Raw genomic sequence first — 288,358 nt, 5'->3', positions numbered from 1 at the left:
GTTCTGTTTGTGCAGGCTTATATTTATTTTGACTTTCTGTTTCAGATTTTGTTTATCAATAGTTACAACTTTAGAGAATGGTAGAGATAATTTTTTGGCTTTTCAGTTTCCAATTCTGTAACTTTTTAATGCTGTGGCTGTGTTCATCTAAGCACTACTGAATGGTATGACTCTGAAATATTAAGCCAATTCCAATTTGCTCCCTAAGCCTAGTTATTTCCCCCACTATTACGGTTGAAAACAGTTCCTTAGAGTTTTCACCAGAAGTGGTCTGGCTATTCTTGGTTAGATTGGCCCTTCACAGTCGAGCCAGTTTTTTGGCGATTGTCTTAGAAGGGCCTTGTTCAATTTACCAGGCAGAAAATATTGCAAGTTATTGGGGATTTCTGAAATGTCACAGGGATGATGAACATCTTGTCTTCTGAGTTCTGCATATCAAAATTGGCTCTAAAATGTGAAGCACTACTCAGGTGTGTGGTGTTGCCTTTCCCTAATAGATTATTTAAAGTTTTTATCAGTCATGACAGATTTAGAGGGTGAGGTTATCTTGTAAATCTTTAGTACAGATTGAGGCAATAAATTAAAACATCACAGTGAGCAGCTTCCATACTGGCTTAAACAAATAATTAAATGTTATAAGCAGAATGAACAATTCCACAGGTCAACATGAAGGATACAGAAAAACCAATACATTAAATTCTAAACTTTACTTTTTTTTTTTTTTTAAAGAAATCAGGTTTTCTACTAAAGTGGTTTTTATATATTTGAAGCTCTGAGGAGCAAAATAAATTGATTTATAATCATTCTTTTTCAGGTGAATGATAAGGAATAAATGAAAAATATTAGATGTTGATATATACTGAGGAGGAAAAGAACTATAATCAGTTAGTATTTATTGAATGCTAATGAATGCTCAGCACAGTAACTTGATAGGGCATTAGTCATTTATCATCATATTTCAAAAGCTTGTAGACTGGAGGGAAAATTTGTAGGTTAGAGGAAAAACTGCCTAATCCTCAAAGTTTCCATACAAGAACTAGTCACAGCTGAACTATTCCTATATAAAGCTATAATAAAATTTTGTTTTTTACTTTAGTGTTTTCGTGATGGAGAACATGCCATTAAAATGTATTTGATCTTTATGAAGACACTATCACTACTACCACAGGATAATCTATTAATACTAGTGATTGTAAGGTTAATGAGATTGTAGGATTTATCTAGTTCTTGTGTAAAAATAGTCCAGTGACATTGGCTATGCATACTCTTCTTGATTTTTATTGTAGATTTGTTAGCATGTAAACAAATATTTTCCTTGAATAAATAAGACTATGTTCTTCATCCCTATAAGAACAAGTCAGACAGAGTGAATTCTCACATGGCTAATTTAAAGGCTTTCCATTAAACTCAGCACCATGAATAGGATGGTAGTGCTAACCAGCAGGACAGTTACTTCCATGGATGATGGCATAAAGAGATATTCATGGTTTCAGAAGAAATCACCTCTAGTTCATAAGTCAGGGAACATATTATGATATATAGGACGTGGGGGAGAAAGTAAACCAAGAGATTTATTAAAGCATTAATTTCCAGAGGTAAATTGATTTTGCATATATATTGAGTTTTTCATGCTTTTCATATATATGATAGTCTAGTAGAATATTCTCTATGGTATTTTCACATGACATATTTAGAAAATATTTTTGTGGGGAAAAACGTTTATATTTGAGTAAAGATCTGTTTTACTAACAATTTGCAGTGAGTTTATGTTATGCAATTAGCTTTGTTGCTAGGCAGCCCCAGTAGCAGTTTTGTTTGTTTGTTTGTTTGCGGTACGTGGGCCTCTCACTGTTGTGGCCTCTCCCATTGTGGAGCACAGGCTCTAGACGCGCAGGCCCAGCGGCCATGGCTCACGGGCCCAGCTGCTCCGCGGCATGTGGGATCTTCCCAGACCAGGGCACGAACCGGCGTCCCCTGCATTGGCAGGCGGACTCTCAACCACTGCGCCACCAGGGAAGCCCCCAATAGCAGTTTTGATGTGTAATTTGCTTGAAACTATTAAAAGGGCTTTGCTGAAGTGTATTTTTTTAAAAAATTAACTCATTCATTTATTTTTGGCTGCGTTGGGACTTTGTTGCTGCATGCGGGCTTTCTTTAGTTGCCTCGAGTGGAGGCTACTCATAGATGCGGTGCGCGGGCTTCTCATTGCAGTGGCTTCTCTTGTTGCGGAGCACGGGCTCTAGGTGTGTGGGCTTCAGTAGTTGTGGCATGTGGGCTCAGTAGCTGTGGCGCGCAGGCTCTGTAGTTGTGGTGCATGGGCTTAGTTGCTCCGTGGCATGTGGGATCTTCTGGGACCAGGGCTCAAACCAGTGTCCCCTGCATTGGCAGGTGGATTCTTAACCACTGCGCCACCAGGAAAGCCCTTTGCTGAAGTTTTGAAACCAACTGAATTAGCCACAGAGAGCGTTAGGTGTTGCTATTTTAATGAACTGAAGCTTTGTGTTTGGGATTAAGTTTAGTGAAACCAAAATAATTTGGCACTTTGGGAAAGGAAATCTGTTGAACAAAGTTGAGAGGAATTTAGCATTCACTCTATCTCTTGGGGCTTCCTAATCTTCACCCATTAGTGCATACCCCATATCTTAATTCGGAAACATTTTTTTTTAAAGTGCATGCTGTACAACTTCTGTTTGGAAGGGCTTCTCTGTTTAAATCTGCTCTGTCTTTGCTTTCTTCACCCCATACAGTGAAGTAATGGACACTATGAAGAGGCAAGTCAGAGAATCTCAGTTTTTCCTCCAACATAGCTTCCCTGTTCCCTTTTTGGTGCTGGGAGGGCCACCTTGTACAAGTTTTTCACCTCTTTGACCAAGCCTTTGATCTGATGCTTGATATAGACTTTTAAAATTCTGACTTTGCTAGGAAGTTATCTTGGTCTACAAGTTGCTGTTTTGAGGACTATGACCTACGACTATGACCTACCTACCTCACCCTTGGGCTCACCTCCCAGAATCCTGGCCCAGGTATGATGGCCAGGCTTTGTATATTCCAGCAGTAAAATTAGAGAGCTTCTCTTTGCCTTATTCTAGAATGGGATTTCCAGATAACCCTTGATCTTGGGTGATTTATAAAATCCCTGCTAGTACAAATTCTAATCTGAGTGGTACTTGGAAGACTGCTCTGTAAATCAAAAGATTCCTTTTCCTCCATTAGTTTCTTCTTGAGTTTATTTATTAATTTTTTTTCTTAGCAGCAGTTGCATGAATTACAGACTACCTGCTTGCTGATGATCTGGGATGTTGCTGCTTCAAGGTTGAAATCTTACCACATGCAATGGTTATACCCAGTTGAGGTGTTTGAATATATGCCTAGTTAAGGATGTGAACATATTAAATTATTTCTTTAAAAGTTGCTTTATCATAGTCCTGAGTTTTCTTGTAAAAGGGAAAAACAGGGCTTCCCTGGTGGCACAGTGGTTGAGAGTCCGCCTGCCAATGCAGGGGACACAGGTTCGTGCCCTGGTCCGGGAAGATCCCACATGCCGCGGAGCGGCTAGGCCTGTGAGCCATGGCCGCTGACCCTGCGCGTCTGGAGCCTGTGCTCTGCAGCGGGAGAGCCCACAACAGTGAGAGGCCTGCGTATCGCAAAAAAAAAAAAAAAAAAAAGGGAAAAACAGAAAGCAAAAATATGGCCCAGGCCATTAAAAAAATATAGCTCGAGTCATTTTCCCATGATTACCATAATTTCTGATGGTAATAGTTTTATATAGACTTATCATTTTGTTTTTGTGAATTTGTGTTTTTGTGAAACACAAATTCATTGTGTTTTTGTGAAAAACTGAATTTTATATCACAGATGTTTTGATTTAAAACTGTAGTCTACTAAATAATTTGTTTCTGAATACATGTGGCTTAGACCAGTGTTTCACCTGGATGGAGTTGATGAATGCCCAAGTATTTTGATTTGAACAAATCAGGGCAGGGCATTCAGATTTGGAGATAAAACTCATGTAATGCTTGATACTCTAGTGATTCATAATAGTGAGTTAAGGCTTTTATTTCTAAGAGTGCCCTGTTAGTGTAAAATTTTCCAGTATGATCATGTCTTAGACTACAAGCCATTAGCATATCAGTTAAAATTCACTTACCAGGTTGTTTTCCAAGATAAGAGTTGTCTGAGATGGAATAGTACATACAACTGGAAAGTTTTGAAAAGAGCACAAATGAACTTATTTACAAGATAGAAACAGATTTAGAGAATGACCTATGGTTAGCAGGGGGGGAAGGGTCGTGGGAAGGGATAATTTGGGAGTTTGGGATTGACATGTACACACTGCTATATTTAAAATAGATAACCAACAAGGACCTACTGTAAAAAAACAAAAAACAGAAGAAACATAAGGGAAAAGGTTGACCAGTAGCCTCACATTTTGTACTTATCTTTACCCTCTTTTTTCTTTTTATGTACTGAAAAAAGATCTTTTATTCATATTTGGTTTGTCCAATAACATCCTTTCTTCTTCTGTAAAAGATTGAAAATCCTTTAATGCCAACAGTCAAAAATGGACATGACTCATGGTTTTGGTTTCATGCAGACAGATTTTGAGCTTTCCAATGTGGACAAGTTTCGACTTTGTTTTTAGCAATTAGCATTGTGTTATAATTTTTTATTTAGTTATCTGTCTCCCTATTATACTGTGAGCTCCCATGAGCCCCTGGTTGGTAGGAAACCTATCACATCTAGCATAGCACTTAGTCCATAGTATTGATAGATGTTTAGCATATGTTTGTTCAAATGAATTTATTTAAATGCCATGCAATATTCAGTCAAAATAATTACACTATTGAGTTTATTTTCCATTGAAAATGTCCTCAGTGGCAAACAAATACACTGGCCTCTAAAATATTCTTGTCGAAATTATCTGCCCACAGTGAGTCAGCATCATCTTTAAGTTGGTGGCTTAGCTGTTCTTCAAGAAAACAGCTTTATGGTATCATATAAATACAGGCAGAACTTGATTGTCTAGCCTTTCAAAATGTGATAGATTGCCTCTTTCCTTAAGAGGTAAATAAATCATTATAATCTCATAAATCTTAGTAATCAGTTTTCTTCCTAAAGAATTTTCATGAATAGCTCACAGGGGGTCCATTAAACAAGGATGGTAGAAGAGAAGTAGGTAAAAAAAAGAAAGGGAAAGCTAAAGTGAAAAATGAGAAGGGTGTGGGGAAGCCATTGTGTGTGTCCACCTGACATGGATGTAACATGACTTCTGTGCTATCTTTGTCATGTGGCATTTGAAACTAGGCTCCCAGAAAGAAGGACCTTAAGTGGTGAGTGTTAAGTAGAATGCTTGTTACCAGGAAGGGGTGCTGTCTGGCTCTCTCCATTTCAGGGCTCTGGCTGGGTCACTTTGGGGAGTTTCCATCTTCATCCCTGGGAGGAGCAACTTCGGGAAAATTGGGACCTAAAATCTACCTGATGGATGAATCACCCAAGCCCCAAAACATGTTTTCTATGTTAACACTTGCCTTTGGTGTCATGAGGACTTGGGTATGGAAATGTATTGCCGTGTGGTACCATGCAATTTGTGTGGAAAGAAAGTTTTTTGGGCTTTATTTTTGTTCTGTTTTGGTGTCCTTTTGTATCTGTGTGCTGGCTGCTGCAGGACTTATTCCTCAGAAGTGAGGAAGAATGGAAGATATCAATACAAAGTACATTTTCTCTAATGATATTCCTCATTCTTTTTTCCCCTTTGATGTAGCACCCAAGTCCATTCAACACCAAGGGTGTTTGAATTTTTCTTTTAAAGGAACACTTAGGTGTTTTTGGTGGTCACTGGCTTATTTATAACAATAGCAGAATCTAACTAAAGACAGCATTTTCAGTTGAGTACGGGAGGTTTTTGTTATATGCTAAAGTGTCATGCTTTTGTCATTCAGTAATATTCATTAAACAGAAGCTAATTTTAAGAGCTTATTATGTGCCAAATCCAGTGCTAAGCATTGGAGATTGAGATGCTGGCAGGAAAGACTGTATTTCTGGAATCCTGGAACTTCAAGTCCTATGGAAAATCGCAAACAAGTATTAGGCAGTTTTAACAATTTAGTCTGTTTTGTTTAATGCTCTACCTCCATACTTTCAGTACTGACTGATGTATAATTGGTGCTCAGGAGATATTTATTGAATGAAGGGTATCTGTGAGGTAAATGTTATGATGGGGAAGGGAAGTGTGCCATGGGGTCAGAGAAGTCTCTCCCAACCCCAGCTTTATTGAGGTATAACTGACAAATACAATGTAATATATTTAAAGTATACATTGTGATGGTTATATATATATATATATATATATATATGGTGACATGATTCCCACAATCAAGTTAACACATCTGTCACCTCGAATAGTTACCTTTGTTTTTGGTGAGAACCTTAAATATCTACTTTCTCAGCAAATTTCAAGTAAAAAATACAGTGTCATTAACTAGAATAACCATGTTGTACATTAGAGCCTCAGAACTTATGCATCTTATAACTTAAAGCTTGTGCCCTTTGACTAACATCTCCCCATTTCCCCCACCCCCAAACCCCTGGCAATCATCATTCTACTCTCTGTTTCTATCCGTTTGAATATATATATATATACTTTTTTTTTTTCAGATGTAGGTATAAGTATCCATATGGTATTTATCTTTCTCTGTTTGGCTTATTTCAATTAGCATAATGCCCTCAAGGTTCATCCATGTTGTCACAAATGGCAAGATTTCCTTCTTTTTTAAGGGTGAATAATATTTCATTGAATATATTTATACCACATTTTCTTTATCCATTCATCCATTGATAGACACTTGGTTGTTCCACATCTTGGCTATTTTAAATAACGCTGCAATGAACATGGAAGTACATATATCTCTTTGAGATATTGATTTCATTTCCTTTGGATATATACCCAGAAGTGTGTTGCTGGATCATATAACAGTTATTTTATAATTTTTTTAGGAAACTTTTATACTGTTTTTCATACTAGCTGTACCAATTTACATTCCCACCAACAGTGCACAAGTCTTCCCTTTTCTCTCCATCCTCACCAACATCTCTTATCTTTTGTCTTTTTGATGATACCCATCCTACCAGGTTTCAGGTAGTATCTCATTGTGGTTTTGCTTTGCATTTTGTTGAAGATTGGTGATGTTGAGCATCTTTTCAGATACCTCTTGACCATTTGTATATCTCATTTGGAAAAATGTCTATTCAGGTCCTTTTCCCATTTTTTAAGTTGGGTTTTTATTTTTTGCTGTTGAGTTGTTAGAGTTCCTTATACATTTTGGATATTAACCCCTTGTCAGATATATGATTTACAAATATTTTCTCCCATTCCGTAGGTAGCATTTTTATTTTAATTGTTTCCTTTGCTATGCAGAAGCCTTTTAGTTTGATGTGTCCCATTTGTTGAATTTTGCTTTTTTTACCTTTGCTTTAGTGTCAAATCCAAAAAATCAATGTTGAGATCAATGTCAAGGAGCTTATTCCCTCTGTTTTCTCTCAAGAGTTTTACAGTTTCAGATTTTATATTTAAGTATTTAACACATTCTGAGTTATTTTTGTGTATTGTGTAAATTGAGTCCAATTTTATTCTTTTACATGTAGATACCCAGTTTTACTAGCACCGTTTTTTGATGAGACTGTTCTGTTCTCATTGTGCATTCTTGCTGCTTTGTCAAAAATTAGTTGACCATAATGCATGGGTTTATTTCTGGACTCTTTATTCTGTTCCATTGGTCTGTATTTCTGTTTTATACCAACACCATTCTGTTTCAATTACTATAGCTTGTAATATATTTTAAAATCAAGGAGTATGATTCCTTTAGCTTTCAGTGTTTCACTGTTGAGTGTGACATTAGCTGTGGGCTTGTCATATATGGCCTTTATTATATTGAGGTATGGTCCCTCTATACCCAGTCTCTTGAGAGTTTTTATCATGGAAGAGTTTTGCCGAGCTTTTTCTACATCTATTGAGATGGTCATATAATTTTTATCCTGTTTTGTTAATGTGGTATATCACATTAATTGATTTGTGGATGTTGAACCATCCTTGCATCCCTGGAATAAATCTCGCATAATCATGGTACAGTCCTCTTAATGCTTTCTTGAACTCAGTTTGCTGATATTTTATTGAGAATTTTGCATCTAGGTTCATCTGTGATATTGGCCTGCAATTTTTTTTCTTTTAGTGTCCTTGTCTGGCTTTGGTATCTGAGTATGGCTGGCTTCATAAAGTGAGTTGGGAAGTATTCCCTCCTTTTTTTTTTTTTTTTTTTAGAGTGTGAGAAGGATTGGTATTAGTTCTTCTTTAAATGTTTGGTAGAATTCACTAGTGAAGCCAGCTGGTACTGGACTTTATTTTTTGGAAGGTTTTTGATTAGTGATTCAATCTTCTTACTAGTAATTAGTCTGTTCAGATTTTCTGTTGCTTCATGATTCAGTCTTGGTAGGTTGTCAGTTTCTAGGAATTTATCCTGAGCTTCCTTAAAAGAACTATTTTGAATTCTTTGTCAAGCAAATTGCAGATCTTCATTTCTTTGGGGTTGCTTATTAGAAAATTATTATGCTCTTTTGGTGGTGTCATGGTTCCTTGACTTTTCATGCTTCTTGGGGCCTTGTGTTGCTATTTTTGCATTTGTAAAAGCAGTCACTTCTTCCAGTCTTTACTGACTGGCTTTGGAAGAGAAATACCTTCCAATAGCCCTGTTAGGATTTCTGAGGCTTTATCAGACTTTTTCAGTAAGATACTTGCTCCATATTTCTTCCTTCTTGAAGGGGAATTCTTAAAATTGTGTGCCTTCTCTTGATCCTGCAAATCCAGGCTGGGTGCTGTAAAGTTTCTCTTTCTCTCTAGGGTAGTGCTGAATGCTTAAGTTTGTGTGTTTTCTACCAGTAGGGCAGAGTTGGGCCAACTTTCTGCATGTGCTCACTAGCTGTCTGCAAAGGTTCTCTCTTCCCACCTTTGCCCTCAGAAACATTCACTGGAGTCAACCATGGGGTGTGGTGTGTATGTGGGTGTGGTTCTAAGAGTGTTGGGGGTGCCCAGAAGCCTGTTGGAGGGATCCCCAGGTGAGATGTCCCCAGTTGCTCATAGGCGAGCTTCCTGATGGAGTCCGTGAAGCAGTTAGTAGGATCTTTGTCCCTTTGATAAATTCCATTCCAAGCCTTGGCTGCTCCTCTCACAGGGGCTCATTGGCCCCACCCCCCATTCCAGTCATGCAGTTTACAACTCAGTGTTCTGGATTGGGCCATAAAGAAATGAGCCTCTTCGGCAGCCTCCTGCACAGCTGAGGAAGCCTGGCACTCATATACTCTCAATTTCCCCTATGGAAGAGAATCCTGGGGCAGAGAAGCTCTTCCTTGTCACTGAAGTTCTGCCACCTTGGGGCACCTTTTCATAAATAAAGTGAAACTGTTCCTCTTACCCTCTTCAGTGTGTCCAATATTGGAATTTTTTTTTTTCCTCCAATGATGTGCTGGAACTTTTCCACTGGACTTCCACAAAGGCACTCTTGTCTGTTGACGACTGTCAAGTCTGGTGTTCTTTGGGTGGATAGAGAGTGGAGTACTCCTATACTGCCACTTTGATGATGCGACTCTGGGAAAGGATTTCCTTAATGATGCGACACTGGGAAAGGATTTCCTTAATGTGATTTTAAATACTATGTGGGAGCAGTGTCAGATAGTAGTTGAGAGAAGGGCATCTGGAATAAGTTTGCCTGAATTTTCTCCCTAACTTCCCTTCTTTTTAGATGGGAGACCTTATCTAAACCTACTGGGGCTTTGTTTCTGTTAAGTGGAGATGATAATAATACTTACACCAACGTTTTGTTGAGAACATTAAATAAGCAAAGCACTTAGAACAATACCTGTTACACAGGAAATACTCAATAAATGTTGGCTAATAGGTTTACATGACAGATGACTAAAAGCTTAGGGACAAATCAAATATATCTAACCTGCAAATCCAATTTCGTTCCTGTTTTTACTCCTTATTTATATATATTTTATTCAGGTTCTCAGCTCCTTAAATGAGAACCATAGGTCCAGATATCCTTATCAATAGCCTCACTTCAGTTCAGGTCAGTTTTTTTCCATCAAACTAGTTACTGGAAACTCTTTTGGTTTCCAGAACATTTTGGAATTTGGAATTGCAGATAAGGACTAGAGGCATGTACAGTATTTTGTATTTTCCATGGTTTTGCTGTTATCCTGTGCGTATTCAAGCACAAGAGCCTTATATGTATAGATCATAAGTACAGTCTCTGTTCTTTTTGTATAACCCAAGGATTATATCGTGGTTATGACAGAGATACTTGGTGCTTAGTGAACATCCATGCGCTTCCCTGAATTTTTCATCCTCCTTCACATGTAGTTTGGGGCAATGGACTGTGAGCAGAAATGATAGACATCACTTCCTGGCCAAGGCAGTCAAGAAATGTGTGCCTCCTCCATCTTCCTCTTTCCTGGATCCCTGAATGGAGAGCTTAGCAAATCCACATAGGAATTCCTGAACATGAGAAATATTCATGTTGTCACTAAGGTTTTGAGATTGTGTGTTATAGCAGTTGGTATCAGTTACTCAGAATTACAAAAACACAGGTGCACTGAGAATGTGCTCAGGTAAGACCATATAGTGATGCTTCTAATGTTGATGGAGAGAAAAAAGTGAAAATGTAACTCGTAATCATAGTAAAAGATAGGGCTGCACATGGTCTCATCTCTGCGTAGAACGGCATGTAAAATATAGTCTAACAGCCAAAATAATTTTAAAAGGAGGTTTTATACGTTACTTGAATGTCTTAAAGAACATTGAAGGAATTCAGGTTATCTCTTCAAACAGGTCTGAAAAGCTTCTTTCCTCTCTGCTTAAATTCTTATGTATTTCACAGCTGTGGACCGTGAGGTGCCATCCACTGTAAAGATCACACCTCTCTGCTTTTCCATCTGATGTCTAAGACAGGAACAGTATCAGACTGGTCAATTTGCCAATTGTAACTCATCAGATATTCACTTAGACATTTACTATCCTCGCTGTCTTTCATATTCATCTAGAAACCCCATTGTTCTTATTTATGTCACTGTATACACGCACATACACCCATACCCACACAGACATACATGAATTAATTAATGATCTTGGTGTGATGTGATCTATCTATCTATCTGTATGTATTTGATATTGTAATATTGTGATATTCAGGTCATGAAATGATTCAGTAACATTGCTGCCTGGGACACACTTAGATTTAAAACAATTTCTGGTTCCATTTAATAGCAACAAAATCCATAGATCTTCACAAGCAGTGAAGTGTAATGAAGGTTTAAATCTTTTCTCTTACTTCATATCAATGAAGGGAAATGCATAAAACTAGAAGAGGTTCATGCCATATGGTTGTAATAACAGACACTCCAGCAGAAAATGGATCATTCAGGAGCATGTGAAAAAGGTACAAGCCAGATGGGTCAGGGGAAACACCCATAACCCCTCACCTCCAACTCCTGCTTCTCACTACTTCTGATCCCAATAATAGGTTCTTGCCTACATCCTCAAGAGGCAATGTCAACTGAACTATTTTTCTTTCTCTGTTTCTATTTCAGGGGCAAAAGTGTATAGCCCTTACCCCTCCTACGACATCCTTGTATGCTGCATATTAATAGGAGGTGAAACTACATAGAGTCTCACATACAGATATAATCAAATTCCACATGCTTAAGAAGGAACCTGGCTTTCTTCATGGTCAAAGTATATTTAAGACATATGACAAACCTTGAAGACATTTGGCTATGTGATTAAGCCAGATACAAAAAGACAACAATTGCATGATTCTGCTTACATGAAGCACCTGTAATAGTCAAATTCATACAGACAGAAAGTAGAAAAGTGTTTGCCAGGGGCTTGAAAGTGGGCAACTGGAGAGTTACTGTTTAATAGACTTTCACTTTCAATTGATGAAAAAGTTCTGGAATTGGTGTGTTAATTATTATACAACACTGAGCTGTATACTTAAAAATGGTTCAAGTGGTAAATTTTATGTTATGTAAATTTTACCCCCACACAAAAAGACAGCAGAGGGCAAAACTAACCAAATTTGGAATGTACTGAACACCCAGGAGTTGGAACGAGTCACCTCCCCTCAGTCACCAGAGTGCAGGCTATGAGACTGCAGGGGAGACTTATATTTTCCAGCCTCTGTTGCACTCAGATGCGAATTACAGACGTGCCCCACACACCCTAAAAGAGAGGGATCAGTGCAGCGGCTTCTGAGCACTCGTCTCACCATTAAACATCAACCTCAAAGAGGAAAAACATTCCAACATAGATATATCATTTTCCTTTGTTTATTTCACATCTACATAAATTAGGAGGCTAAATGAGATTAGAAATATTTCATTGATAGAGTATTAATCATTAGAGAATACACACCATGAAAACAGCTCATCAGAATTCATTAATGTTTTATTAATCCCATTTTTCAGCACGATATTTTTGATTTGAAAAATAATGGTCTCTTTCAGCATCTGGTAACACACGCTGTGCTGCGGAAAAAGCATGGGGAGCATTAGACTATGTAGAGTTTTCCCTGTTTGGTGTTACAGGTACTCCAGGTGTTGATGCCATGATCTTGGAGGTTCCTTCTGCGCTTCTGGCTCTAATGTTATTTTTCAAAAGATTCAGTGTATCACAGTTTCTAGAGTCAAAGAGAAACAAATCAGAAGTTTAGGCAGGAAAACTCAATGTTACCGTCTCTTGAAAAACTTGGTTGGCCCCCAGAGTGGAAAGCTCTCAGAGCAACACCTAGCTGGCCTTCCTAGCTTCTCTAGCATGTCTTGTAGATAATTGTCTCCTCTCTTTCGTCCTGCTACTTCCCGTGACAGGAATGTTTTCCCAGCTTCTATCTGCTTGTTTAAATGCTAAATGATCCTTTAGGCTTATTGGAAGCCCTGTCAGCACCATGACCCCTTCCTGATTAGCCTAACCCTCCTGTGATGTTTTTGTACAGCATGCAGTTTCTGAATCACTCACTCAGAATTATCATTCATGAACTTGCACACGTGCTTCTGTAAGGATGTCTCTGTGTTAGCCAGCTTCCAAGATGGCCCCCAGTGATCCCCACCTCCTGCTTTTCACACACTTGTGTGGTCCCGTTCCACACTGTATCAGGGTTGGTCTGTGTGACCACAGTCTATGGCAGGAGTGATGGTATGTCACTTCTGATGTTAGGTTTTACAAAGACTGTAGCTTCCACCTTGGGTGCATTCTCTCTCTCAGATCATTCTCCCCGAGGGAAGCCAACTTCCATGTCCTGGCCCTGAGAGCACTCAGACAACCTATGGAGAGGACTGTGTGGTAAAGAACTGAAGTCTCTGGTAAACCACCCTGGAAAAAACTGAGGCCTGACAACAGCTATGTGATTGAGGTTGCAAGTGCTTCCTACCTTAGTGGATAAATCTGCAGCAGCCCCAGTGGATGTCTTCCCTGTAACCTTCTCAGATACTTTGAGACAGATTCACCCAGCCAAACTGCTCTCAGCTCTCTGGTCTGCAGCAGCTGTGAAATAATAAATGTTAAGCTTCTAATTCTGGGGTAATTTGTTACGTAGCATTAGATGACAGATAGAGTGTTTTGTCTCCCCAGCTGGGCTATAAGCTCCTTGAAGAAAGATTCCTAGCTTTCTGATTCTTCATGGTGCTCACACTTAATCTACTCAGTTCAAGATAGAAAGGCAGATAGAAAGGTATTTTTATCTACCTGCTGAAACTTTTTTACAGGTACCAACTCTTCTGAACAGTGTTCTATGAGGTAGGTAGCAGAAGACCGGCACCACTAATCCTGTCTCAATACTAATGGGACAAATTGAAGATAATCATTTGACATGGGCCCAAAACTTAGCAGAAGCTGATGGCGAAGCCCTGATTTAGAAAAGAATCTGTGAGATCAGTGTTTTTCAAATCTTTTCATACCCTGATGTCTCTGGAGGTCCCATGATGGCCTCTTCTGCTGCTGGTTCTTTTGCAGGCACTGCTGTCACTAACCTGCCTCTGAGTGCTCTGGGTTCTGCAGCCCTGTTGCTGTCCACAGTATCACATCACAGATTGAACAGTGCCTGACTCTGACCCATTACTTCTATCAGTTCATTCTTTGGTGTTGGCACTATGGTCTCAGATAAAGATAATACATCAAGCCTGTTACAAAAGGAGGAAGAAAAGAAAACACACCATCCTGTAGAAATGTTGGAAACTAAAAATTGAAGAGTACTCCCTCTCGCTCTTTATCTTCCATCACTGTGCACCAAGGTGCTTTGGCAAGAGAGATATTTGGGGACAAACAGTAACTGACATGAGGAACACCTATTGATTTGCTGCATCTATGAGATATAACTAATAACGGATGTTACTTATAAACTCTTAGATGTTTATCCTAGTTCTTTTGAACTCTTCTATCTTGAGTCTATCAGCTGCAGCTGTCTGGATAATTAATGACACAACCAAATTCAGTTAAAAATTTTGAAATGTATATTCTCTATATGATCCTCATATTGAATTCTCTTGTTCATGCTGTCCAGTGTTTTATATGCCACTCATTGTCTAAGACACACACACCCCCCCACACAAAAACACGTAATGTGTCGATTAGTTTTGAAAACTTCATGTGAGTTTTCCTTTCACTGTAGTCCTTCTCTTTTTTAAAATCTTTTTTTTTTTAAATCTTCCCATACCCCGGGCCATACCTGTTTCAACCTAAAACAGAACCAATTTTAAAAAATGTGGGCCTAGAAGGTCATACACGTTTTTAAGTGTTTTAGTATAAGTAGCTTAAAATCATTATTAAACAATTTTTGATAATGTGGCTTATAGTAAGAAAAGTCTTGAGTCAGTTAGGCTTGGTTGAATCCAAGATAGTATTCTACTCCTAGCTTCTCTCTCTAAATAGGAGTAGACATTTTTATAACCAGTAAGCAAGTTGATCATTGGAACGGAAGACCTGAGCTGTCCAGAATCTCAAGGGAGGGAGGGAAGGAGTGAAGGAAGGAAGGGTAGTGAGAGAGAGATTGTTTTGTGCCTACATGTGAACAGCACTACAGTCCGTACAGGGGAGCATGAACTCTCCTTTATCAGCTCTGAAGCCCAGTGTCTGTCTGGTTAGGACAAAGTGAATTAGGCTGGAAGAAGAGTATTTAAATGTCACAGAAGGTCAGGAAGGGTTGAACCAGTTATGCCTGGCACTTATTTTTCAGTTGAAAAGCAGATTCCAGATTTCTTCCTTTTTGAAGTTATCAAAGAATATCAAAGGAATTACTTCTAAGTTCATCTTTATATCCAGATGTCTGTAAAAGAACTTAAATGGAACTATTACCAGTGGAAACAGAGTTTTAGTCAGCAAGATTTCAGAGTGCTAAATCATCATCAAAGTTGCCAACAGGGATAATAAATAACCATATAGATGAAACCAAGGTGGGATAGGTATATCTTTAAAAAATAATTTCAGTCATACTCTTAAGAAAAATTCTGCATTCATAAAATTAATTACTGAAGAACCAGTTTTTAATTCTGTCTTAACAGTGATATACTTTAAAAAAAAGATGTTAAGCAGCTTATTACTCTAATTCAGAATTAGAGTACACAAGAAATAAATGGATGTTTAAAACTGGCCAATGGCCTCACTTGTACTCCTGAGACAGGTAAGGTAAGAGTGCCTGAAATTATCCCTATTTTCCAAAGTCCTTAGATTATTCATGCTTAGTAATGTGGAGTCTGAAGCTCTACGTAGATTCAAATATTCTCTCCATTCATAGTCAACCTGCCCTTTCTGCTTGTATAGTAACTATGACCCTTTACAATTCTGAGATTCTAGGATTCTCTCATTCTATATTTATTTTTTATTCTTTAATACTTCCATAAAGTTAACCACTGGTTTTTCTATCAAGTTTGTTCCTTAGAACATACAGATATTTAGTGTATTTACTCCTAGCTGTTTACAGCTGCACTGTTTATATACATTTGTATACAAATGTGTGTTACGAAGATGATCTTATTGTAACCGATTAGCCTTAATACATACTCTGCAGCCAGGAGATGGTGCCTCTTTGTGAAGCGTCTCTTTGGAAGACTTCCTGAGAGGCAGTGCATAAGAGGCTAAGAGCATAGGTTTGGGATTAAACAAGATTGCTAAGAGGAACGGAGTGTAGGGTTTAAGAGCGTGGATCCTGGAGTCAGACTGCCTGGGTTCAGCCAAATTCAAGCTCCACCAATTATGTGCTGTGTGATCTTGCATATTTCACTTAATCGCTTTGTGTCTTAGTTTCCTCAAATATAAATGGGAAATTAATCATAGTATTTATCTTATGGAATTGCTGTGAGAAATGAAAAACCCACATAAAGTATTCAGAGCAATGTTTCTACACACTTAGAATGTAATCAATTGCTGTTTATTTTTGCAATTGTTATTATTGGAAGTTTCACATTCCAGCTTTATCACATCCCAGTATGATCTTGTGTAATGTCTTAACCCTTCAGTTCGTCCCTCTCTAAAATGAGAATTATAAAGACCCAACTCACAGGGTGGGAATTAATGGCATATTATGGAAAGTACTGAGCAGAGAATGTAGAACTCGGAATATGTAAGTGCTCAGTGAGTGTATATACTCATACCTCTAACTTTTTCTGTGGCTCCCTAACTATGAACATGTGGCTTATGGTACTTCTGAGAGTGCTGATCAGTGAGGTTTGAGAGTGAGATTGAATTTGAGCTTTACAGAGGGAAATGTTCTGCATCAACTTTGAGAAACCAAGATATGGTTTTACTGCAGTTGAGGAGACTCAGAGAAAAACCCCTTCCCGCAAGCCAATCGCCCCAGTCTGGCATGTAAATCAGAATGCTGTTGAGAAAGAGGCAGGCGAGTAGACTGCAGAGAAGGTAAATTCCTTTCTCTCCCGTAGGAAGTTTCACATGGAAAGTCAATCCACCCTTAGACAGTTGTTCAACTGGAATCATTGAGGACAGGGCTGCACAGGGTGTGCTCCAAGTCCTTGAGACCCTTTTAGGCATCTCTGAAGTCAAAACATTTTTATAATAATATTAAGAGGTTATTTGCCTTTTTCACTCTCCATCATGAGTTTACAGTGGAATCTGTGATGATGTTTTCATTCTGACAGGTAATAGGAATGTACAATTAAGTATTTTGCATTTAAACATTTTCTCAGCTTTAATTTCTATTATGGTAAACATCAATAGATACAGCTCATATAAAAAAAACTCTTTGGGGTCCTCAATAATTTTTAAAGGTGTAAGAGGGACCTGAGACCAAACTGTTTGAGAATGTTTAATCCAGGAGAATGGGACCATTTTATTTCTGGAATGGGACCATTCTCTAGCTTACGTCTGGAGGTATTTGGTGCTAGAAACTGCCTAGAATACTTACCTGCTTCCCTGAATCTTTGCTTCCCTTTCCCCAGATTCTTATGAAGACCATCCCAGTTCTGTTGACACATTCTTCTACAAATTACAGTACAGTTGATTAGATGTCATTTCCTTTGACCACAATCATTTTATGCCTTCCTGAAATTCTACCCTAGTTGGTTTGATTGGACTGCAGCCATATTCTGGTATTCCTCATTGGATTTTGGATACATCCTGTTTCTCTAATCATCACACTTACAATCCACCTCTCGGGGTGGGCCATTTGGTTTATCTTGCTCAAACATAGTCCCAGAAAGCATCCCAGTCTTTAGAGTTCTAGGCCTTTTTAATGGAGCTTCCACCACTGTACCTACTGTACCAAGTCATAAATAGTAAATGCTTAAGAGGAAAAGCAAATGTGGAATTTGTTAAAATTGTTCCAAGTTAAATTTGGTATTTGTTCTTTGCTATCCTGAGTTGATGTAATCATTGAAGTCTGGTAGAATTATTTAGACACATGAAATGTCATCTGGAAAACAAAGCCGTGTTACTATTTATTTGAAGTGCTTATGAAAAGCTGTTAAGGTGAATAATTTGAAGAGCTTGGAAATATTTTAATACTGTATGTGGGAATCATGCAAATTAGTAGGGGCCCATAGGTCCTGGGTCAAACTGGATAAGGCCCAAAAGAAATCTGATTTTGAACAAGTAAAAATTTTAATAAATCTTAAAAATATCTACATTTATTGACCATAGAAGCTTACTTTTGTTACATGTTTTCTTGCCTCTAACTGTAAATTAGAAAGACTAGTAAAATATAACAAGGCTATTGAGTTCTGAATTTTACTTGAATTCTGAATTCAAGTTTTTCTATACTACAACTTTTTTTTAAAATACTCTTCTGTAATGTGATTATTTATTTATTTATTTATTTATTTATTTATTTATGGTTGTGTTGGGTCTTCGTTTCTGTGCGAGGGCTTTCTGTAGTTGTGGCAAGCGGAGGCCACTCTTCATCGCGGTGCACGGGCCTCTCACTATTGCGGCCTCTCTTGTTGCAGAGCACAGGCTCCAGACGCGCAGGCTCAGTAGTTGTGGCTCACGGGCCTAGTTACTCCGCAGCATGTGGGATCCTCCCAGACCAGAGCTCGAACCCGTGTCCCCTGCATTAGCAGGCAGATTCTTAACCACTGCGCCACCAGGGAAGCCCTATACTACAACATTTAATATTTAATTATACACATGATCATATTTTATACTCAAACTTATTTTGTAGTCTTTTTTGAACATTAGAAGTTTGGAGATTTTCTAGTTTCAGCTCTGGTTACTAGCTATACAAATCTCAATTAAAAAAGTTTAAAGTAGAAATAATAATCCCTTTCCCTCATCAGATTGTGTGGGCATCAAATTATTCATAAACAATAACATGTTCTAAAAACCAATAACCTTCTGAAGGTCTCCCTGGGAGAGCATAGGCTTAGATTTGGGTTTAAACCCTGGTTTTACCTTTTACTGGCTTATTGGCTATGTGATTTTAGATGTGCTACTTAACTCTTCTGAGCCTCAGCTACTTCACCGAGCCTCAGATACTTCACTGGTAATATGAGAATAAAAAAACAACCCTGGTAGAACTCCAATTCCCTCTCAAATTTCTCTCGAATAGTTTTGGGGTGCTTACAGAGATGCCAAGGGTACCCCATGAAACGTTGCTCTTACTTATGTAGGACTCCCCATTTTCCTCCTGCACTCCTCTGCCTAAGGAGACAACGTCTCCCATGGCTGCAGCAGTTGCTGATATATTATTATCTGTTACTGAGTGAAAACTACCTCGACATTTTGTGGATTAAACAACAAACATTTAGTATCTTACAGAGTCTATGGGTCAGGCATTCAGAGGTGGCTCAGCTGGATGCTTCTGGCTCAAGGTCTTTCATGAGGTTTCAGTCAAGATGTTAGGTGGGTGGGCTTCTCTGGTGGCGCAGTGGTTAAGAATCTGCCTGCCAGTGCAGGGGACACGGGTTCAAGCCCTGGTCCAGGAAGATCCCACGTGCTGAAGAGTAACTGAACCCATGCGCCACAACTACTGAGTCCGAGAGCCACAACTACTAAGCCTGTGCTCTAGAGCCTGCAAGCCACAACTACTGAAGCCCACGTGCCTAGAGCCTGTGCTCCACAAGAAGAGAAGCCATCGCAATGAGAAGCCCGCACACCGTAAGAAAAAGTAGCTCCTGCTCGCTGCAACTATAGAAAGCCCTCATGCAGCAACCAAGACCCAACACAGCCAAAAATAAATAAATTAAATAAATTAATTAAAAAAAAAAGATGTTAGGTGGGGCTGCAGTCATCTGAGGGCTTGAGTGGGACAGAAGGGTCTGCTTCCAAGACGGTTCATGTGCAGCGCTGTTGTTAGGAGGCTCAGTTCAGGGTCGGCTGAAGCTGCCTCGTACCTACTTTTGAGAGCTATTGGTTAGCATTTAAGAATTTTGCAAGCCAATTGTAAAACAGCCATTATTAAAAATTAAACTATATAAACCTTCTTTAAAAAATTATATTAAAAGTTAAGGTAATAAATCCTCATAACTCCTCACTTCCTCCATTTTTCCTTTATTGATACTCTTGTGGTTCCTTTTTTTTTTTTTTTTTTGCGGTACGCGGGCCTCTCACCACTGCGGCCTCTCCCGCTGTGGAGCACAGGCTCCGGACGCGCAGGCCCAGCGGCCACGGCCCATGGGCTCAGCTGCTCCGCGGCATGCGGGATCCTCCTGGACCGTGGCACGAACTCGTGTCCCCTGCATCGGCAGGCGGACTCCCAACCACTGCGCCACCAGAGAAGCCCTCTCGTGGTTCTTTATGTCTTTTGCATCTGTATGGAGAGAATACTATATAGGTGTGTCCTATTGCACATCTCAGTCTCATTCTGTCTCTGAATTCAGTGACATTATGTTGGTAGCTTGAAATCAGCCATGGTGGGAACATTTATATTATGGATATCAGCAAACACTACAAATCAGAACTTGATTTATTGTATTATTGATTGTTTAGAAAGTATAAATTGTATCCTACACATCCTTTATAATGGTAAAATTATATATATATATATATAATATGCATACATATATATATAAAATACAGGAGTCAGGGAACATTGGGGACCACTTTGGAGGCTGCCAACTAGTCTACCTTTTAGCTACTGATGACTCATATCTCTTCCTTATGCAAAATGCACTCACACCCCTCACAAGACCTCCCAAAATCTCAACCCAGTACAACTTCAGATTGAAGTCCAAAATCCCATCATCTAAATCAGGCCCAGATACAGATGCACCTCCTCAGGTATAGTTAAGTATAACTCCTTGAGTACAGTTGCACTTAATCTGAACAATTGTGAACCTAGAGAGACAGATTATTTCCCTCTGACACACCCAACAGACAGTGGTGGGATAGGCGTATGATAACTGCTATAAGCACTCCTATGTAAAAATGTGGAAAACAGGAGGCACACAAGTACCAGCGGTCTGAAATCTAACTGGGCATATTTTGGAAGCTGCTAGATTAAGATGTAGTTGTACTTCTCTGTGGTTCATAGATCTGCCCTTTAGGCTCTAGTTTCTACGCTCTGACTCACTCATCCTTTTCCATGAAAGGTAACCCAGGGTTGCAGCTGTGTAGCTTTTCAAGCCTATTCCCTGCAAGTTGAATTTTGAGAGACCAAAACCTTCTTCTTTTTCATTTTGTGCTGTTTCTGTCTCATTCAGTCCAAGCTAGTGGTGTCTCTGTCCAAATAATTGTCTTAAAAACTTTGTGTGCTCCTCATTAGACAGAAGCCATATCTGCAAATCTTTTTGAGATAAGTCCTTCTCTAACTTGGGCTTCTGCTGAGATTGCTGAGGAAATTCACCCTAAAGTTTCTTAGAAGCCCTATTGTGTGACTGAACAGTTCTCTGAGGCACCATATCAAATCTGTATGAGACCATATATTCCTGGAAACATCTTGGACTTCATCTTCGCCTGAAAGCCATTTCTTAATTATAACATGTTTGTTAGTCATCTGGAGAGGCTGGGGATTTTTAAAACCAGAAGGTCCTTGTTCCTTTTTAAGTCTTTCCTTTAGCTTCTCTCTCTCTGCTTTCATTTTACTATAGGCAGCAAGGAGAATCTAAGCAGCACCTTAAACACCTGCGTTGAAATCTTCTTAACTAGGTCATCCCATTTTACATGGTACATTTTTCTGCTTTCCACATAACTGCAGGAAGTAGTGTCACTAAATTCTCTGATGCTATATAGCAGCATCCGTTTTCCTCCAATTTCCAGTGACTTTTTCGCACATCTCCTTTCAGCCCCGACTCATACCTTCCTCAAAGGCATTCTGGCTTCTACTAATAGTCTGTTCACTGCACATGAGGCTCCCTCCAATACTCTCCCCAGAGTCTTTGGCGCTTCTGCACACTGCCTTTTCCAAAGCCAGTTCCATACTTTTAGTTATTTGTTATTCTGATGCTCCACTTCCAAGTACCAAAGTAACAAAATCAATAATACTGTCTATTGCTATGTAATAAATTACCCCAAAACTTAGTAGCTTAAATTAATAAACATCATTTCACCATTTTTGTGGGTCAGGAATTCAGAGCAGCTAGGCTGGGTAATTCTGGCTTGAGATCACTAATGAGGCTGAAGTTAAATTTTTGGCTTGGGATGAAGTCAACTGAGGGCTTGACTGGGGCTGGAAGATCTGCTTCCAAGATGGCTCACTTACAAGGTTGTTGGCAGGAAGCCTCAATCTGTCACTGGCTTTTTGGCAGGAGCTCTTAGCTCCTCATCACGTATCCTATCCACAGGGCTGTTTGAGTGTTCATGGTTTGAGTGTTCATTTGTTCTTACAGAGCAAATGATCCAAGAGAGAAGAAAAAAAATTAGAGCTGCAATGTCTTTTATGACCTATCCTGAGAAGTCAAACACTGACATTTCCACAATATTTTACTGGTGTCACATATCAATTGTATTCAGTCAACATGGGAGGAGATTGTACATGGGCACGGATACCAGGAGGCAGAGAGCTTGGTGGGAGGTATCTTGGAGGATGACTATTACAGATACCAAATTCAGCACCTGTGCCACAGGTGTTCCCTGAAGATGTCTTGGCACTGAGACTTTCTGTATTGACCAGAGCTGTATGTAGGTGCTGCTCTTGGTACCTGGGCTAAAGCTGAGAATTCCTGATGTTGAGATTGCTGATATCTCTTAGACAACACAATGTACATAAAACACTCAGTACACTGCCTAGAGCCAAATAAGCACAACAAAAATAATATTTTTCTTGTCATTCCTATTTTATAGAAGATTCTGGATCAATTTCTGGCCCAGAAATGCAAATAGTACCTTCTGGTACAAATATGAAGGACAGTCTTGCCCTCTCCATGCCCATTAAAATTGTAGTTAAAAAAACTCAAAAAACAAAAAACCAGAATTTTTGCTTCTACTTTACCCTGTCATAGTCCTTTGACTGAGTCCTTGGGGAGTGGGGCCTGTGGACTATAAGAATGGTGGACACTATACTTCCCTTCAGTCCAATGACTGGCCTCTTATCTTTGAGTCAAATTTTGGCCCCTCCCACTTCCTCTCCATTTCCCCTAAAAATTAATTGTTGTTAACTCTCATTTCCAGCCCGAGTCTCCTGGAGGCTTCCCTCTAACTCCAGGCTTGCTGGTACATGCCTGAATCACATTTGTGCTTGGGCTGGGACATTTCCTGCTATCAACACCAGAAGCAGCTAGAAAACCAGAGGTCAAGGTAAAAGCTAAGCTTAGGATAGAACATTCTTAGTTGACTGAACAAGCAATGCACATTCTCAATCTAGGAGGCTGGTTCCTTTTTTTCTCAACTTTAGCTCACTTCTGAGTAATCATAACTAGCCCCAAAACATAAATAATACCATTGTTGGATATCATTTTTTGATCACATTTGTTTGAGGCGAAAGGTATTACCTTGAAGTAGACTCTTCTGTTTGATTTCTGATGAAAATTAGAATGAGAACCAGGGAAGTGTGGAATTGTTTGAAGAGTTTGATGCTTGACATTAAAAAAAAAAATCTTTCTCAAAGTGGTTGTTGAATCAAGGTAAAGGGTGCTGCTCAATGCATTACTTAAAAGACAGTTGAGGTGCATCTTTTTGGAATTGTCTTGTCATGTGTCTGTCCCCACCACTGAATACTCCAGCGATTCTGTTTTCTGAACACTTTGTGGAGCGCCACATGTAGGCACGATAGGACCCTCTGAGCTAGAATCATCCCACAGGACACAGATGGACAATAGCATTTTAAAAAGAGTAATAGTGACCACATAGAAATAGATTACAAAGATAAATGCCACGGTATTTTAAATACTAAAATAATAAATTATTTCATAAAGCAACCTAGAATAGTTTAAAATGGGGTAATATGAGAGGAAATTAATTGTTGGGATGAAAACTGACACTGACAGGGACTGTGATTTATGATTTGGCCTCATAATTTTAGGTGATTTTGAGTCAGATAAACCAGGGGTTTATCAACAATTTATACGGTCTCTTTGGAGGCAGCATGTGAGGTGGACTGGGGCACAAGGCCTTGGAGAAGTACAAGGGGGAGTGGGTGAATAGGAGATTTTTAGGAAAAGTCTGGGAGAAACCATGAGCCTAAAAAACAGGAGGGTCTGGGGGTCTATTATGAAGTTATAGAGGGAAAAGAAAAGCTGAGCAGAAACAGGTATATAAAAGCTGAATCCGAAGGCAGGTAGGAATGGTAAGTGGTGGTGATTGCCTTATTTGGCTAGTTGGCCCCTGTAGATTCATTTGTTCATTCATTCGTTCATCCACTGACTCACTCCTTCATTGGTTCTTGCCAAACTTTTTTTGCACAGCTGCTGTGTGTCAGATATTGTACAAGCTCTGCAGAACCAGTCCCACTATTTCAGGTTTTAGGTTTTAGATTTTAGCTCCACGCTGGGTAACATCTATTAAGCCTAGTTCAAGGCATTGCTCATTCATACAATCAATACCTTATATACCAAATGTAACATCCCATAGCCATCCCCCAACAGCCTAGTGTGTGTGCTTTTGAATTTCAAGTCACAGTAGAGAGAGAGAGCAAGAGAGAGCTTCAGATCCATTCCTTTAAAAGTCAGGCTTCAGATAGTCCAGCCTATTTCATATGTCAAAGGCAAAAGGATGTGTGAAGCCAAATAAAAACAGGATAGAGCTCTGAAAACATTACCTGGGCAGGAGGAGGAGGGTATGTTAAACCAGCTGTAGCAGAAGAAGCGGTGCTGATCTTTGCTCTTGAAGAGGTCACAGCTGATTTTCAGCCTGTGTCTCTGAGATGATTTTCACTGCTGACACTGTTGCAGATTCTCTGTCAGAAGGCAGATGGCTCGCTGGAATATATTTCGCCTTCAACATCTCTGCGCACTAGCATTAGCAATCTGTGGGTGTGCCTCCTACTTCTGCTTTTCTCACCCTAGAGGTGTGCAGTAACAGGTGCTCCCAAACTGTTTTTCTGTCTTGGCTTAGTCTTTGCAATATGTGACTTTATTAAATATCATATAAAAAGGCAGTAGGGAGGCAGAATCAAAGTCATAATTTGGCATAGCCATTGTATTAAAGCAGTCATGAATCTTGGTTAAATATTTTCCAAAAGTAAAAGGAAATATGAGAACAATTCAAACCCACCAGACCTCATTCTCTTTAGGAGGGGAGCAGCAGGCCTGGTGATGGAGGGAGCCTGCAGGCAGAAACAGCCCTGATGTCTCACACCTGTGTCACACCTAGACTGTGGGATTGTGAGCTGCAGCCCTTGGAAGTTATCATTGTTACAAAATGATAGCGTGGAAATTAAAAAGAAAAACCATTTAAAATGTGTTGCAGCTAATGTTCTTTGGGTTTCTGTTTTAGTATTATACTACTGAAGTGCATGGAAAAGTTTCCCTATCTTGAGTGTCAGTTTTGCTATGAAATTAATTATCTTTTGACACCTTAATAGTGTTCAACAAGCCTTAAAGGGCTGTCCAGGATGGGGAAAGCACATCTTGTAACTATTCTGCAATTCGGATTATCTAACCACCCACACTTTATAACCATACCGTTATTTAATCACTTTTCATTTTCAGAAAGGTGCTTAATTTGAACTCAAGCAGCTGAAACAGTTTATTTTAGATAAAGCTTGCTCTTTCCTTTTGTTTTTAATTACCTCGTTGAACATTATGCAAGTTAGTGTATCTAAAACAGTATTGGTCTGTATGCGTATAAGAAAAAGTGATTATCTCTAAACTTGAAGGAATTGAGCAATTAATTGAGAGTCATTGCTGTGCATTTAATTATATTTTACATTAATGAGTAAAATAAACTGTGAAGATTTCTATACAGATCTCACATTAATTATTTGATAAGGTTGAGGAAAGCTTGACCCATCTGAGAATTTGAGTCAAATGTCTGCCCAGAGTGATTATACTAAAAAGAGAAGAAAAAAAAAATCCCAACATTTTAGGATGTAAGGCTTGGAGGACTTCAAGGTTGCTTAATTTTGCTCTTTTTCTCAGATAGAAATGTACCTTAGGCAACGACAACTTGTTTTTGGTAATTTTTCTGCATTGGTTTTCTATGATTAAGTGTTATTCTCCAGCTATTTCAGCTAATTATCATTGTCTTCCCCAAAGGCTGATGAAACAAGAAATCTGAGCAGAATTAGGCTAATTTTACTCCATGGCTTATTAGTCATCCACATGTATGTGTTACTGTGCTAAGTACTGTATCAGGCAAGTTAAACAGCTGTTATCCCTGCCTTCCACCCAATCCCATCTGAAAATTTACCAGGACAACCTGCCAAAGCGTAGGAGAGTGTAAGTAGCCATACAACCCATTTCCATGTAGCCTATGGAGGAAGAGTCAAGGTGTGAAGAGAACGTAGCTCACAAGATTGAGGAAATATTGACACTATTCATCTCTTTGAGTCATCTCCCCTTTGAGTCATCTCAATTCTTTGTGTGGAAGCATAAGTTGGTACACTAGCTGTTTGGGAGGAGGTGGACTGAGAGAATTATCACTGTCACTGTCATTTCATCTGCAGCAAGATCATCCACATTTCAGCCTGTCATCTCTGGGCTCCTGTCTGAGCTCTGATGTTTATTTCAGGTAGCATGCATCCTCTCTTCTCTTTCTTTGTGGTGTCTTTTCTGTGTATTGAGGAATGATGAAATTACTGGTCAGAGGGAATAACTAACTTTGCTTTTTTCGTTGTGCGTGGTGCCTGTTGTTGCCTTGTATGTGGTTGGTCATCTGAAATTCACACTCCTCAGAGCAAACACGTTTAGAATACGGAAGAAGAATGGCAGGCCTATATTTTGTTTAATCACTTTTTGAAGTGTTTACATCAGTAAATTTAACTATCATCTCAGCCCCAAATATAGTAATTATGGATATCAAACATCCTGAATGCAAAGAGCTCAGTAATGACCTAAGTAAAAATTTCTGAAATGATCCACAGCTCTTCCAGTAGATCAGTGGATCCTTCCCTCAGAGATTTGAATTTAATTGGCTTGGGGTGAGGGTCAGCCATCATTAGGTTTCTAAAACTCCCATGGGGATTCTGATGCAGAGCCAGGTTGAGAGCTACTTTAGCAGAGTAAGTAGATCAGACTTTCAGTATACAGAGGATTAGGACCAATAAATACATTTCCTGTTACACTAATTAGTAGGAGAAGCCTGAGAAAGATTTGCTAAACTAATTAGAATTTTTAAAATTCCAATAAAATTGTTATGTAATAAACCCTTTTGCTACTAAATTGATTATCTGATATATAAGTGATTTGATTTTATTATACTTAAAAGATTGTAGCAAAATTAAAGGAATTCAACATAAAAATTTAAATTGTTTTATAATTATATCACCTGAAGAAGTCAAGCCTTTTTCTTTACTCCTGGTGCCCTTATGTAGATATCATATAGGAACTACAGTTATGTGTTCACTTTGCTCCTTAAATCAAAAGAAAAGCATTTTATTTTCCTTATCAGTAAACTAATTGCATTCTATTGTAATTATTTCTTTACATATCCATTTCCTCCAATAGACTTTCAAAGCTCCATGAGACTAAAAATAACATTTTCTTGCTCACTTATTTTCGTAGGGCCTAGCACAATCCTGACTCTTATAGTGGATAATATTTGTTAAATGAACTAGTGTTCCTACATATTATTCATAATAAATGAGTTAAGGCAATTAAATTGCTCAGAATAGGGCCTAGAACATAATAAATGTTATTTATTCATCATAATGAATTATAATTCTGCACAATATTCTATAAAGTATGATTTCTTGAACATTTCTTTGTTTTTGTATATTTGGGGTCTTCCCAATTTTTCCAACATTGTAAATCAGATTAGATGATTATTTTCAAGCATATAGCTTATTTCCTCCTTCTGGTTGTTTTCTAGAATAACTTTTTCAGAAAGGGAGTAACTAGATCAATGAATAGATAATTTTTATAATTTTTGAAAATGGTTGCCATGTTACTTTAAAAAATACTTATTATGGAAAATATATGCAAAGTAAATGGAACTGGATAATGAGCCCCTATGTATCTGTCATTCAACATCAACAACTATCAACTTTCTACTATTCCTGTTTCATCTATGCTTCACCCTAGTCCCCCACTGAAAGCTACACTCCAGTTTGTTTATCCAGTCACCTTTTGATGGACATTTGAACTACTTCCAATTTGGCTGTTATGAGTAAAACTACTGTAATCATTCATGTAAAATTTTTCATTTTGACAATATGTTTTCATTTTTCTGGTGTGGAATTTTGAGTTGTATGGTTAAGTGTAATTTTAGGCTTATAAGGAACTATAAAATCTTTTCTAAAGTTGTTAAACTATTTTATATTCTCATCAGCAATGCATGAGAGTTCCAGTTGCTCCATATCCTCATCAACACTTATAGTTGTCAGACATTTTCAATATTAGTCATTCTAGTGATATTTCATGGTTTAATTTGCGACTCTGATAACGGTGATGTTGAATATCTTTTCATGTTCTTATCGGCCATTCATGTATCTTTTTTGTGAAGTAATTGTGCAGATCTTTTGCCTATTATCTTACTGGATTTTTGGCCTTTGTATCATGAAGTTTGTTAAATAGTCTGAATGTAAGTCCTCTGTTGGAAATATGTATTGAGAATATCTTCTCCTGGTCTTGGGCCTCCTTGTCATTTTATTAACAATGTCTTTTGAAGATCAGAAGTTTTTAATTTTGATAAGATCCAATTTACCAAAATTTTTTGTGCTTTATATTTTTGTGTCCTAAGAAGTTTTGTGATGCAAAAGTTCCATGAATTTTCTCCTGTATTTTCTTGTAGAAGTTTTATAGTTTGGGGATTTATGTTTAAGTTTAGAACCTTTTGGAAATAATTTTTGTGTTGTGAGTAAGCATTGGTGTTCTTTTTTTAATGTAAATATCTAGTTATCCCATTACTTATTGGAAAGATTATTAATCCCTCTTGGCACCTTTGTTGAAAATCAACTCACCTACAATAAATCTTTTAGTTTAATATCGTTCAGAGCCGTTCTCCTTCTCTAGTTAAAGCTGAAATTATATAGAAATTAGTACTAGAAGTGGTTCTAGAGGAACAGAACCTTAGAAAGTGTGGTGGGGAGCTCTCTATAATGGTTCTGGGTTATCTAAAATTGATAAGATTTAAAAGCAATAATGACCTTATTTCCATTGGTAAAGGGAGGGGACACAGGTATGGCATGTAGGGCAAAACAGTTACTTAAATTACTCCCTCTTGTAAGCAAATGCTTACAGAAAGAAGGTAAAATTTTGAGTGACCATGTATTTGTTGTCGTAGAGTATTTTATTATGAATAAAGAGTTTACTAGGTTTGACTGGTTGATTCTATGTTCACTCACTAGTGAATTTGACACTTTTTCAGAAAAAAAATTATGAGCCCAGAGATTTAAATTGAAGATGAAGACTAGTCACCAGAAATATTCTGTGATTTCCCTAAAAGAAATCCTTATCTTACATGTCACAGATTTCTGAAAACCAGATCCAGAGACTAATTCAATGGGTGACAAAATTACAATTTATCTGTAGGTGGTGATGGGCAATGGCATGACAGGTGACCAGCGTGGACAATTTTATATGGCATACACTTCCCTTCCAAAGGAAATGAAAATGGTAATTCTTACTGATGTAGCTAGTGAGACACCATTTTCAGGATTCCTATGTAATTTTTAACCACTGTGTTTGACAAAAAGATTTGGAGACCATTTTATCTGCAGTAAACCTTGAAAATATTTGCATCCATAAATTACAAAAAAGATAAATTCTGAGGTCAAGGGGAAAGTATGTGCCATTAATGGACCTTAGGCAATATGGTGAACAGCTCAGCTTACTATATTGAGGATGTGACCAGTACAGGGCTGTCCTGGACACAGAATGCAGAAACATAAGTGACAAACCAAGTAAGTTGAATAAATGGATTTTGATGATAAAGTTCAATCTGAGGCCTATATTGAAAATATTTAATGGTTCTAAGTAGTATTAAAAAATGAGCAAGTGTGCTTTATAATGGAAAAGACATGGGGTGTGTTGGAGCTAGACTAACCTTGTTTTGGATCTTGCCTCCAACATTTATTAGCTGTGTAATCTTTGACAAGGTACTTAGATCCTTCACTGTAGAAATGGAAATAAACCTACCTTGCAAGGTTTTTAAAGCAGATTAAATGAGGTAAAGTCTAAAGCTGCAGATGGTAGGTGCCATAAAATTTTCTCTCCCCAAACTATTGATCAATTTTCTTCCTAGGTATTATTTTAGGCAATTAAAGGGAAAATTTACACTTTTAGGCTAATCAACTAAACCAGTGTTTCTCAAACCTTAGCATGCATTTGATTTACCTGGGATCTTGTTAAAATATAGATTGTGCTTCAGGAGGTCTGAGGAAGGGCCTGAGATACTGCATTTCTAACACAATCCCAGGCAATGTCAACACTGCATTCTACAGACCTCTGTTGAGTAGCAAAGAGCCAAATCATAGTAACTGCTTTTGTGACACAGTGATAGTGTCCTTGGTGTAAAAATTAATAAACAGAAACCCTATTAAAATGGAGTCGGAGTCAGGAAGCCATAAGGGGAAGCTCTCATGAACTACCACTAGGGGTCAACAGAAGACCCAACAGGAAGAGAGCTACCTTTGCATCTCCAACAGGAAGGAGGTTGACTCAGCAGCACTTTACTACTCAGCAGGAGGAATGAAAAATTCCTCCTTGCCCAGCAACAGCCCAGCCAATGAGAGACTGTCACAACTCAGCCAATGAAAAGCCACTACACTTTGAACTCCCAGTTTCCTCCAATGGACTTTTTGTTTATAATAGCCCCTCCCAACTCCACTTACCCTCTATAAAAGAAGGCTCCCCTATTTTCTCCAGACTTGCCTGTGATTTGCCATAGATTGCATTTCCTGAATTGCTAGTCTTTGTTGTTCAATAAAATAAAATAAGTGGCTGTTTTATTGTTTTAAGTCAACATTGGGTAAGGACCTGATGCTGCAGGAATGGGCTGGCTTTCAGGTCAGATCAGATCTTAGAATACTCTGTTTGACTATTTGTTATATTGATCTCTATATAATATCCTGTGGTTTGGGTGAAATGGATGAGTTCTTGATTGAATAGACCAGAAATTCACCCAAAGTATAAACAGACACTTATGTGTAAACACAATCTTAACTCTCATTACAAAACTGAAACAAAGAAACAAGCTTGTGATACTCTCTGTCACTAAAATCTACTTTACCTGGCTTAATTTTTTTAAAAATAAAGAATTATGTATGCGGGTGAGGTTCTTTTGTTTTTTTTGTCGTATCCTTTGATAGTTAGTGATGCAATCAAGACATTTAGAAAGTACAAAGACCCAGTTTTAGTTGAGACTCTCAGTAATTTTGAATTGCAACCTTTTTATTTTATTTTTTTTCAAGGGCTGAGTTGCAGAACATTGGTTATACCAACTAATTTCATGGTTCATGATTGAACATAAGGCTTTAATTCAATTGTGGACATTTAAAAGATATTTTAAACAGCAAGCACAGTGCAAATTCTTAATATTCAGCCAGAAATGAGGCATTGTTGTTTATAAAAACAGCAAAAAGATATGCAATCACCTAGTCATTAGGTTTTTTAAAAAATCTATCACACTGGAGGAGAAGACTTAATTCATGCAATGTAGGAAGAAAAAGATTACTGTGAATTGAATTTTAGAGGGCAGAGATTAATAAGAGGAAACCAGCACCCTTACTGTGAAAAAATCATCTTAAAACTACGAGAGGCAAACAAACTCTATAAATATGAATGGACTGATGATTTCATGAATCTTTATAATTTTTATTTATAATCTTTTAAGCTTTCATCTAGCTAACTTCTAGCTACATTTTGTCCTGGAAGAAAAAATTTAAAAGTAAAAGTGATATTTAAAAAGATGGCTAAGGACCAATTTCCAAATGTATTCAGCAAAAGAAAAATGTTAAACATTAAACCTCCTAGCTCTGGGCCTCCAGCTGCCTAACAAAGCACACACATCTAAGCAGAGGGTATGAACTGTAGTCACGTGGTTTTCCTACGATCTACTCGACCTCAAACATCCAGGTGGAAGCTGAAACACTCCACCACTCAGCTTTTTCTAAATAATAGATAGGAAGCTTCTTGTAGGTAACAGACTTTAGAAGGCCAAAATTTTTTTAGTTCTCTTGTGGAGGTCATAATGTCAATTTAACTTTCAATTACCTTAAAACAATTCTAGCTTTAAAGAAGGAAATTGTTAACGCTTTTGGCTTTGAAAGGAAGGCTTCAAATAACCCACCAACAGAAAAGTATTTTGCTTTTTGTAATTAAAAAATTAAGCCTAATAAAAATGGAGCTTTAATCCTTTTTGTAAGTAAAGGTTATAGCTTACATGATTCCAGTTTTGAATTCCTAATGCAGTTTTTCACTGTGTCTACAGTACTGTATAAGAGCCAAGCAACATTCAGTTGATTCAGTTCCTAGCCCTCCTGTCATGGAAAGCCTAGTGGGAGGCATATCTGAATACCTGGTTCCAGGCCTAGATTGGTTATCGGACCCGGGATATATCACTGCACCTGCCCTGTACCTTAGCTTCCTTATATGTGAAACAATAATGTTGGTGATAACAAAAGTGACATAGCTAGAAAGTAGTAAGGTTGTAAGTAAGAAGTTAATAGTAAGCCATGAAACGAGGATGAGAACAGCTGTTAGATCGCAAGTCTGTATTCCACCACTGTGCTATCCTGCCTCAGGTAGACTAGCTGATATTTGCAGCTCCAAAATGATATATGACCATATTTCCATTTTTCCTCCAGACAAATGCCTACCCAGACCATTAAGCAAGATTGTTTTTCATCTTATTTTTTAATATTTCTAGGGATAGCATCTTTTTAAAAACGTATTTTATATTGGGGCATAGTTGGTTGACAGTGTTGTTAGTTTCAGGTGTACAGCAAAGTGATTCAGTTATACATATGCATTATCTATTCTTTTTCAAATTCTTCTCCCATTTAGGTTATTACAGAATATTGAGCAGAGTTCACTGTGCTATACAGTAGGTCCTTGTTGGTTATCTATTTTAAATATAGTGGTGTGTACATGTCAATCCCAATCTAGGGATAGCATTTTAAAAAGTTTATAAAGGAAGTCTATTTATATAGCCCCAGTTATGGCAAAAGTGTTTCTTCTTGTTTAAATATACTCTTTTGACACAATTCTAGCACATTTCTTTAAATATGCCTACTTATAATTGTGATAATGTGTCACATATGTGGAAATAGGCTATCTTGTATCCTGTCTTTCTTAGCACAAATATTCATGTTTTCACAAATCCATGTCTTTTCTCCTAGCTTTGTGGCTTCCCCTTCTCCTCAGCACAATTTCCCCTCATTCCTCTAATCTGTTTAGTCAAAATGTGAACACATTTAAGTGCTACTACATGTCAGGCACTGTCTTAGATGCTGGGACTATCAAAGTGAACAATTCCTCCAGAAATTTATAGGCTAATAATTAAGACAAACAAGTAACTGATTGTTATAATGTTAAGCATGATGATTTCATGTGAGAGGTACTATACAAATATCAAAAAGAAGTACTGCTTCATTCACTGGAGAGTAAAAAGAGTTCCCCCAAAGAGGGGATGCTTGAGATGAATCTTGAAGGGAGAAGAAGAGGAAGGGGATTCTGAATAGCAGGGATATCACGCATGCACGTGTAAGCAGAAGAGGCGTTCAGAACACAGTGCTCGGGAAATACACAGGTAGTTGGCAATGGCTGCCCCCAAGAGCTTGGGTCAGGAATGGCAAGAAGTGAAGCTGAAGAGGTAGGCTGAGTTCAGGTAACAAAAGGCCTGTGTATTCAACTAGCAAATTTAAACTTGACTCCCAACACTCTGGAGAACAGTGGAAGATTTAAAGCATGGGAGTGACATGATCAGATAGCCATTTTCTAATAATCTTCTTGAGAAAGTGCTAGGAAACATCAAAGATGCTGTATAAATGAGATTTTCCTTTTCTGTATTAATAACCATACCAAAGCCAGTTCCTGACCTCAGCAGGGAAATTTCATTCAGAGTATACGCTCTGTGTGGAAATCATTATTTCTCAGAATTAATCAATTTTGCCCAGCTTTAGTGAGATATAATTGACATACAACATTGTGTAGATTTAAGGTATACAATATAATCATTTGATATATGCAAAATGATTGCCATAATAATGTTAGTTAACCCATATTTCACCTCACATTATTATCCTGTGTGTGGGGATAGAACTTTAAGATCTATTCTTTTAACAAGTTTCAGGTATACAATACAGTATCATTAAATATAATCACCATGCTGTTCATTAGATCCCCAGAATTTATTCATTTTATAACTGGAATTCAGTATCCTTTGACTACCTTCACCTATTTCCCCTACTCCCTGTACCCCTGTCAACCACAAATACTCTCTGTTTCTATGAGTTTTTTTTTTTTTTCCTTTTAGAGTCCATATACAGTGAGATCTTACAGTATTTGTCTGACTTATCTCACTTAGCATAATGCCCTCAGGTTTGTCCATTTGGTCACAAATGGCAGGATTTCCTTCTTTTTATGGCTAAATAATATTCCATTGTGGGGTATATACATATATATATATATATGCCACATTTTCTCTGCCCATTCATTTGTTGATGGACACATGTTGTTTCCATGTCTTGGCTATTGTGAATAATGCTTTAATGAACATCGGGTACAGATATCTCTTTGACATAGTGATTTCATTTCCTTTAGATATATACACAGAAGTATATATACCCAGAAGTATGCTGGATTATATTGTAGTTCTATTTTTAATTTTTTGAGGAACCTCTATTACTGTTTTCCATAATGGCTGCACCAATTTACATTCCCACCAACAGTGTACAAGGCTTTTCTTTTTTTCACATCCTCTTTAACACTTGTTATGTCCTCTCTTTTTGATAACAGCCTTTTTGACAGGTGTGATATAATATCTTATTGTGGTTTTGATTTGTATTTCCTTGATGATTAGTGATGTTGAGCACCTTTTTCGTGTACCTGTTGGCCATTCATATATATCTTTTCTGGAAAAATGTCTATTCAGATCCTTTGCCCAGTATTTGTTTTTTTGCTCTCAAGTTTTATGAGTTCTTTATATATTTGGGATATTAAACCCTTATCAGATATATGATTTGCAAATATTTTCTCCCATTCAGTAGGTTGTCTTTCATTTTGTTCACCATCTCTTTTGCTGTGCAGAAACTTTTTAGTTTGGTGTAACCCCACCTATTAATTTTGCTTTTATTGTTTGTGCTTTTGGTGTTAATATCCAAAACGTCCTTGCCAAGACCACTGTCAAGGAACTTTCTATATTTTCTTCCATGAATTTTATAGTTTCAGGTCTTACATTTAAGTCTTTAATCTATTTCAAGTTAATTTTTGTGTGTGGTTTAAAATAGGAGTTCAGTTTCATTCTTTTGCATGTAGATAAGAATCGATCACTTTTATCAGGTACCTGTGAGGGCCAGCAAGTCTGATGGGGAGAAGGGAGTCACCTGGGAATGTAGAAAGCCAGGCCTGGGGGGTTAACCTGACTGTGGGTCTGGCTTTTCATAGTAGCCAAAATCAAAATTTTATTGTAATCACCCTGACTTGATCCAGTTTAGTTCAGTCTATAAGAGAGCCTCATCTTTGTGTGGGAGCTGTGTTGGATCTGAGTTATACTCATAGCTGCACTGGTGGAAATTTCGTGACTCCAAATGAAGGTCTGGCTGCAGACATGAAGGACCCCTGCCGTTGGCCAGGGGTTTGCAGTGCACTGTGCACCCTCTTGAGGAGGGGTCCAAGGAGCATAGGTGCTTGGCTTGGATAGGGGTCCAAGCACGAGAACTAGAGTTTATTCACAAAACCAGCAGAGACCCTGGCCATGAGGTCCAGCCAACATTTTGGATTAGGGGTGAGAAGAAAGTCTCAGGAGTCATGGCAGCACCTAGAAATATCAAATTTGCACTCTGCCGTATTAGGCTTCTAGGACTACATCCCAACCCTTGTCCCTGATGGAGCTCTTATGCTGTCACACCTGGTTATTCTTGTTCCAAGAGCTGAGTGTGTAAAGATCTTCGATGCCTGCCCCCAACTGGTGCTACACAAGTTGGGTTTATTAGTAGCAATGTCACTGGGTGAATCACTCAGGCCCTGGCAGGGTGTGTTGACCAAATTAATGTTGATTAAAAGGTGTAATTGAAGACCATTTAACAAGGAATTATGTATAGAAGAGTGGTTAAAGTTACAGGAAACAGTATGGCCTGGTGAAGCACCTAGGTTCTAGCCAGAGCAGAAAGCAGTTCCTTCCCCTAGGCCTGAAGAGCGAAGGTGTTGTGGACCCAGGTGAGAGCTGTACCCCAGGGAAGGGCCACCCACAGATTGTGTGATCAAAGGCCGAGGAGTCCAGCCTCAAACCATGGCCCAGTTTTTTGCCATGGCCTTCAGTTGATCAACCCAAGGGGAAGCCAGCAGGCAGGGCTAGTGAAGTGGTTGGTAGAAGTCAGCCTCCCAAGGCCAAACAGGGCAGGGAAGGGTGGGAAATTGATCTAAAGAGGAAACCAGAAAATAACCAGCACAGTATAATTGAATATTATACATGGCCAATTTGCTCTTCGACTGGCTCCAGTATGGCTTCATCTACCCCATGCTTGGGAATCAGCTCTTGTCAAGGTCACCAACATGGTCAAGTTGCTGATTCCAAAGAACATGTCGCTACCTTCATCTTGACTCTCAGGAGAATTTACCACAGTTGCCAACCTGCTTTCATGGTTCCTCTTTCTCTATCCAATATCTGAATGCTCAGAGGCCTCAGACAGAAGTGGGTCCATGTTTTCGGGTCTAACACTTATCCAGTGTAGGGGGCGTTCTTTAAGTAAAATGGATATAAAATTATAAATACAAAATTAAGTATGAAAGTAAATATTCAGAAAGAGAAATTATAATCATTTAAAAATGTTTATAAATACCAAAAACGTTATGAAATTAAAAAAAAACATTTTTTATTAATTAACTATAGGACATGCCTTCATAGTACTTTTTTCCCCTACAATTTGGTCTGATATTTTTTGGTCACCTCTTTATATGACAATGATTTTGTAATATTTTCTATAGAGAGACTAGAAAAATAATTCAGTATTTCTTTTGGTTGAACAGAAATTGTTTTATATTATGTTTCGCTTAGTGACTTTTTTCCCATCTTTATAACATTATTGGTAATGCCATATAAAGTTTTAGGATGGTTAACTTGGGCAACTTCTATCAAGTTTCTTTCATATTTAAGCTGTAAGATTTTATGACACTTCAAGTCTTCTTGTACAGTGATTAATTATAATTACTCTGGAATAACAGCACTCATTAACCATTTGTCATCAGTGTCCTCCTTGCAGTGGGGTAGTATGAGATTTTTATTATCTTGTACATTCTCAGTATTTTGTCTCAAATCAGCAAGAGCTTTAATTCCTTTCCAGTGTGCTTCTAAGATTCAGTTCTTGTCATTAATAGGATTATCAAACAATCTAAAGCTTATTCTTTGCTTCTATTCTAAATTTATCTTTTCCTCTTAATGAATAACTGCTCTTAGTATGGTATGAAATTATTTTTGTTACCATTTGCTTTTTGAGATTAGAATAATTTCTACTGATTTCATCGCTCATGGTTATTGTTTTTGCTTCATAGTCCATTAATAATTTTACCTGGATTTACCTTTCAATTCTATAATAAATAAATTTAAAGATAACAAAAGAAGGGACTCTTCATATTAAGCTCAATTCAATGTGTAGTTTCTCACTTATTTTAGTAAGATGTTACAAATGTCTTTCATTCAAAATTGTAGTTAAAATTGTGTTGGAAAATTAGTAACTTTTTGAATAAACTTTTTTGTGTCTTTTTGATGTTCAAGTTCCTTTTTCAGCTCTTCGACAATATATTTTAGGGTCCTAAAAAGGTCATTTTATCTAGGTTGTAGGGCTTGAACAGCTTTGTAATGGAGACACCATCTTGTTACACTTAAATTCTTAAAAAGCAATCAAAATGACGTATTCATAACTGTTTCAACCACTGAGTAGCCAACAGTTTTAGGTGCTGTGGCAGCAGCTTCTTCTCTAGAGCAATTAAGGGAAGAAGCTGTGCAAAGCACATATTAAAAATACTTACTAAAGTTCTTAAAGTGTGTTTGCAGCCCTTTGTCCTTACTTTTTGTATAGTTGCATTGCCATATGACTATCCATGAACTGTAATTCAATGGCAGGTTACAACTACCCAGAACTTGTTTCACTTTGTGGACTCTTAGAAGCATTTTATGTTTCAGGTATCTTCTGATGGTGAAAAAGTTACAAATTGCCATAGAGTTTTTCCCTTATAAAAGTAGGGCACAATAATTGCCAACTGACCTGTGCTTGTCACAACCAGTGTAGAATCTATCAGTAAGATGGTGGTTAGCATGTTCCTGCAAGCTGTTCCTATACAGAGGTGGCAAGCAGTAACTTTGTACAAGGAAGAGGATGTGAACCACAGAAATATGGCTTATTGAACCTACTAAATATATTCATAACCCTACATCCCATTAGCCAAGTTCCAGAAATGACCCTGGCCATCCCATTACTACCTGACTAGGTAAAATATTTGCTAAGGTCGACCCTGGTTCTTGGAAGGGGCCAGAATAAGTGAGTCCTCTGGCCTTGGAACTCAGTTCTTGGTCAGATTTTCTTTTCTGTCATTTCTCTCTTCCTGATCTATAAACTTATCCAGTCCCAAGACTTTAAATCCAACAATTACAACAGATTTCAAATTTGTAGCTGTAGATATAGTCAATTGCCAACTTGACAATTTTGTTTGGATGTCTAATATTCCTTTCAATATTAATATTGAATATTTGAAAAATGGAAATTTTGATAGCTATCTCCTCAACTCATTCCTACACCCCCACTATCCCTGTGCCAAAATAGCCCCCTCTCAGTCTTTCCCTTCTCCGTATATGGTACCATCATCCACTTAGTTGCTAAAGCCTCAAAAGTAGGAATTATTCTTGATTCTTTCTCTTCCCTCTCTTCTCCTCTTCAACAGCAAGTCCTGTGGGTTTCATCTTCAATGTATCTCAAGTTCTTTTTTTCTCTACATATCTAGTCCACTACCTTGGATCAGGCTGCCATTATATCTTACGTCTTGATCTTCCACTCTTAACCTTTTCTACTCTGTGAATTGGATTATGTCCCTTCCCTGCTTAAGACCCTTCACTTGGCTCCTTCTGCCTTCAGATAATGAAGCCCTTGCTATTTACTGTGGTTTACAAGGTTCTGCTCATCTTCTCATCTTTCCAGCCTCATCTCATTCTACTCTCCTATGTATTCACTAAGCAACTGCACACTGTGTTCTTCATGTTCCTTAAACACACCAGGTCCTTTTGTGCTTTGAGCTCTTATTTTCAGCTTGGGGCTGGAATGATTTTTGCCACTTCTCTTCATTCTTATTTTTCAAATCTCAAGGCAAAGGTCACCTTTGCAGGGAGGACTTCTCTTAGTCCTCTCTCTAAAGTAGCTTCCCCCAGGCACTCTATTGCATCACTCTGCTTATTTCTTTTATTGTACTCAAACTGTGATTATCTAACTCATTATTTCTTATTTGTTGACTGTTTACCCCACAAGAATGTAAGCACTCTGACAGCAGAGTCTTGGACCCACTTACTCACACTGAATCCTCAGAGCCTAGCTTAGTGCTCATATCTAGTAAGAGCTTAATAAATGTTTATTAAATGAATGAATGCTTGGACATTTTTTTCTTCCCTGTAAAATAAGTAGCATAGCTTTTCCCAGTTCATAGAAAGGTGAGAATTAGTAGAATCAATGTTTTCATGAGCACGATGAGATATTTTCTTTTTCTGACTAAATTTGTGCTCTTAGGTTCTCATTTTCCTTCTCTTCTCCTTCTTCTTATGATTCTGGGTCCCCTTCCCTCCCACTGTTCTCACCTGTGACTGCACCTATTCTCGATGTCTCCATATGCTACATTTCTAGTTCTCACTTCCATGCTGAACACAAACCTGTGTTCCCAACAGATGCAAAGTGGAATTAAATTTTTCCTTCAAATAAATCTGTTTCTTCTTTTGTGTTAATAATGTCAACATTTTTCTGAGACACTCAGTGTCATTCTCAACCGTCCTCTTTCACCTCCTAAAACAAACTGGTTAACAAGACTATTGCTCTGTCTTCCAAATATACTTTGAATTTGTCCAGTCTTTCCAATTCCCAGGGCTTCTACCCTAATACGGAACCTCACTATCCATGACCCCAGGTGTCAGGCCTTCTAACAGACCTTTCCAAATCCAGTATTTCCCCTGATCATAGTATTCTTCCAATTAGTACCTAGATCATCTTTTCAAATATAGTTGTTGATACTCCCTTGCTTGGAAATCTTTGAAGGTCCCTCAGCTTCAGAGTATAAACCAAAGTCCTTGGCAAATCCTTCAAGGCTGTCTGTAATCTGGTCTCAGTACATTTCCCAGTCTTCTAGTCCATGATAATCCATTGCAACTGCATTCAGCTGCAGTGGACACACCTTAAGATCCCTCCTTACTATTTGAATTAACTCATGCTTTACTCTATGACAGGATTATCTCCTCCTCAAATGTGTACCAGTTAAAAGCTTATTATTTTAAAGGGATAACTCAAAGCCACTCTCCCCGCAAAGCCATTCCCAGTTGGTTTTCATCTATTATTTGCTATTTTGATATGAAAACTCTTATTGCATTCTTCCTTGTATCCTGTATTTTTAACCCCTTGTTTTTTTTTGAAATTTTTATTGGAATATAGTTGATTTACAATGTTGTGTTAGTTTCAGGTGTACAGGAAAGTGAATCAGTGTTTTAAATGGCAGAATACAGTTCTCAAGGCATTCTAACAATTAAAGAATTCAGAATTATATTGAATAAGTAAACATATTTCCTCTTGTCTTCCTTCCTCAATCCCATTTATTCCCTAGAGAAAACCAATAGCACGTGTTACTTCCAGAACTTTTTCCAGACATTGATAAATGTATATCTTTTAAACTAAATGTTAAATGGGTGATAACAGACATATGACTCCATAACTTGCCTTTTCGCTTGGAAATATTTATTGGACATCTTTCTTGTTGGCATAGAGAGATTTGCCATCTTCTTTTCAACTGCTTCATTGTAGATGTTGCAGAGATGACTAATTGTCCTCCAGTAGCTTTATTTTTCCTTCTATAGTAATAGAATCCATGAGTCTTAGCAGGGCATGTGCATGTCAGGAATAAAGGCTACATTTCCAACCTTCTCGTAGCTAGGTATGGCCATGGGAGCTAGGTCTAGCCAATAGGATATAAGAGAAGGTGAGATGTGTAACTTCTGAGAATAATCCTTAAGGGGGGATGTGTATGTTTCTCCTTCTTTTCCTTTCTGTGTGTTGGCATGAATATAGATGGGATGACTGGAGCTGGAGCAGCCATCCAAGTCTATGATAACATTGGCATTGGAGGCCATAAATGAGAGAGCAACAATGTAAAAGGAGCCTGGACCCTTGACTCTGTAGAAAACCACTCCAGCCCTGGACTCCCTAATTCTATATATATATATATATATATATATATATATATATATATATATATATATATACATACATATATATATATATATATATATTTTTTTTTTTTTTTTTGCAGTGTGCGGGCCTCTCACTGTTGTGGCCTCTCCCGTTGCGGAGCACAGGCTCTGGACACACAGGCTCAGCGGCCATGGCTTACGGGCCCAGCCGCTCCACAGTATGTGGGATCTTCCCGGACTGGGGCACGAACCCGTGTCCCCTGCATCGGCAGGCAGACTCTCAACCACTGCACCACCAGGGAAGCCCCCCTAATTCTATATTTTTATAAAGAGACAAAAATTTAAGAAATTAAAAAAATTTAATCTTGTTAAGCCACTGTTATTGTGGATTTTCTTCCCATTTCAGTTGAACCTAATCCTTTATAAATAATTATATTTTAAATGATTGCATTCTGTTCATAATTTACATCTTTTTTCTTCCTTCCTAGACCCTAAGGTCTTTGCAGACTTACCTGTGGGTTCTTATCTTCTCATAAGGACCTAGCACAGTGTCTGGCATATAGTCAAAGCTCAACAGGTATCTGTTAACTTGAACTAAATCTGTTTATTGCTGATCACAGAATTTACTACTTCTTCAAACTGTATGAATAGGAATAAAAAGACATTTGAAAGAATAAAATTTCTGAACTGCATTAACAAAGTGGACTTCCCTCATTTTTGAATTAATCCCAGAATACTGCCACAAGCAAGTTGTTGCTTATGATTAAAAATATCTTTTAACTTTGCAACAATGCTGATGCTGATAATTAAAATATTTATCTTAGGGGAACCGAAAGAATTTTGCTTGGTTTTCAGACCTTTGTGTTATTAACCACACCTTACTTTTTCAAATAAATTTGTCTCATAAATGTTTATGCCTTGACCTCCTCTTCCATAAAATAATAGCTTAATAGTTTTTGTGTGGAAGTAGAGGGTTGGACCAAATCAGTGGTTCTTACACTTTGGTTGGTTGAAAGTAGGGAGACCGTATAATTTATCACCTAAACTAAACTTTTAAGAGTGAAATGGGGCACTATTAGTAATTGTGCCAGCACGTGGGCCTAAATGTTACTGTGCCATGCAAACTGTGACAGGCTCTGCTTGTCGTAGGCCTCAACAAGAATGTGAAAAAAAAGCCCTAGATTTTCTTTTTAGAGAAACACACACACACTTGCACCCTAAATTTTACATATAATTTGAGTGGTCAATGAACCCACTTCAGTTTATCTGTGGAAATGTAGGGATCTCCTAGATTAAGAAAGAACTCCTAGGCAAAATTACCCCAAATTCCTTCATTAAAATTCTATAACTCCAACATTCTAGTATGCTGATAATCTGAGTCATTTATACGGCTGATTCTGGACAATATCCACTCTAAATACTCAACCCTGGGCTACAGATCAGCACCTGGTGTCTCTTTACATTTATGAGGCTTTACACTTAAGGTACAGCCTCCTTCCACAATCACCTATGGAAAAGGGAGAGATTGGACCAGCTGCTGCAGCAGCCTTACTTCCAGCCACACAGAAGCTAAAAGCAGAGGCTACCTGCTTCCAGAAACTCTTTGCCTGCCTAAGGAATAGAGCTGCCTAAGGGCTCCATGGAGTCTCCTCACCAGGTGCTCCCCAACCCCATGGTTCCTGAGTGCCCTGCACCCCAGACCATAGTCCTTCTGGAATCCCTGCACCAGGGCAGTTCCCAGACACAGTAGGTGTGACTGATTGTCTGTGCAGGTGGAGTATGGTGCCCAGTCACAGTAATGGTTAAAAAGCAAATGCAAGTGTGTAGTTTTCAATTGCATACAAAATCATGGACTCAATTTTCCATTTGAATAGAATACGTAAGACATACTGGCAGTTAGAGAAGTATTTAGAAAATGGAAATCTGGATGACAAAGGAAGGAGTAATTTTCAGTTTCACAAAGGGAAAAAAGAGAAAGGAGAATACACCTGAATGAAATCCAATACATAATGTAGAATAGAGATGGTTATCACATGGAAAGGTTTGAGCCGAGTTTTCTATTACCAGGGCAACCATCACATTATGGAACTGCAAAACAAGGAAAAAGTGGCAATAACTGGAACACCAAAACTCCAAATGAGAAGGACAATTTGTGTAAAGATGTGAATTTAATAAAGAAGATGAAGAGCTGCTTTGTTTAAACTAACTTTTGCTTAGCAGCAAAAGAAAATGTATTTGGAAAAATTAACATTCCCTTCTACATTTTCAGAAAATATCAGAGAAAATACACAAATGCCATTCAAACTATGTATTAAATCCTGATGAATTCATATGGGGTTTTTTTGGTCCTTTCTCTCAAAGATGTGGGCCTTTCATATACAGTGCTATTTAATAGTTAAAGCTCTCGGTGTGATAAGTGTTTTATTTAGTTACTTCTTTCCTCCAGAGTTCGAATTTTAACTTAAACAGGTGGACAGATTGAACAACTTTTATTTTTCTCTTCTTTGCATTTGTAGGAGGCAATTAAAGAGATTGGTACTAAGCATTTAAGATAAGTTTTGCATGAGAACGTTGACTGGGTAATTTCGTAAGGACTATGGTAGAAAGCTAATGGGATGTTAAAGGTGATGGTCATCACTTGGTTTTTACTGAAAACTAAATAGGAGCCAAGTATGTGTATTTACATAAAATTTACATCAGGCTATGTAGAAAACACAGACTTTTTTCCAGCTATTTTCTAAAGCTCTTAGTTCTTCTTTTTCTTTTCTTTCTATTCATTCCAACCTTGATCCTCAATTCCAGTGTGCACCCATACACACAATACACATATACACACATACAGCAGTATAGGTATAGGAAGAAATGATAGAGGGTAAACTATTAACTTGAAAGACGTAGTGCTGTAGGGCCAATTTGGAGAAGAATCCTATAATTCTGCATTGTTGGATCAGGTTCAGGGGCTGCCCAATGTCTTTAATCCTTTTAATGGTAGCCTTACTGATGTGTTAGTCTAAACATGTTGTTATATTCATGACATTGTTATGGCTGCTGTAACAGAAGTACCATAGACTGGGTAGTTTTTAAACAATAGAAAGCTATTTCTCACAGTTCTGGAGCCTGGAAGTCCAAGATAAGGGTGCCAGCATGGTCGAGGTCTGGTCAGAGCCCTCTTCTAGGTTGCAGACTTCTAGCTGTGTCCTCATGTCACAGAAAGCAGAGAGAGGAAGCAGTCTCTCTCATGACTCTTTTAAGAGCATTAATCCCATTCATGAGGGTTTCACCCACATGACCTCATTTAATCCTAATTACCTCCCGAAGCCCCACCTTTTAATACCATCCCATTGGGCGTTAGGGTTCCAACATATGAATTTGGGCAGGGACACACACGTTTAGTCCATAGTACATGTTTTGTGTAGCATCCTTATTTTCGTGTCAAGGAGTTCTTAAAGTCTGATTCTGTAGAGGAAAACACAATGCAAAGGCAATCTGCAGTTCTGATGACCAGAAGCCCATCATCCCAGTGATGGAAATATCGCATTCAGGATATCTGAAAACCTAGACTCCTCTGTGGATAGCTGCTCTTTCTGCGCTGGACTAGTAAAACTCAAGTGAGATGGCAGAAAGCTGCTGGAAAACAATTGTCAGTTCCACCCTGCACCTGCTTTCTCTAGTTTGTATCTGTGCCACACGGGGCCTCCCTTGGTTCCTGACCCAGTTTTTCTCCTAGACTTTGAGAAAATGCCTGTCCTGGGATTCAGCTTGCCACAAGGGCCATTGCTGTAAAAAGCACCCCTCGACTTCCTCTACCCTGTCTTGTTCCACAAAATGGTCAGAACAGAAAACCCTCTGCCTCTGACATTGAACAATCCTTTCTCTATGGAAATGTCCTCTAAATGGAAACTTTGCCCCCTTGCAGCCAACCAGGGACTGTTAGTTACATGGACCTAAAGACCAGTTAGAAAATCTCCCCAATTCCCAAAATCCCACCTCAACAGAATGCTTGCCAATCAGACATGCTCTCAGTATTTGCTCTTTTTACTGCATAAAACTTAGACCCCTGAACCCCTGCTGAATCAAGAATAAGGGCAGAGCTGGGTTCCCTTGCTTCAAGTTTATGAATTATCAGCCTTTGTTAATTTTGCTTCGGACTTCCTTGTGCCTTGAACAACTTCACTTCTGAGCCTGGTCAGTATGTCAGTTTCCATTTTAGATCCGTAGAACAACCCTCATGGGCCTTATCTTGGACATATGTACTGTTGCTGTCCTTCTCTTCTGGGATTGGTATGGATATCAGAGCCACCCTGGCTTGGGGTCACAGTGAATGCAGCCAAAAGGAATCAGGGTCCACGTTAGCTGGCCAGTCTTTGTCTAAGGGGGTGGGAGTGGTGGGCTGTTTCTCCAATCCCTTTGCTGCTGTTTTCATGATGGTTCATTCCTATGCAAGAGGGCATCTTTTCCATGTGTATATCCTCCAGGCTGGTTTTATGATCTTCCTGATTCTGTGAGCTATGTGGTGTGTTTTGATTAAATCTCCTTTCTGACTACATTAGCCTGATTTGGGTGGTTTCACTTGCCAAAAAACCTTCAGAAAGATAGTCTCTGTGAAATGAGAAGGAACCCAACGTCCACTTGTCTTGGCCTCATCAGGCGTGCCACTTCCTGAAATTGCTCACCTCATTCCTTAGGAGGCTGGATAAGCATTTATTCATATGATGGGAGTGCAAGGGAGTGGAAGCAGAGAACCGTGAAGGGTAGAGCAGGGCGCAGAAGGGGCGTCCAAGGGCTTCGGAGACTTCCCTTAAGGCCTGTTCTGCTTCCAAGAAATGCAGCTGAGGGAGCAGAGTGATGAGGAGGAGTCTGAGAGCTCAGCATAGCATTAAGTGGCTTTCCCAAACATGAGGTATTTGTCTGTTGGAAATAAATCGATGTGAATGTTGTAGTGATCTTTTTGCCAGGTTGGCGAAAATCCCAGGGACAGAAGTTTACCACTGAGGATGGCACTGGGTCACTGCCTTCCTAATAATACCCATGTTTAGAGACTCCTTTGGAATTTTGAAAATGCTCAAATAGAACTACTGGTTTCTAGATCACTACAGCAGTGAGATAGTTTACTTTGGCTTTGGGAATCAGAACTGCAGTCCATTAATACTTTCCTTCAGGCTGGGAACGAGAATGTATAACACCTGATGCCATATTCAACTCCAGATTAGCATATATTACAAGAGTGATAACTGAAATTGCTCTAAAAATGTGTAGTGAGAGATTCAAACCAAATCCTGTTTATGAATGCTTTGCTATCTGTGAAGTATTCAGAATGTGGAAAGAAAAGGCAACTGAAGATAAATGACCCCAATTTTATTATTTTGCATTTGTTTTCATCCTATCTTTATTACTTTCCTTAAAGTATGTATTTATGATACCAATTGATTAAACATCCAGTTTTTTGTTTTGATTTTGAAGACCTTGGTTTAAGGTAAGATGAAATTAGAAGAAATTACACTGTAAAGTTTCATGGTAGTGAACTTATATAATGTGGTCTCTAAAGATTTACTTTTAGGGGAGAACTATTGAGATAAAGGACTTACATTTGATTTTTAACTTGTTTTGATTTTGATATGAGACTAGAAGACATGTTCTTTAAACCGGCGCCTTTACTTTCTGGGTATAAAAGAGCTGAGTTGTGTTTTTACCTTTTCAATCAAATCTTCTTGTTAAAAACCACTGAAGTGAGAGAGCTGACAAACAGAATGGGCCTGACATTCCTGGGAAATGACAGTGATATCCTTCAACACTGTTTTTTTCCAATAAAGATTTTTGAGTATAAGTGCAGTGCTGTGCATTAAACAGCATAGGAATTAAGCATGATATGTTGTCAACTTTACATGAAAACATAGATAAGAAAGATTTTAATTTAATGTATTTTTGGACAACAGGGCCTGTGTAGTATTTATCTCTGTTTTTCAGGCACCTAGCTAGTATACTATCTGACCTGTAGTTTGCACTAGGCAAATGCTTAAATGATGAGTGATGAATGATGAATGAGTGAGGTAATGATCCTCAAGGATGTAGCATATGTCAGGTTTTTCACCTTGTTTTCTAGCCTTTTTTTCCCTTTTTTGTTTTAGTGATTCATTCAGCAAAAGTGGTTTGAGGGTCCCCTTTGTATGAGGGACCTCATAGCTGGCATTGAACCAAACAAGAGTCTCTGGCTTCTGAGGTCTCACACAGTGGTGGCCACTTGGGAGGAGGCTCTTTGTCAATCTTGTCACTTGTCTTTGAACTAACTGACCCCTCGCTGATCAGTTTCCACGTGAGATGCTGGAAGGATGACAGCTATGGGGGAGTGGGTAGTAGGAAGGGTCCTGCTTGCTTAGGTGTCACCTATTCCGGGAGCTGGTGCATTTGAATTTGAATATCCTTTCACACAAAAGCACCAAGGAAAAATAATACAATGAGATGGGAAAAGAAAGTTTCTGTGAACCAAGTCAGACTGATTAACCAGGAGGAGGAGATGCTTGTTGACCCCAAAGCCTTGATGAGCACTCAGTCTCTCCTGTGAAGCCAATATTTCCTTGATTAAAATCTCTTGAAAAGAGTGGGGGTCCTCTTCTTATAAAGATTGTTTTAATTAGTAACAGAGCATGTTACTAAGAATGCTTGTTTATATTTGTTTATTTTAATTAACTTATAAAGCTCAGACAGAACAGAGAACTAAATCAAATCTTTTTTCTAAAAACAAAAAAGACTCCTGATATTACTGTTAATGTTGAACAGAACTCTTAACTGAGACCATCTGAAAACTGTCTCAAGCATAACCTGTGGATTGACATAGAATACATAATTGTTTATTGAATAAAATAATGTAATTTCTGATTGGCATATCTATTTATTATTATTTTTTTGGTTCTTTCTCTTGTTTGAAGGCATATTTTCTTTTGGTTTCTTCCAATTTGTTTTCCCTACTTTTTGTTTTCAATATGTTGAGGCTGATAGTCTGAAACCCAAACTCATCATTTTCCCCCTCTTTGCCCTAGTCTCCAACCTTGCTATTTCCTAACTTTCTTAGTCCTTAAAAGATCTATAATCTTCCACCAACTCTGGGCTCAAAAGTCATTGGCAGGCCTCTTTTAATTCCTCATGTCCAATCAGATTTCAAGAACTCCATGTAGTACATCCAAATTATCTTTGCCCCTGCTCACCTCCTTCCATCCACGTTCCCAGCATCCTGCAGGCTCACCTCCTATTGTTTGGACTCTTATAATATGTTGACCTGTTTCCAGTAACTTCTTTCTCAGTTCCTTTTTTACATATTAAAATTAGATTAATCCTTATAAAGCAAAGCTGTGATCATGTAGCTTCCTGCCCTCAATTTTTCCATGATACTTTATCTCTGTATCCAAACAAATACAAATTCTTTAGACTGGCACCCTGGTTTCCACATTCTGGTCTTATCTCTCTTCTCAGCCTTATTTCCTACTGTTTCTGGAAACACATCCTATATTCCACTGAAGTGGATTTCTTGTTGCTACAGGACTGCACTGTCCAGTGCTGTAGCCACTAGCCATTAGTGGTGAGAGAACAAATCAATATACAGATGAGAGACCTCATATGAAAATAGAACTCTGATGCACAGTCTGCAGCAGACAGCCCAGAACACCAACCCATGATCTACAGTAACCAGCCTGCTATCTATGTGTCACACTTATAGGAAGTCAGAACGCTATCCCTAGCAACACTCCAGGAAGTGAAACAATAACCCCTGCAACAACAGTCCCCCAGAGCCAGGATTTGACTCGTAACTGATAGTTTCTCTAATTTTTCTCCTTATTTCCAACTTAGGACCAATCAGAGAAAGCCAACGATGTACCCCTAACCAACCTCATAGGTTGCCCCACTGCTAAATAGCTATGCCTTCCTCATGCCGACGGCCTCCAATCAGGGCACACCTGAAGCCTTCCCTTTTTTTCCACTATAAAGCTTTTCTGCTCCTCTACCTGCCTTTGAGTTTCTGCAAAATGCCGAGTGCAAATTGACAGTGGCTGACTCCCTTGTTAGAGCAAACTCTGAGTAAAGAGCCTTAGCCTGTTTTCATTTGGTTGGTCTTTATTTATTTCCACAGTGGCTAGTTAAATTTAAATTAATTAAAATTATATAAAATAAAAAGCTCAGTTCTTCAGTTGCACTAGCTAATTTAAAGTGCTCAGTAGCTGCATGTTGCTTGCAGCTACTATACTGGACAGTGTAGACATGGAACATTTCCATCATCTCCAAAAGTTTTATTGGACACTCTATACATGTCTGTGGTTTTCCCACCTCAATGCTACTCCTTCTGCTTGAACTGCCTTCTTTCTACATTTTTACCTGCCAGACTCCTACCCAGCCTTCATGACCTTGCTTACTGTTTCCGTCAGGAAGCCTTCACTGATGCCTCTGTTTAGACATCATCTCTCGTTTCTTAGATTATACCTTTCTTATGGCACTTACCAGTCTTTCTTCTAGTTCAGTGATCTCTCCCATCCTGCTATCCTGCTGTACTGTAGACTCCTTGACTTTAGTAATTACTTTATCCTTGCAGTATCTCATGCTTCCTATGGAGTAGCCCCGTGATAACTTTTGTTTTTTTTGGCTTAAATGTGGTTTGGGGAAAATAAAGATCAGATTGAATTACTCACTTTAAGAAGCCATGGAATGACAGATAGAATTGGGGTTTGTTTTTTATTTGGGACGTAGAATGTACAAATACTGTTGCAAATGGCTTTGTTCTTCCCTTTCTGACTCTGCCTCTATTATCCTCTAGACAGCTTCATTTAACACTGGGAGGATGTTTATAAAGTTAGCTGGGGACCATCTCGGAGTCTCCCATTGTTATTTCTCAAAAGTTCTGTTGGCCTTCAGAAGTCTTTTCATAGAACAGCAACCGGAGAGGAAGCTAGAGGTCTAAGATTCCCAAAATACTTTCAGAATGGCTAACTTTTATTAATGTCTTTAACACACCAGGCAGGTTCATGCCTCTGTGCCTCGCTCATATTTTCCCCTTGCCTGAAACATGACCCCAGATTTTGCGCTCTTACACCACCACTGTTCCCGGTGAACTTCCTTCAGATGTCAAGTGAAATAGGTCACATGTCTGTGAAGCCTTTCTTGCTCTCATCAAATGGAGTCACTCCTTTTCCTGGCTGTTTATCAGTATCTGCTTGCGTATCTCCTTATTCTCAGTGTGGCGGATGAATGTAAACACTAGCTCTTAAAGTAATATTACTAGGACAAGGACACACAGCCAGTGGAAGGAAGTTAACCCACTTATATTTCTTGTCAGGGGGTAGCTGTTGCTGTTGTATTTGGATACTTTAGGATAAAAGTCACTACAACCCAGAGAGAAAGCTATTTCTCTCCCTTCACCATCAACCTAAATCCAAAGGTCATGAGCTCACCATTTCCTAAGTGGAGCTAGAAAACCCTCTCTTCACTTTATACACCAGCAGAAATTGTGTATGGGAGAAAGTTTTGCTATCCACTGGGTGCCTGAGGTTGTGAAATTTTCAAGAAACAGAAGTTGACCAGAGTACTGGGACTTAATTATTTGTTAGAGGGTATGGGATATCCTGGGACAAGGGTGGATGGTGACGTTAGGTCATAGCTGGGGATGAAACTTAAAGGGGAAAGACAGCAAGAAGAAGTGGAGTGAGAGGAGAAAACGAATCATCCATGTGGGGCGCCTTTGAAAGAAGAACCTCTTCCTTTTGAGGTTCCAGAGAGTGAGGTGCCCACTGGCATAGTAATTGATTCCATCCATCATCCTCACTCCCCTACTCTGTCAGCTTTTGGAAGAATTATATGAACCCTTCAACAAAGAAATACTTAACCCTTCATAATTGTTTAGTCATGTTTGTGCAAGAAAGCATTAGGAATGGGTAGGGGTGCCCTGCTCTGATGTTCATTAAACCTCAGTCCACACCCTCGTTATGGACTATTGGGTGCCAGGACACAAACACCCAGCCAGAGAAATAAGAATATTCTCTTTTATGTTACCAGCCTCAGAGGGTACTAAGAAGAAGGAAGAATCTTCTCCTTAGAATAATTATTACAGAGTCATAATAATTATTCATTCATGTATTCAATAATATTTGGAATAGATTTTGGAAAAATTGTTGGCTTAAGCTAAACTGAGTAACTTGAAAGCAGATGCTGTATCTTATCTCTCTTTGAATCCTGAATGCAACCCCTGTCTCTGACACATGGTGGGTGTTTAAAAATTTTACAGAATGAATTACTGAACCTGCTGATTTATGAGGCTCAATTTTGGGGCTAGAAGTGAATGCACTAGCTATTCCATTGAGGGATAATATGAGAATTTCTTTTTCAAACTCATGGGCTTTCTTTTTTAGGCTGAAGAAAGAGGTGTGGGTTTAACTTAAAAAGCTATGGCCAGAATCCTCTTGTGAAGACAAATGATAGAATTAGAAGATCTCAGAGCCGAGAGAATCTTAGGACCCACTTATTCCCATCCTTTTATTTTGTGGATGAAGATACTGAGATTTAAATAGTTTTCACAGAGCTTTTAAAATGTGGAAATATTCTATTAGAGTCTTGCCAACTGCCAGGTTAATTTAAAGTTTTTGGCTTTGTAGTTCAAGTTCCTATTTAATTTCTCAAAGTTCACGAACCCTTCCTACTGGGATACAGGTCTGGGTGTGGTGCTCACTGTCCCCATCCTTTCATCCTGCTTCTTTCAGCCCACTTTCCTAGGACTCAGCTTTCTCCCACCTCTGCCACCTCCTTTCCCGTGGACACATTCAGCCCAAGGACTCCCTCTGATTTCTCCATCCACCCTTTACTATCACCGCTTCAAACATCCCCCAGCAAACTGAGGACTCTGGGGAAAAGAGTGTCATTTAATTATGAAAACACATAGTTTTATTTTTCCCTGAATCTGAATATTTTCCGAACAATAGGTAAAGGAGTTTTTGAAAGCCATGGTAGTGTTTTAAAAATCTCTTGTTCATTTTACCAGATTAATCCAGAGTTGCTATGGGTTGTTCAAAGAAAAAGGATGAGAAGCTGATCTGCGTTAGGGATGTGTAGGAGTTGGAACATAGATCTGATCAGATGTTGCTATACTTTCTTTTGCGCTTCTTTGGGGGCCCAGGTCAGAACTATGACTTTTCCCATCATACTGGGGAGCAGGGGGTAGGCAGTTACCTTGTGTCTTAACTCAGAAGAATGAGCAGGGTGAATTACTAGCTCTCCTTTCTGCTTTAAGGTACAGAAAACCCAACCAATAGTGGCGTAAACAAGCTGGGGTTTATTTTTCTCTCATAACAGGAATCTTGGAGGTGAGGGGAAGCAGGGTCAGGTCTGTGGCTTGGTGATGCTGGAGGTCTGACAGGAGAACTTTTCCTCGACTAACTGAAGTCTGAGTGGTAGTGGTCAGGGCCTGCAAATTAACTGACAATCGGGAATTTTCTTCAGATTAACAGGAGAAAATGTTATTACACATGCATGCAGCAGCATTCTCTAAGGAGAAGCTCTCTGAACAGCCAGGGGTAAAGGTTTATATACTACCAGCATAATAAGGGGGTGTTGTTGGTTAAAGTGTGGGAGGTTCTGATAAGGTTTGTTACACATTTTCACATTTCTCATCCAGGTGCTGGTGCTGATGGGCATTCTCCTTCCTGGCTGGAAGCTCCCTGGGGGGGGATTTGTGGCAGCAGAATTCTCACATTCTCGAGGTGCTGAGGGTAAGTCTTCCGTTTCCCTCCCACTGGAGGCTGAATTCTCAGAAAGCTCCGTTAAAACAAGGGGAGTTTAGAGAAATTTTCTTTCTCAGCTGCTGTTTGTTCAGGTGTTTTCATTTTGAAGTATAGCCATCCCTCTGTATCCACAGGTTCTGCATCCACAGATTTAACCAACCTCGGATGGACTGTAGTGGTTCCCTGAGTTTTGAACATAATGGAGTTGTTACACTCAGACTGAAAATTGATCAGGGAGTCCTGATGCTTCTCGAGTTTTCTCAAAGCTTGAATGTAATATATGTACTTGTGTCTGTATGTGAGCTCTTAGCTGGTTGGTCCCCATGGTTAAAAGTAAGGTTGTAAAATCACTTCTATCTCCAACAGGGCCATTATAATTATTAAGATGATCATTTAGGAAGCAGTGGATGCTTTGCATTCAGTTTGAGGTGATATTTTGGTAAGGTTGATAGGGGCCCTCTGGTTAAATGTCCGTTTTGTGGATTTTGAGAGAAAAAGAGAGGAGATCGAAGGTGCCTGCACACACAGAAGGCGAAAATACTGAGCAGATGGTGTGTGTGCCTGTGGTTAGGAGGATGCTGACCAGAAACAGACTCTCCTCCAGCAGAGGGGGAGTGGAGGGACAGTTCTGCGGGTCGGGCCGTGTCTCCACCTCAGCTTCTGAGTGTCAACTTTCTCTCTTGTAAAATGATAACCATACTCTTTACTTTAAATGACATAACGTATGCAAATGTGCTGAATAAACTGTGAAAAGAAATTCTTCATGATGTCCCAGTACAAGCATGTACAAAAAAGAGGTCAAATGAGTAATTCGGAGGGGTTTGTGCAGTCCCTGAATGAGGCTCCTCACTGCTTTTCTGTCTTTCAAGCAGTAGTTGGGCCTCCACATGTGTCCTCATGGCTCAGCCTGCAGTGCCGGGAGCCCAGGTCCTCACTAGGAGGTAACTTCCCATTATCGACAAAGTGTCTCTCCTTGACCAAACTTTAGTCAGGCTCCTCTGAATCTTCCTCCCAGCCAGGCCTCAACTTTGGGGCTTCTGTGTTTGCCTTTGCATTGCCCAGTTTTAGCAAGAATCCTGCTAAGTTGGTTTAGCCAGAATCCCCCATCCTCGCTATCTGATCATCCTTTATATCTGATTGGGTTCCTCTCTCCCCATCCCCTTCCCCCAGGTAATATCTGATCACCCTGGCCTTCCTTTAGCAAGAATCCTGTTAGGTCAGTTTAGCAATAATCATACTACCCTCTTAGTAATTCTCCATTTACTGACCCTCACCCACACTCCACTCCTTGGCTGTAAAATCCCTACTTTTCCTTGTTCTATTCTGACTTGAGCCAGATCACTCTCTCCTACTGCATAATCCCACTGCAGTGACCCTTACACCTGTTGCAAAGGTCGTAAGTAAAATCTACCTCACCGTTTTTTTAACAGTGTCATGAAAATTTTTTTCTTTAACATATTCTGTGCTTTTCTCAGAGGCAGTAATGTTGTATCTTATTTCATGGACCAATTTGTTGTAGGTAATTTTTTTCTCCCACCTTTCCTCGCAAAATGTATATGTATAGTGAGATAAACTTTTATAAATATTTCCAGAGAGGACTATAGTTCGAACTATTTGTTCCTTATGTTTGGTATACTGGTAAAGGAACCAGGCAATAGAAATGTAAAATTAGTCTATTCTTTGGACAGTAAAAGTCTATAAAAAGGAACACAGGGATGTCTATTCAGGTCTGCCCGTGGGAAAACATAGATCACGATGGAGTGGGCAAATGGGAATTGCTTCATCTAAAGATGACACGACCATTTTAGCATAGTATGGGCTGGCATCTTTGTCTTATAAGCCTGGCTTTAAGAATATTTACAACCCAGTGGTTCTAGAGTCTTGAGGGATTTTACTCCTTCCGTTCCACAGTTGTTGGTTTTTTTAACATTGATTTCTGTAGCTGTCCTCAGCTCTACCCAGTGCAGGTGGACCGTGGTTCCACAAATTTTAGATGGAGAATGTGTTTCTAGTTTTTATTTTATTTCTCTTATCATGAGGCACTTTGGACAAGTCTAACCTACTGAAACAGCTCATTTTCCTGCCATCTACTGAGTACACTGATATTAGGAGAAGCAAAAGGGATTTAAAAGATTTTTTTTTTTTTTTTGGTTTGTTTGCTTATTTCCAAACCTCACCTTGTCCAGTAAGTGCTGGGAGGACCTGAAGATCCATAGCTCAGTAGAGAAAGGGCTAGAGTGGGGAAGCACTGCCATTCAAATGCACTTCCTTGTTACCAGGCCATTTTATGTTTACAAACTCTCACATTTAAAGACTCTCAAGGGATAACTTTTCACATAGTATAGTTTTAACTCTTCTAACTGTAGGTGGAAGAGACTGAAGCCCACTAACTTCAATTTTCTTAAACTTTTTTTAAACTTTACCACACAAGTAAATTTACTTTCAAATTGCTGTGTTTATGATTTCAAAATTTAATCACATGTTTAAATCTATTCTAATTCCTTATCTGCTTTTATCTCTAAAACATACTTATATTTGGAACTGAGAATTTTCCACCTTCATGCTTACCTTCCAGTTTGGAATCCTAAGTACATCAGGAAAGCTCTCCTCATAAACACAGGAGACTCAGGAAAAATCATGCTGTTAGAAGCCCCATCTCAATAATTTTTGGAACATGAAAACCGAAAGTTGTCTAACTGTGAGGAGTGAGGTGAGCAGCCTCGTTCTTTATGTGCTTTGGTGGCTGCCTAAGTGATATCAAATCAGAGTACATGCCTTTAAAGCCAGCACATACTTCTGCTAAAGAGGTAACAAGAATTTGTGTGTCTGCAGATTGTGTCAGAGGCCAATCAGCTTCACCCTTGCTGGTCTCCTAATTATAGGTTTAATGTGGGAAAGAGAATCTAATAAGGGACCCCTTTCCTGGTGCAGATATTTTTAGAAGCATATTTAGATAACAGGGGTTCTATTCAAGTATGTCCATTATGTTTAAAGGTGACCTTAGGGAGGGTGTGTGTGTTCATTATTTCCCCACAGTAGAGCCAGCCTCGTGCTGGTGCAGTCGAGCTGTCACACCTGGCTCCCTGTGATCAGAGAAGTGTCAAGAGACAGAGTGACACTCACAGGCCCTGAGAGCGGATCCAATCCATGACCTTTGCCTCATTAGCAGCCTGACCCAACCAATCAGAGAAAAGCCTGCCTTTGATTCTCTAGCACAGACATGGCTGTGACAAGGACAGTCATCACCTCCTTGGTGTGACTCCAAGTGGAAGCCCTGGTTCTCTTTGAAATGCTTTGTCAGTGCAGACATACCAACGTGGGATGTCTTTCACTGTCTGTCTTTCTGCCTCTGTGGATCTCATTCTCTCTTTAATTAAAATGCCAAGATGCTCAAGTTATCCACTGATCTTATGTAAATGCAGGCAACTTTGAAATCTCCATTTTCTTTTTCTCTGAAATGCATCAGTGCTCACAGATTTCACTGATATCCAATATCTAGATTTTCAGATTTTTTTTATTAAAAAATTTAACTGTTCCTTTGAAAGAGTTCTAGACTTAAAAGTAAAACAGTACAAAGAATTTCAATATACCCTTTACCTGGCTTCCTCCAATGTTAACATCTTATGTAATCTTAGTATAATGATTGGAATGAGGAAAGTAACATAGGATACTCTTAACTAATCTACAGACCTTACTAAAATTTTTCCAATTGCGCCACTAGTATCCTTTTTCTGACCTAGGATCCAGTCCAGGATCACACATTACATTTAGATGTCCTGATTTCTTAGTCTCCTCCAATCTGGGACAATTTCTCAGTCTTTATCTTTCCTGACTTTTGAAGAATACTAGTCAGTTATTTTGTAAAAAAGTCCCTCAATTTGTGGTTGTCTGTGTTTTCCTCATATCAAATTCAGATTATGCATTTTAGTAAGACTATCACAATAGTGATACTATGTCCTTCTCAGTGCATCACAATGTTGATATGTCTCACTACAGGCGATGCTAACTTTGATCACTTAAGATAGTGTCTGCCACTTTAAAGGGACTATTTTGCCCTTTGAAATTAAAAAGTATGCTGTGGAGAGATACTTCAAGATTATATAAACATATTGTTTCTCATCATATTTACTTACACCTTTGGGTTTTTGCAACCAAAAAGTGTTAGTGGAAGAATAAAATCAAAGAAGAACTAAAAAAGTGCAGTGATACTCCATGACCATGGATAGGAAGATTCAATACTGTTATGATGTCAGTTCTTCTCAATTTGATCTATAGATTCAATGTAATCCCAGCAAGTTATTTGGTGAATATTGACAAACTGGTTCTAAAGATATGTAGAGAGGCAAAAGACTCAGAATAGCCAACATGATATTGAAGAAGAACAAAGTTGGAGGACTTATGCTACCTGACTTCAAATTTACTATAATGCTTAAGTAATCAAGACACTGTGGTTTTGGAGAAAGAATTGACAAATCGATCAATGGAACAGAAGAGAAAACCCAGAAATAGACCCACATAAATATAGTCAGGAGACCTTTGACAAAGGAGCAGAAGTAATACAATGGAGCAAAGATAGTCTTTTCAATAAATGGTGCCGGAAAAACTGGACATCCACTTGCAAAACAGTAGATCTAGACATAGACATTACACCCATTCCCAAAATTAACTCCAAATATATGAGAGCCCTAAATGTAAAACCCAAAACTATAAACTCCTAGAAGATAGGAGAAAACCTAAATAACCCTGAATATGGCAATGACTTTTTAGATACAACACTAAGGCACAATCCCTGAAGAAATAATTGATAAACTAGATTTCATTAAAATTAAAAATTTCTGCTTTGCGAACGACAGTGTCAAGAGAATGGGAAGACAAGCCCAAACTGAGAGAAAATACTTGCAAAAGACACATCTGATAAAGGATCTTATCCAGAATATACAAAGAACTCTTAAAGCTCAACAACAATAACAAAAACAACAACAGCAGCAAACAATTAAAAAATGAGCCAAGGACCTTAGCAGACGCCTGTTATCTGTAGTTGATAAATAAGGATATAAAAAGATGCTCCACACCATGTGTCATCAGGGAAATTTGAATTTAACAAAAATGAGATAACACTATACACCTATTAGAATGGCCAAAATCCAGAACACTGATAAGACCAAAAGCTGACAAGGATGTGGAGCAACAGGAACTCTCATTTATTGCTGGTGGGAATGCAAAATGGTACAGCCACATTAGAAGGCAGTCTGGCAGTTCCTTAGAAAATGAAACATACTTTACCGTGTGATCCAATATTGGTTCTCCTTTTACCTAAGGAGTTGAAAACTTAACGTCTAACCAAAACCTGTTTATAGAAGCTTTATTCATAACTATTAAAACTTAAAAGCAACCAAGATGTCCTTCAATAGGTGAATGGATAAACTGTGGTATATCCAGACAATGGAATATTATTCAGCACTAAAAAGAAGTGAGCTATCAAGCCATGAAAAGACATGGAGGAACCTTAATTGCATATTATTAAGTGAAAGAAGACAATCAAAAGGTTACATACTGTATGATTCCAACTATATAATATTCTGGAAAAGGCAAAGCTATGGAGATAATAAAAAGTTCTTTGGTTGCCAGGGGATGGGGGATGGAGAGGGCTGAATAGGCGGAGCACAGAGAATTTTTAGGGCAGTGAAAATACTCTGTATGATACTATAATGATGGATACATGTCATTATACCTTTGTCTAAAGCCACAGAATATATAACAGCAAGAGTGAGTCATAATGTAAACTGTGGACTTTGGATGATTATGATGTGTCAATGTAGGTTCACCACTTATAACAAATGTACCACTCTGGTGGGGAATGTTGATAAATAGGGGAGGCTGTGCATGTGTAGGGGCAGGGGTATGGGAAATCTCTAGACCTTCCTCTCAATTTTGCTGTGAACATAAAACAGCTCTAAAAAATAAAGTCTTAATTTAAAAAAAAGTGTAAGTGGGACCGTGTAATCTTATTTTAAGGATATGCCGAGAAACATTAAGAATATAGAAGTGAGAATAAAGAGATTTAGGGTCTAAAGGCCCCTGTCATTTTTTACTGTTGGCCTTTGTTCCACCAATATCAATGCTGTAGTCTGTGATACACCATTTTGAACTTTTTCTGATGGAAGACAATGGGAAAAAGAAATATACCATTCACTCTACTCTGCTAATATATATCTGTCAGCTCATTTATGAGGATAATAATGCATATTCTCAACCATTTCAGCTCCCTCTTCCTTTTTATTCTGATTTGGTCTCCCGCTTTATCTGGTTTTTATTAGAAGGCTGAATAGACCTGGTTTGGCGATCCGTAAGAATAATGGTGGCCAGTTCAATGACTCACATAACTGTCACTGCCAAGGCTTCAGAAAAAAGCTCTGACCTCCTGTGAATCTCATGCCGTCATCTCCCTGCATCCCCTTTGAGAAGCAGGTTCTCTTTCACAAGCCAGCTCAGGGCACCCTGCTTGCTGCTAAGCAGGTTAGCAGTTGCTGGTGGAGAAAAGGATCCCTTTTCCCCTAGTGTTCCACCATGCCCTGTGCTCAGTATCCCATGTCAAAGACAGCAAACATGCCAATCATCAGACATTGTGAATTTAGTTCCTTCCAAGTCTCTGGGTAGATAATCATATCGTTAGTTCCTGGAAATCTGATACTCCACCTAAGTGTTTATTAATAGGGCTGTCTTGCTTGCTCAAAAAGAACTAAAAGCCCTTTATAACATGTTTAAATTGAATATAAACCAACATTTATAGAGTGGTTAAGTGTAATTCAACTGCATTAGTAAAATGACATGCTATTTACAAATGAAATACTCAAACCAACTGTGGTCTACATAATTCTCCCCACCCCTTCTCATCACTTCCTCCTTTTAATGTTCTCTTTGAACATTATTCAAAAAGTATGACTAACTGGTCTGACTCTAACAATGTTAGATCTCCCCACCTTATTTCCTTAAAGAAATTGGGCTGTAGTTTTCCTATTTAATCTGAAGCTGTAATAAGAGTGATTGTCGTTTACCAAGTAGGATTATATAGCATTTGCCACTTGGTGAGTGGCAACACTAGACAAAAATAGCCCAAGTAGTGACGTGAATGTGCTACCCAGATCATAAACGACCATGAGTCCCCAAGTCTCCCCACACATTCTGTCTGTGAGCCAAGGAAGTATGTGTGGCTGAGTTGAGTGAGGGAGGGAGCAGAGGAAGGTATTTTTTGGTGGTAGGAATGAGCTTTCCTCAGGGCATGTGAGAAAAGTGTTTGTCCCTCTTGGATGTTACCATAGGTACTTCCAAAAATGCCTTATAGCGGCTGGGGAGCAGAGGCCGGGTCTTGTGAGGGCAGCTGCCCACTCCCCTGAACAGCCACAGGAGGGGAGCTGTGGCCATGGAGCCTCTCACCCCGACTGACTGCAGACTGTGACCTTGACTTCCTGCCAAGGCTGCATTCACTTTGTTTTAATACATACCAGTCCTTTTCCCTGTTCCAGAGCTGAATTTGAGTGCTTTCATCTTGGGAAATTTACTTACCAGCTAGATATGGTAAAGGCTTCCACTTTAATGTAGAGGCTGTAGTAAGTGAGAAACCCAGGAAGACTAACCAAGTGTTCAAAGTACTCTTAGCAGGAAAAATAATGAGTGAAGAAAGGTGTGAACAACTGTAAAGTATGGCCCCATTGATGGCCTTTTTGGGAAAGCTATTTTGACATTTTTCAAATAAATAGCAAAGTGAAAGAAGCATGCAAAAATTGTACACACACAGTTATCATGACTCCAGAAAATAAATTAGTGCATATTACTATGATTGGGAAGAAACACAATAGAATGTTAAAAATGTCATTTCAGCATGGTAGGGAATATGGATGAATTTTGTCTTCCTTTTACTTTTTCTTGTTTCCTACACTTTCTATAATAAGCCTGAATATCTTTTCATAATAAAACAAAATGGATAAACTAAGACACGTACACACACATGAACATGTGCTGAAAATATATTTGAAACAGAATTTTAAATCATACTACTGGGTTTATTTGGATTCTGAAATTCCCATTATAATCCCATTTTGAGTTGGTAGCATTATCTTCGGGATCTCATTTTAAAATAGAAAGTACTGCATAGTAGAGGGTAATGTTAACCCATTAACACCTCAGAAGGAAACATGTATCTGATTTTCTAGCCTGGCAGACTGCGAGAGCAGGAGCCTAAGGGCATGAGAGACGTATAGGTGGGTTTTGATGGAGAAAGACCCAGGTCTTGGAAACTTTTGGCTGGTGGAGGTCACAGCTCTTTAAGCAAACGCCTGGGAGCAAGTGGCACTGAAGAGGTTTTCAAGGTAGAAAAAGGTGGTGTGGCGTATGAGGAGGGTTAAGGAGAATGCGGTGGGAAGAACCGCAGAAACCAAACTTGCTTTATGGTTTGCCCGCGTATCATTCTGCAGCAAGCACGCTTGTTCATAAATCTTTGTGCAGATATCTGTTTCTTTAGGATAAATCCCTGAAAGTAAAAATACTGTATCAAAGGGTGTGGATAATCTAAGACTTTGAATAGTCCATTTCAGGCACATTCTAGGTGAAAAGCACTATTTAATATGTGCCAGATTGGGAGCACCTGACCCTGAAGAATTTCCATGAGACTTTACACAAAAAAGAAAAGCCAGTCACTCCTCAGGCTCTCTTAGGACTTTCAGGAGGACTTAAATAGTTACATAGGAAGTGATTTTGAAGTCACTTGGTCTGAGGAACAGCTAGAGTTAGCCTGAAAGTTGAACACACACCATCACCAGGGCTCTGACCACCAGCCCCCCTATCTCAGCGTGCACTTTCAAGCAGACCTCTTTGTTTACAGCAGTCAAATGCCACTGTCTACTAGGGATCAAATGAACTGAAAATAAGCTCTGAAAGGCTGACAGCTTTAATTGTCATTTAATAGACCCATTTCCTAAACTCCCTAGTATCTTGTGTTGTGATTGTCAAGGGTCCCATGATTAAATCTAGTTTAAATTGATGCTCAATTTGGCCAGGATTGAAGAACTACTGGGTGGCAATTGTGCAACATAACTGGGTAAAATTCCTTACATCTGTTGGTGGTTAAAGTATTTGAACTTTAATACTTAAAATACAGCCCATCTGGAATACTTAAATGAAAGCTTTAATTCTCAGAGAAAGGATTTGAAGGTCTCTTTGTCTTCCACAGAAGGTTTTAAAAGGCAGTCAGCAATTAATGAATGAGATCATGGGCAAAATAAAATTCTTTTTTAAACCAGATTTTAATAGGCCCGTATCTCAACCTTGGCTTGGTACTGTTTAGGATGAAAGGATGCTGGTTATTCGTGTGACCTCTGGGAGACCTATGATGATTGGGGGAAAGAAATTATAATCCTTCAGCCATTCATGCTTGGAAGATTACCTTCAATAGGCACATAAATTATCCATGTCGTGCTTTCCTTTTGGGGAACATTCAGAGGCTCTTACAATAATCAGGAAGTATATAATGGATCAATATTGGCTGCACTAGTCTTTTTTGTTGTTGCTCTTTTCCTTCATTCCCTATTAGGGACCTCCTTGTCAGTTAAAAAAGTCTGGATATAGGTTCTTCACATAAGGTTTTCCTCTGCTTTTCCTGAGCTACCTTCTGTAACACATGCCAGGCACACTTACACTTCATGAGGTTCTCATTAAACCTTTACATCCACATAAATGAGTAGAGCTTCTCTGAGAGACCTACTTAAGAATTATGTGCCTTTTATTGCCAGCAATCCAAAAGCATGTTCATTACAAACATGAATCAGACAGGAGACACTACAGTATGCTCCCATCAAAAGCCTTAATTAAGGCTATTTCTCCTACCTTTAAGAATATGTGGTACTTTGGGCATGACAGAAAGTGAGAAATGATGTTTCCAAATCCCTAACACATGTCTACACCTCAAAATTCTTGGTAATAGTAACACTGAAAAAGTCACCACTGGGTGGAAAAATCTTTTGGGGATCAGTGCAGTGGTATGTTGCCAAAAACTGGGGTTAGTAAACCATCCTGGGTTATAAGAAGAGGATGATGTGGTAGAAAAAAGAAAATTCAATAGATAATATCTAATGTGGAAGATAAAATGAGTTTTAAGATAATAGTTCACATTTTGGGGGAATGCTTAATTTTTTCTCTAATTCTTTGTGGCCTTTACTATAAGCTCTTTCACAAAGTGCCAACTGTGTTTAAAATATAAAACCAACAGAATTTGCTGTGATAAAATTTCTTGCCCTCAGATTAGCTGATGAATAAGAGGCTAATATACAAAGGGACACATTTCATTTTTACTTATGTAAATAGAAGATATAGAAAATAATGTGAATCTGAAATAAACATTTTCTAAACTCCTGAAAAACACCCCTAGATATATCCCTCTGGTTGAGAAAGATATCCTAGTTTCTTTTTCAAGATTCAAAAGCAAGGGCCATGAGCTGGAGCTCTTTGCTCATTTGAAGTAACTTGCCTTGACAGTGCATAAGAGAGAGAACAGCACTGAGATAATTGGGTTCAAAACCAGTGTTTGCAGAGTGGAGATAGGAGGCTTTATGCACAGATGAAAATATGTGTAAATGAGTGACTGGGTTAAAGGTTGTATCTGGGAAAGGATACAAATAAGGATCATAATGAAGTTAGAGCATAAAAGGGAGAGAATATTTGAATATTCATTTGGGAAACACAACTCCCTACTGTGTGCATAGCTGAGCATTTGGTGGAATTCAGGCACCTGCTGCAGCGGGCATCATAGTTGGAGCCCCATCAACATCTCTCACCCTCTCGAAGGTCACCTGCATCTTTGGTGGGTGGTTCCTGACCACGTTCTCCCTCAAGCATCTGGTTCTTTCTGCCAGAGGATATTCTCTGACCACCAGAGTGTGTCCTGCCTATGCACCGTGCAGGCCAGAAGCTCTGGAGAGTTGAGGAAAGTCTCAGAGTAACCTTCAAACAATGAGGGATATGAGTTGATGGCTAAATGGTCCTTGGTGGGACAATTCTGGGATGTGAGATGCAGTATTTCAGAAGGTTCCAGCAGGACTGAGGCATAGCTGCCCATGGTGGTAACTCATTTACTGGTACACCCTTCATTTGTTTTCCTCCCTTCCTTGGCTTGCATCCCCTGAGCTACACTCTGCTTCCTGGGATCACTTCCCAACTAAACTATTTGAACTCAGATTTTTTCCCAGGCTTTGCTTTGGAGGGAATCCAAACTAAGATACATGCTGAATAGATGTTTGATAGAGAAAAATTGGGGGGCATTTTTATTAAAAAATATTGACCTTGCTTGATTTACATTCAGAAGAACAGAGTTTAATAGGAGCTGGGCATGTGTTGATGGATAGGAGTTAGGAAAATTCATGAAGGGAAATATTTGAGGGAAATAGCAAGATTTATTCCCAGGGTGGTTGCAGTGTAGCTGATGAACAGGTTGCAGTGGAATGCGGTTCTCAGCTTGGGGCGTGGTCACAGAGTCTGCATCATCAATAATGATTGGCAGTGGAAATAGGAAGAAAAGAGTTGGGGGGGAAACCCCACAAGGAATGACTAATTGTGTGTTTAGCGTGTGAAGTCCTTAGAATTTCAGGTCTTTTCCTTCACCTGGCTGTGTCATTGTATCCTTTCCAGTGGGACTGGTGGAGACATTCGCATGCACATCCACAGCTCCAATTTTTTCTTCTCTTTAGAAAAAGACTGATGTGAGGAAATGACGGAAAGGAAACCCAATGTTCTTGGGTTTCTAAATGACCCCAGAGTGTGTAATGTGTGTGTGTTTTTTTCTGCCTGCCTCAAACATCTCAAGAAACAAAGGAACAAAAGATGCCTTATTACAGAATGACACTTGCTAAATGGTTCAGGTTGACAAGGATACATTAGAGCTGTTTATTCTTTTAAGAATCATCATGTAGTTGGATCCTCTTAGCCTTCAGTGATACCCATTAACCTAGGGGTTTTTTGAAGCTGATGATACAGTGTTTCTTTTTTTTTTTTCTTTTTTTTTTTTTTTTTTGCAGTACGCGGGCCTCTCACTGTTGTGGCCTCTCCCGTTGCAGAGCACAGGCTCCGTACGGGCAGGCTCAGCGGCCATGGCTCACGGGCCCAGCCGCTCCGCGGCATGTGGGATCTTCCCGGACCGGGGCACGAACCCGTGTCCCCTGCATCAGCAGGTGGACTCTCAACCACTGCGCCACCAGGGAAGCTCACAGTGTTTCTTATTTTTAAAAATTCTTTCCCTACTTAGCCTTTTTACAAATTTACAGTTCTAGTTTGGATTAGTAAGGTTGTTACCTTTCTGGAACTACCTGAGTGAGTTTATAACCCACAGGGCCCAGGTCTGCTTTCAAGGTTATGAGTTGAATTAGGGGATGACAGCATGACAACAGTAAAATGGAAGTGCTTCTCCCCACCAGCCTCTCTCACCATCTGATATGTGGAATTTTTTCCAGCTTTCACAGCTGAGGCGTTGCTAATTGTTGAATTTGCATTACGATTGTAAGCTCTGGCAAGCCTGAAATTCATTTTGGCTCATTTCCTCAGCCTCATTCCACAAATAGTATCTCCAGCCCCAAGTGCTGAGGCCAAGGGAGAAGATCCCAAGCAGAGTAAGACATAACTTAGGCCTTTCCTTATTGTAGAAAGATGCATTTGATAGAAGTAAAAAGAGTTCTAAAAATTAGAAAATGTTCCCTTAGCAATACCTTTCATGTGTCATTGTAAACCAAATTATTTCACATTCTGTGGAGGAGGGACTGAGTTTTTCCCCATTAGGGCAATTTGGGCAGAGGGAAGATTAGTTCTTTGAGGGGAATTCTGATCACTCCCCTCAAGTTTCTTTCAGTTCGGGCAACAACTCAGAGACGGTGGCTATGTGGGAGGTCAATCTATGTTTAAATCAACACTGACTCAACAGTATATTCAAGCCTTGCTTCAGAATTCGTCGTGTGTTGACAGCAAAAACAATTTCAAGGGTAAATGAACATTTTTGGAAGGTGGGGATTTTTTGACGCTGAAAATACTGCCTTAAAGGATCATGCTTCTCTGAGTTATAAAGAGCTAATGTGGACCGGTTTAAATGGTGTGATTTTTTTTTCTTCTTATAATTTCAGTTGAGTTTACTAAAAATGAGATCGGGCGTGTCATAGGGAGGAGTCACACTGCAAACCCACCTTCGTTTCTTCCCTTCTTATTAATCACATGCAGTCACTTTCTGGAGAGCAATTAGAATAAGCAACAACTTCTTCATCTTAAAATTAGCTACTAAGAGCATCTTTCTGTATTCAGAGATTTGATAAACACTCTTAGCTCAACTACCTACATTGACCCTAATGTTATAAAACGTGATTCCCTTCTCCTCAGCATTTTTCCTAGACCGATGAGCCATTATTATTTTATTTTCTTAATGAATGAAGAATGCCTTTAGATGTCAGTTATCAAATTGGCAAATAATCCTGTTTAATAGCCAAGATAAGAACAAAAGAAGAGACTTAAAAAAAAAAAAAAAAAGGACAAGCCATCCCCTCCTCCAAATTCAAAGAAATTCAAAGAAATATGGCTGGTTAGATGGATTCTAGGAGGAAACAAGTGTGAGACCAATAAATCACAGATTTTCTTCCATGTTTTGAATTTTGAATTGTTTTGGGATAATATGGAAGCAATTGTAAACAACTGGGGCAGTTCAGCTCTTAAACAATTTGCATATAAATAGGAGGAAAAAATTATCATACTAGGGTTATTTATTTCTTGATGAAGAGAGCAGAAACAACATTAAGACCTTGTGATCAGCTTCTCTGGATGCTTGAGTTTATATAAATGTTTACATTGAAGGAAAAGAACTGAATTTGTAGACCTAACTTTAAGAACTCAGATTGGAGGCAGAATTGGAGAGTGGAGGTGGGGGATAAAGAATGATGTTACAGGTTTTCCGTTGCTACGTAATAAATCGCTCCAAAACTGAGTGCCTTAAACAACAATCCTTTTATCATCTCTCATAACTTTTATGAGTTGCGAATTCAGGAGTCACTCAAGTGGGTGAAGCTCTCATGCTACTGCATCCAGACCGTGGTTGGAGCTGTAACAGGAGGCCAGGAGCGGCTGAGCAGTGGCTGGGCAATCTCTCTTCATGATGCAGCTCCAGTGCTGCTTCATGCAGTCTTTCCACATGGGCCAGTTTGGGCTTCTTCACCGCACAGCAGTTTCAAGGCAGTTGGGCAGCCTACCTGGAGGCTCAGGCTACTGCCAGAGCTCCAGCGAGCAAGGTGCATCAATGTTTATGACATAGTCTCAGACATCATTCAGTGTCATTTCTACTGTGTTCTACTGGTCACCAGTAAGTCACAAACCTGCCTCGATTCAAGGAGAGAGGAAGGAAAATTGACCTCTAGATGAGGGAGTGTCACATTTCTAGAAAAGCTTAGGAACAGGAGATGCTCTAGCAAAGAAAACAGTGGTGTGCCCTCTGCATGCCACACCCTCTCCACTAAGTTGGGCACGCCCTCCATGCTACACCTCTTCTACCCTTATCCTTTTAATCCCAACCTGCTTTAGCTTGTTTGTATTTTCCTTGTTATGAATTTGTGGATCCACACCTGGAAGTTGTTGCTCCTGGCTCCTCCTGGGTTTGTGTCCTTCAGAAATTGGGTATCCCCTCCCTGTAAGTGTTCTGATTTCTCTGAGCATTTTGCATGAGCACTTTCTGCCTTAGTCCTTGTTCCCAAAGGACCTCATCCCTTCTCCCACATTGCTAGCTCAGTCCCCGTTGCCCCAGTGAGTGACATGGGAGATTCAGGTAAAGTAGCAGGATAATATTGGCTCAGTCAGGACTAAGGAAAGACATTTTAGGTTTTGCATTTTGCACCAACCTCATCTTTGAGGAGTTGGTGAAGACAAAGCTGAAAAACAAGACAAAAGCTGAGTTTGTACATAAAAAGTTAGGGCTACAAAAAGTCCAGCCTGTATTTTACAGATGAGAGAATTGAGGCCTGGAGAGATCTCCTGATTTCCTCACGAACACTAGTACAAGGTACTTGAATTCAGGTCTCCTGACTTCATGTAGACACACATAGAAAAAAAGTTCTCTATGTACCAAACAGAGTCACTAGCACCCCGCTTGTTAATCTTTTTTAAAAAATTGAAATAGAGTTGATTTACTATACTATAATAGTTTTAGGTGTACAGTATAGTGATTCAGCATTTTTGCAGATTATACTCCATTAAAAGTTATTACAAGACAATGGCTATAATTCCCTGTTTTATACAATATATTCTTGTTGCTTATTTATTTTATACATAGTAGTTTGTATCTCTTAATCCCATACCCCTAACTTGCCCCTCCCTCCTTCCCTCTCCCCTTTGGTAACCACTGGTTTGTTTTCTATATCTGTCTGTTTTTATTTTTCTCTATATATTTGTTTGTATTATCTTTTATGTTCCACATCTTTTATGTTCCACATACAGGATTTGTCTTTCTCTGTCTGACTTATTTCACTAAGCATAATATTCTCCAGGTCCATCCGTGTTGCTGCAAATGGCAGAATTTCATTCTTTTTATGGCTGAATAATAGTCCATGTACATAATAGTCCGTAGTACATGCCACATCTTCTTTATCCATTTGTCTGTTGCTGGGCACTTGGGTTGCTTCCATGTCTTGGCTATTATAAATAATGTTGCTATGAACATTGGGGTGCATGTATCTTTTCCAATTAGTGTTTAGTTTTTTTCCAGATATATACCCAGGAGTGGAACTGCTGGATCATATGGTAGTTCTACTTTTAGGTTTTTGAGGAACCTTCGTACTGTTTTCTATAGTGGCTGCAATTTACGTTCCCGCCATCAGTGTAGACTTTTTAATCATGTCCATTCTGACAGGTATGAGGTAACATCACATTGTGGTTTTGATTTGCATTTCTCTAATAATTAGCAATGTTGAGCATCTTCTCATGTGCCTGTTAGCCATCTGTATGTCTTCTAACATACTTTTAATCTTGCTTTGTTTGTCTTTAGAAGAAACTGTCAATAGGCATTTAAATACTCTCGTTTACTTTTTAACCTTCCAAAAAATAGTACTCTCAGAATTTAAAACACAAGAGCTATTTAGGTGCTTTGAATGATGGGAACAGGTTCTTTTCTCTTGGGCTGACTCTACAGGGGGCTCAGGAACACCTGCACACCTTTTAATCTGTCCATCTACTCTCAGATTTAGCTAGTACCTGAGGTCTGACTCAGGTGAATTGGGAGCAACATTGGTGATGTATCTTCATCCTTATCCGTTGGAAAAAATGGTTCTGAGCTGCAGCCAAAATTAGAAAAAAATTTTGAGAGTCAAGCTTTTGTCCAGTGACCCCTTCCTGCATCCTCAATGTTAAGGTCTAGCTAGTGGGGAAGGGCTGTCGGTAGAGAGTAAGCTGCTGAGAATTCTAGAACTTCCTGTCCTGCCCCAGGTTTTTCAAAGTAGAGATGTATCAAATTTGGCCAGATGGTTCCTTGGGCAATATCTGATTTTCTTTCCTTAGGTGATTCAATGAGATAATGTGTTGTCTATAAATGTTAAACAGTTAGACACAAGTTAGTCATCATAGTGGCAGCAGATTGTAAGGGAGAAAGTATGGCATTTGGAATCAGAGACCCAGGGATCCAATTTTAGCTACACTACCTAATGTCTGGTGAGCTTGGTAATACAGTTTTTTTTTTTTTTAATTTTAGGTTCATAGCCTGTAAATTGAATCATGCCTATCATGGGCTGAATTGTGTCCCCTCCTCCCCAAATTCATATTTTGAAGTTCTAACCTTCAATCCCTCAGAATGTGACTGTATTTGGAAATATGTCTTTAAAAAGGTAATTAACTTAAAATGAGGTCATATGGGTGCGGCCTAATGCAGTATGACTGCTGTCCTTATAAGAAAAGGAGATTAGAACACAGATGCACACAGTGGGAAGACCTTGTGAAGGTACCCAATGAGAATGGCCATCTATAAGCCAAGGGGACAGGTCTTAGAAGAAACCAATCATGCCAACACTTCGATCTTGGACTTCTACCAGCCAGAATTCTGAGAAAATAAATTTCTGTTGTTCAAGTTGCCTAGTCTGTGTTACTTTGTTATGGCAGACCCAGCAAACTTAGGCAGTGCCTTTGGAAAGGTTTTTAAATATTTAAATCACTGTATAAATATAAAATTATTAGTAAAACAATATTAGTAGCTACTGTCCCAAATCTTTTGAGACTGAAGGAATTTGAGAATTGGGGAATTGGGCAGATTCACAAAGTGCCCAGCTATGGAGATTTCTCTAGAACACTAGTAATCAGTGTGTCAAAGGGTGGTTCTTGATCTGGGCTCATTTAATAGCAAAATGTGATGGAAATTGAGGCATTTCCTAGCTCTGGCCAGGCTATGTCAGGAAACCCAGAAAGACAATAAAGAAACTCTTTGTTGTTCTGTGGTCCTACATTAGTTAACGACTGTCTTTCAGCCCAGAAGGAGAATCTAGTTCCCTGCTTATCACTCAGAATTCCCAAGTGTAGCTGCGTTGGCAGCCAATTTCTAAGAAAGAGTTGGAGCCATGGGGTGAAAGTGTGGTTATTATTTAGGAAAATGGAATCACCTCAGGTGATTTGTAAGGGGCAGAATAAATGCACTGAAGTCCGGATGCTTATTTTTATTTGTGTTGGCTAGAAGTAATTTTTCTAGTCTATACTTTTCAACTCAATGTTTATTTAGTCAAGCTCCTGGAGTACTGGGCACTGCCCTGAGAGCATTGTGGGGTAGATTGAATACACAGAAATCATGAGCCCTTTCTTTGAAGTTGATACAACATAATTTGTGTGCCACAGGCTGACAGCAGCCAGGCAGTCATGTATCGAGTTTACAAGGAAAACATGTATGTAACGTTAAGTTAGGGGAAATTTTCTGTACTTAAGTCTTTTATTCTGAGAAGACATCTTTTTAGAGTCTGCATAGAGGAGTCAGTCATTTTCTATTAAAAATACTTGGAATCCATATTTAGGGCGTTCGGAGCAGGTTTTAGTTTAGTGTCCTCCTCTTCCTTCTCCTCTCCTCCACCTTCCTAAACCATGTTATATTTTCCTTGGGCAAGTTTTCATGAGCTCTGACCCCGTCCAGAGAATTGTAATGAGAACCCCGGCAAAAAGGATTATCAGCTTGGAAGCTGAGTATGAAAAGAATAGATTCTTCAACAACTTCTGCATGATACCCCAATTTGTAATTCTTTTTTTTTTTTTTTAACATCTCTTTTGGAGTATAATTGCTTTACAGTGGTGTGTTAGTTTCTCCTTTACAACAAAGTGAATCAGTTATACATATACATATGTTCCCATATCTCTTCCCTCTTACATCTCCCTCCCTTAAATGATTACTTTTTTTTTCTTTTTTTTTTTTTTTTTTGGCCTTGTGGCATGCGGGATTTTAGTTCCCTGACCAGGGTTTGAACCCGCACCCCCCGCATTGGAAGTGTGGCATCTTAACCACTGGACCACCAGGGAAGTCCCTTGTAATTCAGTTTTTTTTTTTTTTTTTTTTTTTTTTTGTGGTATGTGGGCCTCGCGCTGTTGTGGCCTCTCCCGTTGCGGAGCACAGGCTCTGGACGCGCAGGCTCAAGGGCCATGGCTCACGGGCCCAGCCGCCCCGCGGCATGTGGGATCCTCCCAGACCGGGGCACGAACCCGTGTCCCCTAGCATCGGCAGGCGGGCTCTCAACCACTGCGCCACCAGGGAAGCCCTGTAATTCAGTTTTTAAAGAACAAAACTATGAGGATTAAAGCACTCAGTTTGATATCAATGAGCTACACAAAAATTATAGTGAATCAGAACAAGTTATCATCAGTGGAGTGCTTTGATCAACCTAAGATGAAGGAAATTTGTAACTAGAAATGGTTCCTTCTTAATCAGATTGTGTTGCTTTGTTTTGGGGGTGAAATTCAGGATAGGTAATGATGGTAGACATTAGCAAAGGAACACTTATCCTGTAGGATTTGTCAGGGCATTTCATTTCTGTCACTTACAGAAGCAATCATTTCATTAGGAATTTTATCACTAATTTCATTTTTAGAAAATGAATCCTTTAGAAAATAGGATGAGTTAAAAGTGCTTTCACAGAAGAAGGCACAGACTTAAAATTTTTTTAAATGAGTTAGCAAGTTAGCACTCCTTGAGGTCAGGGCAAGGTGAAATACATAGATAAATTAGGCTGGGGAGGAAGCAGCAATGGTAGTCTTAGGAGAGATTCGCACTGGACATGGCACTTCTCTTACCTGTGACTGTACCTGAGGCAATTATTCCTTCTGCTGAGGAAATATGATCGTCTTCCCCTTCTCCTTCCTCTTAAATATCTCCCTACAGAGTCCGGAAGAAGGGTCTGGTAGTTGATTTTCGTGGCTTTAGAAGACACACTGTAGTCTCAGCCATGTACCAAATGCCTGGACCCATTACAAATCTTCGGGGAGTTTGTAGAGGCTATGCGTGCCAACCCACCTTGAAATGACTTAGGACGAGTGGGCTGCACGTCTAGAGCAACAGACCTGCCGAACAGTGGCACGCCAGTGGGTATACTGTTAAGAGGTGGGATGGGCTAGTGTTGGTGTTTTTATTTCCTTTGAATTCCTGTTAGCAGTGAGGGCTATCTGAGTTTTGGTAGTTGTGTGCACAAGGGACAGTAGGGTTGGCTTAGCCCAGGTCAGTATGAGCATCAATAGAGGAATGCTTTAGCAAAGACTTGCTTGTACCTGGCCTAATATACTGCCACCCAACACATCTTTTGGTCAGCAGGTTGGAAGGACAGTAGATGCTATAAATCCTTGCATAAGTACCCTGGGTAAGCACTTGGATATAACTTTCCCTTGGAGACTGGAGGGACCCTGGCTGGAAGTGGGTATACACTGATGAGTCTGAATTCTGTTAGCCAACTTTCTAGGGCACATGCTCAGAAACTGTTAATACGTTTTTTGTTATTATTGTTTTACTCTTACAAGGAAAGAAAAATACGTCATTTTGGAACACTGAGAAAATAAAAGAAACAGAAATAAGATAATAAGGATGGACTGAAACTTTCCACCTGAAGAGAACCACAATTAACATACAAGTGCCCACTTTTCCGATCTCTTTTCTTTGCACATACATTTATACATATACACACTACAAATGTAGAATTACCAACATGTGATTTTATTATAACCATTGTTTTTAATTGTTGCATAATAGCCATTCAAAGATGATACCATAATTTATTTAGACAAGACCCTATTGTTTGACATTTCAGTTGTTTCTGAATTTCTCTTAGCATAAACCACATTGTCCTGAACATTTCCGTAGATAATTACGTGCATGCATCCATTATTATTTCCTTGGGATGAGTCTCTAAGGAGAATCAAGAACTTCTGATACATATAACCAAATTGCCATCCTAAAGATTTGTGTGCATTCATCATGCATTGAACACGTTTACTAACTGAGCACTCAGTCTATGGTCAGGATTGTGCTATGAGCTGGGGATGCAAGCAGTGACCAAAACAACATAAACCCTGTCCTCACAGAGACAACCACTAAATATGTAAACAGCAGTGTTGGATGTCACATGGGGGAGACCCTGGGGCTACGGGGGCTTCAAGCAGAACCACACAGAGTTCCCAGTCGTGTGCGGATGCTCCTGTGCCCCTGAGTCCTGGCCAGTATATTCTAATATCATTTCACTTGTGTTGTATATTGGAGTACACAGAAACAAGGATCATGCGCAGAACGCTGCTGTGCATTTGTGCATCTGTACAGTCCAGACATAAGGAGTGGTATAATCTTTTATGATCCCTGTCTCACGTAGGATTCAGTCTCACGAAGCACCTTGTTCAAAGATTTACGTTTAATAAACGGAATCGGCAGCCTGGGGAGGGAATAGTCTCTCAGGTTGCAGAGCCCAGCCGTCTGCTCTCGGCTGCGCTCCTCCCTGATAGAGTGAGTCACCCACCCATCTGTGGGGGGCCTTTTGATCAGCCTTCTCTTAGGGCATACAATGAATTCACTGCATTTTTTTTTCTTTTTATACAAGTGTATGTCTTTTTTTTCTAGATTGTGAGTAACTTGATGAGTTATACTCACAGTTCCTGGATTCAGAAACTCGATGCTGAAAAGATGGTTGACTGACTGAATTATTTCCACTTGACTGGTTTACTAATTTGGTAGGACTCTGGGTTTAAGTTAGAGAACTCAGACTTGCTTAAAGAGGGTATTTAAAAAAAACAAAAAAACCCCAAATATTAAGCTTCTCAGTTTAAACTTTCCTCTCAAGTCCTTGATCCCCTAAAGTCTGCCTCTATTGCCCCAGGCTAGAGGAAGACGACTCATCACCATTTTAGTGGCGTAGCAGACTGGAAAGTCAGGCTTGGGGAAGAGATCGTAGAGTTCTCTATGAGGGAAGCCTCAAGTGGATGACAGATGGAGAAACCACTCCCTGTTGCAGGTTGATAACGGAAAGGAGAGAAAAGCCCAAGCTGGACATGTGCCCAAGAGGAGCAGGTGTGCTAGGTAAATTGAGGGAAGCACAGAGGACAGTGGTTTTCTGTCTGATACCCCAGGAAGCTTCAGGGGCTGGGCCGGAGAGGCACCCTGGTGCAAGAAGCCTCAGAGGAGAATGCAGCTGAGGCTCAGGGTGCTCCGTAGCCAGTGAGGACTGAGGGGCACTGGAGGAGGTGCTACTGGAGTGCAAGCAGAGAGAGGCTAGATCGTGAGTTACACACTCCAGGGGTTGCAGCTGTGAATGTTGTCAGGGTGTAAGCAGTGGTCAGGTGGACAAGAGACACCTGACCTGAGGCCAGAGGACCCACTGAGCTCTAAGAACCTCTGTGCTCCGGAGCCCCAGGGCCGTGTGAGCTCTGTTCCCTTTATTCAACCCAATACCATCAGGAGGGCGCTCGCAGATACAGAAGAGAGTAATTATCCCATATTAGAGAAAGTCAAGTACATTTTCTCTCCACGAAGACCAGACAAAATTTATATTTTCTCTGCATCTGAGTGGAACTGTGAACAATATTGCAACTCTTTAGATTAGTTTATCCATGAGGGGGAATTTTTTGGTTCACAGAATCCAAAAGGTTGTAAAGGACACAGACTAAGCTGTGAGAAGGGTACAGTCTAACCGGGGTGGGGGCAGGAGCTCAGATTTTCTCTTTTTCTTTTTTGAAAAACTCCAAGTGTTTTTACTTTTTTAATTATTGATTTATCTGGTGGCTGCGTTGTGCCTTCACTGCTGTGCACAGGCCTCCTCTAGTTGTGGAGAGCAGGGGCTACCTTTCATTGTGGTGTGCGGCCTTCTCAGAGCACAGGCTCAGTAGTTGTGGCGCACGGGCTTAGTTGCTCTGTGGCATGTGGGATCTTCCTGGACCAGGGCTCAAACCCGTGTTCCCTGCATTGGCAGGCGGATTCTTAACCACTGCACCACCAGGGAAGCCCCAGATTTTCTCTTCTTCTAATCTCTGCTTTCTTCACTACTGACCTACTTTCTCACTACTGACCAAGTCCTCCACATGGAGAAGTTTGATATTCTATACTTTGATATTCTATACCATTAGAGGAAGGGAAACTTCCCTCAAGGTTGTTTGGAGCTCAAGTTCAAAATCCCAGGGAATGACTGTATTAGCTTATGAGTTGGGTGTCCCACGTGGACCAATCAGTTGTATAGTCTGGAGGATGCTATTTTCAATGCCCCTCCTCCCTCTTGGGTAAGTTGCCTGATGTTGAACCAACAAACTATGGTTAAGGAGTCAGGGACACATAAGTCCAGAGTGGTTCCCATGGTGGCCATGCCCTGGAGGGATAGTTCCCAGGAGAAGGAAGAGTGAGGGTGATGGTGAAAAAAAGTGCCAACTATCCACCAACATGACATCCACCCTCTGCCATGATGTATACACCCCAGGACATTCTTGTTTCTTGGGGGCAATGGCATATTTGGTGACTCCCTCAGGGAAGTCCACAGTAATCATACCAACCTCCAAAATAGACCCAGTGATTCTTCACACATGTGGTTTTACCCCATGTTGAATCCAGGCTGGCATGTGTGATAAACGGAACACAGTGAGTGCATGGCATATGGCTTTCCAGGCTGGGTCATAAATAGTGCTGTAGCTTGCATTTGCTCTCATGGGTTGCTTGGTCTGGTTGTGAGGATACTGATGCAGGATTATGTGGAGAGGAGCTGAGGCCTCCTACCATTAGGCAGCATCAACTTGACAGTCATATGAGTGGTCATCTTGTAAGTTGATCCTCACGTCTTCAGATAATTGCAGCTCTGACTGCAGTTTCATGAAGGACTCCTCCAGGTCAACTGCCCAGCTAAGTTGTTCTCAAATTCTTGACCATGAAAAAATGGCAAAGGTGATAAAGACTTACTGTTTTTAAGCCACTGGGTTTTGGAGTAGTTTATTATGTATGATTAACTAATTTGTGTACGTTCCCAAACAAGGTAAGTCAGGGTGAACCTTCCAGGCCTGAAGTAGGCATAATGCCCATCTAACATGACTCAAATAGGGAGGAAATGGCCAAAGAATCCTATGTTATTTTCCTTGGGTTCTACAGCTAGTCTTTCAAAAAGAAAAACAAAAAAAAGAATGCAGGAAACAAAGAATTTCTGACATGTATCACTGGAACATTGGGAAAGGAAATATCGCACAGCATATTGAGAGAGGAAGAAAAAGGAAACCCTGGAAAACTATTCAGAATCTCTGTGTTTTCATCCCAGCTCTTGGTCAAGTCATTAAGCCATTTCTGCTCCAACCTCCCTGGGTGGCTGGAGGATCACATGAGATAATGAAGGTGGAAGAGCTCTAAACATTTTCATCACCTTGCAAATAACACGTGTCATTGTCACAATCATGAGGACAGAGCGTGGATGTGGGTTAGAATTAGAAACTGGGAAAATGAAGAGAGAGAAGAAATAGGTTAAAACTTGCCTGTTTTTCCCCTTAAGGAAATAGAGTCCTAATAATAGGAAAATATCTTTTAGGCAATTTTGAATATTACCTTCATATCATTTGGGAATATCTTTGTATGTAGAGAAACTATGAAGTCAGATCTCCAGAAGAGTTGCAGAGTTGGTAATAAGCGGATTCCTAATAATTCTTTGTTTCCTGGTACACTCCTGGCATCCTACAGCATAACGCAAATGCAGCTACATATGAGGGTCACAGCTCTTGCTAATCCCGTGATGCTCACTGATGTATGGCTTCACTCTTGGAATGTGTTATCTGTATCAGTCTTCCCACAGGGATCTCATACCTCAGCAGTTATATTTCATGAATAGAGGTGTAACTGATGAATCTTCTAATTTTATAGTCTGAAATGGGATGATAAAATGCAAGATTTATAGATATTATTTCATTTTGCACAACACTCACGTTTCTTCTTCCCATCTGGCGTGAAGAAAAGAAATTTGCTCTCCCTTTAACGTGTCACACTGGTACATGTATGTGGCTTAAGATCTTGAGGAGCTGAGGCAGAGCTGCCCACCAGCATAAAAGATACGGTGCTGTGGGCAGTGCTTTAATGCAAGCAGAGCTTAACCTCAGGCATTTTACTGCCATTGCAGTGATTGATTTATTGATTTTTTTTGGAAGGGGAAGATAAACCGTTATATCCTGGTTTATTAACAAAACCTGTCCTCAAATTAGGATGGACTTTCTTAGGTACACACTTGGCTGCCAGTTCTTCCCCAAATTTCACGCTATTAAGTGTGCAGACTACTCCATTGTCATAGCATATCAGAAATTCTGCGCAAGGAGTACATTTGCAATTGCAGCCTTATCAGGTGGCCTTCCTATGGCCATGAAAAATGGCTTCTGATAGGTTTCAAGGAATTGAAATTGCAAGTTTCTCTCTTCTGAAACCAGAACCAGAATTTCTCCCCTGTACCTAACAGGGACTGCCCTCCTGGCTCCCCAGATTCCATAGAAATACCATTTTTTCATACATATACTTTTATATTTAGCATACTCTCATTAACATGTCATTTCTTTTATGGGAGAACATTAGGCATTCATCTTATACAACAGAAGAGATACACAAAAATATGAGAGTCACAAAGGAGATGAGAGAGGAAAATGCAGGAAAAAGAATGTGTCTATATTATTCAAAATCACTACATTCAAATAGTATTAGTCTTTACATAACTAACACTTCAAAAAAAGAAGAGAAGGCAATGCAAAATGAATTTGTGAAAGAAATTTGCAAAGGAGTAATAAGTATCAAAGGGCAAATCCTCTTTTTTTGGAGGGGGGCAGGTAGAATGTCAGATAGCAGCATTTGTCACTTTGTTAACAACAGTGTATGTGTGTCTTTCATGGCATCGATTGATACTGCTTTATGGTTGTTTTACTTCTCATTATTTCATTTCTTATCACTTTTTCTTTTCTGGACCAACATTGTTCAAGAGCCTACTCAATTTTACCTTTTTATTTATTTATTTATTTTTTAATTTTTTGGCTTTTTTTTTAACATACAGTGGTGTGTTAGTTTCTGCTTTATAACAAAGTGAATCAGCTATACGTATACATATATCCCCATATTTCCTCCCTCTTGCATCTCCCTCCCACCCTCCCTATCCCACCTCTCTAGGTGGTCACAAAGCACCAAGCTGATCTCCCTGTGCCATGCAGCTGCTTCCCACTAGCTATCGGTTTTACATTTGGTAGTGTATATATATCCATGCCACTCTCTCTCTTCGTCTCAGCTTACCCTTTCCCCTCCCTGTGTCCTCAAGTCCATTCTCTACGTCTGTGTCTTTATTCCTGTCCTGCCCCTAGGTTCTTCAGAACCGTTTTTTTTTTTAGATTCCATGTATATGTGTTAGCATATGGTATTTATTTTTCTCTTTCTGACTTACTTCACTCTGTATGACAGACTCTAGGTCCATCCACCTCACTACAAATAACTCAATTTTGTTTCTTTTTATGGCTGAGTAATATTCCATTGTATATATGTGCCACATCTTCTTTATCCATTCATCCATCGATGGATACTTAAGTTGTTTTGATATCTTAGCTATTGTAAATAATGCTGCAATGAACATAGGGGTGCATATATCTTTTTGAACTACTGTTTTCATATTTTTTGTATATATACCCAGAAGTGATTCCACTAGCTAGATCATATGGTAGTTGACAGGCAGTATTTTAAAGATTAATTTTAAAGCACACGTTAGCATTATCCAAATCCTCCTTTAAGAATTTGCAAACTTATAAATATTTAAATAGGGAAAAACTCTATCACTTATCCTATTTTTAATAACTTCTAATCTATTATATATGTATGTATAAATAATATCTTCACATAGAAAGAGAATTAATAGCCCATTTCCTTGTTACATTAAGAAATAATCTGGTGTTCCCTAAATATTGGTGTGTATTTCATCATTTTCAACCCCACATATTTACCTACTATTTACAAGGGACTTTTGAGAGATCTCAAAGTGATGTTGGGAAGATAAAAACGAATACTTAGCACAGTTATTAGGGGGAGAGGATAATAATAATTACAGTTGAAAAGTATTCAGCACTTATATTGTACCAGGCATATTTATGTATTTACCTATTACTCATTTAACACAAATTAGTTAAATGTCACCATAGTTCTCACAAGGTTTCCATTTGATAGAGAAACAGATACTCATGATGATTAAGAAGCTTGATGAATCATAAGGATATAAACTGGGTGAAATTATAGTGACTTGGGAGGTCGGGTCAGAGAAGTCTTGTAAAGAGGCAGCATTTGGAGAGAGTGATGGAGGGGAAGGATGGGTGAGATGGGGTTGCTCTGGACATGCGGACATGTGCTCTGCCTTTTCCTTAGAGGGCTGGGCATCTTTTCATGTAAGAAACATGATTATGCGTCATTTCACTGGCTGCATAGGATTCAACTTTATAGCTGTGCCATGACTTCCTTCTCTTATTTTTGAAAACTTCATCCCACTACCTGCTACTATAAACGATGCCACAGGGAGCTGCCTTGGTCACACATCCTGAGCCCTCCCGATTATTTCCCTTTGATAAATTCCCAGAAGTAGGACTTTGTAGTCAAAATGTGTAGGCATTTAACATTTTACCCACAATTCTACATAGCCCTGTGTGGCTTGTAGCAGCAGGACTCAAACCCAAGGCCAGCTGACCCAAGGCCAGGTTCCAACCACTAAAAGACTCCTGTCTTTTGGGAGTCTGTTGGGAGCCCCTCCAAAATCTTTTTTTTTTTTTTAATCTTTAAATATTTGACAATCTGGTAATTAGAAATTTTGCAAATCCTTATCGCTCCTCTCCAACATGCTCAATACTGGTCATTATTTTCCTCAATAAACAAACAAAAATAACCCCCAAAACAAGACCAAAAAACAAAAACAAAAACCTGTTTTCTGTCCCATGTTCTTGTTCTGTTTATCGTCACCGCCATCCATTCAGTCGTTGAGACTGGGAGTCTTGTTGGCCTCTCTCTTCCTGTTCACCAGGCGTGTCCCATCACCACCAAACCCTTCCCATTCTACTTCCTCTCTCTGGAATCTGTCCGTCTTTCCCAGCTCTACTACCACTGACTTCCTGCAGGTCCTTCTCATTTTCATACGTTCTGTATTCAGTAATTCTTGGTGTCTAGAATTAAAAACCTCCATGCTGCCAGTGAGAGGTCTTTGTAAGAGGAATTGTATGGGAAAGGATCATGTAAAACCCCAGCTTAAATCCTTTCAGAGCTCCCCATTGCCACAATCCCTACAGCATTAAGTGCAGGCACTGTAATTTGGTGTGCTGGTCTTTCACACTCTGACCCTGGCCGTCACTTTAGCTCCGAGCCTGCCTTTCTGCCCTGTGTCATTCCCTCAGCTTTAGCCCCTGCAGTATTTCCAGTCCCCAGAGGGACTCTATGCTCTGGCCCTTTCTAATTTTGCTCTGCCTGGTGAGTCTTTATCATCCTTTAAGGCCAGGCTTGCGCTTTTCTTCTGTGTGACGCCTTTGCTGGCCTCCCTCTCCTTCATGTCAGCTGTGTACCTTGTACACAGCACCATCACAGCAATACAAACGGGATTTTTTCCTGGAGGCCAAACAACAAACCTTGGTCTGGGCAATAGAAGGAAAAAATAACATGTATTCTTTTAGTGAATTTATCATGTGAGGATAACAGAAGTACCTGCATCACCAGGTGGTTGGGAGATAATGCATGTGAAACCCTAGATGCATGTCTGGCTCACTATAAACACTTGGTATGTATTAATTATTATTGCTGTTGTTATTCATTTAAGAAGATTTCTGATCCAATGGATATTGTAATAAGAGGGACAAAACAAATTTACAGCTGTAGAATTTCCCAAATGATAGTGCTGCTATGCTTTAATATGGAAATTACCTTTAGGTGTCTGAGATAATAGAATGATAATAATTCTTATTGTGGTAATAACAACAACAATAAAAATAATAAATCTAATAGTCATTCCTTGCTTACTTTGTACCAGGCCATAACAGGCTAAGTACTGTATTTCTTATGTGTTATCTCATTTCATTTCCACAGAAGCCTCTCAAGGCAAGCATTTTTGTCCCTTTTGACAGATGAGAACTTCTGAAATTTAGGAAGGTCAGTTGTCTTGCCTAAGCTTCCACAACTGGAAACAGTGGAAGGAGGGATTGAAGGAGGTGAAATTCATTGTAATTACACCAAATCCTTGGTGCATGTGTGCCTGACCTCTGATTTAAGCCTCTGTTGGAGCTTTATCCTCAGTCTTTATGTGCAAAGGTCCTTCCCCTTGGAGACTGATGAAAGACACCCTCAACTTACAACATCTTTTCCTTGAAGAGAATCAGGAATCACCTCCTGGGTGATCGTCCACGTGCACTTTGAAAAATGTTTTTGAGAATTCCAGGGAGCATATGAGGAATTTGTCTGAATTCTAATTTCAGCCACTGGGGACTTTAGAATTCCTTGTGATTTGGGACCCTTTCTATGCTTCTGAGCGGACTTGTATAGGTAGGGAGAGAAGAGGTGTGGAGTCCACCCTTTTTTTTTTTTTTTTTTTTTTTTTTCTTTTTTTTGCAGTAAGCGGGCCTCTCACTGTTGTGGCCTCTCCCGCTGCGGAGCACAGGCTCCGGACGTGCAGGCTCAGCGGCCATGGCTCACGGGCCCAGCCGCTCCGCGGCATGTGGGATCCTCCCAGACCAGGGCACGAACCCATATCCCCTGCATCAGCAGGTGGACTCTCAACCACTGTGCCACCAGGGAAGCCCCAGAGTCCACCCTTTTTGTAGGCTCTGCACCCAATAGGTGTTGAGCAAAGGTAAGGCGGGAGGAGAAGGTTGCATTTGAGGAATGTTATTCAGTTGTATTTAAAAAATAGGACATTTGGAAAATCGTGTCAATGCTTAATAATGTATCTGTGCCTTAAACCTTATTTCCAAAAGACTATGGGTGTGCTATAGCCTAAATGGAGTAAAAAGAAAAAACTCTACTTCTTTACATATTATAATATTTTTATTTTTTAATTATTTTATTAACTTTTATTACTCTTTTTAAACTGAGTAATGGACAGTGCATCTCCTGTAATTTGTATGCTTATTGCAGAAATGCTTGGTAAATATATCTGCTATTTACTGTGTAGTTATCATTGGAAAGCCAAGTTTTCTGGACAAAATTTTCATAGCTGTACATCAATTTGTTAGAGATGTAGAACCCCTCTCTCTCTTCCAGTCTCACCAGAATATCCCCACATCTAGATTACCACAGAGCCAGATAGCTGGTCACTTAGAATATGTGTGTTTAGAGGACCTTTTAATTTTGACCTTGTTCAATGTAGAGTCTCTGACTAACTGGAGATCAGTGTTTAATAGGAGTATGGATGGAGCAGGGTGGGGACAGATACATAAACCACTACATTTGAACTTTTCTATTTTTCCCTGTTACAAGTAATGTTGCTATATTAATTCCTTACATGTCTTTTCTTACATATTTCTGTTGAGTTTACACCTAGAAGTAGAACATCTGGGTAGCAGTATGTGTGCATTGAGCTTTAGAAGATCCAGCCAGTTTTCCAACATGGTACCCATTTAAATGCACTGATGACAATTCCAGTGGTTCCCTATCCTAGCGACACTTGATATTTTCTATCTTCTTCATTTTTACTATTCTAGTGTTTATACCTTACTACTCTTTTAATTATAATTTCGTTGATAACTAGTTATTGTTGAGTACTTTTTCAAATGCTTACTGACCATTTTGATATCATCTTTTGTGAAATGCTTGAATAAATCTTCTGACCATTATTTAAAAATTGGGACTCTTGGTCTTTTTCTCACTGTTTTGTAGAAGTTCTTTGTAGGTTATAAATATGAGCCTTTTGTCACACATGTGGATAGTAAATATTTTCTTGTCTGGGGCTTGTCTTTTCACTTTCTTAATGGTGTTCTTTGATGAACAGAAGTTCCCAATTCTATGAAATCTTACTTTTTAGTCTTCTTCTTTATGGTTAGTAACTTTCATGTCCTGTGTAAGAAAATATGCCCACCCTTAATGTCATGACGATATTCTCTTAAATTCACTTCTAGACGTTAGTTTCCTTCCTTCTTCCCTTCCATTCTTCCTTCTTTCATTTCTTTTTTTTATTTCCATTTAGGTTTGCAATCCACTTAGGATTGATTTTTATGTATAGCATGAAATAGGAACAATAAATTTATGTTTTCACTTTCATTTTTGAAGTCTCTTTTCTCTAGTTACAAGATTGTAGGTTGGCAGTTTTTTTCTTTCAGCCCTTTAAAAATGCCATTTCATTGTCTTCTAGACAATGCAGTTTCAGTTGAAAAGTCAGCTATTAGTCTCATTATTGCTCTTTGAGGGTAATGAACCTTGCCTTACAGACTTTAGTTTTCAGCAGTTTTAGTGTGAGGTATCTAGGCATGGTTTTCCTTGTATTTGTACTGTTTGACAGTGGTAGAGGCTCTAGAATCTTTATGTCTCTATCATTTTATGTCATTTGTCAGTTTTGCAAAATTCACAGCCAGTCTGTCTTCACATATTGCTTCTGACCCATTGTCTCTCCCCTCTTCTTCTGAAGTTAATAATCATCAGATTTTTTGTTTTTGTTTTTTACAGTGTCTCATATATTTCTTGTGATCTTTTCTGTACTTGCTGTTCCTTATTTCTCTTCATGATTTCAGTCTATGTACTTTCAGTTGGTTCATCTCCAGTTTGCTAATTCTTCCTTGTACCATTTTTAATTTATCATTTAACCCATTCATCACATTTTTAATTTAGGGTATTATATTTCTTATTTCCATAATTCCCATTTGATTCTTTTTATAGATTATGTTATCTGGTGAAACTCACCATTTGGCCACCTATTTACTTGAATAATAATCATTGATATTCTAAATTTCTGATCACTTAACAGTTTTTTTTTTTTAAACTTCTCTTGATATTCAGTCATTTGATGGTGCATCTTTGGACATTTTTCTGGTTTTTTTTGAATTTTATTTTATTTATTTTTTTATACAGCAGGTTCTTATTAGTTATCCATTTTATACATATTAGTGTATATATGTCAATCCCAATCTCCCAATTCATCACACCATCATCCCCCACCACCACTTTCCCCCCTTGGTGTCCATATGTTTGTTCTCTACATCTGTGTCTCAATTTCTGCCCTACAAACCGGTTCATCTGTACCATTTTTCTAGGTTCCACATATATGCGTTAGTATACGATATTTGTTTTTCTCTTTCTGACTTACTTCACTCTGTATGACAGTCTCTGTGTCCATCCACGTCTCTACAAATGACCCAATTTCGTTCCTTTTTATGGCTGAGTAATATTCCATTGTATATATGTACAACATCTTCTTTATCCATTCGTCTGTCGATGGGTATTTAGGTTGCTTCCATGACCTGGCTATTGTAAATAATGCTGCAGTGAACATTGGAGTGCACGTATCTTTTTGAATTATGGTTTTCTCAGGGTATATGCCCAGTAGTGGGATTGCTGGCTCGTATGGTAGTTCTATTTTTAGTTTTTTAAGGAACCTCCATACTGTTCTCCATAGTAGCTGTATCAATTTACATTCCTACCAACAGTGCAAGAGGGTTCCCTTTTCTCCACACCCTCTCCAGCATTTGTTGTTTGTAGATTTTCTGATGATGCCCATTCTAACTGGTGTGAGGTGATACCTCATTGTAGTTTTGACTTGCATTTCTCTAATAATTAGTGATGTTGAGCAGCTTTTCATGTGCTTCTTGGCCATCTGTATGTCTTCTTTGGAGAAATGTCTATTTAGGTCTTCTGCCCATTTTTGGACTGGGTTGTTTGTTTTTTTTAATGTTGAGCTGCATGAGCTGTTTATATATTTTGGAGATTAATCCTTTGTCCATTGATTCCTTCTTGGCCATCTGTATGTCTTCTTTGGAGAAATGTCTATGTAGGTCTTCTGCCCATTTTTGGATTGGGTTGTTTGTTTTTTTAATGTTGAGCTGCATGAGCTGTTTATATATTTTGGAGATTAATCCTTTGTCCGTTGATTCCTTCTTGGCCATCTGTATGTCTTCTTTGGAGAAATGTCTATTTAGGTCTTCTGCCCATTTTTGGATTGGGTTGTTTGTTTTTTTTTAATGTTGAGCTGCATGAGCTGTTTATATATTTTGGAGATTAATCCTTTGTCTGTTGATTCCTTCTTGGCCATCTGTATGTCTTCTGTGGAGAAATGTCTATTTAGGTCTTCTGCCCATTTTTGGATTGGGTTGTTTGTTTTTTTAATGTTGAGCTGCATGAGCTGTTTATGTATTTTGGAGATTAATCCTTTGTCCGTTGATTCATTTGCAAATATCTTCTCCCAGTCTGAGGGTTGTCTTTTCATCTTGTTTGTAGTTTCCTTTGCTGTGCAAAAACTTAAGTTTCATTAGTTTCATTTTTATTTTTTCATGACTTTTGCTTGATTTTCTTGCATGCCGTGGGATTTTTTTTTTAAATAAAATTCTCATCTACTGGGAACATATACATTTGATCCATCATAAATGGAAATTTAAGTGTGTTATGACAATCTTCACTCTGCTTCACTTAGCTTTCTTCTCTTTATATTTTCTGTTGTGAGTCAGACACAAGTTTACTTTGTCCCAGAAGCAAAGTCACATATCAAGCTCCAGGAGTTACCTTCTTGAACTTGTCTCTTTATCTTTGAGGTAAGGTAGGTGGAACATCTCTCCATTTCCCCTTGTGGGTAGAGAAGGAAAATGTCACAACACCCCAACAATGTTTTCCAGTGATATTTTCTTTTCCATCTCAGATCTCCTTCTTGGCCTTGATAAACTCCTTTATGAATAGTTTACACCTCATTTTGAAGTGGGAGAGTACTGACATCTATTGTTTTGTGGCCTCAGTTGAAACAAACAGAAAATTCCTTTTCAATAACCTGTTATAATTTTTAAAATATTATCCTTCTTGCAGATATAAAAGTATTGTTAATATTTATTTGAAATGTTTAATTTTTTTAATTTAAAAAAAAATTTTTTATCAGTATAGTTGATTTACAATATTGTGTTAGTTTCAGGTGTACGGCAAAGTGAATCAGTTATGAAATGTTTAATTTTTAATTTTTTAAAATTGTGATGAATCCCTGAAAAATGTAAAAATTATTGGTCCATGTGTACCAATGAATTAGTTAACCCATGGGTTCTAAAAATTTGAGAAACACTGCCCTAAATTTTTTGTCATTGAACACAGCCACATAATCCACCTGCTAAGAATCAAAACTACCCATCTTTGACCCACTATGATCATATATTTTTTGATGTGTTGAATTTGAGGTGTCTGGAAAACACCAATATTCGATACCAATAAGCATTTAAAATTATGAGTCTTGACCTCAGATATTAGGATATCATCAATATATAGAAGTCATAGAAATGGCTGCGACACTCAGGTAAAGCAAGTAGAATGAAAAGACAGTGAAAGCCAGAGTATATAAAACACAAATGAAAGTGAGATGACGGTCCTAAGACTTTATATTTGGTGAAGAACCCTTGTTCTTCCAAGATTCCCTTAACTCTCGTGTACACAAATCATTTTACCTTTGAGTACCCTTATCACTCTTGCTGTAATCCCTAATTCCATGACTAAATATATATATTAATATATATATGTACTAAATATATATTATATGTATTATATATATACTAAATATATAGTATATGTATAATATATACATATATATTCTAAATATATATGTATTTCCAGTTGCTTCTAAATTCACCTACTGAAAACCAAGTGGGAGCTGAGCAGATCAGAGTCTGAGATTAAATCCATTGGCTTGTGTGTGTGTATGTGTGAGTGTGTGTGAATTAACTCTGACCCAGTGACTGATAATGATTAGTGATAGAATAATGATGATGATTATGGAATAAAATGCCATTTTAGCTTAACTAAGCCATTCTCTTTTCCTAGAGAGATAGATAAGGTTCTGCATCTCTTTTTGCTGTCACCCTTACTGATATCTCATGTATCTGAAACTATCATCACTTTGACATTCTGTTACTGCTGCATGCCATTAGCATCCTGTTCCATAGCACTCTTGGAGAATCTTGACTGCCTGTGAACTGACCCAGCAATTATGGCCAAATGCTTTAGGAATGCTCCTGTACATTATAAACACATCAGTGGGCATGTTGATGTGAAAATGATGAAATTACACTTTCTCCCTTTCAGTAGCTTCCAGAGAGCCACTCATATGGGGATGCTTCCGGGTAAAGCTCCTTGCCCACCAGTCCCTGCAATGTCTGGAAACCTGGGAGCTGGAGGGATTGAAGCCCAAGAGATGATAACCTTTGCCTTTATCTTTGACTCTGCTAATTCAATCAAAAACATAAGAATAGTATTATTAGAACCCTCCAAGATATTTACACTCAGTGAATTTACATAAATTATTGACATCAGAAAATTCCTTTTCTCTTGGATGAAGATTCCCACTTGCTAAAGATTGCGTGTTGATCACTCACATGGACTTAAAGAATTATAATATAGGAATAAAGGAAAGTAGAGTCAAAATCCCTGCCTCTATCTCCCACTCCCTGGAACCTCCACTGAGATGATGCTCCCAGCTCTTGAAAACTGACTCCTTGACTTCTCTCTGTTGACATCAGTACCACTCAAGCATGGTCAACATTTGAGTTTGGTAGTATCTGTGGGTTTCAGTGTGTGTTGGCAGTTTGGGGAAAGAAGAGGTCAGATCCAGAAGGAACACTCCTTCTTGCTAGAGACTGATACCTGTTGCAAACCATGCAGGTGATTACACTGGAGTTTTAATCTAAAGTTTCAGAACTTTATTAAGAAATATTGCTTTCTTCTTTATATTACCTATTATCTTTCCCCATTACATACTTGCTTCTGTTATTGGGAAAAACACACTATAGTTGCCCTAACATTAAAACATGTTCATGGCTCCGACAAGGAACTTTAGATTTTATTCTGTGTTTTCAGCTTTGATAATGTTATCTAGGACATGACTCAATTTCTCAGGACTACTGTAGTTTTCTCTTCAGTAAACAAAAGAGTGAAAAGTGAGAGAGCAAAAACGATTCTGACTTTTTCTCCTTCATACATTCTTTCATAAAACATTTAATGAAGGAGCAGGAGGTGTATCAGTAAGATACAGACCAATCCACCAAAAAACTTCATTGTAGAATAGAAGAAAGAGGCCCATGACCAATGGACACGCACATAGTATGACAAATGCTGTAGTAGGGTCATTGCTATACTAGAGGATCACACATTCAGGAACAAATTAAATTAGGAAGACATTTGGGAGGGTTTCCCCAAAGAAGATGTCAGTTGGGTTGGGCTTTGGACAATGATTAGGGTTTGATCCAATGGGGTTGTGGGGAAGCAATTCCAGACAGAAGGAAGAGAATAAGCAAAGGTTTATGCACATTTAAGGACTGATGGGCCCTCAAATTTTACTAGACAGAATGTATGGATGGTGGCAGTAGATGGAATGTGAAAGCATATGGCACAAAATCATGAGGGGCATTGAATGCCACGCTAAAGAATTTAAGAGAATGGGAAATAAGGTGCTGTGTGTCTTCCTAGTTTTGAAAGCAATATGACAGTCACAAATAATAGAAACAAAGATAATCCCTTAAAGATGATAATTCTTGGTTGGAGAACCTCTTAACGAAAAATAAATGAGAAGAAATGTGTATCACTCTGTCTTATCTTTAGTGCACTGTGGATTCAGAGTAAGTCACCTCTTTGAAGTGTTTGCCTCATTTGTTAATGTTTACCGTGGTTACTGGTGTTTGGATCGGCTCTTGAATTATCCTGGCATTGATTCATCTTTCCACACAGCTGCTCCTTTGAAGCATCATTGCAAGAGATGCTTCGCTACTTATCTAGACAGAGTGTACACTTGTCAATCAAAACATAAATAGCACCCAAGTAATCTGCATGTCCAGAGGCTGGAGGAGATGCAGGGCTGCTTTCCCATTGAAGATCTGCCAAGTTTAGAATGACCAGCTTCTTAGCGAGCTCTGTGAAATTGCAGAGGGACTCCCAGCATGAGAACTTCTGCTTCTGCTCTCCGTCTTTCATACACACCCTTTACTATTCTAGAAAGAAGTCTCTAAAGGGCTTCCCACAACTTCAAAAGTACTACTCTGCGGTGTTGTACCTGCTCTGGGGGCAACTGAATATGCTTTTCCATTGCTTTGCCTTCTTCTGTATCAGCATTAGAATTTTTCCTTTTTTCCTAGCCCTCTTCACCACCAAATGTTCAGGCCTGAAGTTTCTCATTATTCAAATCATTGAGTTCCTTTTTCTAGTGACCTACAGCAACAAAGGCCTCGTGGGGTCTGAGAGAGGATCCGTGAGGACAGTCAGTGGGTGTCTTCTATTCACAGTGTCTGAATCAGAGCTGTCTTGCGAGCCGAGAGGGAGATTGATCCTTGGAGTTTATGCAAAAGCTTCAGCAGGGCTTGCGATGGACCAGTCACATTTCTCACAATGCCTGGAAGGTAGTGAGCGTGACTCCTTCTGTGTCTCATGCTCTCCATCCCTTTCCAAAGAGTGACTGGCTAGCAAACAGAAAGATTTGTCAAAGCGGGAAAGGCTGAGTGCCACCGAAACCAAAGAGTTTCTGCTTCAAATTTGTTTTCCTGTCAGGTGTTGCTGGGGACCCATTCCCTTTAAACCACTGCCAACTATGATAACTCCAGCAGTTTGGTAGAGTGAAGAAGTTGTTGGCAAGTACAGTACAACAAATTGTTGGCTAATAGCAGAAACTGGAGATGACTCTGTTAATGGATCCAGCAAAGCCTTTTGTCAACTTGGTGAGAAGTCTACTCTAAATTCTGAGAAGCTAGACCTGGAGTGGGGACAGAGAGTCCAGGCAAATTTCAGAAGACAGAGGATTTGTTTCCACCATCAAGAACTGTTTGTCATTTGGAAAGGACACCCAGGTTTAGTACCCATTATGGAAGACAATGATGTGATTGGATGCTTAGAGCACTAGTGCTTTGAGGAATGGTAGGGAAAGAAAAACACATAGACTGTATGCTAACATCTGCCCTTAGAATTTCACAGACTTTTCTCACCAGTTTCTTTGACAAAGAAGAAACAATGTCACAATAATGAAAACGTGTCATTCCTTGGCTCTATCTCACAGAAATGAGATGGAGTAGTAGGAGTTAGATGTTGATAATGTCAGTTCGCAGAATGCATTGCTGTCACTACCTAACCAACTCTACAGATTTTTCTTGTGCCTTTTGATGTATAATGTCACTGTGTTCAAAATGTTACATGTGTGGATATGTATTCACATACATTTAGATCAGGCGTATCTGAATTTTGTTGGATACTTACAAAATTGTTAATTACCATTTGTTAGGGAAATTCCTCACCCTTTATTAATTTATTCGTTCTATCAGTAAATATTTATTGGGCACTTACTATGTGTCCAGCTCTGTATTAGGTGCTGAGGATATAGCAGTGAACAAAACAGGGCAAAAATTCCTACCATGACGGAACTTATATTCTAGTGCAAGGAGACAAATATAAACAAATATTATAAGTAAAATATATAGGGTGTTGATAAATAATAAGTATTAAGGAGGAAAATAAAGCAGAAAAAAAGGACGGGGTGTTGCAATTTTAATTAGGGTGGCAAGAGAAGTCCTCACGGATCAGGAGTCATTTGTACAAAGATTTGAGTGAAGTGAGGGAGCAAGTCAGGTAGAGGAAGAGCATTCCAGACAGCAGGAGTCACAGGTTCAAAGGTGTGGATTGAGCCTGGAGCCCACCTGGCACGTTTGAACAAGAGCAAGGAGACCAGCATGGCTGGGGTGACATGAATAAGAGGGAGAGCAGTAAACTTCAAGATGAGATCACAAGGTTCCCCAGGACGAGTGAGCCAGTGGTGGGACATCGTGTAGGGCTTGGTAGCCATCCACAAGGACTTTGGCTTTTATGTAAGGGAGTGAGGGGTAATGGAGGACATGACTTAAGTCATGTTTTAAAGGAATCATTCAGGCTGTAGGGGGTCAAGGGCAGAATGAGGGAGACAAATTATAAAATTATTGCAAGAATCTAGATGAGAGACGATGGAGGCATGACTCATGGTGGAAGCAGTGAAGGTGGAGAGATGGAGTTGGATTCTGAAGATATTGTGAACCTGGATCAAGGAATTGTTGGAGTAGGCAGGCCCCAGAGGCAGACCTTGGGAAAGGCTAATGGCAAGTCTCAGAGAGTAATGCCAGCAGTCAGCTCTCTGGGAGCTGGGGGAATGAGTGGCTTGGTCCTCTAGCAGGCATCTGGACACCCACTATGCCTATTTGTACACCTTCCAGTGAGGTAACCAGAGTTATGGTTGTTTTTCCCATCTCACAGATAAGAAAACTGAAGCTTAAAAAGATTGAATAGCTTACTCAAATTCTCAAGATTGCAAATGATGCCTCTAAGTCTTAAACACGTCTTCCGATGCCATGTCCTGCCAGCACTCCTTCATCTATCACATAATCTACCTACCTCCTACGACCTCCTTACTAAGTTGAAGGCCAGATTCCACCTGCAGCGCTGAATTGCCTGCTCTTAGAGTGAGCTGCTGTGATTAAACTCCATGTCCTCATGTGTGGTCAACCTGAAGATCTTTGGCCATGAGCATGAGCGTGGCCTGGCACACACCTGTATGTGTGATGGGCTGGGCACCTTGCCTCCTCTTCAGTTCTTCCCCCCTCCCTCCTCTCTCCCTTCCTCCCTTCTTTTCTCCCTTCCTTCCTTCCTTTCTTTCTTTCATTTGATTGATTGATTGATTTTGGCTGTGCCGGGTCTTTCTTGCAGCACTCGGGATCTTTTAGTTGCAGCATGCGGACTTAGTTGCGGCACACGGACTGTTAGTTGCAGCATGCAGACTTCTTAGTTGCAGCATGCGAACTCTTAGTTGTGGCATGCATGCGGGATCTAGTTCCCCGGCCAGAGATCAAATCCGGGCCCCGAGCGTTGGGAGCACCGGAGTCTTACCCACTGGACCACCAGGGAAGTCCCCTTTCTTTCTTTTTTTTTCCTTTCTTCTTTCCCTCCTTCCTTGCTTCCTTCCTTCCTCCCTTCCTCCCTCCCTCCCTCCCTTCCTCCCTCCCTTTTTTCCTTGACCAGCTTGTAATAATGATAGCTGTGTTTTGTCTTCAGTAAACTACTAACCGCTCTCTATGCCTTTTCACATTTATTTGTTACTGAAAGTATGAACAAAAAAGCTGCTGCAAGAACCTTAGTACGGACCCGTGGTGGGGAGAGTGGTTTGAGTTGGGGGAGCTTCCCCCTTTGAACACGTTCCTTCAGAGGTGACTGGGGGGCATTTTGCGTGGAAGATACGAGGCTTTAGGTCAGAGAAGTCTGGCTGGAGACAGATTTGAGAGTTTCTGAACATGCTCTTCCACTCTAAAGTTTGTCTCCTCCACCTCTGACTGGTAATCCGTGAGTTGGTTTCCTGCCTTACCTCATCCTTCCTGTTGTTTCTAACCCTGTGAGTGAATGTACCAAAACCAGAGTTGCGTTTAGAGCAAGCATGACTTGACTCTGCCTTTCACTCTCCCCTTAAACTTGCTCTGATGGAGGTTCTGCTCCTCACATGCGGGATGGAGATGCTGGCAGATCGCAGAGTTTTCTGTTTGCACAACCTTATGGTGATTTGGGTTGCAGACATAGTCTCAAGTTCAACCTTCAATGTCCAGTGCAGAGTATTATTCAAGATGTCTCCCTTGGTTTAACGTCAAAGCATCAGGCCTTTCCTGGCAAAGACCTGGGTCAGTCTGGAGCAGGCCCCCACTCTCCACTAGCTTCTGCTTCCTGCACATTGGGAAGAGGGGAAGGGGAGAGGTAAGGGGCTAGGGAAGTTCTTACTGTGCTGGGTGGCTTCATACCCTGAGCCTCGTAGATAGCTGTGTCTGGTCCTCTTTAGGGGGCATACCCTCTGTAGGTTCCAGGTTGGGCCCTCTCACCTGAAGTTGCCTTAAGAAAGAATGAGTCTCTATTCTGTATGGTCATTTGTGCTTCCTTCCTCGGGTTGAGGCATTGGTAGGATCCCTACCCCATCCCCCAAAAGCCTCTTTCTGCAGAGGTATCTCTGCCCCTCCAGACAGCTCTACTGGCCCGAGCAGGGCCCGAGTACTCACACCAGCATCCTGTGTCCTGCATGGCCCACACGTCTGGCCTGGCCTAGGAGTGCGGGCTGTGGGGCCCAGTCACAGGGCAGTGTGTTGGCCCTCGCCCACCCCCCTTGCTGGATTTCCTGTGCAGGAGTCGGGCCCCATCAATAGTCGTCTTCAGCTTCTTCAAATGAGAATGGGAAGTCAGTTCCTGCACTGTGAAGTTTCAGGGGATGCAGGCCAAGCTCTCCAGGGCGAGAGAGAACTGTGTGCCCCTGAGGAAACACTCTTCCTCTCCCTGCACTGAGGAGGGAGGTGAGTCTTTGATAAGAGAAGGATGGGAAATTACCCTCCTTCTACTACCTGTTTCTTCTCTGTGGCTCACGAACATGGGTAAACATATCCTAAGTAAGAAATAAAAGCAACATACGGAGGTTGCTTAGGCAGCAAGTTTGAGGGAGGTCAGGGAGCTTCTGGAAGCAGGGGCTGGGATGACCCCAGAGGGAGGACTCGTGGAGAAGCTGGAGGAGGGAGCGGGTGTCGTCACCTCCTCCCAATACACATTCCTTCCTTCGCCTCAAATAACCTGGGATGGGGACTTGGTGGCACTGGCTTCCCGCCTTACTATGTACTGTGCCCTTGCTTAGGCTGTGGGGTGCTCATGCCCCAAAGGAACAGCCGGCATTGAGGAGAGGGTTATGGGGCTGGAGGTGGGCTGAGGTCCTGACTCTCAGAAGGTCCTCCTCATGCCTGTAAATTTTGTTCCTCCATAACTGTTAAATAAAGGGAAGTAGGTAATTTTGTGAGTGGAAAAACCATTCTCAACTGCAAAAAAAAAATTTGCTTATAAGGTTCCAAGAATTACATCTTGCAAGTCAGAAATGTCACACCCAAAATGAAATTGGCGAGAAGCCCAGAACTCGCCATTTTCACTTTAGGTACTAAAATTCTCACGTGGATTTACTTAAAGAGTAACTAGGGTATTAAAATGTCCTTTGGGCTTGAGATTTATCTGCATATGATCCATTGGCATGGTTATTTACGTACCAAATAAATTCAGAGTTGGTTTTGTTGTTTTGAAACTGTCCAAGAATCACACATTCATTTATTTCTAAGACAGTTTATGATCAGAAAGCATTGAGGTTCTTACAAAGAATAAGTATATAATTAATGATCTGTTGGCGTACTTTTACATCTTATATATTCTTTTTAAGAATCGAATATTGTAGTGTTTTCTCCTAACTGGAGGTGCTAGGATCTTATTAAGTGCTTAAGTCCGTTGAATAAGAGAGTCTTAGAAGGCTTAATCCTCTTCAATTGGATATGGTAATTAAATATTTGTTACACTCCTGTAGAGGGTTGTGAACTGCACAGAATAAACCGGCAGAGTCTTCTTTCCATGTCCAGCACATATGTATGTATATACGCACCTGTACATATACACTGCACAGAGGCAATAAGCCTTTTAACAAATATAGTTAATTCTCACCATTTGTGGATCCTGTATTTGCAAATTCCCCTACTCACTAAGATTTATTTGTAACCCCCCAATCAATATTTGCAGCATTTTGCAGTCATTTGTGGACATGTGCAGAGCAGTGAAAAATCTGAGTTGCTGGAGGAACATATTACCAGCTGAGATCAGACACTACAACCCTCTGCTGGTTTCTGTTCACTGTGGACAAGTGTCCTTTTCACTGTCTAATCAGTGTCCTGTTTTTGCACTTACGTAATTTTTATTGGTGATTTCAATGTCTAAAAGGTCCCCAAATGTAGTACCAAGGAGCTAAGTGTCCTAAGCCCAAGAAGGGTGGAATGTGCCTTATGGAGAAAGGATGTGTGTTAAATAAGCTTCGTTCAGGCATGAGTTATAGTGTTGTGAGATCAACATTAATGAATAAACAATAGATATTAAACAAGGTGTCTTAAACACACATAAAACAAGGTTATGTGTTGATTGGTTGATGAAAATGTGTGACTAGAGGCTCCTAGAAACCTATCTATATTTCTCTTAGGAGCAATGGTTCAGTATCACTAATTCAGTGTTTACAGCGACTTTATAGAACAAAACTAATACAAATAATAAGAATCAACTGTATCTGTTCTTGATTGATATATTCACTTAGGTATGTCATGCCCTTTTCCTGCTGGATTTGGTATACTTACTTAGATAAGTCCAGTTTTTCACTCAACACATTTTGTACGACGTGCATCCTATATGCCAGGCCCTGTGGATATTGATGATAAAACTGGGGAGTGAGAACAGCCACAGTCCCTGTCTCACAGGCTAGAGGGGAAGACAGGATATAAATGGACAGGTCAGTGTAGAATTACATAATGTGATAATGCTCTAAAGGCAAAGTGGAGGGCCTGAAGGGAACAGAGTGAGTATCAGAGAGACCTGTCATCACCTGGCAGGTTTAGGATGTGAAGTTCAAGCTGAGGACTGAGGGAGACAAAGCAGTTAGTTAGGGTGGTGGACGGGAGTGGACGAGATTCCCAGGCAGAAGAGACAGCACAGACTCCATGGAGGGAAGGCCCGTGGCACCTCCAGGGGGCTGAAAGCACCTGAGTGGCTGGAGCGTGGAAAATGAGGAGGGCTTGGAGCAGGCTATGACTCGGAGGTGGGCAGGGAACAGACATATGGAAGCTTGCAAGACTGTCGAAGACGCTGGTTTTTAGCTTAACATCCTGTGTAAGTCATTAAAAGGTTTTAAGCAAAGACATGGTCAGAGCTGTGTTTTGTTTTGTTTTTTTTAAATAAATTTATTTATTTTATTTTTGGCTGCGTTGGGTCTTCGTTGCTGTGCACGGGCCTTCTCTAGTTGCGGCGAGCGGGGGCTACTCTTCGTTGAGGTGCACGGGCTTCTTATTGCGGTGGCTTCTCTTGTTGCAGAGCACAGGCTATAGGTGCACAGGCTTCAGTAGTTGTGTCACGCAGGCTCAGTCGTTGTGGCACACGGGCTTAGTTGCTCTGCGGCATGTGGGATCTTCCCGGACCAGGCCTCGAACCCGTGTCCCCTGCATTGGCAGGCGGATTCTTAACCACTGTGCCACCAGGAAAGCCCCAGAACTGTGTTTTTAAATGATCACTCTTGCTGCAGAGGAGAGAACAGATTGGGGAAGATGAGGAGCCCGGGAAGCCGGCTCTCGTAGAAGTTTGTGCCTGAGACGGCGGTGACGTGAGGTGCACCGGTGTGGGGAAGACAGAGGAGTGGGCGTGTTATTAACTGTGAAGGAGGCAGTGTCGCTGCTGCTTCCAGCCGGCTGACTGATATTGAGTGACAGCAGGTGCAAGAGACTAACCATGACCCATCAGAGGCCCGCCATGCGAGTGTGCATAAAAGGACGGCAGTATGTGATGCGCCCCTGCCCTGAATGTGTGGAGATTTGGGAGACGTGTGCATAAATGTGAGATGTGGAGCTTCAAAGCTCAGCTGCCACATTTGCATGCAATTCCCCTCTAGAATTGCTTTCTTTGAGTAAAGTGGTTTTTCTGCTTTTGAGAATGTGCTTAGAAAAAATATACAGGGCTGTGCTAATATGGCTTTCCCCCCCCCCATATTTTACAAAACAAATATAGATAACAAAACGTATCTTTATAAAATTTACTGGCCATTATGTGATTGAAACTGAAAATGCTGATTTTATATTTTATTTAATGTCATGGCACCATTTTATATTACTCTCTGATATGTTCATAAGGTATAAATTACATTCTAGTTTTTGGATATTTTTCTTCATATCAATAAAAATTTTAAAAGGCATTTGATGCTCTAAAAAGTGCTTTCCTAATTGTTTGATGAAAGGATAAAAATAATTCAGTCTTTAAAATCTGAGAATTAATGGATCTATACTTACTTGAGGTAATTACTACTTCAGAAAAGTATAAATTGGCATTATTTTGATGCAATTTTGTTTTCCCATCTATTCTGTACCTTGAATTGATATGTAAGAAATTAATTAGATACCGCCTAAATATGCCTTTCCCTTTGTGTTGAAAAACATCCAGAGGTTATCTGTATAGAAAGTGTTTGTGGTTGACAAGTTTGATAGACAGGCTTACAAGGTGAAAACATTGCTCGAGATCTGAGATTTCCAACTCCACTTTTATTTCTCTTGTCAAATTATTAAATGCTTAATTCAGTTATAGGACCCCAGAAGGTTCTGGAAATACAAATGTGAAAGGAACACAGTCTTTTATCTGTAGCGTTTACTAGAAGAGATGGACATGGAAACTAACCAAACCTGATTATTTACTGAGGAAAGTTTCCATAAGCTGTTATGACAGCGCAGAAGAAGAAGAAGAAATATCAGGAATGTTTTCCAGAGGAAGGGCCAATGAAGGTTTGAAGGAAGAGCTGGGGTTGACCAGACAGATAAAATGCTGTGTGCCCCAAGTAGGCAGGCATTAAAAAATACAGCATATTTGGAGAATTGCAGGAATTTGGTTGATGGTTATGAGTGAGTTGAGAAAGGTGAAAATCTCATATCAGAAGACTTTTTCATTCCCCAGGGTGCATTTTGGCATGGAAAATTGTGTTGGCTGTGTAAGGAGAGACGCTGTGAATAAAGTATTTGATATAATTCCCTTTAATTTAAATTAAATAGGTAATGAATAGTGTAGAAATAGTACAATGCATTTGGACTTATTATAGTTAATTTAGAAATCTTATACCTGCTGGGATTCAGATGAAATAGTTACAAGGATCTGAATCTCTTGATAAACTGCTTTCACAGTTTTGAGTAGCCTGAAACATTCTCTGTAAGCAGGTCTATTTTATTCTTTCTCCTCTTTTTTTCCTTTCTTCTTCAAGTTCAAACATAATAAAGATCAATATTTACCAACCTTTTTGTTTTAAAGTTAAGACTCTTGGGTTCCACAGCTGGGAAGAGATCATGTTTAAAAGAAAAAAAAAAAACAAAACCATTCTTTGTAAGTTTCCATCTAGTTAGATTAATGTCAATTCATTCTTATGACCTAAGAATTAAAAGTTTTCCCCTCATCATATTTCTTAACAATTTTTAAAAATTATACCTGATTCCAAATTATCTCAGATATATTCTCTACTTCATAACTATCTGCCAGTAGAAAGTCATTTGTCCACAAGATTTCTAAAACTGAGCTTTTAATAAAGAGCATGCAAACAGCTTAAACAGAATATTTCACAGAAAGCAAAGCTGAGTACTAAGTAAACCATTTAATACAACCATTTAAACACCTGCCCTGATTATAAAAAATTGAAGATCTTAAAATAGATTTCGTGCAAAGCCTAGGTCTTTTCATATTAAGGAAAAACAACATTCTATCCAGGTTTATTATTCTAATAGGTTTTAGGTTTTTCATTCCAAATTGGATTCAGATCAAACTCCTAAATAAATGAAACATCTTTTTTCTCTTCTATGAGCTGTTCTGACTCTGAAGGCCTTGGTTTCCTTGGGTTGGAGTTGTTTCAATGTCTTGAAATGAAACAACTAATTAGAGTGTTTTGGTTTTTGGCTAGGAGTATTTCTTTTTCTCTGGCTGGAGTTCCATCTTCTTCAGGTGCAGCCAGTGCTACCTATTCCCATTTCCAAATTTTGATGTGGAAAATACCATTGGTTGGGCAACAGCAAAAAAATATGGATGAAGTTTTTGACAATTGATTATTTTACTTTCTGCCTGATACCAAATAGGAGATGTGCCAAGAAACCGTAATCACCTTCTCATAACTTCATACCAATCAGGCCCTGTAATATTTTCTTTATGTGTCTATCGACGCTATGTAGTTATCTTTTGTTCTAAGTTTGAGTGTTTATTTATTTTAGAAAAAATAACATTTTTGAGAGCCCATATTTGCCAGGTCTAGAGGACATCATACACTTTGATATTATTTCTTGTTTATTATTTGCCCTTCCCACTCCTTTAGGAGGACCCACTTTCCTGCTCACTGTTGAATTCCTCCTGTAGGGTGTAGTGTCTGAATATGGTTAAACACTAAAGAAATAGTAACCGATTGAATGTGTGGGTGGGCCAAGTAGAGGAGGTCCCTGCATTCGAAAACAACACAGACAAAGGATAGAGAACTGAACCAACAGAGGAATTCATAAAAAGTTACAGTGCACCAGCGCTGGATCAGTTCCTGTGTGTTCAGGAAGGAGGGGATGTCAGGAAAAGATTCACAGAGGAGATGCTGTCTGAATATTACTTCATGACCGTGTTCAATTTGAGGCATTCAGGAGACAGGAAGGGGAGATTCCTAGTGGGTTTGGCGCTCAAGATAAAGTCTTTTAATGTTAGCTCCTTGCCTAATCTTCAATTCATATATATATATATATTATATATATACTATTATATGTATATTATTATATATATTATATATATAATATATATATATATAATATATATGCACACACATGTATACACACGTGTGTATATATATATGTGTGTGTGTGTGTGTATGTATATATATACATGTAAAATTTTCCAAATATACTGTTGGGGACCCTATGAACACTAAATAAATAATACACAATTTGTACACTGATTAGATTTAGCTTCACCTGATGCACAATTATGTAGAATGATTTAAAACTGTTCAGTGGAGACAGTGTAATGCAACCTTTTAAAAAAGTTCTTCAAAATATAGTTGTCCATTTAAGAAAGACTATGGCCATGGGTGACCGTCTCATTCCTACACACAGGAGGCACCATTACTTCCAACAATTTATTTTATATGGGTAATGTCAAATATTAGTAGAGAGGACTTGGGGAGTATTATCCCTCTTTTTAAAGAACTTACAATATAATATGCACTTTTCCATACTAAACGTAAAAGGACACAAAATAAACAAAGAAAAAGCATTGGAAATAAGTCTACCAATGGCTTCACAACGTTAAAGTCAGTAAAGAGTGAAGAGTAGAGGAAGCTCAGATACTTTGAGTCCGACCTTGACTAATTACTTGGTACAAGAAGTAAAATTGCAGTGTGCCTGCCGACCAGTACAGAAAGCACTGTGGACTAGTGGAGCCTCAGGAGCTTTCTCAACAGGAGGATGGTTTGGGGAGATACAAGTGGGCAATGTCTGAGTGAGGAGGTGGGAACTGGGTTGCCAGTATTGAAGGAGGGCTAGACTGCAACTGTGGCCAAAAGAAGTAATCTAGGGCAATGAGGGAGAATTTGGAGACAAGGAAAGGAATCTGTACATTATCTTTAGTGCAAAGGGAATTACAAACATTCAGTAAATATCTCTTTTTTTCCAAGAAAAGACTGTTGCAATGGTAAAAATGCTGTAGTTCTGCAGGTAAACTTTCAGGGTTATAAATCCATTTATCTAATCAAATCCTGACCTTGAGATGTCATTATTTTAAAAATATCTTTCTCAGGTAGGGTCATTCAGCTTGATACAGCATGACAGTATCTATCTGAAAATTCCTCTCCAGGTGTATTGTGCTAAGCAGATGTATTTATGTTTTGTTTCAACATGGGCATCCTGAGATCTCTTTATGTGACAGCCTTGAAAGTTGGCCTCCTCCGATTATTATTATGAATCCAGGATGTATGGGAACTAAGAGTCCTGTTCCAGTGACCTGTAGAATATATGCTATGTTTGTCTTCTCTGCTGAGATAGTCATCAATCATGTGTGCTCTAAAAGCATACTAATCTTTCCTTTAGAAAAGGTTAAAGGGTGTGAAGAGCATACCTCTGTGCGCCAGCTTATTAAGGAGAATGAAAAGTCCCTAGAGATGAGGAAAAGAAAGTAATTCAGGAAGCATGCTGAAAATGAAAATATATTCTAAAGATGTAAGAGTGAGTACTGGAAAAATCAATACCAGTGTTAAGCAGTACAGGAGTGAATGAATGTGACACTGGGGTAAAAGACAAGGAAAAACATTATCACCGGTACAACGTGACATAAAAGTCTGCTTGAAGAGGAAACAGTGTGCTTTTTTTTTTTTCCTGGGAATAAGAAGGATTTCTAAGTGCTCTTAGTGAATGAGCAGCATCCTGCTATAACCTCAGGAGGAAGTGACCCTCCCCTGCCCCTCCAAAACATATATACACAGTGATGGATGATGGTGGATAAATCCATACCGAGAAATATGTAAGCCATAATATAAGAATGAAAGGGACCCTGACAAAACGTGGTGGCCCTCCTATTTTCATCTACCCGACGCGTTTGCTTTTTCTGTACCCACTTGCAAATGCATGTTTCTGCAAAAATGAACTTAGGGTGGACTTCCCTGGTGGTGCGGTGGTTAAGAATCCGCCTGCCAATGCAGGGGGCATGGGTTCGAGCCCTGGCCCGGGAAGATCCCACATGCCTCAGAGCAACTAAGCCCATGTGCCACAACTACCGAGCCTGCGCTCTAGAGCCCACGAGCCACAACTACTGAGCCCGTGTGCCATAACTACTGAAGCCTGCCCACCTAGAGCCTGTGCTCCGCAGCAAGAGAAGCCACCACAATGAGAAGCCCGTGCATCACGACGAAGAGTAGCCCCCGCTCACCGCGATGAAGTATAGAGAAAGCCTGCGCGCAGCAATGAAGACCCAACGCAGACAAAAATAAATTAATTAATTTAAAAAAATGAACTTAGGGTATATTTCTAGTGATTTGGAGGATCTGAATAGGAAGCTGGTGAACTTAGAGCCATAGAGCATATTACTTCTTCTTCTAAAGTCATGACTTTGAAAAGAAGATAGGAAGTTATAGGAAGTAATTGGATGGTAGGATATAAGTGGGAAAATAAACGAATTTGGTCCTCTGGTGTGTGGTTTATGATAACAAAATGATAAGGAGCAGGTAGCATTCCATGAAGACTGAGAAGAAAATATTGTTCAGAAAAGGAGCTGACTGAATCTCTTGAGAACAAGGGCCACATTTTATTCGTGTCTCATCTTTAGCATCTAGTACAGTGCTGTACAAATAGCAGGAGCTTAATATTGAGGCTTTAAGAGGTAGAAAGAAGAGGGCTTCCCTGGTGGCGCAGTGGTTGAGAGTCCGCCTGCCGATGCAGGGGACACGGGTTCGTGCCCCAGTCCGGGAAGATCCCACAGGCCGCGGAGCGGCTGGGCCCGTGAGCCATGGCCACTGAGCCTGAGCATCCGGAGCCTGTGCTCCGCAACGGGAGAGGCCACAACAGTGAGAGGCCTGCGTACCAAAAAAAAAAAAAAAAAAAAAAAAAGAGGTAGAAAGAAGAAAGTGTTAGGCAAAAGAAACCACAAATCACAATTCTATAAATGATAATAGGTTAGAAGAAAAACAAAAAATAACAAGACAAGCTAAAGTGCAAGAAGTGTCCAGTTACTCTCATGAGAAAAATGGCAGGGAAACTGGTCAAGAGTAATAACTTATGGCTGAACTTGTTTACATGTAAGTGCAGAACAATGAGCAGTTCAAGCAAAATGAGCTTGAAATGTTAATACGGGGCTGCAGAGATTATCTCATAGCTATCACTATGCTTCAGTGAACCGAAATAGTAGAAGACTACACACTGTTCCAAGAAAATACATTTGATACAGACTGGGGGTACAGCAGGGCAAATCAGGAACACAATTAAATCAATAGTGTGTCTGTACAGAGGATATCAAGATATGGAGATGTCTAAGACTTAATATCTGATATCAAAGAGTTCACAATCACAAGTGGAGATGGATATGTAAATATTTAACTAAAGTAAGAAGTGATAAGAGCTGTAATGATATGCCTGAAGGGCTCTGTATTCATTTCCTGGAGCTGCTGTAACAAAGTACCACACACTGGGTGGCTTAAACAACAGAAGTTATTGTCTCACAGTCCTGGAGGCTGGAAGTCTGAGATCAAGGTGTGTGGACAGGTTGGTTCTTTCTGGGGTCTGTGAGGGAGAATCTGTTCCATGCCTCTCTCCTAGATTCTGGTGGTTTGTTGGCAATCTTTGTCATTCCTTGGCTTATAGAAGCATCAGTCTGATCTCTGCCTTCATTTTCATATACATTCTTCCTGTTGAATGTGTCTGTGTCCAGATGTCACCATTTTAAAAGGTTACCACTTATATCGGATTAGGGCCCATTCTAATGTCCTCAGCCTTACTTAATGGTTTACAAAGAACCTATTTCCAAATAAGGCCCCATTCATGGGTTAAGACTTCAATATTCTTTTTGGGTGATAAAATTCAACCTATAATAGGCCATGAGAACATTGGAGTCATTGTGGCATATGGAACAGATGTCCAGCTTGGTGGAGGACAGTAAAAATAGATTTTGAAAATTGTTTTAAAATACAAAATTGGCACAAAGGTGAGAAATAAAATGACTGGACAGAAGGAGGTCTGCCTATTCAGTGAAAAAATTGAATTTTTAAAATACAACTTAATTTATTAAATTGGACTAACCATTTACTGGCCATGATTATGGGCCAGATGCCAGAGATACAAAATTGATAAGATGGTCACCATCTCCAGAATATCTAATAACTTCTTCTTGTTTGGAGGAGAGGGGGTGCTCAGTACATAGAATAGTGCAACGGTGACTGGAATTTATTCCTATTACCTGGAAATAAGGAAAGAACTTACTTCTGATTAGATGGGAAATTAGTGAATACTTAGAAGAAGGTGACCACATCATTCAGAGATTTTTTAATGAGAGAAGGAATGTTAGGTTTAACCAGACACAGCCTCACACTTTAAGGAAGCAGATGTTATAAAGTTCAGGGAGAAAATAATTATAGTTCTATGAGCAGAGAGAACCATAGGATGTTAGACGTCTCTGTGCTGACAGAATCATCCCATTATGCCCCGGGCTTGGTGAGGTGCCCAACAGGTTGTCTGTCTCCCTCACAACCCTGGGATTGGCTTTCGCATCCAGCACCTGGAACATTATAGAGCCTGAATCCAGCCTCCTGAATAATTATAATTGTGGATCTGTTACAAAAATAGTATAGAACACAAACACACACACACACAGATGTAAATACAAAATTCCATTCTGACATAAGATTTTGGGAGTTAAAATCAGTTTTTGACATACAAAAACTTTAAAAAGTGGCGATTTAGTTAGTTTTCAGGTTAGCATTGTTAGAAGCAGTGCTGATGTGAATACATTTTTACATATGGGCTTTGATATTTGTTGGCCTGTTTCTGTAGGACCTGTATTACCTTTTTACTGCATCCAGTCTTACTCACTTTAAATCTCTCTTCCGTGCTGCAGCCAGAGTGGGCCACAAGACTCCAGTGTCTCCCCACTGCCTGCAGACTAAGTGTTTACAATACTTTTCATGACTCATCCTACCCTCTAGCCTCATCTCTAGTCAGAGCGAACAACGTGCAGAAATCGATTTTACAACTCTGCCTGTGCTCTGATCCCTTTCTATCTTTACTAATTCACTCTTACTCCACTTGCAAGATTCCAGAAACTTTCCTGAATTCCCAGGCTGGGTGAAGTGCCATCTCTGACTCCACAGCATCCTGAGTATAACTCTAACTCAGCAAAGGCATCCAAATGATCTCTGGATGGTCCTTCTGTGTCCCTGGCAGAATTCCAATTCCTTGAAGAAAGGGCATGAGTTTTCACCCTTGTAACCACACAATACTGAGCATCATGTGTAATGTCAGCTTAATATATTTTGGATTTTAATACCCATAACCATGGAAATAAGCTCACTGTCTGTGCTGATGGGTCATCACACTCACTGCCAGTGATTAGTTTGTTGGTGAGAATTGACAGTTTGGGACAAGGAACATGTGACAGGCATTTAGGCCTCTCAGCACATTCTGTGAATGAAATCACCTAGGTGGAATCCACCAGAACATTGTGGCCCAGTGTAAATGTTCAATAAACCTTTATTGAAATTGAATGAAATCAATCATTTATTTATCCATTCATTCAAAAATCTTTTATTCAAAAATTGCAGCGTCCCAGTACTAGTGCTGGAGAAGTCAAAAGGTATAAGTCAGGGCAGACATGTAAGCAAAGCATAACTATGTAATATGATGAGCGTTATAATAATTCTCTGCCTAGTGTGCTGTACGGGTACACAGGAGGGAGAAGCTAACTCTGTCAGAGGTGCAGACGTATGGGTTGTCTGCCTGTTTTCTCTACATGCATTTTCTGCCCTTCTCTTCCCTGCACTATAACTCAGGGAGCAATATTTCCCAGGCTCCTTTGTCTCCTGGCTTCCAAAGAGGCCAGTGGGGAGACAAGATGGAAAACTGAAGGGCCAGATGAGGAGATAAATCATGGTCTTTCTCCATCATCTGTCTGCTTGGAGTAGCGTTTGCAGCAGTCACTGCTGGGTCTCCTGCACGGCTGTCAGTCCTGTTGGGTAAGCCCACTGTTCCAGCTTCCTCCAGGTGGCCTACTCCTTGGCCCTGGAAACACTGACTTCTTCCTGTAAGGTTCTTGCCTTTTCTAGTCTCTTGGCTGCCACCCCTCCCCGCCCCCGCAACCCCCCGTAGGCTCCTTGGCTTTTCCATTACCTGTGAAATCCATACCCAACAATAAAGTCATTGAAGCACCTCAGGTGCTGTTTCCCACCTCAACCTTGGCTGATTCAGAAGCTTCTCAAAGAAGGGCATATTTAAAAGCTAGTGGAATGGGGCTGTTTCTAGAGATTTCATTCCCTTTCATACTTAGTAGTCTATTATTGTCTTTTTTGGTGGCTGTGAAGAAAAATTTTAATTTAATTTTAATTTTAAAATTAATTAATTTTAAATCTTTAATTGAATTTTAATTTTAAAATTAATTAATTTTAAATTTTAAATTTAAATTTTTCTTTAATTTCCTTCACAGACTCAGATTTCTCACCTAAAAAAATCAGAAAAATGTAATGTATTTGGCCATGTTGGAATTCATTCATTCATTCATTCATTCATATAACCAATTTGGTTGACACTCTACTCCGTGGAGGTGCCATACCAGCCCTGAGGACAATAATCACGATCAGGACAGATGTGAGCTCTGCTCGAGAGCATCACAGACCAGGGGGATGAAAGATAGCTGCAACATAGTCACTTAGAAGATGCTAATTTCTACAGCAGTGCCTAAATAGTTATATTTCCTTCAAAGCATCCATTACATTTTCCAAATCAGTAAATGACCATGTAATCGTTTAAGGATCACAAAGCATGTGGAAAGCTCTCATTAAAACTAGATGGAGGGCTTCCCTGGTGGCGCAGTGGTTGAGAGTCCGCCTGCCGATGCAGGGGACACGGGTTCGTGCCCCTATCCCGGAAGATCCCACATGCCGCGGAGCGGCTGGGCCCGTGAGCCATGGCCGCGGAGCCTGTGTGTCCGGAGCCTGTGCTCCGCAACGGGAGAGGCCACAGCAGTGAGAGGCCCGCGTACAGCAAAAAAAAAAAAAAAAAAAAAAAAAAAAAACTAGATGGAGACCATGGATGTTTTTAGTCCAAAGAGCTTTTATAAATGAAAGTAAAAGAGGTGTAAAATTTATACAGTTCTGAATAACTCAAAAGTGATTTGCTATAACCTTCTTAATCAACAGACATGTAATTAGTGAATAAATGTGCCGTCTTTGTGACTCACTCCCCAAGTGAAACATGTTTGGCAAGAATTTCTCTTCAGAAACTGCTTGTGTTCAGGAAATGCTTGTCATTTCTTTATATGCTAGGATAGGGTCTCTTACATTTAACAATGAATGGTTATCTCAGAGGGATGAAGGATGAACTTAATCAATCCTTTATTCTGTAGGTGGGAGCATATCAAATTCATTGCATTTTGAACAGAAGAAATCTTATATTTACATACTTTCAGAATATAAATTTTAAGATCCTCCAGAAACACATTTCAGTGTCAGGAAGTTTTTTCATCTTATCTAAAACTTCCAGGCTGTTCTTAGCAAAGATAAATGACAATGGGCTACAGTTCTTTGCATAATAAACCAAGATTATAACTCTGTACTTATTCACTCTTTCATTCAACAAGTTTTTATTGAGCATCTACAACTAAGAGCCAGACTCTGGGAAAAAATGTTTAGCAAAACCAGATGCGCCTTAGCCTTTTAAAATTACTTTCATAGCCAAAGAGTCTTTGCTTTTTTTTCTTAGATCAATTTTTCCAACCCTTAATTTCTATTCCTACCGGTTTACATGCTGCATGGGATGGGGCAAGCCAATAACACTATGTAAAATAAGTTTGCTGAATCTGTACAATGGGGATGATTATAATACCACACAGAGTTGTTTTGAGGCTTGAATGGGCTAATAGATGTTCAACAAACATTAGGTCTTACCATAGCCATTATCATCTCAGTGGAGTCTCTCCAATTGCACTCTGCAATCAATACAGCCAATGCAGGACATGTGACTATTTAAATTTAAATTAACTAAAATTAAATAAAGTTAGAAATTCAGCTCCTCAGTTGCTCTGGCGACATTTCAAATGCTCAATAGGGACGTGCAGCCAGTGCCAACCGTACTGGGAAGTGTAGCAAATATAGAACACTTCCATCATTGCAGAAAGTTCTATTGGATGGTACCTCAAAGGAGGGAGGGAGAGAGAGAGAGAGAGAGAGAGAGAGAGAGAGAGAGAGAGAGAGAGAGAGAGAGAGAGAGAGAAATAAAGGACATTGTTCCCAAAGATATCAACTGGTGCACAGAATCAGTGAAACCGGGCCAGCCTTATATCTGGTGGGTTTGCTGCAAGTACCACCTGTACAGAGAGTCATTTATCTGTTGTGTCCCTTCTGAGTAGCTCAATAACACAGTGTTTAAGAGAACACAAGCTCTGGAGCTAGGTTTCCAGGGTTTAAATCCTGGACCTACTACTCACTAGCTGTGAGATTTGGGACAAGTTTATAACCTCTCTGCCCCTGCACTTTCTCCCGTGTAAAGTGGGGACAATACAGTCCCTACCTCATGAGTAAATCCATATAAACCACTGAGAATGGTGTCTCACCATACAAAACCCCCAATAAACAATAAGACTGGGAACTCTCACAGGCATGTGTGGTCTGTACAAACAATTTCCACAAACGCTGAGTGTAGCCAGCTTTGCCAGTTTGGGGGCTATTTTGAAATTGGTTCCTCCACTTACTTAACTTTTCTGTGTCTCAGTTCATTTATTTTTAAAATGAAAATAATATTATACTTCCCAAGGATGTGTTGAGTATTAAGTGAGATGATATATGTAAAAGCAAAGGCACATTGTAGGCGTTTAATAATGCTCTTTCCTTTCCTTCCTTTTTAAAAAAATTAGAACCACTGAATAGTACAGGACACTCTGATTGCCCTCTAGAGTTATCTAACCTTGCATATGAACATAGAGCAGAGAGCCATATAAGCTAACACACAGATTTTGTGAAGCAGATAATCCATTTTCCTTCCCCACATTCTCATTCCCATTTTGTGTGCTCTTAGGGCAACTCAGATTATAGTACATTTTCAATTACCTAACCAATAGAAGGGATAAATGGTGAAAATAATCTATAATATGACAGATAACCCAAACCACGGATGGATGCAAAAATTGTTAATATTCATTTATTTTAAAATGTTTGCTGATTCAACCCATGTTTATCAAAAATCTTCAGGCAAAGAATTGCATTGGGTGCTGTTTGTTCCAGAATAATTTTGGCAGCGGTTTTACCCTAGCAATTGTTTAGATTGGGCTTAAATTTGAATTGATTTACATTCCCTAAACACAGAGTGACTGATGTTAGAAGGTGAGGAAGCCTAGGGTAGAGTGGTAACAGGAGGGAGTCAGGCTGAGGTTAGAAATTCACTCCATCATATGGCCCAGCAATCCGACTACTGGGCATATACCCAGAGAAAACCATAATTCAAAAAGACACACGCACCCTAGTGTTCATTGCCGCACTGTTTACAACAGCCAGGTCATGGAAGCAACCTAAATGCCCATCGACAGACAAATGGATAAAGAAGATGTGGTACATATATACAATGGAATATTACTCAGCCATAAAAAGGAACGAAATTGGGTCATTTGTAGAGATGTGGATGGACCTAGAGACTGTCATACAGAGTGAAGTAAGTCAGAAAGAGAAAAACAAATATCGTATGTTAACGTATATGTGTGGACTCTAAAAAAACGGTACAGATAGACCGGTTTGCAAGGCAGAAATAGAGACACAGATGTAGAGAACAAACGTATGGACACCAAGGGGGGAAAGTGGGGAGGAGGTGGTGGTGGTAGTGGGATGAATTGGGAGATTGGGATTGACATATATACACTAATATGTATAAAATAGATAATAACCTGCTGTATAAAACTAAATAAATAAAATTTAAAAAAAATTCACTCCATCAATAGTCTGTATGTAATTTCATCTGTAGAATGATGACTTCCCAGGAAGGAAGTTTCTTATTAATATATATATTTTTTAGCTCTTCATGAGCAGTCCTTTCAGCCTCAGAGAACCTGAAGGACGTGTCCATGTGACTGAACACAGCCCTTTTTTGTAGGCTGCAGTGATGACCTTTAGTCAGGTGCCTCCAGTGGGCCCTGGAGAGAGTACTGAGCACAAGGAAACAGACAGGTACACAGTGTGAGTGTACAGGGAGCATCAGGTGCTAAAATGATATATGCAGACTTGGCCAGATCACCCCCTTCTTCCCATGATTCTCTTCTGAAATGGAGGCTGGCATGACCAGCCAACTCTACAAAGAGAACACCAACCAATAAGCAGCGATGCGTCTCCTCTGCAATTTCTTTAAATTGGCCCTGGTAACTTAAGATGGAAATCTCTCTCTGTTGGATTTAAATGTAGGTCTCATTTGCTGGTGCCCCAAGCAGATTAGGGAAATGAAGGGCAACAAAACCGTAGCAAATTCATAACATACGTTTTGGTCTCAACAGGAAAGCATTTGAAATCTGTGAAGTGTGGCTTCAGATGTCAGCGCGCTTTAGGGGCTGGAATGACCAAGTCCCAGTTCTCTCCGTAGTAAACCTGGGCAGCATTTGAAAGTAGCTACTCAGGAGCATTCCTTTCTCATTAAATGTCCTAGCAATTAAGAGGAGTGTGTTCTCGGTGGACGAAGCAAGAGGGGAAGTGATAAAATGTGGAGTTTGAGGGGAAGACATTGAGCACTTGTGCACCTGTGGTTGGGGAGAGACGTAGTTACACTTTGGCATAATTATTGACAGAGTTAGGGATGAATGGATGAATACACTTTGATGTGCTGTTTACATTCAGCTGAGAGTTCAGTGTAGAACGCCTGTAATTAGGATATTTGGAAACATACGGTTTTGAACGTTTTTCTCTTTCACTTGTAAAGTGTGTGGGGAAGGACGATTAAGGATGCCGGCAGCCCAACAAGGTGGACAGAAGACTAAGGGAATCTTCTTTTTTTTTTTTTTTTTTTTGCGGTAAACGGGCCTCGCACTGCTGTGGCCTCTCCCGCTGCGGAGCACAGGCTCCGGACGCACAGGCTCAGCGGCCATGGCTCACGGGCCCAGCCGCTCCGTGGCATGTGGGATCCCTACCTGGACCGGGGCACGAACCCGTGTCCCCTGCATCGGCAGGCAGACCCTCAACCACTGCGCCACCAGGGAAGCCCGGGAATATTCTTATTTTGTCTCTCATGCCCCCTAATCAAAATGCTGCTTCTGTTCTCCTCTCCAAAATCATCAGTGTATCAGGAAACACACATTTCCAAGATCTATCCTGAATCCAAACAGGATAAAATAAAATGAGATTTTTTTTCCCTCCTGTTCAAAAATCCTTTTTATTGCACAGTGAAGAAATAAATGTCTACCAAAGGGAAATGAAGAGGGACTAAGAGGAGGATCTGATTGCCCACTTCAGTCACTCCCGCACAGAACGCCCGGCTAAAGGATGGGTAGCAGAGCAGCAGCGTTTTGGGAAAAATTTTAAATGAAAAACAAGGCAAAAAAATTGTTCCAGCAAGAGTTCTGTAGAAAAATGGAAGACAGCTGTTGCATTTTTCTCCAGCCTGCTATCTCTTTCAACCAGATCCAAAGACAACCCAGCTCTTGGCTTAATTAATCACTTGCTGTTTTTGATGGTGGAGGAAAATGGGGCTCACTCGCCTACTGCTCTCTTAGCCAAGGAGCAAAGTTCCCAAAAAGGAGTGGAATGCATATCAGTCGAGGGAAAGAACCAGTTCCCACGGGACCAGAATGTGAATTCTTTCTTAGTGTTCCTCCTCACTAGCTTTCACTTTCATTTTAAGGCAGGTTTGCACAGAGCCCCATTCTCAATCCATTCTAACCTCTAAGCACGGATGTTCAAACTCAGATTAAAGAAATTATTTTGAGTTGTGTCCTAATCTGTCCTTAAAATTTTCAAGCCTTCGTTCAAATAGTTTATGAGATTCTCTTCCCTCCATGAGGCCTTCCTGGATTAATGAAAACATCCACATTATCTGAGATCCTCAGGGCCAGGGTAAAGGTTATCTGAGGAAGAATTCTGGGGCCACATCCAGGCCAATCCCGAGCAGCTGAGACCAGAAGGATGAGAGCCAGTCAAAGAGGCAAGGAAGCCAGAGGTCGTTTTGAAAATCAGTAGTCAGACTTGACTGCAATTTCAAGGCTGGGACCAAGAACTTGAAATGGCATGGTTAAATCAGGAACTTAAGTTCAATGCTGTTTAAGAGGACCAGGTCAGAACATTGAACTTGAAAGAGGTGAACTCCCCAGGGTCCACACTTGCTGGTTGCTGGCCTCAACTTGTGGAATCAAAGAGTTGGAGCCTTGTAGGGTCCTTGAATGGCTCAGCTTACACACAGTACTAATTAATGCATTCTCTGTTTTCTTGTATAACCCTGATAAAACCAGGGCCTTCTGTTTTCTTAAGGAGGTCAAGTTGGAGAGGCTCAATTAGTGTCCAAATAGAAATAAAAAGAAATGATTTTTACCTGCATTTTTGAAAGAATTTTAAAGGGGATCCAATTCCACATTGGCTCCTTCTTTTCCTTTCTCCCACCCCCAGCCTTTCCCATAACAAACTCCAAACCTTCCGTCACTGCTCAGCCTAAGAGGGTTTTCTTCCCTCTGCCCTACCCTGCCTGAGCCCTTTATTATGTATATTGTGCAGCCTTGCACTTATTCTTACAGGTTTCTTCTCAACCTCCTGTTCAGCCCCTCTCCACCCATTCTCCAGATTCTACATCAGAAAGATCTAGGACCTGGACCAGCCCAGCCTTGTTAGCAGGCAGGAGGCTGGGTCAGAAGGCAGCAGACAATGGCTCATGAGTAAGTCTCGGTTCTGTCTCAGGTTTTTCTCTTTTACGTCCACCCACATCGATTTTCTAGTTTTTAATGAGCCCTGCTTTTCTGACCCCCGTAAAATAGTCTGATAGCCTGTCCCATCACTGTGACCTTTCCAAATTTAAATTTCTGGAGGATAAGGTCTAAAATATTAGGCACTTTTGAATTACTTATAGTGTGATGCAAATAAGCTCTTAATAATCAGAATGATGGTGAAGAAGACTAGATCTAAAATGACTTAGAGAAAAGTTGAAATAAGAGGCTCAGTCTCATTGGATAGGAATGAAGGGAAGGAAAGCGTGGAGGAAATAGATCCACACATGTACTACTTTAGGTTCTCGAGAAAAACATAAACGTGGTCTTTTCTTTGAATCAGTATTGGAAAGCGGGCATGGCTGGAGGAGTCCTTGTTTTCTTTAATAATTGGGCTTAACTCTCTCCCTTAGCCAATTGAGGAAAGAGCCTACTATCAGTTTCTTAGGGCTGCACTAACAAATTCCTGAAACAGCAGAACTTTATTCTCTTGCAATATGGAGGCCAGAAGTCTAAAATGAGGCTTAGGGGGTCTAAAATCAAGGTAGTGGCAGGGCTGATGCCTTTTGGAGGCTCCAGGGAGGAATCCAGTCCTTGCTTCTTTCAGCTTCTGATGGTGCCAGCATTCCTTGGCTTGTGGTGGCATCACTTCAGTTTCTTCTCTGCCATCACATTGCCTCCTCTTTTGTACTCAGATCTCCCTCTTGCTCTCTTGTAAATACACTTGTGATTACATTTAGTTGATCAAGATAATCCAGGATAATCTCCCCAACTCTAGATCCTTAATCTATTCACATTTGCAAAGTCCATTTTGCCATATAAGCTAATAATCACAGATTCCAAGGATCAGGACATGGATATCTTAGGCACAGTTATTTAGCCTACCGTAAACATCATGGCCTCCAGGTTCTCTGGTCCTTCCCAGATGGATTGTTTGATTCCCCAGACACTTCTGAGATATGTTTGAACTCTTGGGCTGCAAATTTCTCTTACGGTGAACTCTGAAGCTATCTGAGACACTCTTTTCCTTGAGGTCTGCATCCCTTCTGTGGAGGGGAGAATCTGGCTGAACGACTTTTGGATGTTAGGGTGCAAAGTAAATAACATTGGGCAGGAAATGGCTGCTGATGCAGCTCTGACAGCTGAGAAATGCTAGCAATAAAAAATCAGTATATATAGAAGAAGGTGCTCGGTAGGACAGTTTGAAAATTCAGTTGGTTGCTGTTGGTACAGGACCAGATAACAAGAGTAGTGGACAGAGAAAGGGCAGCTCTGTGGACATATTTCTGCAGACACCAAAGTGCCTCTTGCCAGTTTTGCCTTGGAGCCATCTTCTTTTGTTGTTTCTCTATACCCACATCCAATCTGGCATGTTAGCCTGCTGGTTCTGTCTCTATATATCCCTGTGTCTATTCTTTCTTTTTTTTTCTGATCTTGGTTATATCTATGCTTAGCTCTGACTCCCCTCACCTGGCCCATGGAAACCTAAACTTCTCATCTCCAGCGCTCACCCCTCCCCAGGAACCACACCAACCACATTTCTCTCTTTGCTTATGGCCTTGCTGGTCTCTTTTCTGGTTCAGTCGAAATGATGAATCCCTATCACTTTCTCCATGGACCCTTCTTTCTTACCTCTATTTCAGTGCATAGTTGAGTTCCCTGTATTGCCTAGGTTTTCTTATCTCACAGTATTTCTCTTTCTTTTCAGCCACAGCAATGCATGGGTCATATTTTCTGGCTCTCCTACCTTCCATGTCTCTGGATTTGGCATACCATCCTCTAAGCCCATCAACACTGGCTAAAATACCACTTTCTCCCTAAATGAAATATAAGGCACTGAATACTTTCACTCTACACCTCATAGGGTGACAATGAAGATGGAATGACATGACATAATAGTTTAGAAAAATGTGAGAATGTAGGAAGCACTCAGTAAACATGAGCAGCCATTGTTACTGTTATTGGCTTAGTTTTGCATTATAGATCAGTTCCTTCTTGCATTACAGATCAGTTATATATGCAGATCAGTTTTTTCAACTTTGTCTAATTGTCCTTTTCTATAGCAAATCCATGTCAGGGTAGACTACTTTTGAATGTGATTCCTGCAATTCAGTCACCAATGTTTCGATTAGTGTCTGGCACAGGACAAAGCCCTTAGGGAGATTTATAAAATATTATTCAAATATGATAATTCTTTAATAAGAAAGATTCCAAAGAAGAAAGAAACTATTGATGGCTCATGCCACCTTCATCACATACTTTAATTGTCATCTTAAATGAGGGTCATCAACATATGGAGACTGGAGAAGGGACAATTTATTAGGAAGGTATCTACTGGTAGATGGGACTAAAAGTGTTCTGACTTGATTGGACTACTTGTCCTCTTAACCTATGCAAACTAGTAGAGGTAAAAGGATAGTTCATGTCAGCAACTTGAATTTCAAAAGTAGCTTCCATCTTCCTAATCTGATGTGTGAGGTTATCATCTTACCAGGTAAAAGAAGACCTATTTAAGACTATGCCAGGTGAGATAGTTCTTCACGGGTGAACTGAGCATTCTCTTGATCCAGATCTATCAATGTACAGTCCTTCTGCTTCATCTGTACTCACTCTGTACGAATGCATTGTGTGCTCTTCCAAAGAAATATATACATCAGTGTCCATAGGAGGGGGCCAGGCATACTGGAAAAGAAGCCAGCCAAAAGGAAAAGGAGGATTCTCTCCCCCTTACTCACCAATGCATGGCATGATGCACAAATGGAGAACACATTTAATGTGTGTCATTGAATAAATGAATGAGTGAGGGAACAGATGAATCCAGGGACCATAGAGAAGATTTGACTCTCTCACTGAATGTGAGAACGTGATTCTTCCCTTTCTATCCTTTACTGAGGCAGGTCAGATGGAGCACATCTCCTGAGTATCCTCTCTGTAGACGTCTGCATCAGGACTTAAAGCTTCCTAAGAGTAGGGGTAGAGCTGGGAGTGTCATAGCTGCTCCATCTTCTCTCTTCAGGCTCCACAGGGGCTAATTTATTATACATTAGCTCATTAAGCCTTCATTCTAATGCAGTTACTATGCCTTTATTTTCTCCTTAATGTGCAAATTATGAAGACTGCTTAGAATGTGAAAGTTGGCCTTTATTTCTCTTCCAAAAAGTTTCCATACACTCAACACCTCTTTGCAAGGTTGTTTGGAACTGCATTTGAGGCATTAAAAAGCAAAGAGACCTAGTATTCTTTCTCACTCCTTTTCTGCAACAAAATCCCTACCTATTGTTTTAAATGTAAAAAGACATTTCTGCATCATCCCCAAGAATGGTTTTTAGACACACAGGATACAAAGTAGTAGCCCATAGTGGATATTGCTGTGATTAGCCACCTGGCATCCACATAGCTTTCCTACTTGGAGAGAATCCCATGCAAGCTGGAGGGAGGCAGATATTCCCTTTCCCAGCTCCTTGGCTGCTAAAAAGTGAACAAATGAATAAGCCTGGTCCATCCCATGTCCTCACCAGGGTACTGAATCCAGAGCCTGTAATTGTAAATAGGTGGGAATGACTGGGGTGTCTTGCTGTGCCGGTGGCCATGGTACCCTGGATTATGTTGCAGGGTTCCGTGGTAGCAGCATTCCGTATTCAGTATTGGTCATGGTGTCCATGACTGTGATAATGATGGGCAGTGACCAGCAGCAATGACAGCGGCTTCCTGGCCAGACTTCTAATCAGGCATGATTGGGCTGTATTTCTGGCTGCCTGGACTTTCATGGTTTTTCATGACTTTTTCAAACCTGGTTCTATAGCCTTCTCATTGATACTAGAGGAAGACAGTCTTCCTAAAAGTGTTAGTGCAAATCAAATATAAGCTCCTACACACTTATAATTACAGATAAGCTTCTCTTGAAACAACTCTAATAACGTATATGAAAATATAAGTTTACAGACCTGATAAATTAACTGGTGATTATTTCTTTTATCTTAAAGGTTTTCTATAAATTGTTAACTTCTGTGAATTCTGAATAAAGTAAGCGATAGATAATAAATTAAGTAAATATGGCTATGAAAATAGACCACAAGAGGACACATTCAGTTAAAAAAATATGTGGATTGCAATGGCTGTTTTGGGTTATATCAGAATCTGAGTTTGTAGGGAGGATGAGAAGATCTGAATTGTGGAGCCTTGAAGCTTTTCTGGAGCCGCTGGTCTCCCCAGAGTGACTGCTCCTTAGGTCTTTCCTCTTATGCTTGCATTCTGGGTCTGAACTTCTCCAATTCAGCTGACAAGACCATTTTGCCCTTAGAAAGAAGCATTGAGTTATCTAAGGATAGGTTGGAAGTGGTGGTAGTGGTGTTTATGGCCAATTTTAGAAGCACCACGTTACATGACTTGCCTTCATACCATGTGCATTTTGTTTCTCTTTGAAACATATGTACTTATGATATTTCACTGTAATCAAAGAACCAAAAATAACTTGTAAATAGGCTTAGCATTTTTACTCCAGGTGTGGATTTTTTGTTTTTTTTGTTTTTTTTTTTTCTGTCTTCAAGCCATTGTGTAAAAGAATCTACCTGGTTGATTAGATTTTGCTATAATGTCAGATGGTATGCATCCTGTACCTGCACCCACATAGCTGATAGCTTAATTTTTTAATTATCTCAGAGAGAGACTTTTAAAAGGAAATCGATAGTGAAAATGAAGAAACATTATTACCCTAATAACTGTTAACCCTTCACTTTATTACATGGGAATTTGCAAGTAGAATGTACAAGAGTAGTAAATGAAAAGTATAGTCTCTATATGATTTGTGGTTTTCTTAAACTTTAAATGATCCCAGTTTGGGGGTGGGGGGGAGTAAAGGGGAAGTTCACTAAGCTCAGATTACATTTCTCCAAGTCTGCATGCCTAAGAAAAAGTCCTTGTTAAAAAAATGTGCGAAAAATGCATACACCTGACATAAATAGGCACATTTTTATGTTTGAAGAAATTTACCTTGATAGTTGTGCTCATATATCTTAATACTAATATCAACGTTTTAAAAAATATGGAGTTGATTCTGATTTGAGAAGCTTTTTAAAGGCAGATTTGACATTCCTGGTGTCTTTCTTTTCTTGTGATTCTGGGTGATGAACTGCTTCTTCTCTGCAACCCAGCCTTCTTCCATTAAACCCTTTCATGCCTTCCAAGCACCTTTCACAAAACTTTGCTTTAGGTAAATTGAAGTCATTAAGTGAGCACATGCTTTAAGAATTCCTTCCCTGCTACCTATCAGCTCCCCCGTCCTCCAAATTCTGAGGAGCTAGGGGCTCTCTCCTGTTCTCCAGCATCTGCACTGCGAGTGCCGTGCCCTCCCCTCCCCCAGAGACCCCTCTAGCAACCACTCCTCTTCTTTTTCTTTAACCTCCCTCTTCTACTGACATCCCCCCTCCTGTGCCTCACACTCACTCTTAACATAGAAACATCCAGTCAGTTATCTCCCAAGTGAAAGCAAAAACATCCAAACTCAAAACATCAACGTTTTTTTTTCCCAAGCGATCCTGTCTTTGTATTTTTTATTTTTATTTATTTATTTATTTATTTTTAACATCTTTATTGGAGTATAATTGCTTTACATGGTTGTGTTAGTTTCTGGTGTATAACAAAGTGAATCAGCTCTACGTATACATATATCCCTATATCCCCTCCCTCTTGCGTCTCCCTCCCGCTATTGAGCCTGAAATACCCTCTCTGTCAGCTCTGTGAAGGACAGGTCCACCTTGCTCTCTGTCTCTTTTATTTCATTCTCACTCTATGATCTGACTTCCAATCCTACGTACTCTGAAAAGACTCTGATGGGGTCCTGATTACCCTACATTTCATCAGAGCCGATAGACACGTCCCAGTTCATATCTCACTAGATCTCTCTGGCATTTGATCCAAGTGGCCATGACCTCCAATTAAAACTCTCCTGCGTTGGCTCCTTTGGCATATCTCTCTTGAGGTTTTCGTCCTTCCTCTCTCGCCTCTCTTTACCATTTTTATAGATTTACTATTGGTGGCCAAACTCTGGTGTTACTGAGGGTTATGTCTTTGAGCCTGCACTCTCCTCATTGTAAGTATTGCCCACCAAAGCCCGTGGTTTCATCTCTGACTGATATTCTGTGACCCCCTAATACCTATTGTCTATTTAGATCTTTCTGCTGACCTCCAGACTCATATTTCCCTGTCACAGTGAGACAAGTCCAAGCTTTATTGCATTTTGTTCCAGACCTGCTTTTGACTCCCCCAGTGACTCTAGAAAGAAACTGAGAAACAGCTTAAAATACCTTAGACATTTTCCTGTCACAGACTTCATCTTGGTTCCACCATGTTTCTGTCTGTTACTAAGTTTTATATCCTGTCTTAGGTCACATTCTCTCTAATCCGCAATTTCTTCTTTATCATTTAGCTTTAGTTTCAGGCCGTATTCCTCTCCCTCTTGACCACTGTACCAGCCTCCTGAGAACTGGTGTCTGTCTCTTCTCTTAATCCCTTCACTGCAGTGCCCTTTACTGATGCTGTAGTGGCGCCTTCTAAATCACAAAGCTGCTCCTGAGACTCCTTTGTTTGAAAGCAGTCACTGTTCCCCAGAGCTTTCAGGGTAAAGAGCCGATTCCTTAGTTTAATACACAAGCCTTTATGTTCTGGACTCTTCTCATTTCTCTGTTTAATGTTTCCTGAAGTGTGATTCTAGGAATACTGGGGGAAAGGGAGAGAAGAGTCCTGTTCCCTATCAGTCTGCCAAAGGTGGATATACCATACAGTGTTTCTCAAAGTTGTTTGATTAAGGAATCTTTTTTTTCCCAAGGATAATGTCAGACTTCTGATAGTCCATGTAACATTTTGGAACATCTTCTTCCAACCTTATTTCCTGACACTTGCCCTTGCACACTGTACTCTAGCCAAATGGAGATCCTTGAGGGTCTCAGAAAATATGATGCTCTTCCTCACTTATGTGCCTTATCCAGGCCTTCCCTTTGCCTGGAGTATCTTTCCCTGAGTTACTGATCTAAATAGCTCCTATTTTTCCAGGATGAGTGTCACTGCCTCTGAGCATTCTTCCTTGCTTTCCTTCCCCTTCTGTATCGGATTTTGAATTTCCTCCTCTGTGTGTCCATTAAACTCAGTCATAGTACATACACAATTTATTTACATCTGACTCTGTAATAGTCAAAACTATGTCCTACTTGACTTTGTGGGCATCTTGATATTGCCTAGCACAAATTAGATGTTCAATAACTGCTGAATTCACAAATGAGTTAATGGATCAGATTGGAGAAGATGAACATCTGACCCAAGGGAACAAGGCACGACATTCTTGTAGAAAGATTTGTGATCAGGACAGTAGCTGAAACCAGCTGTGCACATCTCAGAAAGCTGCACCCTTCTGGAATGTAAGGAGAGGAATTAGAGAGGGTTTGGGATGTTCTGGAGAAAGAAGAGAGGGGACAAATGTCCTTCTGCAGGAGCTACATTGATTGCTGGCTTCCCTGCTAATATATAACAGATAATTTAACAGAATTAGATTTTTACATGACATTTTTCCTGATGATAAAAACTGTATATGTTCATTGTAGAAAATTTGGAGGTCATGGAAAAGCACAGGGAAGGAAATATAATCCCATTTCTCAAAAAGAATCTTTGTTAAGATTTAAGGTGAAGCTCTCGGTCAGACTCAAGGAAACTGAATTGTAGTGTGATGTTATTTTGAGATATGCTTTTCTTTATTTAATGACGTACTATAATCATTTCTCCAAGTCATTTTATATTCTTACACAATTCGATTTTTTAATAACTGCATGCATTCTATTGTATGCTACCTTTCACTTTGTTTAATCATTAATTATTATTGAACATTAGGCTGTTTAAAATTTTTTACTACTTTAAATAACATAGTGATGAATATTCCTATACATAAGAAATTCCTGTGTCAGAGTTTGTTTATTCTGATAATTTTGATTTGTACCACCAATTTGTCCTCTAGAAAGATGATGTCAATTTGTCTTTAATCAACAAGATATAAGAATGATAATTTTCACTTACTCTCATCAGTTGGATTCTAAAAGAAAATTCTGTGCTATTTGCAAGATGAAAAATGGTATCTCATTTAATTTCAGTGGTTTTTGTTATTAATGATGTAAACTTACTCAATTTGACCATTTTCTTTATTTATTTATAAATTGTCCTTTGCCCGTTTGTATTGGGATATATATTTTGATTTTACTGATGAAGATGTAAAGAGGTTTAACTTTATTTTTTTTATTAATTTCTGCTTTATAACAAAGTGAATCAGTCATACATATACATCTGTTCCCACATCCCTTCCCTCATGCATCTCCCTCCCTCTCACCCTCCCCATCCCACCCCTCCAGGCGGTCACAAAGCACCGAGCTGATCTCCCTGTGCTCTGCGGCTGCTTCCCACTATCTATCTACCTTACGTTTGGTAGTGTATATATGTCCATGCCTCTCTTTCGCTTTGTCACAGCTTACCCTTCCCCCTCCCCATATCCTCAAGTCCATTCTCAAGTAGGTCTGTGTCTTTATTCCCGTTTTACCCCTAGGTTCTTCATGACATTTTTTTTTTAATTCCGTACATATGTGTTAGCATACGGTATTTGTCTTTCTCTTTCTGACTTACTTCACTCTGTATGACAGACTCTAGGTCTATCCACCTCATTACAAATAGCTCAGTTTCGTTTCTTTTTATGGCTGAGTAATATTCCATTGTATATATGTGCCACATCTTCTTTATCCATTCATCCGATGATGGACACTTAGGTTGTTTCCATCTCCGGACTATTGTAAATAGAGCTGCAATGAACATTTTGGTACATGTCTCTTTTTGAATTATGGTTTTCTCAGGGTATATGCCTAGTAGTGGGATTGCTGGGTCATATGGTAGTTCTATTTTTAGTTTTTTAAGGAACCTCCATACCGTTCTCCATAGTGGCTGTACCAATTCACATTCCCACCAGCAGTGCAAGAGTGTTCCCTTTTCTCCACACCCTCTCCAGCATTTATTGTTTCTAGATTTCTTGATGATGGCCATTCTGACTGGTGTGAGATGATATCTCATTGTAGTTTTGATTTACATTTCTCTAATGATTAATGATGTTGAGCATTCTTTCATGTGTTTGTTGGCAGTCTGTATATCTTCTTTGGAGAAATGCCTATTTAAGTCTTCTGCCCATTTTTGGATTGGGTTGTTTGCTTTTTTGCTATTGAGCTGCATGAGCTGTTTATAAATTTTGGAGATTAATCCTTTGTCAGTTGCTTCATTTGCAAATATTTTCTCCCATTCTGAGGGTTGTCTTTTGGTCTTGTTTATGGTTTCCTTTGCTGTGCAAAAGCTTTGAAGTTTCATTAGGTCCCATTTGTTTATCTTTGTTTTTATTTCCATTTCTCTAGGAGGTGGGTCCAAAAGGATCTTGCTGTGATTTATGTCATAGAGTGTTCTACCTATGTTTTCCTCTAAGAGTTTGATAGTTTCTGGCCTTACATTTAAGTCTTTAATCCATTTTGAGCTTATTTTTGTGTATGGTGTTAGGGAATGATCTAATCTCAAACTTTTACATGTCCCTGTCCAGTTTTCCCAGCACCACTTATTGAAGAGACTGTCCTTTCTCCACTGTACATTCCTGCCTCCTTTATCAAAGATAAGTTGGCCATATGTGCGTGGGTTTATCTCTGGGTTTTCTATCCTGATCCACTGATCTATCTTTCTGTTTTTATGCCAGTACCACACTGTCTTAATTACTGTAGCTTTGTAGTATAGTCTGAAGTCAGGGAGCCTGATTCCTCCAGCTCCGTTTTTCGTTCTCAAGATTGCTTTGGCTATTCGGGGTCTTTTGTTTTTCCAAACAAATAGTGAAATTTTTTGTTCTAGTTCTGTGAAAAATGCCAGTGGTAGTTTGATAGGGATTGCATTGAATCTGTAGATTGCTTTGGGTAGTAGAGTCATTTTCACAATATTGATTCTTCCAATCCAGGAGCATGGTATATCTCTCCATCTATTTGTATCATCTTTAATTTCTTTCATCAGTGTCTTATAATTTTCTGCATACAGATCTTTTGTCTCCTTAGGTAGGTTTATTCCTAGATATTTTATTCTTTTTGTTGCAATGGTAAATGGGAGTGTTTTCTTGATTTCATTTTCAGATTTTTCAACATTGGTGTACAGGAATGCCAGAGATTTCTGTACATTAATTTTGTATCCTGCTACTTTACCAAATTCATTGATTAGCTCTAGTAGTTTTTCGGTAGCATCTTTAGGATTCTCTATGTATATTATCATGTCATCTGCAAACAGTGACAGCTTTACTTCTTCTTTTCCAATTTGGATTCCTTTTATTTCCTTTTCTTCTCTGATTGCTGTGGCTAAAACTTCCAAAACTATGTTGAATAAGAGTGGTGAGAGTAGGCAGCCTTGTCTTGTTCCTGATCTTAGTGGAAATGGTTTCAGTTTTTCACCATTGAGGACAATGTTGGCTGTGGGTTTGTCATATATGGCCTTTATTATGTTGAGGAAAGTTCCCTCTATGCCTACTTTCTGCAGGGTTTTTACCATAAATGGGTGTTGATTTTTGTCGAAAGCTTTCTCTGCATCTATTGAGATGATCATATGGTTTTTCTCCTTCAACTTGTTAATATGGTGTATCACATTGATTGATTTGCGTATATTGAAGAATCCTTGCATTCCTGGAATAAACCCCACTTGATCGTGGTGTATGATCCTTTTAATGTGCTGTTGGATTCTGTTTGCTAGTATTTTGTTGAGGATTTTTGCATCTATGTTCATCAGTGATATTGGCCTGTAGTTTTCTTTCTTTGTGACATCCTTGCCTGGTTTTGGTATCAAGGTGATGGTGGCCTCGTAGAATGAGTTTGGGAGTGTTCCTTCCTCTGATATTGTTTGGAAGAGTTTGAGAAGGATGGGTGTTAGCTCTTCTCTAAATGTTTGATAGAATTCGCCTGTGAAGCCATCTGGTCCTGGGCTTTTGTTACATGGAAGATTTTAAATCACAGTTTCAATTTCAGTGCTTGTGATTGGTCTATTCATATTTTCTATTTCTTCCTGAGTCAGTCTTGGCAGGTTGTGCATTTCTAAGAATTTGTCCATTTCTTCCAGGTTGTCCATTTTATTGGCATAGAGTTTCTTGTAGTAATCTCTCATGATCTTTTGTATTTCTGCAGTGTCAGTTGTTACTTCTCCTTTTTCATTTCTAATTCTATTGATTTGAGTCTTCTCCCTTCTTTTCTTGATGAGTCTGGCTAATGATTTGTCAATTTTGTTTATCTTCTCAAAGAACCAGCTTTTAGTTTGGTTGATCTTTGCTATCGTTTCCTTCATTTCTTTTTCATTTATTTCTGATCTGATCTTTATGATTTCTTTCCTTCTGCTAGCTTTGGGGGTTTTTTGTTCTTCTTTCTCTAATTGCTTTAGGTGCAGGGTCAGGTTGTTTACTCGAAATGTTTCCTGTTTCTTAAGGTGGGATTGTATTGCTATAAACTTCCCCCTTAGAACTGCTTTTGCTGCGTCCCATAGGTTTTGGGTCGTCGTGTCTCCATTGTCATTTGTTTCTAGGTATTTTTTAATTTCCTCTTTGATTTCTTCAGTGATCACTTCGTTATTGAGTAGTGTATTGTTTAGCCTCCATGTGTTTGTATTTTTTACAGATCTTTTCCTATAATTGATGTCTAGTCTCATAGCATTGTGGTCGGAAAAGATACTTGATACAATTTCAATTTTCTTAAATTTACCAAGGCTTGATTTGTGACCCAAGATATGATCTATCCTGGAGAATGTTCCATGAGCACTTGAGAAAAATGTGTATTCTGTTGTTTTTGGATGGAATGTCCTATAAATATCAATTAAGTCCATCTTGTTTAATGTATCATTTAAAGCTTGTGTTTCCTTATTTATTTTCATTTTGGATGATCTGTCCATTGGTGAAAGTGGGGTGTTAAAGTCCCCTACTATGATTGTGTTACTGTCGATTTCCCCTTTTATGGCTGTTAGTATTTGCCTTATGTATTGAGGTGCTCCTATGTTGGGTGCATAAATATTTACAATTGTTATATCTTCTTCTTGGATCGATCCCTTGATCATTATGTAGTGTCCTTCTTTGTCTCTTCTAATAGTCTTTATTTTAAAGTCTATTTTGTCTGATATAAGAATTGCTACTCCAGCTTTCTTTTGATTTCCATTTGCATGGAATATCTTTTTCCATCCCCTTACTTTCAATCTGTATGTGTCTCTAGGTCTGAAGTGGGTCTCTTGTAGACAGCATATATATGGGTCTTGTTTTTGTATCCATTCAGCCACTCTGTGTCTTTTGGTGGGAGCATTTAGTCCATTTACATTTAAGGTAATTATTGATATGTATGTTCCTATTCCCATTTCCTTAATTGCTTTGGGTTCGTTATTGTAGGTATATTCCTTCTGTTGTGTTTCTTGCCTAGAGAAGTTCCTTTAGCATTTGTTGTAAAGCTGGTTTGGTGGTGCTGAAGTCTCTCAGCTTTTGCTTGTCTGTAAACATTTTAATTTCTCCATCAAATCTGAATGAGATCCTTGCTGGGTAGAGTAATCTTGGTTGCAGGTTTCTCTCCTTCATCACTTTAATTATGTCCTGCCACTCCCTTCTGGCTTGTAGAGTTTCTGCTGAGAGATCAGCTGTTAACCTTATGGGGATTCCCTTGTGTGTTATTTGTTGTTTTTTCCTTGCTGCTTTTAATATGATTTCTTTGTGTTTAATTTTTGACAGTTTGATTAATATGTGTCTTGGTGTATTTCTCCTTGGATTTATTCTGTATGGGACTCTCTGTGCCTCCTGGACTTGATTAACTATTTCCTTTCCCATATTGGGGAAGTTTTCAACTATAATCTCTTCAAATATTTTCTCAGTCCCTTTCTTTTTCTCTTCTTCTTCTGGAACCCCTATAATTCGAATGTTGGTGCGTTTAATGTTGTCCCAGAGGTCTCTGAGACTGTCCTCTGTTCTTTTCATTCTTTTTTCTTTATTTTACTCTGCAGCAGTTATTTCCACTATTTTATCTTCCACCTCACTTATCCGTTCTTCTGCCTCAGTTATTCTGCTATTGATCCCATCTAGAGTATTTTTCATTTCATTTATTGTGTTTTTAATCGATGCTTGATTCATCTTTAGTTCTTCTAGGTCCTTGTTAACTGTTTCTTGCATTTTGTCTATTCTATTTCCAAGATTATGGATCTTGGAAATAGAATCTTGGATTAGCTTTACTATCATTATTCTGAATTCTTTTTCAGGTAGACTGCCTATTACCTCTTCATTTGTTAGGTCTGGTAGGTTTTTATCTTGCTCCTTCACCTGCTGTGTGTTTTTCTGTCTTCTCATTTTGCTTATGTTACTGTGTTTGGGGTCTCCTTTTTGAAGGCTGCAGGTTCGTAGTTCTCGTTGTTTTTGGTGTCTGACCCCAGTGGCTAAGGTTGTTTCAGTAGGTTGTGTAGGCTTCCTGGTGGGGGGGGACTAATGCCTGTGTTCTGGTGGTTGAGGCTCGATCTTGTCTTTCTGGTGGACAGGTCCACGTCTGGTGGTGTGTTTTGGGGGTGCCTATGGCCTTATTATGTTTTTAGGTAGTCTCTCTGCTAATGGGTGGGGTTGTGTTCCTGCCTTGCTAGTTGCTTGGCATAGGGTGACCAGCACTGTAGCTTGCTGGTCGTTGACTGAAGCTGGGTGCTGGTGTTGGGATGGAGATCTCTGGGAGATTTTCGCTGCTTGATATTATGTGGAGCTGCGAGGTCTCTTGTGGACCCGTGTCCTGAAGTTGGCTCTCCCACTTCAGAGGCACAGCACTGACTCCTGGCTGCAGCACCAAGAGCCTTTCATCCACCCGGCTCAGAATAACAGGGAGAAAAAGTAGAAAGAAAGAATTAGTAGAAGAAAGAAAGAGAGAGGGAAAGAAAGGAAGAAGGGAAGAAAGGAAGGAAGGACGGAAGAAAGAAAGAGAAGGGAGGGAGGGAGGAAGGATGGAAAGAAAGGAGGGAGGGAGGAATGAAAGCAAAAGGAAGTGGAAAGAAGAAGGGTGGGAGGGAGGGAGGGAGGAAAGAAAAAGAAAGAAGGAAAGGAGGAGCGGAGGGAGGGAGGGAGGAAGGGAAGGCAGGAAAATAAGAAAGAGCAGGTAAAGTTAAATAGAATAAAGTATGAAATATAGTAGTGTTATTAAAATTAGAAAGTAATTATTGAAAAAGAAACGGACCGATAGAACCCTGGGACATATGGTGGAAGCAAAGCTATACAGAGAGAATCTTACACAGAAGATTACACATACACATTCACAAAAAGAGAGCAGGGGGAAAAATCAAAAATCTTGCTCTCCAAGTCCACCTCCTCAATTTGGGATAATTCGTTGTAAAAAGAGGAAAAGGGCGAGAAGTCTGAAATCTTGCTAAGTCCACCTCCTTAATTTGGAATAATTCGTTGTAAAAAGAGGAAAAGGGAGTAAAGTCTTAAATCTTGTCCTCAAAGTCCACTTCCTCAATTTGGGATGATTCGCTGTCCATTCATGCACTCCACAGACGCAGGGCACATCAAGTGGACTGTGGAACTTTAATCCGCTGCCTCTGAGGCTGCACAGAGAGATTTCCCTGTCTCTGCTCTCACAGCTCCCGGGTCTCAGCCTTGGACCTGGCCCCGCCTATGCGCGTAGGTCGCCGGAGGGCGTCCGTTCTTCGCTTAGACAGGACGGGTTTAAAGGAGCCGCTGATTCAGGGGCTCTGGCTCACTCAGGCAGAGGGGAGGGAGGGGCGCGCAGTGTGGTGCGGGCCTGCGGCGGCAGAGGCCGGCGTGACGTTGCAGCAGCCCGTGGCGCTCCGTGCGCTTTCCCGGGAAAGCCGTCCCCGGGTCTCGGGACTCCGGCAGTGGCGGGGTGCACAGGCCCCCCGGAAGGCGGGGCGGACAGTGACCCGCGCTCGCACACAGGCCCCGCGGCGGCGGCGGCGGCGGCGGCGGCGGCCCACGCCCGTCTCCGAGGTCCGCGCCTTACCCGCGGCTCGCGCCTGTCTCTGGCGCTTCCCCAAGCAGCCCTCTTAATGCCCTCTCCTCGCGCACCAGGAAACAAAAGGGAAAAAAGTCTCTTGCCTCTTCGGCAGCTCCAGACCCTTTCCCCGGACTCCCTCCGGGCTAGCCGTGGTGCACTAACCCCTTCAGGCTCTCTTCCTGCCGCCAGCCCCAGTCCTCTCCCTGCGCTCCGACTGAAAGCCGATACCCGAGCCTCAGCTCCCAGCCCCGCCCGCCCCGGCGGCCGAGCAGAGAAGCCTCTCGGGCTGGTGTGTGCCTGAGGGCACCGGTCCTCTGTGCCAGAATCTCTCCGCTTTGCCCTCCGCACCCCTGTTGCTGTGCTCTCCTCCGCTACTCCGAAGCTTTCCCCCTCCGCCACCTGCAGTCTCCGCCCGCGAAGGGGCTTGTAGTGTGTAGAAACCTTCCCTCCTTCACGGCTCCCTCCCACTGGTGCAGGTCCCGTCCCTATCCTATTGTCTCTGTTTATTCTTTTTTTCTTTTGCCCTACCCAGGTATGTGGGGAGTTTCTTGCCTTTTGGGGGGGTCTGAGGTCTTCTGTCAGCGTTCAGTAGGTGTTCTGTAGGAGTTGTTCCACGTGTAGATGAATTTCTGATGTATCTGTGGGGAGGAAGGTGATCTCCGCGTCTTACTCTTCCGCCATCTTCCTCCGGGCTCCGGTTTAACTTTTAAATATCTTTTGAAGCACAGATTAGTGCTCTTAAAATAGTTAATGATAAATATTACAGATGTTCTGAATCTACAAAATTAGATGTCAATAAATTCTTAATAATAAATGGATAGCAGCCATGTAGGTCTTTGTAATTCTGAGGAATGAAATTGTAGAACAGTTCATGAACTGTTGATAATTTTGATCATATTATCACTTCTCCCTTGTCTGTGTTCTCAGAATATGTTTTAAATCACACCATATGCAGTTATTCCTATTGTGTTTTCACCTACACTCTCTGTGTGTGCATCTTAGTGGAAGACCATAGGCTTTGGATTCAAAAAAGAGCTGGGTTAGAGTTCTTGCTCCATTTCTATGAGTTTGTGAATTTGAAATTCAACCTCTTTGCGCTTGTGTTTGTTTCCTTTTCTGTAAAAGTGGCTGAACAATATCTTTGACATTGGGTTAGTGTTTAAAAATGAAGTAAGATAAGAGAGAGGAGCCTAGGTCAGTACTTAGATCATAGCGGATGTACTATAATGAATCCAACAATTGATACTATTTCCTGATTGTTTAGTATATATATCGTCTGGACCACAAAAATTTATGCATAAGCTTTGTGAAGAGCAGCTGAACGGCACAAGAGACTCGTCGAGTCACAGTGGAAAAATACTGAAGACTCTGATCTCCAGGAGGCTGTGAGGTGACTGAGCTCTGAGACTGAAAAAAACATACAGACCTTTCTACTCCAGAGCCTGTGCCCTTGCCATATCTCATATATTTTAAACCAGGCTTATTGTATATTTTCTAGCTGGAGCTGTCTTCCCAATAATCTAATTTCTGTGAGCAACATCACTTTGGATCCGTCTCTATTTCTGTCCTCTTAGTTAATTTATCATTCTTTTGGGCTTTTTGAAATGTCTGTTAGCATCTCCCCTTTTCTGTTGCCATTTCTGCTAGTCTAGGCCCTCCTCAGTTTTGATCTGGGTAAATGTAGCTGCCTATCGGTGGGTGGTTCTGGCTTTAGTCTCGCCCAACTGCAGCCCATCCGTGAAGCGATTCTTCATCAACTACCACATCAAATCCAAGCCCTCTTGTTCTTTCAAAGCCCTCTGGAATTCAGCCCCAATAGGCACATGTTCGATGGTAGTTCCTCATACTATCCAGCATGCCCTTTCTGTCCTGCAGAACACAAATCATGCTTGTGGTTGACCCCTGTGGTACTCTTTCTTCCACTCCCAGCAACCTGTCAAAATCCTGACCCCTTTTCAAGGCTTAGCTTGAGATCTCTCCTCCATGAGTCTTTCTCAGATTTCTCTCTCACATCTCTGAATTTCTGTTCCCAGATAATTGGTACAAGGGTTAGGGTTAATGGTTTTCTGTGTGTTGGTTTTCCCTCTGCAGCCCTGCTGTGAAGACTCTGGAGGGAATGCTCATCTATGCACATCTGTAGCTGTGCCAGTGTCTGGCCCAGATCTGGCTCAGCAGGCCCATGGTAACTTCTGTCAATGGCTTGTGAATAGGATGTGGCTGCCACGGGGCAGCCACCGAAGTCAGGGCCCTCTGTCTCTGAGCCTTCACTTACACTCTTGCTGCTGGGAGTGCTTTCTTCCTCTAGTACTTCCTGTACAGTCCTTGATGATCAGATGATCTTTCTTTCAAACCACAGCTCTCTTTCTCTTTCTCATGAAGATGTTTCCAGTGTATAATGGTCTCTGCCCTTACGTCACATGGCACGAATTGTCAACTATTTTTTCGACATAACCATATGCTGTTGATTATTGCTACATCAGTGCTTCCTGTTTGGTGAGCCATGAGCATTTCCTGCTTTGAGAATCCTGTGGCCTGTTCTCAGGCTGGAGTGGTTCCTTAGGTTCCCCCTTCCACTCTCAGGTCCTGGGGATTCCTCAGCCTTTCTCTTCTCTTTGCAATCACCCCCACCCACTTTATGTCTTGGGTTCTCCTACTACTTGCTGAGGAGTGAGTCAGCCCCTGGTATCAGTGCAAACAAGCATACAGATCCTTTAAACTTTTAGGATCCAGCTAATAACTAAAGGAAATACGAAGTTGGGGGAAAATACAAAGGTATGCACATGGATATAGGAAATAAGCTACAAAATACAAGATATAATTACTATACTTATAACATCTTATTTATCATTTCTGGTATTTTTTTTTTGCTAGCTGGGGCCCAGAAATCCAGCTCATCTCTAGCATTTCTCTTATAATTGAATAATTTAGTTACTTCCACAATGGTTTACTATGTATCAGGCACTGGACTAGGAGCTAGGTATGAATAAGAAAACAACATGAATAAGAAACAATTCCTGCCATTAACCTATAAATATGCTCAAGTCCTTGTATTGGAAAAATACCAGATGCTCCTTAAACCCCCTCATTTCTTCAGAATCTCCAACCTAGGTCTTAAAGTCCTATTTTTCCATGAAGCTCTTTAGTCCTGAAAGTATAATTAGAGGGGGAACAATAGGCTCTAACTAGAATCCTGTAGTTGCAACTTCAACAGAACTAGAAAATGATGAGACTGCTACTTTAATAAGAATAGTAGAAGCTATACATGGACATGAGATTTATCATTCTAAGTAATTCTCTTGGGATGCTACACATTCATTTCACTGATGTTGTTGTTGCTAAAAACACTTTTAGCATCTTTTTATTGTTTCCAAACCAATATGATCACCATTTAGGCAAATTATGCCCAACACATTTTAGCTGTACCTAATTTTGTACCCTAAATAGTAGACCCTAGTTTAATCATAAACATTATTCTTAAGACTCAACCTAGAATAACTTTTGGCTGTTTCCAAAACATATGCATACATACCTCCCAGATGGTAAAGATTTGGCACTTTAGGGTAGGTCTCCCCTCAAATGTGCTTCTGGTTCTAAAAACAGATCCTCAAATGGAATTTTCAGTAGGTTCTGAGCAAGGGCAGATAATTAAAATTTGTGTAAATCTTCCCAAAGGGACCATTTTGATTGACAACCCCATGTTAGGATGGGTTACCTGGAAACAGACTTCTGAGATGAAAAGTTGCTTTCAGAATGTATACTGGGGAATACTTTTGGGGAATACAGTCTTAGAAAGTGAGAAAAGTAGGCTTGGGTAGAGAGGAGAAACTGACGCTCAAAGTAATTGTTACATGGAAATAAGAATTTAGGATTCTGAAAAACCACAACAATTATTCTATTCCAGTAAGTCATATGTTCTGAATATCACTCTAATTGTATAAAAGACCAAGACAACTTAGTATGGAATGCTGCTGCATTAAGACAATACAAACAGATAATCTCCCAGTAAGCTTCTCATTTGGTATATGTAGGCTTACTACCACAGATTGAATTATGCCATTTAATAAAATGGCCAAAAAAGGGCATCCAGTTAGGGACTCCCAATGTAATTTACATTTCTTAAATAGACTGTAATTGTATTATAATTACAGAAATTAATTCCTAGTTTCCCTACTTAATTCAAATTGGCCCAGTTTCATTGTTTGAAGTATATTTTGATTAACATTGAATCTATACTAGCAGGTTTATGTGGAGAAAGGAGAAAGGAATCCATGCTAATCAATTCAATCAGACTCAATTAATGCCTGAAGCGTAAGGGGCAGCTGAATTCCTGCCTAGGAGTTAGCTTTTCAGTAAAATTCTTAGCCTTCACTGATGCTTGCTACTTCTCTGTCCAGACAGTAGCTGAATGAATAGATGAATAAATGAATGAGTGTACATTGTTTTACGAGTACCAATTTATTCTCAAAGAAGAAAGAGCACCATGAAAGGTCAGCCTGCATTTTTAGGCTGTATAGGTAGGATGCTCTGTTAGAACCTGACTGGCTAAATGAGCACAGAGGAGCCTTAGTCCCTAAATCTGATAAATCAGGGTTCTGTCTCGATTGCAGGCCCTTTCACCACCTACAAATTCTTTCTCAAGTCCCTTTCCAGCTAGGTATCCTGTGCTTCCACATACCTGCATACACCTCTCTTGCAACATTTAGGCATCTGTGTGCCTGTTTATCTCCCTACTGGATTATAAAGTACTCAGTGGAAGCAGCATCCAACTTCCGTAATTAGGTAATAGGAATTTTAATATCCTCACTTTATAGATGAGAAGGAAACACTAGAACTTGCTCAAAGTCTCATAGCTACTCAGAGATGGAGCCAGGATTTAAACTCAGGACAGCGTAACTCTCCTTATCCCTGTCTGTGAAGGGCTCTGCCCTAACCATGTCTATATCTCCATTGATGAGAGAGCACCTAACCCATAATGAACTGATAACAGATAGTTTTCAGCTCTCCAGGTAATTGAGTGGCCACTGTAATAGACTCATCCACATCAAGGAATGTAATTGACTGTAAACTAAACGGCTTCTTGTCTGACTAAAGCTATATCCCACACAGACAATCCAGCAATATCCTCTCTCCCTTGTTCTAACTCCTGATACATAGGGACTATTATTGACTGTCAGGAAGCACCCTTCCAACCTGTAATGGGATCCCTCTCTTCTTTTTCCCTAGATTTGGAAATTTCAATGGAGAGACCTCCTTTGGGAGAAGGGGGCAGGGGAAAATGCAACTATTTATCTGGCACCTGAGTTCCACTTGGCCTTTCAAATCATTCATTTACCTTTTTTTTTAAATCTCCTTTCGGGCTTCCCTGGTGGCGCAGTGGTTGAGAGTCCACCTGCCGATGCAGGGGACGCGGGTTCGTGCCTCGGTCCGGGAAGATCCCACATGCCGCGGAGTGGCTGGGCCCGTGAGCCATGGCCGCTGAGCCTGCGCGTCCGGAGCCTGTGCTCCGCAACGGGAGAGGCCACAGCAGTGAGAGGCCCGCGTACCGCAAAAAAAAAACAAAAAACAAAACAAAAAAAAACTCCTTTCCCCATTGGGATGATAACCAATCACCACCATGCCCAGAATAATCCCTGACACATTGCTGGGAGAGCACATGAATAGGGAATGTTCTCTGGTATAGACTTTGCTGTCAGGACTCCTGATCTGATAATGAGTGGAGAGGCTGGTGGGGCTGAGTCCAAGATGAATAAAAGCACCAGAATCCTGAGGAACAAGTTGTTATACAAACTGTTGGTACCCTAAAGGATTCCCAGATCTACCTGCTCTTACCAGAGTTACTGAGAACACTTGGACGGAATACTTCAAGGCTTGGGTGGACCCACCTAGGTAGAGCAGTCAACTGGTCTACTATGGTGTGAAAGTATTCCAAGATAAAGAGATAGCAGCCAATTGATTTCTCATTGGAACTAGATCCATTGGGCTGCAGATCACATTGGTGTAATGGTTTTTCAGCCAGTTTGTTACAGGACATGCTGAAATTCTTAGTTTAGTTTTTTATTTCATTATCATTGCATTTTATGTTGCTTAGGCAGCAGAACTTCATGACAGTGTCCCGACTGGCTTTGTAAGGCTGATGGAAATCTTTGCCTATCTCTTGGTTTCTCTGGCACAGGCTGCCACATAACCCTGCACAACCCCAATCCTCTACAGAGGTATCATGCCACTCTGTTTGCAATGCCCCGCATCGTGTCTGTCACAATGTCTAAATTCTTTGCCTACTCTCTGTGCGTGGAAGAGGATGAGGGCTGAACTGGGATGAAGAATGCATTACAAAACCCAGAAATTAGCAAATAGTGCTTCCTGAATGAGAATTTCCAAGACTTTTTAATAGTTCTAGACTTTTAAGTTGAAGGTAACTCCTTGATGTATAAAAGCATATCCTGACACTAACTTATAAATATTTTGTACATTATGGTACAAAATAGGGCCCTAGCAAAGATCACTCCCTGGAGAAAGAAAATACATATTTAGATCGAAGACATCAATGGAAACAAAAAAATTCAACAAAGACATTGTATCAGTTTCCGATGGCTGCTATAACAAATTATCACAAATTTAGTGACTTAAAACAACAGAAATTTATTATTTTATAGTTCTGAAGATTAGAATTCTTAAAGAGGACTTATGGGTCCTATTTCAAGTTATTGCTAGAGCTACATTCCTTCTGAAGGCTCTATGAGACAATCCATTCCTTGCCTTTCCTAGCTTCAAGAGGCAGACCACAGTCCTCGGCTCATGGCTATATCCCTTTGACCTGTACTTCTATCATCATCATCATCATCATCATCATCATCATCATCACATCTCCTTCTCTATCTCTACCCCTCCTGCTTTCCTTGTGATTCCATTTGGCTCACCCAGATAATTCAAAATAATCTCTCTATCTGAAGATCTTTCATTTAACTACATCTGCAAAATCCCTTTTGCCACTATATGGTGACATATTTATATAGGTTCTGGGGATTAGGACATGGATGTCTTTAGGGGGTCATTTTTTCTATCCACCGTGGATACTATTGCTTCTGGTGTTGAATACACATTTTATTTGGGTAGATAAGAAATATGACCTTGTGCATTCCCAAAAGACAGAATGAAGATCATTAGTAAATCTCTCAGTCATTTCACCCTGCTTCCTGCTCTACACCTTGTCACCCGTTGTCCAACATCTTCAGCTGCTGATGATATACTGACATTTTATTTGTGCACTTGCTTATCTTTCTCTCTTTCCTTAGCTGTGAACAATAATTAAGCACTATACTGTGCACATGTCCACTGTGAATGCACAAGCTCTACAAGACATCATTACAGGGGCAAAAGTGAACTCTCTTCTATATACATAACGGTTTGATGCATGTCTTTGAGCTGTTCTGCAGAAATAAAGACCCCCCCCCACCAGGTGGAGGATAGTGAGTACATGCTGACCACAAGTACGTAGACCCCAGACTGGTTAGAACCAGAAGGTTGATGATTAAGATTTCCAAAACATCACCACCAACAAATCAGAAGAAAGTCCATGAGCTGCAACCCTCACCCCAAATATTGCTTTTCAAAACACTTCCCTAAAAGCCCTTGTGGAGTTCGGGTCTTTTGAGCATTACCTGCCTGTTTTCCTTGCTTGCAATAAATGCTGTACTTGCCTTCACCATTTGAAAAAAAAAAAGTGAACTCCCTTCTGAAGCACTTTGCTGGTAGCATGTGTAGTAGCCGAGTGCTCATCCAGCTTGGGAGTTCTCCAGTCTTGGAACTTGTTTAGGTTGGAATTAGTTGCCTTTCATCCTTGGGATCTCCCTGAGAACGCTATCTGGTTAGGTTAGGGTTTCTGGAATTTCCTGACTATATTGTATTATAGTGAGTCTTCCATTCCTGGAATATCTAAATCTTGTCTATCTCCACTTGTTTGTTTCACAGCTCTAGGCAGAACAGAAGCTGGCTAAAATCTCAAATATTTTTTTAATATAAACAAATTTTACAGTTCTAGTTATACTGATGACACAAAAATATAAAAATCAACACATACACATACATTTATATGAGAGTGTTCTATTTATGTCATTGTGCATTTCAGTAAGACTGAATGATTCATAGGAATTATCAGAAAAAAGCACAAATATGAATCTTTAATCTTCTAAAAGATTTTTATGTTTTCCCTTAAGGGAACACTGAGTTTGCTTTTGGTAAGTAGTATTTAATTTTCTTTTTATTTTAGATTATACCAGATTTATATAATTTACAGATTTCAAGATATTTATTATTTTTTCTGCATGGAAGTTATATAGTGGTACCATATATTTTAATTGATGATATAGAGTTAATCACATTTTTGTTTCAGCAACAAAACTATTAATTTCTAAAGGGGGTCCTCGTTCAAAACCATTGTATTAGGGTATTAGCATAAAATTAATTCCAAAACTAGTTTCCAAAAGACTAAATATTAATTTTTCCCTTTCTCAATTTTTAGAGTTCTCTGGAATGTTCATGGTATAAAGTAGCAAGAAATGGAACACAGTATGATGCATTCTCTATTATTCAAGGGTCCTTCCTCAAGTAGAAGCTTCAGATACTTTGTGACTTTGTGCTAAAGAACTTGGAACTATTCTTTGGTTTTCCCATTTATAAAGTGAAGAGCATTGTTTTTATTTGTTTTTTAAAATAATAATTTGGGCAAGTTCATGAGGAGAAAATTGTAGTAGTAGTCAGCTGTTTCAACATGCTTTAGAAAAATGAAAGATTAATTGAGAAATGGATTTACTGTGTTCACCAACAGATTCATTGAAAACTGAGACAGTTCTGGAGTATGGTCTAGGGTAGAAGACAATTCACCAGCAAATAATTTAGAACGCTCTATGGTTTGTTCTCTGGCGGCGGTAAGGACTAAGTGTTAAGATAGCGTAGAGGCCAAAATGCCTCATTTTGTCTGGGAGAGCTAAGGAAAGCTTCACAGAAGTGGTATTTGAAATGTCTTTGGGTCTTTTTATTTTTTCAAATAGGGATGTTACTGGCGGAGGGCCCTGTGGATTGACAAGTCAGCCAGAGGGGCGAGTGGGACATTTTTTCTCGTATAGATCATAAAACTGTTACAGGCACGCTAAAGAAGTGATACAGGACTCTAAATATATAGACATGTTTTGAGAGTATCATTCTGCGAAAAGTGGAACAGTTGATAAGCTTATGCCTGTTTTTGCTGGCAGGTTCATAATTTATAGGCAGTGAAGAAAGAAAAATGTTAGTGAGATAGCTTGTTCAATTTGAAAAGTTTTCTGACTGCAGAAGAAATTTATCCGATGATTTGATGTCTGCAGTTTTGCTCAGTAATAAACCACAGACTCAAGTGTCAACTGAACGTGGATTCAAATGGAAGCTACACAATTTACCAGCTGAATTACCTTGAACAAGTTACTTAACTTCTTTGAGTCCCAGATTTTTCATTTGTATAATAAGGAAAATATTAATTTACACCACATAGGATTGTGGTCAGGCTTAAACAAGATAGTGCTTATAAAGTGCTTAGTTCATAGTAGGCACACAAAAGTTTGTTGTTATTATGATTAAAAATAACTTTAGAAAGGGATAAATAAATGAAACCTGCATAGACACTTCTTGCTACACTGTATTCCTCAAGAACATTACCTAATCTTACAACCTAGATGCCTGGCATAAAAAAGAAGAACTGTCTTTGAGGAATCAGAATCAATTATGTGTTAATAAGACTAACATGTATTTGGAATTTTAACCCTTCTGCCATGAGTTAATCTGGAGGCTCTGCTAATAAAATTTAAGGTTTTCTCCTTTTAATACATGCTGTGGATTGCATCTAGATTTACATTAAGTAGGCTATCAAAATCTTCTGCTTTTATTACAAAAGACTTGTGTAGCAGAGAGAGACAGTTTAAATGCATAAGGAATGAGGTAGAATAATAATTTGGGGCATATATTCTGATAATTACTACTTCCTTTCCCTAAGCTCCCCTGCGATAAATGAGCTGTCTTTTAAAACTTCGTTAACAGGAGATTACAAATTTTAGTGGGGTACAATAATTTTACCTTAATTTTAGCAATGTATTCCAGGTATCTGTTCTTCCTGAGTTATTTTCCCTGAAATATCCTCACGATTCAGAAAAGTTCTTACAACGTTGGTACCAAATGCTTTTGTATTTTAATTCTCATGTTAGAGATTATTAAACCTTTAGTATTGCAAGTGAAACAACAGATAATTTTGTTCTTATGCAAAACCAAATTCTTTTTATCAACTTTTAAAGTTTTAATAGGAATTAAGGTTTTCTTTGCAGTGCGTGTGGCTTAGTGGATAATGCACTAAGAAAGTCTGGCAACCGGGGCTTAACCAGATCTAAGTGCCTAAATTGCCTGGGCTATAATTCAAGAAAGCATTTGGACCATTTTAACATTTTATGAAAAATCACATCAACAGTGAATAGGTTTTAATGCTGAAAATGGCACTTGTCCAATTCAGAGACCACCATGGACAAAATCCTGGCCTTTCATTCACTGGTCTGGCATCTAATCTTTGTAACATTGATTTTTTTTTTTCTTTTCCTGAACGTGTTTCATGTTCAGTGATGTTTTTAAACCTCTGAATTTGAGAAATGATAATCTACTGAAGCAATTAAGTAAACAGATTATGCAAGTTTATGCAAAATCCATTTCCGAAGTTTAAGAATGAGCCAAAAAACGTTCCTAGGACAGTCTTGGGTTTAGAAGGAACTTCTAAGGAGGAAAACAGAAAGTTCTCCCCAAGAGAAATTGTCCTTTAAAACTGTCAAGAATAAACAAACAACAATTATTCTCTGGTTCTCATCTCCTCAAACACTAATAGTTCTGCAGATTGGTCCTGTGGGATATGAGAAGCCTCTGCACTTTCTCTAAGTAAGAAGTTTTGGATTTAACTTCATACTTGTAATTTTTTTTTTTTTTTTTTGCGGTACGCGGGCCTCTCACTGCTGTGGCTTCTCCCGTTGCGGAGCACAGGCTCCGGACGCGCAGGCTCAACGGCCATGGCTCACGGGCCCAGCTGCTCCGCGGCATGTGGGATCTTCCCGGACCAGGGCACGAACCCGTGTCCCCTGCATCGGCAGGCGGGCTCTCAACCACCGCGCCACCAGGGAAGCCCCCATACTTGTAATTTTTTTCCTGTCTCCTCATGTTATCAATTATACCCTGAGGCATTTTTCAGCTTCTGTTTAATTGATTTCCACATTATTCTGTAGAGACTGTCACTGGTCATCAATTTCTCCAGAGTTTAATTAAAAAAATTTTTTATTTTTGCAATTTTCAAGGGGAGATGAATAGGACAGGATAACATTTTAAAATATGTTATAATGAATCCTTACTTCAGTATTACTTTATATCCCGCTGATAACAAGAGTTGAAAACGTGACATTTCTGTCTTTTTGGGTGTGTATCACTCCAATGTACTAGCTCAAGGAAAGGACTCATTAATCATTAAGATAATTAAAAAAAAAAAAAGAATAGCAGCGTCATTTAGCTGTTTCTCAGCCAGTTCGTTGGCCCTCAGGAATTTTACCTGTGGAGGAATTATGTGGCAAATTGCTTTAGAATCGTCCTGCCAGAATCAGAAACTGCCTTGTCTCCACTCCCTTCCGTCTCAGCCAGTCTGATGAGCGCTTGTCTCCTGTGACCTCAAGGGCATCCATTCTCTGAAACCATTTTCTGCCTCTGCCGGGAAATATGATATGGAGGGAGTTCCAGTATATTATGTTGGAAAGGGCAAGAGATTTTCAGTTAGATAAGTTGGAATTTCCTTGATTTTCTTGTGGTCAAAATGAGTGTCCAGGAGGAAAAATGTTTCCACTACCCTCTTAGTTTGGTACTTGGGGACTGCAAATTAAACAAACAAAAGACAGATAAACAGGAGGAGAAGCACACAACTTTATTAATTTTTACAGTCACAGAAGCTCACAGAAAAAAAAAGTGAAACTCAAAGAAATGGTTAGACTCAGGGGCTTATATATCCTTTTAACAAAAGAAAGGGGGTTTGGGCTTGAAGGGTGGATGACTTGTGGGGAAGTGACTGGGAAATATATGGGGGAGCTAAGGGAAAACAGGGCTTATTTTAGTGAGGTGTGTTTCTGCAAACTCATGTTGATGACAGCTGCTCCTTCTTCAACGATACTGGTTTTGTTCTGCTCTTACTGGGGAGGGTGGGTGTGAGGGGAGGGGGCCTGAAGTGGGAGGTACTTTCCTCTAAGGGAAATTATGCCCTGCCTTTAGGCAGGTGAGACGAGGGCAGAGAACACTTCCTGCATCTGTTGATTTTCAGTTGCCTTCCGCTCAAAATAATCCTTATGCCAAAGTGGCATATTTTGGGGGGGACATATTCGATCCCTATCATGAGAATAATTGTAGGTGACTCTTCAATAGATGTCAAATTCCTTCTCATTCAACCTTCATCTTCACTGCTCCGTTCACTTCTCCTCCCCACATCTTTTCATTCTTGGCTCAGATAGCTTTTCCCCAGTGTCCTTGTCTTGGTTCCTCACTTCTGTGATCTGATTCTCCTGACATTGAATCCTACCCTTCTTACTCTACTTGTATCCACAGATAAACTTGACTTTCTCTTCCTTAACTGGCTTTGCTGGGCTTGATGTGTAGTCTCAGACCACGCCTGATCAACCGGACTCCTAGGCCTGACACTGCACCCGCCCGCTTCTCCAACTGTCATTCAGTGTAGATTACAAAGTTGAGGTCCCAGGGATGCATCTTGTCAAAGCATCTTCATCTATGATGATATTATCACCTGATGAGAGCTTCTCAGTGAAAGGAAACTAACAAAAAAGAAATCTATCTAGTATTTTATTTTTCATGTTGAGATACTTTTGAAAATTATGTGACATGTAATATGTTATCACTTTTTGTCACCAGTATCAGATTTTTCTTTCTAAACAAATAGCTGTCAGTGCATTAAATCATGTTCAGTTCTCTCTTATTTCTCTCTAATTAGTTCTGACCAAGCCCTCTCAAATTTTCTTCCAAATATTTCTTTAGACATTTCTCTTCTGTCCCTGACCATTGCCACCTTGCCTTATATCTGAATATTGCTTTTAGTATTTACCTATTTGATTTTTTTATCTCTCTCCATTCCAATTTGCCAAATTGATCTTAATATACTACTTTGGCATTTTGCTTTTCTACTCAGATACTTTCAATGGCTCCTTATGGTGTAAGAGACAAAACCAAACCTGTTAAATTTTATTTAAAGTATTCTACAGCCTGAACCCTTTCTTTCTATCCCTATTCTTATCACACACTGTGCATTCAGAAGAACTCTTTATTTAAAAAAAATTTTTTTTTTATTTTTGCGGTACGCGGGCCTCTCACTGCCGTGGCCTCTCCTGTTGCGGAGCACAGGCTCCGGACGCACAGGCTCAGCGGCCATGGCTCACTGGCCTAGCCGCTCCGTGGCACGTGGGATCCTCCCGGACCAGGGCACGAACCCATGTCCCCTGCATCGGCATGCGGACTCCCAACCACTGCGCCACCAGGGAAGCCCCAGAAGAACCCTTTAACAAGGACTTAACAGTCTTCTCTCACCACAGTTCATAAAAATACTACATGGTGCCCGGCCTTTGCATCTCATGACATTTCTGCCAGTTAATTTCCATTCTTCCTTCAAACCTTAAGTGTTTGCTGACCACTCCTTCTGGTTGGTCTGGAACATACATAGTTTATGCCATTGCCTCAGCACACTTAGTAAGAATATCCTCTTTGTCATTCAAAAGTGTACCAGTTTGGAAGAGAAATGAGATGGTCACTCTACTTATGAATCTTTCCTTTCCTATCCCAACTACAGTGATTATTTTCCTCCTCTGAAATGCATTGGGACTTTTCTGACTAAAGCCCTGCTTTAGCACATAGAATACACCATAATAATAATGTGGCTACTGTATGCTAGAGGCTTTAATATACTATCTTTAATCTATAATCATTTAAATCTATTTTTCAGATAAGAAAAAAACATAGAGCAGTTTTCCATAACTTGCCTGTGGTCTCAGAGACAGTACTAGAAGATCTTTGGTTTACGCTTGTGCTTGATCCACTACACAGAGTTGCCAGCTCATCCTGGCTTTCCCTGGACTGTCCCAGTTGTAGGACTGAAAAATCCCACATTCCGGGAAACCCCTTGATCCCTGGCCAATGGGGTAGGTGTTCTTCCTACCACGACATTTTCAAGACCTCAGCCGCCTTGAATATACCAGAGACATTCCTATCGTGACTCCCCAGCTGTGTTAGAAATAACCCCGATGTCAGAGTTCAAGGCCTCTCCTCCGTGTCGTCTTCCAAGCCTAGCATGGTGCTCTACTGAAATGTCACATCGCTTTCTCCCCTGCATTGGTTCAGGACTGTATCTGGCTTTTACAATGACATTATAATTATCTTTGAGAAAGAAATTATGTCTTTTTTGCGTCGTGTCCCTGTGCTGCCAGCCCTGTGCTTGGCCTACAGGTGACCAGCGCATGCTTGCTTGCTGAGTAGGAAAGCTTGATGGCCTCTTTTTCTGAACATACGGGTTTAAATGGCAACCTGTTAAATCCTGCTTCAGTGTTATGAACAGTCCTTTCCCTGCACCACTTTTAATCTCTCCAGAAACATCTTTCAGCACAAATAGGGCACTACTGATTGACATAGCTACCAAGGACACAGAAGTACCTTTGAGTATCGCCCCTTTCCTGTCCTCTTGTTTAAATGCCTGTAACAGTTCTGTTCCCCTTAGCCTCCTGGTGTTCAGCCCAAGAGAAATCACCCTTTAGGTATCCTCCTAACCTCAACACTCGTGAGAATGGAAAGAGATAGTGAATTACTGCACAGGCTTAAATTGGAGAATTTATGAAGAATTTCTAACCCAAAGGAGGACTTAATTTATTTCCTTTTTTTTTTTTTTTTTTGGTAAGCCTCCTTTGATGGTATTTGTTTTCTATGTTTAGGGCTGCTTTAGAATGAATCCCTTCCTTCTAAAATGATACATCTCAGCTGCCTCAGCTACCTCCTTTCTCCCTTAAGTCAAATCCAGGGACAAGCACAGTTGCTGTCTTTCATAAAGCCTCAAGCTGAGGGGAGTTTCTCTGGTCTGGTTCTGGAACTGCAATTCTTTCTGACCTTTCTTTTTTTTTTAATTTTTATTTTATATTGGAGCATAGTTGATTTACAATGTTGTGTTAGTTTCAGGTGTACAGCAAAGTGATTCAGTTATACATATACATGTATCTATCCTTTTTCAGATTTTTTCCCGTATAAGTTATTACAGAATATTTGGTAGAGTTCCCTGTGCTATGCAGTAGGTCCTTGTTGATCATCTGTTTTATAAATAGTAGTGTGTACATGTTAATCCCAACCTCCTCATTTATTCCTCCCCCCGACCTTGGAACTGCAATTTATGCCTCCTTCTTTAGGCCCCATCTTTGCTCTACCTGTTGCAGCAGTGTAGCGAAGTGTGGGAGGGATGTGTGTCAACATTAGAAGTGCCATTAACTTGTTGGGAATTTTTTCTTCTTTTTCAGTTTCATTACTGTGTCCACAAGGGTTTCAGATTTGTAAACCAACCCACCCATCTACACCTCATCAGAAATTACTGATACGAGCTTGCTGATTTTTTTTCCAGCGATTATATTTTATATATTTTTAAGCTCATCAAAAGAAAAAAACCATTGCTGAAAGACGGTGCCGTCAGCAATTGTCTTATTATACAAACCCTGCCTATAAATTGAAACAATCCTCGTTGTCTCTTCAAATGGAGGTGGACAAGACTATTAACTTTCTGTTGCCCTCATGTCCCTTCACCTATCCTTTTAAAATTTTCATTAGGCGCTTTAGTGTGTGGGTTGAAATCCATAGAGGACAAGCTATTAAAAATTACTGGTCGGATGTGGCTCCTCAGTAAATACTAAGGCAGCTTGGCAGATCAGAACGTAACTCAGGTGTTAGGCCTGATAGAAGCAATGGTTTCTATAGACACAGTAGACACTCTAATCCAAGTAGAGAATGTGGCCATTGTGCTGCTCTGGGTTTCTTCTGGCTGCTGTTTGTTGTTCACTGTTAACATTATTCTGGTCTTTGCTTTTATTAGTGCGAGGAGACCGAGTGGGGAGCATGAACTGTTGGAAGAACATGCGTTACATCGGGAACTAGCAGAGCTACTGGGGAGAAATGGAAAACAGGTGAGTGGAATATTGCTTACTACTGCTCTGGATTAAGCGCCTGGGAGAAATGGGCACTTTTGCTGTGTGCTGTGTGCCTTGTATTCTAGAAGGACTGGTAGACAACCTGTTAATGCAAACTATATGGGGAAGATTGTCAACTGAGAAGCTTAGGGCAGCGGTAGGGCTGTGTAGGCAGAAAAATTATTTTCTCAGGTTAATAAAGAAAAGAAGTACGGAGGGAGGCTGATTCTGTGGGCACATACTTGAAGCTGGACGATTCTGGATGGGGAATTAGTTCTAAGACAGGGATGGGGTCACCAAGAAGATTTGGATGAGACTGAAAATACCCAGAAGTCAGAAGAATTTGGCTTTAAATCGAAATTCCTTTACATGCCATTTTTATTCCTTGTAAAATAACTTGAGCTACACAAGTCAGTGTGTCAAACCTTATTACTAATCAGCAAAAGAAATAGACAAGATCCAAGAATGCACCCCTAAGTTTTTCTGATTATGAAAGTTCAAGAATGAAATGGTGTCTCTTGGCTGCCCATGGATAAAAGTGGGGAATTTACGGCGTGTCGTTCCGTCTGCACCCCAGGAACTCCCAGTCTCTGCTAACCTCATCTGGGGTGTGGGACGAGAGATTACATTTTGTACCATGTTTCTTCCTTGGGAAGAATCTTTTATGTTTACATTTTGCTTTACAACATGTAACCACATTTCCAAAGTTATTGAGATTTAACTCTGTTTAACTAGTTCATAGGTTCCATGACATTCCCCATTTGGAGATTCTTAAATTTTTGTTTGCTTTTTGGTCAAATGAATTACACTAAGAAGTTTTTCTCAGGAAGTTATGTGACAGAGACTGTTTTTATACACGAACAACAATTTGGCTGAGCACGAGATTCTTGGCTTCTGACGTTATCCTCACGATGGTTTTATATGTATTGCTCTGTCTTCATCCATCCTTTCATGTAGCAGATGAGACCTCTGAGGCCCACCTAACTTTATTGTTTGCATACTTTTGTCAATGCGTATGGTGGTTCTGTTTTATCTCTTAAGTATAAACGTTACTATACAGTGTAGATAACTATTTTATCTTCTAGCACAAATAACAGAGGATGGGTATAAGGCACTGGGAATAAACCAGGGTTACAGAAAAGTGTAGAAACTTCTACTATGAAAAGGAAGGAAGGCCTGATGGAGACTGAGGGTCACACATAATAACCAGGTAGAAGAAGCCCCCATACTAAGTTGTACAATGACAGACTAGCCAAGTGTCCCAAGAAGAAAGCTGAGCACCTAGAATGGTTCTTGCAAGATAAATCTGCTGGATGATCCTATTGATTATAATGAGAAAGAGATGTTACATAATGAGAAATAATGATACACAATAAAGTAATTATAAAACTAAGGAGAGATATCTTATAACAAAGGAGAGAGGGACATTTAGGTAGAAGGGGCAAGTTCCAGGGAGGGAGTTGGCGGTGGAAATGGGGTAGGGTAAGAAGGAACTGTATTTCTGTTGGTACCTATGTCAGATTTTCTACCTCATCATTGAGTCTCTGGCAAATCCGTTGAGAGGCAAGAGATTTTGGGTGGAAGCTGTTCTGCTAGTTATCAGGCTAGAGGGAGCACCACATATGAGTTAACTGAAAAGTGCTCTTTCCGGTAAATTTTCAGCCCTTTCAGTAGTAAACTTCATGATGCCTCATCAGTAGCCAAACCACGATTTGGAGACAGGTCAACATCTCGTGGTATTTTTCTTTTATCCTTTCATTTAGAACATCACAAGATAAATCTAAATGCATCATCAATTGGCAAATTCTTTCAATCTGCCCGTCTAATTTTTAAAATTTCAACTGAGAAACATTTTCTTCAGTTATGTCTCTGATTACTGTTTATTTTTTCTGTCTTCTTTGATTTCTGCATTTACCATATTCTCTTTCATTCCATTCATTTATTTGCCTTTTCTCTTGCTTTATGGGAGAACATCTTGGATTGTTTTTCTAGCATCCAAACTTAAATTATATTAGAATCCTTTATTTCTTACCTTGTTATATATATTATATATACCTATTTTCCTTATCCTGTTATATGTAGTATTTCTCTTTATGATTTTCTGTTCATTTTTCATGGAATCAGATATTTTTGCACTGAGGACATATAATAGTCTTCAACATCGTATTATGTTCCTTAATAAATTTTTCTCAAACATGTATTATTTCACTGAGTCTTCTAGTGCCTGTGTTAATCAGGATAAGCTAAGCTATACTTGTAATAACAAACAACTCCCCATTTTGCGGGCTCATAACAAAGTTCACTTCTCGTCTCTGGGGCTTCACCATAAAGTTTCCTTCTCCCTCATGCGACGTTCACTGCAGACGGGGTGCGGAGCACCCTTGGGAGGTGCCGTGTCTTCTCTCTCTCTCTCTATCCCTCGCTCTCTTGCTTTTGCTCATTCTATGTGAGGATCAGGTGTTCCCTGCACAGTGTTTTGACTGTGGTATCTTAAGGTGGGCAAAAGAAACGACGTTTTTCCCTAAAGATGTCTGTCTTGGTCTAGGCGTGCCTTAGGTTAAATAAGCACTGCCCGATGCCCAAATCCAGGGTGCCTGCTGTCCACAGCTGGGTGTAAAGCAGATTGGCACCGCACCTCAGAGTCAAGTTCAAGAAAATTGTCTTCAAAACACCCGTCCTACCTTTCTTGTGTCCTTCATGATTTAACAGCATCTCTTTCAGTTCAGATATTTTTTTCTCCACAAGTAAAACCTGGAGGAATTGGACTTCAGCTCATTCCTACTGATATTATTTTCAGCTGTCCTAATGTCTTACCATAACAAAAGTTTGGCAGTTCTCAGAGATCATTTGCCATGGACTTTGAATTAAAAATTAAATATTGTTCTGTTTGCCTTTGTCAGTTCCTTTGGAATAAATCACTATATCCTGATGCTTTCCGGATACTTGTTTATACCTCACTTGTAGCCATTATGTCTTGCCTTTAATGATATCATTTTATGATATAACAGACATTTCAACAAAAGTTGAACTCCTTAAGGACAACGGTATTTGTTCTTGTGACTTGGTAAATATCTGCTGACTTCTGGGAGTTAGCTCTTATAGGCAGTATCCTGACATAGGCAAGATCATCTCAGGTCTTTTAATTTGGTGACTAGTCTCTCTTCATTGTTGTGACATCTTTAATTTGAAAATGTTAAAGGAAGTGAACTAGGAACCAAAGTCTATTTTAGTTTTAAAAATTATACAAATACTTTTTGGTAAAATGTATTGTACTTTGAGATATATATAATATGAGCTATATATGTGATATATATATATATATTATATAGAAAATATCTGTAAAATTTTAGATTTGTAATATCCTATTTCTCATATATCTTACCTCCTTTGACTGGCTACTTTTATGAAACGTCAAGCTTTTCTTTTCTATCCATTTTCATAAGTCTGTATTTTTTATCACATTTAAACTCCAAGTTTTAGTTCCATTTTAAATATTCTTCTTGTACCCTCCATTACAGTCTCCTGTCCACATATCTTTGGTGGCTGCTCTTATAGTTGACATCCAAGTTCAAAGGTCATGTCTTGAGCAGGACCAGTCCTGACCCTTCATCCTAAAAAACAAAATCTATCTTTATTCCAGTTACCTGATCACAAAGCACTGTCTTAGTTTCTTATCCAATAAAAGGATAAGAAATGACTTATTAATTTCTTTGTTTATTCTATTGATATATGTCCCCCTCCCCAGAAGCCCACACAACAGAATGCAAAGCCCATATGTGACAGGCCCTGTCTTTCTGGTTTCAGGGCTGAAGCTCAAAGCATGCTCAAAGCAGGCAGTAGTTAGTGCTTGTTACACTGTAAGCCTTCAATGTGTGTTTGTTCAGTGAAGGGAGTGTAAAATCACGCTCCCCACATGTCAGTGAATCTGAAAGGAAATGTTTGAAGTTATGGTGAAGAATGAGTTATCATAAATGATAAACCAACCCCACACCAGGACAAGCCTCCACTGAAGTCCTATTAAAATAGAAGAACACCTGAGGGCTTCTGGGGGTGGCAGCCGCTCTCATTTCAGAAAAGGCCTAGTCCCTCCTCCAGCCAGAAGCCCTCAGTGCAATCTCTCCCCCATAGCTCCTTCCACCTGTAATCCTTTTTGATGGAATTCCTTGCTTCAGCCCAGGCCAGTGACATTTCTTTCATGGCTGGGCTGACTGCCAACGGCCCAGATAAAGGCAGAGACTCGAGTGGAATATTTTGTTCTAGGATAGTGTTCACCTTCCAGCTGCTTCATCTTCCAGGAGGAGGGCAGTCTGTGCTTGGTGCGGAGGCGGAGAGGTATTTCTACATCTGATAGCATGTCTGAGATGGACCGGGGACAGATCCTGAAGCATTCTGGGGAGAAGCCAGTCTTCCTGCAATCCTGGGAACGTCAAAGCATCCCCAGTTGTGCTGTTCACCCTTCAGCTGCTCAGTGATAAACACAGTTTTATTACTCACGCTTGAATCTCTTTTCCCGGTCAGGACTGACTTCCAGGAGCCTCTGAGTAACAATGACAGAAAGATAATTTTCTTTAACCTTTCACGTAGGCATCTCACTAGCATAAAGTCAGAAGCAGCTAATTCCTCTGACTTCAGCACAGCTGAAATAAAGGCCATTAGAAGTCATCCAGTTGGAAAAATAGTGTTAGGGTTCTCGAGAGAGTACAGAAGTATGAATGGTGAAATTTCTGCAAGTGGTCAGGTCAGTTTAAGAAAGAATCTCTCTGGGGGCCGTGTCCTGGGTACCCTGCATGGGGTTTGGAGGTGGCAAGTGAGCGGAGGTGGTGGGGAGGAGAGGAGAGACAACAGAGGGTTATGAACTTGGCTGCTGATGGATGAAGGATATCTTCATATTTTCCTATCTTTTTTAGGGGTGGCCCCTTTATAATCCCAGGCTTTCCTATGGTCTGTTTCATACACTTACATTTTGGTCAAGCCTTCTGACATTCTCAAAGTACTATTCTGTGGGAGATAAAAGGCTAATTTTTTTCCTGCTATTCAAGGAATGTTTTTTTTCCTTACAAAATTGCCTTGTATCTTCCCTTCTCACAAAATGCAAGCAATCCAGATATTGTTGAGATCCCTTTCAGAGAACTGACCTTTCTAGGTTGTTAAACTCTTTCAGCTCCTGGAAAAATAGATTACTTTAGATGAGGTCTAAAGGGCTGATGAACTTGTTAAATCTACTATAATTCCCACAGCTAATGATTTTTATAGAAACCTTTCACTGGCTTCACTGTTGGAATGAATAACTAAGGGTTGGGGGAGAATGGCCTCACTTGGTTGTTTGCTCTCACGCATATTAATTCATAAAGCTGAAGACCTGGAGGGAACATTCTGAGATAAAAGCCTCCATCCCCGGCCTCCAGGGAAGAATTCATTCAGATACCTCAAGACATCAAGTCGACTGCACTTAACAATCTCCATAAGAAACTCTGCCGCTTCCTTTAATAATATGCCCCAGTGTCTTATCAATCCTTACAGACAGGTGATTTTTCAGGAGCCCTAACATAAATAATTCCAAAACTAGGTAAAAAAGGTTATTGTCTGCTTCACTCACCTGTGTAGCCTCAATTTCTTAAAGTGATTGGCATCTAGTAGGCACTAACTAAATACCTTTTGAGTAAATGAATTAAAAAACTGAATAAATATATAAAAATTAAGTTATACAGCAGAGAAGGTGACATAATTGTTCTAGTTAACAAGTATTACTGAAAACTTACTCTGTGCATAGTGCTGTTTAGGCACTGTGTGAATTTCGAAGACGTAAAAGGGAAAAGAATCTGTTAACTCCAGGTTCTGACTATTTCTCACAACGTAAGAAGGGTCTATCTATATACGCAAGTAACCCCAATCCAAAACAGATTATAAAAGGTACTATCACTGTAATCCAAAGTATACTGAGATAGCATGAAACAGAGACCTGTATTTGTATCAGGATGAATAAAGATGGCCTGGCAGTAAGATTACGAGCAGTTTTGAATTATTGGTAGGATTTGGAGGTTGAAGACCTTTCTTGGTAGAGGTGATGCCCAAAGCAAAGACACAGAGGCAGGAAAATGCAGGATTGGGCCCTGAAATACTGACCCATCTGGTGTGTCTTTAGGGTCTTATATGTCTGCACATGTCCATCTGCTGGTGGTAGTGATGAAGCAGGTGGAAGCAGGTGGGAACAGGCTGGAAAGGTTTTCTAGGGCCCCTAAAGACAGCTGCCAGAGAGTTCAGAGTAGAAAAAGATCATTCTTGTCCCATAACACCCTATTGCAGGTACTATGAAATCTGGAATTTTTGTCCATTTTGTCTACAACTCTATTCATGGCCCCTAGAAGAGTGCCTGGAAACTAGTGTGTGCTGGGTAAATGTGTGTCGAGGGACTATGAAATACTGTTAGTCCAAGGATGGCAAATGTAAGTCATGCCTTTGTGGAACTGTTCTACTCTCATTTGTTTACATTTTCTCTGCCAGTGAGACAAAATTCAAACTGGAAAAGGTAGAACATTATCAATAAAGGGCATATAAGGCCAAGACAGTAAAAAAAAATCTAGACTCTTATAATAATTTCAATATTTGGGACTACTGTAAAATGATATATTAGGGTGCTGAAATAATTTTGGATATAATTCCACAACTACAATCAATAGTTTTTTGAGAACTCATGGAGAATAGCAAAGGTGACAGGAAAAAATTGGGGCTAATACTGGCCCAATACTTGAGGGCAAATGCTACCAAGCAATATACTAAATTTCGGTTCCTGGCTAAATTCTAAAATTCTAGATTATTATTAAGCGGTTTATTTGTAAGTACTTGGGGTTGCTGATGGTAGTCGTAACTGTGCCACTTCTAGCTAGAAGGTGGTAGGAGAAAGGAACTACGGATGAGAGACGGGTCACAGATTAAAAGTGTGTCCTATAGGTACACTTTCAGAGCAACATAGCAACAGTGAAACCAGCATGGTGTGGAGTCATTGGAAATGAAGGGGGTCTTCTAATCCAGTGATAATTAACCGATCAGTAAGACAGTAATCACGTTGTAAATGGGCTAAGCTCTGCAAACAGAGACTGTAGCTGTAGAAACAAAGGATAATCTTTAATTGGAAATTACTACTGAACCCATACTCTGACAAATGCACGCATACATGGTACCAAAGCACAGAAGCTAGAGTCAGACTAATTTAAATTAGGCCTTAATAGAGCTTCAAATGTGCAACCCAGGCTTTGCCACAGAAGTCCCACCTTTTAGGGTTATCTTGAGGTTCAAATAAGGTAATGCTTGGAAAGTTCTGAGAACAATGCCTGACACTGAATTAGGACTTAATTATGAACTATTTTTAGTAGTACAATAAAAATTAAACATCTTTAAGATTAAATCTTTATAAAAATTCTATTTGTAATTAAAAAAGAATAAACATCTTACTTTTCATGAATTAAAAAGTGGGAATAAGCAACAGTGAAAATATTTGTTGATCTCTATAGTTCATTCATATATTCAGGCAACAAGCATTTATTAAGCAACTTCTATCTGCTAGTACTTCCCTAGATACTAAGGTTGGAAAGACAACTAAGACAATGTATTTATTCTTAAGTGGCTCAATATAGTGTGGGATCTGATAATTATATCATCTATAAGACCTAAAATACTTTATTACACATATTTGTTTCATAACTATCCCCATTAGACTGTAAGCTCCTGGAGGGCAAAACTGTTTCATTTCCGACACTAGAATACAGCCTGCTACCTAATGTACACTCAGTATAGGAATGGTGACATCTGATCACATAAAAATGGACTCCAGCTATAAATACTTTGAAATACAGAATGTGATATAACAGACATTCTTTTAAAGAGAGAAATGAAATTCCTCAGTTGCCAAGATTAAAGATGGATTGGGAAACCAGAGCTAAAAACTCGAGTTGATGCTGCAGCTACTCTGGGTGATGGTGCTGGTCTCAGCAACAAGGGATTTAGGCTTTAATGCCAAGAGGCACAGGAGAGAACTACTAAAGAATGAACTTCGTAAAGGAGAAAATTGAATCCAGAGGAATGTCTGCTAGATAAGAAACAACCGTGAGCCAAGAAGTTGGTAAAGACGGGTAAATGTAAATAAGCACTGACCATTTAAAATATTGGTCTATGGGCTTCCCGCAGTGGTTGAGAGTCCGCCTGCAGATGCAGGGGACACGGGTTCGTGCCCCGGTCCAGGAGGATCCCACATGCCGTGGAGCGGCTGGGCCTGTGAGCCATGGCCGCTGAGCCTGCACGTCTGGAGCCTGTGCTCCGCAACGGGAGAGGCCACAGCAGTGAGAGGCCCGCGTACCACAAAAAAAAAAAAAAAAAATTGGTCTATGATGATTAATCTGGGGGACAAACAGGCAAGGTGAATTAAAATATTGACACAAATAGCGTGTGAGATGGTGGAAAAGATATCTCCTTTTCTAGAGGAAGAGAGATAATGATCAAATTTAGACTTTTTTAGGTCAAGCATGTAAACTAAAAATTTAAAGGTAACCTTTAACAAATAGTTTATATAAATTTCAAGCTAGTAGAGAGTAAAAAACGAAAGTAAAGCAAACAATAATTGATAGAAGACAGAAAAGGAAAAAAATATGGTAAATTGAAAGCACTAAATAAAATGGTAGAAATTAAGTCCAATCACAAGTTTTAAATAAAATAAGTGCTAATGCTTAAATCTGCAATTAAAAATAGATTTAAAAAAAATAGAAGTTTTAGAGTAGGATTTCAAAAATCTAGGATATGCTCTTTAAAGACATGCACTTATAACAAAATGGCTCAGAAAAGTTAGAAAAAAGGAAAAGAGATGTACCAGGAAAATATTAAATCAAAAGGAAATTGCTATATCTATATTAACATATTTTTTAAATGCAAAGACTTAAATGTATATAATATGCTATGAAGTCAATTATAAGAGTTATATGTTATATTTGGTATTTAAGGATATATTGCACTGGTGAGGAATTACATTTTTCAGAGCAAAAATCTTAGGCTTTTTTTTGATTTCAACTCTGAGTATGAATTATGGTCAAACATACATAGTGCTAAGAACAACAGCCAACAGACAATGATAATAACAAGCATTATCTGCCAGCCACTGTATAAGTACATTTTACAGTTTAAAGTTGAAACAGTCCTCTGAGATAGTTATTCTTACTAACTCCCATTTTAGAGATGAAGAAATGGAGCTTTATGGAAATTAAGAGGTTCTCCCAATGATATGAGCCAACCTGGCACTCGAATCTGTGCCTGTCTGACTGCATGATAGTGTGTTTAGCCACGATGCTCTGTGGCCTTGGTTTGCACAGAGACCTCCTGATAGATGTGTGAAGAGCCAGGAGACAGGTAGGGGCAGCACAAAGTGGAAGTGAAGATCCCACACACCAGGTGCCATGACAGAATGTTCACCTGGAAGTTGAAGGACCTGAGAGAGAAGGACCTTGCTGCTTTTAGAGTCCTTTACCTCAGCTGGGAACTCAGAAAGCTGGAGCCCTGGGGGCCATGGAAGGCTCCTGGGGTAAAAATCTTGAGTGCCAGCAGGCAACTCAGCTTGTCTCAAAGCATCCTGCTACTCTCACAGCCACCACAAACAATGGCCCCCTGTGTAAGGAGGACTGGGCAAGGGACACATTACCTGGACACAGGCCTTCATCAACCCCAGGAGGAAGGGATGCCTTTTTTCTAATTCCGCACAAAGAGGCTGAATGGGCCAGTGGCAGTTCTCGCTGTTCCTTTTAGCCCTGGGAACCCAGGCACCAGAGGCACAGCCAAGTCCTAGTCCTACCCACACATAGACTTTTTAGGGGTCTGTAAAGACTGCTTTGAAAATCTGTCTTAGCAGGATGCCTAGAAAATTCTGCTTCGGTTATAATACCTTAAAGATGGATGTCTTCTGATTGGCATAAATCCATTCAGGCCCTTGTGGATTTCCCAGTGCAGATGTCTAACATGCATGAAATTGTGGTTGTCTCAGACGCAGTGAGTGCTGCTGAAAGCATCTTTATCACTCGATGGCAGGAGGTTTTTAGGTGGCTCATGCCTCTGGCCTCCTTTCCTGACCCCATTTTTCAGGCAGGAATCTACTATAAGCCACACTCCTGACACTTTCAGCCTTTCAATTTCAGCCTCTAAAGTTGTCTAATTTCACGCTGAGTACAAGTTCAACACTTGTCTGTCATTCCCCTTCACTTAGTCAAATGCTTGTTTTACTTGTATGTCTATGTCTTCACAATTTATTTGACTCCAGAGATCAGGGAGGACAGCATCATTCACTAGTTCAAGAAGTATTTCTTGGGTGCCTGTTATATGCCTGGGGCCCTTCTAGGTTCTGAGGATACAATGGCAGACATGGCAGTCAAGTTCTCTCTGAGCTTACCTTTAAGTTATAGATAGGGAACAAGTCAACACACGCATAGATAGATAGATAGATAGATATACTATATGAGGTGATGATAAATGCTATGTGGGAAAATAAAGTAAGCTAAAGTGGAGAGGGTGGCTGGGGAGCAGTGGGGTGGGGAACATAATTTTATGTTGGATTTTCAGGGAGGATCTTCCTGATATTTGAGAGAGAGAGAGAGAGAGAGAGAGAAGATTGAGCCATGTGGTGTGGAACATGTGGAATCTGGGGAAAGAGCATCCAACAAAGACAAAAAGAATTACAGAAGTCCTGAGGCAGGAGCCTGCCTGGTGTTTTCAAGGAAGGATAGAGTGGCCCACTGTGGCTGAAAGAGAACCAGGGGTGGGAGAGCAGAAGTGGAAGTGCAGGAGGGAGCCGAATCATGCAGGCCTTGTAGAGCATGGGAAGAACAGCTGGGTGTGAGGGAACCATTGCAGGTTTTCATTTCTAGCTTTCATGTTCAGTCTAAGGTCAGTTTCTACAAGCCTCAGATTCTTCATCTTTGATTTCCCCCTCTGAGATGTAAAACCATAGGGATATTTGAACAGAGTCATAAAACCCGATTTAGCTCTAAAAGATTCCTCTGGCAATAGCTCAGCAATGTTTATATCTCCACTGGATGAAGCGTATTTTCCATATAGTAGGTTTATTAATTAAACACATTAAAATAAAGGGAAATTCTGATTTTCCAGGTTCATTTTCATGTACCTTTATTCTGGATTAACCAGCAACAAGTGCACTGATATTTAAAATGGTTCCAAATATTTATTAATAGAGTAAGTAGTAAACACCAAAACAAAAATAATGAAGTTTGATTCTCCCATTTTTTTAGTCCTTCACTTCTTATCTATAATGTAGTCAGACTATCCTGGGAGATAACAAAACGTATTTAAGCTAAATAAATAGTTATGGTATCAAACATAGGGGCTTGCGTTCAGTTATTTTTTTAAAAGGTTGTTAAAATCTGGGGTGCATCACAATTAAGTCAAAGAATGAAAAAATAGAACTCTAATGCATTTCTTAAAGGTAATATTATCTTAACTATTAATGACCATCAGTTTTGGAAACATCAATTGTTGACGTTTACACTCAATTTGCTATTCAAATAGAAAATTATTTCTTTTCTGCTTTGCTTGAATCAGGATGATATATCCGAATATAAAAACATTTTCTCTCTTTTATTTTTGACTTTCTGATAATATTTTTATTCCTGTACACTTAGGAAATTTACTAGAACTTAAAGTAAAATATGTGTGCCCCGGGAAAGTTATTAGAAAATTGTGATGATACTTTCTTTGAACTGACGTCTAAGGAATTACCTTCTGGTGGCAGAACATTTTCCCCCACATGTTACTATATTCTCAAAATATTTTCTTGTAATTAATTTAATTCAACATATATTAATTTGCACATTTTGAATGTTTATTTTATATTATAGTATGAGTGCAGGTAGAAGGTTAATGAAAAGGACCATGGTGGAGATCCAGCCAGCTAGTGTTCCTCTGAAAAAGAAATTTTAAAACAAGAAACATTCAGTTCGATTTCAAGATGGCTTGTCAAAAAACATGCTGCCCATAAACTGTGTAAGTGCAAACAAAAAACTGTTGGAGCCAAGAGGAAAGAGATAAGGTCGGCAAAATTGCTGACTGTGCCAGAAAGAGCTGAAGGGATTAAAGGAAATAGAAGCTTTTTCAAATATATTGAAAAAAGAGAGAGAGCACCAGAGAGTAGGACTGCAGATGAATAGGGAGGGAGGAATCCATGTTAGCTAAAGTGGCTCAAGACTGCACTGCTTTTAAAAATCGGTGTCTGACAAGGCAAACGCACTTTGGGCAATTGGGACGTAATGAAGACCTGGTTTATTAAAAATGACTTAGGCAGCTGATGGTATTTCGGCATACTAACGGGCAAAATTTAGAATCCTTGAGCATGCCTGCTGCTACCTGCTCTAAAATGTCTATAAAGTAATTTGCCATCTAAGCTACTGCCTTTATCCAGGAGCGAAATCTGAGTCTGACTTCAGCCCTGAACACCTCCATGAAATTAAAAAATTAAATAGAACATAAGAAGTCTCAACGGACTTATAAAAATAACAGGATACTAAGGCCATGAGTATTAACCCTCCTCTTGCCATCAGCTTCCCCAGTGTCATTGTAGCCTCCATCTGCATCTGTCTTCTGATCTTTAATAAGGATGATTATACTCACTAACCAACAATATGTGGCTCAAGAGAGTTTAGTGTGTATCATAAACATAATGTGTTTGTGAGATATACAATTAGGAAAGAGAATGGATTTGAGTAAGAATTAAGTTGAGTTCAGTCAACCCACAGGGGTAACGTGGGTAAGGGGTTACTGGCTGTGTGACCTAGGACAAATGACTTAACTGCTCTGGACCTTTTTTTCCCTCATTTGTAAAATTAGACTTGCCTATTATAAGGATTAAATAAGATAAGGCATGTAGTGCTCAATAATATCAGCTATTTTCATCAGAGTGAAACCTTCCTAGACACGGAGAGAATGCCAGAATTCCAAGACTACATTTGTGCAGTGAGCTTACAAGAGTTGGGCTTCAAACATGTTTTAAGAATATAGCAACTGTAAAAGAATTTGAATCAATGAAATCTAAACCATTAAGTGTTGCACAGCTCGACATATGTCAACAGACCTCAAAGGAAAAGGTTAAGCGCTGAATTGTGCCTTATTGTTTAGAAGGAGAGCTGGGAAGTGCAGTGAGACTGAAAAAACTGCAGTCATGCTTGGCCATCATAAGAGGGACGGTGAACTCATAAACTCACAGAGATCTGGAGCAGTCAACTAGCTGGGTACTAAAGTAGTCTGTGTTGAAGGCATTACATTCTGTATTTGCCTTTCCTACACGTGTGTACTCAGAAAGATAGTATTGGATGCCTTCCATAATGATTAATTCCCTTGTTTAAGGGCACCCAGGGTTAGGGGCAGGGCAGGGTGCTGGACCCACATCCTCACCTCTCTCAGTCACAGATCATACACTTTGTGGTTGGGAAGGAAGCCCCTTAAAAGATGCAAGAGGGCTTCCCTGGTGGCGCAGTGGTTGAGAGTCTGCTTGCCGATGCAGGGGACACGGGTTTGTGCCCCGGTCCGGGAAGATCCCAGAAGCCGCGGAGCGGCTGGGCCCATGAGCCATAGCCGCTGAGCCTGCGCATCCGGAGCCTGTGCTCCGCAATGGGTGAGGCCCGCGTACCGCAAAAAAAAAAAAAAAAAAAAAAAAAGATGCAAGAAAGAGGATGCCTTGCCACTGAGAAGAGGAACCATTGGTGGCCTCAGAACTTGAGAGCTCTGGGGATCAGCAGAACTTAAGCACGATGCAGTGGGCTGGTTTACATGAATCACACCAGTCATTGAGCTTCTAACCAAATACTGAGAGAGAGCCTAGTGATATAAAAGGGAGTAAGATGCAGTTTGTGTGCCAGGGAAGCTCAAAGCCTGGAATAATATTGTGTTATAAGTGGGACCAGAAGCATCCATTCAATCGCTCATTCATTCATTCAACATATATTTATTGAAGTTCTACCATGTGCCAGACACTGCTCTAGGCACCAAAAGCAGGAACAAAACATACATGGGTCCATGACTTTATGAAGTCTGCTTTCCATCGGGGAGGGTGGGTACCAGATGATACATAATAACATAATTGTTCCATTGTAACCGTGTGATTTTAATTTATGGAGGTGACTGAGTGATGACATGGAGAAGCTAATGCCATTGAAAGAAGATTTTGGTAACTCACATTTCCTGAGCGGAGGGGCCACACCATGCCACACAGGGCCACATGGGGAGCCCCAGTGTCATTCAGGAGACAGGCAGAAATGGAGTGAGGGGAAAGCCCAGACAGAGCCTTTATTGGGGGAAAGGCAACGCAGGGCAAGGTAAACAGTTTAGAATTGGCTAGTTCGAATAATTCCAGCAGGCTTTGGGGTTTGGGGCCTTCCCTCATTGTCTCTTACCCAACCCTGGGTTGATTAGTTTGCGTATGGAAGACATGTTTCTGGGCGAGGACTTGATTATCTCTAAGAATTAGCTAAACCTGGCAATCTCTCTCCAGTCAGTGAGGCCACAAATGCCAGGTCAACAAGAATACGGAAAATAAGAAAATATAATTAATATAATTGGCCCTATGGTGAATGGATGCCAAATAGACAAATATAGAATCTAAGAAAACACAGAACAATTATAAATAAGCAAAATTATGTAGTGTGTTATAAGGTGATAAATGCTACAGAGAAAAGAAAAAATAGAGCGAGGCGTAGGATTTAGGAAGTGCTGGCGGGTGGCATGCTAAGAGATCACAGCGTTAAATACTATGTATGATTGGGTAGGTCTCATGGAGAAGGTAAGATGTAAGGCAAACCCTGAGTCAAGACTTGCCTCCGTATAAAGATTCTAATATTTTAGTAATCTAGCAAGTTACAGAAACCGAATGCATCCATGACATTCATTTTTTCTTCCATACATTCATTCAGTTGGTTGGTTGATCAGGCAGTCAGTTAGGTTTAAAAATATATTTATTAAGCACTGCTAGACACTGGTGCTAAATAGAGAATGGTGAGCTAAAAAGACATAAGCTCTGCTGTCATGTAGCTTATCAGCTAGATGGGAAGACAGATATTGACGTAATGAAAATGCAAATAAATATGTAACTGCAGTTGAAAAATAGCTACCTAATGTTAAGAGGGCCTGTAATAAATGGGTTTGATCTAGCTTGGGGGGTCAGGGAGGGCTTCATCGAGACCTGAAGGATGGCTAGGTGTTGAGTAGACAAGGAAGGGAGAGAATAGTTTCCAGGTATAGGAAATAGTGTGTGCAAAGTCCCTGAGGTGGAGGACCTTTGAGAAGAGGCAAATGGAGAGAACAGGGGTGGACCATGGAGCAGCTGAGGCTGAAGGTATCGTGTATGTGAAGGTTGGGGAATATGCAGGCTCTTTCAGCCATGTTTAACAGTGTGAACACTTTTCCCGAGAGCACTGGGCAGTGAAAGGAGGACTCTGAGCTGTGGTATCATATGACCTGATTTGGCTTTGAGAATCGATGTAGGTAGAGCTGTGAAAAGCTGGGAGTCCAGGTGAGAGCTCGACTTGGACCTTGGACCAGAAAGGGTGTGGTGCCGATTGAGGAGGAATGGTCTCAGTGATGAATCAGATATAGGAGTGAGGAAAAACGAGGCATCAAGGGTGACTTCTGGGTCTCTGGTTTGCACCTGTGGAAGGAGGAGGGTGCCATTCATTGAGACAGGGGACACTGGAAGAGGATCAGGCCTTAGGGTGAAGACCACACAACTGATTTTGGACGTAATGTGATTGAGATTCCTTTGAGGCATGTACGTGGAAAGTTCAAGTAGGCAGTTTGTTTCATGCGTCTGACTTTGTGAGGAGGGGTGTAGCCTATAAGTATAAATTTGGGAGTTACTTATTTATAGATGTGTAACTGCCGACAGGGTATGGGTCAGATTTCCAGGAGGGAGAACACAGAGTGAGAAGAAGGACAGTCCAAAGTTGGGAGCATCTGACACTTCACATAAGTAGAGAAAGATGAACCTGCAAAAGGGACGGGCACCCAGTGTTCTCTGCACTGTAAACTTCAAGGTCAGCCCTGGAGAAAGGATGAATACATGAAGAGGATTTGTCTTCTGATTACACTGATTAGACCTGATTAAAACTCCTTTTTCCAGATTCAAACTCTGAGCCTGCCAACCCCACCCAGGAAACCCCACTGAATCCTAAGCTTTCTGCCCACTACCTAAAATACCCCACTCTTTGTAGATGAGGCCATTGCTCTTGTAAAATTAGTATTAAAATGGCTACTAAAACTGTTTGGCTTAGATGTAACAGTCATTTCTCCTTTAGTTCAGTCTTCTTTGTACAAGTTCTAACTAGTCAGGTATGATCTCTTTCCCACACCCATTGACTGATTATGAAACAGCTATTTTATCTCCGTTTTTCACATCTGCCCAGTCTTCATGAAGCAATCTTCAGGCACTGACAGTCTAGAAGGGGCCCCACAAAAGTAATGGAGAGGCAAAACATGATCTTTCTCTAAAATATTTAAGCTTTGGATTTGGTGTCAGAACTTCCTAGTGGGTGACCTTGTATAAATCACTTAACTACACTAAGCCTCATCAATAAGTAGGAAGGAGAACATCTGTTCTTCTAACCTCTGAGACTTGTGGAGGATATTCATTGAGAAATGTAAGTTGTAAGGGCCTTATGTACCTGTAAATTGTTTCTGGTCAACTTTCCTTTTAATCAATATACTAGGAATTTAAATCACACGCACGTATCATTGTAATCTCTACATGTTTTCATTAGGTCCTTCCCTAATTACCTGTGTGGCCCGCCCTTTAATCATTACCTTCCATTGTTTCTGGAACAGATACAAATGACCTAATATAGAACACAAGAATCTTCCTGGCACATAAACACACATGGGATTCTCCCCAGTATAGCTTCCATCAAGGATTAACTACAAAGAAATTCAGAGAAGAAGGAGAATCTGCCTTATATTTCTTTGTCTGTCTATTCTAGATTTCTGATTAGCCCATTCCCTTATGCTGGTTATTTTTTCATCCCGATTTCTCTCTTAAGCCCATGGATTAGAATTTTCCCTACTATTAGCTTTCCAAATGCAGTCACTTTTATGGTGTGAAATAGCCTGTGAATTAAGAATGAGACAATGCTCAGTTTACCAACAATTCTTTTCATTACTTTTTCCATTCATCTTTCCTCGTAAGCTTTATCTGAGCTCATGAGCTTTACCCTTCTCTTGATGATGCTTCATATTTGAACGATGCTTAACACATTCCCTCTGCTACAAAGGATTACTGAATGGCAACGTCAAAACAATCAACCTAATGAGGTATGTAAACCAGGAATGGCTATTAGCTGTTCTGTTTTGTGAATAAAGAATCTTAGTTTTCTTCCTTTCTGCTTTCCCCATACTGGCAGTATGGGAATTAGAACCCCCTTTGCTGACCTCAAAATAATACTTCAAACTAGACATAACACTGGGCTAAAATATTTATCTCTCTCTGTTTCACTCTCCTAATTTATGAAAAGAAGGGGGTAGATTTGATGGTCCCTGAAGTCCTCTTAGTGCCGTTATTCTTCAAGTAGAGTTCCGAGTCATAGAATATTTACTGTGCCCCTGTGTGTAGTGCTTCTAACTCCAGAGATACAAAGAGCTTGTAGTACCCTCCCTGTCTTCTAATAGTTTATAATCCAGCTGGAGTGTTAGCAAATGCTAATGTGAAGGTAACTAAAGATTCAAGGTCAAACCTGCTAAATCCTACATGACTGGCACACAAAAATAAGTGCTATAGGAGAGAGGGGAAGTCACCGTGTCTCCAGACTATTGACAAATGGATTGGCATCTCGAACTTGCAATTTCAAAGTAAGGGAGAAATCCCTCACTTTAATATTGGCTACAGGACAATATTAAGAGGAAAAAACCAAAAATTCTATCTATTGATAAAAGGGGAAAATGCGCATAAAAAAATCAATTGAAAGGAAAAAATGTGGGGTGGTGGGACCGGTGCTTATTCAGTTCAAAACTAATGTAGAACTTATCATGAAAAATCAATAGCAAAAGACTTCAAACTCTTTTTTTTTTCACTTGTTTCAGAGTTCTGTATTCATTGAGCAGCGGAATGAAAATAAAAATCAAAGCAAAGCTTTAAAAGAACAGAGGTATGCAGGCTAATAGACAATTTGTCTGAGGGAATAGCTTTTAGGGCAGAAATTTCTCTGTGTGTATTTTTCCTCAGAATTTAATGTTTTTAAAGATGGTGCCCTGTGAGTTACCATGACAACCTGTAGATATCATCTTGCGAAGGCTAAGGCTACAGATCTCAGCTCAAAGTATTTTGTTCACACAATTTTACAAAAAGCCTGTTGACGTGCTGTAGATGGGCTGAACAAAACATGGAATGCTTAATGCTATTATGGGCCATTTCTTTAAAATATTATTAGTATGGCTGAAGAGGCTTCTACAGTGTTTGAAGAACACCCTCCCTCCCATTTCATCAGTACCTTTAAAAGCTAAAGCATGCTTCATTTTCAGCTCTTTATTGAACTTCTCTCAAGACAAGGTAAAAGTAAAGGCTAAAGCTCATTTCCTATTCTGTACTTTCTTTTAAAAGGGAGAAAAGATCCAAGTGTTGTTGGTGATACTACAGTTTTAGAGCTGTTCTTTGTCCTTGGGCTGTGTTTTCTCAGGATAGTGTCCCTAGTAATAAAGCTGGGCAGAGGAGTAACAACTCATTGGCAGTTGCAAAGAAAGGGACTGGATGGTATAGATGAGGTAACAGGTTGTTTGCTGTCACGGCTATAGTGAAGGTGGGTGCTCGTGGCGGTTGCCCTCACAGGCGTTCAAATTCAGCAGGTTTCCCCAGACAGAGTAATGGTTCTGATGATGTGTTGTTAATGTGTTTTCACTGATTAAACAATGGGGCAGGAAATAGAGATTCTTTGTTGAGTGATTGAAAACAAATATCTTCCACTAGTTCAGGCAAATGAAACATTAAAAAAAACCCCCACTATTTCAAAAGATATTGATAATGCTCATAGCTTGGTGTGATTGTCATGTAAGCAATCTAAAATTGCCCTGGGCTTCCCTGGTGGCGCGGTGGTTGGGAGTCCGCCTGCCGATGCAGGGGACACGGGTTCGTGCCCCGGTCCGGGAGGATCCCACATGCCACGGAGCGGCTGGGACCGTGAGCCATGGCTGCTGAGCCTGCGCGTCCGGAGCCTGTGCTCCGCAATGGGAGAGGCCACAACAGTGAGAGGCCCGAGTATTGCAAAAAAAAAAAATAAAATAATAAAATAAAATAAAATTGCCCTGAGGTATCGGGTTGGTAACATGGAGTCAAGTGGCATGACTTTTATTGTTTTCAAAGCTTTAGCTTACAGAGCATCTCTTTGCACTTATAAGCACAGATTTGGATTTCAGATGTCACGTGGGCAGCTGAACTTTGCCGGACCAGAAGCACCTTGTTCACTGTCACTGATGGAGTGATGCATTAAGTTCTCCCAGAGGCCTAGTGTTTTGTAGTTTACAGCAATGATAATCTCATGCTTCAAGGATGTCAAATTATTTGGCAAGTGTGAAATAATTTGCCCTTATTTTCAGTAATTTTTTGCACGTTATTTTTTTTGTAATGAAGACTAAACTATTTAAATAGTGAGTATCCAATGTGTTTTGTTTGCAAGATAATCTTAAGGATATATTACATAATAGCTCTGAAAGAACTTAATGAGAACAGGTGAACAGCCATAATTTGGTATAATTAATGAAGCAAAAAGGCCTTATTAGGTTGTTTAACTAATGTGACTGTTGAAGCAATTGAACTGATTTTAATAGGCTTTGGCCTTGTCTTAGCGTAAATCGGTGTTCATAAAAGTTAATGGTCATTATGTTTTCTACTTAAGAGAATTCACGTAACAAGTGCTTTTTCAAGAGTCAGTTGTCTTCATGAGGCAGAGTACAACTGTGCCCACCAACATCAGTCACTTAGGGAAGTGAAAACAGGCTTGCAAAGAAGAGTCTGCCTTGCATTTCAAAAACTACTGTTACTGAAAAATGAGCAATGAATTGAGTAGAAGAATATATATATATTTTTTTTTTTTTTTTTCTTTTTGCGGTATGTGGGCCTCTCACTGCTGTGGCCTCTCCCGTTGCGGAGCACAGGCTCTAGACGCGCAGGCCCAGCGGCCACGGCTCACGGGCCCAGCCGCTCCGCGGCATGTGGGATCCTCCCAGACCGGGGCACGAACCCGTATCCCCTGCATCGGCAGGCGGACTCTCAACCACTGCGCCACCAGGGAGGCCCGAAGAATATATTTAAAATAATGTCCAAAGTCAATCTAGTGGAAGTTATGTTACCAAATTGGCAAACGTTGCCAAGGGTACTGAATAAGGCATAGTACTGTGAAGTGAGATGAAACTAATAGCCTGGCATCATTCTCCCTCTCCTTCTCCTTGTCTCTCCCTGTCTCTCTAATGATACTTCAAAACAACAATGCAACATAATAGAGTCACTTTATAGAAGTGGCCTGATGTAACAATTGGAGAAGAAGGCATAGAGTCAAGTGTTGACAACAACAAACTTTTACCTTCAGTTCTAACAGGAAACATGATTTTTACCTTGGCACTCATTCTAAATATTCACGAGAAATATCACATATAAAGTATATGAGCAATACATTTGCCATTGGCAAACTGAACGGTTCCATCCTGTAAAGATGTTAAGAGATTAACAAACGTTACTGCTGAGAAAAGAGAAAGGACTCAGAGTTAATGGGAAAGAGAAGTGGCACTGTGTTTGAAAAAAAAAAATTTGAGTTGCATTTTCCTCTTATATAAGGAATACATGTCTGTATTAAGCAGTTGTTGCTTAACTCCCTTTCTTTTTCTTCTTTCTTGTTTTTGGTTGGTGGGATCTAATTCCCCAACTGGGGATCAAACCCATGCCCTGCCCTGGGAGCGCAGGGTCTTAACCATTGGACTGCCAGGGAAGTCCCTTTAACTCCCTTTCTTGACAGCAGCTTGGATTTTTACTTGGGACTGTCTTTTCCTAATTTTCATTCCATTTGGTCTGGGTAGGGCTCCCAGAGAGTCTAGGACAGAGCACATGACCTGAGTTGATCAAGTGCTTAGTCTTCTCCTGACATGCAAATGGATCATTTTGAGCACATGATCCAAGGCAGACCAATCAGAATTGATCTTAGGAGTTTTGCTGGGCATGTTGACTTGAGCTGGAAATATTTAGCCCCAGAACTGGGACTCCAAGGGAGAGTCTTTCTGAGATGGAGTCAACACAGGAAGTATAATTTAGGAGAAGAGAAATGGAATCCTGATAAACTCCTTTGAGCCCCTGTATTTAGCACCCTTGAGGCAATGCCTATCCCAGAACTTTGTATCATGGAAACCAGTACATTTCCTTTATTTCTCAAGTTACTTGGGTTGAGCTGCAGTCAAATAAATCCCAATAGATACATTTCTTACTACAGGAACATTGGAAAACACAGAAAGATACCAAAATAATAAAGAAATAAAATCACCTTTGATTCAATTTTGATATATTTATTTCCTATTCTTTTTCTTGTATCTATATAACCAGATATCTTTGATTACAATTTTGATGTGTTTTTTCATTCTTTTTATTATCCCTGCATATACATAAGAATCTTAATGTTTATGAAGTCAGGATTGTTTTTGCATATATGGATATATATGTTTCTGCATATGGGTATACATATTTTACAAAATTAGAATTAGATTAATTAATAATTTTATATCCTTGTTTTTACCTAACATTGTGCCATGATCATTTCCCCATTTCATCAACACAACTTTTAATAGTAGAATGATATTCCATGGTACAGGCATACCTTGCAAATATTGCTGGTTTAGTTCCAGACCACAGTAATAAAGTGAATAGTGTAATAAAGTGCATCACATAAATTTTTTGGTTTCTTAGTGCATATAAAAGTTATGTTTACACTATACTGTAGTCTATCATATGTGTAATAGTATTATGTCTAAGGAAACAATGTACATGCCTTAATTTAAAAATACTTTATTGCTAATAAATGTTAATCAACTGAGCCTATAGCAAGTTGTAATTTTTGCTGATGGAGGGTCTTACCTCAATGTTGATGGCTGCTGACTGATCAGGGTGGTGATTGCTGAGGACAACAGTGATGTTTGCCACATGGACTGACTCTTCCTTTCACAAACAATTTCTCTATAGCATGCAGTATTGTTTGATAGCATTTTACCCACAGTAGAACTTCTTTCAAAATTGGAGTCGATCCTCTCAACTCTGCTGCTGCTTTATCAACTAAGTTTATGTAATATTCTAAATCTTTTGTTGTCATTTCAATAACCTTCCCGGCATCTTCACCAGTAGACTCTACCTCAAGAATCCACTTTCTCTGCTCATCCATAAGAAGCAACTCCTCAACCATGAAAGTTTTATCATGAGATTGTAGCAATTCAGTCACATCTTCAGGCTCCATTTCTAATTCTAGATCTCTTGCTATTTCTACCACATCTGCAGTTACTTCCTCCACTGAAGTCTTGAATCCCTCAAAGTCATCCATGAGGGTTGGAATCAGCTTCTTCCAGAGTCCTGTTATTGTTGATATTTTGACCTCTTCTCATGAGTCATAAATGTTCTTAATGGTAAATCCATTCCAGAAAGTTTTCAATTGGTTTTGCCTAGGTCCAGCAGAGGAATCACTATTTGTGGCAGCCATAGCCTTATGAAATGTATTTCTTAAATAATAAGACTTGAAAGTCAAAATGACTCCTTGATCCATGGACTACAGAATGAAGGTTGTATTAGCAGCCACAAAAATAACATTAATCTCATTGTCCAGCTCCATCAGAGCTCTTGAGTGACCAGGTGCATTGTCAATGAGCAGTAACATTTTGAAAGGAAATTTTTTTTTTCTGAGCAGTAGGTCTCAACAGTGGGCTTAAAATATATTGTAAACAAATGTGTTGTCATCCAGGCTTTGTTGCTCCATTTATACAGCATAGGCAGAGTTGATTTAGCTTAATTCTTTTTTTTTTTTTTTTTTTTTTTTTTGTGGTATGCGGGCCTCTTACTGTTGTGGCCTCTCCCGTTGCAGAGCACAGGCTCCGGACGCGCAGGCCCAGCGGCCATGGCTCACGGGCCCAGCCGCTCCGCGGCATGTGGGATCTTCCCAGACCGGGGCACGAACCCATGTCCCCTGCATCAGCAGGCGTACTCTCAACCACTGCGCCACCAGGGAAGCCCTTAGCTTAATTCTTAAGGGCCCTAGGATTTTCCAGAGTGGTAAACGAGCATTGGATTCAACTTAAAGTCACCAGTTGCATTAGCCCTTAACAGGAAAGTCAGCCTGTCTTTCGAAGCCAGGCACTGACTTCTCCTCTCTACCTATGAAATTCCTAGATGGCATCTTCTTCCAATATAAGGCTGTTTCGCCTACACTGAAAATCTATTGTTTAGTGTAGCCTCCTTCATTAATGCTAGATCTTCTGGATAACTTGCTACAACTTCTACATCATCACGTGCTACTTCACCTTGCACTTTTATGTTATGGAGATAGCATCTTTCCTTAAAAGTCAGCTGATAGTCTTATGGAAATTCCCAGTATGGAACTAGTTGCTTTTCTCTTGTTTATTTTAAGATTCTCTCTTTATCTTTATTTTTTGCCATTTTAATCATAATGTGTCTTGGTGTGGACCTCTTGTTTGGGACTCTCTGTGATTTCTGAAAGTGGATATCTGTTTCCTTCCCGAGGTTAGGGAAGTTTTCAGCTATTATTTCTTCAAATAATTTTTCTGCCCTTTCTCTCTCTCTTCTCCTTTTGGGACTCCTATAATGAAAATGTTAGTAAGCTTGATGTTGTCCCAGAAGTCACTTAAACTATCCTTATTGAAAAAATTTTTTTTCTTTTTCTGTTCAGCTTGGGTGATTTCCACTGTCCTTTCTTCCAGTTTGCTGATCAGTTCCTCAGTATAATCTCATTTACTATTGATTCCTTCTAAAAAATTTTTTCTGTCAGTTCTTTTTCTGAGGTTTTGTCTTGTTCCTTCATTTGGAGCATATCCCTCTGTCTTCTCATTTTGCCCAATTCTCTGTATTTATTTCTGTGTATCATGTAGATCACTTACATCTCCCAATCTTGGAGAAGTAGCGTTGTAGAGGTGGCATCTTCTGTGCCCCAGCAACATGCTCCCCTCTGGCCACCAGAGCTATATGCTCTAGGGGTGCCCCTTTGTGGGCTGTGTGGGGCCTTTGCTCTGGCAGGGTTGACTGCTCTGGATTCACTGGTAGGCAGGGATGTTTCCGGTTCCAGTTGGCTGTGAGGCCCTGCCTTGTGCACTGGCTGGAGGCCCACTGGTTTTTGGGCAGCTCCCTGTATGGCTGGCTCTGTGGCCCAGTGGTGCATGATTGCTACTGGGTGGGGCTGGGAAGTTCACCACCTTGTATGCTCACACTTCATAGTGCCCCAAAACAATTACAATAGTAGCATCAAAGATCACTGATCAGAGATCACCATAACAAATACATATAATAATAATCAAAAAGTTTGAAATATGTGAGAATTACCAAAATGTGACCTGGAGACATAGAGTGAGCAAATGCTGTTGGGAAAATGGCACTGACAGACTTGTTCGACGTTGGGTGGCCACAAACCTTCAATTTGTAAGAAACACAATATCTGTGAAGTTCAGTAAAGCAAAGTGCAGTAAAATGAGGTCTATCTGCACATGTAAACCGCAATTAATTTGAGCTTTCCATTATTTTTGGACATTTAGGCTCTTTTCATTTTCTAAAACCTGATTGTTTATGCTACTAGTAAGTATATCTTAGTTCAGTTTTCTATTTCTTTAGGTTGGTTTCCTAGCAAGGGCATTATGGGCCTAGAGTGGATGCATTTTTAAAGACTCTGTGTGTGTGTGTGTGCGTGTGTATCTCAAATGGTTTTCAAAAGTAGTAATTTATATTGCCAAGAACCTTGCCACACTCAGGCATTATTATTTCTTTTCATATTTACTCATTTAATAGTCAAAAATGCTCTCATATTGTATGCTAGAATTTTTTTAACTACTGGGAGGTTGAATATTTTTTTCATATACTATCGATCTTTTCCATTTCTTCGGTGAGTTGTTATTCATGTTCCTTTTCCATTTTTTTAATTGGCATTTTAGTTCTTTTCTTTCTTATTGATTTTAGGCTTTTGTTTTTCAAAATCAGTAATTGTAATGAGTAGTGTTGCACTGTTAGCTGTTTTAGTACTCACTGGTGCATCACAAATAGAGTCCTGGGACTCTCAAGCTCCCTAATTCCAAACTAACTATGAAATAGATTTTTCTTTCCTAAAAGTAGCAACTGAATTGGTTTCTGAAAACAAAAAACCCAGATGGACTCTTTTTTGTAAAACTGGAGGTCAGGTGGTGAGTTTCGCATCTAAAGCTAAAACATACAACTCCGGCCTTGTTGCCTATTATTACTGATTTAACTGCATAAAGGAAACTTGGGTACCGTTCATTATGAGGCGTTTTATCTCACAGTTACAATTTTTATTTAACACATTTATTCAGTGTAAAATCCTGCTAGAGGGTTTGAAACAACTCTTTCTTCCCATAAACTGTCATCTACCAGCTTGCAACTTTATTTACTAGAAAGAACACACACTTTTCTGAGGGTAGGGTTGATTATTTTTTCCAGAATCACAGCATAACATGCCTTGTCAATTATTAACTCAAAAGGTTGTTTCCTCATATTTTGATGTTAGATCATTTCCTGGGGATGAGAGATAGGGAAACAACTTCTAAATTCAAGTGTACAAAATCTCTAGTTTTTAAAACCTGCTTTTATTGGCTGAGTGAGTGAACTTGGCATTGGATTTTATTGCTGTGTAGTAAAGAAATCTCAATCTAAAGAAAAGGAGGAGGAGGAGGAGGAGAAGGAGGGGGAAGAGGAGAGGGAGAAAGAAAAAGCTCTGCTCTGTTAAAATTTTTATGAAAAGCCAGAAAAGTCTCAGCTTATTTTTCCTCTGATGAAATCTTAATTGCTGACAAAAGGTTGCTAATTTCATAATGATAACCCATATCATATGTAAAGCATCCTTTTCTAATAAAGTATGTCTCTTTTATTACTTTCTTGACCCCACCTAATAATCAACAATCTGAAGAAGTTTAAAAAGCAAGAGTCATTTTAGCATAATATTTAGTACTGTTCCACCATATATAGAAGCATTAATGCGGTTATAACATGTTTCCTCAATGTTAATTACCACAAAACCTGAGCGTTCCTCATTACATTTTCCTTACCATTTATTTTATGTTTTTGATACCTTGGTTATATTTATTATAATATCTGCTAAAAATTCTTTTTTCAAAAATTAAAAAGCTTGGGTTAGGAAGAAATACAGCATCTTGTCTTTCTCGTAGCTTCAGCATATATTTTGGCACTCAACGGCCTAGACTGGATTTGATATCATTCTATCACTTATACATAATACGTATGATATACATTTATAAAATTTCAGTTTAAAATTTTTTGAGAGGATGATAGATAAGTAAGCCAATGATTACCTAACAGTATGAGAAATGTTATTGATTCATTAAAGGAGAGGGAATTGGAACTTATGAAGTCAAAAGAGACAGAAATGCTCATTTGCTCATTTGCTCCTGTTGTGGCCTCAGGGCTTTTGGTTTTCTTCTGCCTACTTCACTCCTCCATCCAAAAGTACATGAGGGTCTTATTTCCCCTGAACAGCATAAAAGAGGTGACCATAGATTTGAAGAAATACACGGTGGTGATACAGATAGATGTGCCGAGAAGCAGCAGGGCTGTGACCAGATGAGGACATGGGTTCATGACCACATGAAGAGAAGGAGAGAAGGATAATGGAAGGGGATCTTGTAGGGAGAGAAGGGAGAAAGGACTAAGAGAATCCAGAGGTAGGAGAAGGGGAAGACTCTAGATGCGCTGCAGAGAACGAGGCAAAGCCCTCGCAAGGAGAGTTCCCCGGCCCACCACCTGCAGCCCAGCTGGAGCAGCTCAGACCTTTACTCTCCCTCCTTCGTTCCCCACACTGCTAAATCCCCTTAACCTTATCCTCCTTACACATCCCAGGTCCATCCTCTCAAAGCCATCCTGACCCCAGTGCGGTTCTGGCCATCGCGTCACTCCCGGATGACCTCCAGCCTCTCTCTCGCTCTCTATTCTCTAGTCACTGTTCTTCCTGCACCAGAGGCCTCTTTCTGAAACACAAATCAGATCATAGCACCCCATATTTAAAATCATTTTGAGTGGGCAAAAGACTTGAATAGAAATTTCTCCGAAGAAGGTGTACAGATGGCAATAATCACATGAAAAGATGCTCACCATTACAGTTATTAGGGAAATATAAATCCAAACCACAATGAGATACCTCTTTATCTCATGAGGAACACTATGATAAAAAAATAGAAAGCATCAAGTATTGGTGCGGATGTGGAGAAATTGGAAACCCTTGTGCATTGCTGGTGAGAATTTAAAATGTTTTAGCCACTGTCAGAAATAGTATGAGGTTCCTCAAAAAATTAAGCATAAAAGTTGCCATTTAATCCGGCAATTCCACTTCTGGGTATATACCCCAAAGAACTAAAAGCAAGGACACAAACGGATTGTTGTACACTCATGTTCACAGCAGCATTTATTGACAGTACCCAAAAGGTGAAAGCAAGCCAAGTGTCCTTTGACAGATGAATGGGTAAACAAAATGTGATATATATCTACATACAATGTACATTGTACGTACAATGAAATATTATTCAACCTTAAAAAGAGAAGGAAATTCTGGCATATACTATAACATGATGGGCCTTGAAGACATTATGCTAAGTGAAATCTTCTTTAGCCATTCATCTGTCGATGGACACTTAGGTTGCTTCCATGTCCTAGCTATTGTAAATAGAGCTGCAATGAACATTGTGGTACATGACTCTTTGAATTATTGAAGCATTAATTTTAATACTGTCAATACAAAGTCAAATTTATATACATAATTGAAAGAGTAACTACAGAATCCAGTGTTAAGAAATTTTTTACTTTTGTTGTTCATATGATAAACAAGCTTTTCCTTCCTGTTTCTCCAAATGTTAGTATTGCTTTTAAGTCACTTTTTATAGTACCTATAGACAATTCAATCTCTTTAAAAGCATGAGTTTTGATATATTTACATATTCATGCACAGTCCTGAAATGAGAAGAAATTCTTATTCTTTTATGCAAGATTTTAGCCTCATACACATTTAGTAATGAGTCAGAGATTTCTTATTTTCTGTTTTCCTTTCCTAAAATAAAATAGTTTTGCATCCCAGAAGGTCCAAACAATTAAACAAAGAGAAGAGTTAAATTTGTACCTAAGTGTATTCCAGACCATCTGACGCAGAGAAAGGGGACAATATTTTTCAGTGTCAGATCAGATTTTGAATCTCTAACACTTGTATCTTTACCTTAAATAATGGAAAAGATATTCAAAAATATTAGAATTCAGAATTTTCTACAATTTTCATTTTGGAGAGTCTTTTCTAAGAAAGACAAGAAGAAAAAAAAACCATCTAATTAGATAATGTTTTCATTGTTTTAATACTCAGTTGAAGCTAGCATAAATTCATAGGACAAACAATAGACTGGGGAAACTATTTGCAATGGGTATACATGTGATAGAGAACAGGGCATCCAGTGTATTTGCTATCCAGCAGCAGAGAGATCTTTATAATAAATCATGGCATTCTTTTGATGAAAACCTTCACTGGTTCACGATTTTGCTGAGTAACAGCCAGTGTCACTACTATGACGGAGGAGGTCAGCACTGTCTGGCAGCTTCTTCCTGCCTTCATCACCTGCCTCTCCGGGCCCAGCCCTTGTTCCCTTGGCCCCAGCCACACTGGCCTCCTAGCTGTTCCATGGATACATCAAGCCTCTGCCATCTCAGGGCCCTCCGCCCATGCTGATCCCCCCTTCTTGAGATGCTCTTCCCACAGATACTCCCTTGGCTCCATCTGAAGGCCTTTGCTCATGTGTCCTGTTATCAGTGTGGCCTTCCCTGAAAACCCTACACACAAAAAAAAGATCGATCTCCTCCCACTTGGACTTCATTTTCACTGCTTTATTTTCCCGATAGCACTTTGATGTACTCCTCTTACTCTTGATTAGTTGTTTTTAGTTTGTCTCTTGACTAGGAAGTAAATTCTGTGAAGTCAGGGACTTTGTTCACTGCTCTATCCCCAGCCCACAGAAGTGCCCTGGATATAGTAAATGTCCAATCTTGTTTGAATGGAGGAATCACACCATATGAAGAGATTCTGTAAACCGATGAGGAAGAGGTTAAAATCTAGTGGAAGTATGGCTATAGAATGCACAGAAGAAATCTAAATGGTCAATAAACATATGGCAAGTGCTTAAACTTATAGAAGTAGAGGGAACATACGGTAAAAGAATAAGATACCATATGTTTACCCGTCAAATTGGCAAGAAGGTTGAAATACAATAACATCAAGTGCTGTCACATATGCGAGCCATTGGGCTCTCCCCTACCTTGCTGGCGGATTCATGAATTGCTACTACATTTTGGGGAAATAGTCTGTCAGTATTTGTTACAAATAAATATATTGGGTTGACTAAAAATTTCTGTTCATTCTGAACGAAAAAACCTGAATGAACTTTTTGACCAACCCAACATAATACCTAGTGAGGTTCTGGGTTTCACGGGGCCCAAAGCTTAAATTTTATTAGCTTCATTCATTTTAGTCTGTTTTCATTATTCTTAAAAAAAAATTACAATTAAAAAATTAAGTCTAGGATCATTTAAGAGCTCTGTGCAACCAGGGCTTTGAAGCTGAAGCTTCTTTAGCTTCCTGGCAAATCCTCATCCATGGTACGTGCCCTCTGAACTGCAGTCGCATTTCTGGGAACATATGCTGTAGGAATAAGAGTCCCAGTGCATAAAAGATGTATGTACAAGGCTATTTACTGCAGAATTATTTATAGTGGAATAGAAATTGGCAATAATCTTAATGTGTTAATAGAATTTCGAATCATTATAGTACATCCATTCTATAGATTATTATTTAGTATTTAAAACAATATCTATTCTGTATTGTGTAAGAAAAGACAGCTGTAAAAGAATGTGTATAACATAATCCAATTTTGATAAAAGCAACAGAGTAAGCAAGAGCAAAAAGAAAAGCAACATCACATTTGTCCATCTGAATGTATATTTACATTAATGGGTGTGTGTGTGTGTGTGTGTAGGAGCAATACAAAGCTATGGAAAGATGTGTTATTAACACTGGGTACCTCAGGTCAGGAGTGGGGGTGGGAATGGATGGGGGCAGTGAATAGTAAATTTTTCTTTATACATTACAGAATAATTTGACTAGTTTCAACAATGCATTCATATTTCTCCAGCTTTATTGAGATATAATAGACATATAACATTGAGTAACTTTAAGGTTTAAAATGTGTTGATTTGATTCAATTATATGCTGCAGAATGATCACCACAATAGCATTAGCTAACACCTTCATCCCATCACATAATTACTTCTTTTTTGTGGTGAGAACATTTAAGTTCTACTCCCGTAGCAACTTTCATGTATATAATACAGTATTACTAGCTGTATTCACCACATGGTATATCACCAGAACTTGTTACTCTTGTAACTGGAAGTTTGTACCCTTTGACCAATGTCTCCCCTTTACCCCCATGCCCCAGCCCCTAGTAACCACCACTCTACACTCTGTTTCTATAAGTTTAGGGTTTATTTTTAAGTTTCCACATATAAGTGATATCATACAGTATTTGTCTTTGTTTGACTTAGTTCACTTAGCATAGTATCTTCAAGTTTCATCCAAATTGTCACAAATGGCAAGATTCCCTTCTTTCTCATGGCTGAATAATATTCCAACACACACACACACACACACACACACACACACACACACACACACACTCTCTCTCTCTCTCTCTCTCTCTCTCTCTCTCTCTCTCTCTCTCTCTCTCTCTCTTTATCGATTCATCTGTTGACAGACATTTAGGTTGTTTCCCTGTCTTGGCTACTGTGAATAATGCTGCAGAACGTGGGGTTTCAAATGTCTGTTGGAGATCCTGTTTTCATTGCTGGAAGTGGCTCTATTGTTAATCTTTTGAGGACCTTCCATACTATTTTCCATAGTGGCTGCACCAATGTGCATTAACAACAGTGCACAAGTGTGCCTTTTACTCTACATCTTCTCCAGCACCTGGTATCTCTTATCTCATACATTCATACTTTTATAATAAAAAAGGAATAAAAACATTAAAAGAAAAAAGAAAAGATAATCCTCTTATTAAATGTAGTGATGATTTTATGGTGAAGATGATAATGCTGATAAAACACTTTTTATTTATTGCTCTTTGGCATAGAGCTAGGTAAAGTTTGGCCCCTGCTCTAAGGAAATAAACTGAAACAAGAAAAATGTTAAGAAATGTTTGGAGTGTTTCTCTTTGACATAAATCACAAGATCCTTTTTGACCCACCTCCTAGAGAAATGGAAATAAAAACAAAAATAAACAAATGGGACCTAATGAAACTTAAAAGCTTTTGCACAGCAAAAGAAACCATAAACAAGACAAAAAGACAACCCTCAGAATGGGAGAAAATATTTGCAAATGAAGCAACTGACAAAGGATTAATCTCTAAAATATACAAGCAGCTCATGCAGCTCAATATCAAAAAACCAAACAACCCAATCAAAAAATGGGTGGAAGACCTAAATAGACATTTCTCTAAAGAAGACATATAGATGGGCCAACAGACACATAAAAGGATGCTCAACATCACTAATCATTAGAGAAATGCAAATCAAAACTACAATGAGGTATCACCCCACACCGGTCAGAATGGCCATCATCAAAAAATCTACAAACAATAAATGCTGGAGAGGATATGGAGAAAAGCGGACCCTCTTACACTGTTGGTGGGAATGTAAATTGATACAGCCACTATGGAGAACAGTATGGAGGTTCCTTAAAAAACTAAAAATAGAACTATCATATGACCCAGCAATCCCACTACTGGGCATATACCCTGAGAAAACCATAATTCAAAAGGACACATGCACCCCAGTATTCATTGCAGCACTATTTACAATAGCCAGGACTTGGAAGCAACCTAAATGTCCACTGACAGATGAATAAAGAAGATGTGGTACATATATACAATAGAATATTACTCAGCCATTAAAAGGAACAAAATTGGGTCATTTGTAGAGATGTAGATGGACCTAGAGAGCGTCATACAGAGTGAAGTAAGTCAGAAAGAGAAAAACAAATATTGTATATTGGGCCTCCCTGGTGGCGCAGTGGTTGAGAGTCCGCCTGCCGATGCAGGGGATACGGGTTCGTGCCCCGGTCTGGGAGGATCCCATATGCCGCGGAGCGGCTGGGCCCGTGAGCCATGGCCGCTAGGCCTGCGCGTCCGGAGCCTGTGCTCCGCAACGGGAGAGGCCACAACGGTGAGAGGCCCGCATACCGCAAAAAGAAAAAAAAAAAAATATATTGTATATTAACGCATATATGTGGAATCTAGAAAAATGGTATAGGTGATCTTATTTGCAAAGCAGAAATAGAGACACATGTATGGACATAAAGAACAAATGTATGGATACCAAGGGGGAAAGGTGGGGCGTGGGAGGAATTGGGAGATTGGGATTGACACATGTACACTATTACTACTATGTATAAAGTAGACAGCTAATGAGAACATACTGTATAGCACAGGGAACTCTACTTAATGCACTGTGCTGACCTAAATAGGAAGGAAATCCAAAAACGGGGAATATATGTATATGTAGCTGATTTATTTTGCTGTACAGTAGAAACATAACACTGTAGAGCAACTATACTCCAATAAAAATTAATTCAAAAAAAGACTGCTCAGAGACGCAAAAGGGAGGGGATATGGAAACATATGTATATGTATAACTGATTAAATTTGTTATTAAAAAAAAAAGACTGCTCATATGTATCAAATGGATACTATTAAAATGTTTGAAAATAAGGCAAAAAAATAAATGTTTGGAGTGTTCACTGAGGAAACAGTAAAATGCCAGCTCTCCTTAAAAAGAAGAACGATGAAGAACTGGAGCATAAGATAACATTACAGTAGAGAATTGGTGTAATCGTCAATAGCAAGCAAGCAGAGGCTTGAGAGCCAGCCTCCTGGGGCAGTGTCCTCGAGAGGGGCAAAGAGTATAGGGTCAAGATAGACAGTGACTAGATACACTAATGTTGTTACAGTACCAATATTAATGAGGGCTCAGCACATGCCAGGCACTGTGTTGATTACTACTGTTTAGCCCATCTAATTTTCACGTGGCCTGTGAAGTGAGCACTCTTACTACACCCATTTTACAGAGAAGGTTCAGAGGTTCATATGACTAGAAAGTGGTGGATCAGGAACTGGAGACCAGGCCTGTCTGATCCAGAGCCCTTGTGTTTAGTTACCATGATACTTGGCCTCCTTGAAGTGTAACAGGTATATGCGTTTTAGGATCCTCCATGCTACACCTATTGAGTAGGAGTCGTTAAACACTTAATAAAAGGCCAAGTTGGCCTAAAAATGTACTGTTCAGTAAGAACGTGCAGCGTTAGAGATATGAAATTTGTAACTTTGTGTAAAAGGTGGGTCACACCTGGTTTACCAGTTGTCTTGCCCTAGGGGTATGATGAATTCTGCCGCAGCACAGAGCATAGATTAAAAACTAGGTTTTATTGGGTAAGAGGAAACTTGCACAAGCAGGAGAAGGGTTGGATCCTCTTATCTGTCCTTTGAGAGGCATACGCCAGGGTCTGGGTGCTCTGGGCCTGCAGTGCTGGTCTACGTACACCTATAGAGATGGCACCCCTGTGGCTTCTGTTATTATAGGACGAGCATATTTACTGAAAGCCACGATGTGCCAGGTATACAACATGGATACAAAGAAGGCTCTGGAACTTCTGACTTCAAAGAACTTAAAATTTGGTTGGAGAGTCAGACAGCAGGGCAGTTACTAGGGCTGTGATGTAAGTGAGATGACAAAAGTAAGCACTGGGTTCTTGGGGTGCAAAAGAAAGGCATCTGATCTGATTCTCTGCAGTGCAGGGAAGCCTTCCTAAGAGAGATCGTCTTCAAAGTGAATCTTTACCTCATCTATTTGAAGTCAGGGGACTGGACAAAATGACCTCTTTAGTCCTTCCATGGAGTTCTGTGACACTGTACATGGTGAATGAATCTCAAGACAAGGAGGGCTTCAACTCAACTGCTAGACTTCCCTGACAAAGATAAGAGAAAAGAAGGCCTGTGAGGAGCCATTAGAGAGATTTAGCTAAGGTGACCAACTCTTCAGGGGTTTGTTGGAGACTTTCTGGATTTTAAAATCCTAGACCAGGCAGTGCTGATAAAATTGTTAGCTGCTGCAGTAACTACACACTTGATTTTTATGGGATCTTTGACATTGACAGAGCTTCTAGAATTGAGGAGGTGACTCTATGCAGGTGTGAAATGGCTCTTGATCTGGAGAAGGGTATAGAATTGCAAGTCCTCCTGTAAACCTCCCTGGATTGCACATTTTCTATTCCACCTGTCACCTGTTTCTTTCTACAGAGTAGGAAAATAGCAGCCTTCTGGACCATCCATCTTGAACTAGAGGTTGTTTCAAAGTCATCAGCCATGAAAACGAAATTGTTTACACATCCTTTCTATCCTTTCTATGATGTCACCTTTAAACTTGTTGACTGAAAAAGAAGGGAAAAAATCATGACCTAAGTGAACACAGGAGGAGGACAGGGGGATAGAACAAATGATATTTATGACTGACTGAGAATTTCAATCTCAGCAACTAAAGTGGTGAACTTGGGATCACTGGAAATGGAAATAGTTGACTTAACAGATGGTAGGCGGCTCTTGTCAGAAAAGACTGTTCTGAGCATGAGCCTAATTGAGTAGTTTTTATCTGTATAAATTAACATTTTTTAAAGCTGTGATATTCTCAGGAGAATTTTCAGGATAAACATTTAGAGTTTTCCAGGTATCCTCAGTGGAAAACTTATCATTGAACAAAGGTTAATTTCACTAGTTTAAAAATTATACATTGGAAATTCAAATGGACCATGATCTGTCTTTAAAATGATGCAGAAATTTGAGAGCTGAAGATGTACTCTTTTTTCTGGTTTTCACAATGTTCTTCTATAAGTTCTTTTGTTTGAACAGCTCCTTGGGGCAAACATCTGCCTACTTGAAATCTTATTAGGAAAATAACTTCATTTAAATCTTCGCTCATAGCCCTCTCCTGCAAATTTCAGTGTATAGTCAAGCATGCTAGGGAAAATTGAAGCAATTAGGTATGTCTAAATTAAATATTTTTTATTTTTAGGTATATGCTATAGTAATTTTTATGTATAAATACATGTTTAACACTGAATACCTGTCATTTTCTTCTTTAGGTTCCTAAGACTAGTGCAACTAAAGCTTATGTCATTCTGTATTGAGCCCAGTTGTTCCTGGGAACTGTAAAACTAAACATTGCTATTAAATAGGCATGCATATGTCCAAGTGTAGGGTTCACACAGCAGAAAAGAAACACTTTATTTCTAAGAGAAGAAAACCACATAAGGCAGAGAAACAAACAAGATCTGCTGTTGCTGGGCCAGTAACATAAGAAGGAAGAGAAATCCATAGCAGACTTGTGATACTTGTAGCTTTCCTAAGAATTCTTGGGGTCAACAAAGAATTAATTAGTAATGCTTGTTATCTGGGCATTGCATAAAATTCAAATGATCTGTTTTTAATTTCAACAGAAACTATTTATCCATCATTAAAAATATTCAAACAGAATAGAAGGACATGAAATAAAATAAAATATCCCACCAGACCCAACTTTCATTGCTCAAAGGCATGTTTTTTAAACTTGTCTGTTTTGGTTCTTCCAGTGGCTACCCCCACATGTCTAAATCAGGTAATTACAGCAATGTTTCTTGCTGTACTTTAAAAAAAATTAAACGTATCCAGTAACTTCCCATTATGAAAGATGAAGAACTCAGCATCCTTAAGCTTCTCTTTCCTTCTCCTCCCACTTCCCATGTTTTGTTATTTATGTTAATAAATTCAGATCTTGTTTTGGTTACCTCTGTACCTCTAAATACTGTACTCAACCCTCTCTTCATCCATCAACTTTAGACAGTATCTCCAGACACCCATTCCGTATGTCAGCAAGCAGAGTTGGTTTGCTTAGAGTTCACTTTAACTCTGGTTTTACATAAAAAATGGAGCATCACTTTGTAATCATTAAGCGTTTTGCTTCGATATTAAATATTGAAGTTCCTCTGATTGCTAATCCCATAATTAAGAGGGGAAGGAAACCTGTAATGTTACAGATATTTTCCCATTTGATAATCATGTGGTGAAAGCAATCATGAATAGAAATATTGTAGTTGTTCAGAATAAATAGGAACTCCTGAGGAGACTCAGAGACAGTAAAGAAAAGCACTGGAGGCATGTGACTGCAATGTCAAAGGAGAGAGGAAAAGGCCCACGTGTGTGCAGGAATTTGGAATAGCAGAGGAAAGGTAGCACAGGGTTCCCCGTAAGGATGCTGACAACGGGCAGCAAGGGCTGCATACGGAACCTGTCCAGGATTCAGTCCTTACTGCTTGGAGGCCCTAAGAATGCTGTTCAGAGCTTCACTCTTCTCACCTGTAAAATAAGGATAAGAATGTCTGCCTTGGACTTATCTGAGAATTAAAGGGGGTACTGGGTGTAAAGTGTTTAGCCCTTGATACTTGTAGCTATCATCATCCCCTAGTTTATAAACTCCATGAGAACCCAGATCTTGTCTGACTTATTCACTGAAATATCTTTGGTCCAAGAATGGTTTCTGGCTTATAATGGACCCACAACAAACAGTTATTGAAATAATAAATTAAAAAGACAATAGGGTTTCCCTAGTGGTGCAGTGGTTAGAAATCTGCCTGCCAGTGCAGGGGACATGGGTTTGAGCCCTGGTCCGGGAAGATCCCACATTGCTGTGGAGCAACTAAGCCCATGCCCCACAAGTACTGAACCTGTGCTCTAGAGCCCACAAGCCACAACTACTGAGCCCACGTGCCACAACTACTGAAGCCCCTGTGCCTAGAGCCTGTACTCCGCAACAAGAGAAACCACTGCAGTGAGAAGCCCGTGCACCTCAACGAAGAGTAGCCCCCGCTCGCTGCAACTAGAGAAAGCCCACCCACAGCAATGAAGACCCAACACAGCCAAAAATAAATAAATAAGTAAATAAATAAAATTTTTAAAAGACAATAATAAATGAATAGAAATGAGAAACTTGACAGAAAACAGTGTATCAAAGAAATTGGTTTATGAGAAAATTAAGAGAATTCTGGTTAGGGGATAGGAAACATGTATTTGAAAAGGTAAACTCCAGGGCAGGGCAGACAGATGTTTCAAATGACCTTACAGAATTAGCAGAAATAAGGGTCTTGAAGGAAAGTAAAATTTCTGTATATTCTCAGGAAATGGTTTCAGTATTAACTTTATTAGTCTATTGAGTGATGTTCCACAGTGAAGGTAAGGAGCTATTCTCATGAGAGAACAGTTAAAGTTGTTGGGATATATAACAAAGCCACACTGCCCTGGGCTAGACAACATGACTGCACCAGATTGCTTTCTGTTTCTGACTCCGGTTCTCTGACAGCCCTACAGACAAAAAAACGGTAGACTCTTCTCCCTAGAGCCCCAGAGAAGTGGAATCTTAAAGTTTTCAGCCCTATGCCTACATATGCTTGTTCGAGAGCATGACATAGTTAAGTCTCATGATGATTGTTTGTACAGTTAGAGTTGGCTGCTTCTGGAAAAATCCCCAAGGTTTTGCAGCTGGCTCTGTAGTCTGACCATTTGAGGTGCCCTGAACAATCATCTTTATGATTTGACTGTTCTAGTCTCTTAAGACAATGTGTTAAGGTTTTAGAGGAATGGACAGGAGTTAAACAACTCCAAACCAACCTAAGGAGAAGTTATGGCATTTTAAGCTATTGCAAACCAAATATGAGATGTAAAAACATTGTTGAAGGTATTCAGGTCAACACTGAGCTTTGAATAGGGTTCGAGGATGCACATTTCCACCAAGTTTTCAATAAGAGGGTTAATAATTATGATCAAAGTCAAAGTGCCATGATATTCTAGGATATCTGCAAACAGCTTTTTGACAGCTACTCATAGCATTACTCAGCGCACATTCTGTATTAGGTTATATAGAGCTTAAGGCAAAGTAAAGTGAAAGTACTTGCATTTTGCTGAGAAATGAGTCACTAAAGGCTCCAGAATTCGGAGTCTAGACGGAGTGAGTGAATAAGCCAGGCAACAGAAGGGCTAGTCATCACAATTGGTCCCAACAGCTTTGCCCACATCAGTCTGCACTGCTCAGCCAGGCCATCGGTGTGACTAGCTCAGATGGGCAGCTGCCCTTGTTTCTTCAGGAAGGGCCTTCCTTGGTTTCATGCGCCTGCAGTGAAACCTCCGGAAGAAGAAATGGAGTGTAAGCAGCATAGCAGCATTTTGACGTAACAACACGTTGAATGTGGTGATGCTGCGGGGGCAGGATTGAGGGACAGATGTCAGTCAGCTCCAGAATTTGCTTGGTGAGTTTTTAATAAGAACTGATCTGTTCACAGGTCAACTGGCAATTATTCATTTCACGGTCACCCCAAGCTTGCTGGGGACCCACAGTGTCTCTTCTAGTGCAAAAGAGCTTCTCTCCCGAGCAAGTCATGCTGCATCTCAAGGGGAAGACAAATTCTTGTCTTAGGAATATAATACCTCCTTACAGGGGCTGAGAGAAATGCAATTCTCTCCAAGTTCCTGACAATTAGGAGGCTCACCCTTAGAAGCAGGAGGCAAGGCTGGGTCTGGTTTTGCTCACTGGGCCCCCGTGCGTAGCAATGATGTTCTGTTGCTTCATTGTGTTAAATTCTTGGGATGAGTAATACCTAGTCCCTCCAACAGATATTCTTTGGAGAAGATGGTTTCTTAAATGAAGCTACGTTTCACTTAAAGTTCCTTCATTAAGCCATTTTAATTTTATTTATTTATTTTTTTTGCGGTACGCGGGCCTCTCACTGTTGTAGCCTCTCCCGTTGCGGAGCACAGGCTCCAGATGCGCAGGCTTAGCGGCCATGACTCATGGGCTCAGCCGCTCCGCGGCATGTGGGATCTTCCCGGACCAGGGCATGAACCCGCGTCCCCTGCATCAGCAGGTGGACTCTCAACCACTGCGCCACCAGGGAAGCCCCTCATTAAGCCATTTTTAAAAGCAAATGCCAAATTGAGTGCTTATTCTGGCTTGATTTTATAAGGTTTATTTTCATTCTGCATGAGTTTCCTCTTCAATTAAAAAAAAATTTATAAACACTGCTCCTCCCAATCTTTTAATCATGTATCAAAGACACAAGAAAGCAAGAAAGCAAAAATAATCCACAGTTGACCAATAAAGCAGGCAGGAGACTGCACAGTTAGAAGCGCCCCGCCCCCCCGTGGCTCCAAGGCTGGGGCTGGTAGGAGAACCCACAGGCGGCAGGTGGGGTGGTGCTGCTGATCCAGGCTGCAGCCCTGAGTTCACTTTTCCTCTTGAGCATCTCGCTGCTGCTCCAGCTGTTGCTGGCCAGGCTCTCTTTGAGGTACCCCAGCTCTTACCTCACTGTTCTTCTCTGAGTAAGACGGTTAGAACTTTCCTCTAGGCTTTATCAAATACTGAAAAGAGGACAATGAAGAAACAAAAGACACGTGTGCTCAGGACATGGTTAATAAGGGTGCTTTTATTTTATACTAACTAGATCACCCACACAATAAGAATGAGAGGCTGGAGGTCTGGGGAGAGCATGGATGTGGGCGGGAGGTACAACCCATCCTAGAAAGAAGGCAGTTCCAGGAGGGTTCTAAGAAAACCTAGTTGCTGATTCAAAACCAGGGGCTCCTGGTACATGATGACTTCCTCTTCAGGGCCTTGCCTGCTGTCTCCTGGGATGGAATTGTGCCTCAAAGCTTAGCCCTTTTTTCCGGGCCCTTCCTGACTGCCAGGCCTGCTCCTCAGGCAGCCAGGATGCGCTCTCATCCACCTGCTGATCTGGGTGCGAGCTCCTGGCTCCATCTGGCCCCTTTTATCATATTTTGTTCCTCATCTTTCTCCAGGGCCCTGCAGGCTCCTAAGGTGCTGAACTGTGGCAATCTAACCAGGCTCCCGGGAAAGGCTTCGTCCTTCCCACCCCTGCTCGCAGCTGATATTCTCTACCTCACCCTGTGGTGGGAGTTAGAAACTAGCTGGGTTTCAACTCACAGTCGTTTTTGGTCCACGGACTGTCAGGCTGGACACCTGAGGAGTTGGAGGCATAATGCTTGGTTCTGTTTCTTTCCCTTTCCGTTGCCAGGTAGGAGGAAAAAAGGCTTTGCCAATGGGTACCTGCATCTGCTTCTTCCCACCCTTGGATTTCTTCAGTGGCTTTTAGAGGAATAAGTAGGAGCTTTAGCAAATTTAATTTTAATAAAACTCACTTATTAAACATCTTTTATCCTCAGAGTGGTACTCTAGGCCCTGGAATGTGGGGAAGCAGGGGTGGGGGCCCCAGGGATTGGGGAATTCCTGTCCTCACTGGTTCCTGAGCTCACCATACTGGCTAAGAGGACTGAATATTAATCCTTTAATTTAATGCAGAAAAGTCAGACTTTTTTAATGAGTTAAATATTTTCATAAATATAGAAGCTTATATATTTGTCTAAACGGAAGTCACGCTCAGAGGTACAGATCTGTATGTGTCCTGAATAATCAATCCCATTTTACCAATCACCTGTGTGTCCAGATGACAGTCATCATCCAGGCCTACTCTTCCATCAGAGCCCCTGGCATTACCATGGGAGCCAGGGAAAGCACATCCAAACTTTTCTTTTTTTAAGACACCTGTAATTTCAGAAATAAAGAAGCCATACATGGCAAATAAAATATGAAAAGATGCCCTACATCATATGTCATCAAGGAATTGCAAATTAAAACGACAATGAGCTATCACTACATACCTGTTAGAATGATGAAAATCAGAACACTGACAACACCAAATGACGGTGCGGATGTGGAGCAACAGGAACTCTCATTCATTGCTGATGGGAATGCAAAATGGTGTGGCCACTTTGGAGGACAGTTTGACAGTTTCTCATAAAACTAAACATACTCTTACCATTCAATCCAGAAATTGCGCTCCTTGGTATTTACCCAAAGGAGTTGAAAACAAACGTATGTCCACACAAAAGGCTGCACATGGATGTTTACAGAGGCTTTATTCATAATCGACAAAACTTGGAAGCAACCAAAACACCTTTAAATAGGTGAATGGATAAACTGTGGTACATCCAGGTAATGGAATATTATTCAGTGATGAAAAGAAATGATCTATCAAGTGATGAGGAATCTTAAGTGCATACTACTAACTGAAAGAAGCCAATCTGAAAAGGCTACATACTGTATGCTTCCAATTATATGACATTCTGGAAAAGGCAAAATTATGGAGACAGTCCAAAGATCAGTGGTTGCCATGGGTGGGGAAGAGGAGAGAGGACTAGACAGAACACAGAAGATTTTAAGGCAGTGAAAATACTCTGTATCATGTTTTAATGATGAATATACGTGATTATACATTTGCCCAAACCCACAGAATGTATAATACCAAGAGCGAACTCTAATGTAAACTATGGACTTTGGGTGATTATGATGTGTCAGTGCAGGTTCATCCTTGGTAAAAAATGTACAAATACAGTGACTGATGTTGATAATGGGGGAAGCTATGCATATGTGGGAGCAGGGGGTATGTGGGCAATCTGGTTACTTTCCTCTCAATTTTATTAGTCTTTTTAGACTATTTTCAGCAGGTCTACACTTATGGGAGGGTGATGGTGTGTGATTGGGCAGTCCCACATTTACGTGGATTATTTGGGCAGATCATGTTCAACCCAAGCATCTGAGAAGAGCAGCTCTGAGCAGGGGCAGATCCTGTGGATTCCAGAGAGGTCTGGCGGGGAGACAGGTGCTGAGTGGAGTGATACGTGGGCACCCTGCTGATGAGGTCTTTTAGGAGGAACACAGAGAGGTAGGAAAGGGCTGAAGAAAGGCAAGTTAAATGAGGCTAAAGCCAAATTTGTCCTGTTTCAAAAGTTGTTGGGAGATGGCTCTGAGCCAGGAAAACCAGAGGAAGTTGATTTTCTCTTTTTGTTTTTCTTCCTTTCACCCAAATAACCCCCAGAAATAGGATTCAACTACATTATGGGTTAAATAGGCATTGTAAAATTGGTCTGGGGCTTGATCACCATGTGGGATTTTGTTCTCATGGGAAATAAATTCCAACTTCCAAATGACTGACTTAAAGAGGCCACTTTTAAAAGTAGCAGGTTGCTTACTCCTACATTCACTTTTAAAGGAACTTGTAACTAAATATTAAGCTTTCCAATTGTGAGAGTTTGTGATTTTGATCATTCTAGACTCTTGACTTCATTAAATAAATTTTTCACTCTTTCTGATTTCTTGGTGCCAAGTTCTGAATACACTGTATATACTGACATTTCTAAGTTGACTTTTAAGAAAAGCTCTGTTTTACCAAAATCATAAAGTACCTATATTTAAAAAAACTGAATAACCTAGTATAGAGATAATATGGTTATAGAGAACCAAAGAACGGATTAACTTTTCATTACAGCTAGAAATACACTTAAGCTAAAATATTAATTGTCAGTGTGGTCTGATTTGAGAAGCCCACAAAACTTCAGTGGCCCAGGTCTCTCCTACCTTCTCGAAGCACACTATGGAAATTACATCATCATTATTTCATTCGCAGGTTCGGGTGCTTTACTGCCAAAGGATTCTTATATGGTACTGGAGGAAAAACTGAGTTTACTCTTTAGTATAACGTGGCCAGCAGTGCCTGTCCTACTAACTTAGGATGAAATGAGATGATGTATATGATGTATATGAGCACGGGTTGTATGTTGTAAAGTATTTTTAAAGCTCACATATCTGTAGGGAGCAAATAATTAAACAGCAAAATCCAGCCACCTTACATAGGGGACATTTCTTATAGTGTGACATGAGAAATAACAGTGATAATAACTTCCAGGCAATAGAATGAGTTTTGTTATTGTTTTGTCTTTGCTTTTTTTTTTTTTGTAGCTCTCAGCCTGAAGTTATTTTCTTTCCCCTAAAAGCTATGTTTATATATATGTGTGTGTGTATATATATATATAACTTGCTAGGAAACAGAGCCTAAAATAAAGATTATGTGCCAACACTTTATTAAAGACTGAATCCTAGGAATGTAGGAGTGAGAAGGAAGTGGGGTGAGGGGGGAAGGAGAGTGAGCCAACAGAAGGGAGCGTGTTCCTGAGGTGCCTGCACCTCAAGATGAACCGAGTGCTTGGTGCCCCGGAAAGCTCTGGAGGAAGCACGCTGCTGCTGCATCTCTCAAGAGTGTCTCTGGAGGGAGAATAGGAGAAGGGTTATTTTACTGACTTCCATCTCCTATTGGGTGAAACTTACCTCTGTAGTACATTCACACACTTCCTTCCTCAGTCACACATCTGTACACACTGAGCAGCCACAGGGAAGTGCCAGGGTACTTGCAAGGCTTGGGTGTAAGGCGAGGCACCCGCACAACCAAAGACATGCAGCCCAGGGCCCTGGGTCTGTAGAATATGTAGCAGCAGCAAGCAGGCCCCGTGACTGTAAGCAACACCAAGGCGTGTGTGGGGGTCTAGGGTGATGTGTAAACCATACACTATAAAACACAGCATCGAGGAAGTCACCTTAGATCATTTCTGCTGCCACGTTTGCTGAGTGCACTTCTGAGAAGGGAGGACGGTTTTGGTTCTCACACTGCAGAGCTGTGTAGCAGCTGACAGTAATGGAGATAATTAGAGGTATGGAGTTGATCACAACTTGACCTATAATGAGCAGTTTGAGCAGTTGTGACAGAGAGAGTAAGATCTTTCTGTAAAGCAATATTTCAGATATCATACCAGGGAGCAACTTGATATAGATGAGTGTGACAGGGACAAGAACGCAGGAAAGAAGATGAGTCACCGATTCAGAGCAAGATCCCAAAGAGCAAGAAAGGATGGTTCTAGAGCCAGTTAAGCTTCAGCAGGCCTTAGTACCACCAGTTACTGAAATGTCATATTGATTTTTTAGTATCTATATATAATGTATGTTTTTACTCATGCAACAGATATTTATTGAGAGCCTACTGGAGGCTGGGTTCTATTCTAGGCTTTGCCCACTCAGCAGTTTCTGCCCTCTTGGCACTAAGATTCCAGTGCAGGAAGACAGACAGTGGTGTGTCAGAAGGTGGTGAGTGTCGTGAAGAGAAATAAAGCAGGACAAGAGAGACAGTGTGTGTGGTGGAGAGGCAGGAGTTGCTGTTGCTATAGAACAGTCAGAGAAAGCCTCTGTGATAAGGCAACATTCCAGCAGAGACCGATATGTGTATATTTAGTATTGTCATCCAGATATTCTCAATTTTACTATCATAAGTGTCTGAACAGAAGAAACTCTTTATGTTATTATCCAAAAGAGATATCTGAAAATGGCAGAACCCACTGGCAACTGCAGTCAAGATCCTGGTTTCTATGACCCAGTAATAGTAACTATGCAAAAAATCATCTGGGCAGGTAGAAAGGACTTGTCCATGGATGGTTGTGACACACAGCAAAGTGTAGCTGCCAGATGGGCCCCAGAGGGACAGGACACCAGTCAAGTATAGTTTAAGGTTGAGTTGGGAGAGAAGAAAAGTCCCATCCGTGGTTGATAGCTATAGGCCTGAGGACTTGTTTTCAGGATGTTTTGTTTGGCCTAAGGATAGTTAACATTTATCAACTGTTGAATGTTTAAAAAGTTTTTTGAGTTAGTGTGCCTTTGGGTCATGTGTGTGTCACTGCAGCCAGCGGTAGTGGGCTGTGAATTCATGGTATACCAGCACGGTGGAAGCAATAGTCAGCAAGACAAAAGGCACCATCGTGGGTGACGTAAGGCAGTTAAAAGAGTCTCATGTGGACCTGAGTAATACACTCCAAAATGTGACTACAACCGGCTTACTCAGCCTCTCTTAATGTATCGTCTGGCCCTGACACATGCTTCAGTCATTTCTATCACCCGCGACTTGGAAGTCTGTGAGACGTGGTCCTCAGGAAGGTGAAGAGTGGATGGGACACTCGCTGTGGTTGAGGACCCTGGGGACCAGTGGAACTGGGGAAGCATTAATAAACAGGCACTTCTGCATCATGTGAAAACTGCATCTCTCAACATTAGAGTGAATGTTAAATCTGTGGAAAGAAGTAATAAGGCAAAAATCCGGATAATGCACACACATGGGGATACACACCTGGATAGAACCAAAAGGGGTATCCTGACCATTGAAGAACCACTGCAGTGCATCTGTGTTTGTTTGCTTGGAGGTCTAGGCTATTTTTCAAGGTTTATAAATTGGCTATAAAAATGTATTTGTGAATTTTAAGTTTCAGCCTGAGAGAAAATTTTGGCTTTTAAATTCAAACTTACTATTCCAAAACTCATTCTGACACCTTTTTAGGGCTTGATGAATTGTTTCAAAGATGTTTATTGCTTTTAAGTCTCTGTTTTATTGCCAAGCTTGTAATACGTAAGCTGCTTTGAATTTCGTTAAGATAGTGAGTGATTAGGCAATGACACGACTTTAAAACAGAAAACAGCCAAGAGACTTAACTGGATTAAGAGAGAAGAATAGTACATTTTATGTAGATAGGCTGTTTCTAACAATTAAAATATGCCTCCTCTGGATATGTGTTTCCATCATGCAACATAATAAGAGAGCTCCAGAAATATCACTGTGTTCTTTGAAGAAAGGGTAACAATTTGCTCTGTATCAACAGCAATACTGTGTATTTCAAACAGCTTTCAGCTGGGATCTCTAAGTTCTGTACAAATATTAACCAAACTACCTAATACAGAATAGATGTTGCCGTGGTTGATCACTGATTAGAGCAGTAGGTTGAGAGCTACATGCTCTTGAAGCTGGCTCAACTTCTTATGACCCAAAGTCAAGTGGCTCAGAACATCTGGGTGCTTCTCAGGTCAAGAGCCTCTTTAAACTGCCAAACTCATTGTCAAGTATCTGACTGCTTTCAAAAATCACAGCTATACAACGTGATGCATCCTAGGATTTTAGGTTTCTGATTGCACATTATAAAAATCAACTGAGATAAAGTAAGTAAAGGTAATTTATTATACAGTACAGGGACCTCATAGAACATAAAGACAGGAATGCAGCCAGGCCTCAGGAACGAATGGAGAACTGGCAAGCCACTGGGAACCTAGACACCTGCTCACTCAGATTCTTGTCCCTGCCTCTCTCCATGCCCATCCTTAATTGTTTTCTTTCTCTTAAGAACCATTTTCCTGCTTCTTCATTTACATGGCACAATGCGGCCATCCTCAACTGCCATGTTTATATGTTTTAATTTTTGCCCCCCAAAAGTTCAACACTTCTGTTCCTCTGTATTAGTTTATTGCTGTATAAAGAATAAGCCCAATACTTAGCAACTTAAAGCAACAAACATATACAATCTTACAGTTTTTGTGGGAGCAGGAATCCAGCTGTGGCTTAGCTGGGTGCCTCTTCCTCAAGATCTCACACAAGGCTGCAGTCAAGGTGTTAACTAGAGCTGCAGTCTTATCGAAAGATTCTTCTGAGAAAGGATTTGCTCCTCAATTCATGCACATGGCTGCTGGTAAGTTTCAGTCCCTTGCAGGTGGTTGGGCACACCAGCTATGGACTTCCCACAGTTCCTTGCAACATGGCCTCTCCATAGGGCAGCTCACAATATTGCACCTGGTTTCCATCCAAAGAAAGTCGCAAGAGAGGGAGAGTAAGAAGTTGCTGTCTTTTTCTCACAAGTGACATACCATGACTTTTGCCTATTCTACTTGTGAGAAGTGAGACACTAGGTTCAGTGCACAGTCAAGGGGAAGAGGGCAGGAATTCCAGTATATAGAGAGCACTTGGAGCCTTTTAGAGACTGCTTATCACACCCTCTCTTTGTCTTTCTCCCAATTCCAAAGTCGTTAGCAAAGGCTTCTTTTTGACCCAGCTTGGATCCTGTGCCTATTGTTCCAATGAGCTGTAGAGGGAGTGAAGACTCATGGTGTAGACGGTGTGCCAGGTGGGCAGAGTAGTCAGGCGACACAAAGGGCACCATCCCGGATGAAGAAGGCAGTTAAAGAGTACCAACCTGAATAAAACACTCCAAAATGTGACCGCAACAAATGTACTCAGTCTTTCTTAATGGGAATAAAATGTCCAAGCAGATCATTCACCTCCCCCAAAGACTGGTTCTGTGCAGGCAGATTTTCTGAATAATTCAGATGTTCGAAGCCCTTAATCCTAAAGTATATATGTAACTAAGTCTAAAGTACGTTTTAAAGAATTCATAATATGTGCCATTATCCTTTTTTAATTTGTTTTTCATTGTTAAAATTATGGTGTTTACATATATAAGATAAAATTTACCATTTTATGGCTAGGATTCTAGCCTTCTAGCAGTTCACTCAGGGATGGAGTACCTTGTGGCTTCTTTGGCCTCTTCAAGTGTTTTCCCTGAGCTTGGCTGGGCTGGGAAGGAGCAAAGTATGAAATTTTGTAGAGGAGCGGTGTCACGGTAGGTGACAGTATCCAGTGGTGGAAGGGCTGCCTAGGCTGTCACAACTCAGTCAGCTCACCATCCCGTGCCGCTCCCATCCCAAACCGTGCTCTAATCATAGCTGTTATGTAGGGTGGGCTAAACTGCTTACACATAGACTCAAGGTATAATAGCTCAACGTAAGTTTTCTTACCCCCTCTGACAAGCTCAGATTCATCCCAAATGAAAACATGTCCTGTCTTCCAGAATATTTTCATGAGAACCTAGAAATCACTTAGTGTTGATGTGAAATCAGTAAAAGCAAGTGCTCTTGGCAAAGGGCTGAAGTCATTTCTTTTTCATGGGATACGGGGCAAGGGTTTGGGCCTAGTTATGATAACTCAAGTCAGGGCTATGCATGGAAGAGGAGGCTTCACTTAATATTCCTGTTAACCATTTCTATTTTTTTATTATAGTTATGTCCACAAATTCATGAGCTCCCACTAAAAGAATGGAAATACTTAAGTTTTTCTACCTAAATAGCTCTTTAGGATTTCAGCCGGTAACATTTTCACAGGAAAGTCATTATTTCTGATGATTTCACACTGTGATGTACAGCTGCATCATGACAGTATGGAGCCAGTGAATATTAGGGTTAGGCTGGGCCATCCATTATCAATTCCTGTTTTAGCTGCTTATTGATGCCCTCCCCCTGCCCAGTGTATGAATGAACCCCTGACATCCCATGGTTTGTTATCATACTCAGCCTCATTCTTTAGAGAAACTGAGAAGTTTGCTCCATTTGCTCAGTCATTATTATTTTTCCCCCTCAGAGTGATGAATTGGTGGAATAGAGTTCAGTGTGGTAGATGTAGAGTCCTAGAGAACAATCATCTCTGCTGTGAATTCAGATTAATCAAAGAGCCCAAAATAGAGGTCACTTAGCAGTATCCCTAAGGCTTCTTTTAGGTTCTGACTGACATTGCCCTGATTCCAGGGCCAGTGAGAACAGGGAGTCAAGAAGAGAGTGAAGAAAGGTGTTGGTGGCTGATCCCTTTGCCTATTCATGGGGTACGAAGAGCTCTCCTGAGGGTGCAATAATGCACAAAATTAACATGGAGGCTATGAAAGTATTTGGAGATGGGACCAGTATCCTAAAGACTCAGAATACAAGCATAGCTTTGAAATTAAAAGAAAATCAGAAAACTTCTACTTTGGTTCTCATCAAGGTATAGGAAAACATGACCTCCATGAAACAAAAGAAAGTGATCACAAGGAACCTCCTGGATGAGATAAAACAATGGGAGCCTAAACTCCCCTCCAAGACAAGCTGGGGTTTGAGGCACCAGATCCAGGCAGAGTTTTCAGGATGCCAGGCCAGATTTGGAGGGGAGGCAGGATTAGTCTACCAGTTACAAAGTATGAGGCAGGGGAGGTCCAGTAAGAGCTAAGTAAACCTGTCCAAAGAGGTCAGCCTGAAGAGGGTCGGCAAAAGGGAAGACTACAGGACCAAGGGCTCAGACAGAAGCCAGGGGAGGAGCCTTAGATGAGGCCCTTTGTGCTGATGCTTCCTCAGGCACTTGGCTGGGTTCCATCTGACCTCCCCCCATGGGCCAGAAGAAACCTGCCAGGCTCTGAGCTGATTCAGAGAAGGACTGAAACACAGGATGAGATGATAAGGAAAGAATAAAAGGGATTTAAAAAGCATAACCGCAGAATTCTAACTCCATTGTAGAAACAGCAAAAAGTCGTCTTAACCTCTGCCGTGAACTAGCTGTGGCTTATTGAGAAGTCAAAGTATTCTTTTGGATCCTTAGTTTCCCCATCTGCAAAGTGGGGCTCAGAATTCAGTGCAAGTCCTCATGTCTGACACAATCAGTAATTTGATTGGTGAAAAACAATCAGTTCATGTGGGCAGCCTTAAGCAGTTATATGCATTATACCTGAGATATTTTTAAATGTAGAGAAGTATGTTTGTTACCCAATATTTTGGTTCAGGGTTAATACATTATTTGGAGTAAGGTTGGAGTCCTTCCTTTATCCTGCAAAAGCAGCACCCGTGATGAATTGTCAGTGATCTCATATTTTTGGTTTTGTTTTTAAATGGAGTGAAATCTCCAGTTTAGACACAATCATTCTAGATCTTTCTTCTCACTCTCATTATTTCCAACCCCCTCCCTTTTTTTTTCTTTTTTCATTTGTCTGGCCTGTGACAAACTTGATTAAATTCTTTAAAACAATTTTTTTTGTTGACTTTAAAATGAGTCCTTTCAGATTATGAAACTTAGTTTTCATAGAAACAACAGCTTTCTTTCTTTTTCACTCTATTTCATTATATATTACTATTTCACTAGATTACCTAATTATAATTGCAGCTGGTTTGTGAGCAAAGGCACTGGTGTTTGGCAGGCAGGCAACTCAAGTGGTGAGAGTAGAAGCCAGTGAACATACAGAACGGCCTCCCACTGGCTGCAGACATGTGCTGGCATGTGGAGAGAACAAAGAACATCAGTCATTTCAATAAGTCTGTTAAGTGAAGATGTGTTAGGAGTACTTCCAGTGAACCTCCTAACGTTCTCATGGGGATTAAAGGAGAAGTTCATGTTGAAGTCTTGTCACATGGCTCATGCTCAGTAGAAGTTGGTTCCCTTCCTTTCCTTTAGAAGCCTTTCTAGCACAGTGTCTTGCCGAATGGTGATTCCTATACAAGGAAGTCAGCTTGTTAATTATGTATTCAAGGCTGTGATTTGAAATTTCAATTCCTTTATGCCTCCTATGCCACTGCTTTGGGCACATCAATCTGTCTCACAATCCTGGATAGTCCTTTCCTCTCCATGCTCTAGGGCTATCCTGTTGAAGTTTGATTTCCATGACTTTGGAAATGCACAACTTACTGTTCAGGCTAAACTGGTGGAACGCTAATGTCAGGCTTCCAGCGCCAATTTTTGGGGAGGCTGCCCTTTAAAGGCTAATGGATCTGGAGTTCCACGTGATTTTGTTCCAGGCCTATGGGGTATGTATAGCTGCTTTCGATGTTCTGTGACGTTTGACAGTAGAGTTTTCAAAAAGTCAAATAGGATAAAGTGTCCACCCATGAGTTGGCTGTGCAAAGATCACGTTGGGGAGAAGTCGTGCTCTTCATTTGTAAAGTATTTTGCTTTACAAGGCACTTTCCATATGGGTACAACAAAAGGAAGCAAACGTGAGGTAGGCGAACGTGCTTTCTATTCCTGATGAGTCTGATTTTCCTCTTCCTGGCTCAGCAGGATCGGGGCTGCACACACTCCCGAATGCCCCTTCCATTCTTCCAGGGAGCCTCCTCGGATACGTTTATAACTGGACAGAAGGAAGAAATGTTAAAAGCCCCATAGAGCTGCTCACCCCTTATCTGGGTGCTTAAAGAAAGGGTGAAGTTTTGCTCCGCCCGCCAAGTGAACTGAATTGGAGTGCTTGGCAGAACTAAGTCAGAAACCTGCCTCTCTGTGGCAGCACCATTCCATGGCCATGCTTTGAGGGCTGTCGTTTCTCTGGTTCTTTGTGCAGGACATCTGGCTACTCTGTAAAAGAACTAAAACTCTGTGAGGCTCTTCCAGTGGTCCACCACAGCCATCGAGAGATTCATTACATGTAGGAAAGGAGCACCCAGTGCCTGTTCTCCCTCTTCTAATCCACTAACGGGGAGCAGCAAGCTCAGAGGAGGTTCCCATCTTCTCTGGAGTGGGAAAGAGACTCTTTCACTCATAGTCTCTTGAGATGTGATTCGGCATGAATAGAGAGTATAGGAGTTTCTTACAAATATGTTGCCTCCATAGCTGTCAGCAGGGTTTGCTGTGTCTCTACTCTGGGCAAAAGCAAGCCCTCGCTGCAGGAGACTTCACAGACTTCTCTGGAAAAAACATTAAGATGGCATAGTGGGAAAAGAAAAGAAGAGAAAAGGAGATAGGTCCTCTAGGCCCCAGTTGCAAATTTCATTCCTTACATCATTTTGCATGTATCTGGCTGGGGGTAAGGTGGAACCTGGAAGGATGAGGTCGTGCATTCAACCCCACTGCTTCTCTCCTCACCTGTGACTATGAGCTCACAAGGTGAACTTGTGGTTCACAGGGTGGGATCCCTAGTGGGCACATACCACTTTGCAAAATTTATTTAAAACATACAGGGAAAACACCTAATGCTTTTATGAGGACTGTGGCTTCTGCATAAGAAAACAGAATCTTCTGAGTAATCCTTAACTTCAGTGGGAGAAACCCATTATTTCTGGGCCCAAGTTTACCTATTTTGTTGTTGTTATTGATACTGCATAGCTTTGGAAGCCACATCACCTTAACTTAAAGAGAAACTTCTTAATCATGAAACTAAGCAAGAAATCAAAAATTCCCCAAAAAGAAATTAAAATTTTAAGAATCTGTAAAAGTCTCAGCCTCACATGGCCTAATTGTCTCTGTCAAGACTTGTCCCAGCAAAAGACCATCTTTTAGTCTTAAAATGCTTCAGGGACTTATGGGTATGCACTGTCCTCTGAAGCCCATGTCACAAGAGACATATGGGAACAAACTTGATGACCTCACAACGGCCCGAGTTTAAAAACTGGTTAACTATTAATCTCAGTAAACTCACTTTTGTTTTCTTTTCTTTTACATTTAGTTAGTAAACAGATTTTATTGTTGTAATAATGGCTTATGTTTCATCCTGCTTGTCTACTCTATTGAATTAGAAATTTGAAGTGCTGAATTATGTTTTGGATCATAAAAGGTGCCAGGTAACCACGATTCTAATACCTTTGAGAGGAACTGACAAAAGGGATCTTTGTACTGCAGATTTTCCTGTATAAACTCCAAGAATTAGAGAAAATCTCTAGCCTCAGTTTTAACAAAACTGATAGCCAATCTGAAATGTGTTTAATTTTGGATGACTTAAAATTACTAGATGGTTAATACTTCTGTTATTAACCTGCTATCCTAAAATAAGATTTCTTTTAGTGCAAAAGCTTATTTTAAGATTAGTACTGTGAGATTTGCCATTTTTGAGTTTGTAGTTTTTAAATGACTGCTTATGTCTTTTTAGAAACTTTTCCTGTGATAAAATAAAATGTAACAAGAGGGCAGCTGGGACTTATCTCATCTTCCAAGAGTTGGTGATATTCGCAGCTTTCTTGTTCAGTTATAATTTAAGCCTCTTTGGTATCTTTAGTACTAAATTATTACATGAACCTTAAACATAGAGTAGCCAGACAGCCTATGATCACAGGTTTAAATCTACTGCTCTGCATTATCCTGTCTCACATGCATTATGGATTAATTATTTTTAAATACAGTATTCTTATTTATAGTTTTATTAGAATAAAGCTGGCTGGGCTTGATAGACCTTCACTTTGTCTTTCCAGCTGGTGTTATCTTGTAATGTGTGAGAGGTATATACAGTAAACAGAATTCTCAGTTTAACATAACACATGGCTGAATTCGGAATAAGATCCATGTTCTTTTCCAGCTCTTTCCAGACGCACTCAGTTAACTTCTCCATTTTACAGACAGCAAACAGGTCACTTACTGATAAAAGGAAGTGTACTTGGACACTGGTAAATACTTGGATGGTGGGGGGGGAAGCAAGCTGTGCTGTGGCCTGTGCGATGCCCTGTGCGATGCATGAAAATACCAGGCTGCCAGTTGGTAGAGACAGTTGGAGTCAGTTAAAAACATGGGAAGTTATGATTTAGGTGTACATGAAATGTGTCTGGGAAATAGAGGCTGAGAAGTTCTGCAGTAGAGTATATCAAAAACAATCTGAACACCCTTGCTTCAGTGGTTTTGTCAGTAATTTTAAGGTATAATTCTATAACTGCTTCTCATTATTTGATAATACTTTTTCCCCCAGTATACCTTTTTTGACAGCCAAGTGCTAAAAGAAAAAGGAAAGTACATGTTTAGTTAAAATGAAGTTCTGATTTTCTATTTCCCAAGGAAGTGATAATAACTGTGTGACTTGCACAAAATATTTATGAACATTTATGGGTATCATAGTGATATCACTAACTATAAGAAAACCGGAAGATAAAAATTTTCTAAAGAATCAACAATATATACTTCAAACATTGGTAGTTATTAAAAAATGTCCAAGGATGTAATTTAACATGAACGGTGGCAGGAAGTGTGTTTAATTTTTATTACATGAATTTTCATTTATATCAAATGATTTCTCCTCTAAATTTATTTTGACCCGTTTTAGATTCTTTGGTTTCCTTTGTATACATGAAAAGTAAAAGATAGCTCTTAGTAAATTGGCCATATTTTTGGAAGAAGAACTTGGCAAACAATTGAGGAATGTGAGTTTTATATCAGTGCCATCAAATGATCCAAATAGAAAAATCAAATTAATTCCAATCATAGCTCAATATTTTCAACCAATTTATGCAATCAACATAAAGCTCTGAATGCTCATTAAAGAGAAGATAAAATACCTGCAATTACTGTAAATTTTATTGTAAATTTAGTTAAACATTGAAGATAAAATTATTTGAATATAAATTGGTGTAGTGAAGTCTCATGGTAAAAAAACAAAACAAAACAAAAAACCACCTCTGATTATAGTAAGAGATTGATCAAGCTGAATCATATTTGGAATTGGTTGTAATGCACACGTAACTAATAGATGTCAGTCCAGACAATCTTTAATACTCTACCACTTGAAGTAGAAATCAAGACTTGACAAAATTTACAAATATTTTTCTTTCCTTTGAGGCCTTCTATCTTCTGGATGTTGTATTGTGTAATAAAAGACAGTGTTAGAGCAATAAACATAAGACTGGTCTAGAGGTTAGCCAACCTGACTGAAATGTACAGCTTGCAGATTCGTTCAAAGTAGCATATTTCAGAGTGAGCAATATTCAGATGTGTGGAAGTGGTTATTGGCTTATGAACAACAAAAGTCTCGAGAAACTTGTTTCCATAGGTTTCTATATAGTGAGTTATCTCTAAGGAGACAATTGTACCACTTATGTGGTCTTCCTCTAGTCTAAATATTCAATGTATCTGATTTAGTTTAGATTAGCAGTTCTGCATTTTATTTTAGTTGTTCATTGCATTTTAAGAAGCAATCTAGTTGGGAAAAGTTGGGAAGAGTCTGTTAAAAATATTTTAGATATTCATTATTCCTAATCATTCAATATCCATATCCTATTATGATTTGAGTATCTCTACATGAGGTCATTTTGGCTGATGATTTTATGTTTCAAGATTCATCATCTCTACTCTGATAGGGTGATGAAAATGTCTAAGAAAATATTATATAACTTTTGAGGCACAGAGAGATTTAAGGTAAAGTATCTCTATTAAATTGTGACTTTAGAAATTATGACTCAGTTGAAAATAGATTTGCTCTTGCATTTCAGCAATTTCAATTTATTTTTAAGAAAATAAGAAAGGCTATTGAAAAGCACTGTACACAGTATTACATTTTTTGGTACTATGTGCACTGTCTTAATGCATTAGGCAATTTATATTTCTTAGGAAAACTAACTAGCCTTGTCTAATATTCATTGATGTAAGTGATTTTATATAAAAGATCTGCATTCTTTCTTTAAGTGCTCTTCAGAATTATTATTATTATTATTATTTTTTTTTTTTTTTCTTTTTGCGGTATGCGGGCCTCTCACTGTTGTGGCCTCTCCCGTTGCGGAGCACAGGCTCCGGACGCGCAGGCCCAGAGGCCATGGCTCACGGGCCCAGCCGCTCCGCGGCATATGGGATCCTCCCAGACCGGGGCACGAACCCGTATCCCCTGCATCGGCAGGCGGACTCTCAACCACTGCGCCACCAGGGAGGCCCCCAGAATTATTTTTACAGAAATAATCTGCAGAACTTCTGTTGTTCTCTCTATCACAAGACCATATGATGTAAAATGGAAGTTAAAAGCATTCATCTTTGAGATTAAGGCCCTTGGTTTAACAGGGAGGGTCTTGCATATTTAGAAATCTGGCTGAAAACGTAAAATAGGATTTAAAATATGTCTGATGAGCTTCACCTGGTCTTTCTGTTCGACTGTTCATCATATCCATTACATACATCTTTCAAATCTCTTTTGAAGGAGAACATTGGTAAATTTTTTCTTAACTTGTATTGTTGTCACGGCAGCGGTTGCCAAAATCATAGATCTGGTGAATGGAAACACATGCTTTCCAAATTATATGTTTATATATAATGAGGGCTTTAAAGTTGGGCCACTGGCACAGAATAGTCTAACAATGCAACACTTACAGAAATATGTATGTGCCTGTATATATATGTGTGTCTGGGTGTGTTTTCCCTACTATATGTATATATGTATGTATAAAGTGAGTTTTGCTTGTTTTTTAAACTACAGTACTAGACAGAATAACTTTTGGCTTAGTACTCTGTCTTCTAGGTCACTGGTATTCAAATTTTTTTTAATGTACACACCATCAGTAAATTTTTAAAGCAAACATCCTTTCTGCCACAGTTATAAATTCTTTGTACTACACTAATATGCATATTACCAAATAGACAGAAAAAATTAAAAGTTAAAAAGGATATTTTATTAACACTGCAGGAAAACTTTCTCACGTTTTGCCCTGTGTGATTTGAAAATTTGGAAAAAATCTCGGTTTTATACTTTTTGATAAAGTATCTCAAAGGTCTGGATCTCAGCTCATTTTATTTTGATATTTGCCTTTAACTAGCTATTTATTGGATATAGTTGATAATCTACTTTCATTCTCCCTTCAAGTCTTGCATAGGTTCTTCTAGTCAGTGCAAAAGTATTTAATTCGTATTCATCAAAAGAATCTAGAAAATTTAAATATTGGTTTACTAGGTTTTATAATATGATAATAACACTGGAGAAATAATTATGGGATGAGTCTGTGGACACTGGGAACCCACTGTGAGACAGTCTTGGGCCAAAATTCTACCTTTTTCTTTTTTCTGCCAGAGATTCTTGAGCCAAAACTCTACTTTTTTCTATTTCCTGCTAGTTTCAATGATGCCTCCACTAAATGAGATTGAGATACCAGAAATTCCTTAGATAATGTAGAGAAGGAATCCAAAGACTTAGAGAGATAGGAATTTTTAATTGAGTTTTGCTATGACTCTCTCATCTTCACCTTTACCATGTACCAAGAAAGGACCCCAAGGACACTCCCTTAGCCAAGGACTAAAATATGTATTAGCTATGTAAAGATTAATATTTTTGAAAAATGCTAGGGAACAGATGTCTCTGGTAGGCCTACTATGAAAGTTTCAAAAGATCCTGGCTTTGAAACTAGTTCCCTGACTTAGAGTATGATAGGATCTCCAGTTGGCAGAGTCTCAGAGGCAGTAATTAATCACCAGAAAATTGTCATCTGTTACTGAAATAAGCAGTAGGCTAGTGGGATAATCACAGTAGTTTGATCTGTAAGGGTCTTTGTGGTTAATTGATCATGGGATCCCTAGAACTCTAATAAATGGGGAGGCTTGTAAAGTTAGGCTTAATTTTTAAAAAATCTAAATCTGGAAATGAAGGTGTGATTTGAGTCACATGGGTGAGAGTCATGGTCACTCTCTCAATGTCCAGACATGAACCAGTTCACAAATCTTTGCAGAAAGACCCTAAGACATTGGAATAATGTCTATGTGTTCTCAAAGAGATTTACAGCCATTTATCAGAAAAACTCCGAGTTGAGGAGAAATCGTGGGCATTATTGACTACCGACTTCAAATTATATAAACCCTTAAGACTCAGAATATCATTGTGGGTGCTTTTGGAGATCAGGGGTCAAGTGGAGTTGGCCCCTGTCTGCCTACAGTGGGTCCCGTGTCCATGTACATTTTCTCTACCATAGTTGTTTCTCTGGTTCTTGAAGGCACAGTTGTAACAGACAAATTTGGCTGCTGACAGATTCCCCAAAATAACTGTCTGATAAGAGGAGTGAAGGCTATTATGGGAAGGAGGGCTAAGACTCTGGAATTTGCACCTCTAACTAAAAAAGTTATATATAAGCAGTTCTGCACCTCAGGGTGAATTGCAACACACATTCTCAAATGAGGCACATGTTTTTCTGTGCAGAAGATGAAAGGGTCTAGGAGAATGACAGGGGGGCACTATTGTAAACCCAGCAGGTGGTGATTCAAATTATACTTATTGTTCTAGGTGTAGTCTATTTTCTAAAACCACCAATGCCCTGCACAGGCTATGTAGCTATTTTTCTGGAAAACACTTTTTAAGACTATTCTAATAAACAGACTACTAGAAGCAATCTACTTTCACCTGAAAGGCACAACAGTACACTTGTGTTCTGTGCTGTGTCCTACTAGGACAAAGCCAACTCTCCTACTCACTGTCATATTCTTTTTTTTTTTTTTTTTTTTGCGGTATGCGGGCCTCTCACTGTTGTGGCCTCTCTTGTTGCGGAGCACAGGCTCCGGACGCGCAGGCTCAGCGGCCATGGCTCACAGGCCCAGCCGCTCTGTGGCATGTGGGATCTTCCCGGACCGGGGCACAAACCCGCGTCCCCTGCATCGGCAGGCAGACTCTCAACCACTGCGCCACCGGGGAAGCCCCTCACCATCATATTCTAAACCATGATCATCTCATCATTCCATTTCACTCTGATTAATGATATCGTGTTATAGCACCTTTGCAGCAAGAACTAGTAGATGCCCTTGATACCTGATTTGGTAGATTGTATTTTCCCAGAACTAGTAGATGCCCTTGATACCTGATTTGGTAGATTGTATTTTCCCAAAATGGCTGCAGCAGTATCTCCAATCCCACATACTTCTTTTGCACAATGGGATTCTGACACTCCTCCCACTCAAAAGTAGAGTTGATTCTATCTTCCCTCCCCTGAAACTGGGTGGGCTTTTCTAACTGCTTCAACCAGAAGAGCACATCAGAAGTGGTGCTATGTGTCCTACTGGTCTACGTCATAAAGGATAAAATGATTTCCATTTTATTTGGTAGAATATTTGTGCTTGAAGCCTTCACTTGCCATATAAGCAGAAAGACTCTATACTGTAAGGAAACAGAAAGATCATACAGGGACCTGAGACCACATTCAGGGAGAGATACTTGGCCTTTCTCCAACTGCCTCAGCACCCCATCTGTTCCAGTCCCAGACACAATCTAACTGCAACTACATGAGAGATTCTGAGCCAGAACTGCCTGGCCAAGCCCTTCCCACATTCCCAGTCACAGAAACCTTGAGAGATAATGAAATGATTGTTGTTGTTTTAAGTCACTAAGTTTTGGAGTGATTTGTTACACAATAGACCCCAAACACTTGGTAAGATATATACCTGTCCAGGGTGGAATATAAAGCCAATGAAAATGTATGTGCCTGTCATCTCAGAGAAATTTCTGGTACTCTTGTAATACAGCACATGTCAAGATATTACATCTAAAGTGAAGACAAGTTTCTATATTTTGTAAAACTCCTATCACTTAAGAAAGGAGGTTTGGGGGTTTTGAAGGCAACAATTTATCACATTTGGGAGCAAGTAAACCCTGCTGCATCGTAAGAAGCTCTACTGCTTGGACCTTATGTCATAGTGAATCTAATTCAGTATTCACTATGATAGACTGGGATACACGGAAAGCCCCATTAGGAGAATTGCAGTGAAAGTCTCTTGAGTTTCAGAGCAGAACTGTACCTTTTTTCAAGAAATATTTATTGTCTTTTAAAGAAATAATGCCTGGTTTGCTATTGAGCCTTAGAGATACCAAGTGGCCATGCAAATTGAATTTCTATAACAAGCAGGGTGTTATATGACCCACTGAGCCATAAATTTGGATAGTGGATCATCATCAGTTATAAAATTAGGTTTGAGTAGGTATTGAAGGCACCAGGATGTTGCATGGTCAGGTGGCTCGTGGTCTTAATGCATCTGCTTTTGCTGCATTGCCTACCTCTCCCTCACCCTGCAACTAAGGCATCATGGGAACCAAGGAGAATATTCAAGCCTGATTTAGATATATGTGTGTATAATATGCTAGAACCAGTCTGAAGTGGGATGCTGCAGGTTTATACCTTACCTGAGGGATATCCCACAAGTGTGACCAGGAAGGGAAATTCTCCCAGTGGTCAGAATTTCCAATGATACATATGTTTGTCCACTTTGCTTAGAAAGAGAAATGAGCAGAGGTGTGGAACTATACATTCATGGGAAGCTGTTAATAACTCTGTGGGATGGCCTGATATTTGTAAGGAAGTATACTGAAGGGTTGGTGATACGGAGGCCTAGAAAAGAAGTATGTCAAATGAAGTCTCAGAGGTGACCCAGAGTCACCCAGAGAATATTCATTTTACACGTGAATTCTCTGCAAAGAGGATTCTCAGGGGTCTTTGAGACCATTTCAGATGGTCCACAAATTCAGAACTATTTTCATAATAATATTCAGACGTTATTTGCAGTTTTCACTCATAATCTTTCATGATTATAGGGTGGTATTTTCCGGGGTCTACAAGATATATGACAATTCAACATGTTGACCATAAAATCAGATATGAGACTTCAGCTGTCTTCTAGTAAGACAGACATTAAAGAAACTTGCAAAAATGTAAAATAATGCTATGGTTACCAGCCACTATTTTATTTTTCATAAAAAAGTTATGTTAATAAAAAATAGAATTATTGTTAGTTAAAACTGAATAAAATATATTTCAAATTTTTCTCAATTTTAACTTCTAGTATATATAACTTATACCAGTAAAACACTTTGAAGTTCACCATAGCTTTTTAGGGAATGAAGGAGTCCTGAGACCAAAAAGTTAAAGAACCATTCTCCTAGTCTATCTCCTGCCTTATTTTCATATTTATTTCTGTTTCGGTTCACTTTCCTAAGAATTTGTCTACCGAATTGTATTTTATTAAATTATAACCATTTCTTCAACTTATCAAGGCCATTTGGATCTGGATCTTTATGAGTCAAGATTCACTATTTCTCTTTCCCCCATTTTTGATCACTCTACAAATGAAAAATGCTGCTCCCTATTTTATCAGATAGCATCTCGATGAAAATATTTCTCATCTTTGGCACAGATTGATCATGGCTGGGAACCCACTGATAATTATTTGTCGCTATGGTTCACCATGATGATGCATCAGTCCCACACGTAAGTGGTCTAAACCACATTTTCCCACTTTATTACTGATCTCTTCTTGGACAAAAACCAAAGCCACAACAAAGTCACATGGCTATACTAGATTGCAATCTTTTAAAACCCCAGGTTTCTCCTTCTAGTCTACAACATATTGGCAGGATTCAAATTCCAATTCTTTGTCTTCTGTGCTGGGTAGACCCTGGAACATGTGTCTAGTTCTTTTAGCTTTCTAGCTGTTGCTTTCTGCCCGACCCTCTCTAGTCTCCCCTGGGCAGGCACATTTGCAGGTCAGCCAAGGGTATGCCAGTGCTTTATATGTAGATTTTGAGTATCTTGGTAGCTACAGCCTCTCCAGGATTTTTCCCCTTAATTTCTAGCTACTGTACTCTGATAGCCTCAAACACCACCATGTCAGAACACTTCAAACCATATAAGAACGTTACTTTCTGCTTGAGTTGTAACCATCCTGTGCTTCACAGAGAAGGGAGTGTCCTCAGGAGAGGTTATATAAATGTGGATCTCATACTGTGTAGTCCCTTCCTTCACAGGCTCCCTTCTCCCTGTCCCCAGTTTTTGTCTGCTTTAGATGCTTTCAGTACCTTGAAATAGTTGAATTTTTTGGTTATTGTTGTTAATAGAATTTGTAATAATTATCTGTGTGAAGGTTAGTTCATTATAAGATAAACCATCATTATCAGACTGCCATTTGATTTTAAAACTACTTTTTATGGTTTTTAAGAGTAATTTTTACATTTCTAACAGTAATATAAATTTATTTATATGTCAAATCCCTGGGCTTGTGAATAAAAGATACTCTCTTTAAATTTATAATCAAATAGAAATCATAACTTAAAGTCATTATTAATCATGTGTTTTATTTTGCTAACTCCCTTTTACACACATACACAGACACATTCTTATTCTTGAAGACAGCAATCTATTTCTATGAGGACCAAATTAGTAATAGATACCGCTTCTTGTGGGAAAGTAAGATAAGGGGACTTCAACTCTTACCTTCTCTCCTAGAACACTGCCTACTCTCAGGACTGTGATAGTTAATTTTGTGTGTCAAACTGGCTCAGCTATAGTGTCAAATACAAATCTAAATGTTGCTGTAAAGGTATTTTTTGGATATGATTAACTTATACAATCTTTAGGTAAAGCAGATTTCTCTACATAATGTAGGTGGGCCTTATCCAATCAGTTGAAGGCCTTAACAACAAAGACTGAGATTTCTGGTAGAAGAAATTTTGTCTTAAGACTGCAACATAGAAATTGTGCCTAAGTTTCCAGTTTAATGGCCTGCCCTACAGATTTGCCCTCAAGAGTGTAAGATTAATTCTTACCTGAGTTTGCAGCTTGCTGCCCTGCCCTACTGGTTTTAGACTTGCCAACTTCCACAATTGTATGAGTCAGTTCTTTAAAACTTCGCTTTCTCTCACTACCTGTATGTCCTATTTGTTCTATTCCTCTGGATACAAGAATACTTAGGAACTCATGATATCTATTAGAATTGAGATGCTGATGCTTATTTTTGCCAAATTTTAAACTGCTTCATCCCCGTTTCAGAAGTGCTTTCCAACATCTATTGACTTTGTGATTACTTTTAGTGAACATTATTATATCATAAACAAAAATTAAAAAAATTAACATTTGACACCATCTTGTTTTTACTTTTGAAAGAATTAGGAAAAATGGAAGGATTTGAAGAATAATCATTTATTACTTTGCAATTAAATAACTGAATATTAAAAGGAAATATTCAAGATATAAAAGAAATTAATGAATTACATTAATTTCCATAAGTTTACAAATTACAAGGAAATGCACCAAGGTTACACTTCCGTGAAAAGTTCTAAATTATTCACAAACATGTTTTTCTTGTTTTGTTTTGTTTTTAAAGGTTGAAAAACCTTTTATTTAGAAATGTTGAAATGATTGCATGCTAATTTGAATAGCTAGGTTGTAAAAAAATGACTTAAAAATTCCCTTTCTGATGTCCTCCATGAGTTGGATTCCATTATATGTGTCTTTTTTTTTTTTTTTTTCCAAACCTCTAATTTCAGACTGGAGTTCAGCAGAAATATGGCTTACAGTTTCCCTCAAATCATTCTTGGGCTCCTTAAAAAGTGCTAGACCTTTGAGCAAACAAATAAGTTACTGGAAATAACCTGTTTGTTATAGGGAAAGACAAGGCTGTGGGTGATAAAGTTTCCTTATTCATCCTATCTCCCCACTTCTGTCTTCCTCAGTTTGCTGTTATTTTTAATCTCCAGTCCAGCATCTCCCTTAAGCCCAGTCAGTTTGCTTTTAAGTATCACACAAAATAGAAATCAAAGAAGATGACTTCAATTTTCTGTCGTTTCCTTTTCTTGTCTTATCATTTTTTTTTAATTTACAAGATGTAAAGTTGTTATTCACAAAAAACAGTAGTGAGATTTTGAACTTAAATCTGGAGGTAAATAATGCTAGTGGCATTGTGTCTCCTCCTTAAATGTATGAGAGAAAGAGGAAACTCCCATTAACTTGCAGTGACTGTCCTGACTATCAACTCATATGGCTGCAGCATGTGGCTGCACTTCATACTGACCTCCAGGCTGGGCTGATAACACATGGGCTTTTCACCATCAAATATTCAGTTTATGAGCATTGCAGAGATCACAGCTCATAGGTGAATTTATGTGGGGTTTTTGTGTTTTTTTTGGTGAAAATCAAGAAAAATGAAATAAAAACATGTTTTCAAGGGAAAGTTTCTATAGAATTTGAATTTCAGGATCCTTCCAATGAGTTATTGAGAAGAAAATATCCATCTATTAGATGTGGAATACCCCATAACAATAAACGCAAAAGCCCACTGACTTCCTGTGCTTGGAGTGAAGTAAAGGCATTGCGGCCTGCACAGTAGAGAAATGGAGCAGGAACAGCATTCCTGTTGGGAGTATCATCATGAGGGCTGTTCCCTGAGATATTCCCTCCATTGTGCTTCTCTAGAAGATAAAGTGTCCTGATTGTTTATTTCCCATCAAAGGTGAAAAAATTGAGAATCACTCTTTACTGCTTGAATGGAGAATTGCACAAACGTCCCCTTGCCAGCAAGCAGAAAATAAGCACATCTGGGCCAAACTTGCCTGGAATGCAGAGTGGGCAAAGGGGAAGCCAGGAGTGCTTTAGAAAACAGCCTTGCACCACTCTCATAATCCAAGTGTAACTAGTGACTAGTTCTGTTGAAGCTGGAGAGTGTATTTTACTTTTTTCCTGTTTTTCAACACCCTGTCTGCTTTCTTAGAGAAGTTAATACACCAGAGTAACCACTAAAAGTACAATAAAGCTTTCAAGAAATTTGAGATCAAGTCTGTGTATGGCTTGTACAACAGTAAGGAGTTTTCTAAGGTCAAGTGAAGACATGCTTTCCGATAACAGCCATTCTATAAGACTTGCCTTAAACTGAATGACATGGAGGAAGGGAAAATGCCATTGGCTTTTCATTTGTCATTTTCTAGCACATCCCCAGGGTCTAGATGCAAAACCTAAAGAGAGGGGCCAACCTCCCCATTCTGGAAGCTGATGCAGCATGGCTCCAGTTCGGGTTGGAACCACAGGCTCTTTGGAGAGTATGTAACTTTGGAGTGATGAGAAATTGTTCTCAAGTCTCAAAAGCACTGTTCCTATAGCACCTTCTCTAAGGGCTATGGGTGCTGGACATCAGGAAGCAGGGTGCTTCAGAAAACCCTGAGAGAAATAATCATAAGTAAATGTGAAACACCCCAGAGAGTCTCAGGATAAGTGGAGCAGTCTGTGCAGATGGGCTATTGTTGTACAGGGGGGTCTGTAATCATGTAGGCCAGCAGACTATGAATTCATGTCAGTGTGATCTCAATCGAACCCATTGTTTGGGGTGGCCTGGGGACATTTGAGTTATATATATTAATAAAACTGATGAACATTTACTTTCCCCCATTACTTTACTAGATGATATTGAGTTAACAGTCCCTGAACTGCCTTGTAACTTAATGTCACTCATTACTGTTTATACATTAACTAAATATACTCAATTGAGTAATCTTACACTTGACTTGTTTCTATTTATTTTTCTCACTGCTAGCAGCTTTCGTAATCTTTTTCCTATTTCTGTAGCACATACAAAGAGTTATATATGAACACACAGTGAAACAAAGAAATCTGCCTATTCAAGTATGCCTGCAAAATAAATACTGGTCATAGTAATGGCTTCTTTGCATATGTATGTTATATTCTTTTGTGGAAATTGGAAAATAATTTAAAATAATTTGCATTTGCATTACAGTTAATGTTTTACGACCCTTTCATAATTTAGATCTCATTCTGGCTTCCCCAAACTCTGAAATCTGGGTGAGGCAGATGTTATTATTCCCATTTTATTAATAAGAGACATAGAGCAGTTTTATTGGCCGTCCTGGGCAGGAAAATTACTGAACAAGCCCAGGTCTTAAAACCAGTATGTGTAAGAACCAATTTGATTGATTCATTCAGGAAATAGTAAAGTATTTTTACTCTGTGTTTCAAGTACTGTTCTAGGTGTTAGATACCCCATAGTGAACAAATAAGACTAGAATCCCTGCCTCCATGAAGCTCACATTTTCGTGGGGGAGACGTGGACTATGAACAGATAAAAGAGTAAAATATGCAGTGTGAGGGGTGGTGCTATGGAGAAAAATGAGGCAGGATTAGGGGGATTGTGTGTGTGTGTGTGTGTGTGTGTGTGTGTGTGTTGGGGAGGGAGGATGGTATTTTAAACCATTTTCCAGAAAAGATTTAAATGATAAAAGACCTGAAAGGTTGAAGGGAGTGAGCCATGTGGATATGGGGGAAGGACATGCCAGGAAGGAGGAGTAGCCAGTGCAAAGCCCCAAGGCTTGCCTGGTATGTGAGACAAATAACATGGTGACCAGGCTAGGGAAAAAAAAAAAAAGAGAGGGAAAGCCATGAGATCAGAGAGGTATGCAGCAACCTTTATATTTTGATTTCCAACTTCTCAATGACATATCTTTTTCAAGAAATTTTCTTTGCATTTACGAGGGAATTTTTAGACCCACTTTGGAATATGGGTTTCTTCCCTTTGGAAAGAGGCAGTGGAGTTGATTTTGATCCCAGCAGCTATGAGAAGAAAAGCTGTACGGCAGCACTCTTCCTTAAATGCAGCAACAACCGTAAACATCGAGGAACTATTAGCAACTGCTTTGGGGTGGGAGTGGGGCTGCAGGGGAGGCCAGCAATCCTCAGCCAGCATTGTACTTACAACGTACAGCACTGTGAGTTGTACAGCACCTCAACTTACAACGCAGATGTTTCCAGACAGTTTTCCATTAATCCACTCTCTGCCGCATTAATTTTCAAAGCGTGGTCCTAGTAGGAGCAGGGACCTGGGAATGTTAGAAATATAAATTTCCAAGCCCCATCTCAGATGTGCTGAATCAAAAACTTTGGGAAGGAGCCAGAAATCTGCATTTTTATCAAGGCTTCATGTGATTCTGATGCAGGCTAAAGTTTCAGAACCAGTAGCATCAGGAGGAAAACCAAACCGTTTACTCAAGTACTTCTCCAACTGGACTCTACCTAGATCTCCAGCCATATCCCACCATCTTCCCTGAGGCTCAGTAAGCTCCAGCCACACCGGCCCATACCCCCATGGTTACTCAAGTTTATACCCATTCTATCTCTCTTTGCACTTTCTTCTTTTCCAGGAGGCTTTGCAATTCTGGGACCTTCTTTATGAAATCAGATTCAGTCTTCTAGACCCAACCAAAGCATCCCCACCTCGGCACTCCCATAGCTCATTATTCATAAACAGTACCCCAGTTCATAACCACTTATATGTGAGTTAATTGTCCACATGTCTTCCTTCCTTTCTAGACCATAGACTCTGTGAGGACTGGGGCCATCAGCTTGGATTGTGTCAGCAGTGCAAATATGGTGCCTGGCCCATAGTGGCTTGAAAGCCTGTCCTTTATACTATTATTGAATGAATGAAGGACAAGGAATTAAGCCACCATCAGCTGTTGATATTTCAGCAGATATGTGTGGCCACTGTTGCATTAGAAATTCAAAGGCAGTGCTGGCAGAAGGGGATTCCAAGGAAAGCATCTGGTTGAGGGGAGAGGTTTGGTCTGAACTATGAGGTGCTCTCTGGGGAAAATGGGTTCCAAAGGGGAGCCCTGGGCTTTGGGCAAAAAAGGGAAGCCAGGAGGGTACTGGGCTTTCAGGAAGAAACTGAAAGGCAGGAGCCTGAACTGAAAATGGAGGTCAGGGAGCCCCAAAGGCGATGTTGGCCCAAATTGTCAGGGAAGTGGTTGTGCATAATAGTCATGCTATGGTGAGGGTCTGGACAGCTTTCAAATCCGGGGTTGAATCCTGTCTTCCACAATTAGCTGTGCTACCGGAGTGTATTATTCAGTCTTCCTAAAGCTCAGATTCCTTTTATATAAAGTGGGAATAGTTACAATAGCTAACAATAGGAGCTAACATTTATTGAGCGTTTCTACAGGTTCTTTTACTCATCACAATCACTCTATGGAGTCGGTGTTCAGGTCTCCTGTTTCACAGCACAGAGACTCACCGGCTTGCCTAGAGTCAAGAGGGGAGGTGGAAGGCGGGGGTATGGACTTGAGCCTAACCGTCTGGCCCTGGTACCAGAGTTACTGCCGTGATGTTATACCACCTCTTTAGGGATCTGTGAGATCATATATGGAAAGCACCCAGCAAGTGACACAACAGTTTGAGGACCAAGCTGGTTTCAGGATGTGAGACAGAAATAATCCCAGAATGTGGGAAAGAATTTGGGGATAAACACCAAATCCCTCCGTGTTTCTATCTCATTCCCTTGGCTCCGGGAGGTATGTTCTCCTAAACTCTGCTGTGTTTGCCCATTAACCTTTTCTCACCTGATATTAACCCTATCCTTATTTCCAAAAAGAAAACTGCTGTTTCAGAGTCCATGGCCTTAATCCAATTATGAAAGGTGATGTTTCAAACAACACAGTATTACCTTCTGGTGAAAAGCATGGAAACTTCCCTCTCTGAACACCTTGGAAAAAGCAAATGAGTGGAAAGGCATAGTGTCCAGGTCTTTTCTGTTTCTGAGAGTGGAATCTCCACCCTGTGGCTTCGATTCACAAGAATACCACCTGTAGTTTCTAGCAGTCTCCTGACATAAAGACAATGCAAAATCTCTGTGCTACCCCTAAATAACAGCCTCTATTTGGCGAGCAAGGGCAGGCACATCTCACCTGGAATGTTTTCTCTGAGCTGCACAGAGTGAGTGATTCACAGGGCTGAGGAGGCTTTGCCCGACCTAGAGGTCTTGGAGAACACGACTGAATGGAAAGCCAGGGTACGTCTTTCTGCTGACTGCAGAAAGGGCAGCCCCTCCCAGCTGACTTTATTGGTGAGCTCCTTGCCCTACAACTTCTCCCCTGGAGCCTCAGGAAAGGAGACAGGAGCACCCACAGAAGCTGTTGTCAGGCTCAGTGTCATCAGGTGACCTTGACATCCAAGGCCACAGGGTTGCCCTTCATTTCTTCAGTGGTTCCATTTTAACGCCTCTACTTTGGTTGACTTTCCACCTGGTGTTCAGTGAGTTTGTCAGGCAGCAGGGTTTGGCCTGTCCTGCCGTGGGCCTGGGAAGGTCATGTGTGTACCCGTCTTGGTACAGAGTGAAGAATGGGCCTGTTATTGGTTGAATCGTGTTCCTCAAAAAAATATGTTGAAATACCCCTGTACTTGTAAATGTACGCTTATTTGGAAATAAGCCTTTGAAGATATAATCAGCTTAAGATCAATTTAATATGACTGGTGTCCTTATAAGAAGAGGGAAATTTAGACACAGACACAGAGAGGAGAACATCATGTAAAGACACAGAGACACACAGAGGGAAGGCAGCCATGTGAAGATGGAGGCTACTGCAAATCAAGAACACCTGGGGCTGTGAGCTTTGGGAAGAGGCAAGAAAAGATGCTCCCCTAGAGGTTTTGAAGGAAGCATGGCCCTGCCAACACCTTAATCTTGGACTTTTAGGCTCCAGAACTGTGAGAGAGTAAATTTCGATTGTTTAGGACCACACAGTTTGTGGTCCTTTGTTATAAGGCCTGAGGGAACTAATATAGGGTCCCCCGCCCCGTTCTAGAAGGGCCAGGAAAGCGGGGCCTGAGCACTCAGGGAGTGAAGGATGCCCTTCCTGAGTGTCAGAGCCTCGTTCAGATGTCAGGGTGATGACAGGGCAGGAGGCGCTCTTCCGGAACTCTGGGCAGCGGTGACACCAGGGATAGTCTTTCCCCTCGTCCAGGGGATGTCGGGGTTACTGCTGCTCCCCCCCCACACACCCCCATGACGCAGCGCAGCAGCTACATCCCAGCCTGCCATCACCTTCAAGCCCGGGCTGCCAGCTGTTGTGCTTCAGGCTGCAGGCCACCCCTCTGCTCCTCAGCTGGTTGGGAGAACCTGTCACCACCCACCACAGGAGGCCAGAGAGGCAGCCTGGCCAGTTACCTTGACAACCTCATGATGTAATGCTCCAAACCACTTCCTGGCTTCAGGTCTAACAAGATTCTAGGCCCTGCTGGCTCCTCCCAGCCCAGGCGGCAGGCAGCTAAAGTGAGAGCAGGAAGTGCATTTTCAGTGATCCCTTTTGTGATATCTGTAGGATGCACGTGCATGAGCAAGCAAAGGGGAATCGAACTGTCTCCTAGCTACATGGAGAGGCTTGCCCAGGGGACCTGAGATTATTGCCGGCAGGTCGGTTTTTGCTGTGGGTGCCCCCAGTCTGCTCTGCTGCTGTGAGGCTTTCCTCTTTCTCCTGGGATGCTTTAGTTCGAATCCCCTGCGTCAGTTCAGCAGTAAAGAAGGAACATGATCCTCAGTAAAATGGATTGCTGAGAACTTCCCTCCCAGAACTGAATCCTGAGGATGTCGGAGAATTATACCAAGGGATTTCATAACAAAGCCATTTCTCTTGGTCTCCAACCATTCCCCCACCCACCCCCCAAAAACGTTTAGTGTTTTGAAAGCATGTTTTTAAACAGCGAAGGTCCTGGAGCAAAGTTGGCATCAGCACTCTGCATGCATGCTTTACGGCCCTTTCTAGTCCTTCTGAAAAGTAGCCCCCAAACCACATCCCGATTAGCCAGAAAGTGGGAGCGGGGGTGGGGTCCTTTCTCCTTCTGCAGCCGCGCTTTGACAGAGGCTTAAAGAGGGTGCGTGCCTGGCTCTGTGTGTGAGAGATTTTATTCGTTTGTCTCTTTCAATGAGTAAGTGGCCATTCACCTCCTAACGGCAGGCAAGAGAGGAGGTGAGCAGGCGGACCCATGAGCTCTGTCTCTCCACGGCTGGCGTTGACATCAGCTGCAACGAACCAGCAGGTGGCGCTGGGGAGCGAGTGTCAGAGCTCCTTCTCCTGGTTCCAGTGGGGTGAGTGCCAAGGGGTCCTGACACACTGTTAGAACATAACAGGTTGTGGCTGATGATCCCGATGTCTGAGGTCAGAGGCTCCATCTAATCCTTGAAAGCCACACGCTCAGTGTCAACGCTAGGAAATCCTTTGTTAAGAAGCTTTCAGGCCCAGAGTGTATTTTCTGGATGGTCGGAGGCAGTGAAGTGCCAAGTGGTTCAAAATCTCCTCAAACATATGGATACTAGTTTCTGGTACTGAGCCAACTTTACTGTGGCAACAGCTTCCTAATATCCATGGTTATTCTGCCCCTTTAGTTATGCCTTTGAAACGATGACTTGTCATCTGGCTGGACCTGGGTGGCGGCAGCGGGGTGTCTCACAGTCTAGGCAGACTATGAGAAAGAGGGTGTCAGAACAGAAGCCCCTGGGTGTCAGCATGACCCCCATGCCTGCAGGGCTAATGGAGATGTGCTGCTGATTGAGACACAGCTGTGATCTCTGGTGACACCTTTTAGCCCCTCTCTCTTGGGGTAACATCCTGATATGTCTATAAATGAACACTGACACTGTTTCATTCGATTGGGCTTCTCAGCATAAACCAAAACCTTAGGAAACATGCTGAGAAAACATTTGTATTAGTAAGTCACAAGTTGTGGTCACTTTTCAATTTCTGTGACTAGAATTAATTTAAGCATGTTGTGTACCATCTAGAGATTCGCCCTCAAACTGAGCATTGCCACGTGACTTCAGTGACTGCTTGGCACTTTCACGTATGATCTTTTTTATGCCAAGTGAAGGCAAATGATATCATAGCATTCTGAAAAGGAAGATTTTACGGTGATTCAGATCAGAAATGGGATAGGGGAAATGAATCATTTTGGGACCTACAGAATACAGGCATGCTGGAATCCAAAGAATTTGTGCTGTGGCAGCCAGTCTCATATTTATGTTGGGAGCAGATGTATTATGCAGATTCCATTTCTGCACAGGCAAACTTGCAGCCATTCATCAGCGAAAAATGCAGCAGTAAGAAAGCAGTGCAGAATTTTCTGTTGATTCTAGCAGTAAGTGGATTAGATATCTAATGCAGGTTTCAATAACACTGCAATGTGAAACCTATCTTCCAGTGAACAAACTAGATGGTTGTAGAGTTATCAAGGGATACCTTATTAAAATGTGTATCCCAGGATTGACAAAATTTTGGATTTTTATGAGGCCTGATTATTCTGAATGAGCAAACAAAGCTTTAAAAAGTAGTAGTATATTTTTGTACAACTTATTTATGCCAAAGAGCTTGGATTTAGTTTCATGTTTTTGCAAGTTCAAGTACTTATTGTGCAAGTTCAAGTCACAGATAATTTACTGGAGGAGTGTTGAATTTGTTTTTCCTTTACAAGGACTCATAGCAAATCCCAGCCCCTGGTACTCAAGCCCTGTGTAATCACCTCCCACATTGTATTACTGTTGGTCCGTAGGACTGATAAAATACTGCAGAAATGATGGGACGTCATTTCTGAGGTGAAGTCGTCAGTGTGACTTCTGCCTCTTTCTCTCAGATCACTTTCTGGGGAGGCCAGCTGCCACATCACGAAGCCTCTCTGGCTGTTCTATGGAGAAGCTCACGTGATGAGGAGCTAAGGCCTTCTGCCAACAGCCATGTGAGTGAGCGTCTTACAGGCAGAACCTCCAGCCCAACCTTTAGGTGACTACAGACTGCACACCGACAGCTTAACTGGGAGGCCCTGAATCAGAGCCACCCAACTACCTCTGGGATCCCTGACCATCAGAAACTGTAAGATAATAAGTGTTTTGTTATTTTAAGCTAGCGGTTTTGGATTGGTTAATCCGCAACAGATATCTGATGTAGGCGCCTGCACATAAATAATGACTGAGAAGCACTGTGAGATGTCACTTCCTGAATTCAGGCAGTAGATGTATTTGCTTAGTTGCTGACCATGACTTCAACACGAGCATTATTTTTTAAATGATAGCAGCCTCGCCTCTTAGGGTGAGCTCATTAATCACATTCATTCCATGTTCACATATTCTTTCAAAAAATGCACGTAAGAACATTGTCAGCCTCTAGCGCTGTCACTCCTCACTACTGCCATGGATCCCCCCATTCATGGGTCCCCCCATTCATGGATCCACCTTGATGAGGTACAAGTTCCTGGGACATCTACAGGTTCGTCTATCCTTTCCCACTTCTCATTTGATTCGGCTATGGAGTAGGACTGCAAATCTCACTCACACTTTGGCTAGGATATGCAGAGAATATGTAGCTCTTTTTTTTTTTTTCCTGTAACTTATCTGGTTTTCTTGCCACTAGTTTCCTGGGGACAAACCAACCAAAACGACTGACCACTATAATATCTTGGATTCTGATTTGCAATCTTAAAGCACTTTCAACTCAGTCTTTTAGGAAGAGAAACCCAACACTATTTATCTCTTAGATTTGTGTCATCTGCTTAGCACCCAGTTTCATTTCAAGAAGTCATCTGGGTACATGGTAGGAATGGTGAGACTGACAAGATCTCATGGTAGAAGCAAAATCAAGGTCTTTAGACATGGTGTCCTTTGGCTCCCTGGCCTCTGGAATGAGTTCTCACATCCTGTGAACCTCTGTAGCTGCATTCTGGCTGTTGTTTCTTCCTCTTTGTCTTGGTCAATGTCTGTCACACTCTGCAGGACACTAGCCTCCAACTCCTCTCCCAGGGGTGCTAGGAAGCCTTCTGAGTTCTGAGGGTGACTCTAATTTGCCTCCTGTCTAGGCCGCATCCTCCAAAGCCCTCAATGCAGGGCCACCTGGTCCCAGGGAAGGTGCTACTCTTTGCCAAGGCCCCCAGCCAGACTCTCTGGTATCCCTGGGTCCTGTCTATGTTGCTTGGAACCAAGAGTGGTCCAGGGAAGCTAAATCTTAGGCCTGTCTCTGCCTAACTTTGCCAAACAACCAAGTTGATTTTGGTGTGGCTGTGTACAGGCTGGTGTAGGACCTTTCTGCACTCCCAGGAGCTCCCAGCTGCCCTGGGTCTGAACGTCTGTGGTCTGGTATCTGATATCCACACCCAGGCGAGGCTGAAGCTCAGAGAAGACAGACAGTGTCTGCTGTACAATGTACCGGTCACACAGTGCAGCGGCCTTCCCCTCCTCCCTTTCTTTTTCTCTAGTCTCTCACCCCGTCTCCTGTGTAAGGTCTACGTAGAACCATAGGCCTTATTGCCTTGCTCCTCTCGTCACAACATAGCCAGCAGGGTTATTTTCTTTATACTGTGGAAGAAGAAATGTAAGAATAAAGGGATTCAGAGCGTTAGCAAAGTTCTACACTGCTACACGTTCCTGCGGTGTCAGAAGCCAAGTGTAACCTCAATCTTTCCCTGGTCATTCTGGAACAAATCTCAGTTTCCCATGCAGGTGGTTGTCTTGGGCCGAGTTGGGTAAAGGCCATGAACTCAGAGACGCAAAGAAAACTTCACACTCATAAGTTTCAAAATCTCACCCCATTACGTCTGTCTCTATTATTATGTTTTGTTACCGGTTACCCTTCATGGATCGCAATCTGCAAAATGGAAGGAGTGACACTTTTCATTCGACACTATTCCATTAGCCTTCTAAGTGCCTTGGAAAGGGCCTTGTGAGTCTCCTCCTTGTGTCCCCCTCCAGACACACAGGCCATCCCATTTTCCATAGGTTGTAGGGTGTCAGTTTCTTACGTTCCGTTGAGCTGATGAGCAGCGAGGCTGGCTTTGTGTTCTTGGGCAGCTGCACAATGCACGCAGTGCCCTCAAGAGAACAGGATGCTGGATGCTCCCTCGGGACACTCAGCAAGTCTGTGAGGCCTGCTCTGGGTCTCTTCCACATTCCTGCTCACACCTCCCTACTCAGCGGCAGGAGATGAAGCAGGTCCAGCCAAGCCAGTCAGTTCTACCTCCGAGGGTCCTTGCAGTGTCAGTAAATCGCTTTCCCTTCAGCCCCCCAGCAGCACAGAGCCACCCACCACTCGAGTTCCCCTTGTGTTTGACATGACTTTCATCTGCTTCTTAACTTAAACTCAGACCTGCCTATACCTTCCAGATGTAACCGGAGCTCTTCCTATTGCTCTCACATTAAGTCAACTACATAAGACAGCATGGAACCAAGCCTTTATCACATCCTTTAATGCCTTCCATATCAGCGACTCTAGCTGTAGTCCTGGCTCGGCTCCTACAGGCTTCTATCAGAACCCTCAGCCCTCGGGAGACTTGCTGCCATGCCTGCAGCATCTGTCTTTCCTCTTTGTAGGTGACAGTGCTTAGTGTCTGCTCCTACTTCTATTTAAAGATGACTTTTAGAGAACATGTTCTCAGAAGGAGACATTAACATTTGCATTAGTCAGTTCCAGGCTTGTCTGTGTTTAAGTCTATGGTACTGGTAAATGGTCACCAAGTTATTGATTGCCTACTGTACCGGAGGCCAACCCTTTATAAGCATTATTTCATTTAGTCTTCACGGACAACTCTATTATTTTCTTTCCATTTTATAGATGAGAAAACTGAGGCTTGGAGAGGATAGTTAGGCAAATTGCCCAAGCTCACAGTTACTAAATGGCAGTGCCAGGGTTCACCCGCAAGACTGTCTCCAGAGCTTCTGCTCCTCCCTGGTCTGCTTCGTTCACATCAAGATCTCAAGGTTTGGTCAGATACGTGTCTTTTCAGACAAATGAAAAGGAGCAAGCTTCCCGGAGACCTCCAGTTAGATGTCTTCCAGGCACCATGGAATCAGGTGATTGCAGGTGAACCCATCCAGGTCTACCCTAAGCCTACTCAGATCCTTGAAAATGAGCAGCAGTGCTGGCCTCTGGCTCTTTGAAAGCCGTTATCCCTGGGGCAAGAGCCATAGAAGCATCTACCGGCAACTGACTGGTGCATGCCTTGTCACAGTGGGTGCCTTGCCTTTCTGAGACTCATCCCAACAGGAATCAACTTTTTGAGGGCAATTTCTTCATACGACATCACAGCATAGACAGCAGTGTAGAGACTGGGTGTGGCACGCGGGTGGCCCTTCATCCCTTCTCCTGGATGGCCATTCCCGTGCATGGCAGCTTTTTCCGGTTTGCTCATTTTGGCTGAAAGAGGTATTTGAGGGTGGCAGTGAGGAGCGAGGGAGAGCTGGGTGTTGAACAGAAAGAGAGGATGAGTGAGGAGATGAGCGCCGAGTGTTTCCCTTCCTCAGCTGGCCCAAGAGATGCGCTCTGACGCCTGAGAAGCTACAGGGGCCATTTGACAAGAGGCATGCGATTGCTCACGGCATCTGCAGCGCTGCATGAAGGCCCAGGTGACACGATACTGCACAGAATTCAGGAGAAGAACATTCTCTGTTTCTGTGCAGAACACAGTGACTGCAATCACAGGGCTCTGGAAGGTTTTCAAAGGGAGAGGTGCTGGCCACGCCCTCTGGAATTCACTTCTATAGGATAGAGCAGCAGTGGTGGAGGGGAGGTGACTACCTCACAAAATCTGTGGGCAGCAACTTAAACGACGAGGCCAGAAAGTAAGAGAGTGAGTGTCCTGGGGAAGCCCTAAAAACAGCTGAGGACATCACGAGGGACTGGGATGATACCACATTATGCTGATGGGGAATCTGAACTGGCTACATTGTAGTACAGTTGCTGCTGAGGCTGTAATCTGACCAGCAAACCAGAGTGGCAGGTGGACGTTCAAGTTTATACATCTTCACAATTACAAATACCGCGCGGGTATGACAGCCATGCTAGCAGCCTCTTAATTGGATATTGATAGAACCCTGTGTTCCCAACAGCTTGACTAGCATTTCCCACCAGATCCCTTTGTCCTTTTTTTTTTTTTTTTTGTGCGGTACGCAGGCCTCTCACTGCTGTGGCCTCTCCCATTGCGGAGCACAGGCTCCGGACGCGCAGGCCCAGAGGCCATGGCTCACGGGCCCAGCCGCTCCGCGGCATGTGGGATCTTCCCAGACCGGGGCACGAACCCGTGTCCCCTGCATCGGCAGGCGGACTCTCAACCACTGTGCCACCAGGGAAGCCCCCCTTTGTCCTTTTGTAGCCCCAGGTTCTGCTGGGTCATTTTTGCTTGCACGTTAATCCACATACCACGATGATCCATTCCATGTTGACTAATGTCAAAGCTTGGAGTTCATATACTCGTGCAAAGAATGTCTTGCAGTAGATCATGCGCATCTCCTCAACTACATTTTGTTTGCACTGCTCCTGCTTCTAATGGCCACCTTCCAAGATTGACTACGTGGTGGAAAAACTGGGGAGTGGCTCCCCTTCAACAGCTGGGCTGGTGCTTTCAGCTCAAATACCTGTGAGTCGTTTCTACAGATGTTGGGGAAAGATGGTCTTGCCTTCCCGACCTTTGAGAAAAGATGAGCAGCCTGGTTGTGAGTGAGCTGGAAATATCTATTCTGTTTTTCAGAAGCTCTATCATCTATGGTTGCTTCTGTGTCTCACAAACACCCTTTCCCCTCCTCCACACTCCCAGGTTATATGAAATGTATATATTCCCTTGAAAGGAAGAGGTACAACTGAATTATTTCATCCTACTTATATACAGTTTATGTTACCAGTGTTCATGGAAAGCCAAGTACCAATTCCAGGCGGTAGTCAGTTTTACAACTGCCATCTAAGGTGCCAGTTGCTCCAGCACAGCGCCTTAAAACAGAAATGGGCATCACTGATTTGTTAACTTGATTTGCATGCACTCTAGGTAAATTTGATAGCAAAGGAGTTTGGATTAAACAAGAACAGTAACAAATATTTCCCTGCTTACCTTAATCATAGTCATTTTCATTATAGAAATGGTTTATCAGCAAATGCAATTTGGTTATCATTTATTTTCCTGTCTTCAAAACTGGATCCCGTGAACCATGAAGGTCTCAGATTGCTTTTGCAGCTATTGGATTATTTTAAACAAAAAGGGAAACAGCCACCGAATAATTGAATCAGTCTTGTTATATAGACATAGCTCCAAGCCAAAACCCTAGGCATTTATTTTATTCTACATTCTTGTTCTAGAAAGACTCCATGCCTTTTCTGAGCCCTATTTCAGTTTTTTTCCTCTGTTTCCAAATTTGTTGTATATTCAAGATAGTCTACTTTATCTTTTTTACATTCTGAGAATTCATGTTTAAGCAACATGCTGCCTTTAGAAAAAATAAGAATGCATTAAGCTTCACTATTTCCCTTTTACACAGATTCCTTTAAGCTTTGAGATTTTTAGTGAAGTCAAGTGGTAAATCTGTCCTCATCTGTGGTGTGTTCAGACTACTGGCAGGAACGCTTTAGGCTGACATGATTAAAAAAGGAGCTCCAATCCCAATCTATTTAGCTTGACTTTCCTTTGTTTTCAGTGATGTATGAAATTTCTTTTAGGATATTACAAATTTTCTTCCAAATTTTTCTTCCCTTTTCAACTGAAGAAAGCTCCCTTATGTCACACTCTTGCTGCTGGGGCCAGATCATGACGTGAATCTTTATTTAACAAATACCCAAAAACATGGGTCTGACATCTGCCCTGGAAACCTGATACAGCCAGCTTGAAAATGTCTCTCTGACACTAGCAGGGCAGAAATAGAGCACGTTTTCTGTCACATTAATCCTAACTAACGCGGCTTTGTTAGAAAGAGAAAAAATCCTAAAAATCTTGTGTTGAATTTATGTCACAACTATGAAGTTATCTATAACTTTGTAATTGCATTTTGAAAAGTAGTTCCATCAAAACACACTTTAGAAGGGCAATTCTTTACTTATAACTTCATTTTACTGGATTTGGGGGTCATTTTTCAAGATAGACAGAATGAATTTAATTCTTTTTTTACTTTTGACATTTTATTAATGAAATACTCATTAATTAAGAGGCAGTTGTGTAATTTGAAAAAAAAGACTGATAAGATGTCCAAGAGTACTAAAAAGGACAATTATTCTGTTTCCACCAGGTTTTCTACATTTTATTTTTCTAAATCATTCACACAGAGTTTCACGGTTGGAAAATTCTGAAAGTACTTCCTGCTTCTTCTTTTTTGAAAAGGGAAAATGTTCTCACTTTTGTGAGAATGTCTTGATCTTGCTTTTGGAGAGAGGGCCATGACCAGAATAACAGAGTGTCTTTTAAGACCTAAAGCAGAGATCCTAATGCCAAATTGTCAGAACTAAAGCAGCCTACTTCCACATTTAGTAAACTGCTTTCTGGCTGGTACTGAATTCACATTATGCTATTTATGTTTCCATTTATTACTGTGACTTTTTTTGAGATAAAGACTCTTAAGTTGTGGCTGTCTGAGAAAGCAGTCAATGGACTACACCAACAGGACTGGGGATGTACCTTGGCCCTTATTCCAGGCTCCTGATCCAAATTCTGTCTAAGGCACTTGAACAGTACAGATTTTGTACAAGAGAACTTGAAATCTCAGCTACTCACTTTCCATCCCAGCAACAATCAGACCACAGGCCTGGGCAGAAACTCTGGAAGAATGCATTAAATGTGGGGCTTCAATATAGACTAAAATTATGCAGGAAGAAAATAGTATTTAAGAAGTGTAGAAGTTCTAAGAATATTGTGGTTCAAAAAGAAAAGAGCCTGTGTCTTCAGTTACTGTATAGCATGCAGAGATAACTCATTATATTGAGATTCTAGAAAGTGTGGTGGGAGAAATGAGGCAATTCTCTGAATAATACACATAAAAACAAAACTACTTATAATTCACTATGTGGTTGTTTCTAGGGGTAACTTTTCTAGAATATCTAGGTAGAATTATTCAGAATGGTGGCTTCAATTCTTTACTTGACACCTTTAAAGCAAGTTTATTTACATAACAAATGTACTTGCGTAAAATGCATGTAAAAAAGAACTCACGTTCTGTGTCCACAGCTAGATTAATTATCATAAAGTGCACACACTTACGTGACCACCCCCTAGGTCAGAATGTAGAACATTCTACGCACTCAAATGCCCTATTCATTCAGATCCCCTCCAAAAGCACCTGTTATAAGCCGGGGAGTTACTGGAGAGGCTCCAGCTGCTGCATTTTCCGATCCACCACAGGGTTGACGCCAAGGCAACTGTCTCCCTGGGCTGCTCTCAGCCAAGGACCACACACGGCCAAAGCCTTGAACCCCAGACCATTCCTGCCCAATGCAGGGACTCCTCTAACGGCCTGTCTCTGCTCTCGGGCCCCTACAGGTTTGGCCATGATCTTTTCAGAGCTACACTGCAGTCGACCAAATTCTCATTCTGTGTCGCTCGGTCTTTGTGGTTTGAGGCTCGCGCACCTACGCCCGCTCCCTCTCCCCTTCACCCTCCACAGGCATTTCCCTAATAAATCTTTCACACTTCTAATTCTGTCATGGTGTCTTCTTCCCAGAGGACCCTAACTGACACAGTTGGTACTAGGAAAGCAGAAGGTAAGAAGGATTTGGGGGACCAGACCACTCCCCATTTGGCTTGTTAGAAAGAAGTTCAGTGGAAGTCCCACTGTAAGTTACATGTGGAGCACAGATAGTTCCTGGCACAGGGTGGTGGCCTAACTGCTAAACCTTTCACTAAATCTGGGGAGACAGCCTGGTGGAAGGGAACACCCTTACTCCTTCAATGATCCCCACATTTGAAAGACACTGGGGGGACAGTGCATAATGACGGTGGAGTTGGCTGGCTATGACTAAGTCATACTGATGGCCTGCAGAGGGATAATGAGGAGATGAAGGCGGTTTATGAAAAGTTACAGGATATGCAAGAACCTGAAGGACTCTTCCACAGCTTACAAAGAGGCCTTCGTGTCCTGCAGCAGAGAGCAAAGCAGACGCAGCTGAGCTGCAAGCCTAGCACTGAATCAGCTTGTGACATGAACGCCAGGCTACTGGCTGAAAAAACTTGAGACCCTGAAGTATGGTTGGGGACATCTGGACAGATGTCCCTGAAGACTGTGTCTCTGTAGACTCCCCTGGGCCTGCCACAGTTATAGGGTTGGCCCTCAGCCCTTCTAGGAGCTGGCACTTTCCCAGTGTGGGAAGACACTGTGGAGGCTTCTCAACAAGGCAACAGATGCCCCCCCTGCCCCCGCCTCAAGAATTGTGCCACCACCTTTCTTGGATGCCAAGCCAGTGAAGTAGGGCTAAATCCCAGTGTAACCTGCTGGACACGGGAGGGGCAGAGTTGCAGGGGTCAGCTAGCATGTACTAGCAGGATCTAGGGAATACCCTTGGGCCTGGATTTTAAGGATCTTGATCAAGAGGACTGGAGAGTAAAACTGTAAAAGCAAGAATTCATTGACCTGAAGGCATTCTTTAGAGATATCGGATTTAACACTCAGGCAGGGAGCCCAAAGGCTAGGAAAGACTCAGTGCTGGGGTAGGTCTAGGAAGCCTGGAGAGACTGGTGACCTTTGCTGATAAAGATGAAATGCCTGAGTGTCGAGGCAGATGACAGATAAGGGGATTAAAAAGCTCAGGGATCTTGGCACACTAGAATATATATACATTCAGGGGATGTGTGAGGCTGAAAGATTTACCAGAGGATTGTTTCTGTGAAAAGACCCAGAGGAGATAGCATTCACCAAGGTCATGAAGAATGTACGGATGAGAGGATTACTGTGGGTCAGGTAGTGGCCAGGACCTGTACGTGCATTATCTCATTCTGACCGCTCGACTGTGGTCAACTGCGTGAATTAGGTACTAGTTTATCCCCATTTGGCAGAGTCTTTCAACTGCGTGAATTAGGTACTAATTTATCCCCATTTGGCAGAGTCTTTAGAGGCTAACTAGTAACCACTCAGTCAACAGTAACTGAAATTGTAGTGGATCTCATTTTTACTGTTGTTATTATTTTAGATTTAACTATATGCCTCTCGCTTATGTATCTAATATTACTCAAGCTAAAAAAGACACAGAACTATTTCTATCTAAAATTGTGTTGCTCGCTGTTTCTTTCAAGCTTCCATCCCAAACACTAAATCAATTTAAGATATATTTTGAGACTATCTAATACTGCAACAATTCGGTTTATGTTAAACAGCTCCTTCAAAAATCATTCTAGGAGAGATAGATACTTGGAAAAATCAAACGCTTAAGCTGAAACCTGGGAGATCCTTTGCATGGTCAACAAGATGGTTTCAAATTTGTTGTAAAATAGTCAAACTGTGTGGTCTATCATTTCACATACCTAAAGCAAGACAATATTATATAACAAATGAATCGAAAGTGGAGAAAACACATTCTGATAGTTCAGGTCACTTGTAGCAGTTTGGGTTATTGGGTAGTTCATTTGAAAATGTGATTGTCATTTAAGATGTCAAAACACCTGTTAATTTGATGTCAAATATGGATGTAATAATAATTATTATTATTATTTGAAATCTAAAGTACAACACTTAGTTATTCCAGTTTAATTCAATTAACCTTTGAAGAGCTAAGTGCTGTGAGGACCAATTATCATTTTATTTTAGCAGTTTGAATTTGGCTACATGTCTGGATACCAAAGCAAAGTAATTGTTTGTATTGAGTTTATAAATTAATAGCCTGAAATATATATTTTCAAAAAATATAGTAATTATACATTCAGTATGTGCCGGATACTCAGCCAAATTCTGGAGATAGAAGAATAAGATAGGGCTTCCCTGGTGGCGCAGTGGTTGAGAGTCCGCCTGCTGACGCAGGGGACACGGGTTCATGCCCCGGTCAGGGAAGATCCCACATGCCACGGAGCGGCTGGGCCCATGAGCCATGGCCGCTGAGCCTGCGCGTCCGGTGCCTGTGCTCCACAACGGGAGAGGCCACAACAGTGAGAGGCCTGTGTACCGCAAAAAAAAAAAAAAAAAAAGAATAAGATATATCCCTTGCTCTCAAAGATCTCACAGTCTAGTGAGATTTAATTTCAGACATGTTGGGCTTCCCTGGTGGCGCAGTGGTTGAGAGTCCGCCTGCTGATGCAGGGGTCACGGGTTCGTGCCCCGGTCTGGGAAGATCCCACATGCCGCGGAGCTGCTGGGCCCGTGAGCCATGGCCACTGAGCCTGTGCGTCCGGAGCCTGTGCTCTGCAATGGGAGAGGCCACAACAGTGAGAGGCCCGCGTACCGGGAAAGAAAAAAAAAAAAAAAACACAGACATGTAAGCATAGATCTAAGTGATTAGTTACATTCCTTCTCAAAAAGTATTGACATCCTAACTTATAAAAAATAATGCTTGATTCTCGTGATGGTTCATTTTATGTGCCAACTTGACTGGATTTCGGGTCTGTCTGTGAGGGAGTTTCCGGAAGAGATTAGGATTTGAATGGGTAGACTAAGTAAAGTGGATCGCCCTCCCCGATGTGGACAGTCATCATGTGATTCACTGCGGGCATGAATAGAACCATAGGGTGGGGGAAGGGAGGCTTTGCTCTTCCTGCCTGACCACTGGAGATGCTCTCAATCTTCCACCCTCAGTGCCCTTGTTTAAGGCCTTCTATCTGACTGGAAATTACACCCTTTACTCTCTGGTTCTTGGGCCTTTGAACTTACACCACTGGCTTTCTTGGGTCTTCAGCTTATAGAGGGCAAATCATGGGACTTCTCAGCCTCCATAACCATGCGAGTCAAGACCTTACAATCAATTTCTCCCAACCAATATATCATAGTGGTTCTGTTTCTCTGGCAAACCCTGACTAATACAATTCTTAAGCCCAATCTGAGACAAACAAGATTTCAATTGAAGATGAGCCTGATACTGGTTAGCATAGGACTTTAACTCATAAGAACTTAAAACCAAAAAAAAAAAAAAAAGCATTAAACTACAAATTTTTCTTTTGAGTATTTATGGTCCCTGGTATGGAAATGAGATGAAGCAGGATTTGTCTACATATAGTGGACAAAAAAGTTAAAGAGGATATAGACATATTGATATTTTTAATGTTTTCATACTTAAAGTACATTAGGAAAAACATATATTACCACATTGTGGCATCACAATAAAATATATATATGTAATATATATTTACAATAACATATAAAATATACAAATACTATATATGTGTGTACATATGTATGCATATTTGTGTATATATATGTGTGTGTATATATGTGTGTGTATATATATTGTGTGTGTGTGTATATATATATATATATAAATATATATATATATAAAATATATATATAAATATATATATATATATAAAATATATATATTTGTTCTTTGTTTCTGGTTCCTGGCATAGAGTTTCAAAACCCCTTGAAATTTCCAAAGTCATAGGGGTGTTTTATTATTCATAAGGAACTCCTTTCAACCACGCCTGAGTTTATGCTAATGAGAGGAGGCTCTAGGTAGCTTGAGGATGAAGACAGAGAAAAACTAACCATGGGATTAGAGGGTTGGAATTTTCAGCCTCATCCTCTGCCCCTCCCCCCAAATTCTGGTTTAATCTTAATGTTTGCATTATTAGCAGATGTTTCTTTCAGTACCACTTTATATGTAATGTTTGCTTTAATATAAAAATAAAATTTGTCCCAAATCTTCAAGTAATATGTACTTGAAGTAATCCCTGTGGGTTGATATTCCGTTTTATTCTATGGCTTTTGTCCCCTTGCCCCATACCACCACTTAACCCCCTGGGTATCTTCTCTGTACACCCCCCTGACCAATCTCTAAGCTACATGGGAAACACAGCTGGAGGAGGAGAACCCAATTCCAGAAAGTGGTTCTGAAACATCAATGTGAATAAGATTCATCCTAGGGAAGTTTTGTACAAATGCAGATTTCTGGATGCTAGCCTAGAAATTCTTATTAATAGGTATGGCAGTGGGTCTCAGGAATCTACATTTTATCCAGCACTCAGAGCATGCCTAATATTAATAATCATTGCACTAGACTTTGAGCAAAACCGTCTTAGGCTTTGGTCTCAGCAAAGTGTGTGACCTGAGTCAAGCAGTTGACCCCCCCCCCCCCCCGGTCCTCTCTTCCTTATCATAAAACAGGAAGGTTGGTTAGATGCACTTGACTATTTCTTCCAGCTCCACAAAGTTCTAGCATTCCTTGATCTGTCATACTCGATTGCAAATAAATCATGAGAAAAGTTATAAGATAAAAAATAAAATCCTCCCTGATTATGGGATACAGATATTGAAATATAACCCTGCTTTATTCATAAATAATGCTCAGACTTCCTTAATAAAGTCATTTCCACTTAAAAAAACTGTACTTTGTCACACCAGTGCATTAAGTTTTCTACTTTTGTGTCTGTGAATCATTTAAATTAAATCTAAGATACTGCAGGAGTGTAACAGTATAATTGGTCTCAGGTATTTCATTATTGTGACTGTCAGTACTGTGTCCTGTAATTTCATCAGCATATTAACAAATGCCTTAAGGAAATATAACTTATTTATTCATTGGCAGAGAAACCTATGAAAATATGTTTACAGTTAATTATGTTTTGAAAATTCTCATTACAGCATTTATATGATTCTCAGTGAATTATTTTATTCCTACCCCCCCCCAAAAAAAAACCCTAGACACTGCTATATCTAGGGTAATCACAAAGACACAGACTTTTACATTAAAACTAAGGCTGGGGAAGGGGGAGCATATGACAAATAGGGAGGGGCTGGTGCATAGTAGCCAGAGGATGAGGCATTGAAGTTCCAGATATGTACCTATTACTTTTTACTTTTAAATATGGGCATTAACAATAATATACAAAGTATGGAGAAAAAAGAAAACAGAAAATCTAGATCTAAATAATAGCTGGCAGTAATAGTTTGTGTAGGAAAAAGAGTTACATTATGCAAATGCATCAGTATCCCTGGTCTCCCCTATTTCTAGCACATTCAGATCTGGAACACAAGGATCAACCCTCCTTTTACCCCAAGAGACTGTTAAAGGATGTGAAAAAGAAAGAAACCAAAATGTGGAGACGAACCCATTAGCAGACCCAGAACAGAATAGAGACCCCAGACAAAACCCCACACGTATCTGGTCAAGTAATTTAGGGGTCAAGTAATTTGCAGAGAAGAGTAGAAAGGAGTGTCATAAAGACTTCAGGAAATTTTGAAAAGCATGGGCTTCCAAAGGAATACCGTATAACTCCCGAGGAGTTGGGAGGAAAGTTCTTCCCTCTAGGTCCACACGTTCTAGAAGTTTATTTGCGCCCAAGGAACAGGGGGGCTTCAGGCGTGATGTCCTTCAACGTGTGTGTCCAGCTGCACCTTGTGATGACCCACATTGTGCTAAATCTCGTTTCCTTCTTCTCCTATGCACAAGCCCATCTGACAAGTTTGGGTTGGTTCATAAGAAAAATTGATAGTTAATGTCTTAAACTGAAGACAAATTACTGGGAGGATGCATTTCTGCCCATTCAGTGGCTGTGAAGAATTTGGTGGGAGGAAAGGGAACTTCAAAGGCCTTCTTTTCAGTTCACGGCCTTGCTTGCGCCATGCTCGTGAACATGGGGGCCGTGTGCTGTTCCCGCTTCCACACCCACGTTCAGCCAGAGTTTTCGTCTCATTCTGTATGGGGTGTGGTGTTATTATTAATAACATGAATAATATGACGTTAGAGTACTGATTACTATACTGAGCAGGAAACAGATGGCTCGCTCAAAAGGGGTGATTGAACAGGTTGAGTAAAGCGGCTCTTTACAAAGGTGCAGCACTGGTTAGGGAAACAGACACGTGATGCTCCTTACACCAGAGCCAGAAACTGGGGTGGGTCAGGGTGTGCCATCATCATCCCATGGCCTGAGAGGCAAGGGGAGAGAGCAGTTATCAAAACAAGAAGAGAGCTCAGCTGTAGGACAGGGCTGTCTGGCAGAAACTGGAGCAGAGAAAAGCAGTGGTGTTCCCCCAGGTGTGGCATAGAGAGGGCCCAGGCAGACCTCTCTGTCTTGCTGCTCTCAGGAATCCTGCTGGCTCCCCTCTCCATACCCCTGCAAACCCTCCTGGTCAGACTCCCAGGGCAGAGAGCAGGGTGAGCAGCGCAGAGAGTTGTTTTAGAGGGCAAGCAGAGAATATCCTGCACAGCTGAAAGATATGGAAAACCAGACCTTTGCCAAAGAAAGTCAAACAGACCTTCTTTCAGTGCCAACCTGGCACCTGCCCCGCCGCTTCCTCATCTGTGTGTAGAGATTGGCTGACCTCACCTTCCTTTGCTGCTTATGTGTGGCTCCCTTTTAGCTGTGAGGGAGAAAAGGGGTACAATAAGTTCTGGGTGGGGGGAACATCAGCAGAAGGAAACTGCGAAAGCTCTGGGAAAGCATTTGCTTTCCTGATAAAAGTTACAGGGAAAGTAGTGATATCTTTCCCTCTTATTCCTGCTTTTAACGGGTGTATAATGCCTGGAGTAGAAGTAGCCATTTTTTTAGCAATGAGGGAACAAGAATGAAGGATGCTGGTCCTGATATTGTTAAGCCATTGATCCAATGACAACAGCGCCTACCGCCAGATATTTTAGGTGAGAAAAATAACCTCTGACTGTTTTCTAAGTCTTCATAAACTGGGAACTTGGTGCTTGATCAGATATAGGCTGAGTGGAGTGGGTGTGACAGCTAGACTGCTGCAGGAGCATTTGCAAGAAACTGTGTAACTGAAGCATTTTGGGGACAAAAACTCAAAAATTTCGATCCACATAGGTTAGATTAGGGTATCTGTGAGATATCTATGAGGAAACCTAGAATGAGAAGTTGCATTTATGTGTCTAAATGAAAGGCTAACTTAGAAATAAAAATTTAGTAATATATGTTATAAGTGATAATTCAAGTCTTAGAAGTAAAATGAGATCCTCTTCCTCTATTTTATATAAAGTGTCAGGACCAAGTTCAGAAACTCCAACATTTAGAGCTTAGACAAAGATGGGATGCTCCCAATGGTAGATTTAGCAAAGAACCAGGTAGAGGTCAAGAGAAAAATGCATTTTAAGAAACAAACAGACAACAGTTTTTGGTGAAATGGAGAAGTTAAGTAAATTAAGGAAGATGTTGGTCACTGATGATATTTAGAAGGAAAAACTAGTTCTTGGTGGCTGATCTGATGTTTCAAGAAACAGCATGCCTGTTATAAAGGGTTGCCATACCCAACATAGCTTTTCTCTATGAGAACAGTGCTCAAACCTATTTGTTACTGGCACAATTTAAATATTAACTGCGAATAAAGATAAGGAATAATTATTTTTTGCTCCTTGCTTCATCTGTAAATGTTGTTTTAAGGTCTGTTGGAACATCTGTTAATGAAAAAGTTACAAAAAAAGAGAGAGAGAGAGGAGGGGGGAAAGAGAAAGAAAGAACGAAAGGAAGAAAAAGAAAGAAAGAAAAAAAGAAAGAAAGGAAAGAAGGAAGGAAGAAAAGATGTAAAGAAAAGAGAAAGAATTTAGGGAATAAAGGTCAATTTCTTATTACCAGATGTTATAACTGGATTAAAATAATGGTACTAAATATTAAGTTAGAAATGGAAAATTTTAATTAAATGTGCAAATGCTGTCTCTATTCTTTGTCATTAGAATAACAGGCCCTAAACTGGAAAACATGCTGAAAGTAGGTGAGGAACACAACCTCTAATAGGATGTCACTAAGATGACTGAACCACATAGACAATGATTTGAAGGTTTATCTGCATCTTATTAAATAATTGCTTGGGGCAAGTTACTTAATCTCTCTGAGACTTGAATTTCTCATTCATAAGACGGGGACAAGAATGAGCACCTTGAAGATTACTTGTGAAGATAAACCACAAAATGGGAGTGTTGAACTGATTTCTAAGACCCTCCCCAAACTGCTTTACCTGAGCTCATGGCCTTCAGTGCTGGTTCTCCTGTTACCCAGGAAGCACCTGCACTGTTCTGAACTGGCTATTTCTTTTCACTTTCATGGCAAGTAAGACCTTGATTATCCTTGAATAGCCTTGCCTGGGTGAACTGAGATTTGGAAGGGCTGAAGAAAATGTTTCCTCTGAAAGTATACACTTCCGGCATATGTCCATCTTACCTGTGATGTCTTAGGGCTTAAAAGTTCAGCATCTGCTGACATCAGTTCTAATATTCACTGTCAGCTGCTGCCTTTGTCAGCCTTACATGAGTCAGCAGTGATATTATTCTATTGTTGATTTAGTGCTATTTCTGCGTGGGCATTGCCAAACCACACTTCGGTATAGTTATCATTATATTTAAACTTATTCTTCTCCGTAAACCTTTTAGGGCATTACAAAAAAGAATCCTTTCTCTCAGTGAGATAGATTTTTATAACTGCTTGAAACTTCAGATTTTTTTTCAGGGTTCAGTAAGAAGATGGTGTGCTGGCTAACTCTAACCCTGTGTCAGCATTTTCAAGACGTGACTCTCATTCCTCTTTGGGCTTTGCCTGCAGTGCCAAATTGAATCAAAATAAGTTGAAACTTTCTTATTTTCTTTAGAAGAAACATTTGAGGTCACATATATTTTAGGGGAATTATCAAGACACTATCTCTATAATCCAGAACTAAGAAATACTATCCATTTGACATGCTTAATTTTCGACTGTCTACTGTATTTATGGCACTGTGCTAAATACAGTGAAGACACAGTAAACAATCAACAGATTTTGCCCTTTATATGCTTATATTCTTTGGAATAGATAAGACCAGCAATGACATCACACCAACGATAGCAAGTAACGTATAATCTGCAAGGGGATTTAGAAAGAGAAAGATTATTTCTAGTGGAGAAGATTGCATCTACAAGATAAAATTTAGATTCCTTATCTTTTCTTCATACTCCACACCTCCTTATTTCCCTGTGTACTTGTATATAAGTACTCCCCGATATAGTCTCTATTCCCAAATAGCCATATGCTTTTGCATCTGTAAGTCCTTGCCCACACTGTTCCCCTCTCCTGAAATGCTCTTTTCCACCTGTTAGAAGCCATTCATTCTTTAAAAGCTGATTATTTTGTTGCTGCCCATGTGATGGTTTCATTGACATCTCTGTTAATCATTCTGACCTATGGGGCCCCAAAGCACCTTATCAATAACTGTTAACTAATATTTCACGATAAATCATTTTCCATGATGAATGATAAAGTTATCATTTTAATACGTGTATCTCTCCCCTCAAAAATGAGAGCTCTTATAAGGAAAGGACCTTGAAATATTTACCATTGTATTCCTAGCAACTAGCAACATTCCTTACAACTTAATAAACACACATAGTAAATGTTTGTGGAATAAGATAGCATTTATGTTAAGACAGCCTAAGGGCCAGACCAAGCAGAGGGACTTCCAGTTACCCTACCCTTTCCTGGAAAAATGCTGTTATATCTCATACATACAAATCACCCTGTGGTCTTTCTACCCTGGCCGTGGCTTACCGGATCAGGCACAGAGAGTGAGCCCAAAGCCTTCGTTTACCAAAGGGTTATAGGTTGTTAAGTTTAGAGATCTGCCCTTTACTGGTTGGGTGAACCAATCAGATGCTCTCAAGAAGTTTGAGATCAAAACAGGAAGGGACAGTGTCAGCACACTTTTCAGTAGAGGCAGAGACAGAGTTGCTGATTCATCATGTGATGAAGCAGAAATGTTGAAGCCACAAATTCCTGCTGTTGAGTAAGCAGTCAGTTACCCTGGTTGCTGGAAGTTCATGTGTCCAGAACCAAATTCAAGAATACATAGTTCTGAATAAACTGGTTGAGATAACACTGAGTTGTTTTCCTGTTCCATGATACCTATATAAAGCCTAAGCAGGTAGAGAAGAGAAAGTATGTTATAATAGAATTTATTTTTATTGCTGTTATAGACTTAATGTTTGTGTCCACCCCCCCCCCAATTTATATATTGAAGCCCTAATCCCCAGTGTAACTATATTCGGAGATGGGGTCCTATAGGGAAGTAACTAAGGTTAAATGAGGTCAGAAGGGTTGGGCCCTGATCCAATAAAATTGCTGACCTTATAAGAATAGACACCAGAGAGCTCTGACCGCCCACACACACCCCTTTCTTTGGTACATGCACCCAGGAAAGACCATGTGGAGACATTAGGGAGAAGGCAGCCATCTGCAAGCCTGGAAGAGCTCTCACCAGAAACTGAACTCTGCCAGACCTTGATCTGGGAATTCCAGCCTCCAGTACTACAGGAAAATAAGTTTCTGTTAAGCTACCTTGTCTTTGGTATTTTGTTATGGCAGCCTGAACTGACTAAGAAAATTGCCTATAAAATAATACATACTGATTAAGGAAAATTTGAAAACTATAGAAACACACAAAGAAGAAAAAAATTAACCATCTAAATAACCACAGGAAATAACACTATTTACATTTTTCATATACATCTCATAAATACTTAAAGGATAAATTCAAGTTTGGACTCTTTATTGTTTAGCTAGTGGGACACGATTGAAGGTGACAGTCAAAATCGTGCTTCAAAAAGATAGGTCTTGCTGTTCTCTAGGTAAGATTGGAAAGTTTGGAGATACTGGCACAAGTTAGAAGTTACTTTATCTAGGCTATGCCAAAAAGACCTCTAATAGGACATCGGAATATGAAAAAATGTGACATATATGTAAAACATTTGAGAAATACAAATGCTGTTGCTTAACGACATCTGGGTGTGAGAATAGGGATATCAAGAGAAGTCAATTATGATGAACATTTGGGTAAAAAATATATATAAATACTAAAAAAACACATGTAAATGAGAAAATATGGGACTTGCTAAAAAATTAATGCTTTTTGGCTATAACTGCATGATAACATATACATGTCACAAACTGGTATTGGAATACTACATGGTCTTCATTGTCCAATGGTTACTGTTTCCAAGCACTTTTGAAATCTAATAGAGAAAATTCCATTAGGTTTTCACAGAATAACTTCCTGTGGCTTGAGGCTCTGTTCTCTGCTCCTACAGTTCTGTCCTCTGCACCCACAGCTCAGGCTCCTCCTTTGCTTCTGCAGATCTAGCCTCTGTGCCCACAGCTCTGGCCTCTGCCTCTGCACCTGTGCCTCTGTTTTGAGTCATTCTCCCTTCTTCTTGAAGGGTAGCATATGTTTGTTGATGAATAGTTTTTTTCATTCTGTAGAATTTTTAGGAATCACCCACCCTTCTTACATTTTATTCTGTTACTTTCCCTTTCTACTTCAAGATGGCAGTGTTTCTTCAGGTATATTCTCAAAAACCTTGTGGGTCTCCTGTGTATGTCACCTGGATTCACATTTTTAAACCATGGTCTTCTGCAGATCTTTCCTGGGTAATCTTATCTCTATTTCTGGCTTCTGCTGTCTTCAGCACTAGCAAAAGGTTGTCCAGCAAAAGCCTGTCATATTACCTTCCTTTTATATGTGTTAAATCTTCCTCTGCTTCTCTAAGGACAGTTATGACTTGATTTAGGGTTAGATAATCCAGGATAGTCTCCCCATCACAAGATACTTAATCACAGCTGTAAAGACCCTTTTTCCAAACAAGGTAATATTCACAGGTTCTGGAGATAAGGATGAGGATATATCTTTCGGAGCAGTTATCAGCTACACATCATTTATATCTATTGGAAAGAATTGAGTCACATTTTATAGCTAGAAGAAAGGAAGGCTGGGAAGTACAGTCTACCAGGGAGCCATGTGCCCAGCTAACACTCTAGGGTTCCATTACTGAGGAAGGGTAGAACAGATATCATGGGGACAATTAGCTGTCTCTTCCCATCCATCTCCTATGTATATGAAGAGAAGTGTTCTTGATTCTCTGAGACATTAAAAAAATAAATCAATTCTTCCTCTGGGGAAGTTACCATCTTGGTACAAAGACAAGTATCTGCCAAGTTAAGTCACTCTATTAGGCAGTATTGAATTAGGCTCCAAATGGTGACCCAAATGGTATGTAACACATTTTCAGAAAATGATATGGTCTCTGTGGGTTGAAGCGTTTTTACTGAAGTCTTTTTGGAATAAATGAGGCTTGAAATAAGTCTTAAGAGGACAAGCAGAGTTTTAACCAGGTAGAAAGGGCATACTGACGGGGATGGTCAGGAGGTTTCCGCTGGAAAATATAATCTTCTGTAGAAGCTTCTCTAAAACTGGGACTATCTAGACTTCACCTGTTCTTCATCAGTCAGGAAGTTTTTCTTCTGGTTATATCAGAATATCAATGAAATATGAAAAATAGGTGCCAAAATGTGTAGAGTGTTTAGTGACTAGGAAAAGTTAATACTGCACTTGAATCAAGAGAATAGGAGCAATTACTGAAGACCATCAGGGGCTTCATGAGAAAATATCATGATCAGTTTTTTTTATTAGTTATCTATTTTATACATATTAGTGTATATGTGTCAATCCAAATCTCCCAGTTCATCACACCACCACCCCCGACCCCGCTTTCCCCCCTTGGTGTCCATACATTTGTTCTCTACATCTGTGTCTCTATTTCTGCCTTGCAAACCGGTTCATCTGTACCATTTTTCTAGATTCCACGTATGTGTGTTAATATATTTTTCTCTTTCATGATCAGTTTTTGAAAATAGGAAAGATGAATTTTATATTTGATATTGATGAAAAAGCATTGACTGGTCCTCAGTAGCAGAATGTATTCCAAGTACATACTCACTTCTTACTCACTTTACCAAACAATTGGGGTTGACATAGTTCAGAGAGACAGGAAACTTTCCCAGCATAAGATCTTGGACTGAAACTTAGAAAACTTATTTATCCCTTCTGGCTCAATTTTTTATTACTTGCAGATAGAAGTGACTGAGCTGGGGGTGGAGAGGGACTCCAGAGCATTTTTCTTAATCTCCAGAAAGGCACCATTGCTGACTTGCTTCTGTATGTGCTCAAGCCTCTATCCTTACGTGTGATGGGGTTTGCTGTGCAGATAGGAATGAGCGGGGTCAAGGGTGGGGATACAAATTGCATAGAGGTTTGTATTCTTGACTTTCTCTTCCCCACACCTCAAAATATCACACAGTAACCAGCTGTCAACTTGCATAGTGATCAAAGTAATAAAGTAGTAACAGTCAGCTGCCAATTTACATTATTTGTAGTAAAGTAACATTCAGGATGGAAAATGAGGGCTGTATCTCTGCTGATGACATTTATTAATATTCTCAAACTCTATATTTAAAAAGTCATAATGCCTTTGTTGAGTTTGTTGTCAGAAGACTGAGGAATCTTTTAGTTTTGCATATTTTCAAGAAGAAATAAGTCCTGAGTGTTTTTTCCCCTCCCCTCCCCCAAGATGTGGAAAAAATCTTTAACTGTTCTTTACAGGACACTCAGAAGCCCTGAGATGGGCTGTGTGAGATTGGAGCTGGTAGAATTGTTCTACAGTCATTCAGGTGATACAGGACAAGGCCTAGCCTTTTGGAACAAGAATAGGATCACTATAAAGGAAACAGACACCTAGAAATCTACAGCCTCGGCTTGTAAAGCCAGCTTCCGATTTACGTTTAAGAGATCTGTGGCATCCGTTGGGAAGAAAGAGCGTGTTTGTTAGCATATGCAAGAAGCACAAACCAGCATTGTGTGTGAGCCTCAGAGCTTGTCACTAGAGATGGATTCCCCTCTGAAGGACCATTAATAAAGGCTGTGGCAGGGCCTAGGATTTGTAAAAGGACAGAGAAAAGAATAGAGGTGCTGAAAGCCTTCTGTGCATTCCTAATAGGAAGAAGACAATGTCCAGTTGATAAAAAGGGAATCCAAAGAAACGGCATCCACAATTTATTCGCTATAAAAAAGTGGACTATATCAAAGATTAGATAGATAGAGAGATGATAGATGGATGTCTTACAGTTTCAGAAGTTAAAAACTTCAAATACTGTAGTATTATACAATATAAGATCTAGTTATATTCGTCCTCAGTTTTAACAGAGTGAAAACACTTCGCCTGATTTTTAATGAAACGCCGGAGGGAACCGCTTAAGTGGTGTCTGCTGTTGTATCACGGCTACTCCCAAACATACCAGGAAGTGGTGAAAAATGATACAAAAGTGCTATTCTTGAGGTAATGTTAACACCTCCCAGCAGAAAACTCTCTAAGATTGCGTAAAGAAAAGAACACAAGGAATGAATAAAGTATCTGGGAACAGGGTAAAAAGAGTAGCCCGATCCTTTAACATCCTGTGATTCTGCTTTACCCAGCCCAGGTTCTTACTGCTTCTGTGGACTCAGTAAATAGGGTCCTAAGACCTGCAGTCTCTCCCACCACCAAGTGACCCTAATCACCACACCCTATTTCATTCTGAGTTCATGCTCACAGGAGCCCTGGGATGCAGGTGGGGCAGGGATTATCCCATTTTGAAGCTTAGAGTGATTGAAGCCCAGGTCCTAAGAATGTTAAGACCGAGGCCAGAAGGACTCAAATATTCTAAATCATACTTTGGTCTTTGCTACTCCCTGCGCTTAAGTTATACTCCCACAGACATTCTTATTATGTTACTGTTCTTTTTAAAAACCGTCAGTGATTCCCTACTTCATTTTGAGTCAAGTCAGTCCTTCTCAGCCTTCTGTATAAGGTTGTTTATACAGCGGCTTAATCTATCTACATCATCATTACCCCCCATGCCCTGCTCACACTGAGGAGTCCAGACCCACCCTGGGCATCCCTGTTTCCATGTCCTTGTTAACATTCTTTCCTGTTCCCCAAACCTCTCTCTCGTCCACACATGCTTCTCATGTCCTCAAACAAGAGTCTTAGTATTCTGATTGCTTCCACTGCATTTAGCAATCGTTTTTTATTCTAGCACTCACCAGAGTCTCTCTTGAATTAGAAGTATTCATATACTATGATTTTACCCTTCAGCAGACTGAGTTCTTGGCCACAGATTCTTCTAGTTGAATTCTCTGTATTGGGTCCCAGAGTTCCTATAATGTATGCCTTGCAGATAGATGTTCACTAAATATTTCTTCGAATCTAGCATCTGTTGGACTGTTGTTTTATTATTTAGCTTGTCACTCATCCATGCTTTTCCTACCCAACTAAATTACATGCCCTTTGAATACTGCTCTCCTACTTTGTACGAACTTAAAAATACGATGACTGAAGGAATTCCCTGGTGGTCCAGTGGTTAGGACTTGGCGTTTTCACTGCAGGGGGCTTGGGTTCAATCCCTGGTCTGGGAACTAAGATCCCGCAAGCCAATGCGGCAAGGCCAAAAAAAAAAAAAAATTATGATGACTGAAATGTGGTTGGTATGGTGAGAAATGATACGTGCAAGGATGACTATTTTAAAGCCAATGTGTATACCCAAACTCTGTGTATGTGGCTTATATAATCATAATTATGTTGCCCGTACCATGGCAGCATAATACAGAGAACGATTTCTTTTACTTATCTTCATTATGGTAATTCCAACAGGTAATAAATATTTTAAGCAAAGAGGTAACAAATATTTCACTTGACAGTGATTTTTGGATTTTGCCAAGCTTCTTATATTTTTTGGAAAATAGCATCTGGAATTTACTGAGAGAATATGAGATTCTCCATGCTACCAAAGTGTAGGATATTGTGACTTTTAGAGGGAACATTCTCTAAAGTTTGCACATACTAATCACTGACATATTTTGAGGGCTTATTATGTGTTAGGCACTCTTATAAGAGCTTTCCATGTGTTATTTTATGTAATTCCCATAACAACTTAAGAATCAGCCTCTGTTATTTTTCCCACTGTTTTACAGTTGAGGAAACTGAGATAGTGTTTATATAATCTGCTCCAAGTCACACAGTTGCTACACGGCAGAGCTGGGATCTGAGTCCAGCCAGCCTGACTCCAGAGGCTGAAGACTTATCCACAGGGTGATATTACAGGGGGGAGGGTTGTTTTCTGTCTGCATCTGTGGGCAAGGCCAGCCATCCACAAAGGTCACTGCTGCCCCAGGTCAGCAACTGCAGCGGTGTCAGGCAGCGAGGAGGCCCTGTGATGTGCCTACAGAGCTCTCTCCTACTTGCACACTGTGTGTAGGGACTGGTGTATGCAAATTAGTGCTGGGAAGTCAAGCAGTTCTTAGACAGCATAGGCATTTCATAGGAAGATGATTCAGTCTTCAGGTGAAGTCCCGAACTGACTAGAGTTGATTCAGTTTAACGAGGTGTCAAGGCGTAAGTTAGGATATTAATCACGCTTTGTCCCTCCAGCCGTGACTCCTACCCCTTGGTGGGAGCCGGAACCTGAGGGCAGGGGGAGGAGGGCTCAGTGCTTCCAAGAGCTGCTCTGCAGGGCTGCCTCCCTTGCTCTTCCGGTTCCCATGGTGCCTTGGCTCTGCCAGCCTCTCTGCTGTGTTCAGCCCCAAATCGTGTACAAACTAGAGTCAAAAGAGTGCTCAGGAAAATGCATTAAGGTGAAATTGTACAGCATCCGTTTCAAATCTAGTGAGCTGATGATGAATATTTGCAGCGCATGTCATTTTTGTTGTTATTGCTAATTCTTAAGGTTCACTTTGGTTATGCATTTGCATAATACAAATATATATATGATGTAAAAAAAAAAGCATGTGGTGTGTCTATATAATATAGATGGCTTGTATAATGATATATAAATACATGATCGACACCTAGGCTGGATAATAGATATCAGATAGGTAGACAGATTGTCTTCACTAGTTACTCAAGTCCAATACACCAAGGTTAGAATCTCAGCTGTGCCATTTACTAGCTCACTGTTAACTTTTTAAAGAACGTCAAGCTCTAAAATGAGGATAATGCAACTACTTCATAAGAGTATTCTATTTATAATTTAGAATTTTTTTTCCCCTGGATACTGAGTTTCCTGGCTTTTAGAAAATTTGGGTTGAGGAAATTCAGAATCTCTGACCTTGAAATCAAAATCCTGCTCTCCTAGGGAGAGGCCCAGATGTCAACAGTAGAGGTAACGGTTCAGCAGCAATCCCCTCCTGCCTCCTATGATAAATTTCCTAAATTGATCTGGAATCTACATGACAAATTGTCGGAGCTAAAGGCCCACAAGCTCCATCTATGTGGCTAAGGGTCTTTTGAAAAACAAGTAAATCCAGTTAAGAAGAACACCCAGAAGGAGGGAGACAAAGGGTTTGGTATGTTGTGTTCATTAGGCCAACCCAAGAATGCAAGAGTCAGAAAGTCTGTAACTTTCAGGTGAGTAAAAATACATACAGATAAGTCTCAAAGCTTTGCTCTTCATTTACTGGTCTCCAAGCCCAATTATATCCCACCCTTTCAAGTCAATGGATTCTTTTTTTTTTTTTTTTTTTTTAGCTCACAGAAACACAATCCAAAATGGCAGGAGCATAATTCTAATTTATTTCCATCTCAGATTTTTATACCTGTAATTATGTTTGTGTTAAATTAGATGAAAATGTCACTCTACCAATTTGCTTCTTCCTTTGTAACCTTTTGCATACCAAGTTTATCATTCTGACAAATAAAAGAGCTCTCCAACCTTGACACCGAAGAAGAAATGCAAATTATATTTTTCCACATTAGAAAACAACTATCAATCATGTCATTTAAAAATTAGGTGACATATCCAATGAAGTCTGAAATCTTTAGCTATTTGGAGTCTATGGGATAAAAATATGACTTAATATTAAAAGAGCAAAATTAGTAAGAGTAGATGTTATAATTGTTAATTCAAATAACCAAAATAATAATTGAGGGCCTGAATAAACTGCAGATTGCACTTTTGGAAAGGCATTTTGAAACTTTTGCTTGGTTTCTTAAGGGTGCAAGTATCTCCTCAGAAACAGAACTCCAGTTCACTTTAATGAAATAGAAGTTAGCATTTTCCAAGATATCTTACCTTGTTTCCTCCCTTTCCAGAAACTATCCCATTTCTTATTGTTATGTAACAGTTCATTTCACAAATTGCTACAGCAACACTGGACTTTAAAATATGGACACTGGTTTTCCTGACTCTTAGCTGCCCAAGAAGAGTAAATCTTCGGAAGTTTCGAGTCTAGATAAAGCAAGTCCCAGAGGAAAGGAGCTCATTCCTCATCTCCTCCACCAAGATGAAGGTGGGTTGTGCGACCAGCGATTTTCTGTGACTCCTTTTCCATCACAAGTCATTCCTTTGCTCTCCCTGCTCTTGTTCTCAGCCAAGGACTTTTGGGAAAGAAAAGAAGACAGGTCTACAGACCATCCTGATTGGAATTAACACCAACATCTCCAAGATTACCACTTCCCTGAATTCTCTGTAGGCAGATACTATGATTCCTATTTTATAGGTGCTAAAAGTAAAATGCAGAGAATTTGAATGACTGAGCCAAGATGATCACGGAAAGTTGGAGGCAGAGGTGAGACGAGAAGGTACATGTTCAGGCTGAAACCACGGCCTTAAGTTTCCTGTTTTTCAAGGGCAGAACCTATATTTGTTTCTGCTTTGTACAGTTCCTTTAAAGCACTCCCCCACCACTACACACACAGGTAGGTTTTTCCTAAATGATGATGCTTTGCCTTGGTGTGAGTGATGGTGGATTTTAAGGGCCCCTCCCTATCTGTCAGTCTAGCTCTTTTCCTGTCACAAAATGTATCTGGATTAAGTTTTGTCTTCACCATGTCTATGTGCAAATGCAAATAAATTTCCCTGGAAGGATAACAAATTAGTCCCCTGTAAATGTAACATATGTCACAGAAAAAAGCAGTCTAAATCATCTCTTCTTACCTTGAATTCATGGATCTAAAATGGGAGTGGCTAAGACAGACATGTGGGTGTATTTAGCTCTGAAAACCCTACCTTGAAACTATATTCACAGTTTTGAGTTTATCTGCATTTTTTGGAGGAGACAAAATACCATTTTCATAAGATTCTCAAAGAGGTGTGTGATCCTCCAAAATTTAAAACTTTAATCATACAGGTTATCTACATGCACTGGATCTAAGACCATACCTCATCTAGGCCTTCTCGAAATCAGGGAATCCTTGAAACCCACCTTTCCCTCCTCCACAACACTCACCAGCACTATTTACCTTGAACCTACATAATAAGTAATCTTATTAGGCCATTTATCCCTGTGTATGTCGGCCACCACAGCCCTAGACCACAGGTCAACCATCATCTCCCATGGGGAGCCCCACAGGCTCTGTACATGCTTCATTCTGTTTCCTTCAAGCACTCCTCCTCAAGGCTTGGTCCCTTCCATTGTGCTCTCTGGAAACGAGGGTCCATTATTGGCAACGTGCTCTATCCTCCTTCTATTTTCTGAATGTTTTTTCCACCCTCTGGTTAAAGGGTCAACACTCTTAAGGACCCTGCTTCACTGTAGCCTCTTAGTGGTGGCTCTTGGCACCTTTCACAGCCTTTATGTCTCTGGGCTTGGAGGAAGGATTGGCTAGACTTCCTCATTTCTCCTCATTGCTGACATTTGTCTATTTCTCCTTCCTTTTCCCTGAAAGCCTCTTTTTCTAGTTCCATTTTGAAATTATATTACCCACTACCCTTCCTTGTTGCTGTCATCTGTCCACTCCTGGGTCACTCTTTTTTCAGGAATTTCAATGCCAATACTATTCTTATCTTAACCTTAATGAATTCAGTATACTCACAGATGATCCTATCAATATCCTGGTCTCTCTGTTCCTTGAACTTTTTTAATGATCTTGCTTTCTATTCTATTTCTATTCTATTGAAATATTTCTATTTTGGGAATTCCCTGGTGGCCCAGTGGTTAGGATTCCACACTTTCACTGCTGAGGGCATGGGTTCAATCCCTGGTTGGGGAACTAAGATCCTGCAAGCTGCATGGTGCAGAAAAAAAAAAAATTCTATCTCAATTATTTTTTGTCCAAAGGGGCTCTTCGTCTGATCCACAGAATTATGCAGATAATTTGAATGAATGTTTTCTCAGATCTCTCAAAGATGGTACATAACTAATGCCACTCTAAATTCATAGGAGTGAGGTTAATTCATTACATATTTTATTTTATTTTTTTATTTTTTAAATTTTTTTTGCGTACGCGGGCCTCTCACCGCCGCGGCCTCTCCCGCTGCGGAGCACAGGCTCCGAATGCGCAGGCTCAGCAGCCATAGCTCCCGGGCCCAGCCGCTCCGCGGCATGTGGGATCCTCCCAGACCGGGGCACGAACCCGCGTCCACTGAATTGGCAGGCGGACCCTCAACCACTGCGCCACCAGGGAAGCCCCATTACATATTTTAGATACGTTGGGCATGAAAGCTGAATTCTCTCAAGGAACTCTGATTGAGAATGTCTGCACCAATGATTGCAATTCTCCATAATCCTAAGTTCAGATATTTTATCTCTGACAATAGCATTCTACCTTTCCAGCATACTCCCACTAGTAGCTCATCTCTCTATCTCAATATCCTTGACTTAATAACAACTGCAAAGTCCTGTTAGCCATAGGAAGATAACACATTCACAGGTGCAGGGAATTATGCAGTGAACATCTTTGGGGGCCATTATTCTGTCTACAACCTAGCCCAACTTCAGCCATCACTATCAAGATTATAAATGGTTTATATTCTTTCATCCTGTTATATTTCCTTGGTTTCATTTTCTTCTTCAGGGATTTCTGTTGTTTGGATTTTGGATTTTTTCTTTGTTTATCATCAATACTTGTCACTTTCTCTTGAACTCTTTTTATCTCTTCATTCCTTTTTTGATTTTTAAATATTTTCTTTTTTTCATCTTCTGTTTCTCTCAGGACATTATTTTCTCTTGTATTTCTTCCACTAGTCTGGTATGACTTTTAGTCTAATAGTCTGAAATGATTTTTTTCTTTTATTTCTAATTCTTTACTGAGTTCTGTACTTCATTTCGTAATTTCTCTAATTTTGGTTTATGTTGTTCTTTCATGTCTTACGTCAGTTGTTAAAGGTCTTTTACCCTTGTTTTGAAATAGTAGGTACAGATTTTATCTGTTTGGTCAGCATGACTTTTTGAGATGTCCACATAGAATATGTCCACATATTTTGCTCCTATTATTGACCTCACCATGGCTTTGCCTGTTTTGTTTTGCTTGATTGTTTTCTGTTGCCTACTTTTGAGAAATTAATTTTTTGAACTGTTGGAAGGATTTGTGAAACAAAGGTTCACTTCATGGACTACCGTCTTCTATTTTGTTTTGTTATGCTTTTTTGTCATATAGTATTAAAAAGTAGGACAGCCTTCTCTCTGAGATTTCTTGGCTCTGTTCTCTCTTCTTACTTTTAATGGGAAATTCTCTTTCTTCATCTTTGTGTCCTTATTTTGCTCAATTATAATTTCAGTTCTAGCAGTTTTTCTTCATTAGGTGGCCTTGTCTTGGAGGAGTCCTGGTAGGTCTGTGTAGGGAGTCTGGGATGTTCATAAGGACGCTGACTGCCCCTGATCCTGCACACCTTCCTGAAGGGTTCTTGAACTCACCCGCTAGTAGGCTAGGCACCTCTCCCAGCTTCAGGTGCATTTCTCCCATTCTCTGGTCATGCCTTCCAGTGAATACTTGTTGACTATTTGGGGATTCTATCCTGAGATCTATCTGATGCTCCCTCTGCTTCTCTCTGCACAGATTCTGGAACTATGCACTTTGGTGGCTATTGGTGGCTCACCCACACCTGCTTGGCATTTTGACATTCATAGAGACACCATGCCAACCAGATTTGTGGTAACTTTTGTCATGGGTTTTCTATTTTACTATAAATCTATAGTATTTATTATTTTGTTTCAGCTGTTTTTATGTGGTGAATTCAAGAGATCTAAAATTATACTGTCACCATCATTTTTCTAGAATGCTAGAGTCTTCTCCTTAGATAGATAAATTTATTTATTAAAGAATATATGTACAATTAGTTATTAACATTTTATTGTAATGTTGTTAAAATAAAAATTTACTCATTGAAATATTTAAAAATTTATTAAAGTGGTATTTTTATTAAAATTATATTCATATATTTAATTTGTTAATAAACTTTTAATAAACTTTTATTTTAAATAACTTTAGATTTACTGAAAAAAATACAAAAGTAGTACAGAGAGCTCCTGTATACCTCTCACCCAGTTTTAGTTTCCCTTAATGTTGTCATCTTATATTACCATGGTATATTTGCCAAAACTAAGAAACCACCATTGCACATTACATTTAACCAAATTCTAGACTTTATTTGGATTTCACTAGTTTTCCCACTAATTACTTTTTTTCTATTCCAAGATCCTATCCAGGATCCTTATACCATATCCCAGTAAGTTTTCATGTTTTCTTAGCCTCCTCTGGTCTGTGACAGTTTCTCAGGCTTTCCTTATTTTTCAAGTCCTTTATAGTTTTGTGAGTACTGGTCAGATATTTTGTAGCATGTTCCTTATTTTTGTAGAATGTTCCTCGATTTTATCATCATTAGGGTTTTTTTGGGGGGGTTATTATTTTGGGGAGGGGCATGGTTTAAATAACACAGAGATGAAGTGCTCCTCTCATGACATCATATCTGGGAGTACATGATATCAATATGACATTAATAGCAGTGTTCACTCTGATTACTTGGTTAAAGTTCCATACATTTTTGCTGAATTATTAACTGAAAGTATTTTCCTCCCAACCTCCTTCACACAGCTACAAACAGCATCCACTCAATAGTGTCCATGATCTCTTTTAAGATATTAGGTATTAGGGCTTCCCTGGTGGCGCAGTGGTTGAGAATCTGCCTGCTAGTGCAGGGGACATGGGTTCGAGCCCTGGTCTGGGAGGATCCCACATGCCACAGAGCAACTAGGCCTGTGAGCCGCAACTACTGAGCCTGCGCGTCTGGAGCCTGTGCTCCTCAACAAGAGAGGCCGCGATAGTGAGAGGCCCGTGCACCGCAATGAAGAGTGGCCCCCGCTTGCCACAACTAGAGAAAGCCCTCGCACAGAAATGAAGACCCAACACAGCAAAAATAAATAAATAAATTACTAAAACTCCTACCCCCAACATCTTAAAAAATAAAAAAGATATTAGGTATTGCAACTTTCTTTTTCAGGGTCCAGGCACACGTATTTTAAATATTCAGAGTTTTAACTTTCTATCTAGAGAAAAATTGGCATCTCCATGGCTGACGTGGTGAGGAATGTGAGGAACATACCAAATACTCTTCCAGGAAGACTTGGCTTTTTGGTAACCTTTAAGTCATAATAATAAAATTCATATGAGGTGTTTTCAGAGATTATAAATTATAAAATTAAGAGAATGTATTGAGAAGTTTAAAGTAGATCACAGGTTCACCGCAGAGCTTGCTTAACTGACATATGCCAAGATCTGGTTTGATTCTAATGAAGCCCCAGCTCCCAATGCATCTCTCTCCAAAGGAAATTTCAATGACAGCAGAAAAGTGAAGATATTATTTTTTCCTGACCCATCAGATTCAATTTGGGCCTACATGATTTATTGCTAGCAATGTCTTTTTTCCACCTTTAAAATAAAAAGAAAATGGGACATTTCAAATACATTACTGCTGTTAGTTCATCAAATTAAACACCTTAGAAAATGGAAAGGTAGTATTAATCACATGTATCCACCAACATTAAAAGCATTACAATATAAAGCAACAACTTTGCTAATCCAGTGGAAATTCATATACTGTTTGGGAAGACAATGTTTGCAAAAAACCTGCTTGGTTTTGTGAGTTTAAAATGGCTAATCTGTAATAATAAATGATGCAATTTTAGGGAACTCCAAAGAGTAAGGGATACTTTTACATTTGTTGCCTCATTTTATTCTCACATATCTCCTGTGAAGCATGGATTCTTATACCTGTTTTACAAATGAGGAGGCTAAGGCTCAGGAAACTTAATACCTAGAAACAAATGACAATGAAAACACGACGACCCAAAACCTATGGGATGCAACTAAAGCAGTTCTAAGAGGGAAGTTTACAGCAATACAATCCTACCTCAAGAAACAAGAAACATCTCAAATAAACAACCTAACCTTACACCTAAAGCAATTAGAGAAAGAACAAAAAAAAAAAACCCCGAAGTTAGCAGAAGGAAGCAAATCATAAAGATCAGATCAGAAATAAATTTTAAAAAATGAAGGAAACAATAGCTAAGATCAATAAAACTAAAAGCTGGTTCTTTGAGAATATAAACAAAATTGATAAACCACTAGCCAGACTCATCAAGAAAAAAAGGGAGAAGACTCAAATCAATAGAATTAGCAATGAAAAAGAGAAGCAACAACTGACACTGCAGAAATACAAAAGATCATAATAGATTACTACAAGCAACTATATGCAATAAAATGGACAACCTGGAAAAAATGGACAAATCCTTAGAAAAGCACAGTCTTCTGAGACTGACTCAGGAAGAAATAGAAAATATAAACAGACCAACCACAAGCACTGAAATTGAGATTGTGATTAAAAATCTTCCAACAAACAAAAGCCCAGGACCAGATGGCTTCACAGGCGAATTCTATCAAACATTTAGAGAAGAGATAACACCTATCCTTCTCAAACTCTTCCAAAATATAGCAGAGGGAGGAACACTCCCAAACTCATTCTATGAGGCTACCATCACCCTGATACCAAAACCAGAAAAAGATGTCACAAAGAAAGAAAACTACAGGCCAGTATCACTAATGAACATAGATGCAAAAATCCTCAACAAAATACTAGCAAACAGAATCCAACAGCATATTAAAAGGATTATACACCATGATCAAGTGGGGTTTATCCCTGGAATGCAAGGATTCTTCTATATATGCAAATCAGTCAATGTGATACACCATATTAACAAATTGAAGGAGAAAAACCATATGATCATCTCAACAGATGCAGAAAAAGCTTTTGACAAAATTCAACACTCATTTATGATAAAAACTTTCCAGAAAATAGGCATAGAGGGAACTTACCTCAACATAATAAAGGCCATGTATGACAAACCCACAGCCAACATCGTCCTCAATGGTGAAAAACTGAAACCATTTCCACTAAGATCAGGAACAAGACAAGGTTGTCCACTCACCACTATTATTCAACATAGTTTTGCAAGTTTTAGCCACAGCAATCAGAGAAGAAAAAGAAATTAAAAAAAATACAAATCAGAAAAGAAGTAAAGCTGTCACTGTTTGCAGATAACATGATACTATACATAGAGAATCCTAAAGATGCTACCAGAAAACAACTAGAGCTAATCAATGAATTTGGTAAAGTAGCAGGATACAAAATTAATGCACAGAAATTTCTGGCATTCCTATACATTAATAATGAAAAATCTGAAAGAAAAATTAAGGAAACACTCCCATTTACCATTGCAACAAAAAGAATAAAATATCTAGGAATAAACCTACACTAAGGAGACAAAAGACCTGTATGCAGAAAACTATAAGACACTGATGAAAGAAATTAAAGATGATACAAACAGATGGAGAGATATACCATGTTCTTGGATTGGAAGAATTAACATTGTGAAAATGACCATACCACCCAAAGCAACCTACAGATTCAGTGCAATCCCTATCAAACTACCACTGGCATTTTTCACAGAACTAGAACAAAAAATTTCACAATTTGTATGGAAACACAAAAGACCCCGAATAGCCAAAGCAGTCTTGAGAAAGAAAAACGGAGCTGGAGGAATCAGGCTCCTGGACTTCAGACTATACTACAAAGCGACAGTAATCAAGACACTATGGTACTGGCACAAAAACAGAAAGATAGATCAATGGAACAGGATAGAAAGCCCAGAGATAAACTCACACACATATGGTCACCTTATTTTTGATAAAGGAGGCAGGAATGTACAGTGGAGAAAGGACATCCTCTTCAATAAGTGGTGCTGGGAAAACTGGACAGGGACATGTAAAAGAATGAAATTAGAACACTCCCTAACACCATACACAAAAAAATAAACTCCAAATGGATTAGAGACCTAAATGTAAGACCAGATACTATAAAACTCTTAGAAGAAAACATAGGAAGACACTCTTTGACATAAATCACAGCAAGATGTTTTTTGATCCACCTCCTAGAGTAATGGAAATAAAAACAAAAATAAACAAAAATAAACACATGGGACCTAATGAAACTTAAAAGCTTTTTCACTGCAAAGGAAAACATAAACAAGACGAAAAGACAGCCCTCAGAATGGGAGAAAATATTTGCAAATGAAGCAACTGACAAAGGATTAATCTCCAAAATTTACAAGCAGCTCATGCAGCTCAGTATCCAAAAATCAAACAACCCAATCCAAAAATGGGCAGAAGACCTAAATAGACATTTCTCCAAAGAAGATATACAGATTGCCAACAAACACATGCAAGTATGCTCAACATCACCAATCATTAGAAATGCAAATCAAAACTACAATGAGGTATCACCTCACACGTTTTTTGGCCATCATCAAAAAATCTAGAAACAATAAATGCTGGAGAGGGTGTGGAGAAAAAGGAACCCTCTTGCACTGTTGGTGGGAATGTAAATTGATACAGCCACTATGAAGAACAGTATGGAGGTTCCTTAAAAAACTAGAAATAGAACTACCTTACAACCCAGCAATCCCACTACTGGGCATATACCCTGAGAGAACCATAATTCAAAAAGAGTCATGTACCACAATGTTCACTGCAGCTCTATTTGCAATGGCCAGGACATGGAAGCAACCTACGTGTCCATCGACAGATGAATGGATAAAGAAGATGTGGCACATATATACAATGGAATATTACTCAGCCATAAAAAGGAAAGATATTGAGTTATTTATAGTGAGGTGGATGGACCTAGAGTCTGTCATACAGAGTGAGGAAGTCAGAAAGAGAAAAACAAATACTGTATGCTAACACACATATATGGAATCTAAAAAAAAATAAAAATAAAAAAAAGGTTCTGAAGAACCTAGGGGCAAGGTAGAAATAAAGACGCAAATGTAGATAATGGACTTGAGGACACAGGGAGGGGGAAGGGTAAGCTGGGATGACATGAGAGAGTAGCATGGACATATATACCCTACCAAATGCAAAATAGGTGGCTAGTGGGAAGCAGCCACATAGCACAGGGAGATCAGCTTGGTGGTTTCTGATCACCTAGAGGGGTGGGATAGGGAGGATGGGAGGGAGACACAAGAGCAAAGAGTTATGGGGATATATGTATATGTATAGCTGATTCACTTTGTTTTAAAGCAGAAACTAACACACCACTGTAAAACAATTACACTCCAATAAAGATGTTAAAAAAAAAACAAAAAAAAAGCGGAAAAAAACCCCAGAATAGTACCAAGGTCCCATATCTCACAACCAATGTCCATACAGGTTCATTAAATTGCTCTTTCCTTCCACCTAAGCCTGATGCTGTGCTTTGCTTTCATTAGTATGATTCATTTCCCACTAATAAACTTAACTCACCAATTATAAGAAAAGGATCAAAACGAAGGGAAAACCTGAATAAGAGATTATATAGTATCTACTTTATTTAGCACTTACTATGTGCCTCTATAGTTAATTCTATAGTTAATTCTAACTGCTCTGTTAGATAATATTCTTTCCTTTTAGTGAGAAGTGAGAATCACAGGTAGATTAATTACTGTAAAGGATGCTAGCTGCTGTAGCACATAAATCCCAATTTTAGTGTTTAAGACAATAAGGGTTAATTTCTTGCCCCTGCAGAGTCCAGTACCATCGTTTCTGGCTGGTGAATGGCCTTCCGTGTGGTCAGTCAGGGTCTGGCCTCTACCACCCTTTGGGATACTGCAGGATACTCTGCATGTTCCTATTAGAAATACTGTTCATATAGTTAATAAAGGCTTTATTGGTAACCCCACATTAGATTTTATTCTGGCTCCTTCTGAGTTATATTAATTTCAGATTGGTGCTCAAATTAATGCAAGCTTCCCAGGCACAAGAAGTTCTAATGGACAGGACCTGGAAGCGGGATGTTTTACTTCTGTCTACAGTGCATTTGTCAGAGCTCCCTCACATGTTCACTCTGGGCTGGCAGAGAGCATGGGAGACATAGTCAAGGTGTGTACTCAGATGGGAGGGAACACAGGTTTCAGTGAACGCACGGCCATCTGCCACACTGAGCAACTTGCCCAAAGTCATACAGGTAGTAATTGGCAGAGTCAGAGCTTGAATTTGGTTCTGATCCAAGGCCTATGCTCTTTTCACTGTATTAAACCCTTTCCAAATATTTTTTTTTATTTAGTTTTATTATTTTCAGGGATAGATCAAATTTTCTGTGGCAATATCAATTATGGACATAAACAATGCCACTTTAATTGTAATAAGCCATATTTGGATTTGGCTGAATCCTTAGTCCTCACTCCTCTCTTCTCCCAAGCCCTCTTCTAGCCCCCATATGGCCCCTTGTCCATGATGATATCTGGGACACCCAAATACATGAGTCCCGTGCACTGGGAACACATCCTGACTACCGCCACCTTGTTCTTCCCTCCAGAACCACCAGTGATGTGAAATCACCAGTGCCTCATGAAGAAAGACTTTTCTCCTTACCCTTCCCCCATTTTCTCACCTAATGAGTCATCTAATGAGACAAAAGCCCAACGTCTGATAGAGTCATTACTGCCAATACCAGCAATGCAAATAGTAACTCCTTCACCTTCTGTCATCCCCCTCTCCTCAGTCTTCAGATAACATCCAAGAGGCTGCCAGAGAAACAAATTCTAAAAGACACAAGTCGCTGCCTTTCCCATCACCCACTGCTCCAGTGTGGATCCCTTCCAATGAAGAGTCCCAAAGAGTCAACCCAAGTAAATGAACTCCTGGTAGGCCCTCCCCATCAGCCTAGCTCACATGCCCACAGTTCCCCGTACAAGCAGTGGACTTGGGTTAGCCTTAAGCTGGGTTTCTGTGATATTGTGATTTATAATAAGAATATAAATTTATATTATATTTATGATATATAAATATATATAATATGTTATATATTATATAATATATAATATACATTTGGTCTTCATCCTATTTCTGATACAGAGCTCCTAAAACTCTTGGAATTTCCCATGATAAGAGTGATAAAGTTCTTTTGTTAATGAGGTGACTTTTGGAAATCCCCTAAGCTAACCTAAGGATGGGCTGGTTGCCAGGAAACCCAACCTTGTGATTAGAGGGTTAGAACTTTTTGTCCCCACCCCACTCTCCCCTCTACCTCCTGGGAGGGGAGAAATGCTGGAGGTTGAATCAGTCACCAATAGTCAGTAAGTTAATCAATCAAGAATATGTAATGAAGCCTCCATAAAAACCCAAAGGATGGGGTCTGGATTGGTGAACACGTGGAAATTTGGGAAGCGTGGTGTGCTTGGAGAGGAGGGCACAGAAGCTTTCCCCACGCCTGGCCCTCTGCCATCTCTTCCATCTGACTATTCCTGACTTATATCCTTTTATAATAAACCAGTAATCAGTAAGTAAAATGTTTCTTTGAGTTTTGTGAGTCGCTCTAGCAAAGTAATTGAACCCAAGGAGGGGGATGTTGGAACCTTGAATCTATAGTCAGTCGATTAGAAGCACGGGTGACAACCTGCACTTGTGATTAGCATATTTGTATGTTAAATGGGGAAAAAAAAAACATGTTGGAATTAGATGCAGAACCCTTAGGTTCCCACTACCCAAGGACACATAGTACCAGAATATAGATAACCAAATGTGTTTAGTAAATGTTCTTAGGAGACTTGTTTTGATAAATAGATAAGAATCGTTTATTTGGGAAAACCAAAAAAAAAAAAAAAAGAAATGCTTTTTAATTGGTATATCAATCATTTGAAATTGGAATCTTGAAGTTACTTAAAACTGTTCTCCTCTCATAAACATTTTACACATTCTCCCTGAAATGTTGCTTATACAATTAATAAAGTCTTCATAGGTAATTCAAAAATAGGTTTCACTGGGGCTCCTTCTGAGCCACAATTTCCAGATTGATGTTCAAATTAATGCAAGTGTCCTGGGTACCCTACATTTCAGTTTTTATGTATATGAACACTGAAGTATACACACTCTCACATAAAAATACTCCCTGAGAGTCCTGAGGCACCACACAGTGGTAGATAAAAGTCTTAGGGTCCTCAAAGACTCACTGTCTCTGCCTGTGCACCTTAAATGAATAGCCCTTCCACTGGCTAATCTATTAATTCCAGCCATTTAATGATCAGTGAAGATTGCTGAATGAGTGATCTGAGATGGTGATCAATATGCCTCATGAAGATACCTGAAATGGACACCAGCCACATATTGATGTGGCCTAAATCAGAGAAGAGTGCACTCAGAACCCAGAACAAGCCTGGTCCTGGGCAGACTGCAAGATAATATTTCTACCTTCCAGAAGACTGTCCTGGAGAGTCCCTTCTGAGGTATCCTGCAGTGCAAGGACTCAACCTGGACCTGTTCCAGGGAAGTCTCCTATTTCCCTTTCAGTGAAATACTCTTGCTCCAAAACCTTGGGGCCCAAATCTGATTTTTGGACTCTCTCGAGTATTGTGTCCATTGATTGTTTCATACCTATCTTGCCTTAATTCAAGAAGAATTTGATGCTTGAAGAAATATATCTCATTTAGAAGATAAAGTCTCGAATTGAAGGAGTGGGAATTTGCAGCATCTCAGGGGTACGGGAGATGATACCTTTGGATTGGTGGTCCCTATTGCTGCAGCCAAATCCTCACATTGTAGACCCCATTTATCAATGCAGCCTACATAGAGACCTAGCTCTGTTCCAAAGTTTACAGGCTGTTTTTCACCCCAAGATGAGAAAACAAGAATTAGTGATACTTAGATATACATCTAGGGGAGATTACAGAAAATACCTTGGAAAATACTGAGTTTTTTGGAGGTGAAGAACTAGCTAAGAACCATTAATGCCTCACCTTGGCCCTGAGAGAGGGTCACTGTGGGTCTGGTCCTAACAGCCGACTCTACAGAAAATTCATGATTTCTCCTAATAAAAGGTTAAGAAATCAGGCATGCCAGGGTCCCTGGATTAAGCCTCAACCCAAGCTGACATGGCAGTGATGGAAAGGCCAGATAGTTGTGAAATAAAGGAGACCTGAGTATTCATTCCTCTTTTCTTTTTCATAGAACAAACAGGGTTTTGTCTTTCACTTCTGCAACCATCATATTCTGACTAGCCTTAGCATCTAGAGCAGAGCTGGAGAAAAATTAGAGGGGACCTGGAGGAAGAACGTCCAGCAGCAGAGCTGGGTTCAGAGGAGCTCAGGAAGAGAAGCACAGGGGGAGGTTTGTCTCACGAAAAGCAGCAGTGACCCCGGGAAATGCAACCAGCTAACGTCCCCACAACCTCAAGGGTGTGGACCCAGGCCCCTGGATGCTCCACCAAAGGGGCCCTTCCCCTCACCCTCGCTGGCCTCAGAGTCGCTCTCCTGGTGGAAAAGAGCTCTGAAAAGAAAAGGTCACTTGAGTTTTTCTGGCACTTATAACGGAAGAGCCTCTACAGTCAAATATGTTTTTAAACTAGTTGCCATGGAAACATGTTTTAAAGATAGCTAATACTACCAGGGAAATCTGACTGGCTGTGATGGCAAATCAGGCTTTGATCTAACCTCATATAGTCTGTCGAGCAATTTCAGAACAAGTGTATGCGTGACACCAAGGTTTCACAGTCTTAGCCCCGTTTGCTTGAGAGTGTGGAGAAGAAAGCACTGTGTGAGGAGTTTCTGTCAATTGCTGATTATTCAGGGTGAGATTTTGAAGCTGGAGGGTTTTCAGTGCCTTTGCTTCCCTTGCTTCTCCTCCTCCCCCTGTGCACTGTGCTCTAGCCATTTTCATCGCTAATTAGCGCTTCCACCAGAGAGTGGAGAGGATATGAAATTCCAATCAGCCTGTTAGCAGCTTTCAGGAGAGATCTGCCGAGGAAAGGAGCTAAACCCATTGGCTGAAATGAGGTTTGCAAATCATCTATGGATTTCATTTATGATTTCCATGTGAGTAATTTGATCATTTGGTTTTGGCTGCGTGTGGCTCCACTGGAAACAGCAGCTTTGATGAAAACAGCCTTATAAATATGCACAAAGATTTCTGTCCACACTGGATTAAGTAAATAAACATCTAGAAACCCCAATTTTTAAAAAATAAATGTCGGCAGAAATGCAGATCATTCAGGCTCTAGAATGTTTGTTGTGATGTAAAAAATCAGTTTGACTATCCAGATTGTTCAGATTTACCTAATAACTGCCAAATTATTAGCAAAACCATACTTAAATAGATTTAACAAACAAGAAACCAGAAGGAGAAACTTCTGAGATTTCATTGAGGTGCTGACAATCTGTCTTATCTATAGATATATATATTGTCAATACACACATACACGTATATACATATGTTATATATATGTATATTATATATGTGTGTATATATATATGTATGGCAGGGGCTCTTTTATTACTTTGATTAATATTTCTCATCCATAAAATGCAGACTGTGGTTCTGTATTATAATATTGTAACAATGCAAAACGTGTTAACATATGCAGAGTACTTTGAAAATGAACATCTTCCTTTCAGTGCTATTATTACTACCCCTTACACTTCTGTGGAGTGATCATAGCTAGTGTATTTCTTGAGATGTAGACACCTATACCCAATTATCTATGCATCCTCTAATGATTCATTTTTCCAATGGAAACAATTCTCATTCCTTTCTTTTTCTGGGCAGAATACAAACTAGAGACCTCTGGGGTGATACCTTACTTCAGTTAAGAATCACCTGAATCAGGTATCCTTCAGCTGTTCCTTTACAGAGATTTTTTTTTTTCAATTTGAATAATATATTTTATTTAACTCAGTGTGTCCTAAATATTATTATTTTAACATATACTCAATATGAAATATACTCAATTTTAAAAATTATTGAGATTTTTTTATTCTTTAATTCTAAGTCTTTAAAATTCAGTGTGCATTTTATAGTTAGAGCACATCTCAATCGGAGCACTACATTTTCACCACGAATACCTTGATCTGTATTTAGGTTTCACAACAGTTACAGTTGAAAGAATAGGCGATCATACCCAAGTTGGTCCAAACATACTGAACATTTTCCCAATAACTGAATCAAGTTTAAGTTTTTTAAAGTCAAATTTAAATAAATTAAAATAAAATTTAAAATTAAATTCTTCAGTCTCCCTAAGCCACGTTTCAAGTGCTCGGAAGCCATACATATGTGGCTAGTGGAACCATCTTGGAGAACACAGCTTTATTCTGTCCTTTGTGAGCAATTTAAGATTGCCCAGGATACCAAAACTTTACTGACAAGGTTTCAGACTCTACATTTGCAGCTAACTTTTAAGAAACCACTTGTTGAGTTTTGGTTCAGTGGACTGGATATCCATAGTTATCTGAAAAGGTATTAAAATACTTCCCCCTTTTCCAACCACATAACTGTGTGAGGCCTGTTTTCTTTTTCTTTTCAATTTTTTTATTGTGGTTAAAGATACGTAACATAAAATTTACCATGTCATGATACTATACATAGAGAATCCTAAAGATGCTACCAGAAAACTACTAGAGCTAATCAATGAATTTGGTAAAGTAGCAGGATACAAAATTAATGCACAGAAATCTCTGGCATTCCTATACACTAATGATGAAAAATCTGAAAGAGAAATTAAGGAAACACTCCCATTTACTGTTGCAACAAAAAGAATAAAATATCTAGGAATAAACCTACCTAAGGAGACAGAAGACCTGTATGCAGAAAACTATAAGACACTGATGAAAGAAATTAAAGATGATACAAATAGATGGAGAGATATACCATGATCTTGGATTGGAAGAATCAACATTGTGAAAATGACTCTACTACCCAAAGCAATCTACAGATTCAATGCAATCCCTATCAAACTACCACTGGCATTTTTCACAGAACTAGAACAAAAAATTTCACAATTTGTATGGAAACACAAAAGACCCCGAATAGCCAAAGCAATCTTGAGAACGAAAAACGGAGCTGGAGGAATCAGGCTCCCTGATTTCAGACTATACTACAAAGCTACAGTAATCAAGACACTATGGTACTGGCACAAAAACAGAAAGATAGATCAATGGAACAGGATAGAAAGCCCAGAGATAAACCCACACACATATGGTCACCTTATCTTTGATAAAGGAGGCAGGAATGTACAGTGGAGAAAGGACATCCTCTTCAATAAGTGGTGCTGGGAAAACTGGACAGGGACATGTAAAAGTATGAGATTAGATCACTCCCTAACACCATACACAAAAATAAGCTCAAAATGGATTAAAGACCTAAATGTAAGGCCAGAAACTATCAAACTCTTAGAGGAAAACATAGGCAGAACACTCTATGACATAAATCACAGCAAGATCCTTTTTGACCCACCTCCTAGAGAAATGGAAATAAAAACAAAAATAAACAAATGGGACCTTAATGAAACTTCAAAGCTTTTGCACAGCAAAGGAAACCATAAACAAGACAAAAAGACAACCCTCAGAATGGGAGAAAATATTTGCAAATGAAGCAACTGACAAAGGTTTAATCTCCAAAATTTATAAGCAGCTCATGCAGCTCAATAACAAACAAACAAACAACCCAATCCAAAAATGGGCAGAAGACCTAGACATTTCTCCAAAGAAGATATACAGACTGCCAACAAATACATGAAAGAATGCTCAACATCATTAATCATTAGAGAAATGTAAATCAAAACTACAATGAGATATCATCTCACACCAGTCAGAATGGCCATCATCAAAAAATCTCGAAACAATAAATGCTGGAGAGGGTGTGGAGAAAAGGGAACCCTCTTGCACTGTTGGTGGGAATGTGAATTGGTACAGCCACTATGGAGAACAGTATGGAGGTTCCTTAAAAAACTACTAATAGAACTACCATATGACCCAGCAATCCCACTACTGGGCACATACCCTAAGAAAACCATAATTCAAAAAGAGTCATGTACCAAAATATTCATTACAGCTCTATTCACAATAGCCCAGAGATGGAAACAACCTAAGTGTCCATCATCGGATGAATGGATAAAGAAGATGTGGCACATATATACAATGGAATATTACTCAACCATAAAAAGAAACGAAATTGAGCTATTTGTAATGAGGTGGATAGACCTAGAGTCTGTCATACAGAGTGAAGTAAGTCAGAAAGAGAAAGACAAATGCTGTATGCTAACACATATATATGGAATTTAAGAAAAAACAATGCCATGAAGAACCTAGGGGTAAAACAGGAATAAAGACACAGACCTACTTGAGAATGGACTTGAGGATATGGGGAGGGGGAAGGGTAAGCTGTGACAAACCGAGAGAAAGGCAGGGACATATATACACTACCAAGCGTAAGGTAGATAGATAGTGGGAAGCAGCTGCATAGCACAGGGAGATCAGCTTGGTGCTTTGTGATGGCCTGGAGGGGTGGGATAGGGAGGGTAGGAGGGAGGGAGATGCAAGAGGGAAGGGATATGGGAACAGATGTATATGTATAACTGATTCACTTTGTTATAAAGCAGAAACTAACACACCATTGTGAAGCAATTACACTCCAATAAAGTTGTAAAAAAAAAATTTACCGTGACAACCATTTTTAGTGGTACAGTTCAGTGATATTAAAAGTGGTATTTAAAGTTGGTCCTCATTCAGCTTCTGACTGCCAAGGATCAGTGCATGGCTGCCTGGGGCTCTGTTGTTTTGCTGACTGGTAAAGCAATGTCTTTTCATGTCGTGCTCTGGGGAAACACACAAACACACACACACACACACACACACACACACTCACACACACACACACACTCACACACACACACACTCTCTCTCTCTCCCTCTCCCCCTCCCCCTCCCCCTCTCCCTCTCCCTCTCTCTCTCTCTCTCTCTCTGTGTTTGTAAGTAGCCACAGAACACCAGCAGGGAGTGGTTCTGTTTATTGAGCTTCTCAAGAAAAGCAGTTCTATCAAGCCCAATTATAGAGGAGATCAGACTTCTAAAAGTTCTCTTGTGCATCTCTTTATTTAATATACCCCAAATATATGGTGGTTTATCAAAATCCTTATGTTGTGCTCAGGTGAAGCATACTCTTTGACTGAATACATTTTACTGATAAAGTCATTTATTCTAGGGAATATAAAAGAAATATACAATTAAAATATTGAAATGATGGAATGAACATTACTGAAAATGTCCTTTTTCACTTAAGCACAGATCTATCCAAATGATAGCTACTTCAATAAAAAGCATTAAGCTTTACTCATCTAGACTTTAAAGGATCTGTCAATTCATCTGTAAAGAACTGCATGAATACGTGTTAATATAAAACTTTCAAATTACTGTACATGCCCGTTTAGGACATTTCTACTCTACATAATTGATGTACCGGCATCCTTTGGAAGAAGAGTAAATGAAGCTTATGCAGGAAGACAAGCAGGTTTTTACAGTTTGTACCTTTCCTTCCCCCAGTTTCCTCTCCTTTCCCAATCTTCCCTTTGTCTCCTTCCGTTAAATATTTTCAGAAGGCAGCAAATAGTTAATGGAGAAAACCAAGTTTCAGACCCTCTGCATTAATCAGGTGAAATTCTTCCATCATAATTAAGGTTATGGCAATGACTTGCTGCTACTATAAATATCCACATCCAAGCTGTGTTCTCTGTAATGCTTTAACACCGAGATCTGAAGGTGTTTGTACCCCAGAACAAGACCCTTCCCATATGCTTCTGCATTCTCCCCATTTCACAGATGGCAAATTGAGATGCAGGGAGGTGGGCTTCCTTATTCACAGGCACACCACTGGTAAGCAAACCCAGATTTTTCTGGCTCAAAAGCCCATCTGCTGACCATCCTGACTCTCACCCTGCTGGTACAAGGAGGATTCTGGCCAATTATTATTTAGGGGGCCTGACTTTTCCCCTTCCTCTATGCGCCTGTTGGGAATGTTCACCCACAAAGTAAAGCACAGCCTATTCAGAGATTTCGCCACCCTCCAAACTACACCACAAGGTGTTTAGACACGTCTGTCCTTTCCCAGTCTTTACTAGCCTTGCTGTGAGCCCTTGGGTGGGGCCTGGCTTGTTGGGGCAGGCTGTTGGGTGGTGCACCCTCGGGAGTCTGCCTGCTGCAGGTGACAAGGTCAGCAGGCACTGGAAACAGTGGTGAAAACATCAATTTTAAAAGTTTGGGGCGGGGCTTCCCTGGTGGCGCAGTGGTTGAGAGTCCGCCTGCCGATGCAGGGGACATGGGTTTGTGCCCTGGTCCGGGAGGATCCCACATGCCGCGGAGCGGCTGGGCCTGTGAGCCATGGCCGCTGAGCCTGCGCGTCCGGAGCCTGTGCTCCACAACGGGAGAGGCCACAGCGGTGAGAGGCCCGCGTACGGCAAAGTTTGGGGCAATCAAATAGGTCATTAATTAAATCTCCACAGTAGATAGGATAACTTTAATCCTCATGAGAATGAATCTTTGCTCTCTTTTAAGTTCATTAAACTATTTAAAATTTCAACAGACACTACTTTAGGAATCACATTTTCTACCGGCCTGGAACGATTGAACAGTTTCACTATTTTACTGACGCAAGTTTCAGCATTCAAAGGCACGCAACTCTTGATGATTCTGAGTTAATCAATAGGATGAATTCTACAGATTCACAGTCTTGTTTATGACTTAACAACTTCCTTGGGTTCTGTACAATCATACTGCATATCTATTTCTGGAGGTCTGTGTACACACGTATAGATATGTACTCTTGATAAAGAAAAAATGCAAACGAAAATGTGTAACAGCAGGGAGAAAAAATGATCAGATTGTTTAAATTTAGTTCTATTTACTACAGTTTGTGTGACTAGGTTAATTATTGTTTGTTTAAATAGGTCATATGTCTGGCATTGATGTCTCAGGCACATGGAAGTGTTAAGTAAGCTTGGTTTTCTGGTATTAAATGTAGTAATTTTAAAAGCCACATATATTTGCCAGAAAAAAATATATTTGCATTTATTACCAGACTATTCAAATAATTAGCTCTGGATAAAGACATTCAACCAGAAACAGAGTGAATGTTTTTGCTAACTTTTTACACCTGTTGCAGATATCAGATGCATCTGGTCTTGACTTACTGGAGATACATTTTTATGTTTCATCCAATGTAATTTATTAAAATATTGAGCACCTATCTTGTGCTCAACAGAATGTTACATGGTAGTTAATTGAAGAGCTATTAATTCTTCTGTGAAGGAGCCAAAAACCCACATAAGAATATAACAGATTATGGTTAGTGTTGTTAGAAAGTGAACAGTAAGGGAATGGGTAAATTCTAAGTGAATGACCCCCAAAACCGAAGTCACCGTCACCCTCACCTCAAAAGAGTAACTCCTTTCCTTCTGTTTAGCAAATAATAATTCTTTGTTTTGTTGATGTCTGACCTGAGGTCTCTCCCTAAGATTTGGTTTTATAGACGAGAATCTTTGCTACATATGTACCTTACGTTTCTGTAACATCTGATTATGTTCCATCCCTGGCCAACCTATGGTCAATGGTTTCTGGATCCCCCTGGAATAAAGCTTTGAATCCTCGAACTCCATCTGACCCCAACCTTCTTTCCAGCCTCATCTCTCCCTAATTAGTTTTCTGTACTTTATGCTCTGGCCAATTTGGGCTACTTGCTTTCCCTCCACGATCAGGTCCCCATCACTTGCCTAAATTGTCTCCTCAACATAGAACTCTCTGCCTCCTCATCCTTGTCTATGAAAACCCTATCCATCCTTTAAGAAAGACCCAGATCTTGCTCCCCAGCCTGGCGCAACTACTCCCTGATCTGGGTTCTGACAGGGCTTGATTTGTCTACTTTTATGCGATCTATTCCCTAGTCTGCAATGTTTTATTGTTTATTTGTGTTAGTTTTGGATTAAATTGTAAACTTTTAGGTGGGATAAATGCCTATATTTCATTCATCTCTGGATGCCCTGTTGAACTCCATACCAAGGAACTTGTAAATGCTCATCAAATGAGTAAGTGAATATAGGCCTCACACCCCCTTCATCTTCAGCCCTATGATTATGAAAATGAGACACAGTATATATTTAAACCCCCCATTATGCTCTGCCTACCTACATCTGTGTAGAAGTGCCCCTGTACTGAGTCTTATAGGCAAGCACTGAACTATCCAGTCTACTTCAGACAACAAATAGTAGTGGCCAATTTTATGTCTTCTTGGCAGATCCCCATTTATGCCAACACCTCGGGATTGTGGCCACTAGGTGTCACAGATGGAGTGACAGGTCATCATTCATGAAACATGCCAGTGGAATGGCCAAGAGCAGAGCAGCCCTAGGAGAGAAGTAGATGTTCTCCCTCCTGAGACATGCACTGACCCCTGTAAACCTGCAGGGGAACCATGTGTATGGAATTCTGCTGCTCTTATTCTCTGTGCTAGAGAGAACTGAGCATTTACTGGGCCAGCCCTAGTCAAAAGTAGGGAGGGAAGCAAAAGTATGTCTTCCATATCTCTTCTCTGTATCCCTCTATCCCCTTTCAGCATTCTACTTCTTAGACTATGTCTAATTCATACACATTGTTAGGGGTAGAAATTAACTTGGTATAATTCTCAGCAGTATTTGCAGTATTTAAAAAGAAGGTATAGAAAGACAACAGTTCCTGGAAAGTAAAGTCTCTCAGTCAGGAATTTCAGTCTTGGGACTGAACATGTCAGTATAGTTTAGTGATAACAACTGTGATTATGTAAGACCTAGGAGAATATACACTAAGTTAGTTTCCTTATTTATAAAAGGGTGGAAATAATAGTACCCTCCCAAAGTTGTTCAGAGGATTAAATGAGATATTACTTCTGTCAAAAACGGGGAGGAGTCTGAGATTCTACTCTGCTCACAATCTAATGAGTTACCCTGCCACAGTTAGTTTCATGGATGCTGGCAGAAGACATGAGACTCCTGCGTCAGAGACAAGGGACTTTCTGACTTGCAGCAAAAGTAGTAGCCAGAGTAGCGCATTCTCTTGTGCCCCAGTTCCCACAGGGCGACCCAAAGAGAGCCAGACGACACCTGCACGCACACAGTGGCTGTGTTGCAGAACTCTGAGCTCAGGGAGCCTGAACCCTTCAGGACGGGCAGCAGCATGCTTGTCCTTTGCTTCAGAAAAGGGACGTAAGGTTTATCACATTGGACAGCAAGTCTGCTCCTTGCTCTGGAGGGAGACACTTATCTATCTTCTTTATCTCCCAAAGCTGTTTCTCTAGACAAACATCTTGAAAAAGATCATCCGGGACAAAGGCAGTCAGTGTCTCTGCTGGCAAGACACACAGCAATGTGAGTGAGCCATGGAAAACTTGACTCTCAACTTGTAAAGCACTTATAATAGCACCTGGCACAGAGCAAGCCCTTGGTGACTGTGATTATTGCTGTTATTAGGGCAAAGAGACAATTCCACCTCATAAAAGATGACCTTGTTCAGTGACTGATGAAATAAAAAGAAAATGCAAACAAATCATCATGTATCCCATGTGTTCTAGAAATTGAAATAGTTGCTAATTGTCCACAGTTACCCAAACCAAGTCAGAAAGCTTGAGGAGAGCTTTCACTCTTCCCTCCAGTGCCTTTGGTATTGGCACTGACTCTGCACTTCCTGGACACTCAGTGGATACCATGCGGTTCTTGGGAGAGAATCTGTAAGAGGGGGAGCTGCCCATTCATCAGCAAGTTCAGTCTTTCCACCCTTGAGGTACCGGTCTCTGCTTCAGGACGCAGAGCTGTGTCTTGCTTCTTTTTTGCAGGATGGATGCGTTGTGGTCCATTTCCTTCTAAAAATAAATATGCACCTGGACATTTTGTCTTCAAAATGCCATTGGGTTTTTCCATTAAGTTGAAATGACAAAGGACGGCTCTGAATGGAAATGGAAGCATCAACTCAAGGACTTGATGAGCTCCTAGAGGCAAGCTGGGTCACGTGAAGACAGAGCAGAAGGGTAGGCTGGTCTTAGGAGAGCGCTTTCTCTGTCCCTTGAATAATTCTTCCTGCCAGAGAGAAGCCTGCTGTCCTCTGAATACCCAGCTCTCTTGTCTCTGAGGAAAAGGAATTCATTTGCACTAAACTCGTTCACCCCTAGCATCCTGTGCTGTGTGGGGCACATAACGCAAGCCCATTAAAAATTTCTTAATTTTTTGTCTAAGAAGTAAAGGAGCCATTCTCTTCCAGGCAGTGTTTGAATTTTAATAAAAATGGCACAGCTTAGACAAAAGATGAAGGTCTAAAAGGATGAACTGTGACATTTCAACATGAGTGAGAAAGAAAATTTGAGAAAGGCTTGGGGTGGGTTTCTATTCCTGGTCTCCTTCAAATCCTGTGACCGGGACTTGTCCTGCTTATTTCAGGAGATCGCCTGCAGTTGATGCTTCTCCAGCAAAACAAGCATATGAATCACTTGGGATCCTGTAAAATGCACATTCTGGTTTAGTGGATCTGGATGGGGTCTGAGCTCCTATATTTCCTTCCAGCTCTCAGGTGACGCTGAGGCTGCTGATCCACTGAGGAGAGTTTGAGCATCACTAATTTAGAAAACTTTGCTAAAGAAGGCTTGAGGTGGAGGAAGGGGCGGGGGCTCCGGGGCTGTCTGCCTCTCAGGGCACTCTGAAAGCACCCAGAAGTTCCAGTGGGGCTGTGAGCCCAGAGTTTCTCTGACACTCTGCACCCCTCCCAGCTGAGTCCAGAAAAGCGGGTCAGGATAAGTGGTGGTGGTGAGAGGGGGGATGGAAATAACCTAGACAGCGCTGCTCCTGTGACCCAGCACGGGGTCCCAGCACCCTGTGGCTGGCGCGGCTCAGGGCTCTGAGAGCAGATGGCAGGCGGGCAGCGTCACGTGGAAGAGCCCCAGGCCTGCTCACACCCCCATCCCTCGGTTGCTCTCACACCTCCCTCCTCAGCTTCATCCCAAGATGAGTAGAGAATCACCTGACAAGCAGACTGTCTGCTGATTATTAGTCACATTCCCAAGTCCTGGTGTCCATGCCCAGACCCCAAGCTGGCAGCAAATGACCCTGCTTTAGAAAAACCTGCTCCAGCACCAGAGAGAGCCAGCCAGTTCTGTGATGTCAGACTTCCAGATCTGGGGTGACATCTCTGGGCTTCAGAGCAGAAAGCAAAGAAACCAGTATGTTCTCAGGCTGCATATAGCTTGTTTCCTAAAACATTACAAAACAAAACATAACTAAACTGAAGTAATTTCTGGTGTGGTGCCTGGAATTATGATGCAGGTCAGTTCAATCCAAGTCAATTCAGCAGATACTGGCGGCGGGGCTTCCGGTGCTTAGCCAGAGTCTGCCCGAGCTGGATGAGACCACTTTCTCCTTGGATTCGAGGGGAGAGGCGTTCCCAGGGCCCTGGCCAGCCTGCGGCCTCCTCTCACCCCTTTCCATGGCTTTCCTTATGCTGCCTCTCCCCGTACAGCCTGGGTGCCTCTCCCCAGCTTCTCTCGCTTCTCACCACCCTGCCATCCCAGTTCATTTCCTGAAGCAAACCTGGCAAGTGAATTGCAGCCAGGTTTTAGTGAGAAGGGCGACCCGACATGTCCTCAGATGTGCTTCACACAAATCACCCTGTGGTGATGGTTCACAAGGGCAGGCAGGAGGCTGGGTCAGGAGGGTCTGCTTCCAGGCCATCTCCAAGCGGTCCAGACAAGAGGAGAAGAGATGCCTAATAGGTATAGTCACCCGGACCAATGGAAGGGGCTCTCTACGGGCCAGGAGAGGCAGGACCAGCCCGAGGCAGGGAGGGCGATGGGCGTAGGAGCTGTGACCATAACATCTCTAACCTCAGGGGTCCTGGAAGGCAGCCCTGAGCTCAAAGATCTTTGGGGCCAGGGTGGTGTGAGCAGGTGCACATTCTTAGAATTCCTCAGATCACTTGGCGCAGATGATTCTGCCCTGTTTCTATCAGTGGACAGTGCTCTTGGGCCAAAATGCTACTGAAATCAGTGATCACCACCGAGAAGAGGTGTTATCGACTTCCCGGCCGCTCTCCTTCCCGCGTCTTCCCCCTCCTCTGCCCTGTGTTCTGTTTCCTCAGGATTCCAGGGCCCACAGGCTCTTTCCTCTCCCTCAGGGTTGCATCATTCATAATCTTTCTATCGTAAATGACAGAATTATTTTACATGTTATTTTACCTTCTAACAAATCTGGTCATAGATATTTGAGTTCAATTCCTACTTCAATATTTTTTCCTGAGAAAGTTAGGCCAAAAGTGGTTTCAGTTTCCAGTGAAAAGGTTGATTTTCATAGAGGGCTATGACTTGAGGGTTATGGGGTGATCTTCACCCCTGTGATGCCCTAAGGCAATTGTCACTGCCACTGCACCCCTGTGTCATAGGCAGAGGAGCAGAGGGAGGGACAGTTCCTCGCAGAGGCACCAAGAAGTTCCACAGCTAGTGAGAGAGGTTGGCTCACAATTCAAATCCAAGACTCTGACTCCAAAGTTCTTAATTCAGGCTTTGTCTGTCTGTCTGTCTGTCTATCTATCTATCTATCTATCTACCTACCTAATCTATCATCTATCTTTCTATCATCTCTCTATTATCTATCTATCTATCCATCATCTGTCTCTCTCTCTATCTCTCTAAAATATATTCTACAATATATTCCAGCTCTGAATGCAGTGGTTTCAGGCAGAGCCTACTTTGCCTCAGGATTTAGAGGGATCTCAGGTTTATTGTCAGCAAGAATAGTGAGAGGAGAGTTAGGTAGATCCCCCCCTCATTAATTCTTCCATCTTCCAGCTGACACCATCCATTCACCCACCCAACCATCCATCTGGCCAGTCATCCAGCCATCCAGCCATCCAGCCATCCATCCAGACTTCCATTTACTTGCTCCCCAACTACCATCACCACCAAGCATGTTGCAGTTCCTTTCAGTAACAGCTGCTTTTATGTCATCATGAGTCTCATCAAGGTGATGAATTTCAGAGGAAGTTTGAGGATCCAGACTTAGAGACTGGCATTGGGTGTCACTGAGCAAACAGCAGGCAGATGTTAGCAGGAGCTCTGCTGTTTAGGGTGGTATTTTCCTGGAAGTCTGTCAAGGAGTTTTCCAACTAAAATTAACTTAGCAGCATCTGAGCCAGAAACACAAGCTGTGCTTCATTCTCATCTTCCTATGTGCACTGTTGAGTGTGTGTGCCTGTGTGTGTATGTGTGTGTGTGTGTGTTAGGGATGAGGCCAGACATAAAAAGGGCTTTGGAGAACAATAAGAAAGGGCAGTGTTGTATTAATTGATGCATCTCTCATAAGAAGGTACCCGGTGTGTAGCTCACTACAGGACACAAGTACACTTTCTGAATTGCATTGAATTGAAAGCAAAAGCCCACGCTTGTCAGGTTTACACCTAGGAATGCAGTCAGTCACCAGCAAGGGTGGTTATAACCCTGGTGATAATATGCCTGTCCTTATCTGGGAAATGACAGTGAAAGATGAGGCATTGAGGGTTGCTGGAACTAGCAACCAGAAGCCTTGGCTTTCTCTGAGGCTGACTCTATAGACCATCTTTTGTAGAGCCTCTCTTCCCAGAATTGCTCCCTGGAGGCGCCACTCTTTGGATTCCACTAATAGGCTTCCCTGCCGTCTGGCTTTCAGGTGGGTTTGGTCAGTGGCTGGGGAGGAGGGTCAGGACATAAGCAGGGGCCAGAGGGGGTGTGGGGAAGAGACGGGTTGAGTGTTTATTACCCCGGGTTCTGCCATATAGGCTTGCTCTGGGCAGGCTGCATCCCTTGACTGAGTTCACCCTCCTGTCAGGGTCCTCTTAGGTCTTTTCTACCTCTACTTGCCCCTTCATGACTCGGGATGGTAAGAGCAATTGCCTTTGCCAGCCCCAGCCTCTTGCAGTACCTCCCAGGGATTTCCCTAATCCTTGTCCATGCCTTTGTAATAATTCCCTTTATTTAAAATTATCCCAGTTTCTGGCCAGGATTCTCTGATATACAGGTAAACTGGAGTAATGGGATCCTAAAGCAAGACCTCTAACCTATTTATGTATGATTTTCCTCCATTGGAAGTTATGTAATACCAGTCTTGCCTTCTCACTAGGAAATTGTAAATACACAATAAGAAGGTAGAAAAAGAGGCTCTGGAAGAGTTAAAATAAAAAAGCAATTCAAAAGCAAGGTGCTAATACAACTTATGCAATGTCATCTCTTTATCTTTCCAGCCATGATACTAAGCAAGGTAAACTGTTTAGTCACTAGCAATCCCAGGAAAATGTATCCTGCTTCTTTCTGGGGTGTTTTTCAAGAGGCAGCATCTTGCTTTCTACCAGCAATTCAGCCGAGCATGGAAAGTGTTGCACACAAATTCCAAACTTCATCAGAACATTCCCACACTTGGCCAGATGCCCTCCATTTTGTGGACACAGACATCCAGTGGCTGAGACAAATGAATCACATTGGTAATCAGTGAGTGCAATAAAACCACATTTGACTTTGTAGAGTACAGCTCACCTGTGTTTCATGTTTCCCCACCCAATTCAAGGAGGAACCTTCCTAGGCCTTCCAGGTCACAGCCTGCTCTGCTTGGTTAAAACCATCCACGAGGTGCCTCACTGCCCGGCATCCATGCTGCTCTAGGACACACATGCCTTCTGGGCCACTTCCTCACATCCCTCAGTCCTGGCCATGGGCTGCTCTCTGGCAATCTTGTCCAAGGAGGCACAGGGGCTCCAAAGGTCCCAGTGAGCACACATGGACACAAGGGTCAAGTTGTTCTGCTCTCATTTCTCAGGGGTTCCTTCCATACCCAGAGTTTCCAGGATTGCTACGTGGCTTGTCACACACACCCCTACGTCTGATCTTTTAATAAAGGTCCAGGACCCCAGATCTACCTCACTAGCTACAGACACTCAAAGGTTGACTTGTGCCAGAGTGAAATGTGTAAGGTGTAGCAGGCAGAGGCTTCCTGGTTTAATGCTTTTCACTCCTTCAAGGAACAGAAAAATAATCTTCAGTCTAGGATTAGGGCTGGAGAGGAAAGAGGAAGAATAATACTGAATGTTCTTGGGCCTTCCTGTTATGGTTTGGTAGTGACTTCTAGGTCTTTGCATGGCCGTGCAATCAAGAGTAGGAGAAAATTTAGCACAAGGGGGCCCGTGGCTTGTTGGTGTGTTCTGCAGAGTTTAGGGCCCTCCTTACAGAAGGTTCTAAGCCAGGCGGCTTGGTTTGTACATAAAAGCCTCCCCGACCTTACCCTTCTAAGACTATACGTGGATACTCGACAGCCTCAATAAGGCTTCGTAGCAATGCCCCTGACACCATTTCAGATGTAGCTTCTGAAATAAGCTCCCCACGTCACTCTGCCTTCCCCTTCTCCTTAGCCATAGCAGTAGGGACCCAGGGAGGAAGGATGCTGTGTGTTCCTGTGTGTTCCTTCAGGCTTCCTGGGAGACTGCGGTCCCTCTCCTGATAGAGTTTCAGGTTTACCCTGATGGTCTGTGCGATGCAGTGAGGCGTGGTGGCACCTCGCTGGCATGGTCTGTCAGCTTGCCTAGAATAGAATCTACGGCTGGGCTGGTTGCCTCCTTCCGCCACTCCAACTGACAGACAGGTTGTCTCTCCCCCAGCAGCTGGCTCCCGTCTGCCCCCTGTTGGTCTGCAAATGTGATCCTGTTTTAACTCTCATTTTCAGCAGAGACATGAACAGCTACAAATGCCATATGGATTTCAAACATTCACTTTTGAAAGTGACACTTTAGTTCAGTCATTTAAAGTCAGTATCTCCACCAGTTTCATTAAGACTCCCCATTTTGCTGATGCCAGATGATTTAAGTGGAGAAATTCCCTCATTCTAGGACGTTGGAGAAGGTCAAAGGCACTAAGTTCAGTACACAATTCCCTTTAGGTTCTCTTACAACACCCCCCAAAAATGTCCAGAAACTGATTCAGGATATGTTCTCCTCTGTAACTGGTTACGCCACATCTTGGTGGCAAGATACAAATCCATTCCAGAAAGGACTCATCACAGAAATCATCCACTTGAAACTGACATTAATACTGGTCACCTTCAGTGTCTCAGAGAAGGACTTTGTGAATTCTTCCCACTGAAAACAGTGACTGCATGGGTTAAAATCCACCAGTCATATCCCAGAACTACTCTCCCTTCTTTAAGAAAACAATGTGACAGATGAATGGATAAAGAAGATGTGGCACATATATACAATGGAATATTACTCAGCCATAAAAAGAAACGAAATGGAGTTACTGTAGTGAGGTAGATGGACCTAGAGTCTGTCATACAGAGTGAAGTAAGTCAGAAAGAGAAAAACAAATACCGTATGCTAACACATATATATGAGATAAAAAAAAATGGTTCTGAAGAACCTAGGAGCAGGACAGGAATAGAGACACAGACATAGAGAATGGACTTGAGGACACAGGGAGGGGAAAGGGTAAGCTGGGACGAAGTGAGAGAGTGGCATGGACATATATACACTACCAAATATGGGAAGTAGCCACACAGCACAGGGAGATCAGCTCGGTGCTTTGTGACCACCTAGAGTGGTGGGATAGGGAGGGTGGGAGGAGATATGGGGATATATGTATATGTATAGTTGATTCACTTTGTTATAAAGCAGAAACTAACACACCGTTGTAAAGCAGTTATACTCCAATAAAGATGTTAAAAAAAAAAAAGAAAAAGAAAACAATGCAGGTGCATTCCATACCCTTCCTAAACGGAGATAGATGGACTGGAGGAATCTGTAAAAGTCCCTCTGGTTCTGGAACTGAGTGTGTCGGCTCTAGTTTGCTAATCCCTCTTCTACTAAGTGCGTTTGATAGGATCTGTGGGGTTCATAAAAAGCTCAGAGTAAAGACACGGCAGAGAAACATGTGGCTTTGGTTATAAAACAACACACAGCTCCCTGTCACCCTGCATCCCTGGGCAATAGTGCTGGTGCACAGTGGCAGGGATGTAGGGTCCTGCCTCCCTATTCCCCTCGAGAATAGGGTTAATTAATATAGGACCCTCACTGGGCCATAGTTTACAGTGAGCAGAGCCCAGGAGGGTACGAATGCTCCCGTAGGGGGCACACCCTTTGCCTCTGTTTACTTTGGCACTGGCTCTGTGGACTAAAAGATCTTTGAGAAATTTGCAATATTCAATACCTGCGAGATTCTGAAATTATGTGATTTCCTTTCATGCATCCAGGTAATGAATTGCAGCCTGAAGAGTGACCGTCATTGGCCAGGGAGATCTCGCTTTTGTTTGATCCCTGGTGCTACTTGCTGTCACAGATTCCACCTTGCCAAAAAGGAGGACCTGGGATAAAGATCTGGAACTCTTAAAGAGAGTCGTGTGCACAAAATTTTGGGAGGGACCACGGCAGGAGACCTATTTGGTCTTTTTCTTTCCTTTCTTTCTTTTTTTTTTTGCAGTACACGGGCCTCTCACTGCTGTGGCCTCTCCCGTTGTGGAGCACAGGCTCCGGACGCGCAGGCTCAGTGGCCATGGCTCACGGGCCCAGCCGCTCCGCAGCATGTGGGATCATCCCGGACCGGGGCACGAACCTGCATCGGCAGGTCGACCCTCAACCACTGCACCACCAGGGAAGCCCTTTCTTTCCTTTCTTAAAAGCGATATGAGCATCAAACTATTTACAGCCTCAAGTAAACCTGCAGTTCAGGACACTGAAGCATACATAATACAGTCCTCTCAACTGAACAGTGCATAAGCAGGCACTCTGGAGATTTCATCACACAGGATTGGTGTGACTGTAATTAAGAGGATTGGCACAGTTGGCTCCCTGAAAAAAGGCTTAACTCAGGTTAACACTTTAATATGAATAACATTTTTCTGATTAAAAAAAAGAGGAACAATGATTTCTTAATGTACTTCCTGCACTTACGGTCCACCTTGTCACCCTGCACCTAACCTTACATCTTGGAGTCTGTTCTCATGTGCGTATTCAGATCATATATTAAGTATGCAGATCCCTGCCCCCTTATGGTCCTAGTGTTGCCGAGCTGTGCACAGCACTGTGGGTGGATTGCAGCCTGCTTTCTTTTGCTGATGGCCACTTTGACACGCTCAGTGCTTCTGCTTTGGAGCTTTTAAGATTCGACTTACAGAACCTTGTACTTGGGATATGCATTATCCTCTGAAAAGGAAAACATATGACCTTTAGGGGAAAAACGTGGACTCTGGGAGTCCTCGTTTAAGCTTCCTGGAAAGCACTACCTCATGGGCTGACAATCACGTGCCTTCCACAGACCATTTCCTCTGCTGCTGAAAGAAAATGCGTAATTACCAGAGAAAATGTCACTTTGCATGATGTACAGGTGATGTGGGAAATGAGGCACAATCACAAAAAGCAACAAACGTTCCCAAATACGCCTGCCTTATCTGTGCTTCCTTAAGAGCCAAATGCCCTTTTGGGGAACAGACCTGTCCCTAGTAGCATTTTCGATGACTCCCAGCCCTTCTTACATTTCCTTGTCAATTAAAAATGATAAATTAAGCTTCTTGCAGGGCAGACAAACAATCAGCCAGTGTGAACCATATGAAGACCCAAGATTTTGGATGAATCAGAATCAGCCTGAAAAATTCATCTGGTGACTCTGGGAACTGACCGCCAGCCAGAGGAACATCGGAGATGTCGCACGCGGCACCCAGGCATTCTGACGAGCCACTGGCGTTAAGAAAGTTGCAGTGACATTTCCCCGCAGCCTATGCTTCCTTCCTGGCTCCTGGGAAGAATGGCCAAGTACATCCACATGTGTCTACCCACCGCCCAGACAAATCCAGCACCACATTCAAGACAGATGTTTGTCCCGCCTGCCGATGCAGGGGACATGGGTTCATGCCCTGGTCTGGGAATATCCCACATGCCGCAGAGCGGCTAGGCCCGTGAGCCATGACTGCTGAGCCTGCGCGTCCGGAGCCTGTGCTCCGCAATGGGAGAGGCCACAACAGTGAGAGGCCCACGTACCGCAAAAAAAAAAAAAAAAAAAAAAAGACAGATGTTTGTCCTTTGCAGCTTTTATGTTTAGAGGCACGTTGTGCAGAAGTAATGTCCATTGGACTGGTTATTTATTTTGCTTTCTGCTTCAGGGATGCTGATAAAGAGTGAGGATCTAAATCATTGCTTCCCCTCAACCAACTCACAGAAGGCATCCTGGTGCATTTTATGTCCTGAGGGCAAATGAAAATTATGTGTTGTGTGTGGCAATTATTTTCTATGCTGCTGCTCCTTTCCCGGCGTGTAGATGTGTCAAGAGGGTGACTGTTTATCAACTGGCGGGGGGAGGGGCGGCTGTGAGGGCAGATGAGGAAGGAGGCAGGAAATTCCCAGTTCTTTTCTTCCACCTCTAATTCCTTTCAAACAGATACTCTGATTTTATATGAAGTAAAGCTGTCTGCATAGTCAAATTGGTCTGCCTTTCTCAGATATTTTCCTAAGTAGAACTTCCACTAAGATGGGCTTAACTAATGATGGAAAGAATGTAAGCCATCTGTGGAAAACCCTTAATCTTCATGAAAAAAAAAAAAAAGAAATCATACCAGAGGCGCTTTGTAAATTTCATTTGCCTCTCCTCCACGTCCTCTCCATTTACAAAATAATGACTGCATGTGCAGAAGGGAGAGGAACCAACTGACATTTTCTGCACAACGCATCTTTCACTGTTGTTGCCTGTAAATGACGGATAGTGAGGTCATGGGAAAATGGGGCTGCCTTTTAGTAAGCTTTTTAGTTGATGGAGATAGTTATATGAATAGTAATGTTGACAATGAAAGTAACAAAGCTTTCTGAGTTCTAACCATGTACAAGACTCATTGGTAAAGTGCTGTATATGCCTCTGGCCGTCCAGGTGGTCCAACAGCCGTACAAGGCACTTACTATTGCTGTCTTATCACCTCTAAAACAGAACCCTGGATTCCACCTCCCCAGATCTACTCTTCACCAAGGCTTCCTCTTCTTAGTAAGTGCTATCAGCAGCTACTGAGCTGCTCTGGCCGCAGACCTGGAAATGAGCCATCTTTGGTTAATCTCTTTCCCTTTGCCCTCCCACATTTAATTTGACAGCAGATTCTGCCAAACGTGACAACACCGTTCCCTAACGTGGTGTCTTTGACAGGATCTTTGCTTACTGCTCAGACCTCACCCTCCCATCCCTCTTCTCCTGGCTCAGTTCCCAGGGACACTGGCCTTTCCATTCCTTAAATGCATCACACTTGTTGGAAATGTGCTTTTAATCTCTCTCTTCAATAGATCTCGAGTCCTTCCATTTGTTTAAAGTCCACTGCCATAACCTCAGGCTAAACTCATCATCTTCAGCTGAGAATATGGAAACAGTCTCCTGACTGGTTCCATGCTTTCGCTCTTGCCCCTCTTAGGAAGACCCAATAGTAAGAGTGAATTGGGAAACTAGTCAAGTCACCTCACTGCTTAAATCTCCCAGGGCTTTGTATTGCTCCTAGAAGAAATCCCTATGTCTTAACTTGTCTGCTTGATCTACTGCTGCCTGCCTCTCCCACCCCGACGCCCCATCACTGACTCCCTCACCCTCCAAATCCCACATATACTGGCTTGTTTTCTCTACCTTGAACAAGCCCCACTCATTTCTGCCTCAGAGCTTTGAACTTGCTGCTTCTTCCTCTGAGAAACACTTCCCCTATCTTCACATGATTGGCTCCACATCGTGGTCATAATTTTACACTTGCAAGTGAAAAATAAATAATAATCAAAGGGGAATAATGTGTAGTCATATTTGCTTCAAAATTGGGAGAAGGTTGAGAGACAGATTTTGGAGGAGTTTGGATGACAAAGCAGCAGATCTCAAAGAAGGGGACTTTGGGTTTTTCGTACAGGAGTTGAGCTGAGTCTGAGTGTACACACACCTCTTGGGAAGAGGTGATGTGCATCTTTCTATGATTTGGTCATAACCATCATAAACAAGTCAAATACTTATGCATTCATATTGCCTCACCTACTCTGACTGATGCCAACACTGCATGGATGAAAACTCTGGAGGGTGCAGAACAGGCAAGTTTGTAGAAGAAATGAATTACTCCTACAGTTAAGAAAAACTTGGCTTAGAAATGAATTAAGCCCTGCCTAAGGTTAAAATTAACTGGTAGAGTTAAACCCAGAACTGTCTACTGCTCCTCCAATAATGTGCTGGTCCATGGTGTTCTCACACATCATTCTTATTCTGTTGAATTTCATCTGAATCACATAATCTAACACAAGATTATATATACTCTTCCCTAATGTTTCACATGTATATATTTTGCCTTATCAACACATTTGTAAGTTCCTAGAATCTGAAGACCAGTCTTTCATAGCACTTGGTACATAGAAGTCTGTTCATATACGTTTGTTATTTAGATAACTATATTTCTCTTGTATTCCCTAGAGATATTTGGCCATGTTGTTATTAAATCCTTGTTGAAGTTACCAGTAGCAATGCACCTATTCTGTATGCAAAAGAGATACTATATAAAATAGAATTCTTAGGTAATAAAGTTCAATTTAAACAGAATGAATTTTGAGTTCCTCTGAATGAATTTACATACATACATACACACGTACCTTCATCCACTCTATTCTTAAATCCTTCACAAGGGGGTTTCTTAATGGAATCAAGATAAGTCATCATTCATATTACCACAGTCTAAAAATATAATGGAATATCAGAATTACAGTGAGAGAAAGAAAAAGCAAATGTCATTCCTCAAACTCAGTCAGTCTTCTTGGACTCAGGTCCCTAGGTTATCTCAGATAACTGCTTATCTCAAGTAATTCATGCTAAGAAGCTTTTACTAGTTATACCCAGTGTGTCTGAGACACCCCCTCTGTCACTGGGTGACTGGGCAATGGATTACACAGTCAACGCGTTACTTTAACCAGATGGTCATTTACTCATTTGCTAACTAATCATTCAATATTTGTGACAATCACATAAGCCTGGCCTGGCCATGAAAAACTGATAAATGGACAAACATGAAAATTCTTAGGCCCTAATGTACAAGCATAGACAAAGTTTGACCCAGTACTGTCATGACAAGCATTTTGAGGCTAGGACCCTGGCTATTAAGCTAGATGTTACTTAGTTGAGCTGCAAAATTATTTTCTTATATAGTGGAAAAAGATATTTCTGGGTGCTGACATGGCTGTGGACATAAAAAAATTACAGTTCTCCATTTCTCTGACATGACAGATGTCTCACTTTGTGTGGCCTGCCAGTGCCACCAAAAATTGGGCATATCTCTGTAAGATACAAAGAGAAGCAATGGGAGCTACATTCACTCCCAGTGTCCTTGTCTTATTTATAACCTTTGCATTGTTCATTAGCTGCTTTGGGAGTAAAACAAAGAAAAAGTAACCTTGAACCAAATCCACATTATTATTCTCTCCCATCCTCTAATATGAAAGTCATCTTAGTCTGACTTATTGCAACTATTCTATGTGCTGAGAATTCAAAGACAATTAAGCTGGAATCCCTTTCCTTGACAAATCTTCAGGTATAGACATATTAACACACACACACACACACATTCATTCACACATAGGCAAAATCATATAAGGTGCCGTGCGAGCGCTGGGGAGGGAACAACTTATTCTGTCAGGGTTGGGGGAAGTGGAGGTTGGAACAAAGAAAGAAAGGACATTTGAGAATTTTCTTTGAACTGGGTCTTGAAGATTGATAAGCAGTTCTCTTTAGACTCACCAAGAATGAATGACACCCCAGGCAAAGGAAACAGGATGTTGGAAAACAGAGCAGAACGGGCCAGAACATGTAGATGCAGTTGCAGCCTAGGATTGATGGAGTCCCTCAGAGAGGATGAAGACAGCGGTTAGAATTCATAGGAAAGAATTCTTGGAAACACTAACATTCAGGGAGATGAGAACCCTGAAAAAGACTGAAAAGGAGCCTTGAGCATGTATATGGAGAACCAGGAGGAATGATATTGAAGGAGCCCAGGCAGGAGATGCTAGGTGGAAGGTACCTCATGGAGTCGGCAGGTAGGTGATGGCTGGTTTGCCTCATGGGGTGGCAAGGAGTGGGGTTGTGAGGGCAGAAAGCAGCTGGTGTTATTTCAAGAATAACTGGGAGCAGAGAAACTGGAGACGACGACGCAGGCTGCTCATATGGAAGGCTGCTCTTGTGGGAAGCCCGACACGTAGAGAGAGCGAGATGGTACCTAGGGGGGATGCATTCAACAGATTAGGTTTGCATTTAAAGAATGCCTGCAAAGAATGAGTAGGGAGAGAGATGTGAATGACAAACTTAAGAAGTTGGTTACTGGAGGAATTAAACGGAAGCACTTACGTTGATGGAGGAATGAGGTTGGCTGAGACAGGAGCTCGTCTCCAAGATAGAAGTGAAGGACGTAAACACAAGTGAGGATGGAAATGAAGAAAAATGAGGATCCTGGCCTGCAGGCAACTATTTTATATGAGAAGTAGGAGGCAATGTTTATTGCTTCAAATTATATGATGAAAGGATTATCTTAAATATTCCAGGCATTGGAAACAAATGGACAGAAAGACTTCTGGAAGAAGAGGACCACTGAAACAAGGCCGTGAGTTTGGCCCTGGAGATGAACACATTTGTCCCTGTAGGCGGAGGAGGGAGAACGACTAAACAGATCATCTCTCACCAAATGAACCTCTACTTTCCAGGGAAGAAAAGCAGGGGGCGGCTCTGACTTTGCCAACTGAACGAGTGTTTCTCCATGAACATGAGTACTTTTGGTGCCTTTATTCGTGAAGCTTTTACATTTGAAGAATTCAAAATACTTCATAAAATACTTGTTTTTTAATATGGCATCGCAGTAGTTATAATCAAAGAAAAAACTTATTTTAAGACAGAGCCATGAATAAAAGTTATTTACAAACCTATTCAAAGGGGCAAAGTATAATGGAAAACATACGAAGGCTTATTTTTACCTTTGAAGCAAAACTTTGGCAGATTGTATTTTGGATTCTAAATATTTCACTTACCGTTACAACCAATATTCATGAAATGCACTGACAGGAGTCTAACACCAACTTTAAAAAGATGAAGTATCTTTTCCTTAATTAATGTCTACAAAGAGATTTAATGATGAAAAGTGCCATTAAGTGCCAAGTACTATTAATTATTTTCTGCTGCAAGAGGCATAGAGTCCTCATTATATACTGTTTTAAATATTATAAAATATTTACAAAATAAGTTTAAAAATAATTGCAAACAAGCCAAATAAAAAGGCATTTTCCTTTTGAGGTGAAACTTAAGATCAAAACCCAAAGAAAAACTCATTTGCATCCTACATGAATAGGCTTCAACGAATGCTCCAAAGATACCTGGCACTTTGCTTATTCTTTTTCCATATTCTATGTACCTCTGCTGTCTGCATAAACTGAAGTGAGTTACTACTTCAAATTTTGGCACAAATGTTAATTTTTTAAAACTGTTTTTAAACTATTTTTATTGAGGTATAATTTACAATGTTTTGTTAGTTTCAGGTGTACAGCAAAGTGATTCAGTCATATATATATGACTTTATATATATATTCTTTTTCAGATTCTTTTCCATTATAGGTTATTACAAGATACTGAATATAGTTCCCTGTGCTATACAGTAGGTCCTTGTTTTTTTTTGTTTTTTTTTTTTTTGTGTGTGGTACGCGGGCCTCTCACTGCTGTGGCCTCTCCCGTTGCGGAGCACAGGCTCCGGACGCGTGGGCTCAGCGGCCATGGCTCACGGGCCAAGCCGCTCCGCGGCATGTGGGATCTTCCCGGACCGGGGCACGAACCCGTGTCCCCTGCATTGGCAGGCGGACTCTCAACCACTGCGCCACCAGGGAAGCCCGGTCCTTGTTTTTTATAATCTAGTTTATATATAGTAGTGTGTATATGTTAATCCCAAACTCCTAATTTATGCCTCCCCCACTTCCTCTTTGGTAATGCTAAATTTGTTTTCTATGTCTGTGAGTCTATTTCTGTTTTGCAAATAAGTTCATTTGTATCATTTTTTTTAGATTCCACATATAAGTGACATCATATATTTCTCTTTCTGTCTGACTTACTTCACTTAGAATGATAATCTCTAGGTCCATCCATGTTGCTGCAAATGGCATTATTTCATTCTTTTTTATGGCTGAGTAATATTCCATTGTGTGTGTGAGTGTGTGTGTGAGTGTGTGTGTGTGTGTGTGTGTACCACATCTTTATTCATCTGTCGACGGATACTTAGGTTGCTTCCATGTCCTGGCTATTGTAAATACTGCTGCTATGGACATTGGGGTGCATGTATCTTTTTGAATTTTCTCTGGATATATGCCTAGGAGTGGTATTGTAGGATCATATGGTAGCTCTAGTTTTAGTTTCTTAAGGAACCTCCATACTGTTCTCCATAGTGAACAAATGTTAATTTTATCTGATGGCAAACACATGCCGGGATCCCCCACTTGCCATCTCTGTCCAGCTGCCTACTTTGGGACTATCCCCTGAGGACTCAGCCTCTGAAGCAGCTTCTAAAATTCCCTGGTTTGAGGGGAGGAAAAACTCGGAACTCTCTGTAATCTCTGGGTCTGGTCTTTGTAAGGAGTCATTCCTCAGTCCAGACCCAAGTTGGCGCAGAACTAATAAGTAAATTCACTTATTAAATTGAACAGTAACTTGGTGTCATGCATTGTGCCAGTTCCTGTTCTCAAATTATGCATTGTCTACTAGAGAACTTTACCTCCCTAATCACTACTGTCTAAGTCTGTTCTGGCTGCTGTAACAAAATACCACAGACTGGGTGACTGAAATAACAGACCTTTACTTCTCACGGTTCTGGAGGCTGGAAGGTCCAAATTCAGGGTGCCGGCAGGTACAGTGTCTGGTGAGCACCTGCTTCCTTGTTCTCATGTGTCTGTGTTCTCACCCAAAGGAAGAGGCCAAGGTGCTTTCTAGGGTCTCTTTTATAAGAGCACTAACCCCCGTCATGAAGGCTCTACTCCTCTGCTCCTGTAACCTAATCACCCAAAGGCCCCACCTCCAAGTATCATTACATTGGGGATTAGGTTTGAACATATGCATTTGGGGGGACACAAACAGTCTAAGGCAACTATTTTATAATAGGCTCTGCCTTATATTTTTGAGAGAGAGAGAGCCAAAGTAGGGAAGGTTAGCTGGCAGGAGAAAATGTTAAACTTTTCATTTTTTATGTTTTCTCTGAAGGCCCACCGCTCTCACCATTTATGGAACTGCCTTGGCTGCTCAAGGGACCAGATGTTCCCTGGGGTTGCAACCCACTGCTCCTGCATTTAGCCTCCTGGCTGGCTGGCTGCTTGCTTGGATTCAGCCCAGTACAGATGGCATCACCGCTAAATCAGAGAAGGATGACACACGGTTTCCTGATCCTCCTTCAAGTTGCTACTTTGCTTGTAAGAGCTCATTTCCTGGGAGTCCAAATAATTAAGTTTCACCTGTGCCATGTATTCCATAATTACATTATTTTGTTAATTATGCTTGATGACAAAGTTATCAAAATTCAACCTGATCAAAGCCAAAATAAAATCTGGAAGCAAATGTCTCTTGCTGTACCATCATAGTCATTTATAAATAGGGCACTTTGCACATGTCCTGGAGGGGAGACAACTCTCCTCACTCTACACTTATTCTTGCATATCCCATCACTTGAGGGTGACCAAACCCACTAGGGAATTTTTTAATGTAGGAAATGGCAGTGTTTGCTTCAAATGGTAAGTCCTAAGAATTGGCTTTACATACAAACAGCATGGGGAGTATGATTTGAACAATGTGATGTAAGAGGCATGGGGCACTACCCCATGTCTCACTGCTAATTCACCTTCCCCAGTGTCTGATATTCCACCATTGGACATTCTTCTTTGTGTCCCCTCTCGTCAGTGAAGTCTAGATGAAATTGCCTGTTCAAGTAATTATCACAAGGGTGACGGGAGTTCAGTACCACTTTTTCCTCCAGATACTCCTAGGCCCCTAACTCCCAATGGAAGGTGTGATATTGAGGAGAAAAGAAATAACACCAATGTGAGTTAAGAGGTAAGTCACTCCTAACTTACAGAGGCTGACTTTACCCTGCTTTACAGCTCAGAGGAGGGTTGGCATTTAGCTGGGATGCTGTCTGGGTACCGGGATCTTGCCCATTGGAGGGAGCCCCTTCTCAATGTCTGATTGCTATTTTTGTGCTTCTAGGTCAAGGTATTCCTGGACTTGGAACACAGGGGTGTGGTCCCCTGCAAAATATTGCTGTTCTGAAGCTGCCTGCATATGAGATTACATATTATGACGGGGAGGTTTTTGCTTATCATCTTTTAAAGCATCAAGCATTAAAGATGCTTACTCCATCAGAACAAGTGAGCCACTGAGTGTCTTACCCCTGTGGCTCACTATGGGATCCAGCCTGGATACTTCATTACCTTCTAAGCAGATATACTGAAGTGAGATGTTTATCACCCTAGGTTTCTCCCTGTTGTACATGTCCATGTTCACTCTCTGGGCTGGAACTGTCTTCCTAAAGATCATAAGGGGACAGTTTTTCTCTCTAACACTCGCAAATTTGCGTGATTTCTAATCTACATGGCTTTTTGACACATATTTAGCTTAAAGGCAGGTAAAACAAATTTAAAACAACAACAACAAAAAAAACCTTGCACCACCAGAGAAGAAAGGAAAAGGAATTAAAATATAAGCAGATGATTTGCAGCAGAGGAAGAAGAGTGGAATTTCTTTTGTTTCTGATGGACTATGTAATGCAGTATTTCTTTGAATGTCCTTTTCTATGGATCGAAGCAATTGCTCATTTGTACTGAGGAAAGGTGCTTCAGATTAATTTTGGAAACTTCAATACCTCACTATGCTAAATTTTAATTATTTCACTTCCTGCTTGGTATATTAATGTCGTGATTACCCTTGAAAGTGTATTACCGATGATGATTTATGCAAAACCCAGCCAGCTCCACAGCTCTGTCGGTTTCAATTAAAACCAGCCACAGAGGAAGCGGGCTGTCGCCGTGCGGGCTGTGGACTGTCATTACTCTCACGAGCAGGTACAGTCTGTTTACTTAAAGCATTACCTTTGTTTATCCTTCTGGAACCATCTCTTCCATGGCATGACTAACCACTGAGAAAGGAAATTGTAGTGATTTGGTCTGCTGACCTTGGATCCAAACTAAAACTATCCAGGAAAATGTATTTTATCTCTGCTTCTCTGCTGATATAGGACATTTTGGGCCAATTCTTCCCTCTTTTGAACAGTTCAAGGGCTGAACTGGCCCAAAGTGCTATTGAGAAGTTATCGTTTACTGATTTCCAGGAACAGGGTTTGCTCAGTCTCCGGGGAGTGTGGTCATCTGGAGTTAATCATGAAGTATGTGCTCCTTCTCAAATGAAGCACTGTTTTCAGAGCTCATTTATCTCAATGACTCCGACCATTGAGAGTCAGGAAGTTTTCCATGGTGCATCCCCAGTACCCAGTCCTTCTAATTACTAATTTGGCTGCACAGTTACTGAAATCTCCTGTCTACCTGGCAGCCCTTCCTAAATCTATTCCAAACAATGTCACTGAGGTTACCTGCCAGGTCCGGAAGGCGCTCTTCCTTCTCAGTACCTGAGAGACAGGCGGCCAAGCCTGACTTCCATGGCAGTTTCATTTTAATCACATTTGGAAATTCTTGACTACAGGCTGTGCCTTTATGAAGTCAAGGGAGCCTGTACCTGCCAAGTGAGAGCTCTACCGACAGCCTGCCAGGAGCAGAACCTGATCCCCAGCAAACAAAGAAAGTGCATCCACCTTCTGAAACCCGGGGCCAGATGGCCTCGTAGAATCATGGTGCCGGGAGGCCCAGGGCTCTTCCAGGGCTCACACGTGGTCTCAAATTGACCCTTCGTTCCAGCTTCATCTCCTGCCCTCTCCCTTCTTGCACTCTGTGCTCAGGCCATGAACTCGAAAGTACCAAGAACCTTCCCAAATCCATACTTTTGCCCTGACTGCTCTTTCCACCTGAAAAACTTTGCTGGTGTATTTTGAATGGGCAGTTTCTGTGTGTGTGTGTGTGTATTTTTTTTACTCCTCTAAGTCTGTGCCCAAATATTTCTTCCTCCGAGGGCTTTGACTGCCATACTATTCTCCATCCTATTTTGTTTGTTTCCTTTATGGCACCTACTGTGTTGTGAAAGTTTACTTCTATCTTGTCTAACCCTCCTGCTGCAGTGTGATGAGCTCCGCGAGGGCTTTTTACCACGGTCTCCCTGGCACAAACCACAGAGTTGGGATGAAGTGTCACAATTTCAGTGCCCTGTAATCAGGAAGGTGATGTTTCAATCTAGCTACAATTCCCATTCCCTCTTATTCAACAGGCATTTGTTTATTTATGACTATATGAACCACTCACTAAAAGGTGTTTTTCAAGGCAGGTTCTTATGGATGCTATTTATGGAAGGCAAAGTCTTGCCATACTCAGTGGAGACTTTGAGTTGAGATCCACTGTTCCCTTTTTAGGGGCTGGCGTTTGTACTCAGGAGAAGAAATGCCATTAATTAGTGGGATAATGATTACAGCCTCCATCTGGCATTGCTTCCCTGGACGTGCTGTCTTGGCATATTCTAGTGACTGCCATCATCTGCCCAGGGGCAACTAGGCTAGAGAAAGAAGCCTCAGCAAGGAGAGTTGACAAATTAGCTTAATCTCACTCACTCTCCAAATGCTAACTGATACCATCCTTATATTTGTCTCTCCTAACTGCCTCTTTTGTGGAAACTGAATTGCAACAGGGTCTATTTTTGTCCTCCTCTTCATCTATAAATATTACACAAGTTCCTTCTGAGTTTACAGCCTAATCCTAAACACACACACTTTTTGTGACTCTTTGTGCCCTTGACCTTGACTTCTAATCTCTCTCCCCACCCTGTCCTTCACTGTAGCGCTGTCAGACCCCTGCTAAATTCTCTGTTCCTGTACATGAAGCAGAAGCTGTGTTGCAGATATCTCTAGGGCTTCGTCCTCTGCCTCAGACTGGCCAGTAACCCCCTTCCTGTGGACTATTTGCAGTGTCACCTATGCAAAGGGACAATGCCTGGGGACTACAAGGGCCTGAAGGACCCTGGTTTGTCATCATACAGATGCTCCAGTCCCAGTGCTACCGTTTCTTCTAGCTTTGTAATATGATGCAAGTCACAACTTTTCCGAGCTTTGATTTCCAGTAAAATTGAAATAATAAAACCTCATGATTATTATTTTGAGAATTAAATGGATAGTGTACAATGGACTGGGCATAATTCTGGCACACATAATGTACACAGACAATAAATCCAGCTATTTCTTCAGAACAGTACTGGGAGGTTCTTCACACTCAAATAACCAAAGCCTAAAAGCACATCATTAGTAATTTTCTTCTTTGGAAAAAAGTGTTCCATTTGCAGTCCTTGACAAAAATGAATAAAATCTGAGGGCACTGTATCCATCAGGGTTCTGATAGGATATAGATGGCATACTCAAAAAGTTTTAACTAAAGAGATTTTAATAAGAGGTATGAGCAGAATTGAAGGAACTCATAAAAGATGGGGAAGCACCCAAGGCCCAACAACAGCAAGGAGCTAATATCACCTTTAAAAACTAAGACAGTGGAGGAGCTTCAAGATGGCAGAGGAGTAAGACGCAGAGATCACCTTCCTCCCCACAAATACATCAGAAATACATCTACATGTGGAACAACTCCTACAGAACACCTACGGAACGCTGGCAGAAGACCTCAGACCTCCCAAAAGGCAAGAAACTCCCCATGTAACTGGTCGGGTGGATGATAGAGTCTTGGTGCTCCAGCCAGGTGTCAGGCCTGAGCCTCTGAGGTGGGAGAGCCGAGTTCAGGACATTCATCTACCAGAGACCTCCCAGCCCCATGTAATATCAAACTGCGAACGCTCTCTCAGAGATCTCCATCTCAATGCTAAGACCTAACTCCACTCAATGACCAGCAAGCTACAGTGCTGGACACCCTATGCCAAAACAACTAGGAAGACAGGAACACAACCCCACCCATGAGACGAAGACGCAAGAGGGAGGAGTTATGGGGGACATATGTATATGTACAGCTGATTCACTTTGTTATACAGCAGAAACTAACACACCATTGTAAAGCAATAATACTCCAATAAAGACATTAAAAAAAAAGAGTGCAATTTCAATGACAGAGAATAAAATAGAAGAAAATTGCAGCTCATTTTTTTTTTTTTTTTTTTTTTTTTGCGGTACGTGGGCCTCTCACTGTTGTGGCCTCTCCCATTGTGGAGCACAGGCTCCGGACGCGGAGGCTCAGCGGCCATGGCTCACGGGCCCAGCCGCTCTGCGGCATGTGGTATCTTCCCGGACCGGGGCACGAACCCGTATCCCCTGCCTCGGCAGGTGGACTCTCAACCGCTGCGCCACCAGGGAAGCCCTGCAGCTCATTTTTGAGCTCCTACCCTGTGTCAAGTTATGTGCTAGGCTGGCTGATGGGATTTCAGGGTAGAGTACACATAAACTGTTAACCACAGTGGTATTCAAACTTCAGCTTGCATCAGAACCAGGTGTTGGAAAAAAAGAAAGAACCAGGTGTTGGACTTGATAAAACAGACTGCCGGGCCCCAGCCCCAGAGTCTCTGATTCAGAAGGTCTGGGGTGGGGGCTGAGGATTTGCATTTCCAACAAACTCTCCAGAGATGCTGATGCTGCTGGTCCAGGGCCACACTTTCAGAACCACTGAACTGTGACAGTATAACAGGACACTGAATACAACTTTCCCTAGAGTTTAGGGGGCAGAGGCCCCAAATTCAGAGACCAATAATTGACAGCCCACCTATGTAGAAGAAGCTGTGTGGGAAAAATAATTTCTGTAGCTACTCTGTCCTCAGAGTGGTAGACCATAACTCCCCACTCCCTCAATATGGGCTGCCCATAATGACTTCTTTCCAAAATGTACAGTGTTGAAAGGCGGGAAACATAAAGACTAACTTTCCAGTGGAGAAACTGAACAAACACTACGTCAGCCAACTGATCAAGGTCAGTATCAACAGTGAAGGTCATGTAGACAGTGTATACTCTTGATATAATGTGATGAGAATGGCACTTTGTGTGTGATCTTCTTCCTCAAAACCGGTAACTCCAATGTAATCACGAATGTCCTCAATTAAGGACATTCTACCAGATACTTGACCAATATGCCTCAAAATCAGCAGGCTCATCAAAACCAAAGAAGGCTGAGAACCTTTCACAGCTAACAGGGGGCCTGAGGAAACATGAGGACTAAATTTAATGAGGGATCCTGAAACAGATAAAGGACACTAGGTGGAAAAAAAAAAAAAGGAACTGAATAAAGTATAGACTTTAGTTGATAATAAAGTGTAAATATTGGTTCATTGGTTGTGTCAAACATACCACACTGATGTAAGAGGTTTACAGAAAGGGCAACTAGATGTGAGGTACGTGGGAACTCTATTATCTTGGCAACTTTTCCATAAATCTAAAACTATTCTAAAATTAAAAGTTTATTTTGAAAAACCTTCTGTGGAGTTGATTATCTGTGAGGCAAGGTGACCAACAGAGATAGATCCTGCTGGGTGGATGGTCAGAAGCTGGGGTGAAGGGGTCATTCATGGCCAGCTGGGAGAAGCTTAGCTTGTTCAGGGAATGATAGTAAGATGGTCCAAGTGGCAGAGGACAAGCAGGGTGGTTCTCTGAAGACCCCACCAAAACCCCACAAATGAAAGAGACAACATGTGGTTGCTGGACATGAACAATTGGCCTTGACCTCAGGATACAACCACATTAGCCACGTGACACAGGAACTTTTCTCTGAACTCACTACTG

General features: G+C 40.4%; 1 long non-coding RNA gene across 1 annotated transcript; it reads left to right on the top strand.

Annotated features, from left to right (window-relative positions):
* Positions 1–53,306: 53,306 nt before the first annotated feature.
* Positions 53,307–281,877, top strand: LOC308604840. Its single transcript, XR_014013560.1, has 3 exons — positions 53,307–53,352; positions 144,419–144,509; positions 281,716–281,877. It is a non-coding gene; the product is annotated as an uncharacterized lncRNA (long non-coding RNA).
* The last annotated feature ends 6,481 nt before the right edge of the window (positions 281,878–288,358 follow it).

Source organism: Mesoplodon bidens (genome assembly GCF_964165515.1).
Source record: "Mesoplodon bidens genome assembly, chromosome: 17".
In the NCBI taxonomy this organism is placed as follows: domain Eukaryota; kingdom Metazoa; phylum Chordata; class Mammalia; order Artiodactyla; family Ziphiidae; genus Mesoplodon; species Mesoplodon bidens.
This window is presented reverse-complemented; position numbering and strand designations above follow the sequence as displayed.